Source organism: Ruditapes philippinarum, unplaced genomic scaffold (genome assembly GCF_026571515.1).
Source record: "Ruditapes philippinarum isolate M1 unplaced genomic scaffold, ASM2657151v2 ctg69_1_1_1_1, whole genome shotgun sequence".
NCBI lineage: Eukaryota > Metazoa > Mollusca > Bivalvia > Venerida > Veneridae > Ruditapes > Ruditapes philippinarum.
Genome location: NW_026862474.1, coordinates 271,999 through 510,976, shown reverse-complemented (window position 1 = coordinate 510,976; position 238,978 = coordinate 271,999). Strand labels below are relative to the sequence as shown.

At 32.7% G+C, this 238,978-nt stretch overlaps 14 protein-coding genes and 2 long non-coding RNA genes across 22 annotated transcripts; 9 read left to right on the top strand and 7 right to left on the bottom strand.

The window, feature by feature from the left end:
* The first annotated feature begins 8,765 nt into the window (after nt 1-8,765).
* LOC132719226 (organic cation transporter protein-like) lies at nt 8,766-23,585 on the top strand. The gene is made up of 11 exons (XM_060702983.1): nt 8,766-9,412; nt 10,509-10,673; nt 12,487-12,589; nt 13,524-13,627; nt 15,848-16,002; nt 17,587-17,755; nt 18,509-18,724; nt 19,327-19,553; nt 21,261-21,442; nt 22,077-22,228; nt 22,991-23,585. The coding sequence occupies exons 1-11, from the start codon at nt 9,270-9,272 to the stop codon at nt 23,115-23,117; spliced, it is 1,743 nt and encodes a 580-aa protein (XP_060558966.1). The 5' UTR covers nt 8,766-9,269; the 3' UTR covers nt 23,118-23,585.
* Nucleotides 23,586-37,622: 14,037 nt separating this feature from the next.
* On the top strand, nt 37,623-39,076 carry LOC132719198 (heavy metal-binding protein HIP-like). The gene is made up of 2 exons (XM_060702951.1): nt 37,623-38,001; nt 38,661-39,076. The coding sequence occupies exons 1-2, from the start codon at nt 37,665-37,667 to the stop codon at nt 39,074-39,076; spliced, it is 753 nt and encodes a 250-aa protein (XP_060558934.1). The 5' UTR covers nt 37,623-37,664.
* Nucleotides 39,077-42,217: 3,141 nt separating this feature from the next.
* LOC132719224 (uncharacterized) lies at nt 42,218-47,224 on the bottom strand. Of its 4 annotated transcripts, XR_009624185.1 has the most exons (6): nt 47,072-47,224; nt 45,973-46,132; nt 45,628-45,728; nt 44,264-44,393; nt 43,771-43,911; nt 42,229-43,002 (listed from the first exon to the last, which is right to left on the bottom strand). XR_009624185.1 is itself a non-coding variant. In XM_060702981.1 (5 exons), exons 2-5 carry the CDS (start codon nt 46,009-46,011, stop codon nt 42,767-42,769), a joined length of 546 nt encoding a protein of 181 aa, XP_060558964.1. In that variant the 5' UTR covers nt 46,012-46,132; nt 46,956-46,993; the 3' UTR covers nt 42,218-42,766. The 4 variants fall into 4 exon arrangements, 3 of the variants coding, with proteins under 3 accessions (XP_060558964.1, XP_060558963.1, XP_060558965.1); XM_060702981.1 differs by lacking the exons at nt 45,628-45,728; nt 47,072-47,224 and adding an exon at nt 46,956-46,993 and having other exon boundaries at nt 42,218-43,002; XM_060702980.1 differs by lacking the exon at nt 45,628-45,728 and having other exon boundaries at nt 42,221-43,002.
* Nucleotides 47,225-47,995: 771 nt separating this feature from the next.
* LOC132719223 (baculoviral IAP repeat-containing protein 7-like) lies at nt 47,996-50,786 on the top strand. 2 transcript variants are annotated; one of them, XM_060702978.1, is made up of 6 exons: nt 48,001-48,133; nt 48,574-48,799; nt 49,210-49,400; nt 49,747-49,870; nt 50,137-50,277; nt 50,444-50,782. In XM_060702978.1, the coding sequence occupies exons 2-6, from the start codon at nt 48,607-48,609 to the stop codon at nt 50,662-50,664; spliced, it is 870 nt and encodes a 289-aa protein (XP_060558961.1). In that variant the 5' UTR covers nt 48,001-48,133; nt 48,574-48,606; the 3' UTR covers nt 50,665-50,782. The 2 variants fall into 2 exon arrangements, with proteins under 2 accessions (XP_060558962.1, XP_060558961.1); XM_060702979.1 differs by lacking the exon at nt 50,137-50,277 and having other exon boundaries at nt 47,996-48,133; nt 50,444-50,786.
* A 1,660-nt stretch (nt 50,787-52,446) lies between these two features.
* On the bottom strand, nt 52,447-56,324 carry LOC132719222 (uncharacterized). Its single transcript, XM_060702977.1, has 5 exons — nt 55,959-56,324; nt 55,195-55,337; nt 54,746-54,863; nt 53,967-54,107; nt 52,447-53,483 (listed from the first exon to the last, which is right to left on the bottom strand). The coding sequence occupies exons 1-5, from the start codon at nt 55,996-55,998 to the stop codon at nt 53,323-53,325; spliced, it is 603 nt and encodes a 200-aa protein (XP_060558960.1). The 5' UTR covers nt 55,999-56,324; the 3' UTR covers nt 52,447-53,322.
* Nucleotides 56,325-57,231: 907 nt separating this feature from the next.
* Nucleotides 57,232-59,322, bottom strand: LOC132719221 (uncharacterized). Its single transcript, XM_060702976.1, has 5 exons — nt 59,171-59,322; nt 58,718-58,810; nt 58,565-58,617; nt 58,109-58,169; nt 57,232-57,422 (listed from the first exon to the last, which is right to left on the bottom strand). Exons 1-5 carry the CDS (start codon nt 59,217-59,219, stop codon nt 57,271-57,273), a joined length of 408 nt encoding a protein of 135 aa, XP_060558959.1. The 5' UTR covers nt 59,220-59,322; the 3' UTR covers nt 57,232-57,270.
* Nucleotides 59,323-67,149: 7,827 nt separating this feature from the next.
* Nucleotides 67,150-68,764, bottom strand: LOC132719197 (uncharacterized). Its single transcript, XM_060702950.1, has one exon. It carries the CDS (start codon nt 68,551-68,553, stop codon nt 67,150-67,152), a length of 1,404 nt encoding a protein of 467 aa, XP_060558933.1. The 5' UTR covers nt 68,554-68,764.
* A 994-nt stretch (nt 68,765-69,758) lies between these two features.
* Nucleotides 69,759-72,251, top strand: LOC132719242 (uncharacterized). The gene is made up of 3 exons (XM_060703001.1): nt 69,759-69,916; nt 71,374-71,456; nt 71,731-72,251. Exons 1-3 carry the CDS (start codon nt 69,871-69,873, stop codon nt 71,926-71,928), a joined length of 327 nt encoding a protein of 108 aa, XP_060558984.1. The 5' UTR covers nt 69,759-69,870; the 3' UTR covers nt 71,929-72,251.
* A 1,018-nt stretch (nt 72,252-73,269) lies between these two features.
* LOC132719241 (uncharacterized) lies at nt 73,270-75,180 on the top strand. Its single transcript, XM_060703000.1, has 3 exons — nt 73,270-73,475; nt 73,754-73,836; nt 74,772-75,180. Exons 1-3 carry the CDS (start codon nt 73,379-73,381, stop codon nt 74,985-74,987), a joined length of 396 nt encoding a protein of 131 aa, XP_060558983.1. The 5' UTR covers nt 73,270-73,378; the 3' UTR covers nt 74,988-75,180.
* A 9,335-nt stretch (nt 75,181-84,515) lies between these two features.
* LOC132719219 (uncharacterized) lies at nt 84,516-103,731 on the top strand. 3 transcript variants are annotated; one of them, XM_060702975.1, is made up of 4 exons: nt 84,516-84,596; nt 102,250-102,308; nt 102,739-102,839; nt 103,123-103,731. In XM_060702975.1, the coding sequence occupies exons 2-4, from the start codon at nt 102,263-102,265 to the stop codon at nt 103,318-103,320; spliced, it is 345 nt and encodes a 114-aa protein (XP_060558958.1). In that variant the 5' UTR covers nt 84,516-84,596; nt 102,250-102,262; the 3' UTR covers nt 103,321-103,731. The 3 variants fall into 3 exon arrangements, with proteins under 3 accessions (XP_060558958.1, XP_060558957.1, XP_060558956.1); XM_060702974.1 differs by lacking the exon at nt 84,516-84,596 and adding an exon at nt 86,294-86,397; XM_060702973.1 differs by lacking the exon at nt 84,516-84,596 and adding an exon at nt 87,435-87,588.
* LOC132719204 (uncharacterized) lies at nt 90,403-93,040 on the bottom strand. Its single transcript, XR_009624184.1, has 2 exons — nt 92,509-93,040; nt 90,403-92,070 (listed from the first exon to the last, which is right to left on the bottom strand). It is a non-coding gene; the product is annotated as an uncharacterized LOC132719204 (long non-coding RNA).
* Nucleotides 103,732-112,078: 8,347 nt separating the features above from the next.
* On the bottom strand, nt 112,079-113,608 carry LOC132719215 (complement C1q tumor necrosis factor-related protein 5-like). Its single transcript, XM_060702967.1, has 2 exons — nt 113,191-113,608; nt 112,079-112,867 (listed from the first exon to the last, which is right to left on the bottom strand). The coding sequence occupies exons 1-2, from the start codon at nt 113,387-113,389 to the stop codon at nt 112,452-112,454; spliced, it is 615 nt and encodes a 204-aa protein (XP_060558950.1). The 5' UTR covers nt 113,390-113,608; the 3' UTR covers nt 112,079-112,451.
* Nucleotides 113,609-118,114: 4,506 nt separating this feature from the next.
* LOC132719213 (uncharacterized) lies at nt 118,115-120,637 on the bottom strand. The gene is made up of 2 exons (XM_060702966.1): nt 120,183-120,637; nt 118,115-119,783 (listed from the first exon to the last, which is right to left on the bottom strand). Exons 1-2 carry the CDS (start codon nt 120,589-120,591, stop codon nt 119,377-119,379), a joined length of 816 nt encoding a protein of 271 aa, XP_060558949.1. The 5' UTR covers nt 120,592-120,637; the 3' UTR covers nt 118,115-119,376.
* Nucleotides 120,638-124,012: 3,375 nt separating this feature from the next.
* LOC132719203 (uncharacterized) lies at nt 124,013-127,013 on the top strand. Its single transcript, XR_009624183.1, has 3 exons — nt 124,013-124,108; nt 125,040-125,136; nt 126,815-127,013. It is a non-coding gene; the product is annotated as an uncharacterized LOC132719203 (long non-coding RNA).
* Nucleotides 127,014-142,432: 15,419 nt separating this feature from the next.
* LOC132719212 (zinc finger protein OZF-like) lies at nt 142,433-173,914 on the top strand. Its single transcript, XM_060702965.1, has 8 exons — nt 142,433-142,507; nt 143,767-143,944; nt 145,223-145,376; nt 146,105-146,533; nt 165,201-165,380; nt 166,446-166,538; nt 167,753-167,926; nt 169,076-173,914. The coding sequence occupies exons 2-8, from the start codon at nt 143,849-143,851 to the stop codon at nt 169,336-169,338; spliced, it is 1,389 nt and encodes a 462-aa protein (XP_060558948.1). The 5' UTR covers nt 142,433-142,507; nt 143,767-143,848; the 3' UTR covers nt 169,339-173,914.
* A 52,876-nt stretch (nt 173,915-226,790) lies between these two features.
* Nucleotides 226,791-227,521, top strand: LOC132719194 (uncharacterized; the record flags this gene model as incomplete). The annotated part of the gene is made up of 2 exons (XM_060702947.1): nt 226,791-227,075; nt 227,252-227,521. Coding segments are annotated over 2 exons (501 nt in total), but the record flags the coding sequence as incomplete, so codon positions are not given.
* Nucleotides 227,522-238,978: the final 11,457 nt, after the last annotated feature.

The following is a 238,978-nucleotide window of genomic DNA, read 5'->3' as shown; positions in this document are numbered from 1 at the left end:
TATCTTCCTTTTTAAACATTTTTTTTTTCGCATTTGATATTTTCTTTAAAAAAGTCTGTTCTTATTTTCTTTAAATTTATTGTTTTCTGTTTATCACAATTTTTGAAAATTTTATACAATGATTTATTAGTTTAAGTTCACTATCAAATTTTAATTTACAAAAACAACAAATAAAGTCCCCAAAGTAGTAAGGTAGGTGTATTAAGAAGTGTCTCAGAAGTTTAGATTTATATTCAAATTCCTTTTCACAGTTTTTGCACTTGTACATAATAGTATCTAAATGAGTTAGTACACTAATGCGATTCCTTTTTCTTCATAAGACTGACTATCCGCCCAGTATATCTCACCATCCAATAGAATTAAAGAATTAACCCCCATGACTAATTGTTCACCAATCAAAATTGTCTTGAAGGTTCAAGGAACTGTCAGAATATAAGAAAAGACACATATTAATCAAGGTTTCTTTTAGATACAACTTTTACAATCCACAAAATATTAATTTGCTGCCGGATGCATTGTTCTTATATCAAGTTCCGTCAATTGTCACGCCCTATAAAATTCTGTCTGTTTGCGATTTCTCATGCTTCTTCTCAAAGATCTATTCACAATTAATGAACTTTTAGTCTTATCTGTATTACGTAATTTATTGTTTTGGTGCTTACTGGCTAATTGCTGTTTGATAGGTTCTGCCTTTTCTTGGCCTATTTTCATTTTTAGTGCATGTGTCCAGTCTGGAATAATGTTACTATTGTATGGCTTTAGTCTATCATGGTGCACAATTTTGGGTTTCTTGACATTTGATTTGATTTCAAATAACAAGTCACTAAATTTTCTAGTTATTATTAAAGGTCCTTGCCATACGAGGGGTGATCCAAAAATTTGTGGACAATGTGTGTATCTCCATAACGTGACGTCCTACCGAGGTGAACTCTTTGGATATTATTAATCAATGCCTTTTTAATAAATTGACCAAATTTAAAACACCAATTGCATTTTTTATCTATATATGACAACATAAAAACATTAAGTATCAAAATCGCGGCGCAGCTTACTTTTTCTCTGTGATGTAAACGTTTTCATCTCATTTAAACACATGTAAAACCTGTGCAAACAAAGAAAATTGCGGGAAACGTTATAATAACGTTGTTTTGATGTGTATGACGTCATTCTGTCAGTATTAGAAGACATTTTGAAGTTTCGGTTATTTTACGCTCGTGCTTTAAAGAGCAGGTGCTAAAAACAGCTTTATCAAAAATGGACGTCACGGATCCAGCAAAACTTCGGACAGTTATACAGTTCTGTGTAAATCTTGGAAAGACGCCTTGCGAGACAAAAACAATGATCGAAAGTGTGACAAATAAACCGTCAGTGTGTCGTTCTCTAGTTCTCAGCTTGGAGCAGAAGTCCTCAGTCATTTACCATATTCGCCTGATCTTCCCCGTGTGACCTCGCCTTGTTTCCCAGGTTAAAGAAAGAGTTGAGAGGGAAACGTTTTGACAATATGGACGAGTTGAGAGGAGCCACCCAATGCATACTGTCATCATTCAGCCAGGAATGGTATGCGAGTACATTTAGAGACTGGGTCCGCCGCCATGAAAAACGTGTGCGGGTTAAAGGAGAATACTTTGAAAAGTTATAAGGCAAAACGGTAACATAGATTACTTCCTATGATAGCATAACGTCGTTTGTGACGTCGTGAGCTGCGCCGCGTTTTGTGGTGTCTATGTACATAGACTGGTGCAGAATCGTTAATTCTTGTACAATCTTTACAATATTTTGAGAATTTGTCGATATATGCTCACTTAATAAGATACTAGAATTTTATGTGATTTGCTTTATTACTTTTTGTTTTATGCAGTGTGTCCACGAATTTTTGGATCACCCCTCGTATAATTGGTTCTAATTTCTTTGATCGTCCAACAGTTTTAGATTTATCTAGACAGTATAGTTACAAGATCTCCTATTTTATAAGAATTAGTGTTTATTCTTGAATCATAATCTTGTTTTTGTCTCTTTATTGTTGATTTAGTGCATGTTCTGGCCAAAGAATAGATATTCTCTAGTTTAGATTTTAAGTTTTCTGCATACTCTGATTCATTTACAAGTTCTTTTGATTTTGGAAAACATCCATATTGTAGTTGAATTGGCAACGTTACCTCTCGTCCAAACATCAAGTAATTAGGACTGTAACCAGTTGAACTATGTACACAAGACCGATAAGCTGATGTTACAAGTGCTAGGTCTTCGTCCCAGTTGCTCTGATTTTCATCAATGTACGTGGTAATCATGTTGTATAGACATTGATTGAACCTTTCTGGCATTTCATTTCCAGAAGGATGGAATGAACTTGTTCTAGTTTGATTAATTTCCAAGAGACGGCACACTTCCCTAAATAATTTGGACTGAAAGTTTGATCCCTGATCACTATGGATATCCAAACTTACACCATATCTACTAAAATATTTATACACAATCTTCCTTGCCACAATTTCTGCCGTCTGATTAGGAATGGCATAGCACTCTACAAACTTTGTAAATTGATCCATCACTACAAGAATGTATCGTTGCCTTGCTGTGAAACAGGAAGTGGTCCGACCACATCTGTGCAGACCCTGTCAAGGGGAAATGAGACTGAATATTCCATTAGTCGATGCTGCCCTTGTTTGGTTGGTCTTTTACGAGCAATTACGTATGAAATCTTTGACATCATCTTTCATTTTGTACCAGTAGAAAGATGACTTTACTTTGAATACCAAGATGAGCTGATAACTTAAAATTATGACATGACTTTAACCCTTTACTAATATATCAAACGCTAATTTCAACACTACTATCGAACCCCAACCCCATTTTTAGGTCCTAAAAATAGTGGAAAAAATGTCCTCAATTTGGATATCCAACAATGTTTATATGTTTTAAAAAATTGTTTTTCATTTGCTAAAAAAAGTACAGCACTTTTTCTCGGCAAACCATCTCATTCCTAAAGGAAATACATCAGGGAGTTTATAAGGGGATGTGCCCCCTTTCTGGTTTCGGTGGTTTAAAGGGAGGGGCGTACCTCAATGACCAAAAAAATTGGACTTGTTGTGAATCTTAAAAATTGAGCCAAGGTCGAATTAAAATAAGGTAGGTGTAACCATTCGTTTGGAAAGCCTTTTCCCTCCCTATCTTCCCCTTGATCCCTTGAGTAAAAAAGGTTGAGGAACTTTGATTTTCCAATATTTCATTAGCAGTTTGAACTTTAAGATGCGGGCGTTTTAGTGAAAATTGGCCCATTTTTCCTAACAAAACTTGGCGTCATGGGTTTTTGGAAAGAGTTGAAAACATTCTTTTTTTAAAATGAGGTAATATACAAAAACTAGTTTTATATTGTTTATTCCTTTTTTTTGAGTTTCCACAATTTTTCAACGCTGTAATATGTCCCAATTTAGCCATAAATTACAAACTATTGGTGATTCACCAGCAATTACATCCCTTGTTGGTTTTCTGCCTTTTTCTAACCAGATTATAACACAACCTATGTCTGGATCATTTCTCTGTAGGTTTGCCATACTTCCTGGAGATTGATTAACAAGGAGCGAAGGCTTGAACTGATCTCCAACATGTAGTGTCAATGTTGTTATACTTCAATCCACTTGTTCCCTTTTCTACACCTTCCAGAGATACACTTTGTTCACGAACAGACACATTGTCTTGGATCCTGAGACGCAAAACACTACCAGTGACTTTGTCAAATCCAACTTTCACATTCCTGATAACTGTGGCTAAAAATACTACTATTAAGTTCCAGCAGTAGAGAAAATATTTAACAAGATGAAAACTTGTACATCCATTATTTATCTGGGAAGCAGAAATGTTCCTGGTAAATAAAGGTATCACATCATCTAACTTTCAAATTCCGACCAATCATTGTGACGTTTTATGCAGGTCTTACAGCCTTTGCATGGCAAATTCTCAAGTATAGAATTTGCATCATAACAGTCACATTCCTTTGTATTACACGGAATTCTGGATAAATTGTCACAGTTCACATGTTTGGTCCCCTTAAGATGTTCAATTTTAAAATTGAATTGTGCCATCATCTCCATCCATCTTGCCATTTGATCAGTAGGAGATTTGAATGACATTATCCATCTTAATGAGGAATGATCAGTCCTCACTAAGAACTCACGTCCCAGTAAATAATGTCTAAACTTGTGTAGAAAATTCACCATTCCTAAAAAGTCCACTTGCTTTGGAAAGAACTCTGATTTCGTCATAATTTCTTTCTTGAACTGACTCTCGGAGATTTCTCTCCCTTGTTTCTTCACTTATTATATGCCCGAAAGAATTTCGGACATATTATGTTATACCCCCTGGCGTCCCTCCGTCCGTTAGCAATTTGGTTTCCGGAGCATAACTGAAGTTCCATTTGGCCCACAATATTCAAACTTCATAGGATGATTGTCCATATTGGGTAGAAGACCCCTATTGATTTTGGGGTCATAAGGTCAAAGGTCAAGGTCACTATGACCTTAAAACTGAAAACGTTAGCAATTTGGTTTCCGGAGCATAACTTAAGTTCCATTTGGCCCACAATATTCAAACTTCATAGGATGATTGTCCATATTGGGTAGAAGACCCCTATTGATTTTGGGGTCATAAGGTCAAAGGTCACTATGACCTTAAAACTGAAAACAGTTTTGGAGCATAACTTAAGTTCCATTTGGCCCACAGTGTTCAAACTTCATAGGATGATTGTCCATATTTGGTAGAAGACCCCTATTGATTTTGGGGTCACAAGGTCAAAGGTCAAGGTCACTATGACCTTAAAACTGAAAACAGTTTCCGGAGCATATCTTAAAGTTCCATTTGTCCTACAGTGTTCCAACTTCATAGGATGTTTGTCCATATTTGGTAGAAGACCCCTTTAGATTTTAGGGTCATAGGTCAAAGGTCAAGGTCACTATGACCTTAAAACTGAAAACAGTTTCCGGAGCATAACTTAAGTTCCATTTGGCCCACAGTGTTCAAACTTCATAGGATGATTGTCCATATTGGGTAGAAGACCCCTATTGATTTTGGTGTCACAAGGTCAAAGGTCAAGGTCACTATTACTTAGAAATTGAAAACAGTTTCTTGAGCATAACTTTAGTTCCATTTAGCCCACAATATTCAAAAACTTCATAGTATGATTGTCCATATTGGATAAAAGACCCCTAATGATTTTGGGGTCACAAGGTCAAAGGTCAAGGTCACTTTTACCTTAGAATTGAAAACAGTTTCTGGGACATAACTTAAAGTTCCATTTGAACCACAATATTGAAACTTCAAAGGAGGATTGTTATTTGAAGGAGGTAATACTTTATTTTAGTCCCATGTCTTACAAATGCTTCATCTTTACTAAAAAAAAAACCACTTTCGGGCATATAATGCTCCGCCTAGCGGTGCTCTTGTTTTTAGTTGTCTTCTTAATTCTAAAATTTGACGATGAAGATCTTCTGCAATATTACCTTCTGTAGGGTCAGAATTCCCCTCTTGATTATCACTCATTGATCGTTTAGGGGGCATTTTTGAATTTTAATGTTGTTAAATCCAATATGAAAAACACCTAAATCCAATTCTAGAAGTGTCACATAAATCACATAGACTAAACTAGATAATAGAGTTTTTTTTTTCTTTCTCAGACTCACAATACTGTCTTTGTTACTATCAAACTTTCAGAAATCCCAACACTATTGTGCCACATTTTCACTATTTTGAGAATGGCGAGCCACATTTGCTAAATCCCCTCTCAGTTGCTCAATTTCTCTCCTGAAGTCAGAAATTTCACAATCTTTTTCATGAGTTGTGAATGAAGGGTAGTCATGAAGTTCTCAAATTCTTGCTGAAAATGCTCCATATAATTCCGTAATTCAACACTAATTTGCACTAATGTAATCTCCAAATCTTTCAGAACATCCATTTTTATTTATTTATTTTACTCTATTTATTTATTTTTAATCTCAAAACACAATTAAACACAAAAAGAAAACTTATAATACTCCATCATCACTTCTCATGAAATTAATTCCTTCCTCACATATAGAAACACTCAACAAATTTTCCCTTTTTCATAAAACCTATAATTAATAACGTCAAATTAATTCAAAACACCTTTTATCCTAATAATACACCAGCACATTTAATTTTTGTTTTATTATTAATCCCAATAAGGCAAAGGGACAGTTTGGATGAACTAGATCTGTAGACTTTCCAACAGGTTTCATGAACACATGAACAATATATTATTCAAACATGATTTCTGATTTTAGAGGCTTGGTTAATTTCCTTGGGTACTGTTTTCTTGGAGGTGGACTGTTTCTGTATACTTCTGCAAATGAATTAACCTTCCTTTTTGGATCACTCATTTTTGAATTATTATTTCTTTTCACTTATGAAAATCCAATTTATTTTTCACCAGAATTATAATTTGTCAAAAAAAACACTGTACATTTTTATTCCACCACTTCTTTGGAAGCATGTTAAAGTCCACAAAATCCCAACGCTTGCCACCAGTGTAACCGTTTTAAGTTGGGCCTCTTATTAGACCTTTATAAAACTGGTCATATAGAATTTGCTGCCACCAGCTCAACATTTGAGCAGTTACTATTTACACTATCTGTAGCATAACACAATAAATAAATCATTTTTCTTCTAAGCTACTTTTTATTTCAGATTATATACAAGATAAATCCAATATACACAAATATATACATTATTTACATGTTGGAGGAAACAGTCCAAACTTTCATACCCTTAAATTCCCATTTCTCTAAGTTTAAAAGTTATCTTTCTGAAAACTTCCCATATCCGATTCCCAAAATTAAGAAGACCCCTAAAATGGATTCCCCAGCCCTTTTATAGTGCTAGGAAAAAGTTACATCACTGCCGGAAGGACAATAGTGACGGCAGAGAAAAGTTACATCACTGCCGGAGGAACAATAGTGACGGCAGGGTTGATACAAACAGTCCTTAGATAATTGCCGGATCTTTACAAGTTAGAAAACAGTCACAGTTTAATTACCGACTGATAAGAATCAAAGAACTTGACCTTGTAGTAAATATTAGAATAAATTCTATGTTAACCCTATTACTTCATATACACGCCTTTTAAACGCCTTTTTCACCCCCCCCCCCCCCTTTTTGTTGTCTTCAAATGATTGAAAAAATGCCTTATTTAGGCCCCAAACACTTGGTTTTTGTTTGAGGAAATGTTGTTAAAAAAAAGTGACCCTTTTTTCGGCGCGGCCCCCCAACCAAAAGATACATCAGGGGGTTGCCAGAAGGGGGATGTGCCCCTTCTGTTGGGGGGGGTTTTGAAGGGGGGTGGCAGTCCCCCTCATCGCCAAGAAATTTTGGACTTGTGAGAGGCTGTAAATGACCCCAGATTGATCATAAGGTAACGTGTAACCAACGCTGAAAAGCATTTGACTCTATCTCAATCCATTGAGAAGTTGCAGCACTTTGAAATCAATTTTGATGAAAAAATCAATTCAACGCAAAAATAGTGATTTTGGCAATTTTGAAAGGGATGTCCCCTCGTTGCCATGGTAACAGAAAATTTAAGCCTGAGCATGTTGTTGCAAGGACAATGGTCCAGTCAACATTTGTGCCAAGTTTGATTAGTGTTGAAGCAGTTTTTATAGTATTATAGCAATTTGAACTTGTAACGGGAGACTTTTCAATGAAAACAGCCATTTTTCACAAAATGCTCATGAAGCAATGGGTTAAGATAGCTTACTTTAGAAATTGTAACAGTAACAAATGACTCGGTGCTTTTGATGTCTTATTACTATTGTAATATTTATGTATCTGTATATTTAAAAGAAATTTAACATGTGTTACTGTTCTGTTGTTCATTTATGTTTGTTATTATATTGATTTTAATAAGTGTAATAAAAAATGATATTTTTGTGTTAATTTTGAGCAATTTAATTTGTATTATAAAAGCAATAAATTTGTTAATAGACATAGAAAGTCTTGTTGTTTCCTAGTTATCTCTTCAGTGGTAATGATAGCCATTTTAGTTAGCTTGATTATAATTAAAGTTTGAAAAACTCCTCAGGCAAGTCTTCTAATCCAGTTACCTCTCTGGCGTGGGTTTGATCCCCGGGAGATGCTTTGGTAGTTTAGCTTGGAGAAAGGTAGCTACTGATTACATTTTTTTTTTTTTGAAAAGGAAAAACTAATTTAATTTTCTTTTTAAATGAGCCACGCCATGACTAAACCAACATAGTGCGTTTGCAACCAGCATGGATCCAGACCAGCCTGTGCATCCACGCAGTCTGATCAGGATCTATGCTGTTTGCTATCAGTCTCTACTTGCAATAGGGTATTAAGCAAACAGCATGGATCCTGATCAGAAGGCTGGTCTGGATCCAAGCTGGTCACAAACACACTATGTTGGTTTTGTCATGACGCGGCTCATTAATATTTGTTTAAACCGTTTATTTGTATGCTTTTAGAAAAAGTTAAAACAGTCGTCTAAAAAGCCTTTCCATTTATTAACATTTACATATGTTACCTACAAACGAAAAAAAAAATTAATTTTATTATCCGTCCTTGAATAAAGCCATTTTATTATGTCATTTTGTGCAAAGGGTTCAAGCACGTGAAGTAAGCATGGTATCTTTTTACATGTGTACTAAAGGATCACAATGAACGTTATCATGATAACATAATAGATGTTTAAATATTTAAAGTGTTAAGATTTATCTCAACATCATGTGATACTTTTACATAATTATAGTAATATGAACTTTTTACCTTTTAAATAATATATCATTATCTGCAGAGTTAAATGCATGGATCAGTGTTTTAATAAAGTACATGTAAACTCAGTGTGATAATAAAGTTGGTTAATAAATAAAAATGAAGAAATAAAATGAAATAGTGATAAAGGGATAAAATTACATAGGTTTTGTGCTAATTTTTAGTGGCTAAATCATGTAATAAAATCCTCTTTTGTAAAACATTAAGGAAGCAGTTGAATTAGAGTCATGGATTACGGATAATATTTATAGCGAAGGAAAATAAATCGGACACTGCTACATGAAATCCTTGCATTCCTTTAAGATATACTGATTCTGGTAATATTTTTAAATTTGTGAAATTGTACTTGTTTGGAGTATCCATAAGTGAATATCTGAATATTCAAAGACAATCGATCCTTAGATTTGTGAAATCATACTAATTTCGGAGTACCTGTGGGTAAATATCTGAAAAATTCGGAGATTATTTAGAAAGGTATGAGATTGGATGACATATTAGAGGAGATAGGGGGATTTGGACGGTATCAGAAATGGATTTTCTTTTTAACTTGTATCCCAAACTTCTTTGCTGGATTTTACATGCTGAACCCTGTGTTCCTCCTTGGTGTTCCTGACCACAGGTAAGATATGTTTTAATACCAAAAAATCAGTAAAATATTGAAAATATTCTCATCAATGAAATATACATTAAAGCTACTCTCCCTCACAAAACGGGTCTAAAACATCAAAATATTTGTTTAGAGTTATTTGATATACATAAAAATAAATTTGCAGTTGCCATGAGGTAAATGTGACCTAACCATTGTTATGTTTCACTTGGCAAAGCTCTTGTGTTTCACTTTGCACAGATATAAACACCCTATTATCACACCCGTTAACATGTGGCAAGTAGGACAGCTTTATGCAGGTAGAAAATACTTTATAAATGTTAGTTTTTAACAAGATATTTTCTTTTTTGTCTCTTTTTATAGACATAATTTTCTATGATATATTGTGTAGTAATCGATTGCATTATAAAGAATTACCCAAGACCATATTTTTAATGTTCTACCAGCAACCAACTGATCTACTTGCAAACCAGTTAACAGTTGTGTTTATAATTTAAGTCGATAACAAAATAAAACAGTGCAATGGTTTAAAATTACAGCAGGAACAACATTGCAAATACCTTACTAAAACCTTTCTCATTGGACACGACCTGTTTAAATCATCTAGTTTCATATAAATGTACTAGTTTGTGGTGAAATTTTGTCTTTTGATGACATTTTATTTCAAAAACGCCCAAACTGCACAATGTGTTGGATAGTAGCTTTAAAACATTACAATTAATACATTAAAAGTTTGTAAACAAATCTCTCAATGATTTCTTAATATTCTATTACATGCAATAATTTTACAGTTAACTAAAAACCTCTTATGTGTAAGCTTATTACTACATGTACATATTGATGTATTAATAAATGTTAAAAGGAGCAGCCCATTTCAATTCTAGATTTTTGGTTATTTTCAGGCCTGCAATCTTAAAGTTGATTATGGTTGTTGAGATTTATAAGAATATCACAAAAGTCAGGCCATGCTGCAAGAGATATAACTGTCCTAACTTGAAATAACAGCTTAACAGGAATGCCTTTTTCTGTTTTTAAAAAATATATTTTTACACAAAATCTTGCTGAATATTTTCTAAGATACATGGATTTTCAATGTTTTCTTATACAGATGTTCGATTCCTGGTTATGATAATGATACATATAAGCCTCAAAATGACGAACATAGAGCGTTGATAGAAAGATATATCCCGATGTCATCAGAGGAACCGTCCGAATATGACAGTTGTGAAGTGTACAAATATATCGCCGAAAATGTCAGTGCAAGTTTTAAACGGTATGCAATGTTTTTAATATTAGATATCAATGTTTGACTTGAAAAACAATTTCAGTTTGGTATGTCAAAATACATAAAATGGAAATGAAGTCCTAGATATTGTAGCATTATAACATATGACATTTCTGTAACAACTGTGTCTACCATAATACATATGGTATAATGCAAAACTTTTTTGATCAAGTTATTCTTTGTTAAGAAAGGTAGTTTCAAATATAAGTTTCAATTTTTTAGCTCGACTTTTCTATGAAAAGGGGAGCTATCCTACTCGCCCCGGCGTCGGCGTCGGCGTTGGCGTCACACCTTGGTTAAGTTTTTCGTACCACCCCACTTTATTTCAGAAGTATTACAAGTATGGCTTTGAAACTTACCATACTTGTTCACCATCATAACCTCCATCTACAGACAAGAGTACATAACTCTGTCAAGGTTTTTGACAGAATTATGGCCCTTTTTTGACTTAGAAAGTGTATTGAGCTTGGTTAAGTTTTTTGTACCACCTCACTTTATTTCAAAACCATTGGAGGTATTGCTTTGAAACTGACCATACTTGTTTACCATCACGACCTTCATCAACAGACAAGAGGACATAACTCTGTCAAGGTTTTTGACAGAATTATGCCCCTTTTTGACTTAGAAAATACATTGAATATGGGTAAAATCCACTTATTGCCTTAACCCTTTGAGATATTGCTTTGAAACTTTTAATGCTATTTCACATCATTACCCCCATCTGTACGCAAGAGAAAGGTAACTCTGTCAAGGATTTGTTTTAAAAATTAAGGCCTTTTATCGACTTAGAATCTTGGTTAAGTTTTTAGTACCAGTCCACTTTTTGACTGAACTGTTTGAGATATTAATTTGAAAGTTGGAATACTTGTTTACAATCATGATTCCCAAACATGTCCAGGAGAAGGTAATTCTGTCAAAGATTTTATTTGAATTATGGCCCTTAACTGTCAATGTTTTGTATTATAGGCAAGCACTAAAAAACTTAAAAAATCTAAAAAAATTCATTCCTATCCACTTGTTCACTTTACCATAAATTATGTCATAATAAAATAATTCTTCACTAAATATCTTAATGCTCATGGCCATTGTTCACTTTAAAAATACAGAGATTCTTGTATTGCCTTTTACTGCAAAAACTTTTTTTATTGGCAAGCAATAAAAAAGTCGAGCGCGCTGTCTTACGGACAGCTCTTGTTATTTATTATTTTGATAAGATATTATTTCTTGAAAAATGAAAATCAATCGATTAATGTTTCAAAAGAATAGATAAGCTATCTCACTCTCCATAGCCTTAAAGAAAGCCTAGTTACAACACAGTGAAATTTTTGCTTGAAACTTGATAATAGATCTACTTCTGACAACAATTTCATAATTTCACGAAATAATTGAAGATACATGTATTTTCTTAAGCTTCACACATGTTGTCAATATCATAAGTGAAGGGTATTGATTACAAAGACCCATAATTTAGTTTGAAAAATTTTGGAATAATACCCCTTTGTGAATTTAGGAAATTTCCACATGGCTTTTGCTTTTAACTATTAAACACTGAGAATAATTGTATGTAATGTCTGTAGGCTCTTGTTTATGCTTCTTCTATGTTTTTTCTGTTTGTTTAATTGTTCTTCTGGATTTAAAAGTCATTTTAAACATACATTCTTGGTCATAATTATCTGTTGTTCGTAATGTACAAATTCGTTTCTTTGTTCATTGGACGATATTTTATTTTTATATACATTTTGACAGTTTTCATTAAAATTAGCATGAATCTAAATTACATGTATTTTTATGTTTTTGATAGGGCTCGCTTTATACAGGACAATAGCACTGATGAAAGGACAACAGAAAAGTGTAACAGTTGGGTGTATGATAAAGAAGTATATGACAACACATTTGCTTCTCAGGTATACAATATTAACCCTTACCAAACTAAATATCTTAAATGGACAAGTCCATCTTTCAATTGAGACAAAACCATTCATCATTTTTAGGGAAATTTTCAAAATATGTACTTATTGAATACAGAACTGTGCAGACCATGATGAGACAGCGCAGATGTGCCAGCAGATCTTGGTCTGCAAAGGTTACACGGGGGTCACGGGTTGTTTCAGGCACCACTAGCAGGATAAGATACTATGCTCAAATTTGATATTCAAAAATATTGATAATTGTCACACAGTCCCTTTGTAAATATAAAATAAACATGTTTTGACTTCACACAAAGTAGATATGTTATGTTTTAAATTCAACACACTATTGGTGGTCACAATATGAATATATAGTGTGACTGTGTCATTAAAAAAAACTGGCAGTTTTTTTAAGAAAAGACCAACTTTAAATGGCCTGCTATTGGGAATGAAGCTTCCCATACATAGTTTATTCATTCTTTCATTCAAATTAGACATATTCAATACGAATTTCAAAGATTTCAATAAATTTCTGTGATTAAAATATTTTTCTTCAGGTTAAGCATAGTATATCCTACTGGTAAAAAGTATTTGTTTTGAGTGAATATGGATATCTTGAATAGAAGTGGGAATTGTTTAAAAGCACAAAGCTTGAGTGAAAATATATATTTTTTAAGTGAAATTTTTTAAATATTATCACAAAACAAAACTTTTATTTTATTTGCTATAGTTTTTCCAATAAAACTAGACATAGCACAGACTAAATTTTTAAGTAAATCTTGCAGATAATTTCTTAAAATAGAAAAAACAAATAAACTGTTCAGTGTGGCAAGCACTATAATATAATTATTTACAATTAATGAAAATTCAAAACGGACAAGTCAGAATTGTTTTCCTGATTTAATATTGAGGTTTTATTTTATACACTCAGGTAAATTTGGTATGCGATAAAGAAATATGGGTGGCTAATGCAGAGATGATATTTTATGGAGGAATGCTTGTTGGTTCATTTGCTAGTGGAATCATCGCAGATATGTAAACACTAAATTTTGATACTGAAAATTTATATGTGAAACTGATTTTTGCAACTATATAATGAGTGAAATACTTGCAACTGTATTTTTAGCTCGACTATTTGATAAGTAGAGCTATTGTGGTCACCCGAGCGTCGGTGTAACCACTTATGTTAAAGTTTTTGTAATACCTCAAATATTTTCAAAGTCCATTGACATATGGCTTTGAAACTTTGCACACCTGTTTACAATCATGCCCCCAATCTGTAGTCAGGAGGAGGTAACTATGTCAAGCATTTTGACAGAATTATGCCCCTTTTTCGACTTAGAATTTACGTTAAAGTTTTTGTAATACCTCAAATATTTTCAAAGTCCATTGTCATATAGTTTTGAAACTTTGCACACTTACCATCATGACCCCAACCTGTAGACAGGAGGAGGTAACTGTATCAAGCATTTTGACGGAATTATGCCCCTTTTTCGAGGGGCCTTAATAGAATTGTATTACAGTTTCCATTTTTTGTGAAACCAATGAGTGACATCTGCTTTTTACTTAAGTTGTGAACAAGAAATGTTGTTGGACGTTATTAGCATACCTAGCACATAATTTAATAGCTGAACCAATATGCAGCCTGCAATGAAAATACAAATGAGTCATATCATATTTTATTTTCAACTGCTTTGTATCATTTCGTAAAAATCATTATTTCTTAGAAAATAAACATCTCTTTTTACTGAAATTTTAATAAATGATGCAAAATTATATTTCGAAGTTAATTGTAAACTCTGAAATGAGTATATAATTGATTTGAAGGAAAAAAGATAGATAAAGCAATATGAACTGCGTCGTATCCACACATTTTCATAAAAATTCTGCTCTGATTCGAGTTGCAAGTTGGCTATAACTTTTGTTTTACAAAATAGTTGTGCAAGCAACATATACCGAATGAAGCGGAAAATAGTGTAGCCTCTTAATACATATATCTGGTTTTCAGTCATTTCCAACAAAAAGAGTTATAAACAAAAACATATGTTTTTCGTTCCAAGATGGCAGCGTTTGTTTACATTTTGTAGGATACGACGCAGTTTCGATTCCCAGCCCTGGTTAAAGTTTTTGTAACACCTGTAATATTTTCAAAGTCCATTGACATATGGCTTTGAAACTTTGCACACTTGTTCACCATCATGACCCCAACCTGTAGACTAGAGGAGGTAACTTTACGAAGCATTTTTACAGAAAAATGCCCCTTTTCTCTTTTACATTCAAGTTTGCATACCACCTCAGATATTTTCATATTCTTTTGACATATGGCTTTGAAACAAGTTGAAATTTTATACTCTTCTTTGAGAGCATAATAGGACTCTCTCAAAGGCCTCAAACTGCAGCATGGATTTGAAGAAAAATTTTGCCCTTTTGTTATATTAGAAAATTTTACGTTATTCAGGCTCTTTTACTATCAAGCACTAAGAGTAGTCAAGCGTTGCTGTCCTACCAACAGCATTGTGGTAAAAGAAATGATATGTTTTGTTCTTATACAAAAAAGTTATGACTTTACTGTGAACCATTTGGCATGGTGCACAGAAGATTGAAACTACTTTAATTATGCTTTTATTTAACAACAATTACAGTATTTAAGATGTAACATTTGTAGATAGAGCATTAAAAATATTACATATCTACTGTAAAATCACAATATTTCTGCAGAGCTAAAATTTTGCCATCTCAGCATTTTTGACTTATTATTAAGGATAAATATACTATAATTTTTGCTTTCACTTCTGCAAAATTTGTGATATTTAGATTTTGAGTGAACATTTATTTTCACAAAAATATTCTATTTGCCAAGTTAATGAAATTTGATACCTTGTGAAAATTTCTGATTCTGGAGTCTCTTTCTTGCTGAAACTATTTGTTGTGTTTGATATATATGACAATAATTATACTGTATTAAAGTATTGTAAATCAAATAAGTAATCTGTTCATTTGATATCTTTTTCTCAAGGAAATTGAAACTTAAAAGTGACATTGTTACCTTTCTTCATGAATTATTCTTATAGTTGCCTACATGTATCTACTTAACATAAATTACTGTCAAATCAGTTTGGTAAATCAGTACAAAATTAATTATGTATTTTTATCTGAGAGTTATAAACCTACTAAGAAAGTTTAACATACATAATGACAGAAGATCCTAAACATAAGATATTGTCAAACATCTCACCAAATAGTTTCTTTTTTTAGTGTCGGACGTAAGCCAGTGATGTATGTTGCCATTTTGGTAATGATTGCCTCCGCAAATGGGCTTGCCTGGGCACATGAATACTGGCTTTTTTGCATCATTGAATTTTTTCTTGGCGGCTCTATAGTGGCTTGCTTTATGCCAGCGTATATCATATGTAAGTATGATACAAACTTGCCGTTTTATAAAAAGAGGATAATAAATATGTAGGATGAAGTATTTCAAATTTGTTTATAGAAAATGATGTATTGATTTGAATAGTTAACATACATTGTATTTGAAAAAATCTTCATGTATAATTTTTCACTTAAAACATAATCTGTTATCAGTCAAAACAATATTAATGTACCAATGATATTTTTCTGTGAATTGCCTATCAATTCAGAGTTGAAAAAATAGGTCATTATACCCCCAAAGAAGACTAATGGTTGGAATTCAATATAACTACATACAATGGTCAAGCACATTGAGAGGAAGTGCAGTGCACAAGAACCATAACTCTATCTTGACTAATTACAGAGTTATTGCCCTTTGTTACTTTTCCTAGTCCAGGGCATAACTTGAAAACTACTGGTTGGAATTCAAAACAACTTCATACAATTGTCAAACACAATAAGGGGAAGTGCAGTGCACAAGAACCATAACTCTATCTAAAGTAATTACAGAGTTATTGCCCTTTGTTACTTTTCCATTGCTTTCTTTTGTCCGGACCATAACTTGAAGACTAATGGTTGGAATTCAATATAACTACATACAATGGTCAAGCACATTGAGAGGAAGTGCAGTGCACAAGAACCATAACTCTATCTTGACTAATTACAGAGTTACTGCCCTTTGTTACTTTTCCTTGTCCGGGGCATAACTTGAACACTACTGGTTGGAATTCAAAACAACTTCATACAATTGTCAAACACAATAAGGGGAAGTGCAGTGCACAAGAACCATAACTCTATCTAAAGTAATTACAGAGTTATTGCCCTTTGTTTCTTTTCCATTGCTTTCTTTTGTCCGGACCATAACTTGAAGACTAATGGTTGGAATTCAATATAACTACATACAATGGTCAAGCACATTGAGAGGAAGTGCAGTGCACAAGAACCATAACTATATCTTGACTAATTACAGAGTTATTGCCCTTTGTTACTTTTCCTTGTCCGGGGCATAACTTGAAAATTACTGGTTGGAATTTAAAACAACTTCATACAGTTGTCAAGGACATTAAAAGGAAGTGCAGTGCCTAAGAGCCATAACTCCATTTTGACAAAATACAGAGTTACTGCCCTTTGATACTTTTCCTTGTCTGGAGCATAACTTAAAACGTACTGGTTGAAATTCAAAACAACTTCATACAATGGTCAAGCACAAAAAGAGGAAATGCAGTGCACAAGAACTATAACTCCATCTTCAGTATTTATAGAGTTATTGCCCTTTGTTCCTATTCTTTGTCTTTCTGGACTTATTACAGAGTAATTCAATAAAACTTCATCAATGGCCAACCACATTGAAAGGAAATGCAATATACAAGAACCACAACTATCTTTAATTGCCCACAACCATAACTCTATATTTCAATTCTTTTACAAGGTATTCTGTTACTAGTAACATCCTCATTTCCGAAGTAGTCTTGTGGGGGTATTAATCACATTTAGTGATAGTTCTAGTTTTGAATTAGTAATAAAATGGTTAGAAAAAGCTCTATTTAAATGAAAACAAAGATGCCAATTATGTAGTCATATTTCAGCTTTAGAGATAACAAGCGTCAAAAAGAGGGTGTGGCCAGGCGTGATATCGGAACTTCCGTATGTACTTGGACTAGTGGTTCTGGCAGCAGTTGCGTATGGTTTGCGAGACTGGTTTCAAATTCAACTTTATACCTCATTACCAGCAGTGTTGTTTGTATTTTATTGGTGGTATGTTCTGCTATGAAATAGCTTTCAATGAATTTGACACAATATACATGATATAATAACTCATAAAATGAAATTTCTGAGATACCTTTTTATGCTTATCTTGTCTATGAAATAGCTTTTCAAGGAATTTGACACAATATACATGATATAATAACTCTTAGAATGAAATTTATGGGATATTACATGCACTAAGTGCTCAACTGGTTATAAACCACTAATATTTTATGTGTGCCAAATTTCATTTATGGTACATCATTTGTATGTAAGATTTTAAAAAATTGAATTAAGTGTTATATAAAGTTCTTGATATATCAAACATTGTTCTTCCGGCTGTTGTACAGGAAATACACATACATTGAACTTTAGTAATAGAGTGACTTGTTAAATTTTGATCGACTGTGTATTAGTATATACATATTCGCATTTATAGCTAATGCCAGTTTAGTCACATCAAAACTGGACTCAGTGCAGGTCACATTCGTTGTGGTTGATCATGTTATCCTTTCTACGGTCATTCACACTGTACCTCTGCTTTGGCATGTACAGAAGTAATCAGTTCCTTGTGAAAGTGAAGGCAACTTGTACTGGTAAACTACTTTGACAGCCTGCGCAGGAATGATGTGATTACTGAACTGTGCTCTGGTAAATTCAAGGCTTACTGTCGTGATCCGTAGTGAAAACTACCAATACCACCACCTAATGTCAGTTTGTAATTTTGCATAAATTAACACATATAGTTATAAATATCTTCAGGCTTATGCCAGAGTCTCCGAGGTGGTTGCTCAGCAAGGGTCGGGTCAAAGAAGCAGAACAAATTCTAAGAAATGCTGCTCGATGGAACAAAACCACACTGCCCAATGATATATTTGGAGAAATGATAGAGGATGATGTTGATAAGGAGTCCAGTTTCTGGAAGCTGTTTTCATCAAAGACACTCTGTATCAGATCAAATGTTATATTTCTAAACTGGTAATTATAAAAGTATTTTTAGAAATGATTGTTACTATGCACAAGTCAGTTGTATACCCCCGCCCATCATCTCACTCTCTTGTGCCTAATCAATATACAGTAAGTGTCAATATTACCATAGTATGAAAAAAAAATCATGTCCGCATAATTATGATACTGCAAAGTAGGTAGATGTATAGAAAGTGGAGAAGTTATCTCAATTGTTTAGAGAAACTTAATTATAACGATATTTATCAGATAACAGTTAACTATTTCCTTTGAGATGTCCTTTATAAACTTATATCAATTACTCAGATAATTTCACTAGCAAGCAATTTTTCTTTCACCTTTTTGGACATTTTGTTATTTAAACAAAACATTAGAATGTTACGCTTGATTGTTTTCCTTTTGCTATCCAATATCTAGTTGAGAACAGTCGTAATATTATAGATACAAATGTAATATTTTTATAATATTTATAGAAATAATATTTTTTGATGTTAAGTAGAAATAAAATGTTAAGGTGCCTAAATATTAAAAGTGGCACAATGAAGGCTATGTAATATGAAATAAAACTCAGTTTTGGCCACATTTAATCTTTAGGTTTATTTTTCATTCTTTAGGTTGGTAGTTGCTCTGGTATACTTCGGACTGGCTCTTAACTCGGAGAATCTGAACGGAAATTTGTATCTCAATTTTGGTTTATCTGGGTTAGTTGAGATTCCAGGCTATCTACTGGTAGTATATCTAGTTGATCGTGTCGGTCGCAGGAAATTGTATTGTTCTTTTATGATCATCGGAGGGGTGTCATGCCTGTCAACAATCTTTGCTATTGAGTATGAACCGGAAGGTAATTATACAATATTCATTAGTTAAAAGTAATCCTTGCCCAATCCCCTCTTTAAAGGGGGAAGGGTGGGGGGCAGGGCCTTAGTAGTACAGAAAAGCAGTGCATGGTTTTACTTTCAAACCGTTCCCACACTGCAAGGAGTAGTTATTGGTTTTACTTTTGCTCTAAAAATAGCTGCCTTATGTGCAGTATGGTGGAACTGGCAAGGATTTTACAATGTGAACATACTATATTGGCCGGGAATGTAACCAGATTGTTGCGGGTTCAAAATTCTTTTGAGCTTTAAGGGACCAGGATTACAATTGATTGATGTATTACTTTAAACAAAATCATTTTTATGCCCCCACAAAGTGGGAGCATACAGCGTTGCACTTGTCCGTCAGTCCGTCCGTCCCAAAATCTTGTGGACGCAACTCCTCTTAAACCGGATGACAGATTTTGCTTAAACTTTCAGGGATGAACAACCTTAACGTGTAGATGGTAGTAAAGAAAGGAATTTTGGCTGCGACCAAATTTAACAGAATTATGGCCCTTTGTTGATTTTCTCACTATATACTATGTACAAATTTTGTGAACGCAACTCCTCTTAAACCGGATGGCAGATTTTGCTTAAACTTCCAGGGATGAACAACCTTAATGTGTAGATGGTAGTTAAAGAAGGAATTTTCGCTGCGATCAAATTTTACAGAATTATGGCCCTTTGTTGATTTTTTCACTATATACTATGTACAAATTTTGTGAACGCAACTCCTCTTAAACCTGATGGCAGATTTTGCTTAAACTTCCAGGGGTGAACAACCTTAATGTGTAGATGGTATGAAAGGAAGGAATTTTTGCTGCGACCAAATTTAACAGAATTATGACCCTTTGTTGATTTTTAGTTTTCAACTTGTGGCACATGTAGTCCAAAAAAATTTGACCTAGAGTCATAAGATTGACCTAACAGTGGCATGTGGGGGCATCCGTGTCCTATGGACACATTTCTTGTTTCATTTTCATTGCATTGTCCCATGATGTTATTAGGAAACATGTTAATTAAAATATGAAGTGTCTGGCAAAAAAAATTAAGGATTAGCTGTAATATTTAGATATCTTATTCTTACTTGTATGGTTTTCCTTGAGCAAAATAATTTATAAATGCAATGTTCTATAACATTTCTCCTTCTATTCCTTAAAATGTTTTTCGAAGTGCAATAATAGTACACCATTGCAAGAAGTATTGGTTTTAAGAAGGTTTACATGCAATTAAATATAACAATGTCACATCCAGGTAGCATCTTTTTTTCCCCAACGCATTACAAATATTATATTAAATGCATGTAATCAGAGTAATAAAACAAGATACTTTAAGTGTTTAAGATACACCACAACACAAATTTAGGTGTATTTATCTGCATCCATATCATTTTTTAGTGTTTCAAATTTTGTATTGCTTAAGTGTTATTATGTCTAAGATATGTACTGATGTTAAATTCAAATTTAAAGAGTTATCATAAGTAAAAATTATTCCATCATTTAAAGTTTTGTTGACATATTACAGAAGGTATATTCATAATATGCAATTCTGGTGGATTTTTTCACTCTAGTCGATTGACTGAAGTTCTACACTCACATTCAAGCTTTGGGAAAACAATTTTTTGTGTACATGTAATTAACTTGAGTTAACTCACTTTCCCTTATATTTCTCTGATGTGTTATTTGTTACAGGGTCAGATGTTATCACAATAGCTTTGGCTATGTTTGGAAGACTATGTGTGACAGGAGCGTACTCTGTGGTCTATGTTCACAGTGCCGAGTTATTTCCTACTGTTGTACGTAATGCTGGATTAGGGATAGGGTCACTATTTGCAAGGCTTGGAACAATGGTTGCCCCATATATTGTTACTGTAGTAAGTTCGGTTGGATTAATTTTGTCATTACATCTTTTTATAAAAAAGTAAGCTATTGTAAGTGCTTTGCTATGGCTTTCTTTAACTAGGCCACGCATTGCCTTTTACCGAAATGCTTCTGTCACTGAGGTTAAAACTGGGAAAATAAGCTATATTTTACCTTTTGTCTGCTCCCACACTACTGGGTCCGTGCTTTTGTTTTCATGCCAGAACAGTAAGGGAAGTAGTCTTAACTTGCAAAGCAAGGACGTTAAACAGCAATTTTAAAATCTGAATGTCTCTGCAGGGAAAGTCTTTATTCCAAGGGGATTGGAGGGATTTTTGTTTAAATTTGACTGGTGTGTTTTTGAAGAATATGCCAGATTGCTAATTTTACACCTGCTTATTGTTTGTTTAATTTCTAGGGAGAAAAATAACCCTGAATAGTTATCCCAGAGCAAGGAAAGACTTGACTTTAAGTGTATATTCAAACATTTGTATAATATTTTTGAGTTTTAAAGGTGTTACTTTCAGTCTTTCAGTAAACACTAAACTCATGAAGAAACAGTTCGAAAATGTTATTAATTACTGAATTGTCTTTCAATCAAATGGCAATGAATAGTTTCCAACTGGTTTATAATCTTTATTTATTTAGAGTGAGTCACTGAGTGGAACAACACGAGAGATACTACCTTTGGTGGTGTTTGGTGGAATGTCTCTTCTATCTGGGCTTATATCGTTAACATTACCAGAAACTTTAAATAAAAATCTTCCTGAAACTATACGAGATGCAGAAAGATTTGGCAGGTAAGTTTCCATGGTAACATTTTAATGCAGGTTTTGGAGAGAAAAAATTATCTGAAGCACAGTCATTATAATACTTATATACCTATATTTTTAAAATTGTCCAGGTTCAATTCTATGAACTGTCCGTTATCATTTTGGGGATATTAATATAAGAATTTGAAGAAAGCTTTACAGTAAAGAGCCTGGTCAGATTGGGTGGATGTGCAGGCTTGCCTGGCTCTGTACTGGTGGAATAGTCGTATCATGTTCAGTTCCAGCTGGGTATGGATTAAGTTTCCACCCTGTATATTATTTGTTATATTCATGTAGGTTGTAGGGGCAATATACTAGAGAATATAGTATGAATGAGATATGAGATACATATGACCAAATGCTCAAAACCAATGGCAACATTATGCATATGCATTGGAGAAAAGGCAAAGGATGCCTAGTTGTTAGGGTGTCTGTTTTTAAACTTTCATCCAGCGATTGTTCATTTGTGTCCTACCAGGAATAAGACAACCTAAAGTGGTTTCAAGAAAACTTTTACCTTTCTTATGCAATCAAGATCAAATTAATGTTTAAAGTTCAGAAGCATGAGGTGCTGCATATAATTATTGTGATCTGTTATAAGTAATGTACTTCAAGTTATCAGCCCATTTGAAACCAAAGAAATCCCACAACTTCGGTATTTCAATTTTTGAAACTATATGTTGTTTAATCAACAACATTTCGAATACTAGAAACCCTATATTATGTAATAAAATGTTTGTTATTGAACAGATCTGGAGCTTTTTATTTTGGTCGGAGTCTGCGGCGACATCAGGAAGATTATGAGAAAAGTTCAAAGGACCAGACTGACACAGAGCATGAACTTTTACTTTCTACAGAGAAATCTTCATACTCCTGACAAGATAGTCAATTATAGCATGAATTGTTATACACTTGTACAAATTTAAGGTATAAGCACCCTAATGTATTACCTCCGCTTTGAAGAGTCTTCAAATAGGCTAGAACTACTGTTAACTACATTGAAAATGAGGGCCATGGGTTCAATCCCCAGAAGAGTCAACTTTTTTTTTCTTTCTTTTTTTCTTTTAACATTATTAATGTATCTCTCATGTCCCATTTGGAAAGAAAAAAGTGTTTAATTTTGATTTTTATGCCCCCACAGAGTGGAAGCATATAGCGTTGCACTTGTCCGTCCGAGTGTCCGGACGTCCGTCGGCCTGTACGTTTCGAAATCTTGTGAACGCAACTCCTCTTAAACCGGATGGCAGATTTTGCTTAAACTTTCAGGGATGAACAACCTTAATGTGTAGATGGTAGTAAAGGAATGAATTTTTGCTGCGACCAAATTTAACAGAATTATGGCCCTTTGTTATTTTTCACTATATTCTATGTAGAAATTTTGTGAACGCAACTCCTCTTAAACCGGATGGCAGATTTTGCTTAAACTTCCAGGGTTGGGATGAATAACCTTAATGTGTAGATGGTAGTAAAGGTAGGAATTTTTGCTGCGACCAAATTTTACAGAATTATGGCCCTTTATTGATTTTTTCACTATATACTATGTAGACATTTTGTGAACGCAACTCCTCTTAAACCGGATGGCAGATTTTGCTTAAACTTCCAGGGATGAACAACCTTAATGTGTTAATGGTAGTAAGGGAAGGAATTTTTGCTGTGACCAAATTTAACAGAATTATGGCCCTTTGTTGATTTTTTCATTATATACTATGTAGAAATTTTGTGAACACAACTCCTCTTAAACCGGATGGCAGATTTTGCTTAAACTTTCAGGGATGAACAACCTTAATGTGTAGATGGTAGTAAAGGAAGGAATTTTTGCTGCGGCCAAATTTAACAGAATTATGGTCCTTTGTTGATTTTTAGTTTTCAACTTGTGGCACATGTAGTCCAAAAAATATTTGACCTAGAGTCATAAGATTGACAGAACAGTGGCGTGTGGGGGCATCTGTGTCCTATGGACACATTTCTAGTTTAATTTATATAGGTATTTATTGGTTAAATTATGCTAAATCTAGTAATAAATATGGTACCTGATATTTTCAAAGTGTAATATAATCAAAACTAGACGGTAAAAGTATTTCATATTTTACAAGATCAACCAATATACTTTTTTAAAAATTTAGGGAAACTTTGAAAACAGGCACTCATTTGGGTAAATTTTAAGAATTTTTTAAATTAGGCTCCCTAAGTAGAAAAATGGTCAGACACGTGGTAAAAATGGGTGGGGTAGGGTAACATTTTTATACAGATTTCATAAATTTTTAGTAGAAACCATAATTTTGCTTATGTGGATTGTTAGCTGAATGGTACTATTTGTTTCTTACCAAAAATTAATGGGAAAACATTTTTCATTAGAATGTTATTGCAGATTATTTAAAGGTTCCTCATTTCTAAAAAAAGAGCCCTCATAACATCCTAGCTTGAGTTCAGAAAATTGGCCATAACTTGATTTCCGTACGGTAAACTTTGTTTAAATTTTGCATACAGGTGTACTTTAAGGTATACATCTGGCCTATGATGTCAATTTTTTAGTTCCTGATAGTACCCATTAGGGTCCTAATACCTTAAATGTTTTACTATCATCATATCATCACCTTAGTGCAATAACTGGTTAACTCCTTTTAAATTTAGAAGGACATAACCCATTACTGCACTAAGGTGACATTATATCAAAATAGACTTAGTTTAATAATTTGAGAATAATGCAATAGTTTGGTATAATTTTGCAAGTAGTCTGAGTGTTATCTTAAATGTGTAATCATTGATAGTTTTGCATTTGACTAACGCAAGTATATGTCTAAATTAAAGATCCATATTGATATAACACTGATTTTGAATTTACATCATAAATAGTCTTTTTATTTAAAATTGCACCAACTTGGTACAGATCATATGGCGACTTTCCAGCCTTACTGTTGAACAAAGATCTCAGATGTCCTCTTTGCGCATTATTTCAGGCACAAGAGAGTCTCTGAATAGGACCAAACTTCCAAAGGCTAGCTTCCTTACAAAAATTGTTCTATCTCCAAAATAGCATGCCTTCAGATTCATGCAAATTTGGAACTTGGAAATAATATAAAAAATATTTGCTGTGATGAACAAAGAAACTAATTAATCTTCATAAATTTACTACATAAAAGAAAAATAATTACATTTCTTACTCTGCTAGTAATGTGATAGAAATATAATGACACCTGTTAAATATTGTAATTCTAGAAATATAGATATGAGCCGCGTCACGACGTAACCAACATAGTGGGTTTGCAACCATGGATCCAGACCAGCCTGTGCATCTGTTTCTCTACTTGTAAAAGAGTTGGTAAGCAAACAGCATGGATCCTGATCAGACTGCGCGGATGTGCAGGCTGGTCTGGATCCATGCTGGTCGCAAACCCACTGTTGGATTTGTCGTGACGCGGCTCATATATACATTACATTACAATGATAACATGGATTGCAAATGCCATTTTAAATACTGATCAGTGTATTTTTGTTTGTTTGAATTTTTTATACATTTTATTTTCTTCTTGAGATGTGTACCTTTGAAAACTATAAAGAGTGAGCTTGTGATATGACTGCTTTTATTGTTGTTGTAATTCTTGTTGTTTAATCTAGTTCATTTGATATTTTTCATGTTTGTGTTCTTTATTCCCTTGTTTAAATTGCTATCCAAAAGCATAAATTTTGCCATTTGGGCAAAGTTAAAATAATTATGTATGGACAGCAGTATCTGGTGCAGTGTTAAAAAGAAATTTTCACATTCATGACCACTGTGATATACTTTTTTAAAGATGAGATTATAAATTATGTTTTTTCATAAAATAAAAGTTCATGAATATTTTAAATGCTGGGTCATTTCTTTTTGTCTTCCCGGGATTGATGTTTTGCACAGAAATGTCAGAATGTCTTGTTCTTGTCCTGATGTAATAATTATAGCATGTCGAAGTTGACTCATTTCAAGCACAGCAACCATAGCCCTAAAGATCAATTAATAATTATATTAACAATAACTATGACTTCTATGATAAATCCTAAATGTTCTTTTAAGAATGAATCCAATTATGATGAATCCAATTATGATATTGACCACTAAATTGATCCTGATTAACAATAATGTAATATTTTGCGCACTTGTAGTTGTAGGTCTTTTCCTAAACTTTGATCGATTTCATGTTAAGTGACTTTTTGGGGAGGCATAGCCTCCCCAATGTTAATACCATTTGTCAAATCTTACTGCCGCGGTAATCAGGTCAAAAAATAGTACCTTGATTTTTTTAAGCTGACTCATCAGTCATCACAGACATTTACAATATGAAAATATTTTCATTCTTTAACTACATATTTGCAATTTGTAAAGATAATAATTCTCTGAAAAGTTCTTGATTTTTGTTTGTTTAATTTTTCAAAATCACTACTCCGTGACGTCATACTGCCGCGGTAATCAGGTTTAGTCATACGTTGGTCATAAATAGTTCTGGTATAAAACCCTTCTACATAATAACTTTATCAATAATTTTTTTTTTTAAAAAGCATAAATGAAAATTTATAGGTAAATGCTTTAATTAGGTGGCAAATATTCTTTATTATTTTTGATAACAGTTTTCCAATTACTACGCAGTGACCAACTGTTTATGACGGGTCATTAACTAGAACGTTGAACACCGTAGTCTCAATATCATGCATGTTCTTTTGTTGTTATAAACCATTAATAGTTCTTAATATTTTTAAATACAAATAATGGTAAACTGTGCTTACATCAGAGACATGGATCATGCTTGCGTGATAACTAAGGAAAACTAACTTATTAGTACACCTTAAGAGGCTGTACGCGGAAAACGCTCATAAACCGCGATATCATATAGCTGTTAGTAAATATTTTGCATACATTTAACTATAAATTCACTGATGGTGATGAACATATAGTTTGAAAACATTATATTCTTAAACCATGTATCGCCGAAAAAAAAATAATTTAATTACAAAATCCGTAAAGACCCTTCGACAAAATTTCACCACAAGATTACATTTTATATTAGCAAAATAAAAAAAAGCAATACATGTATTTATATTTTCATATTACATAATTCATTAATCAAACTTTTAACATAAAAGTATCTTTTAAAAATATGTCTGGCAATTGACAGATCCCTACTCTGATCTTTTATTTGTATAGGAATAAATTTAAACATATGCTATTTTGTTTAGGAATATTTTGTAGTGAAAGTCTTAAAATATCCACAAATCTCATAATTAGAATTAGACAGGTCAGGGATTTATACAACCAGTTGTTTAGTTAACTACGCTCATCTTAATCCCAATAGAAACATTCAAATATTTGGGGTAAAAAACATGACCAAAGTACCTAGTAGTCGTTTACCCGGTGGTGATCCCATTAAACTGATTATAGATTCGAATAGAAAACACAAATAGAAACATGTGTTTCAGTACAACAAAAATCGGAAGTAAAGTGAAGAGTTAAATGACAGAAATATGTGGTCAAATATGTTTTAACAAGGAAATAAGTATTTTAGAGAAAGACGCAAAGATCAGTCTTCAATCAAATAAATGACCCCGTATTGTGTAATTAGAAAGTTTATTCAATTCTAGGGCAACGAATCATAATTTGATAGTCCATGTGTAATAAAATTTTCAATACAGATTATGAGATACATGAAAATATTAAAGAATAAAAAGTTTTAAAAAAATAATAAAAAGAACTTATATGTTTGTGTTCTAAAAATAATTGGCGGCACAAGACGAATTTCGTATTCATTTTACAACACTTGAAAAATTACTACAGAAAATGTGTTGTTGTTTTTTTGTTTTGTTTTCAACAAAAGTGTGTGTGTGTTTTAAGTTCATTTATACTCGGCGCCGGAATAACCATATGTCCGAGATTATAGCATCGGGGACGTCTTTTTCAAGCAGAATCGTCCTGGTAGCCCATTCTTCGTTCGTTAGTGGTAAAGGAGACGACAGTACTGTCAAGGCATCAACTTCCTGACTGACGACAACAAAAACGGCATTCATTAGCGCCTAAGTCTCGACAGGTCAACCAATCACCTCTGGTACTTGAGATGACTTGACCTTGACCTGCCGTGTGCCTTCTCCGCGACGTGCATGCCTCTGGAGGGATTTGGAGAAGTTTCAACAAAAACTTCCAAAACACGCTATTTATAACACCATTCATAGCACTGACGCTTCGATGTTCTCATCTATTTGCGGGAAATGGTCGGCAAGGAAAAACCTACATAATAACCGCACACTCTGTTAACAACAGATTTTCCGCAGTATATATTTCAAGCTAGTGAGGTTTAAAAATACATGTAGAATCCATAAGTTGGTTGAGTGTTGGCGGTAAAAAAAAGAAGATAACTACCTGATCAATTTTCACTTAGGTTGATTCAATTTTGAATAAGCTTTGCAGATATGTATTTTTTCAAGAAATATTTAGCTTTAATATTATCCGAAGCCGTCAAAGTCAACGACGAGTAATAAAATGGGAATACTTTTCTGAAACGTGATTTTATTCGAGATTTGCTTCGGGAGAAGACAACTTTCTGTCCGTAGAGCATGAATATTAATACTCATCACAAGACAGTGTCTTATTGATCTCAATTATGGTACATGTAAATATGTATAATTTTTATGTTCAATAAAAATGTTGCATAACTTGCAGTAGTTATTATCATTCAATGATATTAAAATGACATAAAGTATTTATGATGAACAGTCCTAGAATATTTTGATAAGGAACCGTCAGTTGTAAAATGGTATTATGATCTTATAATGAACAGTCGTCATACTTGCTGGTATGTCATTTATAAATGGCAGTTTAGGTTTTTCAAAATTTGCATCATGATCGATTAACAGTCCGAATGTAGACCTCAATGAAATGTTCTGGAATATTAACAAAATGAATAGTCAACCATATTAACCATATATATGAATGGTTGAACACAACAGTAAGGATAAATGGCGCAATGTGCATATCTTCTTATTTTGGTAATAACTGAAATAACAGCACATTTTAAGCAAAAAGAAAAGAAACTATAAGTCTGAAACATTCTGTCATAGCCTTTCCATCAGTACATTCAGTGCTTTGATTTCTTCTGGTAAGGTTTTATGTGGCACCAACACTGCCTTACTGGTGGAGGAAGACCTTTGATGTTCCTTGTGGTGTTATTCTAGGCATAAACAAGCATCTACGTAGATGTAAGCTAGCTTGAAAGCTTCCTCACAAAGAATTCAAAGTCCCCATCAGGATTTGAACCAACAGTAATGAGGGGCAACTATTTTGCATTATCATTTATGTATGAATAAGAGACTTTCGATTTGGAAATAACCTACTAATAGATGGTCTTTGGGAATAATTATGATTACTCGCTAATAAACAAATGCAAGATATTTATACACTATTAAACAATTGTCACTTAGTCTTTTCAATTCATACCAATTATGTTTAACCAAGAGACTGTCGATTAGTATCCTCCCCAAACGATTTTCGGCTCATCGTCGGCAAAATACCAGAGTATTCCCGACGAACATACCAATACCAGCGGACACACGATCAGACCCCTAACCATCCCACCATATGGGGTTCTGCGCAATTGAGGCTGGGCCTCACCGGCCAGCTATTAGTTAAAATGACTAGTATTCCCGACAGACACACTTATGCCAACGGACACACGGTCAGACCCCCTAACCATCTCATCACATGGGGTTGTGGGCTATTGAAGCTGGGCTTCACATGGGTCAGCCGGAATTGGCGAGATATGAGCTGAAATGACCATTTATAGTAAAATTTTCGGCTCAACGTCGGCAAAATACCAGAGTACTCCCGACGGACACACCTATGCCACCGAGCACACAACCATTCCATCACACGGGGTTCTGCGCAATTGAAGCTGGGCCTCACATTGGTCAGCCGGAATTGGAGAGATATGAGCTGAAATTACCATTTTATAGTAAGATTTTCGGCTCAACGTCGGCAAAATAGCAGAGTATTCCCGACAGACACACCTATACCCGTGGACACCCGGTCAGACCCCCTAACCATCCCATCACATGGGAATCTGCGCAATTGAAGCTGGGCCTCACATCGGGCCATACACGTGCACGATATGTAGCTAATTGATAACGATTCCCGCGTATTTGATTGCTTGTACCTTGGGTCAAGATCATAAAAATACATTTTGATTGTTTTTGATAATGTATACACAACAAACAATTATTACAAAATACTCTATGATTTATGAAAGTGGGCAAATTTTCCGTTGCGCAATGGGATCATGGACCATGTAGTTTAAACGTGTTTTTTTTTATTTTTTTGTAAAATATCCCCGTATCCCAGTTATGCGAACAATATTCCAAATTTGCTATTATTAATTTAAATTATTTTACTATTATTACTTATAAATATAAACATATATTAATATCTAATTGAATTAAAACCTACACTTTTTAACCAGGTTTTCAACGAAAACCGGGTTCTTGTAATGCCGAAGTCGGCGGGCGGGCGGGCGTCAACTTTTGGTTTCCGCTCAATAACTTTAGTTTGTTTTGGCCTATTGACACCAAACTTGGTGTGTAGGTAGCTTATACCAAGAGGCAGCTTGGGATTGCTACCGAGGTGTCTGTGATCAAGGTCAAGGTCACTGTTACTAAAAATAGAAATTCAGTTTCCGCTCAATGACTTTAGTTTGCTTTGACCTATTGACACCAAACTTGGTGTATGGATAGCTTATATCAAGAGGCAGCTTGGGATTGCTACCCAGATGTCTGTGATCAAGGTCAAGGTCACTTTTACTAAAAATAGAAATTCAGTTTCCGCTCATGCAATAACTTTAGTTTGCTTTGGCCTATTGACACCAAACTTGGTGTATGGATAGCTTATATCAAGAGGCAGCTTGGGATTGCTACCCAGGTGTCTTGATCAAGGTCAAGGTCACTGTTACTAAAAATAGAAATTCAGTTTCTGCTCAATAGCTTGAGTTTGCTTTGGCCTAATGACACCAAACTTTGTGTATAAATAGGTTATATCAAGAGGCAGTTAGGGATTGCTACCCAGGTGTCTGTGATCAAGGTCAAGGTCACTGTTACTAAAAATAGAAATTAAGTTTCCACTAAATAACTTGAGTTTGCTTTGACCTATTAACACCAAACTTGGTGTATGGATAGCTTATATCAAGAGGCAGCTTGGGATTGCTACCCAAATTTCTGTGATCAAGGTCAAGGTCACTGTTACTAATTCCGCTCAATAACTTTAGTTTGCTTTGGCCTATTGACACCAAACTTGGTGTATGGATAGCTTATATCAAGAGGCAGCTTGGGATTGCTACCCAGGTGTCTGTGATCAAGGTCAAGGTCACTGTTACTAAAAATAGAAATTCAGTTTCCGCTCAATAACTTTAGTTTGCTTTGGCCTATTGACACCAAACTTGGTGTATGGATAGCTTATATCAAGAGGCAGCTTGGGATTGCTACCCAGGTGTCTGTGATCAAGGTCAAGGTCACTGTTACTAAAAATAGAAATTCAGTTTCCGCTCAATAACTTGAGTTTGCTTTGGCCTATTGACACCAAACTTGATGAATGGGTAGTTTATATCAAGAGGCAGCTTGGGATTGCTACCCAGGTGTCTGTGATCAAGGTTAATGTTTTTAGTTTTCATGTTATAAATTGACTTTGATTTGACCTTTTGACACCAACCTTGCTGAGTGGCAGCTTTGGATTGCCACTAAGATATCTGGGAGCAAGTTCAAGGTCATTTGCTTACAATAGAATTTTCAGCTTCTCTACAATTACTTAATTGCTGTCACATCAAAACTTGGTCGTTGAAAACCTGGTTTTCGTCGCATTGCGGCGCTTCTTGTCTGCACATAAAACCATTATATAAAAATCTCGATAGCGTCGAAAATGTGTCCATTTCGCCGTCATGTAAATATCATTTAGAATATCCAAGCTATTTTCAATATATTATAAAATAAAGTAAAGTAAATCATTTTTTTAAAGGCTATTACTTATTATTCTCAATTTGAATTACTTCCTTCACGATTTAATTTATCTTTAAACATAGATCTACGTACCCGTTGCAAATCTTTATTGTCCGTTGCGTCGAAATTATGTCCATTTCCCCGTCCATTTAGAGTCTGATATATTCAATTGCAATATTTTCCCTAATAAAATCAAACATACATGTAGTTTATCTGCCATGAATCATGTGGTGTATTTTCATTTACAATAACTTCATGTATTTACAGGATTGCCACCATATAATACATTAAAACTTAAGTACAATATATGTTAAAAATATAACCAATATCAACTTAAATTATATAACTATTTTTGTTTTAGAGATAAAACAGTACAATGTTTGCTAGTTTTGGCAAAAAAGAGAAAAGTCTCTGTTTCGCAAAAATTCATCGGGGCAACTGAGTTATGATATAAGGCCCTTTGCATGTTCACGCCCGGCGAACGGTCGCTCCACTTCAAAATTGTGGTGTACAGTAAAACGAGCGAACGGCATTTCCGAGATAGAGCGGAAGGCCGATTTAAACGCCTAATTGTAAGTATTGTTTATGTTTTTGTCTTGTTATTCATTTAAGTTGTATTTTTTCGAAAAACGGAAAATGTTTTCTTTTCCGAATCGAGCAACATTTGTCTTGGAAATGATGCCGAACATGACGTCATAGTCAAGTGGTATTGCCACACTGTATACGATTAGTAAACAAAAGCTAGGGGAAAATTAGTACATTAGGAGGGCTCTTAAAGGTACACTACCTCGAAACAAAAAGAAGAAGGCACAATATGTAATACTTATCTAAATGCAAATGCATAAGGCACGTTTTACTAAAATATACCTTATACATCTTATTTTTGTATGTGTTCTTGTATGATATTGGTTTTGAGTTCAAATGCGCAGAAATATAATAATGGAAATAATGTAGGCGTAGTCCCGAATGTTTAATTACAAACATTTGAACGACATATTGTGCAGCTTTGTGTGCTTTGTTGTTTTTTATACGAATTCAACTACTGGCAGTAGTTTAAAGGCGCGCGCCCGTTATGCCCGACAGAAGTACCAGAGACACGTAATACGTATGAGTACGTCCTAGATTTGAGGAATAGATTAGAACAAACATGCAAGATTGCTAGAGAGAATCTCAGCAACTCACAAGAAGAGTATAAACATCATTACGATAAGTAAACACGACAAAGAAGTCTTAAGAAAGGAGACAAAGTTTTATTGCTCCTGCCTTCAACACACAATAAACTGATGTAACAATGGAAAGGTCCATTTGTTGTAAGTGAAGCAGTCAACGAGTTTGACTTCAAAGTGAAAGTAGGTGATAGAATTGGGATGTACCACATAAATCTTCTGAAGAAATACGAAGAAAGAGAAGATAGAATTTGTGCGAGTGTAGCTGTAATAGAGGCCGAAAATAATGATGAAACTGGGGTTGTTGATGATGAAAATCTTTTAGAACTAGTAGACACACAGAGTGAAGAGACGTACAGAGATGTTAATGTTAATGATCAATTAACACTTGAACAAAAATCAGAAGTAAATGCGTTGCTTCAAGAATTTGAGGATATTTTTACTGATATTCCCGGAACTACAGATCTTGAATCTCACAAGATTGAGTTGACTGACAAAACACCAATTCGTGTTAGACAATATACGATACCATATGCAAAAAGGACAGCGGTAGAGGATGAAATTAAGAAAATGCTTGAATGTGGTATCATTGAACCAGCAAATTCTGATTATAATTCACCAATTGTTTTGGTGAAGAAAAAGGATAATACAAACCGCTTTTGTATTGACTTCAGACGACTCAACTCTGTAACAAAGTTTGATACAGAACCAATGGGTAATGTTGAGGATGTGATGGCAAAGCTAAAAGAAGATAAGTTCTTCACAAAAATTGATTTGACCAAAGGTTTTTGGCAAATACCAATTGAAGCAAAATCAAGACATCTCACAGCATTTTCTACAACAGAAGGTAGTTACCAATTCAGAAAGATGCCATTTGGAATGGTCAATTCTGGTGCAACATTTAATAGAATGATGCGGAAGTTGCTTTCCGGAGTGAATGATACTGATAACTATGTTGACGATGTGCTTGGACATACGGTTACATGGGAGAGACATATAAAAATGTTGAGACAGTTGTTCGAAAGAATACGAGAAGCAAAGATCACAGTTAAACCTTCTAAATGTATGATTGGATTTGAAAGTATACCATTTACCGGTCATGTTGTTGGCAAAGGACAAATGCAAATGGAAGATGACAAATTAGTCAAAATTAGAGACGCTATGCGACCAGAGTCAAAGAAGCAACTGAGATCATTTCTTGGTCTAGCTGGATACTACAGAAAATTCATTGCTTCATTTGCAGAAATTGCTTCACCATTGACAGATCTTACGAAGAAAGGACAGCCAAATAAAATCATATGGAAACCAGAACATGAAAAAGCCTTTACGACATTGAAGCAAGTACTGACACGATCACCAATACTACGACTTCCAGACTTTTCAAAGTCATTTGTTTTGCAATGTGATGCTTCAGATACCGGTGTTGGGGCTGCACTTCTTCAACAGTTTGATGATGGTCTGCTTCCAATAGCTTACGCGAGTAAGAAATTGTTGAATAGAGAAAGAAACTACTCGGTTATCGAAAGGGAATGTCTTGCAATGGTATTTGGAATAAAGAAATTCAACAAATATTTGTACGGGAAAGAATTTGAGCTGCATACAGACCATGCTCCTTTAACGTATATTCAGAAATGTAAAGTTGAAAGTGGCCGCATAATGAGATGGGCATTGTTTCTACAGAACTATAAGTTTAGAATAGTAGCTGTGAAAGGAAAGGACAACGTGTGTGCAGATTACCTAAGTAGACTCGATACCTGAAAAGAGACATTGTAGATTATTCATTTTGTTTGAAAACAGTGGAGTGTTTTCTTGAGTAGGGGGCTGTCAGAATAATCATGAAGTTTATATGTAGATATGTATCTTACAACGAGTTAATATTTCCCTACAGTGATATATTGTTGTAGATGAAACAACGAGTTAATATTTCTTTACAGTGATACATTGTTTTAAATAGAGTGTAAATATCATGTTTAAACCAGTCGCTGAATGTATACATGTTTAAAGGTCAGATCGTTTAAGCTAGCAAATATGCGCGTTTGGAGAGAGATTTTACATCAGTTAGGAGAGACACGCTGATAGTGTGTAGCGGTTATTTTTTTATTGGGAAGAGAATTTTGTTGTTTTGAAGAGAATTTTGTTGTTTTGAAGTCAGTTTTGTTGGTTTGTTGAAGTGGTTGAATACAATTGTGGTGATCTTAATTGATCAGGGTTTATTGGTTGTAATTAGTTGTTTTGATTGTTGAGTTATATCTGTTTGTGAAGATATAATTGGTTGATTATGGTTGAATGTTTGGTATTGTCAAGATTATATTAGTTGCTGCTTTGTTTTGAGGATATATGTAAATATTGGGTGCTTTAGTTTAAGTTGTTTTCTGATGCTGATTAGATTGTGTGAAGTTAATATTGTTGGATGAATGTTTGTGGTTTATACCGTATCTTAGAGTTGTCAAAATATTCATTTTTTGTGTTCTTCATTTTGTGGTGATTTTATTGTTTTGTTTGATCATAAGTTGTTTAGAGATTGGGCTCGCCAGGTGTCTTGTCTTGTTTCGTATAAAAGACGTATACGTGAAAAGATATTTCATATAAGTGGCTGATAAATGATGTGTGTTTGTTTTGGGTGTAAATAATGATCAGAGTTCTTTGTTTTGGGTGTAAATAATAATCAGAGTTTGTTGTTTACATGCATATATTGATTTGAGATAGAAAAGGATAAAAATACCTAAAAAAAGATAGTGTTAACTAAACAATTACATGCTAGTTTTCCAACTGAGAATATTTCACTTTTATATCAGGCGGTGCTGCCCAGCCCCCCTATCTTGGAAGTTGGTTCTAGTATTTATTGCTAAATCTTTCCTAAGATTAAATAATATCAAGGCAGACATTTCTCCTGACAAGAGATGCTTTCAATTTTATTTCAATCTTAGAAACTTTTTATTGTTGGTGTACTTTTATAATTTACAAAAGGTTACTCATTGACCAATTACTTGAATATTATTTTTCATCCGTTGACTTTTGGCAATTAGTGCTGTTATAATGATTTAGTATTTTGTATGGAAGTCAAAATTCTACTTTGTTTACGTTTTGTGTTCTGTATGACAAACTATTTCACATTTTGAGGTAGTTCCGTCAGGTAACAAGCATCTTACATGCTCTAAAACAAAAAAAGTGCATAAATGCATTTCTTTAATTGGTATGGACGAGCGATTTTACGCTTGCTTGTATATCAGATATTCCTCCTGAACACATTCAATTACTTGGTGATTGAATGAAAGTCAGATGCAAACAAATTAAATTTAGAGTAAGATTTTGTTTATATGCTTGCTTTTCCTTTTCAAAATAATATGCTCTTAATCAGTTAAAGTAACTTTTGACACTCTAATCTATTATCGTATTTGGTACTTCAACATTCTATTGGTAATGGATCGGATAAGTGGGTTATATAATATTTGACCATTTTCCAAAGCTAAATCAAACTGAATCTGAATTTTTGTTGAAAAAACATTTTTACCTTACATGTTTTAAATATTGATACAACATTGTGTTGTTTATTTTCATAGTGATAAGTTTTGGCTGAAACTTAAATATCAATATAAAGTTTTGTATCATGTGTACAAAAACACCATGTCTGTCCTTCTATGTTCTCTTCTTGTTGTTAGTTTTATGTTTTGTTGCCCTTTTATGTATTTACTTTATTGCTTCGCCCGCCTGTTTTGGGCGGTATTTAATCTGTATTCACATTCACCATAAAAATTGTCAACATGTTTCATTTTGTTTGGGCATTTATGAGATTAATGTATTTCAGATATTTCTGTTTCTTATGATTTCCAAATGAGCGCCAAAGCTCTGAATAAATTTTCATATGATTAACTTCTTAGATGTACATGTGTTTAAAATAATAATTAATTTAATAAAAACATTGCTAGTAAAAGTGTTTTATTCAAAATGTATCAGTGTGCACTATATCTGCAAAACAGATCTAATGTTCATGAAACTTATGTCTACAAAACAGTGGAAAATACAGCGAATCTATAGTAATTTTCTTGCCGCCTCCAAAAACTTACTGCAAAACATTGTGGTTATAAATCTTTTGCGATAAGAAAAAGAAAAAAAACGGAAAAAAAAGAAAAAAAAAAACATTATAGAGTAAGAAAACAAATCAATCAAATGCATAACAATTAGTTGGCACAAGTTTCTATTGTATTTTCGCAAAAATTGAATAACTTCATGAAGCCGTACTGTTCATTTGTTCTAGGCAGTTCGTAATGAGAGCCTATACATCAAACATGTCGCTTTGTAAAAAGGTGTTTCTTCTTTTCCTTTTAACAAGTGGAAGGAATTGTAAAGAACCTCATTGTTCTAAATACGATTTTGAGGAAAAAGTCCTAGAAAAAATGGTGCGCATGGAATTTAAAATGGAGAATATGAAAAGTGAAGTTGAGCTATGTGTTAAACAAGTTGAAAGTATTAAGATGGAAGTGAGTGATCAGATGAAAACAAATCAACAAGAGCTGGAAACAAGTTTAGAGGCCAGTATGAAAGAAGTCTCTGGTGTCACAGCGGAAGTTAAGACAAAGCTCAATGAATTTAAAGGTCATACAGGTAACATTGCATTCATCATTCATTAACAGAAATTTTATCTTTCGTACTTGTATCATAGTAATAAGATATGTATAGGAGATTAAACGAAAGAGAAAACATTGACAAGTATTAAAAGAAGTCAATCAGATCAGCGTAAAATAATTAATATCAAATATAGGACGACAAAATATCCGTATCTGTTCCGCTTGTTTCACGAACAATAGTTCAAGCATTTATCTTGATATTATACATTATATATGTCTAAGATAAATAAAAGCTATGTGTTCAGTGAATAATTAAAATGTGTTTCATTAAACTCGCAGCAAGTGCACAAGTACACATATGAGCCCATTGAGATAAAAGCAAAAGACGCATCATCATCATATGCACGGCCGTGCAATTGTTATTATTATGTAGTCGCAAAAGCGTCACGGGATTTTGAAAGTTTGTAGAAATTATAGTAATCATTGTGGCGGAAATATTATTAACCATTCTAGTGAAGAGCAATAATTGAATTTTATGCAGGGAAACATACATTAACACACGGAACAAAAAAATGAGAATTCTATGAGTAATACAGTAGGAATTTCATTTCAAGGAGTTAAATCTAGTTTTTCAATTGTTTGCATAAAACAAATAATATCGCATGCTTTTAAATTCATAACGTTCTTTATTTTTAGATGCTGTAACACATACAGTTGCATTTAAGGCAAGATTAAATGCGATTGTGTCAGTTGAGAACAGTCAAATCATAGTGTTTCCAACAGTCCTCTTCAACGAAGCAGATGCGTATAACCTTGGTACCGGAAAGTTTACAGCACCAGTCAATGGGTTGTACATGTTCAGTTTAGCTTTCTGTGTTTTAGCCCAACAGACTTTAATTGTTGGTATAATGATTGAAGGAACAATATATACAACGTCATTGTTCAGAGGTGATGATAGATATGGATGTTCTTCAGCTGATACAGTTGCAATAGTGACCGCCGGACAGAAGATATGGGTCGAGGTTTTACCAGGTGGTCATAGTGGCACGATTATAAAACAGGATGTGTATCGTTGGAACACATTCTCCGGTGCATTAATAAAAATGATTTAACTGTTTGTCAACGTTGATCCAGCACTTCCCTTTCTAGCCCGAATATTATATGTGATTATTTTATCCTATTGTTGTGATACAAAAGTGCAAGTGCTAAAATGGTACAAACTGGGATAATTGCATAATAAATATTTAGATAGTGTAGACTCCTACAAAGTAATCGGTATACGACTAGGAAAAATATAACGTCTTAAATGAGATAACATTTTGCTCATTTGCCATATACATGGTATATCTTTTGCAACTAAACCTCTGTTGACAATTAATATAATTATATTGTACAGTTTTTATTATGGAGGTCAAAATACTACTTGGTGTGCATTTGTGCTACCTTTGCGACACATTACTGCATGTTTAGCGATCATTTCATCAGTTGTGGTACTAAAACAAACCGGTTGAATGATATTAGAAATAACATCCGGTCACGTGTCAATCTGTTTGACACTTACCGCCTTGCCAATCCATTCTCAAAGGAATACCTACTGTGTAACATTATGTAATACTTGGGTAACAAAGTTTGATATTTAACACCCTGCTGTTTTAACTTTAAAGTACTGATGAAAAAGCCATCCAATGATACCTTGAACAGAGGAATTTTGGTCGTTGAATTATAAGTCCCGCTAATTTTGTATATCCGTTATAAATATCAATTCACGTTTTAAGTACTTGCCGCTTTAATTCATCCCAAAATATCTTTTTTATGGGTGACATAACTTGAAATCACGCATTTTAAAGCCTTTTAGTACGCTTAAATGTATTCTATAATTATTGCCTTTTTGCCCTACGCAGAATGCGCATGCGCGAAATGCAACATACGTTGCTATGGAAAAATCGTACTGTAAAAAAATCTATACTTCAATTTATAGGTATGCTTTTGCATTAAGCACAACTTATAAGATGTATTTACTTATGTACTTGCAACATTATATACATATGAAGGTAACACACAATGCACTCAAAACAATACCAGTATATAAGTAAAAATTCAAACATATCTATAAAACACATCTTTAACACCAATTACCATTGCCCTCGTTAATTAAGTACGAGGTGTCACAAGTAAATGCAACACAAACGCCCCAAAAGTATAATGATGTGCTATGGGAGTATGCACACATGTATCAAATACTCCCTAACTCTCCTTTATTCCTATTTTGACCTGTACGTCGTGTATTACTGACTCCACATTTTCACATAAAGACTAATTTCTTTCCTTTCCCTGAAATTAATTTTAATTCCGTATTTATTTATAAGTATCGTGTACGCAAAAAGGCATCATTTTCAGGCAATTGGGTTAAATTTGAAGCTCTATTTAAGCATATAGACTTGAACATGAGACACAAACACTATTTCATGCTAGTATAAATTGACCAAAATATTTTGCCAGCATGAAATAACCAACTATGCCATTTAAATGGATACATCCAATGAATGTCACGAACATGTGTCGGGTTTTTTTTTTGAATATTTACAGCAAAGTAAAATTGAAGTTTAATCCTCAGGATATCAGTTACAAATTTAAAAAGTCGTGTGTTTTCTTTTTGGTCGGAAAACAAAAAACTTCACAAAATTCGTGCGTAGTTAATAAATCTAAACCTTCAGAGCATTCTAAAATAGGTGAAATCGATTCAGCCGGCTTGTGAATAACATATGAACATCTTTTACATATTAGCCGCGCCATGACAAAACCATCATAATGCGTTTGCGACCAGCATGGATCCAGACCAGTCTGCACATTTGCGCAGTCTGATCAGGATCCATGCTGGTTGTTTACAAACCCTAAAACAAGTAGAGAAACTGATAGCGAACAGCATGGATCCTGATCAGACTGCGCGGATGCGCAAGCTGGTCTTGATCCATGCTGGTCGCAAACCCGTTATGTTGGTTTTGTCATGGCGCGGCTCAATTATTATATTGTCAAGCAGTAAATGATCAATTCTCATACAGCTAAATCCAATTTTCTTAAGAATAATACTTCTTTTGCTAAGTAGTTCGTATAAATGCAACTGAATTTAAAATGTATAAATTCGTGTGTTGATGTTTATAACCAAGAAAATGTACATATGCTTATCAATATTGTTGATGTCTATAACACATTTAGCAGTAGGCTTTTATCCTTCATGTTCCTAAAATGATATAACGATATGATGTGTTCATTTTTTTCTGACGCATGTATTTTGTATATACGGTCATTGATTGATTTTCTTCCACTTTCAGAAGCTTTTTGATAAAAATATATAACTAGAAGCATGAAAAACCTTTTAATAAGCATCAGTGAAAGAGAGATTTTAGAGATACAAGTATATATAAACAATGAGATCGTTTTGAAAAGTTCATTGATACTTCTGATCAAAATGAAGCAGTTGCCAACGATTATTCAAATGATAGTTCATAGATTAATTTTGATTTTGGCATGACTGACTTGTAGAATGGTAACTAAAGCAAACGTATCTAGACAATACAATCAGACGAAGAAAATCATCTTGTTTACATGAAAAACTCGGGTAAAACATTTTAGCTTACCATCTATGAAAACCCTTTTTTATAACAAAACGTGTCCATTTTTTTATTTCAGAGAGTACATGTATGTGAAAAACATTTCAGTATTTTTATTTCGCAATGTCACGTTTGCGGACTATGTATGTACTCATTAAAAAAAGATTTTCTTAGCTTTAAACTATTTGTCTGCTGCAGAAAATAGAATTTTATGAAATACTTATTTCATTTCTTTATGTTTTAAAACAATACATTCATACAGTTTGTGGCGAACAATAAGAAAATCAGAGTACATGTGTACAACGGTATTTCATTTCATTTTCATTTCCATTTTTATATATCTTTGTTTGGCAGCATTTGATTATCATTTTTTTATCATTGCATTGCAAAGAAAAACAAACAAAAAGCACGTGTGATAAAACTTATGTCTGGATCTTTTCCTACAGCAGGTATCAATACTTTCTAGTCAAAAAACACAATTTGATATCATTAGATTTTACAATACAATTTCCATGGTTCATTGATTTTGTAGTTTAATAAGTCTGATACATATTGCAGTGTGGCGGCTGCAAAAGTTGCAATTTACTCGTCTCAGTGTTATTTAATATCATTTTTGAGACCATACATTACAATACACTGTTTAAGCCTGTGCTAGGTTGCGCGAGAGACATTGCGCCTCTAACTATCTTGTATGAACAGACTCATTCTATTCGAGTCTGCTTTCCGACACTTTTACTATTTTTACTTTTGTAGATTTCTACTCCTAAAGGGAATTAAATTCTCATTTACCAATAAAATGTATGTGACTGAGAGCTGAGAGCAAAAACAAATTATCAATTATATTAATAATTCATTAATATTTTATTATACTTCAAAGGTATGCTTTTTGTATTAAACACGGAGCATACTGTTCATTTACTTATTTACTTGAAGCATGTATACACTAGTCACTGTAGTACATTCAAACATATCTATTAAACACATCTAAATCACCAATTTTAATTATATAAATTCTTCATTAAAACGTATGCTTGTTTGTATTAGACACGAAGCATACTGTTCATTTACTTATGTACTTGAAACATTCCGTATACACTAGTCACTCCAACCAATTTACGAGTGCATTCAAACATATTTATATAGCACATGTTAAACACAAATTACCATTGCCCTCGTTGATGCTGTACGAGGGTGTCAAATGTAAATGCAACACAAACGTCCCAAAAGCATAATTATGCGCTGTGGGAGTATGAGCAAATGTATAAAATACTCCCAAACTCTTCTAAATCCTTTCAGAATAATCATGTAGATGATATGACAAGGGGAGTATTGATGACAGTTGTATAAATGATGATATGCTATGAATGTCAGATGATCTATATCGCACATTTTACACATTTGACATTCATCAAACATGATGTAGCTCAAATCTGAAATTGCAAATGATATATCTTTAATGACAAAAATGTTTTGGAGAAGAATGGCTTTCTTATCTTAGTATATTAAACATATTTTCAAAATTAAGGAAAAAATGAAACGGCATTTCGAAATATTTTTTTAAAAACATCATCTCTAAGGCAAAATATGAGCAACATTTATAATGAAAATATATAATAAGAGGTTTGAGGTCATAATGAATGTTAGTTTTATATAGCTTGTACATGTAAGTTATGTAGTGTCTGTGTTTTATTTTTAGAAATATCTGTGTAATAGACTTAAATATCCAAAACAAATGCATTTCTATGTTCAAATGGTGTTTAACGATAAAACGAACAAACACCCTTTTTTCATACTTTATCATTTCTGAAGAATATCGACAGAGAGAAACGTCCCTGTTTTAGAGAAATATTTAAAAACTTGGAACACGGTATCCATTTTATCAAGCGTCGCGTAACTCTCGTCACCTGAAGAACACGTTGATTTGTAATGGCAGGTTTTTTAAAATATAATTTTCACCCGATCTGTTTGCTAAATAAAACACTTTTTTACGATACGTGTACTTTACCTTTTTATATAACTGGAACCAAAATGCATAAGTGGTACTTTCAATAAGTAATATATATTAACACAGACAGATACAGACATGATTTCATTCAAAGTTAATAGAATTCATACTATTCTATATGGATATAAATACTGTCACGTTTTAACTCACAATTGATAAAATTAATAAAACAAATGACTTTCAATTATTATACCTGCATGGTCCATATCGTGGCCATCGGTCGGTTGCACGGAAATAGTTGTGATCTCCGCTTTGTCTGGTACACACTTATCATGTTGTTGTTCTTCTTCTAGCAAAATTTCACACAAATCTTTTGCTTTGAAGTTATAGTCACCTTTATACACCAATGAATAAATAAATAAATGTATATTTTATAAGTTATGGTTCATGCAAACATTTCATTTATTGATCTTTAACAAAAGGATGTTTTTTATAATTGGAACATTCGTTTATACATGTCTGATTTGAGTTCAATCGTGCAGAAAGCTATAAGCTTATAAACACACTCTCGACAAATAAACACATACATTTAATGAGATAGTAAAATAAAATCAAATTAAATCAAAACACGTCACAACTTAACTACGAAAGGCCATTCGCCACTTCAATTACAGGCCCCATATAAATGTTTAGAGTATGCATTTTTAGACTATAAAGATACATGTATATGCTTTACAATTAATTACCATTTCTTTCATAGAAAGTATCAATTGCTTTAGATACATTTTCTGTTGTAAAATCCATTTCCAAACAACTTTGAGCAGCAACACTTTCAAGTTGGTTTACTTCTGATGGAAGATCAGATTCTTCAACAATCTGTAAAACAACAACTCTAGACAATGAGTGAAAGGTATACAATTCTATAAGAAAACAATAACTTTATCACCATTACGTAATAAAGTCCCAATTTTCATCAGGCTGCAGAATATGTTAACACTTTTTTAGGAAAAAGTTGAACTATTCAAAATTAAAAATATATACAAGGCGAAAGATAAAATCTAAACAAGTCTAAATTCGAACTGAAAAAATCTAATAGGAAACACATGCAATATTATCAAGATCTTTTATTTTATTTTTGTTTTTAGATTTATATATATTATGTAATTTTAGTTTAGCATACTTGCTCCTATAAGTCTAAATCATTTATCATAGATCCTTCATATGCGAATGTTTATGATGTGCATGATTGTTTTATATGTGTATAAACATCTCAAGTTTTGTTATTTTGCAGGTTCTAAACGGCGAAATTAATACCCTTTACTCGTTTGTGCCATCAATAACTTAAACTTAATTATGTAATAGTACCTGTCAGGTATCTAAAAAAGGTTATTTAGTCAGGAACAATAAAAAGTATCGAATTGAGTTATATGACGGACGTCGAGTCTATGCGTCCAATTTAAGGGAAGCAAATTCTTATAATTGACTCTTATAAAAAAAATTCACGGTTTTTTCCCGTTTTTGTGCGTTACCTTTCGATACATAATGAAAATAATATTAAAAAAATAAATCATTTATATCATACCTTTACTTGGCTGAAATAAGGCTAAACTTAATAGTTCGTGTTTATCACATGTAATTGGGTATTTGATGTTCATGCGTTAAAAGTAATGACATATTTTCAATGATAACTGAATGTTTTCCAGTGCATTTAAAATGAATGAAAAACACTGGGGGATAACAATGGATTTCTAGATACAAATATAAGATATTGAAAGTTGAAATGAGGACTCCTCGGTAATGCTTTTATTTAAAACTCACCATATGTAGAAACAAATGCATAAAAACGCGGACGCGTACGCAGTTTTGGATGCTGTGAAATAAATGGTCAAATGAAATAGGTGCATGTCTGTATATCATAGTTATTTCAACAGGGACAATATCATTATCCACGACTGTTTTTTATATTTTAAACTTTATTTTATAAAAAAAAAACTTCATTGACAATATTATTATATTCAACATTTTTGCACTGTTTTCATTTTTTTTATCTAATCAGCATGTTTTAAAATAGGTCAAGGAAATGATTGATCATGGAATATAAGGCTACTACCTATTACTAAGATTGTTCTTTAAACATTGCAACGAAGGTCAAGGTCATTCGTCACTCATTTTGTCCAATTAATCGGTTTGTTATCGCCAATACTTAAATGTCTGAAAAATATAATAACATTTGTAAAACCTTCGTCATAAAACGTAAAAATATTTGTCCGAATAATAGTAATAAATATCAAGCAAGTAAACCAATTACCTACTAAAGGCATTGCTTGGAGTTTCAATGTGCAATAGCATGAATAATAAAATACGTTGCATAGTAATACTATGATCCCAAAGTTGATATATCCAAGCATGTCACATAAATATCACATGACTCATCAGTAACAAACAATCGTCTTACCATTTCTTGATGTTTAGGTACGTCTTGGTTACACTGCATTTGTAAGTCAACGGTCTGTTTGTCTAAAAGCAAAATAACGTGAACTGTTATCCGTATTTTCGAAAACAGGTGTTTTCAAGCCTCTTTCTCTTGCCACCGAATTGCACTCTACCACCTGGACCTGAATCATAACAAATGAATTAAAAGAATTAGTAATTAAGATGTTACGTTATTTTACATTTCGATATATCAGTGTGTCAAACTGACAAAGTTCACTATATTTTGTCCTAAATTATCATTCTAGGGATCTCCTTAATACAGTGAGATAAACTCAAATACTTGTTAATCAAACAAAAGAATTTACGATATTCTTACTGTTTCTTACGCTACCCTGATTACTTAAAATAAATCTGAACAGGACATCTGGTGTTTTATATGTATTAAAATCATGCAAGCAATTTGTCAGTGTCATAAATATTTTGTCACTTTTTGTCAGTGTCTTAAATATTTTGTCACTTTTGTCAGTGTCTTGAATATTTGTCATTTTAGGGAAAGATGTGAGAAGTAAGGAAATACATAGTCTATAGATTTGCTGACACAACTAAATTATCAGGGACCATTGTTTAATTTCTTTGCATGTGTGGCGAACAATGCAAGAATATATCCTAATATCAATTCATAGAAAATTATTAATCAAGTCAACGGATCTCACTCTGCCCAAACCCGAGCTGTTTAGAAAGCTTTTTACGGCAAGGGCTTCTTCCATTGAAAATTATTTTCTTCTTTTCAACAAAATCAAAAAATAATGTAAAATGTACATTCACTCATATTGATTTCATCTACAGATATTCATGTTATCAAAATATTTTGGACTAGTAAACATATCAGATGTAGAAATAATGATTAAGTTTTAAATACTAAGTTTAAAATTTGGATTTTCAAAAACGTTTAATTAATACCTACTAAGACTTTGTCCTAAAAGCAAGCAAAAACAAAACGTATACCTATCTCAATTTTTACATAAACGGTCTTCCATACATTTGAAAAAATTGTAAATTGACGTGACCTTGTTTATTGACTAACGAAATAGAACGCGTGGACTTAAAAACAAATAAAGTACCTGTATCGCTATAATATTAATTCATCTGCTTGGTAAATGGTATTTATACAAATTAGTCTACATTGAGTAAAAGACGAATGTTTATATTTTGTAAAATACAACATCTTTCTTATTTATGCATTGCGTCTATCTATATATAGCTTTTAAACGTCAGTTGCTAAAATTAGTAATTTTCTAATTTTCTAAAAATAGCAAGTCACGGGAAAATTACATCTACGTAAAACTTTAAATAACTTAAAAGTCATTTAGATAATATGAGACTTGTATTTTTTTCTTTTTTATGACTCATTATTAGTTATAAATGATTGAATGATGGCATCTTTACTTATGTTACTCTTATTGTTACCATTATAGAGATATAAGTAGATAGAATAAAATTAAGTTACATGTGACACAGTCATAACGCAACTGTGTGTTTATAAACAGGAAGATTGGAGTATATTTAAATACAATTTACATCCTTTTTTAAAAGTCTTATTACTTTACGCTTTATTTAAGAGACGCATTTTTTAAATGATAAAGATAAAAAATATCTAAATGTAGAAGTAAAATGTCATTTAATGTTAGTATTAAAAGAATATATTATAATATTAAATCATTTATGTGCGCTTTAAATCGTCAACTCGCCCACTCATTAAAATAAAAAATAATGATTAAGGATATGGAAATACAGCAGTAAATAATATTTATTTAAGATTTTACAAAAAATACAACATGCCGTTGTAATGTACGTATATGTTATAAATAATTATTATAGCTAAACCTACGACGTAAAATGATTACTCTGAAACTAGATATAATTATAAATGCTTTATTTTTACTTATACTTATTCACCTTTGTATCACCCACCAGGTAACTATTATTCATGGTAAATAGCCCTTTGGTATTTGATTTTAAGGATGGTTTACCGCGTTTATCTTTTCTGCCTATGCAATTATAGGAAGAATACCAGAATTTTCAATTCCGTTGAAATCATTTATTGCGTTGAATATTTCTGAACAATCTATTTAATGACACTGCGATCTGTAGAATAAATGAGACGGTTACAATCTTTGGAATAAGTAGGAAGAAAACTATTTATTTTATAGTTTGTATATAACTTAAAAGAAATTTTTAGAATTCCTTTTGTGAACTATTTAGCAAAACTATGTTTTCAATTATTGCATATATAATGTTTTATTAAAAACGTTCGTACATGATCTTGTAAAAAAGGGTATATTTATTGAAGATTTTGTTTTTATCTCAAATGATGTTATCTAAAACTTTGTTGTATTATGTCAATTTAAATATGAGTAATATTAATATTGTACAAATGTACATACTCTTCATTCACACGGCTAAAACTGTATAACATTTTGTATGATATTTATCGATGTGTAGCTTCGTTGGTAGATTTGCTGATTCCGATGTCAGATTCCAGGTCAAGGGTTCGAGTTCAGGTAATTCATTTGTTATTGTTGAAGTAATCGAAATGACTGTTACTTTGTACATTTCCTTTCAGAGCTTTCGTGCATGTGTTTAACATGTATATACTATGTCTAAGAATGAAACAAATGGCATTAACAATAAACCACGTCCAACACCCACTGCACTTGGCATCAACGTGGAAAAGCCAAAGTTTCCACAATACGCAGTATCATCTAAACGTTTAGAGTCGTTTGAGACATGGGAAGAATATATTCCAGTTAAGAAGACAGATCTAGTGGAGGCAGGATTGGTATACACAGGTAATTTGTATTTTAGATTGATTGGATTTAACGTCACACCGGCACTGTATAGGTCATACGGCCATGTTCCAGCTTAACTGTTGGATGAAGACCTCATGCGCCCTTCCGTACAGGTAATTTGGAGAGAAATAAAGAATCTCTAAGGAATGCACAGAAAAACAAACTGAAAATGTTGCAGGCCCGGTTTGATTGAGCCTGTTCATGGACGGTAATGGAAAGTGCAAGTTACCGTTCACGCCCCCTAGCACCGGCTTAAGCAGTGTTCATCAATTAACACGAAAACTCATGTTTCTGACGTCATACATTTTTTGAACTGTCATTTATATATTCATCATGCATAAAATAAATATACTAGAGATTTCAAACAATGACAGAAAGAACAATCTATGTTATAACTATTTTTTCTAAAGGCGTTGGTGACAGTGTAAGATGTTATTTTTGCGGTGGTGGGTTGAAAAATTGGGAGCAGGGAGATATACCTATGGAGGAGCATGCTAAATGGTATCCCAACTGTCCTCACATTCTGTTGGTGAAAGGCAAAGATTACATAGATAAACTTAGACGAGGTGAGAAAACGGATGAAGACGGACAAGTTAATAAGGTAAGAGCTTTTCAGAAAATATTACGACGACTTTATATTAAAAATAAAAATAAATCTAAATTGCGTGGACATTTTTTTAAATTCGAAATGTGTAAAACATACCTTAACTTATGCTTATAATCTGTCATTTTTATACATTTTCTTCTATTTCTAATTAAGCAACAGATAATTCCAATAATTCCACAAGATTGCTTGTCATGAATATGTTTTTATAATGTAGAATCAACTGTTTGAGTTTCCTGTATTAAAAAGCAAGTACAATAAAACTGACAAGGGTTACTAATTAGAAATCATATAAGTCACCTGGAATGTAATATAGATCTGATATTTCTGTGTTTTATTTCAGACTAATACATCATCTTTAACATCAACAAATTATTTGGATAGTGATGCTGCTCAGAGCTGTCTACAAATGGGGTTTACAGAAAGTATGGTCGAAAAATCTATCGCGATATACATGAAAACTAATGGTAGTTACTTTAACCTACACGACCTTGTACTATTACATATTATATACACAAAAGTGTTAAAGAATTGTACTATGCAAATATGGAAATTATTCGTTAAGTTACATATTTGAAAATGTGGTTGTTTTGCAGCAATCACAGCAAGTGATTGTGAGAAGCAAAATATATAATTACTTTTGATGTAAAGATAATTCAAATGCACTCCGAGATTTTGTACATACCGTTAACTATTACTTGGGTAACTTAATTGAACATTTATCCATCAACAGGAAAAGATGACTTCAAAGGCAAAGATTTGTGTGAAATACTTTTTGCACTCGAAGACGATCCGAATTTGTCTGTAGCAGCTGAATATCAAAAAGAAGACAACAAGAATGAAACCGATAATTGTATTACGAATGAAGAAATTGGTAACTTTTGCTTTGTTTTAATGGCATGGTGTCTTCTTATCTTAACTGTCTATTGTCAGTATAGTAACACATTGTTACTTAATTAACTGCTTCAAAAACACACAAACTATTAAACATGTCTATATGTCTATTCTAGTTATAATATATTTGTTAAACATATTTTCAGAACCCTTGGACTCATTGCTGGAGGAGAACCAAAGACTTAAAGAAAATCGTATGTGCAAGATATGCCTTGACAAGAAATCAGATGTACTCTTTCTGCCTTGTGGTCATATGGTGTGCTGCCCTCAATGTGCACCAGCTCTTGTTAAATGTCCTGTCTGCAGAAAACAAATCAACGGACATGTTAAAACATTCTTTGCTGTCTCGAGTGCCAAAATGAATTAGATGCAATAAGATATATGTACATATGTACATTACTTGTTTTGCTAAAACTACATTGTCTTTCGAATTAAATTTGTCTTCATGTTAATATAAATTATGCCAATAAAGAAAAAAAAAAGAATGTTAATCGTTGTTCATCGTTAATTGTTGTTCAGATAGTAGGACAAGATAGGCCATTAGTTTGAATTGTACTTAGAACCTCATCGTCATGCGCAATATTATGTTTTATCCGGTAAGCGGTAGTAATCAAAACTGTTTGAATATATTAACATGGAAATTTTGTATAAGAAGGCTGAAAAAAAAGAAGAAAAAAAAAAGAAGAAAAATCAGGACAACAACAAAAACGCTATTTATGTCAGAGCATCCAGAAGTACGCGAAATGAGCCATAAATTCAATACTATTTATCAAAACTCCATATAACAAACACTATAATTAATGCGTGATATATACTCTTTACAAGGAAACGAAATTTTAACAATTTAACACATTATGGCCAGAACATGCATAGTAAATAAGAATTATGCGTTTACTGCGCAGTCCGAACATTGTCACAACGTCATTTAGCGGTGACGTCAAAGCATATTAAATGTTTCAAACTATTTGCCCTGAAAACGATCACTGTAGTATTTTACCTAATAAGACTAAAAGCAATTATTCAAAATTGCTTGAAATTATGTACCCAGGTTGTATGCATGTTTGATTTATTTATCCTCACCATCAGGCAAGCATATGTAAGTAGCCTTTTACCTTAAGAAGACATATACACGTTTGGACAAAAGGTATATCTCGGTGGTTTAGAATAATCAATAAAATATCTTTATTTTCTCCGATTTTAACCTGTGTCAAATACAGACTGAAATAAAAAGTGAATTGAAGAAAAATAACACACATTTTTTTTTGCAGTCAAACCGTACTTTATCATTTAGACAGACTTGGGATATAAATCTTTTACATTTATTTATAACCTGTCTATAAAAGCTTACTTAAATATGGGGTGCTTAAAACTAAGTTATTTCTTTTTTTAAAAGTTAATATCAATTCGAGACACGCAAAGATTCTTGAGGCTTTTATACAAGTTGGACAACCTTGCTTCACATTCTTCTGTTTCTTTATATTCAAGATCGGATCTGGATGAGTTCTTGTAATCAAATGCAAGACTTAAATTGAGCCGCGTCATGACAAAACCAACATAGTGCATTTGCGACCAGCATGGATCCAGACCAGCCTGCGCATCCGCGCAGTCTGATCAGGACCCATGCTGTTCGCTTACCAACTCTATTGCAAGTAGAGAAACTGGACTGATAGCTGGTCGAAAACGCACTATGTTGGTTTTGTCATGACGCGGCTCAATTATCTAATCATGGACCCACAGATTTTTGTTACTACATGCCTGAAATAGGAAACCTGTAGGCATACATTAATGACAAATTCAAGAAAATAACTTTAAAAGGTATTTGCAATGGTATCTTCATGTTATTTCCAATAGTATTTGACTTTTAAGTGGAGTTGAAACTTCGTTTCCTTTTTATTTCATAATTTTTATGTATACATTTTCTTAATCCAGGTGAGAGCTTTTCTGAATTTTGACGCAATATCCCATTTTATTCACCACACTTCTGTTACATTTTGAACGGATTTACAGATTTATGTTGACGACTTATAAATAATTTTTCGTGGACATTAAGTGTCATAGACAGGGGCTCATCACTAAGATTGCACTTTTGGCAATATTATTACACATAATGTTTTTTTTTCATTGAAAAAAGATAATAACAATAAACAAGTTAGGAGACACGCTTCTTTAATATCTGGGAAATTAAAAAGAAAGTTGAAGACATACACAAGAAATACATTAGCTATGAAAGTAAAATACACATTTATTCATTCTATGTCACTCATACTTTAACAGATATGACTGGTCCTAAAATGAATCAAAATTTAGCACTATTGTTTTTGTGACTGTATCCAAAGCAGTTAACACTGGATCTAGTACTGTCGAATACAGGAAAATAAAATAGAATGTAAATAATGACATAATATAATAAAACTGCAACAAAAATCAGGCAGTGATTTCAAAATATTGAACATTTGAGCAACATGCTTAAAAATACTAACATGTCTTATGTAATACGAATGTGTATACATTAAAACACACTTTGAATAAATAATTCATAACATAATATCAACACATTTAGTAATTTGACAGATGGGCAAAGGATACAAACATATATGCGACTCTCTTTCAAACATGACTCAGAGGCTTGCTTTTTTTCCAAATAATTTTTTGGACTTACTTCTAACGGTAAATAGTGGACACTTTTTTTCAGGCATATAGATGGGACTTTAATTTCAGTTATAATTTTCGGACACACTTTTCGACCTTACAACAGTATAGGATTCGTTTTTGAAAAACTAGTATGCTTTTGTTCAGTAATAAAAATCGGACTCTTTTTAGATAAAAATATATGTTGGGGTTCGTTTTTGAAAAACTAGTATGTTTTTGTTTTTTCAGTCATAAAAATCGGACTCATTTTTAGATAAAAATATATGAACATGGGAATGTTTTTATACAAATTTGGGACCCTTCTCTTCAGTCATGGATAAATCATATTGTTCCCCTGTAGTTATCGACGTAGGTATGCACAAATATATGGAAAAAACTAATAGCCATGTTCTTCATAAAAACCCAAACTGCAGTACTGGCAACACATGAAATGTTGATATGCGTATAATAACATAGTTTCCTCTTCTTGTATACATATCGGGCAAGTCAAGGTCTGTTCATATGTGAAATGTTCTTCCCGTGATATTTCGTCAACATCTGCAACACACAACAAGTAAGAAATCAAATCGTTTATAAAAGTATCAGGCTATGGAAATTTTACAGCGTATTTGACAAGAATGATCTTTAATTTACTTATTAGTGTATTCAACATTATGTTGTAAAGATTTTACATCAAGAAAAAATTAACGATGTTAAAACAGTATTTATTTTCCTTTTGGAAATGAAATTGTTTTGGTTATAAAACATTTACAGCTTCTAAATTGTGTTCTGATGTGTACTTATGAGGATGTACAGTCTGAAACACTTCCTTCACCGAGGCACTTATAATACAATCATGGAAAGTTCATTTCTCAAGATTCAAGTCTCTCTTACCTTCCTCGTATTGATATTGATGTAAATCACATAAACATAATGTTTAAACCTACAGCACCAGCTGTTCTGTTCATAATAAAACATTTCTACAAAATTAATATCATGGACATAATGTTAGGGACAGTTACGTTTTTCTCAGCAACTTACTCGTATTTCCTTCTTCCTCGCACTGAATTGTATCTGTTTTCAGTTCTTTCATAGCTGTTAAACGTGTTCTAAATTTGTCTGGATTTTCCTCAATTTCAAACAAGATTTCACACAAATCTTTCGCCTTGAAATAAACATTACCTTAAAAGGAAGGTGATAAATTTAAGCTTATGCTAATCATTTAAGTATTGGTTTTGAATAGTGACTAATATGTAAAAGTGTGCTTCGCATATACAGGTAAAGGGCACGTTTATATGTTGATATATAGGCTTTACTGCATTTTGGATGCTTATATTTACCCAGTAGAAAAGGATCACATTGGTCCTTTACATATGCACACGAAAGTACCGGTATTTTTTCGCAAACCCTTGCGCAAAATTCATCAGACGACGTTTTTCGACGTACACAGCAAGGCATACGGCAATGCGGAGTTTAAAGACTGTGACTTCAAATACCTGTCAAAAATATACAGTTTCTTTGCATATATGCCAATTTTTGACATAAAGTTTGAGACAAAACAAAATTTTCTACGATATCGACAAAAGGAGGTAAACAAAAACCTTTTACTACTGAAATGTTTTTGCTTTGCACTATATTTTGTTCGAGGTGAGACTATCATAAAGTTTAAAGATACATGTAATTTAATTATCATTATCCTATTTACGTATGGCAAATGTCATGTCACAATAATCTGATGTTTCCTTTCATCAAAAAAATATCTCTTAATCTTCCATCATCTATGAAAGGACTTTCACCACTGATTTTTTTATATTACTTACCTTTTCTTGTAATGTAAATGTCGATGGCAAGTTTCACATTTTCCTTCGGGAAATCCATAGTCAGGCAGCTTTGAGCGGGAATACTGTCCAGTAGGTAATCTACATCTAGTCCATGTTGCTGTCAAAAAGAAGAAAAAACTACAGAATTATGTAATAATAAATGGAATTAAAAACAGAAGAGCTTGACTTTGATAAATAAGAGTAAGCGATACCTTAAAATGTTGGAAATTCCTGTAAACACATACTTTAAATATGTTAGAACATTAAAAGTAAAGAAATTGATTTACAGCTTTGAACCCACTGAATGGGTGTAAAATATATAATATCATAATAAAAGATATTCCTCTTTGTAATTGGTTTGCCTCAAAGATAGATTACTTACCTTAGTAACCATAATTTACAAGTTCAAGTTTAAGATAATAAAAATGGCAAATTAAAAATAAATTTACCTTTCCAATGACCATACTCCTATCTGATGATGTGACAACCATATGTGGTGTGCTCTGAAAAGACACTATGTCTATTCTCCTTGTAAACTGTTTTGATTTATTCCTGCCGTGTGACAAAGGAACGTCCTCCTTATCCCCTTGTTCTGTAATAACACTGGATTTAAGTATATGTTGATGATGCACATAAAAGACGCTCCAAAATAATCCATTGGGGTTAAAATAATTTCTATATATCGTCGATACAATACTCGATTGAAAATGCATTACGGTAATTAAACGAATTGCGCTGATTATACCCTAATTTCCTCAATCGAAACTGTTCGGCCCTTTTAATAGCAGAGGATATTCCACTGCTTTAGGATATAGACTGGCGCATTGGCAAGTTATATTATTGGTAAATAATAAAAAATTATAAAAATAAAAAGAATACTATATTTAAACATGGAAGTATCATTGTGTTAAACTTTTTTTTTAATTCCATGACGCTCGGGGACATGTTGATCATCAGAACTGTATAATTTTAATTGAACCAAATAAAAAAAAGAAAAAAAAAAAAGAAACAAGACTTAAATTTTCCCGCTTGCTGCATATATATCTACTTGACGTCTTATTTAATATATTTACTGATGATATAAAAAGTACATTAATTAAACAAAAAAGTAGCGCATTTAAGTTCAAATAGTTTAAACAAAGGAATTATATTATAACTCTATCATTTATCGAAATAAATACTTTATTCTTATCATTTTGTAGAATACACTTACCTTCAGTTACAATTGCATGCTTTTGATAGTCCGTCGACATATTTATATATTATTATACAATTTATTAACTTCTTTCGGTTCGAATCTGGTGACACTTTTTAAATCCGCTTAATTAATGATTTTTAATTCGGAAACAATTTTTAGATTTTTTAATGTGGAGTAATGTTTTTAATTTAAATTAATGTCAATCAATTAACTATTTTTAAAACATAATCTTTTGTAAATGTTTTAATTTAAGTGAATAGACTCCTATTATAAAACATTATCTTTTTGTTTATGATTTATATATTTTATAGGAAAACGCAGCGAATGACAATGTGACAAAATTTGACGATATATATGTGCAAGTCATGGTCAATATTTGCAACGTGTTAGAAAATGATAGGATATTCTACCTTATAAACTAGTTTAACTAAGCGGTAATTTATAAATTCTATTCATAGATTTGTTCTACTACGTCACAGGTAAAGCGTACTCTAAAGGGAAATAATCACGTCATTACTTATGTCGGTTATGGAAGACCATTTCTGTACAAATGGTTAACATTCGATTACTGTGTAATAATAAAAATTACATTTAGTTATAATGCACTGATTTTGTTGTACAAACTATTTATAAAATAGAAATATAAGGCAATGTACTTTATTGTATGAAATATACACCTTTCTTTTGATATATATTCTTACATTTCATATAGTAATTTAAACCTTATAACGGTGTCATAATGTATGTACGAGACTCAACAAAGTAAAGTATTAAAAATTACTTTTATAATTATTAGATACAAATTACTATATTAGGTGACAACAATGATATTCGAAAAGTAATTTAGGTAAACATCAGTTGTTATGTCATGAGGTATATGAAATATTGGCGGTTGTACCATGTTTTTTAAACTAGTGTAAGTGACACTAATTCCAATTCAAAAGTAAACGGGGAGTGTACAGGAAAAAGTCACAATAAGTCATACTAACTTTATATTTTGTTATAGTAGTTTAAAAATCAATAACTTTCGTGACCTACGGTACTATCTATATAAATGTTTATTTATTGGTAAAACATGAGTGGGCAGACTTTAAATACATGTATGTAGGTGGCTTTTATATTTTATGATCGTAATCGATTGTCTTTATCAATTATTGGTATAGTAGGCGACCTTTTAAAACATATAGCTAGTTCAGCTCAACTTGACAACGGAAAACCTGAACATAATATCACTTTTAGTAGTTTGACAGAAGTAGATAATAAAAAATATAACAAAGTATCGCATTTATTTGCTTTAATCTTTTATTTTTCAAGGAAATGAAACATTTTAATTCATGTTGACAGAAGCCATTTTTGTACAATTAGGACATTCGTCGCCAGCAACACATGCATTACACATGATTATACAACAGCACATCGACACATACACATCATCTCCACTGCCACACTTATAACATACATGAGGCCCGTCACATTTTCCTACAATAAATACAGTTGTTTTCTTATATAGCATTTTATAAAAAAATATGTTAACAACACGTAAAGATACATGTATGTGACATCTTTTCGTTAGAATGTAACCATATATTTGTTAGTTGTTGTTGTTAGTACGTTTTACGTCGCAACAACACAGTATAGGTCATATGACGATCCAGGAAGACCTCAGCTGCCCTTCCGTGCATTATTTCAGTAAAATTTATTAAATAGACTAACTCCGGAATTTAGAATATTTGTTATAACGTAGGTACAAACAAACTTTTACAGTTAAAACAGGTTGACTTATATTTTGTGAGGGATAGTGCACCGTGAAGCTATAACGGTAAAAGTTAGTTTGTACCTACAGATTAGCTGAAAAAAGCCACTTTGCCGAATTCCGGATATCGTTTATTGGAATATTGAATTAATCATAACCGTTAGTTTCTACATATACGAAAATCGTGATCTTTCCCTTCATGATTAATAAGTACTGGCCTGCAATCTTCAATAATCGTCACACTACACACACTACATGCATATAAAGACAACATTTAAATGGATCAATTATTTAATGTCTATTTTAAAAGTAAATAATTTTAAGATTAATTGCTAAGATTTTGTTGTATAAAAAACGAGTAAAGATAACATAAGCATACATATAAAACGACAAATGCATTAAAAGTTGTCACCTTTAAGGATAAATCTCTGTAAGAAATTGGCGGGTGTTCGGATGCTTTCTCGTCGTAATTTCTAAATTTATAAAGAAAATGATTAAAGTCAGTGTAAAAAGGTCATCCTGTTCGAGAAGATTTTTATCCTATCAGTGAAAGTTACAGTGTTACATCCTCAAATGCAATCGATCGATTTGTGTTACAATTCAACTAGTATTTCAGTCAAGTGAATGTCAGCTTTGATGAGACTATTGCACTGTGTAAATAACAGATCTAGTTATAACTTATGATCAAGTCCACTCATAGAACTGATTCTACATATTTTAGTAAATTATCTGCCTCCATGGACTATTGGCATCAATTAAAAGGCAGCATAGCATGTAAATGAATGTGTCTCATTATGATTTCTGATATTTTAATGACTATTTTAACTATCTAATTGAGCATTGCGCTTCCTAGTTATGTTTATTATACCTTTTCCCTGCGTCTTTGTTGACAACATGCACATCTCTGACGCCGCTTTTCTCCTGTAAGGGAAAAGAATATATTATTCTTATTTCAATTGGGTGTTAATGTGCGAATTCGAGAGACAATTATGCGCCACATGGAAAGATATAAATGTTTTACCTTTCGCCTTAGAAATGTCTTTTTTCTTTGCATCATCTAGTTTACTTAGTTTCAGGGATTTAAGGATATGCTCTATGTGAACGAGTTCTCCACCTGTAATCATACACCATAAAAATGTATTATTTTGTAACCCTAAAAATATTCAATATTTCAAACATATTTCCAAATTGATTAAAGAGCCTATGTTGTAATTAATGTTATTACCACACTAAAGTGAAATTTTATATATGTTTATAATTATGCTTCTAAAAGAGTTTTCGAACACCGAAGAATATGTAAAAAATGTACTGCTAATATTTGTACATAATATATGTAATTATTAAAATATATGCATTCATTTTATGTTGGAAAATTTGACTTAGACTTTATAGAAAATAAGTTTCTAATTGCCTCCCTATTTAAATGAGATATAAATTCGGTAATATATTTACAAATAATGCTTTTGGAACTTACAATATTGATAAATCCTCATTTGAGCAACATATTTATGATATAAAACCATAAAAAATTGAGTTACAGGTATGATATAAATGTTTCCAATCGCATATGCTTAATCAATTATCATTACAAAGACATGATATGGAAATTCCAAACATGTACTCAGCTTTAACATATATACAAGTATGGGTGTTGATTTAATTACATATAGAGAACGTATTGGTTTATATCAACCTGGTCACAAGCAAGTATTGAAAAAGGAGCGATATAGGCCATACACTACTTCATCAAGTTCTGATAAACATTACAGAATATTTGCAACCTTAACTGTTATTCTTACATGTCTATGGTGTGTAAATTTGGTGCTATCGGTATTTAATAGTTATATCAACACGGATGAAAATTGTCCACTGCTAGAAGATCAAATTATTGTGGACTCACAGAAAATTCAAAATCTTATATATGGAAATATTCTTCCTTGGCCAGTTGATTTTGGCACATACTCCAGTCCATTCACATTTTGGCCACTATTCCCAGGTATACAGAGAAAACTATTACTGATTTCTGGTGACATTGAATCAAACCCTGGTCCAGTTTCTGATGACAGTGAGACGAGAATACTAGAAGCCATTAGTGCACTTGATCATCGTTTAATGAGAGAGCTGCATGATGTTAAGTCAGAAATGTTGTCAATTAAATCTGATGTAGCTTTAACAAAAATTGAATGTATCGAAAATAAAAAAGAATTATCTAAACTTAAACGGTATCACAGTGAGTATGAAAAAGAAGTGTCGAAATTAAAAGGTGAAGTCGATTTTTTGAGAGAAACCAGAGAAAATCTACAGTTAGATGTTGAATACCTTAGTGATAAAATTGATCGGAAAATGGAAGAGTTTGAAGAAATTGGTAATGACATTGATTATCTTGAACACGAAGCAAAGAAGAGCAATTTAAGAATTTTTGGTTTAAGCGAAACCAACAGTGAATCTATTGGTAGTCTGAAATCAAAAGTTATTAAAGAAGTGCTTAATGTTGCAAGTCCTGATGAATCGTGGATACCTGATGATTTGAAATTTGTTTCAAGACAGGGTAATAAAGCGGAAGGAATTTGTCGCATGGTGCTAGTCACTTTTAGATTTGATGATGATAAGTTTAAAATTTTCAAAGGAAGAGATATACTACGGAACAATGGGATCAGAATTAGTGATGACTTGACGAGAAGGCAAAGGCAAAAACTGAATAAACTTAAAAGCGAGGGGAAAATGGGTTATTTTTATAAAGGTCAATTGAGATTGTTTGAAAATAGTGGCAAAAATACAAAATCGAGTCAATCTGAAAATGAAAATGGTGATCGTATCTTCAGAGTAGGGAAAAGAAGGGACGTAACTGAAACCAGAGTCGATATTGGGAACCTATCTATGCGAAACATTCAAACTAATATGACTACTGAGAACAACGAGTTGACTGATACAGAGAGTTTAAATGAAGTTTCTTATATATAGGATAATGGCCGAGGCTCATACAATGACATATCTTTGAACTGTTTATGTTGGAATATAGAAGGTTTTTGTAATAAGACATTTGATACTGAACTTAAAACTTTTTTACATCAATACGATATAGTTGTATTTTTAGAAACTTGACTAACTGACCAATCACATGTTGAATCCTTTTTACCAGAATATGATTTATATATTGTATCAGGTATAAAACATGCATTAGCAGGAAGAGCAATGGCTGGTATTGTTGTTTTTATTAGAAAATCATTTAGCAAGAATGTGACACGAGTCTTTCATTATTGTGATTTTGGTGTGTTCCTAAAATTAGATGAGAATGTTTGTAAATATGAAAAGAGTATAATTATGGGCTTTATATATTTACCTCCGATATCTTCCCAATTTTATAGTGGGAGAAGTCGGAAAGGTATTGATATGTTAGAAGACATTATTATTAATTTGATGCAAGATGCCAATGCAGAACTTATTATCTGTGGAGATTTAAATGCACGAACAGCTGATAGAAGCGACTGTTTGTATACATGTAAATATTCTTTTGATATAGATGCATATGCTGATATTTTTGAAGATAACATTTTAGGTCCAAGAATTTCTTGTGATAAAAAAGTTAACACATTTGGTATAGATTTATTAGAATTATGTTAAACGTATATGTTACGAATAGCAAATGGAAGGTTATGTAGAGATCAAAACAAAGGGGATTTTACATTTGTTAGTCACCAAGGTTGCAGTGTAATTGATTATTTGTTATTTTCGGATAGAATTTTAGAATTCATAACTGATTTTAATATTGAACATAGAACTGAGTCATCGCATTTGCCATTAAGTTTTGAAATTGAATGTCAAAATATCGACAGGGCTATAGTAAATAAAGTTTTTAATAAACATACCAAAAGAAACAGGTATATTTTTACAGAAACCAATATAACTACTTTTCGTGAAAAATTGGCAGAGATTTTATCGCCAGATTTTATTAATCAATATATGGTAGAAATAGTAGATAATTCGAAATCATTAACTGAAATAATATCTAAATTTAATGATGTACTTTATTACAGCGGCAATTGTTGTTTAAAAAGGTCAAAAATTAATCATAACATACAGCCAAAATGGTTTGATAAAGAATGCAAATCTTTAAAGTATTTAAAAAATAGCAGACTTCGTATGTTTAGGAGAAATAGATCGGAAGAAAATTTGAGTAATTATTTATCAGCTAAAGACACATTTAAACAGACGAGTAATTTTAAACAAAAAGAATTTTACTATAAACAATTAGACGAGCTTATAGATTCGTCAAATAGTACAAAATCATTCTGGCATAAACTTAAAGGTATGTGTAATAAGAAAGCACGTAGTTCAAACTCAATTACTTTAAACGAATGGAAAAATCATTTTGAATCTTTATTTAATGTTATTAACTATGAAAATTTTGAAGAGATTGATTCAATTTTACCAGAGCATATAGATAATGATATAGAGTTTTCAATTTTTATATCGGAAATTACAGACGAAGAAATCTTAAGGGCTGTAAAAGAACTTAAAAGAGGAACTTCGGGGGGTGAAGATGATATTATTCCAGAATTTTTTATTAACGGTATTGATTTATTGATTTCTTTTGTTAATAAGATATTTAATAGATTATACAATATTGGTGATTTTCCGGAATCATGGAGTAAGGCAATTATTGTTACTATACATAAAAAGGGAAATATAAATTCCACTGATAATTATAGAGGTATTTCTCTTTTAAATATATTTAGCAAGATTTATACTAGTATTTTGACACGGAGACTAACATTTTATATTAATATCTTTAATAAAATTAGTGAACCCCAAGCTGGAATCCGAGAAGGTTACTCGACAATTGATAATGTTTATGTACTTCAAGCAGTTATTGACAAACAGTTATCAAAGCCAGGTGATAAACTTTATGTAGCATTTATTGATTTCATGAAATGTTTCGATTTGATAAATAGACATAATATTTGGCAAGCTTTAAAACAAGCCGGTGTAAAAGGTAAATTATATAATGCAATATTTGGTATGTATCGGTCGGTGCAAGCTTGTGTTAGAACTGATGAAGGGCTTACTGAATATTTCAGCTGTCCCATAGGTCTAAAACAAGGTTGCATGGCTTCGCCAATTCTATTTTTAGTTTTTATTGATGAATTAATTAAACGAATTGAAAATAGTGGAACCAGAGGTATCCAGCTGTTCCCAGATACAACTGAGTTATCATCTTTATTATTTGCAGATGATTTGGCCTTAGCTGCAGATACTGTTGTTAGCCTTCAGAAGTTATTAAATTTGGTAAAAGATTTCTGTGATGAAAAAAATGTAAAAGTTAATCCTGTAAAATCAAAAGTAATGGTTTTTAAGAATGGTGGGAAATTAGCGAAAGGCGAGAAATGGTTTTATGATAATCAAATTTGTGAAGTTGTAAGCAATTTTAGTTAAGTAGGTGTAACATTAACACAACAGTTGTCCTTAAACAGAATGGCTAGTGAACAAGCGTCTAAAGCAAAAAGAGTACTTATTTCTATACTTTCGCAATTATATGACTACGGACAGTTACCCCCAAAAGTATTTTTTAATATTTTTGATACAAAAATAAGTCCTATTTTACTTTATGGATCAGAAATATGGGGTATACACAAGTTAGTACAGCCAGAGTTAGTGCATAACTATGCATGTAAAAGGTATTTATGTGTGAAAGAAAAAACAATTAATGCAGGTGTCCTAGGTGACTGTGGGAGATTTCCTATGTTTATAAATTCTGCTAAAAGAGCTGTAAGATATTGGTGTAAAATACTCAAAATGGGTGAGCACAGATTAGTTAAAAAATGCTATTTTATGCAGTTGTTTTATGATAGTACAGGGAAAACTAATTGGTGTACTGGTATTCGTAATGTATTATGTAAAAATGGTTTTGGCTACATTTGGTATAATCAAACAGTCAATAATGAAGACTATTTCATAAATTCCTTTGTACAAAAATTAAAGGACCAATATCTACAAGAATGGCAAACAATTATAAATGATAGTTCTAAATTGTATGCGTATAGACAGTTTAAATGCAATATCGAACATGAATATTACTTAACAGTAGTGACAATTAGAAAATTCAGAAATGCTCTTGCCAAACTTCGGTTGTCCTCCCATGATTTAGAAATTGAAAAAGGTAGATACCAGAATATTTTAAGAGAACAAAGGATATGTAAATTATGTCACGAAGCAATTGGAAATGAATATCATTTTGTTTTAGTTTGTAAAAAGTTGTCTTTGATTAGAGAAAAATACATTAACAAAAAATTCTTTGACAATCCTAATAATCATAACTTTAATGTTCTAATGTGCTCTCGATCTGATAATGTTATAACAAATTTAGCTATGTATGCATATTATGCATTCAAAAAGAGAAATGAGATATTAAGTATTACAGATACTGACAGTTAGAAATCAATAGGATATATTTACTATATTGTTGAGATCATATTCTCTGAATCATTTTGTATGTTATAACACAGATACTTAAATTTGAAATTATTATTATAAAATATTTGAGAATAGGCTTATAATATCATGAATGTTACTTTTAGGTATTGATTAGTTTGTTGTTTTCAATTTTGAAACTTCAGTGTTGAATACGTTTGTACAGTGATGTGATAAATGGATTTACTTTTCATTTCGGGCAATGTTGTACAAAGTTCAAGACTGATCAAAACACTATTGCCCTTAATGTTAAGGCTATAGTATGTTTTTCTTATTTTGCAATGAATAGCCATAAGTGAAGATCTTATGTTTTGTTTTTCGTTAAGAACGACACGCATTTTGGTAAATTATTCAACAATAGTTCTGTGTGTTTCAATATAAACATTATTAGGAATTACATCGATCTGTACTGACACCAGTCAAGAAATTATATCTTAATGTATATATTGTTGTAATGGGCCGGTGGCCAATATCAATAAATAAATTGTCATTGTCATTGTCATTGTCAACATATTAAGATAAAGAATGTAATCTATAAAGTTAACACCTGTCTGAAATCATAACAATTATTATATTATTGGGTTTTAAATGTTTATTTGTATGTCGCTTTAGATTTCAAGATATCTAAGATGTTAATAAACCACATCCGTTCTTAAATTGATGACGTAATTGTCTGTGTTCATTAGGATGTCCATACTCCTGCATGACATATATCCATTAAGTGCATGTCCCCTAGTTTTTGTGACGCCATGTTCCGAATATAAAATGAAGTCTTGTTATTAACGTTGAAATACAAATATACTGTCTGTTTAACCCTAAATTATCATATGTTTGTTTTCAAAATTGTCAAAATAATAAAATCTGGCAGGAAGTTACGAAATTTTGATCTCTAAACTGATGACTGATTTAATTTATTTTTTCAAACTCGTTCGACCGATGATGTATTAAAGAATGAAGTAATTAAAATATTTTCAAACCAAATTTTTAGAAAAAGGTTTATGTCTATTGTTATCGTACCTGGATGATTACAATTATGATCAACACGTTTATGCATATATAATTACAGAGTATATTTGAATAAAATGATATCTAATTTCAAATTAAACAAGGAAAATGCATATAAATTGTATACATGTATATCTTATATATCTCTTTTTTAACCAAACTTCGTTTACTGTCTTGAATGCGATATGCATGTTTTATCAAGGATATGAATGCATATATATACATATATACATTTTCGAATAAAATGAATTAAGAATATACCTGATAAAGACCTGATAGACGGAATCACGTCAAAAAAATGAGGGTATGATTTATTTTCAGATTGGAATTTTTTGGATGAACTATTTTTATCATCGTACGATAGATCATTGATTATCGGATTTTGGCTTTTTAGGCAGCAATTATATACCATTGGTACATGTATAGTGTGTAATCAAGATTAAAACTATCTATCGGCATCATTATTTAATGAATTTATTGGGGATCATAATGCAAAAAGCCCCCCCCCCCCCCTGTTTAATTCATTGATATTATAACTTTCAGTTTTGAAATGATTTGAAGTAGAATTGGTACTGACATGTAAAATATTTTTTAAATGTATAAACATTTGATTTTCGATTCTTTTTTTGTCGTATATTCGATTGGCAAAACTTAATTTAGAATTTTAAAGGAATCTTAAAATTTTAATTGAACAATATTCTAAATGAAATATGTAAAAAATGGGTGCATTTATATTATTCAACAGAAAAAAAATCAACTCATTTAGATTGCATTAGCACTTCCATATTGATGAAAAATTGTCATCCATGTCTATAAGAGTGCTTTCAGTTTATGAATTTCAACATCTTTTCCATTGCTGTGACCTAGTTGCCGTTATCTTGAATCATTTTGGAAAAATACATGACCACTTGGTCAAGGCAATATAAAACTTCTGCGCATGTAGATTTTCTTGTCCGGTTTTCAATTAAATCCTGGAACCAGAAGTTAAAAATCCCCTTTTCCTTGCAGTTGTGGGCAAAATAAATCATGCACAGTGCCATCTTTAAAAGAACTGAAAGCTGATTTGGTTCCCAGCTTTCTTGATCGGGATATGCAGTTTTCATCGCCAAAAATAGCATTTTTATCATATATGTTTTTAAAAGAGGCTTCGAATCTCTATAATATATTTCATGTCCTTTGTTATCTTTACTTTGTCTTTGTTCAAACTTAAAAGCATCAGATAAAATACCAGAGGGTTTGTCTGATTCTAAATAGCCATGATTCAAAGATTCATTATATATATTTGATGATGATGCAAGCGATTCAAAATCTTCAAAACTCTTTTCATCATTTGAACATGGTGTCTTCCTTTTATAATCATAATTTGATATATTGCTCATTTCTGGTTCAGTAACATTACTTATCTCTGACTGAGTTGGAATACTACTTAACTGTTCCTCTATTTTGCTCTCTGATGGACTTATTCCAACATCTGGTGTTGAGAATTGTGCATGACTTACTGATTTTTGACCGTAGATTATTTCATCATTTTCATCACACGTTAGCTGCAATTGATCTGAACCCTTTTGTTTTTCACCCCCGTTCTTTTTTAAATTTGGGCCCCAATGTTTTTATTTTTTTTAACTAATCAATGGGTCTCTAACCCATATTTTTTCCATTGTTCCTATATTTTTTTGGGTTAACAGCCCCATTTCCATTCATGTTAAACTTTGATTGATGGAAATTAAAAACTCCAAACGATTAACTTTCTTCTCTTTCGCATTGATATCTGGGTTTTTCCAATATGAAATTAAATTGGACACTCCAGTCTTTGGTCAATATTAGACTCACCTCAGACCTGATTTTGATAGTTCTTAAATTGCTTTTATCCATCCTGTTGACTTTAATGGAACTTGCAACCGAGATTGCTTGTAGAATTTGTTTAAAGGAATCCTCAGATTGGCGATTGTTAGATAACGTTCAACACTTTTTGGTCATTCGTCACTTGGAAACTGATTTAAGGCTATTTGATTCTTTGAAACTTCTGGTTTGATTAATAATTGTATTTGGTTCAATATTATCACATTTCTCATCCTGTACATATTCTTCGAATTCGCAAGTGTTTTCATTTTCCTGCACCATTAAATTGTCTTCAGAAGAGAAATTGCCTTCTCCATCGAAACTTCCCGATTGTTCATCAGAATCTGTATCTGAACAGTATAAATATTCCTCTGAAACGCTTGTCACTGGTTCTATAGTGCAGAAATTAAGTTTTGTACTCGGCGGCTCTTGTAGTTTTAAACGTCGTGAATCACTTTGTACTTCAACTTCTTCAGTTCCTTGCAGGTATATTTCCTTCAAAATTTTCAGTATTCGACAAAGCTTTTTTTCAACGCTGTCTTTCCCAAATAAAGAAAATACGGCCTTTTCAATAGAAGAATGAGATACTCTCCAAGTGTTGCTATAATGATAGTGCCAAGATGATTTACCTGAGGGCTCTGTATAGTCAAAGCGAAATGGAACAAGCATGACTTCTGTGGAAAAACAAATGTTTTCAAGTATGTCCAGGAATGAGTTTCTATCTTTCAGACTTTCTAGTTTTTCCAAGACAATTGGTTTATAATGTATTTCCGGATATGCAATACTTGGTGCAATATCAATATCGAGATCAACAACATCCTGCGTAGTTTGACACATATAGGAAAGTCGTAGTGTTGCACAAGGTCCGTTACGAATAGGTCGCCAGGATGGTTGAGTTTCGGTATCTTCGTCAAACTTCTCGATTGGAATGAAGCTATCTGGTATGTCAATAGAATTTATAGCAGAAAATATCAAATCTTGAAAATGATCTTGAAATGTATCAACATTTAATATCACATCGTTCTCATCTAAGCATGGATCATCATCTGGCGACGTTAAGAAATCTTCGAACTCGTTTATGAGTGATACATCTTTTACTACCAGATAAACAAATCCTCGCTTTCTTGCAGATCGTTTTGCTTCAAGAACGCCTGGTTTCGATAGAGAATTAATACGTGCTACAAAATCGAATTCGTCAGCACTTCCAACTTTAAGACCGTCGTAATAACTACCACTATAAATACATCTCGACTGAAACCTTGGGTCAATTTCACCAGCAGCTTGAAGTATGCCATTAACAAGAGCCTCTGTCGCTGTGACGATCTCTTCTGTTTTCGGATCATGTTCATTTACTTTGTGTTTTAAATCAATATCATCTAAAATCCGATTTAGTCTTTTATCATCTAAACATAATAACTGCTCCGAAAATTGTCTGAAATTCATTTCATTCATATTCACATCATTAACGTCACTTGTTGAAAGTTGGATATCATTACACGAATAAAAAGGTAAAGCGAAGTTCCGTAATATTTCAAACTTATCCATATTGCGTGTTCTATAGTTCTAAACTATGCGAGTCGAATAACGTTCTGTATTTTGACTGATTATCTTTCAAACGTTGTTATCAGTACCTTATCACGGATCATGAGAGGTTCAATGAGAGATAATTTACAACAAGGATATTTCATTGCAGATTATGTTTTAACCTAGTTTTACTTTGTTATTTATTTATTTTGCATACATGTAGCGATATATCAGTTTAAAATGATTGTAATAAAAAAGGTTTATTTACGTACATATAGTTTATATATGAATATAAGATTAATGTTGTTTTTGTTCTTGCATCTAAATGTATCGTGTTATTTAAAATAATCTTTATGTATTATGTTTGCATAGATAACGTGTAATTGAAGCGATAATAAACTGGTAAATTGTGCAATTGTATTTCGAAACAACTGTGTGTTGTCCTCATTTTAATATGTTAATATGTACTTCATTACTTCCTTATATCTTTGAAGTACTATAAAATCCGCTTTAATTTTGAAATGTTTTACTAAACTTTAGTTTCTGAATAATATTAATAATAACAGTCATGATATCATTTAAGATAATAGTAATTTTTATTATAATAATTATGAAAAGAAAAGGGAGAAAAAGGAGAAGAATTAAATAATTATTTGTTAACACTTTCCCTTTTCCTAATTTTATTAAATGATATAAAAACTAAAAGATAAAATCAAAGAAATATGTCTTAAAGCACTTGGTCTATATAAACACTGATTATGCTGTTTTGATTAGTTAAAAAAGCAAATTTAAGTTTAGTTTATTATAAACATATTTATTTAAGCTCAACTTAGTAAAATAGTTCCCTAACTTATGTTGATCATTTTTCATGGCCACCTCCTGGAAACCCACTGCTGAGATATTTGAAGGTCTTATATTAGAGAAAAAATCACAACAGTGAAAAAATAACATTATATATTAATAGCAAGTACTGCATGGTCTTTATATCTTTTCATGACGTAGCAATTTGTTATAGTTACAAAATGTAGAGTTTGCATATATTATGATTCAAGTAGTATGAATTTCCCGCTTCACTAAGCGATGAGATGAGTAATCATTTTCTGAAACATCTTGCGCCCCTTTTGCTTCATATAATCAAACAACACTCTCAAGGTTATTGCATCAGTCATATTAAAACATGGCAGATGGTAAAATTTTCCTAAAACTATCATTAATTTCGTCGGTCTTGCGCATGCGTAATTGAGTATTCAAGTCTCAAAAAAGGCTTGAGCAAAATAATTCGCCAGTCCGCCTGACTGCAAGCGTAGGGAGCGTACTGTACCTTAAAGCTCAGCAAATATGGTTAAACAAATTGTTGCGGCATTAGTGATACTGTTAGGTTTTGGTAAGTTTTGTTTTATGTTATGTACATGTATGTTAAAATTCAATTATTTTTCATTCTTAAAATAGATAAAAGATATACTGTGCTCATCTTGAGTAAAATATTTCAATCACAGAAATTTTAGAAACATAAAATTCTTACTGAATAATTATGTCTAATTTGAATATAAGAACGAATAGACTGCGTATTGGAAGTCGCTTTGCCTATGACAGGACAAGTAAAGTTGGTCTTTCTTTTTTTTTAATGAAACTATTTATTCATATTGTGATTACCTAAAGCCTGTAGAGTTTTAATTATAACAGACCTTCATTGTACTTTTTATAATTTCTACAAATAAAACAAACTAAACGTCAAACAATTACACAAACACGGACTTGTATTAAGTGTTTTGTTTAAATAAGAAACAAATTCATAAAATATTGAACATGCAATTTTTTTGTGCTTTAGAACAATGAATTATTCTTCTTAATTCATTTAATTTTATTTCCAAAGTAGATTATTTTCTTTCCTTTTATTTTCTTTTTAAAGCAGTCTTTAAGTTATTTGCAAATAAAATATGTTAGGTTTTATGAGATATCATCGAAACAGTTATTATTATTTTTGATTTACATATAGTGTTTTCATAAAACAAGCAGATCATGTATTGAAAACGAAAACAACTGTGAAGTCTGAGATAAAATCACTGAACTGAAAATATAAAAATCTTACAAACAAAAAGCGAAACACTTAAATGGAAAATTCTGCAAAAGATAATAAAGAAATATACTAAAATAATCCGCATTAAATCGAAAATCGATTTTGTTTTTTTTGTGATTCTTACTTGGATAGCAGTATAAAGCTTTGCAGCGCTTTTCACTATAGGCCATTTTGCAGAACAAGAATACCAAAATGAAAGATATGATGACAGAATAACATGAACATTTGCATCTACATCAAATTGTCCTCAATTGTCAGTCTCATCATGCCGAAAAACCTATACTGAAACTCATTTTTAAAATTTAAAAAATGACTTTCTAAAACTTTTGACAAATTATCATCTTAAACTTTTTCGTTTTAAGTTAACTCCATACGCGACGTGGCCGTTGGTTTACGCGTCGAAACTAGAAATCTAAGGATTGCTGACCGCTTGGGTTCAAACCCTGTCAGGGACAAGCCATTGTTCCCTTGAGAAAAAAGCTTTACATTCATTGCTTAGTACTGGTTGGTTCCAGGGAGAGCGTTTCAAGAACCGTATAGCTTCCAACACAATCGAACTATATATAAAATAAACTTGTATTAACTAACTCCGTACATATATGTTGCTAAATTGTTTGGGAAACCAAAAGGCAGATTTCGCATGGATTTTACTTTCGGTCAATTAATTATTTTTTAACGATATAAACTTCTTGAACAAGAAAAAAGACTGGAAGTTTACGAATAAGAAAGACTTGGATTAACTGATTTTTTTGTCAATTTTGTAGGCATGGTACATGGAGGGTTAGAGGACTTTTTATCAATGGCGACAAACATTGCGGGTTCGCTAGGGACAAAAAATTCAGGACAGGTAGGAGGCTATGATACAATTGGTTATTGTGTTAATGTTATTTATACTGAAAGAAAACATTGGCTTAATCCACACTTTATGATGCACATGACTTAAAAAGCAAGTAAAAAATCGCAGTAAATAATACCTTCTTTTTTTCTTATTTTGCTTTTTTCAAGAATATGTCACTCAATGATCTTAGAATGGTATGTTCAAGTGTACAAAACATAAAAAGGATAACTTGTAGGTTATTTCAAAACTGTGTCATCTCATTGCTTTGTTAAAATAATTGCAGATTCCACGGGGAAACGGTTGTGTCATAAACTGGTCGTTTCAAGGCATGCTTGCCGGAATAGAATGGAAATATATGGGTGTATGTACAGACTCATGCACACACGAAACTGAAACCGTTTTCAAACAAAGCAGAGGCGGGGCCGTGGAACACTGCCTACAAAACCTAATGCGGAAAATTGCGAGACATGGAGATTTATAAAAAGATGATAGCAAAATCCCCACACACAGAAAAACAACAACAACAAAGAGAGAGAACAGAAATATTATCTTAAATATTCACCTTTGCATATGTTCTTCAATTACCATCTATTTCCTACTCGGCATGCATTGATTACAGTGTAATTTGTTGCAGAAAATATTTTAAAATGTGAACAGATCGTTCTACTGCTTTTATATCACATTCATATAATATTTTGTATTATGCATATCAGTATATAAATGCTTTTAGTATGTTTGTATATCCTTTACATTACTTGATTTTAAAGTTTGGCAAATATCAGCAGATATAGATTTAAAAATCAACTAAGATTTTTTTAGTTATTTTTTCAATCATTCTTAGCTACAAATGTTGATATCAACTCATCTGTATGATAAGTTTGTCTATATTAATTTATAAGTTTCATGATAAATACTGAAACTATTGAGACTGTAAAGTTCTTAATTATATGTTTTTATGATACCTAAATATATTCAAGAGATAGCTGTAATAATGACATATTTGTAATAAAGGGACAGTTGTTGTCAAGTATAGCATACGAATAAAAACGAAAGATAAAAAAGTTTTGTCATTTCTTAACTTACTCCGTCATACCAAATGAGGTATTGGGAGCATTATGTAATTTTTAGTATTCAATTATAAAATCGGTTGATAATATAAAAATATAAAGGTCAGATAATTTTTTAATTATATACATTAATGAAAAACAAACAGAAAACCCAAAACCCAAGCAAACAAACACGCAATCATGACTTTTTGTGAAGAAAACAAGACCTGCGATTTATTATCTCCCCTTGTGTGACTGTTATCCATCCAATGACTGTTGGAATCCATACGCTTCAAAAATAACACGACTATCTATTTATAGTTAATGGAATCCCAATAATTTCTACCCGATATGTATTCTCGGATCGAGGTAATGTTAAAGATCCTGTAACATATTTTTTTCCTGGTTTTATTTCATAAATATGATGCTTAAATTAAGATTTGTCAATATTGTAAGTTCCAATAAGCATTATTTATAAAGATATTACCGAATTTAACATTTCATGTAAATAAAGGGAGGTAATTAGAAATTCATTTTCTATAAATTGTCAGTCAAATTTTCCAATAAGAAATGAATGCATATAATTTATTGATTAAATGTAATGTGCACAAATATTTGCAATACACATTTTACATATTCTTCGATGTTTGAAAATTGTTTTATTTGCATAATTATATACATATATATTTTTTTGCAAGTGTGGTATACACACAGTAACAATATTAATCACAAAACATACAGGATCTTTAAATTTGACGGTCCAGTGCACGTTTCGATCAATAGTGCATTAGTGTTATTATATATAAATAGTAACTTCGGGTTTAGAATACTATGATAAAACGTAAAATCTTTGGGAGGATAATGTTATAAAATATATAATATAAAATGATTGGCGTGTTAGCTGAACGTCTTGTGAAGAAGGTGACAGCTGGTAATGCATACGGAAAATTATCTACAGTGATATTTGTGTTAACAATAACCGGTACGTACTATCTTTCTTCCATTAACGTCGTTATTACAAACAAATATCAAGCAAGCAAATGGCAGCTAGGGGCTTACATATTACATAGTGATAGTTTATTGTTTTAATTTCCCTAAAGTTAACTGATTCTATTGTGAATGATTAACTACAACAACAACAACAAATTAATTCCATGGCATTCATAAGATTCAAACCTGACCAGTAACAGCTTGAATGAATTAGTTTAATGTTTAGAGAAGATCTTTTTGCATTTCTTTTTCTCTATATTTTATCCCAAGGCGCATCTTTAGCTGGACTTAATAAAGTACTAGATACTGCAACAGAATTGGCTGGAAAGCTTGGGACGCAAAATTGTAGCCAGGTGAGTTTATACTATTATGCGAACTTTAGAATAGAAAAACACTATACGAGCTTCTTCTGTAATCGGTTTATGATGTATAAACATATATTGACAGTTTGTAATGACACAAGCAGAAGCATTACATGTATATAATAAATGAAAAACGGTTAAAATGGGAAAAGGATTTTGGGCAGTGTTTGCTTTGTATTTAAACATAAAATATTTGTAAAGTGACATTACCGCTAACAAGTATTTGATAAACTATGTATCTATGGTAAGTCTTAATATTTCTGTACGTTAGAAATTTAAGCTATGGTGGCTGATTTGTGCCATTGGTGTTTTCGCCCCGCGACCCCGACAACCGAAAAGTCGAGAATCAACATGTGCAAGATCAAATGGCGGGGGCGCGGAGCAAAAACACGCTTATAAGCGAGTGGTACGGGCCGACGTATATTTGATAAAACCTGCAGGGACGCAGAGCAAGATTTGAGAAATAAAGGGGCGCGGAGCGAAAACACGCTAATTAACACAGGAAGATTAGCGCCCCCGCTAATTAGCGTGCCAGTTTAACTTGTTTAATCTCAACTTTTCGCTTGTGGCGGGGTCGCGTGGCGAGGGCGAAGTTTTATTTTAAATTATTAATCTTCGCCCCGCGCCTTCGCTAATAAGCGTGTTTTCGTTCCGCGCCTCCGTCATTTGAATTTCTAAAATCTCGTTCTGCACCCCGCGGGGCAAAGTTTTAATTATTAAACTTTGCCCGACTCCCCAGTGTCCTTTAATCTGTTAATTATCGGCTTTTCGCTTGGCGGGGTCACAAGAATGGCACAAATCAGCCACCATACTTATCACTTTTACTTATCTGTTTTTATTATGTTAAATTCCTGTTATAAGCCGTTTCTTACACAAGTTAAAGTCCGAGGATTTCCGCCCAAATGAAATCATCTTAATAATTACAGATACCACATGGCAATGGCTGTGTTATAAACTGGTGTTATCAAGGCATGTTCAAAGGTTTTGAATGGAAGTATATGGGAGTGTGCACCCATCCATGTACACAGGAAGCGGAAGCTGTCTTCTATGAAAGTAGAGCCGGAACGGTAGAACACTGTTTACAGAACTTGATGCAGAAAATTGCTCAACATAAAGGATACGAAAACCATAATGAATTATAGAGAAATAATTACATCATTGTCTGCAGAACTCCCTCTGACAATTATATTATCAAATGTGACATAATACGCCATTTTAATATTCTTTTAGGTTATTTACTGGTTTAAAATGTTTCAGTACCCGACTTACTTGTTTTCTGGACAAGAATAAACCTTTTTTCTAAATAAATGTTTTCATTTCTCTGAAAGTTGTTCACCATTTTTGTTGTGTTTCATTTTTTCTCAATAACTTGTCACTTATTGGCATGTACCCCTTTATCCGCCCTTGTGTATTTTGCATATGTCTAGCTCGGTACCATTCAGGTTGGTTTGTGTCGGGGCTGTGCTATGTAAACGTTGCCTTATCTTGTTGATTTTTTCTATCAACATTAGAAAAATTAATGCGTTTACTTTCAATGCTTAGCTAGTGTAGCGCAGAACCAGTAACCATTTGCTATTCCAAGAAAGAATAAAGCAATCGTATGATCAGAACCATTTTTGCCCTAAATATCTTTCAAAAAGTCAAAGAAACAACAGCACTGTAGTTTTCTAGAAAAGCTTACAAGTATAGTAATTTCACATTTAAAATATAGGTTATAAAGTGGTAAATGAATAATAGCAAGCAAGCCCCGGTCACTGAAAAATAGTTTCAGTAAAAATGATCACAAACACGTGCGGTATTAGTTTGCTTAATTAAGCTGCGTTTAATTTCCAAAGTATACGAACACAGTTGCAGGTTTCTCTTTATAGTTTTTGTTCTTTATGTATTCGGTCTCTAACTATTAAGAGAAATTAACAATTGACAACAAATGACCACCTTGTAAACATGTGCCGAATAATACTTTTTTTTATTTTAATTGATTTCGTAACGAACTTCAATGTAGACATTGTATTGAATCGTTTCAAAAGGTGAATATGTTATAGAAAGAGCATCGAAACACGAAGCTATCTGATTTGTACGAGGGTGCGTAGCGCCCCTCTCCCCCAACCGAGTATTATTCAGATTGCCGAGTGTTTTGCTGTTCTTTCTCTTTTGTATCTTAGTCAAACATAAAAACACGTTCCCTGTTGATATTAGAATATATTGTTATAGGGGTGGTTCGGCGCAATGTAAATATAACTATCTGAGCCCCTGAGGGTCAAGTAAGTTCGGGATTGTTAAATCATTTGAACAACAGCTGGAAAGTTCTATCATCCAATCTTCAATTAAGGTTGTTACAAAAAGTAGATTCTATAGGTTCAAACAACACCCTGAAATAAGTATATAACAATATGTAAATACAAGAAGCGCCGCAATGCGACGAAAACCAGGTTTTCAACGACCAAGTTTTGATGTAACAGAAATCAATAGGTCAAAGTGCACTGAAGTTATTGAGTAGATATTGAATATTCTATTGTAAGCAAATTACCTTGACCTTGCTCCCAGATATCTAAGTGGCAATCCAAAGCTGCCACTCAGCAAGTTTGGTGACAAAAGGTCAAAGCAAACTCAAGTTATAACATGAAAACTAAATGCATTAACCTTGATCACAGACACCTAGGTAGCAATCCCAAGCTGCCTCTTGATATAAGCTACCCATTCATCAAGTTTGGCGTCAATAGGCCAAAGCAAACTCAAGTTATTGAGCAGAAACTGAATTTGTATTTTTAGTAACATTGACCTTGACCTAGATCACAGACACCTGGGTAGCAATCCCAAGCTGCCTTAATATAAGCTATCCATACACCAAGTTTGGAGTCAATACATAAAGCAAACTCAAGTTATTGAGCGGAAACTGAATTTCTATTTTACGTAACAGTGACCTTGACCTTGATCACAGACACCTCGGTAGCAATACCAAGCTGCTTCTTGATATAAGCTACCTACACACCAAGTTTGGTGTCAATAGGCCAAAGCAAACTCAAGTTATTGAGTGGAAACTGAATTTATATTTTTAGTAACAGTGACCTTGACCTAGATCACAGACACCTCGGTAGCAATCCCAAGCTGCCTCTTGATATAAAGCTATCCATACACCAAGTTTGGTGTCAATAGGCCAAAGCAAACTCAAGTTATTGAGCAGAAACTGAATTTCTATTTTTAGTAACAGTGACCTTGACCTTGATCACAGACACCTGGGTAGCAATCCCAAGCTGTCTCTTCATATTACCTATCCATACACCAAGTTTGGTGTCAATAGGCCAAAGCAAACTCAAGTTATTGAGCGGAAACTGAATTTCTATTTTTAGTAACAGTGACCTTGACCTTGATCACAGACACCTGGGTAGCAATCCCAAGCTGCCTCTTGATATAAGCTATCCATACACCAAGTTTGGTGTGAATAGGCCAAAGCAAACTCAAGTTATTAAGCGGAAACTGAATTTCTATTTTTAGTAACAGTGACCTTGACCTTGATCACAGACACCTGGGTAGCAATCCCAAGCTGCCTCTTGATATAAGCTACATACACACCAAGTTTGGTGTCAATAGGCCAAAGCAAACTAAAGTTATTGAGCGGAAACCAAAAGTTGACGCCCGCCCGCCTGCCCGCCTGCCCGCCCGCCCGCCGACTTCGGCATTACAACGCCTGCCCGCCTGCCCGCCCGCCCGCCGACTTCGGCATTACAATAACCCGGTTTTCGTTGAAAACCTGGTTAATAAAGTAAAATAAAGTAGAAACAATGCATTACATTAATTATTATCATATATCTTATGTACTAATCTAGGACATAATCGGAACTTTCCGGTTTTTCGTAGCGTAACATTTAGCCACACCTTTTCCATTCATTGCTAGGCCAACTGCTCACAAACCGTATCACAAACATATTTGTGCAAACCAGGTCAACCAGTGACTATGTATTCTCTCAGTGTAGCGATTGGATAACAAGTTAGCCAATTTACATAAACTGTAAACACCGGAAAGGTTCATTACATGTCTAGTGGCCAATGGGGGAGTTTTCCACACTCTACTGATAAGCGGAAGTAGTAAATAAGAGGTATACAAACTACAGCCACTTGGTTTAATAAACATTGATTCTAAGAGAGTATTTTTGCTGGTCAGTTGTTAAATTAAAGAAAAAAATAATTACCAGAGGGGCTTCAACAGCAGGAAGAAAAGAAGATTTAATGTTATGGTAATTATATTCAACATATTGAATATATATTTTTAAATCTAAAGCATAATATAAACTCCTTAATTTTTAAGCTGTAGAATGTAGATCATGTAGACTGAATAACAGTATGAGAAATAATCAACACTTTTCCTGTTAAAACTTTTAAAATAAAATGCCTTTACAAATACTATATTTAAGTAGAACTGTAAGAATATTATATTTAAGTAGAACTGTAAGTGAATTATACAATACGTTTGATATAATCTATTTTTGTATATTTGTAAATTTATGATGCTTCAAATAAATATAATGATATAAAGTGTATTGCTTCAAATTTGTTCTTTACTAAATAAAAATGCAGATTGTTATATAATTTTTACAGATTGAGGCGTATGACAAAAATTTAGACTTTAAGGGAGAACCCATTCTGCTACCCTAGCCATTGGACACTGACTGGCCAGAGTCGGGCTTCCACCAATTGTAGTTAGAACACAGAATTTTTCTGCCACAACTGTCAAGGCCAAAAATCGATCGCTATTTCAACACAGACAAGAACATCACTTTAAATATCAAGGCTTAACAAAAGGGCTGTACAATAGTTAAGGAATTAGAGTCTGTAGCATATGTGTAAAAGGACAAGACTATAGTTTCAGCAGCAATGAGGCGTAATGTAACATACAGCTACAAGCTCAAACTTCGCAAAGAAAATGGGGAAGTTTTAAATAGTCAATGTAAATACCCTGCTGGAAAAGTTGCGCATGTTACATGCAAACACCTCGATGCCATGCTGATTATGCTGTCCGAATTTGTTTCTGGCAATAGCCCCAATGTGCAGAGGAAATGTACTGAAATACTTCAGACATTCCACAAGCCAAAGAAACAGTACTCTGGGATACTTCTAAAGGCAGAGATCTGTCAGCAAATAGACCAACAAATTAATTTTGGATTAAAGACCCCCTGCTCAATATATAAATGCATAAATATTTTGGTATTTATTGGCATCATTTTGGGATCTTACTCACTATTCTTGGTTGTTGTGAAGTCTTCACTTGACAAACTACACCATGCTCTGACGGTGACCATAACTTCATTTTATAACCATGCACATACTTCTTTACTGCTACTCTTTATTTAATCTTTAATTCTTTGTCTTTCAGAAAATGAAACCTTCCAAACGTATTACAAAGTGGAACACATTTCGAAGACTGCAGATTAATCATTTTACTTAGCAATATAAACCTTAGCTTATTAATTAGATCAGGTCAGTTGATTACATATACTGCATTCTCCCAATGTAATTCAATGTAAATCAGCTTTACATAGAGATAGCCAGTATACAGGTGTATACCTCTTATTTGTCAGGTAACTCTGCTGGATTATCTAGAAACTCTCCCATTCATTTCTTTAAACTCAGCAACAGTCCTTAAATATCATATTAATAGCTTATGGAATTATACACACTTAACATATATTATACTTTAAACAATACACAATACATCACCTGTAACTTACCCTCTGAGGGATGAGTGCAGTACATCAATCTAATACGTAATACCTTCAAGTAACTGTTAACTGCAAGGTTAAATATTAATAGTGAGTAAAAGATGAAAGGTGACTTGATAGATACATGTAATTCCGAAACTCATACTTATTTACAAATTTCACAATCAATGGACTGAACCAAAATAGAACTAAAACACAATAATGTAATTCTTCATATTTACAATAAAGCATTTAGCAGCACTCAGGATAAATACAAATAAAGAACTTGACCACAAAACACTAATTTTCTACCAACTCTTCTTTACAACAACAAAGACACAATGCCCTTTTCCCCACCAAAAAATTACATGACATAAAATAGCTTAAAATCAATGATCCGTGAACCAATCATTTGAATTCTTAGAATACTGACCAATGTACAGTTAAAACAAATAGAGTAATCTCTCTTGATAAGTATCAGCTAAGACCGACGGATTTGTCTCCCTTCGCAAAATTATGAAATTCAACAGTAAAGCAAGAGTTTTGTCCTTAGACCTGATCTTTAAAATAAGAACCTGTTACATTGTCCTAGAAAAAAGTAATCAATGAACGATATTTCGCTTTCCCTTTCTCTGTCGTCACAATAAGTAAACCACAGCAAAAATGAGCCAATCAATGGGCATGCTCTTGAGTGCGGGTAACTTATACCTGCACTCCAGTTAACGCAATGTGCATGTATATGTATACGATTAAACCATGACACATTTTCAACAGAAAGATCCCCAAACTACGATACACACTGCGGTATACCGTACCCCGGATATTGCTCGATATTATGAGGACTTTCATCCCATTTCGCGACTTTGAACGGGGAACGAAGGTAAGTTCTACGACGATATTTTCCAAACTAATGGCTATTTCATTTATCTCAACGGGTTTTATATATCTAGAGTTATTTTTGTAGCTCTAAAAGACGTAAAAGTATTACAGGTATTTGTAAACTTGATTAAACTACCCCTAAACGACCCGCTGCTCACTAGAAAATAGTGACCGCGATACTGTAGAATCATTAGAAATTATTATATTACCAATATAAAAAAAATTGAATCGAGCAATTTTTTTATTCACAAACCAAGTATGCTTTGTCCAAATTTCAGGCAAAAAGTGTGAAAGTACAAAAAGATACAGGCCAAAAAAGAAACAAGAAAGTGTACCGAGTATTGATTTTAAGTGTACAGAGTATTGCAAAATATCCCAACTTTAGTGTACAGTGTATTGCAAAACAGAATGAGCACATTAGTATGGAAAATCAATATTTTTGTCTAATTTTCACGTCTGTTTATCATTTTGCTGATGATGTACTGTTTATATGATATTTATTCAAAAATTTCAGATTTAACAATGCATTTTCAGTGTTATTACTGTTCTTTTCCTACGGCAAATACAGAGATTTAGTTTCCCATTTGATTGAAAATCACACTATGGATGAAATAAAGTGTGTGCAGGGTCGGGAGCAGGGTAGAACCATCAAAATAGACGATAATAATCTTTAAATACATGTCTCAAGAAACTATGATCAAGAAGACCCATCTCTGAAAAGAAGAAGAATAAAAAAAGCATATTTAGATGCCATTAATAATAGGGTTTTACAGGGCAAGTTTGCCTTAAGAAACATATCGACACACTTAGTAAAATATTGGCCCGAGGGCTTATGCCGTCCAAGCATGCCGGATACCTTAACCTTTTTCTGCATGAGCATATTGCGAAAAATGTCTGTTTTCATTTTATTAAGCCTCTTGTTACAAGTTCAAACTGCTATGAAACTATAAAAAAAATGCTTCAATACTAATCAAACTTGGACAAATGTTGGCTGGACCATAGCCTGTGGAATAGCATGCTCAAATTTAAATTTCCAGTTACCACGTGGCAACGGGTGACCTCTCAAAATTGCCAAAAATCTCTATTTTGCGTTGTTTTCAAGGTGCAGCAACTTCTCAATTGATTGAGATAAAGTCTAAGGTATTCGGCGTTGATTACACGGTACCTTTAAATCGACCTGAGGCCATTTTAGCCCCCTCCCCCACAAGTCCAAAGTCTTCTCGGCGATTAGAGGGGCTACTGCCCAACTTCAAATTCCCAAACAGAGAAGGGGGCACCCACCCCCCTCTGTGGCACCCCCTTGATGAATCTTTTTAATGGGGTGGCGCCGAAAAAGTGATCACTAGCTCTTTTGAACAACATTTCTCAAACGAAAAAAACAGTGTTTGGGGTCTAAACAGCGCATGTTTTACACTATTTGAGGCCTCAAAAGATATGGGATGTAAAGCCTTCAAAACACGCCTTAATGAGGTATAAGGTTATAAGAAACATAAACTTTTTATTGCATCTGCTGCCCTTTATAATAATCTTGTCAAAATGCATTATTCGGTTTTTTAGCTGTGCCCGCTCGGCAGTCATATGGTAACTCATTGCTAATGACGTAACAAATTCACGTGCAGACAGTCCGCCATTGCTAGAGTGCAGGTGCAAAATGACCGAAAGTTACCTTAATAAGTATTTTGGGCATGGTAGGAAGTCGGTTGATATTTGCTCAATACTGTCTACAATCTTGAGGCAGCATTAATTCACTTCGGATGCATTTTTTTACTATTTAAAGTAAGATATGCAATAATAACTAACAAATTCTCGAAAGGTTGATCCTTCGATAGCAACGAGAACTTTTTAAAGACAGAAAATTGCTGAGTTCGTTCGACTGAGATTTTTCATGAGCAGGATTATTCGCAGATGTTTCCAGTAAAGTACCTCCGAACTCTGCATATTCTGCACATATAGTGTAAATAAGTTTACACAATAATATATAAGATTAAATGTAGTAAATACTACATGTTCACTACTTGCATTACTCTATATTGATAACCAATACTCGTTACACTAAAAGCAATACTCGTGACACCGGCGGGCAACTCCAACGCAATACTCGGTACACTGACATGTGTATTTATTCTCAAAATGCACTGTCATCTGAAGGTCTATTGTTGATTGAACATTTACAACATAAACATTATCATCATTATCACATTTCATTCGATTCAAGTTTTTCTGTTAAGAAAGTATATGCACAAAAACATCAAATTTGGCTTATCCGAGCTCATTTATCACGTGAGCAAAGAGACGAATTTTACCTCATAATTACATTTCAAAGCTATTTCTCAGCATTTTTGGGGTTTCAGTAACTAGAGAAATTATTGAAGTATTTATTTTTCTATAAAATTTATATCAAACCAATTCAAAATGACTTAATATCGCCACTGAACTTACCTTCTTTCCTCGTTCAAAGTCGCGAAATGGGATGAAAGTCCTCATAATATCGAGCAATATCCGGGGTACGGTATACCGCAGTGATACAAGTAGTCTTAATAGATAAGTATGTTGGTAATTATACTCAGGTGCAAATTTATTTCGCTCTGAACTGCAAATATGTGTATCGTCCGGAGAGACGGGTCTCTGGCAAGTATATTTTGTCTGACAGTGTTATTTTTTATATTTAACTGAATTTTGTTGCTTTAATTTTACAACAACTTACTTTAATAGTGTAAAATGTTTATTATTATCTGCTCGAAATATTATTTTTTGAATTAAAAAATGCCTGTATGGCAGTGTATTATTACACTGCCATATCGAACTGCATTTATGTTTTGTTTAATTGGATATTCCGATGTAGCTTGAGATTCGTCAGACCTATATGAAAAATGTAAAATCTAACAAATCTGACGCGGGGGTCGTGAAAAATGTCACACGTGAGAAACGTAAGACTATTTTATTGGAGAGCGTTTTCTGTTCCACTTAAATTAGATACTGTTAATTGAACACATATATAGACTCATTATAATAGCATTATTACAATAGAAAAGTGCCGCGTCTTTTGTTAATGGACAATCCTTCAAAAATACCAGCCTATGTTTTCATGGAATTCTAAATATACGTGTCAAAAGAACTCAAACGCATATTTATAACTATTATGGTTAGTTGTTAAATATAGTTATGGTGTTTACGAATAGTCATTCACACGTAGATTGAAAATAATGGCTAATTTTTTTTGTTAAGTAAGAAGTTGTATAAATTTACAAGAAATAATGTGGCATCAACGTAAAATTTTAATATTCAATACTATTTTCCTAAATTATTAGAAACTCATTGAAAATAATAAAATATTTTTTAATACAATTGTTTCATTACGTCTCCTGCAATACATGTAAATATGGAAAAAACTTCGGTTTTTACAATTAATTGTCGAATCCTAATTTGGTTTCTTCGGAAAACTATGGAAGCTTGAATTGACCCCCGAGATGCCGTGTTCGAGATAATACGCATGTGTGCATGTCGACTTATTTTAAGGCGATACGATGTGTTGCATCGTCGCATTATCGTAATAAATAAAGCGTCTTGCCATTGAAACTTTCTACGTCTTGCTAACATCTGTTCATCATATTATTGTATAGTTTATTCACTTAAATAAGTTTAAATGTCGTGGTATATCAGGACAAGTTGACATGCAACAACACGAAAATAACCATATTATGTTCACATCACGGTGCGAACTTAAAGCTTCCGTACATTATGGCAAGAAAAATGTCCACATGCCTTTATAGACAGGCGAGCAGCAACCAAGTATTAACACGTAAATAACATCTTGTTATAATATTGTTTGACGAAATTCATATTGAGAGCTTGCACTGACCCTATTTAACTGCAGGTAGAATTGTAAAAAGAAAGGAATTTGCGTGTCGCATTGACTTGACCGCAAATATGTTTTGATTTGTTATTCATGGAATATGATATGATTATAAATATAAAAAAATGGGAAAGGAAAATCTGGCTTTTTGACAAAGTATTCATGGAATACCAAGTCTACGTTTCCTTTAGACTTAATTGCGTAGTTTAATTATCAGTTCTGTATTTGCGTATCATATGAGTGGCTTCTACCAACGGTCATTCACGTTTGCTAAGTTTTACGTAAATTTCGTAAAGTTTTTGTGAAGATAACTTATTAAGATTATGGTAAATTTTCAATATACTTTTTTCAAAATTATCAGTAGTTGAAGTAAAATATTTTCTTTCTACAATAAATAAAAAACTTCGGTTTTTTAAATTTACTCTTTTTTCCCATCTTTATTTGAATTCTTCAGTTAAATGTCTTTTATAATGATTTATTGAAATTTTCTCACTGTTCATATATATCATTTCATTTAATATTATTTAACTATAAGCCACATTCTTTGTTTTATTCTTAATGAAAATTGTATCCGTATTTTACTTGTGAAGTTATACAATATGTCGTATTATTTTTATTTGTTTGTAAGCTTTTGTATATTTACAACATTCGGGGTCTTATTTAAAGCATTATTACAAGAAATAGGCCCACATGCCTTTGTAGACATTTTCAGGCAATTATCGCATAATGGCAAGCAACGAACAAGTAAAATTCTCTAAATACAAAAACGTAAATTATGCATCAGTCTACTGTGTAGGTTGTATTTGTTGAATTTTGAACAAAACAGTTCTGTTAGGTTCTGTTCTTTGTTCATATTATTATATAAATTAAGACGGTTTATCACAGTTTCACAGTTTATTTCAATTCATTAATTCATATATAAATACATCGTCAAAATAATTATTTGCATATTGACATGTGACATTTTTTTAAAACGTTTAAAAAAAAAACACATGCACGTACATGCATAAGTTGAGAGATAGGTTTCATCAATGTTGGCATGTTCTTTACAAAATAAACCAAAAAGTAAACACACAAACATCCCAACAGAGCGTAATTAAGGCGATTTATCACAGTTTCACAGTTTATTTCAATTCATTAATATATATATACAAATACATCGTCAAAATAATTATTTGCATATTGACATGTGACATTTTTTAAAACGTTTAAAAAAGAACACATGCACGCACATGTATAAGTTGAGAGATAGGTTTCATCAATGTTGGCATGTTCTTTACAAAATAAACCAAAAAGTAAACACACAAACATCCCAACAGAGCGTTGATATATTTTGTACAACGTGTTACCCATTCTTTTTATAATCCTGACTGTTTTCTTTTAATTATGCCAATGACATGTTGAAGCTAAGCAAAAGTATTTTTGTCGGTGACCTTCGCGACAGAAATATGAATTTTTAACGCGTCATACAGTTTATTATGTGTCAATAAATTGTTGCTACCTTTTCAAAGAAGAACTGGTTATTATATGCTTTGTAGATAAGTTACCTAGCTGTTTTTACTTGAGGTGTCTGTCTCTCAATCCAGGGGTTTTCAGCCCGTATTAATTCCGAGACTATTATGAATTATTGTCACTATGTTCTTACAAGTTTTTTTGATACTTGATCTCACATAAAAACGGTTAAGCAGATAGAAAGTGTTTGCTAGATAGATTCTAGCTGACGAAGCTCATTAATATAGACATTTTGAAATATCTATATAGACTATAGTGCTATCACAATAGCAACGAGACACGAAAAGGACAATGTGAATATAATTGCGGTTCAGCAATTTTGGTTATTTTTAGATTTAAAATCACATATTATTGTATTTATAAATAATTACGGCTAAGTGTTTTCTGTGAAAAGCGTGTTTACAATTGTACTCTTAAGAAGTCATGGGATTCCAAACATGATTATGTGTCTCTTTAATTGAACGCTTATTTATAACTATTACGGGTATTTACTAAAAATAGTAATGGCTTCTACGAACGGTCATTTACGACGTAGATTGAAAAATAATTCATAAAATGTATAAATAAATCGTAAAGTTGGAATTTGATGAGATCTACAAGAAGTAATTTGATTTGGTAAAATTTTAACATTTTTTAATGTTTTTATAAATTATTAGAAGTTAAGTAAATAAAAGTCAAACCGATAAGTTAGATTAAATATAAAAATAAAACAAGGAAATACTTTTTGAAATATATATTCTTTTACCAAAGACTTCTTTTGCATTAAATAAATAGACAACTTCGGTTTTAAGATTTACTCGTCTTTTGTTCTAATCTTAATTTTGAATTATTCGGTCAACTGTTTATTTCCAATAATTTATTGAAATTCCTTACTATTCTTGTGAGTTACCTCTCTGGCGTGGGTTTGATCCCGGGAGATGCTTTGGTAGTTTAGCGCGCGCGGAGGAAGGTTGTCTAGACTCTCCGAGGAACGATGGTTAGGAAACTACCCGCCTATATGACTGAAATACTGTGGGGAAAAGGCGTAAAATGAAACAAACAAACTATTCTTGTGTATCATTTAATTTAACTTTAAGCCATACACAGTATGCTTAATAAAATTCGTAGTCAAGGTATATAATATGTCGTATTATTCGTTATGTTTGTTTGTTTGAAAGCTATTGTATCTTTTTGTATATATTAACAACATTTAGGGCCTTTCAACGCATAATTAATGGAAGGTCAATATGCCTTTGTAGACATCTTCAGGCAATAATTGCATAATGGCGAGCAACACTATAGTATAAGCCTCTAAATACAAAGAGTTAAAGATCCTGTATGTTGTCATTAAGGTTGTTACCACACTTAAGTAAAATTTTAAATATGTTTTCTTAAACAATTTTCTTACTGAAAATGTGACTCAGACTTTATAGAATTTCAAAATAAATTTATTTCTAATCACCTTCCTTTATTAACTTGTAGTGTAAATTTGGTAATAACTTTACAAATAATGCGTTTTGAACTGACAATATTGATAAATTTTCATTTGAGCATTATATACATGCTATAAAACCATTAAAAATGGGTTACAGGATATTTAATTAATATGATATGATTATAAATAAAAAAAATGGGAAAAGAAAATCTGGTTTTTTGAGAATGTATTCATGGAATACCAAGTCTACGTTTCCTTTAGACTTTATTGCGTATTTTAATTATCAGTACTGTATTTGCGTATCATATGAGTGGCTTCTAGCAACGGTCATTGACGCTTGCTAAGTTTTACGTAAATTTCGTAAAGTTTTTGTGAAGATAACTTATTAAGAGGTAAATTTTCAATATACTTTTTTCAAAATTATCAGTAGTTGAAGTAAAATAATTTCTTTCTACAATAAATAAAAAACTTCGGTTTTTTAAACTTACTCTTTTTTCCAATCTTTATTTGAATTCTTCAGTTAAATGTCTTTTATAATAATTTATTGAAATTGTCTCACTGTTCATATATATCATTTCATTTAATATTATTTAACTATAAGCCACATTCTTTGTTTTATATAATATGTCGTATTATTCGTTATGTTTGTTTGTTTGAAAGCTATTGTATCTTTTTGTATATATTCGTTATGTTTGTTTGTTTGAAAGCTATTGTATCTATGGAAGGTCAATATGCCTTTGTAGACATCTTCAGGCAATAATTGCATAATGGCGAGCAACACTATAGTATTAGCCTCTAAATACAAAGAGTTAAAGATCCTGTATGTAGTCATTAAGGTTGCTACCACACTTAAGTAATTTTTTAATATGTTTTCTTAAACAATTTTCTTACTGAAAATGTGACTCAGACTCTATAGAATTTCAAAATAAATTTATTTCTAATCACCTTCATTTATTAACTTGTAGTGTAAATATGGTAATAACTTAACAAATAATGCGTTTTGAACTGACAATATTGATAAATTTTCATTTGAGCATTATATACATGCTATAAAACCATTAAAAATGGGTTACAGGATATTTAAATCACGCATCCGGCTGGTGTATAAGATGTATTGTAAACTGTTAAACATCTTTTCTGCTGCATTTTTCCAATAATTTAAAAAAAAATCGGCAAACCATAATATTTATACATAAAACTATTGTTTTCTACATCTAATTTAAGCGATCACTATTAAACTTTGAAAGAAAAGTTAATCTAGATTTCAATTTATAGTTACGACGAATTCTATTTAAAGCATCAAGCTATAGAAAGCCACGGCTGTCTTATATTGTTCTTTTCCAAAGTATCAATATATAAGTTGATTTCACATTACCGGTATATGGTACCAATTCTTCGATATATGGTACTAAAGTAACCATGTATTGAGCCAGATATCCTGATATGGAACTAAATTATCAATTTATTAATTCATTTTTACACTATATGAAACCATTTAATCAATGTATAAAACCAGAGTAGCAATATATCAGTTGATTATCACATTAAATGATAGTAATTTTTCTCTTTATGGAACCAAAGTAGCCATGTATGGAACCAGGTGTCCTTATATGAAACTGAAATATAAATATATTAATTCATTTTACAATATATGATTCCATTTTATCAATGTGTTGAACCAAAGTATCAATATATAAGTTGAGTTTCACATTATATGATACCAGATCTGCAATATATGGATCCAAGTAAGTCATGTATGGAACCAGATGTCCTTATATGAAACCAAATTTTCAATATATTATTTCAATTTTACAATATATGAAGCCATTACATCGATATATTGATCCAAAATATCAATTTTTAAGTGGACCCGACCCTGATGTGGTACCAGTTCCTCAATATATGGTACCAAAGTAGCAATATATGGAACCAGATGTCCTTATATGAAACCGATTTATCAATATATTAATTCATTTTTACAATATATGAAACCAGTTTATCAATGTATGTAACCGAAGTAGCAATATATAAGTTGATTATCACATTATATGGCACCTGTTCTTCAAAGTCTGGTTCCATATATTGTTACTTTGGTATCATATATTGAAGAAATGGTATCATATAATGTGATAATCAACTTAAATACTGCTACCTTGGTTCCATACATTAATAAAATGGTTTCATATATTGTAAAAATGAAATAATATATTGATAATTCGGTTCATATAAAGGCATTTGGTTCCATATATGGCTACTTTGGTACCATATATTGGAGAACTGGTATCATATAAAGTGATAATTAAGTCATATAATACTACTTTGGTTCCATACATTGATAAATTGGTTTCATTAATTGTAAAAATGAATTAATATATTGAAAATTCGGTTTCATATCAGGACATTTGGTTCTTTATATGGCTACTTTGGTACAATATATTGAAGAATTGGTATAATATAATGTCATAATCAACTTATATATTGCTACTTCGGTTCCATACATTGTAAAATGAATTAATATATTGATTATTCGGTTAAATATCAGGACATCTGGTTCCATATATGGCTATTTTAGTACTATATATTGAAGAATTGGTATCATAAATTGTGATTACCAACTTATACATTTCTACTTTGGTTTCATAAATTGATAAATTGGTTTCATATAATAAAATGAATTAATATATTGATAATTCGGTTTCATATAAAGATATCTGATTCCATACATGGCTACTTTGTTACCATATATTGAAGAACTGGAATCATATATTGACAAAATCAACTTAATATAGAAGTAGGTATAAACTGGGGGGAGCAATCTTCGGTTACCCGAAGATTTGCTCCCCGAAGATTTGCTCCCCGAAGATTTGCTCCCCGAAGATTTGCTCCCCGAAGATTTGCCCCGAAGCTTTTTCCTTTACCAAGATTCGCTCTTTATCACGTGACATACATGATCAAACACCAGTCATTAAAAACGTTAGTTTGTGTTAACTAAACTTCATTGCAAGCTAACAGTGAAACATGAGTGACCAGGAAAAGAACACAATTTTACAGCGGTATTATTTTAAGGCGGGAAATCCTGCAGCCTACACGGGTGCGAAGAAACTGTTTAGCGTGCTTAATAAAAAACACCCAGGAATATTTACAATAGGTAAAATCGGTATGTCGGAACATTTACCTTAGATTACATTAAACATTTATGGTAGAAAGAAATGAGAAATGCGGGGGACGTTATTAATATCTGTGAACCCCAAACACAGAATTACTCAAATGAGTACTTAACTTTCATTTCTCATTTGATCTACCTATTCAAGTGCTTCCACGTTATAAATAAGAAAGTTTCGAAACAGTCGTTTGAACAATAAGGACGTACGCACGTGTACCACTTTTGTATTCTATATACAGTGGCCACCTTAGGTAGGAAGAGAATTTTCGGGTTTGATCTAGAATGAATTAATTTACTATTATTATTATTAGAATTTCCAGCAAACCTTTGTTATGAAACAGTAGCGAATAAATTCCAGCTTTGTTGTATTTTCAAAACACGAGGATTTCTGATCCTCATTTACATTTAAATCACCCTTTAAGATTTTTTACTAACTTTCAGCGAAAATAGTTTTTATAATGATAAGCTAATAATAGAAAAACATACTGCGCATCATGCATGAAAACATGCAGCAATGCTGAAATTGTACACACTAGCCTTTCAATTAGCCTTATTCATCTGTTATATACATTTGGAAGAAAAGTGATATGCGAAACGCAAAGAGACTTAATCGTAAAAGTTCTTAAAAGTTCCACACGTAAAAGTTTAATATTCGTTTACATTACACGCCACAACGCACATTGTACTACATTTTTGCTTTTACACTTCAACAACTACTTAATTAACAGTTTCGTGTTCATACGGTAATGTAAAGTCTTCTTATGGGATCATGGTGAAAGGTATAAGTATTTACTAAATCAAATAAAGTATTTTGTATTATTCCGTGGCGACGATTTAGTATAACCTCAGAATAGGCAAAAAGAAAGGGTAATGTTTTTTATAAAGAGGCACTCACTAAAACCACAAGTGTACTTCCTTTAAAATAACGTTAATATGATTGAATTTGACTGACATATTTACATATTTTCCGACATCATTTGCAAAAGTTTGGTTCTGCGTAATCATTTGAAATAATAATGTTTTTTGTTGTTTTCTTTTTAGCTTTATTTTTATAGTTCTTTCATCTATTTTTTTTTAATTTTTAATTTATTATTTATTTTTGTTTTCATTTATTTTTATTTTAATTATTTTTTTTTTTTTTTAATTTTTCATATATATTTTTGGCTTACTTTGTTTTAAAAATTGTACTTATTTTGTTTTCTTTTGAAGCATATGTGTCATTTAAAATATGCAGTAAAATGTTTAGAGAGTGCCTCTTTGAACAAATAACAAAAGACAGAACAACACTGTTTTTATTCATGCATAGAAGGGTTGAAACATAATGGATATGTACGCATAGTACACTAAAATTATAGTTTATCAACAAATATAACCATTTAATATTTCCTTTGAGTACTTTTTATCATTAAATGTTAATGTTTAATAATGTATCGCTATCACAACACAGTGTCAAATGTCAGCATTGATTATTTCCTTTTATCATAGTTTTTATTATCAAATGCAGCACAGTAAAACAGTACATCATCCAATATAAAATTTTATTACAAAATGTCAGCATTAAACATTTCAGTTATTATAGTAAAGACAAAAGTTCGCTGTATATTCACTGTATAAAACATCACGTTTGAACATTTTAAATGTGAACATATTCTCCTTGTGGAATGTGTCTCAGTTTCACCTCTTCAACGTTGTTGAATGATCCACCATTTAGCTTAACAAGTAAAGAAATACTATTTTTAATGGATATATTTTTAAAACATCTCACCTTTCAAAATTATTTAACAGTCCAGTGAGTCAGTACTCTTTCTTTTGAAATCTAAAGTCAGAGTTTAAACGAAATGGTTTACACATCATTTACGATCACAGGTAAAATAAATTATCATGTATAAAAATATGAAAAAATGTTAAGTAACCTTAGTAACGAGGTATTTAATCTCTAGGTTTAAAATTGAAATTCAAATGTTTGGTTAACGTTATGAATAGTTTATGAAAAAAAAGTGATGGGTATATTACGTTTAAAGGGCTGTGTAAATTGCAAATCGACTTTTTAAAAAAAATAAACTACAACCTTATGTACACGAAATCAGTCATTTGAGAAACTGATAAACATTCTTATTCTTATTTAAAATAAAACTAGAGTAAAACATACCTTTTGAAGGATTATATTAATTCCACAAACCACCTTTTTTTATCTTTGTCTGTGATGCAGTTGTAATAATTCCATATTGCGTTTAATTATATATTCCAGATATGAATTTATTTTCATAATAAATTCGCGGAGAAACTATGTAGCACGAACTTATATTCCAAACATGTATTTATTTGTATCAACATTTCACAGAAAAAATCGACATAAAGTCAATCTTTTATAAGGAAGTTACAATGCTATACACCGACACCAACTTTAAAAAATATTTAGACGCGGGCACATATATCTTAAATAAGTTACACACCAATCCAAGCAATGGAAATACTTCAATCTTTACGCCTACATTAAAAATATATCAAAGTTTGGTGATCTTTAAAATATCACGTTTAGTGTGTTTACAGATTTGAGTCACTAGTTGTAAAATGATAAAGTTTAAAGGTAGGGTCTTTTTTTACATTACCTTAAACCACGGCTTTAATTGAATGGAGTGGAAACGTACTATTAACCATATATAAAACGCTAAACTATCTTGTCGGGTATATATACCTGTATACACGCGATCAATAATTGACAGCGTTAAGAGTAAAATGTCTGTGCAAAACTGTGACATACTTCACAAAAAAACGTTGTAGCTTTACTATTTATTACCCGATTTCGAAAATTTATCTTGGAGAAGAATAATGTATTATTGCAAATATCTATTTTATTTTATATCTGTCCACATCGATGATTAAGAAATTTAATACGATGAAATCCATCAAAGTCACAGTTTAAACGAAATGGTTTAAACATCATTAACGGTCTACCTGAGTGTACACAGGTAAAATACCATTTATAAAAAATATGAAAAAAAGTTAAGTAACCATAGTAACGAAGCATTTAATCTCTATGTTTAAAAATGAAATTCAATATGTTTGGTTAACGTTATAGATGTACATGCATTTCAAAACTTATACAGGTTTAAAAAAAGTTTAAATGCGAAATGATAAAAAAAATTAGGTGGGGTCTTTTTTTTACATTACCTTAAACTGATATAACAAATATAACAAGCAGATGTTAAATAGTTTAAAATTATTACACAAAAAAAGAAGCTTTATTAGTTTAATGCTTCAGTTGTCATGTTCTGTTTATATGTCATGTTATTTTTTTTTTTTTTTTTTTGGTTTTTTTTTTTTTGTGTGTGTGTGTGTGTGTGTGTTTTGTATTTGTAAGCAGCTCGAGCGTAGAAGGTGTATATTTGATAAGGAACCTGATTCAAACCCAGCTAATACCGCATAATTTTGTTATCATGGAGATTACTTGCTTAAAGTACAAATCAATTCATCTGTGTAAAATATTTGTCCGTTATTGTAAAAGATATTTAAATACGATAGCGTATAAAGGTTAATACGCTGCAACCCTTTTTACTCATATTATGTAAAATTAGACTGTGACGATAAAACATGCAATATGCCAATATTTTCTCTTAAGTTCACTTGTTATCGACATCATACTTAATACAAAGATCAGTACTCAGATAAGCAAACTGTAAAGAGATATTAAAATGCATAATAACTCTGCATAAACGACATTAAACTGTATGTTGCTATTTTCAAGTGTAGAATCGCAGTGGTATGTTTTATTTTAAACATCAGTCCTTCCTAGCTTTTAATAGACTGCTGTTAGAACAGTTACAATTTAAAAGTAACGCCGTACTTTCAAAAGGTTGTTTTAATATGGGTGACAGACGATCACAAACGAGGAAATCAGTTTTATTATTTTATTGACACTTTGGTTCTGCATGTAAATATATATAAATAATAAAACACGTCTTATTGCATTTTTTGTCCAATTCAATAGCTTATTGTTAGAGCTTCGGAACTTAATTCAAATATAAGAATAATCAGATAAGAAGTATAGGAATGCTTGGACTACTACAAGAAATGCGAGTCCCGTTGCGTTTTTGAGCACTCTTTGTAATAAGCACGTGAAATACACTATAAGTCAGAAATCCATCTTCTCAACAAAGTCCAAATGGAGCTTGTGCCTGTATATTGTCAGCGACTCAACATCAAAGTTCTTTCTTTTCAAATTGTATTTAGGACAAACGATTCTCGAAACACTCGTTTAATCTCTGTCGTAAGTATTGGTTTCACGTTGTTTCATCATTTTTGAGCGGCTTTCGATTGTGTGTTATCGTCCTCGCCTTCCAGGTCGGGAATGTCGTACCTTTCTAACACTTTATCAAACAAAAACTTCCTCTAAAGGATGCCGTATTTTAAAGCTTCTTCAGGACCATAATCTTCAGAATCAATCAGCTGCTGGAATAGTCACCTTTATAGATTTATAGACGGGATTCCTTTTTCATGGCCATCAAACCACAGCAGTTGCTACCAAAACTATTCTCATAGCGTCCCTGTATGTGGCTTTTCATATCCCTGATACACATCTTCCATGCTTCAGCATCGCTGATATCGTTGTTTACCTCTATTGAGCTCATTTACCTTACTGTCAATATTGCGACTGACACGTTCCGAAACGCTTCATCTATGATTTCGTCCCAAGGGTCTAAATTCAAAGGACTCCTCTGAAGAATCTGCCATTAACAACATCACTTTCCCTTTCATTGTCACTATCAAAAATTCGGGGAAACTGATGTGTTAATACTTTCGTTTTTCTTACATCTATGGATCCAAAAATATTTTTCCTCTTTTGCATGTGTACTCTTAGATGCATTCATCAGAGGTAGAATGTGCCAGACTTTTTGGTGTGTCGTAACATATTATCCTTTCTGCCTGAATTCTTTATAAACGCAAATTATCGCATCGAAACAATCACCTTCACGTTCTTTAAACGCAATGAGGAGGGAGTGAAGGAAGTGATTTATATTTAATGTTGTTCCAACAATAGTTGATGTCATCATTTTTCAATATTATTATGATTACGTTTTTTTCCCACTAGATGTTGTCTGTCTATTATTCTTGCTATTACCACCCACTTTGGTTTTTTGACGTCTGCGTTTTTCACCGGATGGTTTTATATCATCTAAACCTACAATGGATACCTCTTTTGGTTTAGCCTGACGCTCCAACATGCTTTTAGCTATGGCAGTCATTTGCTCCGCCGGAAGAACCATCCGTATATACATTTGAGATGACGATGACCGACTGTTTGAACGTCGTGTACGTTTCTTCGTCCTGTTATTAAACAGGTCCGTCTTTTCGGATAGCCTTCCCCTTTTGTTATTTCTCTTTGCGTTATCCAAAATATCCATTTCTGTGATTATACGTCTTCACTCTTTGGCAACTAAGCTGACAATGAACTGAAAAAGTGTTCATTCGTTGTATAAAACTATAATCAAATGTCTTAAAATTACGTTTTAAGTTTCTTTTTATTTCTGATCTTTTACGTCATTTGATGATTCTCAGTTTTCAAAACTTTACTAATGACCTCATTTTGTTTGTTTATTTTGACAAAGGTAATAAACATATTGAGTGGTGTATAACTAATCTGTCTGCGTGCATACAATTACGACTACAGTATCTAGCAACATGGCATCGTTCGCAAGTCATCTTCTCATCGCACCGCCAACACTTAATGTTTTGTGGCAAACAAAGCGAAGTTAAATTCATGTTGTACTGCATGAAATTCGACATATCGCGATAGTAACGTTTCATCTGGACTTTATTTTGAGCCAACATCAAATACCTGTCTGTATTACGAAACATCCATTCAAAAGCGCTATCGTCGTGAAAACCGATCCCTGCCAATTGAGAATACTCATCTCCAAGAAACCGGTTTGTATCGCTAATGTGTTGAGACGAGCTCGTCTCATATCGACATGTTTTCTTCACTTGAATGAACAATCGATCAGGTATATCTTCTACGTAGGTGTTGTCTACGATTTGATCGCAGACATCCAACCACACGTGCGGTATGGCAATATCTTCAATGAGAATTTGTCCGTATATTATTTTTGAAGGAAATCTCGCAATATCAAAACATCGTTTTAAAACAATATTCACAAATCCGCAGGCATTAGAAAGTCCGTGTCTTTTCTGAAGGTGAAAGCTTTCGGCGAGTATTGAATTTATATCTTTACTGTCCTTGACATGATCGGGTATTCGAAAAGGAAAACAGTTATATTCCATGCTGCCGCCTCAATGCAATTTTTTCATCGAGAAAAAACTTGAACAACCACTTGCTTTTACAAGACAGATATGACGAAGGAAAGACCCATTTCTTAAATACAGTTAAGCTATGATTTAACCGTCATTGTACAGTATCTGATTGGTTGAAATACTTATTCTCACACGTCTCCCCATTCATTTTTCATTAATTTTAATCTGTATGCTTTATCAGTCCTTCATTATGACTCCTCTTTCACTCTTAGTACATCCTCTTTCACTCTTAGTACCTCCTCTTTCACTCTTAGTACCTCCTCTTTCACTCTTACTACCTCCTCTTTCACTCTTACTACCTCCTCTTTCACTCTTAGTACCTCCTCTTTCACTCTTACTACCTCCTCTTTCACTCTTACTACCTCCTCTTTCACTCTTACTACCTCCTCACATCGTTTGATTATATGTTGCTTCTAATTAAGACGCCAGAATAGGACTTTCGATTAAAAAATGAAAAGCAGAAACCGCACGCCAACATTGTCGTCAGCCAAATTATTCATAGACAAAAGATCTACATCAAGCTGCTCACCAATGCTCGTCACTCGCACTTTGACAGTCTTAAATCTGTGGCGTCTAGGCTTTTGCAGCGAATAAGCGTCTTGTTCATTCAACCACTGCTTAATGTAAGCTATTGTAAATATTCCTGGGTGTTTTTTTATTAATCACGCTAAACAGTTTCTTCGCACCCGTGTAGGCTGCAGGATTTCCCGCCTTAAAATAATACCGCTGTAAAATTTTGTTCTTTTCCTGATCACTCATGATTCACTGTTAGCTTGCAATGAAGTTTAGTTAACACAAACTAACGTTTTTAATGACTGGTGTTTGATCATGTATGTCACGTGATAAAGAGCGAATCTTGGTAAAGGAAAAATCTTCGGGGCAATTCTTCGGAGCAAATCTTCGGGGTAAATCTTAGGGAGCAAATCTTCGGGGAGCAAATCTTCGGGGAGCAAATCTTCGGGGAGCAAATCTTCGGGGAGCAAATCTTCGGGTAACCGAAGATTGCTCCCCCCAGTTTATACCTACTTATAGAACAGAAAAGAACAGAACAGAAACTTTATTACTTGGTTTAAGTATACAAATACAACATACAATACATAAATGACACATGACATGAATATATATAATTACAAAATCATGGTTTATGTGATGTGAGAATGTTTAATTTGAGATACGAAATTACTTAAAAAGCATATGAATACATGTATATAATATGGAAAGCCATGGCTGTCTGATATTGTTCTTTTTCAATTTATGTAACCATTTGGATAATATATGAGTTCATTTCGACTATATATGAATTGAAAACACCTTCTTATTTAACCGGAATTCATTATATTAATCCACAGTAACAATATATGAAACCATACTGTCAGTATATGAAACCGAGTTAGCAATATATAAGTTGATTTTCTCAATATATGATTCCAATTCTTCAATATATGTTACCAAAGTAGCCATGTATGGAACCAGATGTCCTTATATAAAACCGAATTATCAATATATTAATTCATTTTTACAATATATGAAACCATTTTATCAATGTATGGAACCAGAGTAGCAATATATGAGTTGGTTATACCAATTATTCAATATATGGTACCAAAGTAGCAATGTATGCAACCAGGTGTCCTTATATGAAATCAAATTATCAATATATTAATTCATTTTTACAATATATTAAACCATCTTATCACAGTATGGAACCAAAGTAGCAATATATAAGTTGGTTATTACAATATATGATACCAATAATTCAATATATGGAACCAAAGTAACAATGTATGGAACCAGGTGTCCTTATATGAAACCAAATTATCAATATATTAATTCATTTTTACAATATATGAAACCATTTTATCAATGTATGGGACCAAAGTAGCAATATATGAGTTGGTTATTACAATATATGATACCAATAATTCAATATATGGAACCAAAGTAGCAATGTATGGAACCAGGTGTCCTTATATGAAACGAAATTATCAATATATTAATTCATTTTTACAATATATGAAACCATTTTATGAATGTATGGAGCCGAAGTATCAATATATAAGTTGATTATCACATTATATATGATACCAGATCTTCAATATATGGATCCAAGTAAGTCATGTATGGAACCAGATGCCCTTATATGAAACCGAATTATTAATATATGAAATCAATTTTACAATATATGAAACCAGTTTATCAATATATGTAACCGAATTAGCAATATATAAGTTGATTTTCACATTATATGATACCAGTTCTTCAATATATGATACCAAAGTAGCAATATATTGAACCAAAATGTCATTATATTGACGGGACTTTTTTAAAGGCTGTATTCTATCCTTGCACCGGTATTACAGTTTCGCGCCAATATTCCTTGTTTAAAGAACAGCGTACTTCACTGACTGCATACTGCACATTTTCTGAATAAGGAAATATTTGAATTTAACATCACATTCACTTAAAATGGGCTGGGCAGGCAAAACTTATCGTTATATATGTAGGAGTTGTATGTCATAATTTAAGCTATTAAGTCGTACTGACCATTAACAAAAACATATTTAAAAAATAAGTTCATCTCGACCTTTACCTTTGATCAAAAATAGGCATGGCCAGAAGGACACATCAAGGTTAATCTACTCACAAAGTTTAAAAAATAATCAGTCAAATAATTATGATTTCATGAAAAAGTGTATGAATTGTAATAACAGAACCCAGTGACATCGGCCTTTAAATTGTTGACTTGAAAATAGGCTATTTTGGTTCCATATAATGAAAATTGCTACCATAGAATGTAACATCAACTTATATACTAGCTGCTACTTTGGTTCCATACATTAATAAAATGGTTTCATTATATTGTAAAAATGAACTTAATATATTGATAATTCGGTTTCATATAAGGCATCTGGTCCCATATATGGCTTCTTTTGGTACCATATATTGAAGAACTGGTATCATATAAAGTGATAATCAAGTCATATATTGCTACTTTGGTTCCATACATTGATAAATTGGTTTCATATATTGTAAAAATGAATTAACATATTGATAATTCGGTTACATATCAGGACATCTGGTTCCATACATGGCTACTTTGGTACCATATATTGAAGAATTTGAATCATATAATGTAATAACCAACTTATATATTTCTACTTTGGTTTCATAACTTGATACATTGGTTTCATATATTGAAAAATAAATTAATATATTGATAATTCGGTTTCATATAAGGACATCTGGTTCCATACATGGCTACTTTGGTATCATATATTGAAGAATTGGAATCATATATTGAGAAAATCAACTTATATATTGCTAACTCGGTTTCATACACTGACGGTATGGTTTCATATATTGTTACTGTGGATTAAAACAAAGGATTCCGGTTAAATAAGAAGGTGTTTTCAATTCATATATAGTGGAAGTGAACTCATATATTATCCAAATGGTTACATAAATTGAAAAAGAACAACATCAGACAGCCATGGCTTTCCATAATATAATACATAAGAATTGGCCTATCTTTACCAAACATTATCAATTTAAGCTACAATATATATTGCTACCTCGGTTTCATACACTGACGTATGGTTTCATATATTGTAACTGTGGATTAATATAATGGATTCTGGTTAAATAAGAAGGTGTTTTAAATTCATATATAGTCGAAGTGATCCAAATGGTTACATAAATTGAAAAAGAACAATATCAGACAGCCATGGATTTACATTGTTGCTATACGTATGAAAATCGACAATATCGTTGAAGAATGATAACTATGACTTTTTTAGATATCAGTGTAAAATATAATCAGATCATAACAGCAGAAGACATGAAAATATAATTGCGTTCCCGGTTATTCTGTTATCTTAAGTTTATAAACCTGTAGAAAATCAAAGAAAGTTTTTAGCAGTTTTGTTTATAAAAAGTGTGTTTACATCTGTACAAACGGCCATGTTTAGTAGTTAATATATGCGTACTATAAATATTAAATCATTATTTTTCCAACATAGTCACTTTAAAGGAACAAATGATAATAAATGCAACACATATCTTTAACTTATTTTATTTATGGTTGGCATAAAATTTCCGTCATGACTGGTCATTAAGTAACAAAGTTAATAGAGTTTAAAACTTTTATATAAAATAGAATATTATAAAATAGGTTTTGCTTCGTCATCGATTGCAAAAACCTGTAACTTTATGTTAGATTTTCGCCTTATCCATGGCTGACTAAGAGCATTAAATATTCCACACAATTTGTAATAGAATAATATTAACAATTACATGTATATCAATTATAGTATTATAGGACTAAAGCTCATATCCGAACAGTCGGAAGTGACATTTTATAAATTGCTCCGGATATAGGAAGCTTAATAGGTTTATTCAGATATAATCATTTAAAATTATGTTTCGAAAAAGAGTCAACGTGCTGACAAATGCCAGATATGATAACAAGAAAAAAGGTTTGATGTATGTAAGCTTCCAATATGTTGATGGTATGGGGTTCTTGAATAATTTTTCAGGATTAATGTTCCACTTGATGTTAGTCCAGACCAATAACTTATGTGCAAAGTTTCTGATCATTCGCACACTCCGTTTTTTACAGAATATTTATTCTAATTGTGAAAAAAAATCAAACACTGAAAAGCGTTGCAACGCTTTGAACACAACTCGGGACAGGAATATCAAAAAATAAATATTTTTCAATTTATTTAAGTATAAAGAACATACTTGTTTAGTTCACTGTTAGATCGGAATATATTTCACCGAGTGAGCATCAAAAGGTATATTTCACGAGCCACGAGTAAAATATGAACTTTTGGTGTTCATGAGCGATCTTACACAAAACTAAAAACTTTTCTTTTTATTATATGCAGAGGAATGTTTAAAAAGACACTTTAACGTAATGCTAAATGAAGAGCATGCCAAATAATAATACAACGTGGCATCGTTTACGACGTCATGTCATTAAGTTGGTTCCCAGTACTGTGCACGCTGGTATTTCTCTGAAACAACGTGATGGGCTTAAATTCAAAACAGTGAAAAATATCAAATTGATAATTTCACTGTTTCAAACAGTTAACTATATAGATGAACATGTGTATGTGATTTAATGGAACTGAATTTATATCACTAATGAATAAAACATGAATGCTAATTATTTATTCGGATTGTAACACGTAACCAAATACCTAAACGTACAATAACAATAGCTTTATAGCAATGGAATGTCTCAAGTAACTCCCTGGACTTGTTATTGTATGTAGTCGATCGATTGAATATTAACAACTACATTGTATATCGGTCCATAGTAATTTTAGACACAACAAAAGAAAAATCCCAAAACTATTTTAGTTTTTACGATACAGGTTAAATACAGTACAATAAAATATTTATGAAATTTCAACCGAAAATAATGAAATATTAAGTGTCATTGGCTGTTATTTTATAGTAATCGTTGTTAAGAGGAAAGGTAAGACGTGCCTGAAAACTCGACATGACATTTGAACAAGTGGATAATTTTGTCCTATTTTTATATATAAATACATGTATATTAATTTCATTACAGACATTGTGACAGAATGATGAAGCAAACATTGACATTAATCCTGCTTATAGCAGTCATAAGTAAGTCATTTCCCACAAGTTTAAATAAAATGTACATCTCAATGCAGTTTTATATTATTTACAATCATGATAGGTGATTGGCTGGTTCTCTACCGCTGGTAGTCGAGTTTTGTATTTGATGTTAAAGGGACAGGTCAGTTACTTAAATTCAGCTGGTTTAAAGTTGATATATTTATAACAATATGGTCCATCTGGGATGATCTACATTTATTAACATTCGTTAGATTGTCGAGTCCCTTTAAAAGATGACAAGACAGAAACATGTTGGAAATATTGCAGCTTAAGGATGAAAGTATAGACTTTGAAATGCAATAAGGAAAGAGTGATAGCATTGGAGCATAACATAATGAAATTGATTCATTTTTATAAGTGAAAGGCGGAACTCTCACTTTTGCATTTCATTGCATTTTCATTTTTACTTTTACAACAGGTGAAAGCAATGGAATGTTAGGTGCCTTGATGACGTTAAGTGACTTTATGAACATGGCAACTGGCATAGCCGGTGCTCTTGGAACTGAGAGTTCTGGGCAGGTAAAATTCTTAAATCATTTATAAGTATATACAATATATATATATATAATATATGTACATTTTGTCAGAACATTTCTCTGAATTATACAATTATTCAATATTAGTGGTTCATTTCATTTGAAGTACAGTACAACATGACATTTCTCGCTACGGCTTTAACAGTAACCCTATTGACTATACAATTAGGTCAATATACATTTGCAACATGCATAATTGTTTAAAATTTGACCATTTTAGTCCCTTGTTTATGTCAGCACAACTTAAATATGTTTTATTTCTACAGTTTGAGAGAGGAAAAGGCTGCACGATAAACTGGTCATACAAAGGTCAGGTGAAGGGGTTTAAGTGGAAATACACGGGAATCTGTTCTGATACCTGTACTAAAGAAGTGGAGACAGTGTCTTACAATAGTAAAGGCGGAGCAATAGAACATTGTTTAGAGAATTTATATCACAAAATAGCACGACATGGAGATCTTTAGATATGTGTTATGAACATATTGAGTTTGTATGAAAGACATGACGTTCCATATATTCAAAGAGTCTTAAAATAAACTCTAAAATACGAATCAGAAAATATGACATTGACGATATTTGTATATATAACTGTTTATAATTGAATGGCAACAGTTTTTCTTTTATTCAGACATATAATGACAAACAAACTTCTTAAGCACAAATCCATATATACTTGTTACATGTATGAGCTTGATTTAATCTACTTCTGCCGCAACATCTTTTTTCGGCTTACTTACTTTCCATTTCTAACATATTCATACAAATTGTTTTAAAGTTTTCTGTTTTCCTTTTGCCCATTGTTGTCTGTTTTGACTTTTTATTATTTAGATGATAAACGTGTAGAGCAGTCTTTGATATAAACAACCTTATATTCTGGTGTTCTTAATTACTTTGGGGATGATCATACAAAGTGAAATATGAAAATTACAAGCACTGACATCCATTTTTGTTCTTAAAATGCACCACGCGATTAAAAGTAAAGTGTAAAAAGTAGTTTTTACGTTACATTATACAAGGTTCAAAAGCATAAAAATTATGGTAACTCTAATAAGAAATTAAAATGCTTGAGGACACATGATCTAAGAACATCTACATCTGAATCGTACAATGCATTCACAATTACTTAAAACAATGAGAAAAATAAAGGGTATTTAATACTTTGAGGTCATTTAACGTATAAAACTGACTTGTTAAGATGTTTGTATCCTTCTCAAACCGGGGTTCGAGCAGTATTGAGGTTAGGACCATGACAAGTGATAAGAAAACAGTACTGAATAGCTACAGAATCATACTAGAGATTGCTTTTTCATAATCGACGTAAAGTAAATGAGCCACGTCACGACAAAACCAAAGTAATGCGTTTGCGATCAGCATGGAACCAGACCAGCCTGCGCATCCGCGCAGTTTGATCAGGAACCATGCTGTTTGCTTTCAGTTTCTCCACTTGTAATAGAGTTGGTAAGCGAACAGCATGGATCCTGATCAGACTTCGCGGTGTGGGTCTATGCTGGTCGCAAATGCATAACGTTGGTTTTGTCGTGACGCGGCTCAAATATTGTTTTACCACTATAACAATAGTTCTTATTTTAGAAGTGCCGAAAATTGATAAGTGTCGTACGTCAATTATTTTTCAAAAGAACTTCTTTTTATAGGATATATACATGTATATATTGAAATCAGATCGCCTCATGACATCAACCGTTACAAATAAGATTATGGCTAAATTGCAAATAAGGGACATAACTATTGTGATTGATATTCCGGATACTCGTATATTTTCGGTAATTTCCGTATGGTTCCGTACATGTTTACGAACTTGCTCCCTCTGTCGTAAAAAAGAATGTAGTTTGCAACCTGTCTTGTTGTATTGCACACAGTGCGTATTTATACATGTATAATCGATTAACATGGGTTTCTTATTTTTGTACGCATTAAATGTAGACAGTTACGATCATTCTAATTAAACTGAACTGATTTTAGCATCAAACATATAAGTTTAACGTAGACAAATTTGAAGATAACGAACGATTCATGCAATTTAAAGCAAAATGTGCAAGTCATAATACAAGATGTTCAAGCCAGAATGCATTGTGTGCATGTCATAATGCAAAATGTAATAGTAAGAATCCAAGATGTACAAGTCAGAAAGCACAATGTAACGTAAGAAGGCAAGATGTAATTTTTGCGTTAATACCCTTCCATAGGAGACCACCGAAAGATCATCTCTGTAAAGGTTGGTTAGAAGATGTTGTTTTCGTTTTTATGCCCCCGCCATGTAATGGCCGGGGCTTATTGTGTTACCCTGTTCCGTCCTTCCGTCACTCTGTCATTCCGTCATCATCAGTTTCCGTTCATTATCTTAGTAACGGTTGCACACATTCAACTCAAATTTGACATGTCATGAGAAAATACAGGTCAAGTTCGAATTTGGTTATGGTTCGATGATTTTTGGCAGAGTTATGCCCCTTTTACTTTGAAAATAATATGAAATTTTCAGTTTCCGATCATTATCTCCCCAATGGTACAACACATTCAACTCAAACTTGACATATGGATACGTCACAGGAATGCGCAGGTCAAGTTCAAAGTTGGTCATGGTTCAATGATTTTTGGCAGAGTTATGCCCCTTTCACTTTGAAAATAATATGAAATTTTCAGTTTCTGTTTATTATCTCCCCAACGGTACAACACATTCAACTCAAATTTGACATATGGATATGTTTTTGGAATGCCCAGGCCAAGTTGGAATTTGGTCATGGTTCAATGATTTTTGGCAGAGTAATGCCCCTTTCACTTTGAAAATAATATGAAATTTAGTTTCTGTTCATTATCTACCCAACAACTCAAATTTGACATATGGATATGTCAAAGGAATGGGCAGGTCAAGTTTAAATTTGGTCATGGTTCGATGATTTTTTGTCCCTTTCACTTTGAAAATAATAAAGATACATCTTAGGAATAAGCATATAAGTTTGAATTTGGTCGTGGTTCAATGATTTTGGACAAACTTATCTTTCTTGAATGTTGGAAAAATTTCAGTTTCAGCACTGAAATGTATGTAGCCATTATTTTGGCTACAAATATTAAATATGCTATTTTCTAAAGGTTTAGACTGAATAATTTCAGTGCCTTGAACATTGTATGAAAATGGTTTGTGTTAACATTGAAAAGTTTTAAGGGCTTTGAACTTAAAATGAAAAAAAATTGTGCAAACAAATTTGGAACTAAATATTATAACATCTGAAATTTTGGCTGCATGCGGGGGCATCCGTGGCATGATGACACATTTCTAGTTCCCCTATGAATATATAATGATATAAATAGTCTAAGAGCACTTCAACATCACCACCTTTAGTATTTGTAATTACCTGTTGACTCTTTTTTTTGTTCAAGCAAATCCAATTTTTCATTTATTTATTTCAAGGTGTTTAGCACAGTGTCCTTTGTTCCCATAAGTTCGGTCCGTGTCTCTGCCATCTTCTGCTCGGTTTCTTTTATTCTTGTTTCCGTTTCTAACATATTTTTCTCCATGTTGTTCACATTAAATTCCACACGAACCATTTTTTCAAGCAACTGTTCGTCATACGAGAACTTAGAACAAAGTGGTTCCGGCGCTGACCGCACATTATCAATTAAGAAAGCTACGAGTGTGTATAGATTGAATAAATGCATAATAATAACTTATATCGGCTATATATCCACTCTCGTCTTGAAAATTCTTTTATCCCAATTTGAGCGTCAGTATTTGAATAAGCAGGACAAGAACGTCAGTCAATATACTTTAAAAGAGGGGTAATTCAAAATTAACACAACTCGTCTTGTAATTGCTGGCAGTTTGCAATTAATTCATTCCACTTGTACTTGGTCTATACTGTGTCGGTGTGATGTAAAACCAAATCAAACAAACAAACGTTTGTACTTTATTTCCTAAATAAATCTACATTTTACCTTATATGGCACACAGTTTCAATCTCTTTATCTAAATTTAAATCATTTTCACAATCCTGTTGAAACCAATAAGGCACTGAAATATCGCCGAGAAGTGTGTTATGAGAGGTATATATTTAATGTCAACCAGACCGAAATATTTTATTAGTACAGCAAGGAAATAGCAAGTTCCAAAGAATAAACAGTTTGCTAAATATTCAAACTGTTTCCCTTTCGGGACAAAAATATAAAAAGTAAGCAAAATAGAAAACAGTTTCTTGACGAATCTAGCGCACAGTCCGAACAACTGATCAGCTTTAAATTTCCGACCGGCAACTAAATCCATTATTCAGTTCAAAGACGTAGTATGAAGAGAAAACGAATATCATTTCTTTTAAAAACTGACATGAATTCATACTGATGATTTATCTGAACATCGACCAAACAGGCGAATTTCTTTACAATCTACTTGATTCATGACAATTTGGCGAGCACGCTACCAAGTTTGGAGAAAGGTATTCATTGAGTAGTTATAAATGATATATCATACTACATTATGTTCGTTAGTAAATTTTATCGCATGGAATACGCTTTGCATTCGATTCCCGTAGCATGATATTCGTAGGCATAAAAATAAGAGTGGATATGTTGCCTGCTTTTTAAATTTGTCTTTTGACGTCTTTTCTGTGATACTCAGGCTTCATAACCTCAGATCCCCTTTCAAAATTCCATTTTATTTAGTTCCGCCCATTGTTTTCTCGTTTAGGGCACACGCATTTTTTTACTTGGGGACCATATGCCGCTTTTCATGGAATGGCACTAACGTGTCACATTGAAGGTTCCATGATAACCGCCATATGAACACATCTGCGGATGTTTCAAAATTCTAATTTTTACCAGTTCATGTTAAATGTTGAATTCTGCTTAAGCCGGTGCTAGGGGCGTGGACGGTAACTTGCACTTGACAGTACCGTCCATGAACAGGCTCAATCAAACCGAGCCTGCAACATTTTCAATTTTGCCGTGTTGGGCTTTCTTTAGGGATTCTGTATTTATCTATTTTAGAGATACTTTTGACTAATTATATATAAAATGAAATGCATATAACTACATTTTGTGTTTTCAAAGTGTTACAGCATAACCAGTATAAAATAGCTTACAATCGAGGGTGAATGCACCTTTTTATGTACTCACATTGCAGAAGGTCGCATTTAAAAAGTATTTAAAATGTTTTAGAATTTTTTATTCTTGCATAAGCGTTTGATTCTGGAATTTTGCAGAATAAAGAGATCGGGTTTGTTATGCTTTATACGCGCAAATGTGATGTCATTTGACAGTTTCCTTTGATAATGAAGTAACCTGAGTCGTCATTAGATGTAGTTAGCTATTTTATAACACCTTGAATCACACAGGGTAACACGAGGCTCACTTTCATACATAGTAGTTGAGTTGTTCACCGTCGTTTGAAACTAATTTTACAATAGCATTTATTTCGAATCACCCCTCTTGATATACGCATGCGCAATTAAACTTTTTAGGTTTGCTGATCTAGCACAAATGATGTTGTTTGAAAAAAATTATCAAAGTGTTTTGAGATAAATCTGTTTTTTCTCGATTGCCTCTTGAGTACATCATCCTGGTCTGAAAGGTGTAGGACACTTAAAACGTTTTAAACAAGATACAGAAGTGTGGGACACTTAATACATCTTAAACATGATACAGGAAAGATAAATATATTGTCACGATTTTACAATGTGTTTTAAAGGATATTTTTTCAAAGGCTTACAAATTTACCGTAGGAGATATTTGTTCCTTTTTAAATGCTCAGACACTCTTATTAAATATATCTTTGGGTTAGGTACATGATCCGAAAGTGACCGGTCCTACATGGAAAATGCATTATCGAGCAATGACATGTGTTTTATGTAATAAAATTGAAAACGAACTATTTAAGTAAGCTGCTGGTAAGTCCACAAGCTAACAATAATTCCTGCAGAATTTCGAAATTGGACAATTCTACACTCCAACTTTTTTGATCCCTTATGATAAATATCAAATCAATATTATTGTCGTTTATAAAAGAATGAATATCGACTTGAGTACCGCTCAAGCCGGTACTAGGGGGCGTGAGGGATGTTGCACTTTTTCATCATCCCTCATGTACAGACTCAATCAAACCGAGTCTGCAATTCTTATGTAATTTTGTTGTGATTAATGCTTCCGAGGGATCACTTTGTTTCCAGATTTTTCACATAATTTTGCATATTTGTTATAAATTTTTGATATTCTTTTATTCAAGCATGTCAGGGGACATGAAAATGTTAATTCATAGTAATTACTTCATTTACCTTAAAAAACGTACAAGAATTGTGATTATGATTGCACCATGAGATGCACTGCTTTAGACGTAATGTTTAAAGATGTTTCTATCTGAGTTATAAGAAATGGACTTAAGTGTTACGCTGACACATAAACCCTTATTCTAAGATATTATGTTTTTAGCTAAATTCTCTCTAACGCTGATGACAAGAAAGCACATCTTGTACTAAATAATTTTAAACATTATTTTCTGGTCAGTATCTAATTAAGAATATATTACGAATTTGTACAAAAATAACAGAATATTCATTGTGCAAAAGTCAGATTATTTTTGCAATTTGTAGATTGACCACGGCATTCATTAAATATTCACAAGTATTGCTTACAATATTGCCAGCATTTAATATTTATTAACGTTATCGAACTTTAAGAAATCAACAAGGGGCCTCCGTGGCCACTGTAGGTTCGATCCTCACTCGGGTCGAAATCTTTCATGTGAGGAAGCCATCCAGCTGGCTTACGGAAGGTCGGTGGTTCTACCCAGGTGCCCGCTCGTGCCTGAAATAATGCCCGGAGGGGCACCTGGGGTCTTCCTCCACCAATAAAGCTGGAAAAAAAATCGACGAAAAATCTCGGCGGGACGCTCTAGGATGACCCGACTTGAGTGTACGGTCGCCCATATGGGCTTTCCGGCGGCGACCTTAAATAAACGCATCCAAAAAAAAAAAAATAAGAAATCAAAATGTAAATGCACATCATCGATGTATTTGACCAATTACAATGGCATCGTGTTTCGTCAATCATTTTCGATGACTGTAGACATGCATACTAGTTTGGTCAATCATACTTTCACCGATGAAACAATGGAAAAAGGATCATTATGTTACATTTTCTATATTAAATTAGCTAATTTAAAAGTAAATGACGCTTTAGTTTTTCCTAAAATTTCTTTCGTTCACTGATTGTAAATTATATGGATTCTACTAATGCACTGCTTTAAATATTTAAAAAAATTACATTTAAAAAAGGCGGACTTTGTTCAATCGACTCGTCTCTATTGTACTCATCATATGATTTAACTTCCCTCTTTTTATTAGGATCCTGTGTTCTTTTTTTCAAAGCATGGGAAAAAATCTGTGAAAATAGTACTTCAAAAAGATCTCTTTGTTGATTAAACAAACAATTGTTCTTGGCTGCTTTGGTGTAACAATAGATCTTCAGATCTTACATGTAATAAAGTAATTATATAGGCCCCTCAAAATGTTAACGTTGACAATTGCTTCTTATACTGTATTTCTCGTCTCATACAAATGTATTTTAAATTTGAATTGGACATATCTAAATTTAAATATAAAAAACATTTTATGTTAACATATACATGTATGATGTTATAAATGGAAGATTTTGGGGGCCCTCAGTGAATTATTGAAGGCAGGAGCAGACACATAGAACCACTGAACTACCATAAGCTAGCTAACATGACAGAAGTCCTTGTCAGGATTCTCTCACCGACCACTAAAAAAGTCTTTTATCATTTTCCAACCTGATTTTATTATATATTTTTTCTATACAAAAAAAAAAACATATATATTTAGTCGAGAAACTCGTGCGCATTTGATTAAACATTATAAAAGCATCACCTAAATGCTTTACCGCAGGAATGTTGAAATAACGCTGGCATTGTGCAAAATAAGGCTGATTAATGTATTCGCTTTTGAATTAATTTGTGAGAAAAAGGACCTCGTTACCATACTAAAAGTATGGTTTTGTGTATCGCTAATATTAAAAGAAAATATTAACGCACAAAATATGACTACTTAATAGTTATTGTAAAACTATATACCTGACTGATTTGTTGTGATTAATGCTTCCGAGGGATCACTTTGTTTCCAGAATTTTGTACTTCACAACAGCAGGTGTCAAGTGCCGTGTGGCAGCCGTAAAAAGTTGCCCCGTACTTCACTTCAGTGTTGTTATATTTTCTGGTCCTTCGGGATCATTGATGCCAACACTATAAAGTGTTGAGAATTGAGTACCGCTCAAGCCGGTGCTAGGGTGCGTGAGGGATGTTGCACTTATTCATTATCTCTCATGTACAGACTCAATCAAACCGAGTCTGCAATTCTTATGTTATTTTGTTGTGATTAATGCTTCCGAGGGATCACTTTGTTTCCAGAATTTTTTAAATAATACTGACAGGAAGCAGATTTTAACTACATGTATTATTTATGAGCTAAAGATGATTTCGCGAATGAATCTTCGAGCGGACCTTGGCTCCCTCATAAAAGGTCTCATCACAATCATCCTAATCGGCTTCCTTGCAGTATTTTCTATCAAGAATTGTGTCATTTCGATTTGTATTACAAAATGAAACAACAAATGCAACATTTGTTCTTTCTTAATTACGTTTTTGTATATAATTTGGCATGTGATTTCGCTCTGACTCACTCTTAATTATAAACTATATCCCTATATTTAGAAGGCCATTACCCGGACCAAAGACAAGCATGACACATCTTTAATTTTCTTATCATCAAGAGATCAAACAATAGTTATGCATACTTGTTGATTGAACGGGAATAAACGCCTACCTTATTACAGCTCACTTTAAATTTTGTTTATTGAACGTCATTTGTATGAACTGTTTTGCAAACGACTTCATGCGAGTGCATATCACTTCTAAACTTGTTAACAAATCGATCATGGAAAATTTTGTTACAAACATATATGTAATAAAATCGAACACTCTTGAAAAATGCATGATATTGTTAGTTAATTAAGCTACAAAAGCATTTGACTTAGATAGTATACTCGCATCTTAATACCATATAAACAACCAGTAAAGTTTTCAATATAACGCTAATACTTTATTTGTGCAATATGATTATAATTTTTACAATGTTTACTGTCTACTACACGAGATGTTAAAAGATGGGACTGTCGAAATAATATCTTCACATACAGAATAAAAACAACTTATTTCTATGCATTTTAATGACATTGATAGCTTATTTACATTGCAAGTTTATTAGAAAATAATACAATGTGCTTGTATTGAACAATTAATGAACAAACATGTGTCATATTGTTCTGCACGCACGATTAACTGGAAACAAAATATTAGAATTACTCACTTCTTGTATTTACATTCCTTAATCTCTTGGTCAGAGAGAAACAAATACAATTCCAAGCACAGCTCAAATATATAATTCTCAATCCAATATTATAACTTAATATCTTTTCAAATTAAGCATACAGATACATCTGCCATTCTAAAATTAGTTCGAGATGCCTAAATAAAAATATGATATAATTAAAGTATATAATAGTATATACACATGAATTATATTCATGTTATTTGACGGACCAAGAATCCAGAGAAATAGTTCCAGTCATCAGAGTCTTCATAAAGTAGATCCACGGAAGAAGACCCGCTGTCGTCAATTGTAACCCAAGCACGTTCACCTGAACGCATGCGCACTGTCACACTGAATGATGTATATCTTCCTGTGCCATTAGATGTAAATAATCCACTTGCGTGTGTCTTCCCATTTACTACAAATATATACTGAAGATCTTTCTTATTTTGCACACATAAATGGCAATTGAAGAAGTAAATGCCGCTTACAGGTGCTGTGAAATATCCATTGGTACTAGCATATCCGCTGCCTTCGTTCAATAGAACCTCGGTGAAAACGAAAACTTGGTTGACGGTTACTGATTTGTCTGCAATTTTGTGTGCATGAAACGCCACGACATCCTTACCTGAAAGAAATCAAATTAAGGTTTTATTATCTTTTTTTATTAATTTTTCTTTGTACATTTGCCTATTTCTTTAAAGGTTAAAAATTTAGGATTACGTTTTAATCGAATATTTATGAAATGTTTTTGTTTATTTTTAAAATTCATATAGATATAAATGCTATAGCCAACACCAAAATATGTTATTTCTTGCTTAATTTATTTGCAGTAACCCGAAACTTCTTGTACATGTACATGTACTTGCATTTTTGCCCTACGAATATTTAATGATAATAAATAGTCAAAGAACACGTCAACATTACATCCCCTTTAGTATTTGTAATTACCTGTCAAGTCTGACTCCCTTTTCTGTTCAAGCAAATTCAGTTTTTCATTTATTTCATTCAAGGTGTTTAGCACAGTGTCCTTTGTTCCCATAAGTTCGGTCCGTGTCTCTTCCATCTTCTGCTCGGTTTCTTTTATTCTTGTTTCCGTTTCTAACATATTTTTCTCCATGTTGTTCACATTAAATTCCACACGAACCATTTTTCAAGCAACTGTTCGTCATATGAGAACTTTGAACAAAGCGGTTCCGGCGCTGACCTAGCATGAACACATAGGAAAAGTAAGGAAAGCGTACACGAACTCACTTTCACTTGAAACATCATTTTAGGTATATGCTTGTGCTCGCACGCATAGAAGATTCCTGTCTGAAAATGTAAGCAAATGCAGCTGGTAAGTAACGAATTTTACATTTGTTTAATATATCATGCTTGTTACCATAGAGACATTGGCTTTACTTGCTTTGTTTTGAGAAAATTGTTTCAAGGTAAACTTCGTGTGTAGCCAGCTACAATGTTATTTAAAACGTGCTATTCTGAAAACTACTGAAATATCTATGTGATGTGAATTATAAAGAATTATAAATATAACAGGGCTGATAACCAAAAAAAACAAAAACAACAACAACAACATTGCGAAGTTTCTGATAATTCATATCTACTAGTATGCAATGCACTCCTTTCTTTAAAAAATGCAAATCTTTTCATAAGGGACATTAAGTCTTCCGAGGAATCACTTTGTTTCCAGATTTTTTGAAATGCTATCATTTTTATTTTTCAATTGTTTTGTTTTTTACTTATCTTAATACAGTTTCCAAACATTTACTCATTGGCCATATAGATAAACTATTTTTGTTCATTTGGTGTATTTATAGTAATTTTGCATGGAAGTCAAACAACTACTTTTTTCTTCTTTTACATGACTGCATGTTCAGTGCTACTATTTTTAGTTGTTTACCATCTGAAACGCTCTAAATTCATTATCAAAATATTATTGACATTTCATAAAGGGATGTTCAGGCAAATTAATGACAAAAATATAAACATGATTTTAGGTGCTTAAATCGCGCTGAATGTCCAAGCATGAATTTCTGTATAAATTGGTATTATGTATATATGTTGAACGAAATTAAGACGCCGACTGAATCACCGAGTAGTTTTAAAACAAGTCATGTGACTTGAACACACCATGGAAGTTACAATAACAGATATTTTGGATGTTGTATGATTGAAACAAGTCTTAGTCGTTCATTTGACATGTTCTTTAACGTTTCCAGACTTTACTTTGACAACTATTGTGAAATCTTAACGCTCTAACCTGACCCACGTGGATCAAGTTAGGAAACCACCATTTTATTTTTTACAAGGAGAAAAAGTTTTGTTCATGTGACTGCCTTGGGGCATTTACAGAATAATGAATGAAAAATACAAAAAAGAAGAGATGAAAATTTTGCCTGTGTCTTCCTTTCAGGAATTAAAAAAGATTGATTTTTGATATACATTATAGACCTTTAATCTCAATAAAATATTAAATATCAACATTTTTTCTTATTATCTGATATGTTACAAAAGTGGGGAATCATTTAGTGTAAAAATATGAACTATCAAAATCTGATAAATAAGTTTTTAGTAAACCTTGAACATTCCTTGTTAAAAACAATTCATACTCCCACCATTAAGAGCCTTACCACGATAAAGTGGGCAAACGTTTACTTTACGGTATAGAAATCAATGTGTCTCAACGTTAGTGAAAACAGACAAGTAGATATTTGAAAAAAAATTGTAGCAATCTCATTATCGCTTTTTGAAAAAAAGGATATCTATCTCCGTGCCAGCTCTGAGTAAGCCTCTAGTGCGTTATTAGCCCCCTTAAAAAGAGGTCAAATATCGATATCAAAGCCGGCTCAGAGTTTTATGTAAGCTCGATATTCGTCTTCTTAAAAAAATTATATATACTGTAATATTAATAATTAAAGATAAACATTGCTCATCTTTGAGTAAAATATTTTAATCGGAGAAATTTATTAAAACCTATGAAGTTCTTGCTGAAAATGTCTTATTTAAATAAAAAAATGAATAATAAACTTTATTGGAAGTCATGTTTTCTATTATAGGACAAGTAAAGTTGGTTTTTTCTTAAAAAACTGCCAGTTTTTTTAACGACACTACATATTCATATTGTGACGACCTATGTGTGTGGAGCTTTAAACATGACATATTAACTTTGTGTGAAGTCAAAACATGTTTATTTCATATTTACACAGAGACTGTGTAGCAATTATCAATATTTTCTGATATCAAATTTGAGCATAGTATATCTGGTATATATTTCTACCTTGGTTTCATAAATTGATACATTGGTTTCATAAATTGTAAAAATGAATTAATATATTGATAATTCGGTTTCATATCAGGACATCTGGTTCCATATATGGCTACTTTGGTACCATATATTGAGGAATTGGTATCATATAAAGTGATAACCAACTTATATATTTCTACTTTGGTTTCATAAATTGATACATTGGTTACATATATTGAAAAATGAGTTAATATATTGATAATTCGGTTTCATATCAGGACATCTGATTCCATACATGGCTACTTTGGTACCATATATTGAAGAACTGGAATCATATATTGACAAAATCAGCTTATATATTGCTACCTCGGTTTCATACACTGACGGTATGGTTTCATATATTGTAACTGTGGATTAATGTAATGGATTCCGGTTAAATAAGAAGGTGTTTTCAATTCATATATAGTCGAAATGAACTTATATATTATCCAAATGGTTACATTAATTGAAAAAGAACAATATCAAAAAGCCATTTGTCTTTTAAGTATATGTCTATACTGTTTTGGAACTCTGTTATTGTGTCTGGCTCATATTCAGTACCATCTTTTTTCATGAAGCTAGAAAAATAGATGAAAAAGGTACATGTGGAAAAACAATTTTTAGATTTTTTTGTGAAAACATGTTAATTTTTCAATAAGGTCGACATCTACATGCACATTCCCAAGGGACTGGATTTTTACATTCAATCCAGGACAAAGCTGGTGATAAACTTAATGATGAAGATTGCAGTAGAATCACATAAGTTTCCTGTATATACAACAGTATGCCTACATTTGCAGATGTTTCAAAGTTATATTTTGTATTTGTTTCACGAGTAATTGTAGGGTACATTGCATTTACCACTATCGTCCATAAACATGCTCATGAAAACTGAGCTTGGTTAAGAGCCAACGGTTAACACGTTATTATTAGCTTGTTCCTCAACCTTATACGTTGTGACATTATTTCATCTGTCAACAAAATTGTGTGTTACAATTGTGTGTTACAATTGTAAAAATACAGAAATATAGTAGGCTTATTGTGTTGCAGCCATTTTTCGTGTGACGGAGTTGCATGAATTTAATTTTGATATGTATTTGTGTACAGTCATAGACATAGGCTTCATTATACAGTCGTAATATAGATGTTTTTTTGCAAGTGACTACTGCAGTAGGAAATTTTATAAAAAAAAATATAAGTATAATGTTAATAATTAATAAAATAATATGAAGTCATATATCTAGATAAAATCTTGCGAGAATGGTATCAAGCTCGTAGGGAGGGATTTCTTTAATAGGCCTTGTCTCACACTGGCCGCCCATTCTTCAAAGATTTGTAAATCACTTCTAATTTTGTATACTGTTGCTTTGGTCTTGTTTTGTTCAACAATAGATTTTGTTTTACTAATGTCTATAGATTTAAAAACGTGCGTACTTTCTGTCGTCAGTATCTTCTGATCTGGCACCACAGTTACCAAAAACATGCATATCCTCATTCTCCAACATTACATTTTTCCTTCGTCATCAAATACTTTATTCTCAAACAAATTTTCGTCACTGCAAACTTGTTGCATGTCGATAATTATGTCTTGATGCAGAATATCGTCTGCTATCTGCTCCAGAATCCTCTCACCTTATCCATTTCAATATTTTATTTCGGAGAAAAGATGTCGTCTGACCAAACATTATCCGCGACATCAGGTTGTTTCATTTCTCGCAAAAGTCGTCGCAGAGGGTCCCTATTAAAACACTCTGATTGTACCAACATTCAAAATGGCGGCAATTTTTTTCTGTGGAAAGAAAAAACACGGTCTTTATGACAAAACTCGGTCATTATGAGATTTGGACCAATCAAAATGCCCGAATCTCATAATGGCCGAGGTATTTCATAAAAGGCCGTGGTTTTCCCATAATGGTCGAGTATTTGGTTATAACGCCATAACAAGCCTGACTTTGAAGTCAAAACGCGCCTGATATCGTACAGTTAATTAATAATAATCTCAGAACTAACTGGAAATTCAAGGCAAGTTTTATATTGGTTACTTTTCATTTAAAACTATCTCCGAGCCGGGTCGAATTTTAAAGCTAGCTAGAAATTGAATTTCGATGTTCGATTTCAGATCTTAGAGCTAACTTCTCGAAGCCTATCGAAAGATGAAAAAATGGTCTACGTGACAAATCTTTCTTCGAGTTTTGAAAAACAAGCATATTTAAAAAAAACAACATTTATCTAGAATCTGTGTTGACCTTTTCAACTTTGTTTGAGTCGAGGGCTCAACAACGAAAATATCGAGGACACATCATCGTAATGTGAAAGAACCACATTAGTGGTTGAGTATATTTCTTAAATATATTTTGCATATCTTTCAGTTGTAAGTGCTCCAGTTGTTTTATTTACAGCAGTTTTAGGCTTTTGGACCTTCGTGGAGTTTCTTTAAGGACATATCGGAATTTTTTTTCTAAAATAAAGAATACATTTTATATATAAAGACTTTGGACCTTCAAGTCAGGTTGAAACATACGATAATAATGTGTCATTTAATTAGTATACCTTTCAGTTTTTTCAGTTTCAGTTTCAAGTAAACACATGTTCTAATCATTTCTTTAATCACACATTCACCAATTGGTACATTTACAATTTTTATATCATTTAATTTCAAAACGTTGCAAATCTTTGCGACATCCTCATTAAAATGTATTAAGCCATATATCTGCTGCCTGTAGTTCTAAAAGACCTCTTTGATAGAAATATACTACGTTAAGAGCTTATAGCACATGCACCAAATCATTGCTAAACGGCTGAAACCATACTAAGAATAGCTGCATAATAATTTTCCGGAACATTTTATACTGTTTGTGATTAAATGCATGTGCAATAAGTACAAGGCATTCTATGTTATAGCTCTTTCGATAATCGCCATAAGATTATTGAGGCAAATAATATAATTATACATTGTATAGATGTTATAAAAAGATTCAATTACATATAGCTTTATACCCTTTAAGATATTTCAATTAAAAATGGAAACTTTAATTCATATGTCTTAAAATGCCTAATCTAATATATCTACTGCGTGCGCAAATTAAAAAATATTTAGAAAAATTTGATCAACTACGCACAAAATATAGGCTTAGCATAGCTTTCGAATATTGCTTTTCTGAATTCAAAACAATTATTGATTTATTTTTAATCTGTAGATAATAATAATTACTCTTTCTTTTCATACTAGCAGTCATTAAGTTCACATTAGATATTGAAACATAGTATTAGCATACAAATCGTGACTGCATTTTGCATACTAAGTTAGATTTTATTTTAGATTGGACAAATCTATGTTTGTGTGCATGTTGTGTATTATCCATTACAAAATACAAAACAAAAAAAACAATACTTTAAACCTTATTTATGAACTATTTGCCAAATAAATGAATAAGTAACTCTCGATTATCACATGCTTTAACATTGAACAGCATTTATTTACTTATTAACCTTTGTCCGTATTATATAATAGCACAATATCCCATTTATACATAGTATTTGAATATACTATGTTATCTAAAATTAAGAATATATATCATTCAAACACTATCATTTTTATCCATCTCAACCATCTGTCAGTTCAAGACAACATGAAAATGATAAATAATGGAAACCTTAATGAATAATGGAAACCTTAATGGTTGCCAATCTCGATAAATGAACTGTTTTTTCGCAAGCAATATTTTTCTGCTCTGTCCACTGTCTGCGTTGTTAATGAAATAAAGAGAACATTTATTGACAAATGTTTCACTAAAATACATATATAACATCACCTATATTTACAAATAAAGGAATTCACATTATATGCTGGATTAACGTATTAAGAATCCAGAAAAGTAGTTCCATTCCCTGCTATCTTCATAGATCAAATCTGATGAAGGTGATCCGTTACCGTTAATTGTCACCCATGCACGTTCCCCCATACGCATGCTTACAACACCACTGAATGATGTACAAGTTCCATGTTTATATGGCATGAATAATCCACTTGTACGTGTGTCACCTTGAGAAACAATTGCATACTGTATATACTTATTTACCACTCCACATAACTGACTGTTGAAGAAGTAGATGCCGCTTACAGGTGCTGTAAAATAACCGCTTGTACTAGAATAGCCGCTGCCTTCATTCAAGACAACCTTGGTGAAAACAAAAACCTGATTATCTGCCACCGATTTATCTGCGACTTTGTGTGCACGAAATGCTACGACATCCTTACCTAAATAAAAGAAAGCATTCTCATAAATGTAAATGCCAATTTATAAATGGTTATATAACTTCTCTTACAGAAAGCAATTCCATTCCTCACGTTGAATGATGTCAAGACATATATAGTATTTTTATGAAAAGAACATGTCATCTTTAAACTGATTTAATTGTTATGTATAGAAAATATTTAGTTTTGTAAATACTTGGAAAAGTTTATGTACTAATATAAAATTATAAATAAAGTAAAATAAAGTAAAGCAAATAAGTCTTAGCAAAATTAAACTAAATAACGATAAAAACTATGAACATAATATCAAACTTTAAAGGAAATGAAATAAAACTAGAATTATCATGAAATAAGTTAATTTCTCATGTTTGGTAACAGGTTTACTTTTTCCGTTGTTATTACCTCTTTTGGCTTCTAACATCTCGTCCTTCTGTTCAAGCAGCTTTATATTTTCATTAATGTCGGCCAGGTTCTCCTGCATTTTTTTCTGTGCAGTCATTATATCAGCGTGTGTCTCAGCCATCTTTTGCTGTGCTTCTTGTATTTTCCTTTCCGTATCCATCATATTTGCATGTGTTTCACGCATGCTTCTGTCCGTTTCTTGCATAGTTTCCTCCGTTTTCCGCATGCTCATCTCAGTTTCTAACATATTTTTCTCCATGTTATTCACATTAAATTCAACACGAACCATTTTCTCAAGCAACTGTTCATCATATGAGAACTTAGAACAAAGTGGTTCCGGCACTGTCCGCGCATAATTTTTGACGATGATTAAATGTATTAAGAACAAATTAATTTTAAGATGAAACATTGTGAATGTCCGTAGTTTCCGAAAGAATAAGAAAGTCTGTTTGCACAAGTATTTACTATTGAAGAATAGCTGATAATAATCTATCTTAATGGAGAAGATAAAAAGGCAAGTTATCATAAGCCATCTTCGATATCACCATGTCTGGTTGTTTTCGTTTATTCTTAACATATTTTTTCAGCAAAGAGATAATGCGTTCTGTTCAAATCATTTTACAGTAAATGCTTCGATAATTCTATTTCTAAGTAGAGCCGCATGTAAAATTATCTTCACTTCAAAGTCTGGACATCTTAGAAATGTACTTCGCAAAGCACATGGGGGATATTGTTGATTTAGTTTCATTATTCATTTCATTGCATTGAGTCTCGAACACATTAGTCCAATAATATTTTACTTATGTTCTTCAATTTAATGCAATTTAATTTCAAATTTGGATACTATTTTATTACGCATGAGATCACGAGTATTCAAAATGTGTTGTGTTATCAATGTGATCCAACAATGCTTTTAATATTGACAATATTTTTTTTTGCTAATGGAGGTCTTAATCAAGTCACATACCTACATTTCTTCTGATCATCGTGTATACTCATCTATTTTATTGCTCATTTAAGAAGATTTCTAACATGCATTAAATATTATTTTCTGCCAGATATTTTCAGCATTGCTGCTTTTAAATTGTACGACGACATGACAGTCGAATACAATAACTTATTTGACGTTGAACTGTACGAAACAAGGAAATGCATTTAGCAACACTTATTACCCCTACTGCATATTTTGAGATATGTGGAAATACATTTAGGCAAATGTGACATTCAAACGATGACATTGGGGTTTTAGGGTGGATAAACAGCTGGCGACAAACAATGTGATATTTGGTGTGTGAGTTCATATCTATACCTCGTATTTTTAGAACAGTTTAAATGAACCTTTTATTCTTTTCCCAAATTATATTCTGGAAACCCAAAGTATGACTATATGATATCATTCTTCTGGTAAGAAAACTTTATATGCTCTGTACAGACAGCATCTTTTATTATTTTATTCTTGACGTTACTGTACATGAAAAAAAATCAAGTCCATAGAAAGTGACATTGGCCTCGATTATAGGTAATATGCATGTTAAGGTCAACCAATCAAAATCAACGTTACATAAAATAAACATCTGGAACAGATTACGGATTGTGTAAAAAAAAAAAAAAAAACAATGATAAAGGCGATTTTTTCCATCAAAATTTGTATCAAAGTGCTGCAACTTCTCAATGGGTTGAGATAGAGTCAAAGGCTTTTCAGCGTTGGTTACACGTTACCTTATAATCGACCTGGGGTCATTTTTAGGCTCCCACAAGTCCAAAATTTTCTGGTAATCCCCTGATGTATCTTTTGGATAGGGGGCGGCGCCGAAAAAGTGCTCACTTTTTTTAGCAACATTTCTCAAACGAAAGCATGTGTTTGGGGCCCAAATAGGACATTTTTTTCACTATTTCAGGCCTAAAAAGGGGGGGATCGAAAGTGCCTTGTTTCGCGTACATTGTATATACGAGGTAAAGGGTTAAAGCAACTATTGCATGGACATTCAATAATTATCAAATTATGAATTAATTCCACGCATAAAATAATATACTACTGTATATAGACATGTCTCATTTGTAATTATCACCTTTCACCGATTTAATAGAGGATATTTGTTTGTTTGTGTGTAAAATGAAATTTTATTTCATCGAGTGGGCTTTAAAAACAGTATACTCACGAGTGGCGTAGCCACGAGTGAGAATACTGTTTTTTAAAGTTCACGAGATGAAATAAAATTACATCTTACACAACAAACAAACAAATTTCTTTTTATTTTATGCTAAAAAACAAGTTAAAACGAAATTTCCATAATATTAACGTAAATATTAAAATCTGTTTTCCCCATTGAGAGCCCCATTTAGTCGGAATTTCTCATTAAAAACAAGAAGTCTTGAGCTGAAAAATAAGTCCGACAATCAACGTTAAATGACAGTGATATTATTTATTTTGTTTAAAAAATATGAATGATCGCTTGTTTTAATAATAAAAACAAACAATTCTTATAGGAGAAAATTCCAACCATCCATCCATTTTTCTGTTACTTACTGCGAATTTATATTAGACCTGGCTTTGTTAAATGTAAGCGGCAGCCTTTTTTTTTAAAGTTGTGTATTTCACGGGAGGAAAATAATTGTGTTTGATTCAGAGGGATATCATTTGGATTTATTAGTCATACACCTTTTAAAAAGAAAGAAAACATATTTGAGGATTGAAACAGACATAAAATAAGTGTTGACAGATGTGAAAACATAAAAAAGCAGCTATGAAAATGGAAAACTTGGAACTTGCTCGGAACGCTGGGTGGTTTACTTGTTGTACGAGCTGATAGCTGTCTATGCTTTTCAATTTTTCATAAAGCATACGACAGTTATTGCTCGTTGGATACTTTAATATGCCTAAATGTCATCAAGAGCAGTTTGCATGTGGAAGGAATGTATTTTTCAGACTGTAAAAATGAAACAAAAAAATTACAGACGAAATTTGGTGATTGGAATTTGAATGAATAGAAGTAAGTTTTCTTCTTTTTATTACTTTTGACATTTAAGTTATTTATCAATTTCAGCTTTGCGTTTTCTTTAAACAGCCTGACATTGTCAGAATTGTTAGCAAAAATAAAATTGAGGTACCACATGGGAAAAATCTTAAAAAAGTAGTTTCGTCATTGAAAAGTGTGAAATTATATTTTGATAATTTTCACTGTGAAATTATCAAATACAAATGTATATGTTTCACGGATAAATCAGTTATCCACTGAAAAGCATAAAATAAAAGTAATTATACCATACCACGCGGCTTTAGATGTAAAAAACCATAGTGTGTAATCTTTGATAATGTATTACAGATGTATATATTTGACAGCCAAATGTAAATGAAGTCTATTTCTGTGTAACAGTAAAATTCGGATTGAAAATATGTCCGACAATTGAGTTATCAATTTAAAAATGCCAAATGAAGTACACTTATAAACAAATCTAAATTCATATCAACAGGCAGACATTTTGTATTTTCGGTTTCTACAACCATACTTAAAAGTATATAGATAATTTACTGTTTACTCTAATATCTATAAATTTATTTAATTCATGTTATTTAGGCAGACTTTTACTCGATATATTGGAATAAGTTCTATCTCTACACATATCTTTTACATCCAAACGAAAAAAAAAATAATGTGACCGGTATGATATAGAAAATGCCTGATAATTAAACCATAAAACTATAATTTTGTCTCATTGTCATTTTTCGTTCGTAATTTACATACTCTTTTGACCTTTTAAGGCCACCATACTATGATCGGTAGAAACATGAATAAAGCTTATCTTCATATATTTCTATATATGATACTCCAGTTAAAATGTATGCCGGTAAACATTTCCTATATAAGCTTTTGCTAGCTCATTAGTGGCATAATAAACAGAAATCTGTGGTTGATCTGTTCTATAAGGTAAGATTTAATTGTGTGTCTTCTTAGGTTTCATTGCATCTTATCATTATTAAAAGAAACACATATTCTTTTGTAATTATAACAGAATTAGAAACACTCTAATACACTCTATGTTTATTTGAATGTCAATCTTTTTCCAGAGTTAACGACTAAGTTCAACACTGCAAATTGTTATGAATGTAGTATATTTTTATCACATGAACAATTGTTTTTAAATATTATATAATTTAAGACGATTTATAGAAACTTGCTTGGTCTGACAGAGTCCAGTAATTTAATTGTACGATTTCGGTTTTTTCCGCAACCAAAAAGTTGTAGACCTAAGATTTTTTTTTTGATTATCTATTTATATGAACGGACTATAGAAGGCATTTTTGCTTCGTGTGTTTGTACATATTATGGGGCTACCATGAATTCACCCTGACAATCTTAATAAAGTTCACAGCATTAAATCGTCAATAGTAAACGGGCCTCTATATAATTATTCCTGTAAACGCACGTTACAAATATCTGGGTCAGTAATCATTAAGAACGTATGCATATTAGCATGTACTTTCTGGTACACTTTTACAACTTGAAATTTTGCCTAAATATCTTGAAAAACAGACATTGATATTTTGATATTTACTGCGAAAGATCTTATCAACTGGGCCAAAGCATCGATGAACTTCCGCAAAATTAAAAGTATTATAAATGCTGAATTTAAGAGAAAACATGTTTGCGAAGGCATTTGTTATCCACTTTGTAGATTTTCTCAACATGTCTCTGTTAATCAGCATTCAATGAAAATGTTTTAAAAAGGGCTTATTTCAAATAATAAACCAATTCTATTTAAACTCATGAGTTCGTATGGAATGGACGGTAAAGTATAACTGTCATCGGCGTCATATTAATAAGGTTAATTCATCAAGATCTTTTTTACATTGTGCAGAAGATGTTTCGTTTGGCCGTAACTTTGATGGCAGTTATTGCTGCGGCGACATTTACATGTTCAATATCAGTAGAAGGTGACAGTATAAAACGTGCAGGTAAGTTGACCATGTGCAATAAAGATTCTTCTGTGTATTTAAGGTCATATATAAGATATCAATATGCATGTAAATTGGTTAAGTTCGTGTAAAATTGTTCGTTTTAATATAAGACGACTTTATATATGTAAGATGATTACGTGCATGTAAAATGGTCATGCTCATAAAAGATGATTACGTGCATGGAAAATGGTCTTGCGCCTATAAGATGGTTGCGTGCATGTAAAATTGTCAAGCGCCTATAAGATGGTTGCGTGCATGTAAAAATGGTCATGCTCATATAAAATGATTACATGCATGGAAAATGACCTTGCGCCTATCAGATGGTTGCGTGCATGTAAAATGGCCTTGCGCCTATCAGATGGTTGCGTGCATGTAAAATGGTCATGCGCCTATAAGATGGTTGCGTGCATGTAAAATGGCCATGCGCCTATAAGATGGTTGCGTGCATGTAAAATGGTCATACGCATATAAGATGGTTGCGTGCATGTAAAATGGTCATGCGCCTATAAGATGGTTGTTTGCATGTAAAATGGTCATACGCAAATAAGATGGTTGCGTGCATGTAGGATGAGCATGCGAAAATAAAATGGTTGCGTACATGTTAGATGGTCTTAAAATGATACATGATCATGTGTATTTTATTTGTTTTAGGCAATGTTTGATGTTTAAAATGATTATGAGTAAGACTGCTATGTGTGTAATTAGATTTTAATGTGAATTTAAAGGCACATTATGCTTCAAAAATATTATTTTACGTCTTTTAACATGCATGTTATAATGTTTTAACTATTGTTTGAGAGAAGTAAGATGCTTGTTATCTGAAGAAATTAGCTATACATGTGAAATAATTTGTCATAAAGAATACAAAAAGAAAGCAAAGTATTAATTCAACTTACAAAATACTCAATTACTATAACTGTACTATTTTCAAAAAAAAAAAGCAACAGAAGAAAATAATGTTCAAGTAATTGGCAAATGAGTAACCTTGTGGAAATTAAAAATGTACACACAAAAATGAAATGAAAATAAAAGCATTTTTGAGGCATAATGGGCATTTAACAGAACATGTACATGTTAAAAAGTCATACGAATGTAAAATGTTTCTGTGTAATGTTGATGAGATATGACTAGTATCTGTGTAGTCATAGTAACTACCTCTGCACCCGAGAAGATGACGTCGCATGCAACGTCACAGTAGATGATGTCCTGTATGTTTTGTGATTGAAATTGATCACACTTGTAAAAAAGTTATATATGTATATAATAATGCAAATAAAACAATTTTCAAACATCAAAGAATACGTAAAATGTGAACTGCAAATATTTGTGCACATTATATATATTAAATCAATAAATTACATGTATTCATTTCTTATTGGAAAATTTGACTTAGAATTTTTAGGAAATAAATTTCTAATTACTAGTACCTCCCTTTATTTACATGAAATGTTAAATTGGGAAATATCTTTATAAATAATGCTTATTTGAACTTACAATATTGACAAATCTTAATTTGAGCATCATATTTATGAAATAAAACCCTGAAAAAATTGTGTTACAGGATCTTTTACGGAAGCGTCCAAGCTTTTCCGAGTGTTTTTATTTTCTTCTGCAATACGTTTCTTCCTTCGTATTTTAATAAATTTTGTCTATAAACAACTGTTATTTATTTCAGATACTCCATGCATGAGGGGAAGTGACTGTACTAAATGTGGAATATTAGATTACTGTTGCCCCGGCAACTGTTATCAGTTTAAAACGATAACACCTACCGAATGTACATGTCCATGAGTATAACAAAACAAAGAAAGCGAAAACCTGATTATTTCTTTATATTGCTCCATTAGCTGTAAATAAACATTATCTAACGACCAGTTATGTTTTGTTATTTTGTGTGGGTTTATGTGAATTACCGAAATAAGTCCAGGCTATTTACTTATTTCCGAGTAAATTATCTTATCTATACGTACCTGTTTCCATGAAAATTAAATAATTTATCTGCTTGTGAACCCGGATCTCTGAATTAGCACAATAAAACAACAAAATAAGATAAATCATGTGATATGGTGTCCAATAAAGAAACCATGGCTGCGTAATTCTTATATCATCATCCAGTACCACGGTTATATCCGAGCTTTGATAAATTTTGAGGTTTGTTAAGTTTGAGGGGAAATACAATATCTACGGGGCAGCTCTATTTGTCATGTTTTCACATGAATACATCATTATATCAACATTTGTATAATGGTTATAGAGTTTTAAAGTGGCTCCACTGAGGTTTTTTGACGTGAAGGGACTGAAAATATTTTTAAAGATTTTTGTACAACTATACATATGTCTGGACCAATTAACTCATGTACAAATTTTCAGATCATTCGCTCACTCCGTTTCCAAAACATAATAAATTTTATTTTGCAAATTGGCCCAGAAATGAAAACTGTTGCAACACTTTTCACTTAAATCGGCGAAAAATCGATTATCATTTTAATACCGTATATATTTATATTTCATCTTTTGCTTGATTTCAAATTTAAGTGTACCAGTTGATTTAGGCTTTTGGACCTCAGTGGAGTTCCTTTAACAAAAAGTAAGACATGTTGGAGAATTGTTCTGAATTGATTGAAATGCCTGTATAGTGTTCGAAAAAGCAGTGCGAATTGCATCTCTATCATTAAAGGAACTCCACTGAGGTCCTAAAACCAAAAGCTTTAAACTTTCAATTTCTTACATAGACCAGCTGGGACAAATAAAACAAAAAGATACGCAAAAGATATGCAAAATATACTTAGAAATAAATTTAAAATTGTATTTTTGTGTTGTTCTTAGCCAGTTTATTAAGCGAAAACGTTTCAACGCTTTTCAATTTCGGTTATTTTTACAATAAAAATTATTCTGGAAAAAGGAGTGAGCGAATGATATGAAATTTTGTATACAAGTTATCGCAAATAATTATTTCCAGTCCGTCATGTCAAAAGCAGACAACAACAACAACAAACAGTGTGGTCCATTTAAGTCACGTAAATGATATAAGCAATCTAGTCACCAATGTGAAAGAACTGCTCTACTGCTAACATTTATAATTTAATTGATTAATTAGTTACAAAAAGGCCAGCCCTTTACGAAACAAAATACACGTGATAATAACATAAATAAATAAATTAATTATTTAATTAATAAATTAATTATTAATTTATTAGTTTTATTTATTGTCACGTGTATTTCTTTCGTAAAGAGCTGAGCTTTTTGTTTCAGGTCACTCATTTACAGGGGTCTGAACGAATCGATTTACATGCTTAAATAGTAATTTCATAGAGAGCAAGTATTGCTTCAGAAAATCTTTAAACTTTCCAGTTTCTCTCCCTTTTTATATTATAATTTGATGACTTTTTGTTTTTGTTTGTTTGTTTCATTTTACTCTTTTTCCCAACAGTATTTCAGTCATATAGGCGGGTAGTTGTCTAACCATCGTTCCTGGTGAGTTACACCAGTACTAGACTACCTTCCTCCGCGCTAAACTACCAAAGCATCTCCCGGGGATCGAACCCACGCAAGAGAGTATGACTTTTTGTGTTATGAAATTAAATATTTTACATACGTGTTGTATTAATAATGTCCGTAGAATGGAGACTTTGTCATTTAATATCGATTTTACACCTTTTTCTGCCTTATACTTTTATGTATATACAAAGCAAATATAAATTAAATTGTTATACTGTATTGCTTAGAAAGCATTCCTTGAATTAATTACTTGAATAATATACATGAAAAGGGACAACTCTGATAAGATCCCAGTGGTATTTTTATGTGTCTTTTTCTCCAAACGTGTAATATAAGATAAAATGACTACTACCATCAAATAGAAATGTATAGTTATAAAGGGGAGGTAAGAATATCTGTTTCATAGCATTGATCAAATCAAGCGTTTTCTCCCTTCGTATATTAACCGCTTTTGAAAACTGATATGTGTTATTTGAAAGGAATCCAAAAATATAATAAGATGAAACTAGATCTAACTAATTCAATTTTAGAATAAAAATAAAACACTTTTGATATTATAAATCATAAGCATTGGAATGACAAAAAATAGGGAAGAAAATATCGTAGTCGTAATAGAAATAATTTCTTCATTTTGAAATATGTGGATTTTATTAAGGGTGAAGTGTTATGTAGCTGTGCCTAGTTTTATGAAACCTGTTTTAAATTTGCATATTTGTTTGCATGTAAATTGTTTTTTTTTCTATTGTTTGCATAAATATTATTTGTATATTCTTTTCATTTGTGAAAAAAAAAACAGAATTTGATTTATTTTCTCTTTGTATATGTACACACATATTGTTTGTTTGGGTTTTAAGTCACACCAACACAGTAAAGGCCATATGGCGACGTTCCAGCTTCGCTGGTGGAGGAAGACCTCAGGTGCCCTTCCGTGCATTATTTCAGGTATGAACGTGCACCTGAGTAGAATCACCGACGTTCCGTAAGCTAACTGAATAGCTTCCTCACATGAAAGAATCCAAAGTACATGTCGGGATTCGAACCCACAGGGGTGAAGGGCAAGTGAAGTGTATAATTTTTGTACGTACATATACTTGTATATTGCTTCCATTGGAGAATATCTCCTTCACTTTTCTTGAAAAAAAAAGCAAAATATGAACCCAACTAGTAAGCAAAGCCGATGAGTTATATATTTATTACATGCTTTTCGGTGGTTTATAGAAATATATCAGTAACATAAAACTGGTAATTTCACTGTTTGAAACAGTGAAATTACCACTTTGATAATTTCACTGTTTTGAATTTTAGCCCCTTACGTTGTTTCAGTGAAATACCAGCGTGCACAGTACTGAGTACCAACTTAATCATGTGACGTCGTAAATGACGTCACTTTGTTTTATTATTTGGCGCGCTTTTCATTTAGTATTAGGTTAAATGTATTTTTAAAACGTTCCTTTGCATGTAATAAAAAGAAAATTTGTTTAGTTTAGTGTAAGATTGAAATATATTTCACCTTGTGAACACGAAAAGTTCATATTTCACTCGTGGCTACGCCACTCGTGAAATATACCTTTTGGTGCTCACTCGGTGAAATATATTCCGATCTTACACTGAACTAAACAAATATCCTCTATTTAACACTATAGCGCCAGTATCCGGGAACTAACTGTTTAATATTTCCGAGGTTTTTAGTATTTTTATAACCTAGACGTGCGTCAATTTTGATTTTAAACAAATTTATATGCTGATATGTTTTTGCAAAATAATTATAGATAAAAAACATAACTGCGGAAGAAATATCTGTATCTCATTTTATCATAAGATTCTTATTTTGTTGTATTGTAAATAAGCTGTTTAATCAGGTGATTGGGAAAAACAACAATACTCTTTCATACTTTTCGTACATGTAGTAGTTACATGTAGTTATTGTTGGAAACAGAACGTTTTATGTTAAGATTTAAATTCAAAGATTAAACAGAATTTTTACTTATCGTGATTAAATTTGTACCAGAAAATTGACAAGTCTTTGATGTATTGATATATAATTGATAGTTATCTTGAAACAAGATATACAATACTATGTGATACTTTTCTTCTGTTTCCATTAATTATTATCTGATTTTATTTATGTGTTTTTTTAACTAGAAAACATGACTTTATATAGACGGTAACTAAAGACATATTGATACTCTTCAGTATTATTTTCAATCTCTTTTTTTCGGGGGGGGGGTGGGGGAAGAGAGAGAGGGTTGTTGGTTATATTTTTTATTATTAAATAATCATTATTTGATTATTGCCATCCGATTCGGAACGGGTAAGATATTTGCATTGTATGTTCACCATCTGAAGGATATACATTTTGTATAAAGACCTAAATAAATTAAACTTATGGGACTCAAATCCGTTCAACTTGGAACTCGATTATTTCGATGAACTCGATTATTTCGATACAAGGAAAAATCGCGCTTGAAACATTTTATGTTTTAAGTTAGAGTTGGGTAAAGTATGAATATGCAAACAGTTTACAAATATCATTTTAAGTTCCGGATCGTGACATCGTACCACCATCTCTCCTCATTTTTATTTCTTATATTTTTTATATCTTGATGACTTCACACCAGCACTATCAGTGAACAGACAAAACAGAAATATCTTGATGTTTTGCCATACTAATTCTTGTATATTTTTCTATGACAAAACAATCAGTAAATCCACGTGACCAATGGGAATATTCTATAAATACCGTTTAGAATGTATCGGTAATAAGCTCAATTCTTAACTTTTGACTATTTTTGGTAGTTTTTTTTATTGTATTATAAACATTTTTCAGTATCAATTATTGGTCACTCGCCATTATAATAGCCGCTCGTTTTAAATAAATACATTCAATTTACTAATTCAACTCAATATAACAGCGAAACAATATAGCATAATGTCAGGCTATGGCAAATCGTAATAAATATAGTCACAATAATATGAAAACAGAAACGAATCAGACCCAATTATCAAAGTTTCACAAAACAAGTTTTAACATGGATTTTTTATACCTTTTTGAAATTTTGAAAATAAATTATAATTAATTATGGCGGGAATATGACGGACTTGCAACTAAGTTAAATGCTACACGTGCGCTGTATATGCAACAGTGCTCGAATTCGCCTTTTTATTTGTTATCAATGGGTATGACTAGACACCGGAAAGGGCCTCTTTCCGCGGAAAGGACTCGTCATGACCGGAAAGGGTCGATTTTATTCTCATTAATGGCATTTTTCAAAACATTTCAATCAATATAATTACAATTTATTGAAACAAATACATATCTGATTAAATTGATATCTTTTTTTAAAAAATCGGTATGATTTTGAGAAAAAAATCAATCAGCCCTAAAACTGCACTGACGGAAAGGACTTTACATGATCGGAAAGGGCTGCATACCTTCGTTGTACATAATGCATTTTTGAAAGATTTCAATAAACATAATTTCAAATAAATATAGAAAATACACATATATCTTACATTAAAAATGGTTAAGATTTCGTACGAAATTCGGCCAGTCTTAATTCATATTTGTCATATTTGCGATATTTTTAATTGTATATTAGATAGTGGTTTTTTCCCCGAATCCTGGACTGAGGGTGTTATTATCCCACTGCATAAAAAGGGAGACGTAAATAGAGGATATTCAAGTTTTTTCTATAAATACATGATTTATTTTCATTGAGTGGTATGAAAATAAATATTTCATGAGTGGCGGTAGCCACGAGTGAAATATGGTAATTTTCATGCCACAAGATGAAAATACGGTAAATCATGTATTTATAGAAAAAACTTGAATTTTCTGTTTATTATATACATTTTTCTCTTTCAGGACATTAAAATTTGCAAGACTTTCCCTTAAATTTTGAGTACTGGCAGAATTTAAAAGAAAGTAGTCCGGCAAGACACCAGTGAAAATACGGAAAATATGTTTCACTGCAGTGAAAAATAAATTTTTACAGTGAAAATACGGAAAATGAAAATACGCATTTTATTTCATCAATATTTCTCAATATTTCATTTAAAAGTATATAATAAATAATGTTAATAACTACAGAGGTATTACACTAGTTAGTTGCTTGTCTAAATTATTTACAACGATTTTAAATAAAAGGATTATGGATTATTGTGAACAAAATAACTTGTTGTCTGATGCACAGTTTGGTTTTCGGAAAGAGAATTCAACTGTAGATGCCCTGTATATTTTATTGTCTGTTATTCAAAAATACCTAAATGAGAAAAAGCGTCTATACTGTGTATTTGTGGATTTCAAAAAGGCCTTTGATAGTATTTACAGAAATGCCCTATGGCTCAAGTTATATAATATTGGTATTAGAGGTAAATTGCTACGTATTGTTAGAGATATGTACGATAAGGTTAAATCTTGTATAAAACATTGTAATTGTTATTCTGATTTTTTTGAATATGCTGTAGGTCTCCGTCAAGGGGAGGTAATTTCACCGAAATGTTTTCTCTGTTTATTGATGACGTCGAGTTATTCTTAGAGCAGGATATAAACAGTGGACTTCAATTAAATGATATTATACTTATGCTTCTACTTTTTGCTGATGACATGGTAATTTTGGGTGATTCACCAGAACAGATTAACAAAAGTTTAAATCTTCTCTATTCATATGGTGAAAAATGGAGTCTGAATGTTAATATTGATAAAACTAAAGCAATGGTTTTTAGAAAACGTGGTGGGTTGTTATCTAATGAGGAATTTTTGTATAATGGTGAGAAACTCGAAATTGTTAGTAATTTTAATTACCTTGGAGTTGTTTTTAATTACACGGGTACGTTTGTTTTAAATCAGGAACAGATAATAGGAAAAGCCTTAAAAGCATTAAATGTTCTACTTATAAATTGTAAAAAGCATAAACTTAATCCCAAAATATTATGTCAGTTATTTGATGCGTTTGTCGGATCCATTCTTTGTTATGCCTCGGAAATTTGGGGAAATAGTAAGTCAAAAGAAATTGAAAGAATTCATCTTAAGTTTTGTAAAAGAATACTTAATGTTAAAATGAATACATGTAATGCAGCAGTTTATGGTGAACTGGCTCGTTATCCTTTATACATTACAAGATATTTACGGATAGTAAAGTTTTGGCTTAAATTATTACAAACAGACAATATCATTCTTAAAGAAATTTATAATATATCTTATGAAGACTGTATAAATGGTAAGAAAAATTGGCTTTCAAGTGTTAAAGATTTATTATCGTCGTATGGTTTTATGTATGTATGGCATAATCAAGAGGTTTTATGTAGTAAATTGTTTTTATTAGAATTCAAGCAGCGTTTAATTGATTCCTTTGTACAAAGCTGGCATGCTGATATTGTAAATAGTCCTGTTTTATTGTTATACAAGGATGTAAAAAATGTCTTCCAGTATGAAAAATATCTGGATTTATTACCTAGTAGCCTTAGGCATTATATTAGTAGAATAAGATTATCAGCACATCCGTTACTTATACAGTCTGGTCGTTATGGTTCAAATAGGATACCAAGAAATGAACGTTTTTGTATATACTGTAGCTTACATGATATTGAAGATGAGTACCACTTTGTTTTGGTTTGCACTTGTTACAATGACCTTTAGAAAGAAATATATTAAGAAATTTTACTACGTTAGACCTAGTATGTATAAATTCTTAGAATTATTAAATAGTGATAATAAGATTATTTTACGTAACCTTGCTTGTTATACGAGAAGCATTGGCTATGAGAATATCAGTTACACATCGTTGAATTCACGGTTAATCCTCTGTGTAACATAGCGTAGATAAATAAGTATTGATTGCATAATGTCTAACTTAAAATATAGATTACATTTTGCTTTGATAATATTTTGATATGTTTTGTATTAACGGAATTATAAATTAAGCAATAAAAACATATGCTTTGCTAACATTTGACTATGATATTATTATGTAATGTGACTTATATTTAAATATATTTAATTGTTTGTATTTTGTAGACGATGTATTTTGTACAAGTCTGAAAATAAAGTTTCTGTTCTGTTCTGTTCTTAATTAACTGATCGGAAATGACTAAATAAGAGTGAAAGGAAAGGGCCGACTATTTTTTTAATAGTGGGAATATTTGAAATATTTCATAGAATGTTATTAACATCATTCGTAATAACTTATTATTTATGTATATTTAGGATATAGATAGACACCGAAAATAATCCAATTTCGCGATAAATAAGATCGATGCCACGAAAATACGATTAATTTTTAATACAGTGCAAATATCTGTTTAAATGTTTTTGTTAATTATGTATATATACAGTATGCTTTCTTTGAATGATTTTACAGCAAACTTAATTTACAGACAAAAATAAATTGAAAAAGTGAAGTTTGTGCATACAAAGATTGCCGAGTAATATTTATCTGTGGTTAAACCAAAATAAATGCGGGTCTACGAAAATAAGATATACATTTAATATACTGCTTTTTTAATGATTATGTTAATTATGAATTAAGTTTTCTTTGATTGACTTTACAGCAAATAAGATGTGCAGAAATAGAAAGATATTAAAAAAAGATGTTTGTGTCGAAAAAACCTCATACGAAAATAGATGATATCGCAAGTAAAGCGAAAATAGGATGTGTTTGTATTTTTTAAAGTGTAATTTGAAATATAAGGTTTGCATTAATATGTTATTTTTGTTATTGTTAAACAATAATGTTTATTTCGAAGAGCGTTCAGTTACAGATGCTAAAAATTCATCTGCATCCAGGCCACACCACGAGGAGGAACTCTTCCCATGGCCCAATTTTTTTTAATTTATTGAGAGATTTGAAATTTATTTCTAAAATTGTTTAAAATATATTCAAAAGTATTAATGATAGTTCTAGCTATTTTATAAAAAAATATCTTTACCTTCCAACTACTATTATACCATTTCTTAATATATATGTATATTTGTTGATAAATATTGTTTCATGTAAAATTGATTTATATGTTTGTATAGAACAGAACAGAACAGATACTTTGTATATATGATCAATATTTGAAGTATTTTTTCTGTTCATTAGCCAAAGGCAAGTTTTTGTCTATATTTGCTAATAAAAGTTGTTGTTGTTGTATGATTTGGTGACTGTGGTAAATCGCCAATAAATACCCTTTAATGATTGACATTAATAAGTATGTGTCAATTATGATAAGGCCGATAATCCAATTATCGTATTAGCGCATTGATTACTGTCGATAATCATGTGTGCGTGACACTGCGTGTGTCATACGTTACATTATTTTTCCCTCTCTCAAAAAGAAAAATATAGTGGTTGATTTTCATTGTCATGTTATTTATCACATTTAAAATATTCTTTAGGTATAAATCACATGTAGTAATGATAAGAGTATGGAATGAGGTGATTTAACATTTGAATTTATTTTAAAAGACTTTTAATAAGGATAGTTCTGCAAGTGCCATATCTGGAAAGATTTTTTGATCATGTCCTTTTTGTAAACTTTATAATTATGTGTTTGGAGTTCTCAGTTTTGACTTTTTACACTTATTTTGTTTTGAAACAGACCATTTATTTTCTTTGTGTAATATGGATGGTACCATTGGTTGTAAAATGTCAACATTGCACTAATAAATAATTGATTAAATATTTGATTGTTTATCTTTTATTTGAATTATGTTGTTTGGTACAGTATGTTCAATTTACTATATCTCATTCCTCAATAATGTACTGGGCTACAGACCAATCATCACTATCTATACACCTGCATAAATGATAAGGACTATTTTCCTTTCTCAGAATCAAAGTTAAAATTATCTTGGCATCAACTTTTTACTTCTTGCAACATTTAAGTCCTATACCAGTTTAACAGAGTGGACTTGAAAAGTTTGGCCCTATGTTTATCCGTCAATTGGAAACCGTGATAACTCTTTAAAAGCACTCTGAATTATTTCATGAAACTGAAGGTTAACTGCATTATGGAGATTATGCACATCATTTTACTTTGGCATAAAATCTGGTTGCAATGACAACAAATAGACTGAAAAGATAGCAATTTTTTCCTGTGATACCTAAAGTACTGAGGATTAATGAAACTTGAAATATTGATAGATGGCATGATGGAGATTTTGAACATCGTTTTTCTCCATGACATCAAATATATTTACTTTGGTAGCCCGCCCGGTTAGCTCAATAGGTAGAGCAGTGGATTAGTAATCCTTAGGTTGCTGGTTCGATCCCCGGGCTGGGCGAAAATTTCTCCGTGACAATTGATCATGGACATTGTGTCTAATGGCCATTTGTCTCTCACTTCTGATCTAGAATAGACCATGTGGGATATGTAGTCAGTCACAAGCGGAGAAGTTGGTTAGTACTGGTAAGATACCCGGGAAAGCCAGTTAGGTGGACTGACAGCCGAGATATGACCAAAAATAGATGTTAAAATCAGCGTAAAAACCCAAAAAAAAAAAAATTTACTTTGGCAACAAGAAGACTTAAAAAAAAACGACTTGACTCAGAGTACTCACAATATCTTAATGAGATTTGTAAAGACAGTCCCTTACCAGCATCTACCAGATGGGAATATATGTTTACCATCTGTCTGCCTGTAGGTCCATTCTTCGATTTCTATGAAAGTACTCTAAATTTTTTCCATGAAATAAAATATATTGATAGATAGCAATAGGGAGATTTTACATGTCATTTTGTTTTGTTCCTATGTCATACAGTCTTTGTTTCTATAACAACAAATAGACTAAAATATAACATATATGGCTGTATTATTTATATATTGAGACAAAATGAAATACATTATCGTGACTTTTGTAGGAGTTTAAGATCACATGATTTTCCAAAATTAAAGGCAATGCAGTTACAACTTTATAAGTGCACAAGCAATTTTAAAGAAACTGTCAACTATACAAGTACAGGGTGAAAACAACTATCTGATGTAAAACACCCTGCATATTTAGTCTGTGACTCCTATCAATAGGTCTGAAGATCATTGTAAATTAATTCTGTAGATATATTAAACCTTATAGAGGAGGGAGCGACTTGTATCTAGATTAAGAGAGATCGTAGGGGACGGAGATAAAAGGTATGTCCGCATGCATATGAGGGACAAGTGAAAGAAAAAGAGAGGGAGAGTTGCCCCTACAAGGTTGTGAGGACATTGAGAGATCGACAATATGAGAGTGTGATGTCTTCATGCAGTCGAGGGCCATGTGCGAGAAATATGCGAAATGGCCCCACAAGGTTTCATTGATTTATATGTTTAATCTCTCGTCTATTTGTACTGTCAATGGAGAGATTGGCATTAAGTTCTGTGTTTCATCTTAAAACACCAGTTTTCTCTTTAAGTTTGTACCTGGATGTGCTTGTCCCCATAACGTGGGTTTGAGACTCATCCGTAATTGTGGGCCACAAAACCGGCCAGAGAGAGAGAGAGAGAGAGAGAGAGAGAGAGAGAGAGAGTGGTATTCAATATATGTTGTATTAATAGTTACGAGCAAGAAAATAACTACAACACGCAAAATGGAAATATGTGACTGGGTAATATCAATTTCTGCAAATAACAACGAGCCATAGATAAATAAACATATTCGCGTAACTTATTTATTAATTTTCATGAACATTATCATAATAATAAACCAAAAACAAACCGTTATTTAGCATGTCTTGATAATCAGCCTCTTTAATATCGTTTCAAGCTATTGTATAATATTAAAATTTTTATATAAAAACATGTGAAGTAAAATGCAACTTCACATTCATTCATTTATTCGAGGCGTGAACCAGAATTATCAAGATTTTTTCATAATTCTGATACATTTCATGTTTTCTTCATTAAATTTATAACTGCGCTAATTTTTGTTTCTATCAATCCAATTGCAAAATTTTATTGATTGAAACCCAAAATAAGTATCTTCATAGTCAAACAAAAGGTTTTTTGAGTGTTGTAGTTATTTTGTAGACTGTTGGACTAATCTTAAGGCTTGCTAAAATGTTAATGCGGTTTTTTAAATAAATTTTAATTGATAAATTGCATATATCTTAAGATTTGTTTTGGCTATCTACTTTTTCATCCAAAGCTTGATATGAGGTAAATCCAAGTCGTATTCATTTCATTTCTTATCTAGGATTAATTAGCTACGTTAAACGAAAATTATAGCATTCTATTTATTTTTGTATATTTTGTTTGGTTTTAGTACGCATTTATATAATGTTTGCTATAATAAATGATCAATATTATGTTTAACAATAATGTATGTACATCATGACAGCTTTAGAAATTATCTGTTGTTTTGTTGTTGTTTTTTTTCCCTGTGATTTATATGCTTAAGAATTGCAACAAAATAGAGTCATACTCAACGTTCCTAAAATACTTATTTCATTTCAAAAGACTTAATTTTTTAGAATTATACGAAAAACCTATTTCTATATAGAAAATCAACATACCTTGCAAAATATGCAGTCCGTTTTGCAATTGAGATTGCACACTGAACAAGCGTATTTTTTCGTCATATTGAATGATGAACGAATGATGAATCAAAGCTAAAAAATTACTTATATATGTTTCATTTATTACCAGGCACAGTTTTATCAGTGGGTGGCTACAACAGACCACATCACCACCCCACCAAATTTTGTTTTATTTCTACCGAAAATGGATATAAATGTAGTAAAACATGTAATAAAAGCAAACAGGCACACACTATAAATTAATTTGAACTTGAATCCCTGCTTGGCTGCTGTTATAAAACTGCTCCGCCATAGTCACATAGCTTGAGACTTTCACTTGTTAGAATCTGGCGTGTGTGCACGCGCACGTCAATAATGATCAGGGTGATATACCAAAAAAATCTATCTTATCTTGTTATGTTAACAAGCGCGTTAATCTTATCATTGAAAATATCTAAGGTCATAATCAGATAATTACACATCTGTATTGATGCCAATTAATTTTGTAAATTAGGTCGCAGTAGAAAAAAGTAATTTGGGGGGGGGGGATCCAAGTTATTACAATAATACACATTTTATCTGTAAGGCAAGTGAAAAAAAAAAAATTAAATATAAATACACTGATGATGTCTAAATATTGAAGTTAAAATCAAGCTGTATTCCAAGTTATATTTGAATGTTTCTGTTTCATACATGTATATTAATTGCAATGATTTCAAATCCAAATATATGTACTTGGGAAATAATTTCAATTCCAAATATATGTAATACGGGAATTAATTTAACAATCCCAAATCTACTTAACCCTCAGGGGCTCAAATGGTAATATACATGTATTTAAATTGCACCAAACCACCCGTATTACATCTATAACGACATAAATGTTACGCTCACATTTAAGAAATTTATTCATTTGATCAAATCTAGTCATTACTTCATACGTTTAAGAAACCCTAAATAAGAACATAATTTATACATAATAAAGTCCTTTCCGATCAGACAGGGGAATGGAATATGGAATATTGAACAGATTCTGTCTTAATATCTTACCAAATTTTTGAAAATCTACATTGCCATAGATGCATTCTGGGGTATGTTAAGGCATGTTCTGAAGGAAGAGTATTCATAATTTTGCTGAATTTTGGTTACATTTTTTTCCATCAATTTAAAGATGACCATACTTATACCACTAACTCAACGCAAAGCTACTGTGACATTTTGGCAAAAAGAGCTTTTATCCGTATATAGTTTTGGGGTAATAATAAATGAATCAAGAACTATACATTTAAAAAGAACAAATTTATGCAATTTTTTAAGCAATCATCAAAATTTAAAAATTCAAAATAAGGTTTCTAAATATATACTTAGAAAACAAAGATCAACCAGATCGAACGCCATTAACTAAATGCATCCGTACTAACACCTTGCTACATACCAATGATGATGATGAAATATCTAATGTCACACAAACAGCGTCTCAATAAGATTTTATGCTCCCATAGTTCATGTATGAAAGCCTTAGTGAAACATATATAGAACATAGAATAGCCTGTTTACGTGAAGTTAAACATATAAAGAAAGTAAAAACAAAGCAAACTTACACCTCCAATACGTTACCTACAGTAATGTAAGAAAAAGAATTCCGAAGACTTTTATTATAAAACATTTTTGTAATTTGAATGAACTATTTTGCGCGAAGTAGTGTCAGAATGTTCAAAAATCTCTTTCACAATTGTAAGAATTACTATCAGTGTGAATGAACTTGGCATGTCAAAACGCTCATATTCATTTACATGTACATGTTTATTTTAAGAAAAGTTACTAAAAACCGGATATTTTCAATAATGTGTTTCCTTACATTCTTCCTTTCCATATGTTACTTAAGTCTCTCTATAGTGATAATTCAACAATCAATTATTCTCTTATTTTTCGTTGTACATTCAAAGAGCTTACATTTATCCGCAACATTTTGTATCTTTATTTTGAAAATTACTTTAGCTGGAGAGGTATTGTTTTACAAATGATATTTTCCAATCCAATCTGAATAACATTGTTGTGAAATATTTGTAAATGTTACTTTATGTGCAATTTAATGAATAAATTAAGTTTCATTAAAGTATAAATTACAAAAAAGAGAATTGCATCGCTAGCTTTTAAAGCAAACTCTCCACCACTACGCTAATTAATGCAGATTTTGATGTGTATTCAATATTCAAACATATTACTTGTAAATATTATATATAATTAAAATACATTTAAAAAAATATGTAATTACACAGATTATGTTCACGTTTACTTCAAATCGACTTTATGAACTTGCCAGGTTTTATTTGTGCTCAAGATTTGACGGAAATGCAGTTTGAAAAGAATAACGTACAAATAATTAAATCATGAATACCTTAAGAAGGGAAGATAATATAAAAGACAAGATGTCAAGCCTTCATTCGAAATATATCGCTTAGCTTCCTCATCAGTTGTATAAAGCTAGCACTACCGATATCTGGATATTGCCGATCATTGTCGTGCATACTTGTAATATTTATATTTTGAATCGAAGCGCTCAAAAACTTTAATATTGTAAAAAAAACTCCATCCGTCTCTGATAGGTTTTACCACAAAACAACTTTATAACACAGCAACACTTTCGTTATGAAATAAAACTCGATATAAAGAGTATAAAACTCGTTTCAAATAAGCAAGATTACAGGTCATTTTCTAATATTAGGACCTACACAACTACTGCCCTTACCCTTAAATTTTTATTGCATTTTTGTAATAATTTAATTTTTCATTTTTGAGGAAAAAGTGTAGGCACGTGCCTACAGTGCCTATAGGAAGCTACGCCACTGTATATAAGTAATTGCAAATAACATTCATAACATTCGTTGAATTATTTCAAATATCTCCATTGATATGAAAGCAATAGTTCCTTTCCGATTATGCCAACTCCTTTCCGAGCCACGCAGTGATGACTGGCTTATTGTGCTAAATAACTTAATAAATATAGGACAAAAATATAAATATATTTGTTTATTTCTTTGACATATTTTAATATTGATAATATTTTCTGAAATATTTCTAATAGATCTATGTAAGAAAAATCCGATCAATCATAAGCTCTTTCCGATCAGTGTGTTTCGATGACTGATATATTATCTTTTAAAATTTCAAAAAGTATGGGGGAATAGTATCAGTTAAATTCCACAGGTGTTTGTTTTAATTAATTGTCATTATATTCAGTGAAATCTTTTTTGAAAAAATGCCATTAATAAGCATATAATCGGCCCTTTCCGGTCATGTCAAGTCCTTTTCGCGGAAAGGGGCCCTTTCCGATATCTAGTCATACCGCTGTAGCGATTGATGGCCTGGCTGGCGGATGTGAAAATTTGAAAGAGGTAAACAAATAACTCTGCTCATTTCGAATATACGTACGCAATTTGACCAATTCGTATTGGCTTTTAGAATCAGATGTGTCCAGTGTTTCGAAATGCATGAATCATTTCAGGAAATAAACTCCAATAATGAATGGAAAATTAATGTGTTGTTATTTTTGTTATTCGTCCCCATAACTATTCGTACTTGATTGTTAAACAGTGTTCAATAATACTATTGCTTGCATTGAGGTAAGTGCACGATGTGTCATCTGATTTTTTTTGCACAACCTGCAAAAAAGAGCAATCATTTGACTAAAAGGAACACAGAAACTTGTGCGACAGCTATTAACTATTAAAAATTTGAAAAGCAAGCTATCTCGTCTGATTTTCATGTCATAAGGCAGATTGGGCATTTTCACCAGCCTGAACACTGTTTTCTGGTATGTTACGGATTAAGCTCAGGCACGGATTTTAATAACAAGGATCAGAAACTCCCATTTAACTATACATAAACGTTTAAATATCTTGCCGCATACCCGATAAACACTTTTTAACAGGCTGGTGAAAATGCCCAATCGGGCTTATGACATAAAAAATCATATTTCTAGAAAAAATAAAGATATTTATTTTAAACTTTGTTTATTGAGCATAATAAATGACATAAACAGAAAGAAAAATATTTGGTTACTGCAGTGTTTTTTTTCACTTTTGGGGGAAGGGGGTCGGTGCCCTTTGAAGGGGGAAAAATGCAATAGGAGGGGGATTTTATACGGATCTAAAATATTGACGCGTCACATGTTAAATTTGTTGGAACACCGGGAGTAGCTCCCCTTACCTACATGAGAACGATTTGTAAACAACCTTGCTTAACAGTAAGTCTTACAGGCTTTAAATAAAACATTTTTTGGCAGTTAGTTGCAAAAAAATGATATTCATTTCAGGCAAATTCGGGTTGCCATATTATAGGGGGAAATTTCGGCTTTGAGGGGGAAAAAACATACTATTTTGAGGGGGGAATGGGGCCGAATTTCGCCGAATATTTTTGTGAAAAAAAACACTGTACTGTCACTTTTGTGAGAATTATTTCCCCTTTTTCATGTTTAATATTTCTTGAAATAAGAATTGAACAGAATAATGCAAAGAAATCTGATTATGTGTAAAATCTCTAAGACTTGTATTAAATCTACTGATAATAGGCAGTTTTTTGTACTTTTAAATAGTTACTTTCTTTATTATCAACTTGATATGTATATTACAAATATTTAACATAAATTTTACAGCTTCTTAACCGGACAAAGAGTTGTTCCAAGACGTCTATTCTGTTTGAAAGTATTCATTTTGAAGAAAGAATTTCAACCAAAAATGTCTGCTTTACCATCGGACCTTATTGCCATGAAGGATTCCCCAACTTATTTACCAATCTTCAGATCTGTGCTTAAAAGCCAAATACAATTTCTGGTGAGTATAAATTATCCTGTCCATAACACATATTATATATAACAATTTATCTAAGTATATGTACAGGGTTTTCATTTGTATTTGAGTCAACAGAAGCACAAAAAAAAAACCCCAAAAAAAAATTTTGCAAAGGGTCAAGTCAAAGAGGATAATTTGATGTACATGTACAGACTGATTATACAACCAATTTTAACAGCATTTAAATGAATGATATGGATCGCCAATCTGTTAATAATGAATACCCTGGTAAAGTCTCAGAATATTGAAGTTTAAAATGTTTAACACACCTTAGATCTTGAAGAAAAATCATGCACTAACTTTCAGTTCATATTTTTAAAGCTACATTAAATAAATATGTTAAAATATTTTTGCCGTCGGCCTAAAAACCAAGCATTCTACAGTTTCATTAACCTCTTTAACAGTATCGTTGTACATCTCATCAAATATTGTTCATAAATTAGGATTTTAAATGGAAAACCCCACGGTAACACTAAAGTTCGAATCAGAATTTTAACATGCAAATGAAGACTATAATCAGCTCGTGTATGCGCTACGTCACGGTGTTATAGTTGCTACCCGAAACACAGCAAATATAAGATTTTCTTGTGCAAACACACTTTTACCGTTTAAGCTTCAAGGTTGCACTAGGCCTGTGGTTAAGAAAAAAGTAATCATCTCATAAAAAAGATTAAATTTGTATGAAAATATCCGTTACAAAGCGGAAATATACCGTTAAATAAGGACTGCTACTTATTGTCATGTTTGTTGATTTAATATTGATGTACGGATGATCTGAAGGCGGAGTTTCTCATGCAAACAGAAATTGTACTTCCGAATTCGCCACAATGAGGTTGCACATTTGTATGCTCATTAAACTCATTTTGGTTGTCTGGACACCGAAATAAGATCTGGAGTCGATATGAAACCCAATTTATTAATGAAATGTTGCTATTTCTTTTTTTATGAAATTTATTTAATGTAACTTTAAACAATTTGTTGTAAATTGGAGTAAAGAAGATGTTGAAATTTGAATCAGGACTCACATCATGACAATTTTAACTTGCCGAGTTTTTGTAATGAATTTGCCCTGCCTTAAATGCGTAATAGTGTAAATGTATTTATTTAAACTCTTAAAAAATATTTTAAAAAATATTTGAAGTACACTTATTGAGCTACCGGCAGTATAGAGTCATGTCAAACTGTATAGTCTTAGACATAAAGGGTGGCATGGCTCTATACTGGTGAAAAAGGCTAAGTTAAACAAATATATTGTTCCAGGTTGAGCAGTTGTCTGGGGCAGGAGAGGAGACCCTCGTTTTGTCTGCCAATGTTAATGACGGTTTGGTAGATCAGTTTGGTTCTGAGTCAGGAAAGTTGTTTGCCAACATTTATGATGATTTCAAATCTGAATTCCTGGGATTTTGTCAGAAAAGTAAGTACAATAATCAGAGGCCTCGGGTAATTTTTTTACTTTATATCAGGGTTGACTCTGCCTACTTTTAGAAATGACCGTGAGCTTAATTAAAAAATTATGAAATATCCAGTCTGCGAAATAAGAAGTTGTCCTATTGCCCGAGACAACCATTTTTTGGCCTGGACAACTAATTTTTAAAAGTTTACATGCCCGATGGACAAGTAAAAATTTGCAGACAGTATTCATCAAAATGTCAATGAATAGCAATAAATTGCAAGATATCAAATACAATAGTTTGCTTACATTTATGACTGTTTCTTACTGAAAAATAAGTTTGCAGATTTGATCAATAATTGCTTGGAGATGTTCTGATGAAAATATTTGGTCAACTAGTTTTTACTTGGACAACCAGATTTTCTTGAATTGGTTGCCTGAATGACAACAATTTTTTAAACCTTAATTTCACAGACTGAATGCCTGAATAATAAATTGATATTTGCAGTTCATTGTGTGTATCTACAAAAGAAACACAAACAACTATCTAATGATATATTCACACTAAGGAGCTTCTATGTTACAGTTAGTTTTAGAAACAAGTTGAACGATATATATATATTGGGTGAGCTTGTTTGCAAGTCACAAGGTTATATATAAGAATAATCTTGTGAACACCATATAGAAGGAACCATTAAACAACTTTTCTTCTTTAGCTTTATTCAAATTTTATATGAAAATATATTTTTCAGGAAAGGGAAAGCGAAAGCAGGATTCACCACATAAAACAGTGGAAGCTAAAAGGGGCAGGCCTGCTGGTGTGCTGGCTTTGCCTAAAACGCCCACACAGGGACAGACGGTTCAAGCTGTCAAATCAACATCAAATGTTCCAAAGGTTTCTTCAGCAAGAGTTATTACGAATCCAAAATCAGGTGCCAGCTCTCAGGAGAGCATACTGCTGCAGGTATCTCCTGGTGATCTTGACAGTGAAGATTTAGAGGAGGAGGAGGAGGGCTATGCTGACATGGGCGATGAGGAGGAGCAGTATGCAGAGAAGGAGGAGCCAGCTGAAGAATGGGAGGAGTCTAGTGAAAACACACCCTCGTCAAGTCAAGGTCAATCAACTACCAGCAAAATTAAAATGGCTACAATTGTTCCTAAAGAAAACACATCCTATCAAAGTAAGTAAAACTTTCTAATACTTATTCTTTTTATTCTTTGTGTAGCCTTTAAACCATATTGTATTAAAAATTGATTCCAGCAATTTCAGCTAATTAATTATTTGTATAATTTTGACTTATAACTGTGTTGGTAAATTAAGTTAGTTTCTGCCAGAGTAACCATTTGTCAGTGTTTGTCCATGTATGTTTTTTTTTTTTGCTTTAAACACCATGAAGTAAAAATACTAGAGATATCATATTTATTTCATGATATTGATCTGCAAGTCAAGACTGTAAACTTGCTGAATTAAGTTATGTGGATGAGTTGACATTTACACATTGGAAACAGGCAAATTTTGGAACTGAATTACTAGCTATGTAGATTAATAGTGTGTTGTGAAGAATATTGATAATTCTTTGAACTAATTTCAATAATCAAATGTTAAATTAAGGCAAACACTTTGTAGACATTTGTTATTAATAACATCTTGGATTATACTGCAGAAATTGTTTTTGGTCTAATCAGTCAAAAAATTTAGAACAACACATTCAAAGTCAGTGATTTTCCTACTTATATAACAGACTCCGAAAATAGGCCTCTTCCCAATTGAAATTTTCTTTAAAATCTTGCAGTTTTCCCAAAAATCTGAAGTTAAACCAGCTTTTTTACCTCCGACTTAAGCAATTTTAGCGATAATTTTTCCCAAAATCAAGAGGCTAAGGCCTCTTCCCAATTAAGTGAGAAAAATCATTGAAAGTTGGCAATATCTACTATTTTAAAATAAAAAAATTAAGGATTTGTAATTTTATTCCCTGAATCTTTGATAAATTTGTTTTTATGCCCCCGGGCATATAGTAATTGAACCGTCTGGCCGTCCGGCCGAGCAAACATTTTGGGTTTAGGGGCTATATAACAGTAAAGAGAACAAAAGAGAACAATAGGTTCATTCCGTGATCAAAGGGTTTAGGGGCTAGTAGCTCTTAAGAAAACAAAGAAAATAACAAAGAAAATAGCCCCTAAAGCCAAAATGTTGGAACGGTTGTCTGTCCGTACAAGGTTAACCTAGAACAGCAATTTGGATTTTTCTTAAGTTCTACATGTACCAATGGCTTCTAAGTTTACACACTTACAAATCAATACAAAGTACATGATCTGGGCAAGTAACATAACTCTGGCTTTCATATTTACCAAGTTATTGCCCTTTTCAGCACTTAGAAAATGAATAATGGTTAACCTAAAACGGCAAGTTGGAAATATCTTAAGTTCTATCTATACTAATGGCTTTATGATTTCCACACTTACTTATCAATACAAAGTACATGATATTGCCAAGTTATATAACTGTGTCATCCATATTTCCCAGTTATTTCCCTTTTTTATACGCCCGTTTGAAAAACGGGACGTATTATGGGAACGCCCCTGGCGGGCGGGCGGGCGGCGTCCAATTTTGTCCGGAGCATATCTCCTACATGTATGGAGGGATTTTAATGAAACTTCATAGAAATGTTCACCACTATGAGGAGCAGTGTCGCGCACATGAACCAGGTCTCTAGGTCAAAGGTCAAGGTCACACTTAGAGCTCAGTGAAAAATGCTTGTCCGGAGCAAAACTTCCACATGTATAGAGGGATTTCAATATTACTTGGCACAAATGTTCACCATTGTGAGGCGGAGTGTTGCGTGCAAGATTCAGGTCCTTGCGGCCAAGGTCAAGGTCACACATAGAGGTCAAAGTTCAGATAAAAATATGAAGATGTGTATATGGACCATTTAGTCATCATTTATTGAGGGATTGTAACACAAATGTTTATTATCAAGACTATGGCTGTGATACATATAATTTAGGTCAATATATACAAGGTCAAGGTCACTAAAGATGATGAAATATCCAGATTTTGTAAATAGAATTTTATCAAAGGGCGACAACAGAGTTATTACTTTGTTCATAAATGACTTACACAATTACTCCCCTTGATCTACATTCACTTTCAATTCTAAAAATAGAATTTAATCAAAGGGCATAAATGATCCTCTTTCTTGGACTTGAGTATTCTAAAGAATGTAACATTTATTTACACATGTTTCATTCATTGGTCAAGATTCTTAACTGTGATAACTATGGTGTTCTGTAGACTTGGTATTTGTTCATAAAGATCATACAGTAATTACCTTATCAAATGTAAATACTTTCTCATAGAAATTTAATTATATTTTAATTTTCAAGTAAATATCAGTTCAGCTCTCCTACATGTATGGAGGGATTTTCATGAAACTTCATAGAAATGTTCACCACTATGAGGAGCAGTGTCGCGCACATGAACCAGGTCTCTAGGTCAAAGGTCAAGGTCACACTTGGAGCTCATTGAAAAATGCTTGTCCGGAGCAAAACTTCCACATGTATAGAGGGATTTCAATATTACTTGGCACAAATGTTCACCATTGTGAGGCAGAGTGTCGCGCGCAAGATTCAGGTCCTTGCGGCCAAGGTCAATTTCACACATAGAGGTCAAAGTTTAGATAAAAATATGAAGATGTGAATAGGGACGATTTAATCATCATTTATTGAGGGATTGTAACACAAATGGTCATTATCATGACTACGGCTGTGACACATGTACTTTAGGTCAATATATGCAAGGTCAAGGTCACTAAAGATGGTGAAATATCCAGATTTTGTCTGGAGCATATCTCCTACATGTATGGAAGAATTTTTATAATACTTTATGTCCATAATGTTCACCACCATGATATGTATTGCTCCATGCATGATCCAGGTCAAAGGTCAAGGTCACACTTAGAGCTCATTGAAAAACGCTTGTCCGGAGCAAAACTTCTACATTCAATATAACTTGGCACAAATGTTCACCATTGTGAGGCTGAGTGTCGCACGCAAAATTCAGATCCCTGCGACCAAAGTCAATGTTACACATAGAGGTCAAAGTTCAGATAAAAATTTGAAGATGTGTATAGGGACCATTTAGTCATCATTTATTGATGGATTGTAGCACAAATGGTAACTATCATGACTACAGGTGTGACACATTTAATTTAGGTTAATATTTGCAAGGTCAAGGTCACTGGAGATGATTAAATATCCAGATGTTGTCCGGAGCATATTTTCTACATGCATGGAGGAATTTTAATGTTACTTTATAGAATTGTTCACCACCATGAGACGTAGTGCCCTGCACATGAACCAAGTCTCTAGGTCAAAGGTGAAGGTCACAGTTAGAGCTCATAGAAAAACGCTTGTCTGGAGCAAAACTTCTACATGCATAGAGGGATTTCAATATAATTTGGCACAAATGTTCATCATTGTGAGGCTGAGTGCCGTGCATAAAATTCAGGTCCCTGCGACCAAGGTCAAGGTCACACATCCTGTGCATATCTTCCCTACTGATTTGTTTTAAGGTTCATTTAACAACACAGTGCCAAGAATAAAAACTTGCTTGCTAGATAACACTTATCCATAATGCCCCCATCTCCATCTAAAGCTTTCGTAAACGGGCGTATTTTGTGACTATTGCACCCTTGTTCACTTTGAAAATAGGGCCTTGTCTGGTTAACCTATTTCGGCAAGTTGGATTTATCTTAAATTTCTCCTAATTGCTTAATTATCCCCCGCCGATGGAATCGGGAGGGGGATATAGTTTTGGCGTTGTCCATCCTTCCGTCCGTCCATCCGTCCGTCCGAATTTTGTTTCCGGAGTAGTTCTCTGCAACTACTGGCTAGAATTCAACGAAACTTTATGGGAATCATCAATTTCAAGAGGAGATGCGCATATCATCGGCTTGTTCCGGTCCGACCCTTTAACTCTGAGTTATGGCCCTTGATTAGTTATGTAGTATGCATATAGAGTAAAAATCGTTTCCGGAGTAGTTCTCTGCAACTACTGGCTGGAATTCAACGAAACTTTATGGGAATCATCAATACCAAGAGGAGATGCGCATATCGTCGGCTTGTTCCAGTCAGACACTTTAACTCAGAGTTATGGCCCTTGATTAGTTATGCAGTATGCATATGGAGTAAAAATCGTTTCCGCGCTACTTCTCTGCAACTACTGCCTGGAATTCAACGAAACTTTATGGGAACCTTCAATACCAAGAGGAGATGAGCATATTGTCTGCTTGTTCCGGTCAGATACTTTAACTCAGAGTTATGGCCCTTGATTAGTTATGCAATATGCATATGGAATAAAAATCGTTTCCGGAGTAGTTCTCTGCAACTACTGGCTGGAATTCAACGAAGCTTTATGGGAATCCTCAATATCAAGAGGAGATGCGCATATCGTCGGCTTGTTCCGGTCAGACCATTTAACTCAGAGTTATGGCCCTTGATGAGTTATGTAGTATGCATATAGAGTAAAAATCTTTTCTGCACTACTTCTCTGCAACTACTGGCTGGAATTCAACGAAACTTTATGGGAACCTTCAATACCAAAAGGAGATGCGCATATCGTCGGCTTGTTCCGGTCAGACACTTTAACTCAGAGTTATGGCCCTTGATTAGTTATGCAGTATGCATATGGAGTAAAAATCGTTTCTGCGCTACTATTCTGCAACTACTGGCTGGAATTCAACGAAACTTTATGGGAACCTTCAATACCAGGAGGAGATGTGCATATCGTCGGCTTGTTCCGGTCAGACACTTTAACTCAGAGTTATGGCCCTTGATTAGTTATGCAGTATCCATATAGAAAAATATTTGTTTCCTCGCTACTTCTCTGCTACTACTGGCTGGAATTCAATGAAACTTTATGGGATACTAAGAGGAGATGTGCATATAGTCGCCTTGTTCCAGTCAGATACTTATAACTCAGATTTATGGCCCTTGATTAGTTATGTAGTATGCATACATCTCATTGGCATTTCCAGATTTTACTATTTAACACAAAGTATGGCTCTGTTATTGCCCTGAATATTTATCAAGTTCAAAGAATATTACTGTTTATGCCATGATTAATATATAAATAAAGCCTTATGTATTCAGTTGTTATGTTAATAATAACCAGTACTCGGCGGGGGATCTTCTAGGAATTGAAAAATAGGGGTGATTTTCCCCCCTCTATTTAAAAAAAAGGGGGCGATTTTCAAAATCAAAGGGTGCCAATATACACTGCCAATGTTAAATCGTCTGCATTAAGTTTACACTGAGGCGTTCAACCGATGAAATAATTAAAACGATAATATTTATTTAAGGCAGCAGAAGTTGTCCCCCCTTAATTTTTAAACGAAAACAAATTATTACAGAACTGCCGCGATTGATTATACAGGGATTGGCAATACAAATAATCGAACTATCTTTCACGTCTAGATCGTAGCCAAGCTAGGAATTGCCTCATTTTTCTTGATTATTTACTACACTAAAATGGCGCCCAACTGTCAGACCTAGCACACTAGTTCCGGTCGATACCGAACATTCCGTTAATTTCCGTCAACTCACGTAACCAGTACCATACGGTACTAAATTATTATAATTAGCTTACAGTTACCTCCCTTCGGTTTTCGGTGTAAATGTAAACAAAACAACCAAATATAATGCGGGATGGAAGTTTTCGGTTTTATTAACTTTTTTTATAGATGCGCGATTTTCACGCACATGATTTTGAATTGTGCGCGATCTGTTAAATACTAGCGTGAATCGCGCAATCGCGCGTCCTAGAATAGACACTGGGTAGGGATCAGTGGGTCAAGGTAGGGGTGTCATCGATTCAATCGATATCGGTGTATCAACGTTCTTTGTTATCCGCTTCGATATCGATTCCATTTTTTAAATATCGGATATCAAATGCACATATAATTTCTAGCTAAAGAGACTTCAGCGAACAGGTTTTATAGAACTGACAGACCTGTTTACTGTCGCAAAACATCAAAATAGAAGCGACATATAAAGTTATGAATGCCAGAAACATTTTTTTTCTAAAATGAAAACGGAAATCAATGCCAAAGTTACCTCCCAGTGTCTCTAACGAATGCTGCCTAATTTCGTTGTAATCTCGCACGTCTGCTAAGTGGATGTGTAGAAATGCCAAGAAAAATTTGTCGGTGTTTCTTTGTTAAAATTATGATTACAAAATGTTAAACTTAAATAATTATTCAGGTTCTACACACTATAATTTGCCAATTAAACCCGGCTTAATTGGAACGGCAAGGACGGGATTTAGCATGATCAGTAACTACCTAATAGCAACAACAACAACTAAAGTAAAATGGAAAAGGCTTTAAACTTTATAGTTACTAGTCATTATTTTTCATTTAAAGCTATATGATAAAAAAGAAACAAATTGTTCAGTTTTCATAGTTTATCTTTTTTGCATTTGTCTATATATTACTGCTTTGTCAGTGTCCTTAGGAAACATTTAAAAAGACTTGAAAGCTAAAATTTAGCCTGGCAATCGATATATCGCTGTATCGCCAATAATTCATTACTGATATATCAATACAAAAATCCTTATTGATGACACCTCTAGGTCAAGGTCACTTGTGCTAAAAATAGATTTTTACACTTTTGCCCATACAGCCTTTATATATTGACAGATGTGTTTCATATTTGGTAGGAAGATAACTTGCATGATATTCTTCCTTTGGATGGAGTAAGGGGTCAGTTGGGTCAAGGTCACCAGTGCTAAAAATAGATTTTTACACTTTTGCCCATACAGCCTTTATTTATTGACAGATGTATTTCATATTTGGTAGGAAGATAACTTACATAGTATTCTTCTTTTGGATAGAGTTAGGGGTCAGTTGGGTCAAGGTCACCAGTGCTCAAAATAGATTTTTACACTTTTGCCCATACAGCCTTTATTTAATGACAGATGTATTTCATATTTGTTAGGAAGATAACTCAGTCAGAGCAATGACTTGGCAACTTATATTTTTCACAATTACAAAATGCCATGACTTTGTCAAGCTATATTACTTACAATTATTTAACAATTTTTTGGCAATTTTTCTGTCCATAACTGAGTGAATGGGTAAACATTTTTTGAAATATTGCTACTGACAAGAATCTGAGCAGGGGGCATTTGTGTTTAACAAACACGTTCTTGTTCTATTTAAAATCAGTTATTTCATTTTCAGAAACTAAGGTGATTGCTAATTTTGCACATGCCTGTTGGGCTAGTTACTTTACAGTCTACTGGCCAAGGGCTACAAAGCTAATCTGCTAAATGCTAAATTGGCAGACTGTATAATGTAGCCAATACTAGATCATATTCCAAATCTCAAAATTTTTATTTTATTTGAAATTAAATTTCAGGTTTTTTTTCCCCAGAAAAATTGAGTATTGAATATAAAATGAAAAGGGTAGTAGTAGTATAGGCAGACAAATTTGCTCAAGATTATGAAGAGTTAAGTAGTATTTTCCCAATTTTGAAAATTAAAAAAAAAAATGTGTCTAGGGTATTGGTCATGTTCCCTAAATACTTGATAGAAACTCACCAATATCTCATCAAGAACCAAGAACTGTAAATTGTATGGTTCATTTTCACAAATAGCAAAGCTTGAAAATGAAATTACACTGTATTTTAAAAGCAGAATTATTCAAGAGTAACTCCAACAGATTGTATATAACAACATTGTTATGCCCCTTAGATTTCATGAATATTGATATTTATGCCATTTGTAATTTATGCCTACATTGAGTGTAAAAAGACATGGAGAGAACATGATTTTAAGACAGCTAGCATTTTTATCAGGGACTGACTTTAAGTCATGTTGTTGACTTAGACAAAAGTTGTGTTTAGTTTTATGAATAATTTCTAAATTCATAGTTGACAAATGTATGGCCAAATATATGGGGTAGCTGTTTGTGAATGATATTTATTGGATAACAAAATTTGAGTTGACCTACATGTAACCATTGAAATTAATTTCAAGTGTGTGTTGATTTCATATCCATCAATTTTTATGCTATCGAAATGTTTACTGATCCATGATTGTAAAAGTTTGAGTTTAAACTAATGATTCATTGGCTATTTTCAGAGACTTGAATGCTGGCTAAATAGCAGAGAAATTTCTTTAGACTTTGCAAGTTGAACTGAAGAATATTTTGAGTATTTTGTGTTCTGAATATGTAAAGGACCTTCAATGAAAGTATAATTTGCCAATGCATTCACAAAAAATAAATACAAATCTGTGAAATGTTCAGTTTGGATACTTTAATGGTTGAAGGTTTCCACTGTCAGAAATTACTAGATTTACAAGAAATGAAGGTCCTTTGCCTTGAAGTCCATGAAATAGATAAAGCAAATTTATATATCTTTTATTGTTGTCTACTTTATTTTGGTAACAGGTGTGTTAAAAATATGCTACACATTGTCAGTATTTTTCATATAAAAAGCAACAAATTCACCAAAATTAATCCTACCGAAACAATTTGAAAGAAGTTATTTAGAGAGTTCATTTTCTGAGAAAGTTGAAAACACAAAAATGTTTCTTAGCCTATTTTGGTCATAAGTCAGTCAGCTCAGCTTGCAAAGATATTAATGCAAACATTTATCTGTTTCAGATCCTAATATGATTATAACAACCTCCGAGAACAATACCAAGACGATCCGATTTGAGAAAAGCCTACTGATAAAGAATTCCTGTCCATACTGCAATAAAGTTTTTGGGTCTGTTCGAGATATGAAGTTACATATCCGAAGTCATACAGGCGAAAAACCGTATAAATGTGATTATTGCGGGCAAACTTTTTCATTAAAGCGTTCCATCGAAAAACACGTTTTGAAGCAACATCAGATGCACGTTGTGATCGAAAATGTCTAAATTTCCTGAACTCTTTTTAGCTCACCTGTCACACAGGGTGAGCTTTTGTGATCGCTTTTCGTCCGTCGTCCGTCCGTAAACTTTTACTTTAAATGACATCTCCTCATAAACCACTAAGCCAATTCCATCCAAACTTCACAGGAATGTTCCTTTGGTGGTCACCTTTAAAAATTGTTCAAAGAATTTAATTCCATGCAGAACTCTGGTTGCCATGGCAACCGAAAGAAAAAACTTTAAATATCTTCTTTTAAAAAACCGTAAGAGCTAGAGCTTAGATATTTGGCATGAAACATCTTCTAGTGAGAGTCTACCAAGTTTGTTCAAATAAAAGCCCTGGGGTCAAAATTGGCCCCGCCCCAGGGGGTCATTGATTTTCCCTATATGCATATAGTAAAAACTTAAAAAACTTTCTTTTAAAGAACTCAAAGAGCTAGAGCTAAGATATTTAGCATGAAACATCTTCTAATGAGTGTCTACCAAGTTTGTTCAAATAAAAGCCCCGGGGTCAAAATTGGCCCCGCCCCAGGGGGTCATTGATTTTCCCTATATGCATATAGTAAAAACTTAAAAAATCTTCTTTTAAAGAACTCAAAGAGCTAGAGCTAAGATATTTAGCATGAAACATGTTCTAATGGGTGTCTACCAAGTATGTTCAAATAAAAGCCCTGGGGTCAAAATTGGCCCGCCCCGGGGGGGTCATTGATTTTCCTTATATGTGTTTAGCAAAAACTTAAAAATCTTCTTTGAAAAAACCGTAAGAGCTAGAGCTTAGATATTTGGCATGAAACATCTTCTAGTGAGTGTCTACCAAATTTGTTCAAATAAAAGCCCCGGAGTCAAAATTGGCCCCGCCCAAGGGGGTCATTGATTTTCCCTATATGCATATAGTAAAAACTTAAAAAATCTTCTTTTAAAGAACTCAAAGAGCTAGAGCTAAGATATTTAGCATGAAACATGTTCTAATGGGTGTCTACCAAGTATGTTCAAATAAAAGCCCTGGGGTCAAAATTGGCCCCGCCCCGGGGGGGTCATTGATTTTCCTTATATGTGTATAGCAAAAACTTAAAAATCTTCTTTGAAAAACCCAAATAGCTAGAGTTTAGATATTAAGCATGAAACATCTTCTAGTAAGTGTCTACAAAGTTTGTTCAAATAAAAGCCCTGGGGTTAAAACTGGCCCCGCCCCAGGGGTGTCATTTATTAACTAAATGTGTATAGTAAAAACTTAAAAATCTTCTTTTAAGAAACCCAATGAGCTAGAGCTTAAAGCTGGAGCTTAGATGTTTAGCATGAAACATCTTCTTATGGGTGTCTACCAAGTTTGTTCAAATAAAAGCCCTTGGGTTAAAATTGGCCCTGCTGGGGGACAGGTGGGGGGGGCGCTATATACAGGTGAGCGACTTCAGGGCCATCATGGCCCTCTTGTTTAAAGAGCAATTTAACTAACATCTTGTTCGTCTGTTTGGATCTGTTAAAACCTTTCCTCTGGTTTTATCGGATGAAAAGTAGTTCTCTATTGTGATGGAGGATTCGATTACCATAACCTTTAATCATAGAAAAATAGACTTTTTAAAATGATAGAAATAAATGTACAAGATCAAATTACATTAACTGCTGTTAGATCAAAAGACAAAACAAAAATGAGGAAATACACTTTTTGAAGTATACCATATTTTTATAAAATTGAATAAGGAAAGCTTGCCTTTTGTGATTGATTGTGTACATGTACATTTAATGTACATTGGCAGTGATATAGGTGTATAAGTATCTAGTGACTATGAATATTCACTTCTGGTTATGGTGTAAAGTGTTCATAATTCTACATACATGTATATAGTAAAAGAAGTAAAGGACCTTTTTTTCCCCAATATGGAGAAAATAAATAATGTCAACAGTTGTAAGTGCTAAAGAAAAATTTTCACTTGTTTATTATATTGCAGTTGTTGTCAAAGCTTTTCTTTAGCTCTTGTGTCATTGTTTTGTATATATATATTGTAAATACATTTTTCTGTATACTCATATATTCTGTTTCAATATTGAATCATTTGAATTGTGTGCGATTAATATGGTATGTAAAAAAATGTTTGTAGCTTTTTATAAAAAAAGAGTTACAGTTCCATGAATAACATAAGATTTCCTAAACATATTTTTTCTTACAAATAAGAGAGATATTCTAATCTCAGATTAATTTGTACAAAGTTTCATGAAGAATATAAAATTTCCTACACATAGATTTCCCCAAAACTGGGAAGGCTATTCTATAGATGGTATTTTTGAGAACAAAACAGTTTCCTGAACATAAAATTGTTTTGAGAAAGATACAGTCATCTTGATTGTAGAAAAAGATACAAATATGTTGTCTTCTCTCTAGCTATTGATACATAAATGTTCTCATTAAAGGCACATTATGTCTCAGAAGTGAATAATTCTTTCCTTCTTAAAAAAAGAGTTGTTAAGATTTATAGCAAGTCAAATGCTTATCAACTTAAGATAGTAGCGTTGAAGGTCAAATTATTTGTCTTATAAGTAACAAAATGTAACCAAAGTATATTTTGACTTCCATACAAAATACTATATTATCACTTTACTAAACAAATTGTCAGAAAGCTAAAGATGGTTCAGGTAATTGGCCAATGAGTAACAAAAATAAAAAGCTTTTTAAGAAATGAAAAGAATACAGTTCTGAGGCATAATGGGCCTTTAATAAGTGTATAAGTGTAGTATTTTGTGACAAACAACCAGCACTATCGTTTAAACACTTGTAAATATTAAAGAAGAGTTATAGTAAATGTATTATGTTAAATAAAATGATGTTTTCTGTCTTAATTTCCCTTCACAGTAGTCTTGCAAGGTTTCATCAAGTGGCAGTCTGTTTCAATAGTACATAATGGTGGTTACAAAAACTTTCATCTGGTTCAGAAAGGTTTCATGTTTGTTTATTATCATAAAGCATACAGAATTTTTAAATGGTCAGTTGTTGAAAGGTTTTCCCGGATGTGTAACCGATAATTCTTATGACGTACAATATGTATGCCCTGCATTGATTTTATGACTGTCAATTGTTATTGTTTGATTTGGATATCCAAGTGCTCTCTGTTATAATGATCTTGTTATGTAAAAGAAAAATTGGAACATATTCTGCTAGTTTCAGGGTATTCTTATATAAAGATCAATTTTCGCATACCAAACAAGATTTTATACTGTTTACACCAGGGCTTGAAATACTCATCTTTATGTATGCCTTGTGTAAGACAAGTTGCATACTTTAAATAATATCATGCCTTCATCTGGAGTAAAATTCTTATAATATTACCAGGTCAGCGATTTATACCAGCTGATTGATGTTGAAATATCAAGTGGCAAAAATGATGTAGATGATAGCAGGCATAGTAACTGTCTAGATTGAATGTTTTATCCTTACCTAAACTGCTTCAACAAAACTTTCTGCATAATTATCCCCCACCGAAAGGCTGCGGGGATATAGAAATAGTCTTCGTCCGTCCGACATTTTTGTCCGGACCATATCTCAAAAAGTATTTGAGGTATCAACTTGAAACTTCATAGATAGATCATATAGAGGAGAAGTGCAGTGCACAAGAATGATTACTCCACCCTTCATAATTTTTGAGTTTTTGCCCTTTGTTATTTTTCATACTTAATTTTTCACCTGAATGGAGCATAATTCAAAAAGTCTTTGAGATGTCAACATGAAACTTCATAGGTGGATAGATCTTATTGAGGAGGAATGCTGTGTGCAAGAATGATAACTCTACTCTGCATAATTTTTCAGTAATTGCCCTTTGTTATTTTTAGCTCGACTATTCGATAAGAATAAGTAGAGCTATTGTAGTCACCCGAGCGGTGGCGTCGGTGTCGGCGTAACCACTTATGTTAAAGTTTTTGTAATACCTCAAATATTTTCAAACTCCATTGACATATGGCTTTGAAACTTTGCACACTTGTTCACTATCATGACCCCAACCTGTATAGGAGGAAACTGTATCAAGCATTTTGACAGAATTATGCTCCTTTTTCGACTTAGAATTTTCGTTAAAATTTTTGTAATACCTCAATATTTTCAAAGTCCATTGACATATTGCTTTGAAACTTTGCACACTTGTTCATCAACATGACCCGAACCTGTAGACAGGAGGATGTAACTGTATCAAGCATTTTGATAGAATTATGCCCCTTTTGTTAACTTAGAAAATTTTACATTGTCAAGGCTCTTTTACTATCAAGCACTAAGAATAGTCAAACGTTGCTGTCCTACCGACAGCTCTTGTTCATACTTTTTGTTTGGAGCTTATCTCAAAAAGTGGTAGAGGTATCAACTTGAAACTTCAGAGGTGGATAGATCTCATTGAGGAGGAGTGCAGCTCACAAGAATGATAGCCTACCCTGCATTATTTTTCAGTTATTGCCCTTTGTTATTTTCAGCCATCAGTATTCAGATAGGTTTCAATAGCTTTTATCACTCCAGCCATAAGTTTTCATTACCAAAAGACCCCTTAAAATTGAATTATTTTACTCTACTACATATACATTCTTCCAATGAGCAAACACATCGGCGGGGGATGGCCATGATAACATGGCTCTTGTTGTTTTTAGCTCACCTGTCACAAAGTGACAGGGTGAGCTTTTGTGATCGCTTTTCGTCCGGCGTCTGTCCGGCGTCCGTAAACTTTTACTTTAAATGACATCTCCTCATAAACCACTAAGCCAATTTCATCCAAACTTCACAGGAATGTTCATTTGGTGGTCACCTTTGAAAATTGTTCAAAGAATTTAATTCCATGCAGAACTCTGGTTGCCATGGCAACCAAAAGAAAAAACTTAAAATATCTTCTTCTAAAAAACCCAAAGAGCTAGAGCTTAGATTTTTGGCATGAAACATCTTCTGTTGAGTGGCTACCAAGTTTGTTCAAATAAAAGCCCTTGGGTCAAAATTGGCCTCGCCCCAGGGGGTCTTTGATTTTCCCTATATGCATATAGTAAAAACTTAAAAAATCTTCTTTTAAAGAACCCAAAGAGCTAGAGCTAAGATATTTAGCATGAAACATCTTCTAATGGGTGTCTACCAAGTTTGTTCAAATAAAAGCACTGGGGTCAAAATTGGCCCCGCCCCGGGGGTCATTGGTTTTCCCTATATGTATATAGTAAAAACTTAAAATAATCTTTTAAAGAACCAAAAGAGCTAGAGCTAAGTTATTTAGCATGAAACATCTTCTAATGTATGTCTACCAAGTTTGTTCAAATAAAAGCCCTGGGGTCAAAATTGGCCCCGCCCCAGGGGGTCATTGATTTTCCCTATATACATATAGTAAAAACTTTAAAAAATCTTCTTTTAAAGAACCAAAACAGCTAGAGCTAAGATATTTAGCATGAAACATCTTCTAATGGATGTCTACCAAGTATGTTCAAATAAAAGCCCTGGGATCAAAGTTGGTCCCGCCCAAGGGGGTCATTGATTTTCCATATATACATTTAGTAAAAACTTTAAATATCTTCTTTTAAAGAACCCAAAGAGCTAGAGCTAAGATATTTAGCATGAAACATCTTCTAATGGGTGTCTACCAAGTTTGTTCAAATAAAAGCCCTGGGGTCAAAATTGGCCCTGCCCCAGGGGGTCATTGATTTTCCCCATATGCATATAGTAAAAACTTAAAAATCTTCTTAGAAAGAACCAAAAGAGCTAAAGCTAAGATATTTAGCATGAAACATCTTCTAATGGATGTCTACCAAGTTTGTTCAAATAAGAGCCCAGGGGTCAAAATTGGCCCGGCCCTGGGGGTCATTGATTTTCCAAATTTCTTTATATGTGTATAGGAAAAACTTAAAAAATCTTCTTTGGAAAAAACCAAATAGCTAGAGTATAGATATAAAGCATGAAACATCTTCTAGTGATTGTCTACAAAGTTTGTTCAAATAAAAGCCCTGGGGTCAAAATTGGCCCCACCCCAGAGGTCATTCATTTTCCCTATATGTGTAAAACTATAGCAAAAATTGAAAAATCTTCTTTGAAAAAACTCAAATAGCTAGAGTTTAGATATTAAGCACGAAGCATCTTCTAGTGAGTGTCTTCAAAGTTTGTTCAAATAAAAGCCCTGGAGTCAAAATTGGCCCTGCCCCGGGGGACATTGATTTTCCTTATACGAGTATTAAGCAAAAACTTAAAAATCTTCTTTGAAAAAACACGAAAATAGCTAGAGTTTAGATATTAAGCATGAAACATTTTCTATTAAGTGTCTACAAAGATTGTTCAAATAAAGGCCCTGGGGTCAAAACTGGCCCTGCCCCAGGTGTGTCATTGTTTTTAACTATATGTGTAAAGAAAAAACTTAAGAAAAAAAACTTTTAAAAATCCCAACGAGCTAGACCTTAGATGTTTAGCATGAAACATTCTAATGGTTGTCTACCAATTTTGTTCAATAAAAGCCCCAGGCTTTAAACTGGCCCCGCTCCGGGGGCCTATGTACAGGTGAGCCACTTCAGGGCCATCATGGCCCTCTTGTTTGAAAAAGACTCCGAAGGCAGAGGTCCTATATACATGTAATAACCTAAAACCTAGCCTTGATTCCAGCCTGTCCATTTTTTTCATGATCAGCAAAGCAACATTATCCCAAAATACTATTGAGTGTTACATAGCACATATGTTATGAATAAGCAAAATATATCAACACCTGTATCCCAGGCTACCTAAAACCCTAATGTAACTCAACCAGTCCAGGTGTGGCTAAATGGTTAACATGTGGACCTAGTAATCTAAAGATTGTTAGTCGTCTGGGTTCAAAGCCCATTGGGGGCAAGCCGTTGTTTCCTTTACAGTTATTGCTTAGTACTGGTTGGTCCCAGAAACAGGTTCAAGAATGTTTCAATAAGCTTATAGCTTCCAACACAATCGAACTGAAATAAATTAGTATAGAAATTTCTGTATCAGTTCTAATCTAATGGATACTTACTTACTGAAAGTGGCAAAGGGAACAAAAGGTACATGTTACTGTCAATTTTCTTTGATACTATTGTTTCCATATCTCTTCTGTGGCCTTTAAACCAACATGCCTCCAGATCAATGCTAATTTTCATGAAATGAAACTAAAATTTTGTGAAGTGGACAAAGGAATTCATGTCAAATATTACCAAAATAGAGTAGAAATACGCAAAAATAGCCTTACTGCATTAGTCAAGCGGTAGAAATATGGTAATAGACAAATGCAAAATTATTCATTAATTGGGCCTAACATGTAAATTATTACTTAAATATTGAATAATTTACCTTTTTGTGTTGCCTCTACAGAGTAGTGGCGACATATAGGGATCACTTCTCCGTAGTCTGTCTGTCCGTCCGTCCGTCTGTCTGTCCGAGCAAACATTTGATTATTATGAGCTTCATTCCGTAGTTAAATAAAGAACAAAAACTCTTAAAATTCAAATTAAGAGCTGTTTTTAGCTCACCTGAGCACGAAGTGCTCAAAGGTGAGCTTTTGTCATCACTCTGCGTCCGTCGTGCGTCCTTCAAAAAATGGCGTCAAACTTTTCAAACAACATCTCCTCCTAAACCACATGGCCATAGCAACCAAACTTTATAGAAATGATCCATCGGTGGACCCCTTCCAAAGTTGTTCAAAAATTTAAATTCCAATAAAAACTCTGGTTGCCATGTTGCCATGGCAACCAATAGGAAAAACTTAAGAAAACTTCTTTAAAAAAACCCTAAGAGCTAGAGCTTAGATATTTGGCATGAAACATCTTCTAATAAGTGTCTACCAAGTTTGTTCAAATCAAAGCCCTGGGGTCAAAATTGGCCCCGCCCCAGGGGGTCATTGATTTTCCCTATATGCATATAGTAAAAACTAAAAAATCTTCTTTGAAAAAAACCAAATAGCTGGAGTTTAGATATTAAGCATGAAACATCTTCTAGTGAGTGTCTACAAAGTTTGTTCAAATAAAAGCCCTGGGGTCAAAATTGGCCCCGCCCCGGGGGTCATTGATTTTCCTTATATGTGTATAGCAAAAATTTAAAAATCTTCTTTAAAAAAACCCTAATAGCTGGAGATTAGATATTAAGCATGAAACATCTTCTAATGAATGTCTACCAAGTTTGTTCAAATAAAAGCCCTTGGGTCAAAATTGGCCCTGCCCCAGGGGGTCATTGATTTTCCCTATATGCATATAGTAAAAACTTAAAAAATCTTCTTTTAAAGAACTCAACGAGCTAGAGCTAAGATATTTAGCATGAAACATGTTCTAATGGGTGTCTACCAAGTTTGTTCAAATAAAAGCCCTGGGGTCAAAATTGGCCCCGCCCCGGGGGTCATTGATTTTCCTTATATGTGTATTGTGAAAACTTAAAAAATCTCCTTTTAAAAAACCCAATGAGCTAGAACTTAGATGTTTAGCATGAAACATCTTCTTATTGGTGTCTACCAAGTTTGTTCAAATAAAAGCCCCTGGATTAAAATTGGCCCTGACGGGGGGTTGGGAGTAGATCATTGTTTTTCATTATATGTCTGTAGTAAAAACTTAACATTGTGAAACATCTTCTAATGGGTGTCTTCCAAGTTTGTTCAAATAAAAGCCCTTGGGTTTAAACTGGCCCCGCTCCGGGTGCCTTTATACAGGTGAGCGACCTCAGGGCCATCATGGCCCTCTTGTTTTGTTTTTATGAGCTTATTTTGATTATGGACGTTGGTCCAGGTGGTGTTTATGAGCTGATTTGCCTCATAAACATCAAAAGTTGGTATGTCCGTCTGTCTGTCCGTCACAAAACTTGTCCGGACTACTCCTCATTAACTACTGGTGCAATTTCATCCAAACTTTACAGGAATGATCAGTACCAAGTCTAGTTGTGCATATTGTCAGCATTTTCCGGTTCAATGATTTTTGTCAGAGTTATGGCCCTTTAATAATTTTTAATTTTAAAGTTTGTCTGGACTACTTCTCTTATACCACTAATGCAATTTCAATGAAACTTTACAGGATTGATCTGTAGCTCAAGTCCTTGCACATATTGCACGGGTTTTCCAGTTGAATGATTTTTGGCCGAGTTACATGTATGGCCCTTTGATAAAAAGGTGTTTTTTTCTGTGTGTTGCCAGATACACAAAAGCTTGTCCGGACTACTCCTCATAAACTACTGGTGCAATTTTATCCAAACTTTACAAGAATGATCAGTACCAAGTCTAGTTGTGCACTGTCCATCTGTCTGTCCGTCTGTCACAAAATTTGTCCCAACATGAAATTAGCCATCATGAGGCGACACATGTGATTACTGATCGCTCTTGTTAAAATTCTAATAACATTTTTCTCGAATTTTATTTTCTTGATATATTTTGGCTCATCTGGAGGAATGCAGCTTTAAATTTTCTAACATGACTTAAAAATTTACCAATAGAGAAAACAATAGACATCTGCCTATATATGTGAAAAAGAAATGAAGAAATTGGACAGGATGTGCACAGTTAGTAATGAACCTTTGAATATAGCATTATTATCTTGTGGGCACAACTTATTATGTTATAAGATAATATTATGAGTTGTGACCACAAGATAACAAGCCTCTGCCGCAAAATAAAATAACACTGCAATGTCACCTCTTTGCCACCGTGAGAAAGTGCAAATGCTATGCTTGTATTTAAACCGATGTGAGGACTTTATATCTGAAAAACATTTATATTTTACACAATGGACCAAAGTACATTAAATACAAAATATATGTTGGAAGCTCAATTACGTCTTAGAGATTCATTCCCTATCAAGAGGTAAGAGAACAGTAATTATTATACATAGTTTTTACATGTAGAGACTTTTATCAAGGCTTTTAATGTGAAATCTGGAAACGACGGAATATTTTTTTTTGTCATCAAACCTTCTGTGTAACATTGATATGCCATTTAGACTAATTTCTTTTGTATCTCAGAACTGAAAAGAAGAAGATTTACTTGTGAAGAATGCGGACGAGTCTGCTCTTCTAAATGGGCATTGAGACTTCATTCCCTTAGGCATGGAGAAAAAAGCTTTCAATGTGAAAATTGTGAGAAAATGTTCTTCACAAAAACAGAACTATCCCAACATGTTAAACTGATGCACTTTGAAGGAGGTTTGTAAGCTTGTCTGAATCACTTAAAGTTCATGTGTAAGCGATTAATATGTACACAATTTATCATCCTGGCTGAGTGGTTATGGTTGCTGATCCTGAATCACTCGCCCCTCACAAATGAGTTTGATCTTTATTCTTGCCAGGGAGTTAGGATTTTTTCATGTGATGAAGTAATCAAGCTAAATTGAATGTCACATGATGTCAGTGGTTTTACTTCAGTCTTCAGTGCTTACCTGTGCCTGAATCAATGCATGGATGGGCACAGACACTTGGGGGCATGGAGTTTGAAATGCCTTAAAATCCAAATGAAATGTATATTAAAATTATTTTGTCAGTCCCAACACATACACTTATCATATATATAAAAAAACTTAATATACACTGTTTTGAAAATAAAATCATACTTCAATGTCTATTATAATATAATTATACATGTAACTAATGTTGAAATGAGAATTTTTTATCGAAACAGCATATATTAAGATTTGTACTGGGAATGACAAATATAAAAATAATAAATAATACAAGTGTTTTTGTGAATGGGTACCGGAAGTCATTCTCCACCAATAAAGCTAATCAGTCACCATTAAACCTAATGTAAAATCAGAAATTTTCACAAGAGATTAAATTTTGCTTATTTTCACAAAAGGCAGATTTTCACAAAAATAAATGCTTGCTTAATGTCATAAAAATTTAAGAGAACTGAAAGTGGAAATTATCCAATATGTTACCTTGCCAATTAGTCTGAAATGCTGCTTTTGTGAACAGTTTTGCCTCACAAAACTATCTGATTGTATGATTACACAAGTCTTTTTAAACAGCTTTATTTTCATGTGATAAAAATGAGACACAAGTACTTATTTAATAAAAAAAATGTTAGAAATATTGATCCAGAATGGCTTTATTTCATTTGATAAAAATGAAACGAAGACATTGTTAATGAAAAATATTAGAAATATTGATCCAGAAAAGCTTTGTTTCGTTTTGTAATTTGGAATAATAAATTAATGTATTCTTAGTTAAAGAAGTCATCATTAATTTCTAATATTATTATGTTGTTTTTAGAGAGAGAACCAGGTATAAAATATGCCTGCGATGACTGCGGTAAAATCTATGCAAGGAAAGATAACCTGCTGAAACATATAAGAATAAAACATGGTAAGCTTTCAATTGTTGTTCCATTATTTAATACATTTAAAAAAAATTGTAGTTTGCTTTTTCCCTACTTAACTCTTGGACATAGAAACTGATAAAAATGTTGTTTCCTTGAGCAAGAAACTTTACATTCATTACTGAGTACTGGTTGGTACAGGAACGGATTCGAGGGAGTCTCAATAAACTTCAAGCTTCCAAAACAATCAAAAAAGCTTCCAAAACAATCAAACTAAAATAAATTCTGTATAAACTAAATTAACTAAACTCAAGATTTTATACAAAAAATGTATTCAAGACAGTGTGTAAATCTCTGCAATCTGTCCAGATCATACTGATGGTTGTTTAATGTAGAACTTTGATATTGAAATATTGAAACCTCGTAAATGATATCTGTACATTTCAAAAATAACTACCAAGAGTCAGATATACAAATTTAGCATGGAAGTGTTATATTAAGACTTAGTATAGAATTAATTGGACTTGCATCATGCTTTAAACTCCCCATTATTACTTGTAAGGAAAGTGACTGTCAAAATAGTCATTTGACCTATACTGTGTTGGTGTGATGTAAAACCCAACAAAAAAAAAGAATGAAAAGTAAAATTGAGCAATTTGTAGTACCGAGTCTGGTTTTACTCGATTGGTGAGCATAAAGGCACGGCTTTATACTGATGGAATAAGTAGATCACTATTAATTTTATTGTAGTACAGTATTAACAAAAAAAGTACAACACATGTATAAATATTTTAAATTGATTGATACTACATGCATTGATATCTTTTCACAAATTTTCAGCTTGATGAGTGAACAGTATACTATCTAATTGTTTTTGAAATATTTTTTAGAGGAAGCCAACGTTTTTTTCAAATCCATTACTCAGTATTTAGTTTATACAGAATTTATAGATGTGTTTGACAATACATCCTTTAAGTTTATGGTTTCAAAATTTGTGATTATGTGTTATTTATTTCAAAACGAGGTTGTGATAATAAGCGTTTCATATCCAAAGGTACACCAGTCTTTGAAACGGATTTCATGATAGAAGAAAGCCAGAACAGGCATTGTTTGACTGAAATTGTATAGTAGTTTTCAAAACACACTGTATAATAATTGTAAGCTGCATTTATGTTTTATAAGAAAGATATTTTCCTGTCACTTTTATAACTGATGTAAATTGATAAATCACAGAATACAAGATACTGTTTAATATTTTCAGAAAAGGCCGAGAAAAGTTACCAATGTGACGTGTGCGGGAAAGGATTCTACCTAAAACACAATCTTACGATACATCAGGTTCGGCACGGTGAAAAAAAATTCCAGTGTCATATATGTGCGAAGTCATTCTTCACGATGACAGAATTAAAGCAGCACGAAAAACATCAACATTCAGGTGTGCTGTCTGTTTATAACCATTCTATGAAAGGAACGTCCTTGCTCACTCACTTATTGTTCCTGTTATTGATGATTCAAATCCAATACGGTTTTAGAAATGAATATTATTTTCAAAAGGAACTATACTATTTTTTTTAAGGATGCTACATTTACTTCGTACTTTGCATGGTTGGCAAAGTCTGATTCTGACTAGCTTGTCCACTCTATATGAAGCAGTTTTAATTGTCTATATGAATTGATGTTTATAAAGTTGATTTTGACAAATATTCTGTTGTCTGAACAGGCTAGGGGACAACCTGAGCAATACAGGCACTTGATTTTGCTGGCCCTTGATTGTAGCTTATTAAACATATGTGGTTCTACTAGGATAGCTTACTACATGTATTGTATAGGTTAAAAGAGGAAATAAATCTTGTCCTTTTGAAGATGGCAAACTTAAATTTGTTAACAAATACTGATTATATTTTACTTTATATTCGTATGTTATCATGTAAAAATAAAAATAAATGTGTATTTTTTATTATTTTTCTTCCTAGATAATTTGTATGAAAGTAAGAAATATAGTATTTTCTATTATGTAAAAGTGTTACGTGTTTTCTGCATCCTTATTGTATGTCTGGTTTTGTGTACAGTTTTAAATTGAGATATATCTTCCCCTATACAGTCCGAGAAGGAATTAGTTTGTCAGTTGATCTGTAAAATATGGGCATTTATTTCCCATGATTGCAGATGTTATTTATGTTTTTATCAGGTTAATTCCTTGCAAATTTTATAGGAGTTAACCAGTTGTTGCACTGAGGTGACCATTTACTGGTATATTTACTTCTCATGATTTGAGGTGTTATGAACTTGTTTATAGAAAGTTTTATAAAGTATTTGTAATCGGCCCTAAAAAAGTCCTCTTTTTTTTTCTTTTGTTAAGGCTTTGTCATTTTGGGATAAAATCTGGTGGTATTCTGGTTGATCTGCACAGAATTCTTGTGCAGTGTATAAACTTGGAAGATTTCTTGTGAAACTGTAATTTAAATTTGGGGATTTTCTGTGAAACTGTCAATCTTTTATTTTTCATATGTATGCATGTCTCGGATCCTGCAAAGAAATTGGTTTAATTTTTCTAATAGAATTATATAAATCTATATAATTGCAGAGAAAGCATCCAAGGACGGTAAAGACAAGGAAAAAGATTCTCAAGTCGACTATGTGAAAATGTTCAGCAAAGCAGTGAGTTGTTCAGAGTGCGGAAAACTCTTCATTCGTGGTGATGCTCTTAAACTACACATGATGAGTCATACTGGCGAGAACCCGTACACATGCATCTTTTGTGGGCTCGGCTATCGAAAGAAAAGATCGTATATCACGCACCTGCAGAACAAACACCCCGGCGAGTATGTTGATTTGGACAAAATTTAAGAACTGAAAGATTTGCAAATGAAGCACATTCATTTGGCTTTGTTTAATTTCAGAGTTATGGCATTCTAGTTTAGAGCAGTGTATATGTAAATGTGTATTTAGGCATGAAAGGTCCCATTGTCAAATGTGAAAATGGAATATTGTTAAATCAGAATTTTTCATGAGGGATTAATTTTCACTAATTTAATCAGTTGAAGATTTTTGCAAAAAATGATGTTGCCAAATATTTACCTTGGAACATTTTAAGCACTGATTACATTACTGTATTCCTAGAAAAGATTTCGCGCATTTTAAGTTAGCGCTTTTCGCGCATTTTAAGTTAGCGCTTTTCGCGGTAGACATGATAACGCGAATCTTTATAGCCGCGAATATGTCACTTATAACAAATCCGCGAACATTTCTAGTTTCAACCAAATAAAAACATAAACGTTCAGAATATTTATTATAATCTACTTACGCAATAACATATAAACACAGGTGCTATAGAAATGTGTAAAGAATTATGTAAAGTTCATCTCCTTACTAAACCACCACATGTTTTAGCTTGTAATCCATATTTACATTTCAATATACCTATAATGCACATAACAAAACAAACAAAAAACATGAAAAAAATGTCAATTATTAGTAATTATCACGCTTATTCACGTTATTTGCTAGTCACAGCGTATACAAAGCATTTACAGTTTGCGTACATTAAATGACTTGGATTTTATTTGCTTGGAGTAGGTGTAATCCTTTGTTTAAAGTACAATAGCTACATTGATAAACAGCTGTTATGTTGTTATAATGAAAGCGATGTACAGTCCAATACTGTTAAAGTAGCACAACATAACCGTCATATAAATCCAGACGTCTGGACCGGGAAAAAAAACAAAACGGGAAATTTCCTGCTACCTTTGAGTAATACACTTGTTCTTGTTAATAGATTTTAAGGTCAATCATGAATTGCATGAATTGCTGAATTATTAATGTGACATTCATAAATGGAATATCAAATACATACCGTAGTCTAAAAAGCTGTAATTTAGGCCGTAGCGACTTAATATTCACGGAATTCGCGGTTACTACAAATCCGCGAAAGTTTGTCTCCGCGAAAATGCCGACGTTGTGAAAAACGCGAAATATTGAATAGATTGAAAATATTTCACCCTTTTGGTTGGCATGTTGGATTTATTGGATACAATGTTATCATATAATAAATAAAAGGGTCTCCACCGAGATTTTTTATATTGCGGGACTGGTCCTATTTGTTTTAGAAGGACTTATCCCATTACTGTCCTAAGGTGACAAATTGCTGTCTAATTACACCTGCAACCTAAACATTTATTTAACTGACTCTAAATAAATTTACAAACAAAACTGTCTTGGGTAATATGATTAGGGTAATTTTTAGTCTTTTATTAAGGCATTTATCAAATAAAGTGTAAACTGTAATTATTATACTGATGATGAAAGCTCAACTTCCAGTATTTTCAGAATAGCAAATGCTTAAAGCAATTGATTCTTACATTGTGTTTTTTTGCACAGCTGAACTGAACATAGAAATTCAGTGACATTTAACGCCCCTAAATAAGTCTGGAATTATGAGTTTGTAAAATTATGGTCTCATGGTAAATATCCAATTTTATACTAATCTATGCATTGATTATTTAGCTAGTGTGAAAAAAAATCACATTTCTTAATTCAACTTTAGACAATTTTTTCTCAAAATCATTGAACTGATTCCATTATGACTAAAAGTGAAATTTCATTGAATATCTTTAAAAATGAGCATTTTATTATGAAGTTGTTGTATTCATAAGTAAAATTTTGCACATCTCTCATTCAGGGCTAATTTAGATGTTGATTGAACAAAGTTTGTCATTTGTTAAATTGATCAGTTTTGTTCATTTGAATTAAAGTTTTATATTCGCATGTTAATAACAGATGAGCCGCGTCACGACAAAACCAACGTAATGCGTTAGCGACCAGCATGGATCCAGACCAGTCTGCGCATCCGCGCAGTCTGATCAGGATCCATGCTGTTCGCTTACAAACCCTATTACAAGTAGAGAGACTGATAGTGAACAGCATGGATCCTGATTAGACTCCGCGGATGCGCAGGCTGGTCTGGATCCATGCTGGTCGCAAATGCATTACGTTCGTTAAATCGTGACGCGGCTCATATGTCTAATTATGATTGTAGGATTTCTATGGAAATATAAGACGAGGATTAAAAGATGAAGTATATAATAATGTACTTACTACTGACTTTAGGCTACCTATCAATATATTGAGTTTGCATCCGTTCTTTGCATTTAGATTTCAATGATTTTCTGTGATTAAAATATTTTCTGCAAGGATGAGCATAATATATATTTCAAGTGTTGGTGTCTGAAACTGCAACAAATAAAAAAATAAACATTTGCACCTTGTAAATGAGTTTAGATATACTGTTAAAGCTAAATGGGTTTTTTTTTGTGTGCGTGTTATTGATTATACTTTGAAATTAAGACAAAAATTTAGGCAAATTTGATGTAGACAGTACTTATAATAAAGGTATAGACAAAATAAAATTGAATTAGTTACACAACCCACTATTGTAACACTATCCTACATTTTATTTTTGCTACAAACTAGGGTAAACTACATGTGCTTATAATAAAAACTTCCTTGATACTGTATCATTGATGTAAAAAATGAAAAATACACTTACCGGTATTTCATTAACTTTTTTGAAGGGCAGAAAACTAGAGGCAGAACTTAGCTTCCCCAACCCAATGCTTACTGTTAAAAACGTTATCTCTCCCATTTCTGGGACATTTTTAGACAGGAAAATGCTTCTGCTAATTGTTCGAACAAACATGTGTATAAAGTAACTCACCAGGAAAAAAACATTTATTTTTTTCTGTAAATTTTGGTAAACTGATATTGAATCATGTTCACAAAAAGTCTTACACAGCATTGGTAGATTTCACCATAATGTTTAAACGAACATGCCATTGAAAAAGGATGTAAATTTTTATGAAGTCCATGTGAAATACCATTGTATTAAACTGTTTTTAAGCAATCTTTGCATTTTTTGAAAATGTACTTGTATTTTGTATATACATTGTATCTGTTCTGTACATATTTTGCTTCTCTGATATACATGTATATATATTTTGTTTTGAAGTGTCAATTGAAAAGTGTTAATGTATAATAATTGTTCCTTGATTACTCACATGATAATCATTGCAAGAAAACATACAATACAGAAGTTAATTACTGTGCAGATTGAAGGTCAAATTTGATTTCAAATTCAGTAAACTCAGTTGTCAAAATTTGAAGATAGAAAGGACCAAGATCTTGTAGGTCCTTAAAGCATACATGAGTTTTTCATGCTCAGAAGAGCTAAATAAAACAAATGTAGCTTTTAGGTTTCTTGGTCTGTTGGATTGTATTTTTAGCTCACCTGTCACAAAGTGACAGGGTGAGCTTTTGTGATCGCTTTTCGTCCGGCGTCCGTTCGGCGTCCGTCTGTAAACTTTTTACTTTAAATGACATCTCCTCATAAACCACTAAGCCAATTTCATCCAAACTTCACAGGAATGTTCCTATGGTGGTCACCTTTAAAAATTGTTCAAAGAATTTAATTCCATGCAGAACTCTGGTTGCCATGGCAACCAAAAGAAAAAACTTTAAATATCTTCTTTTAAAAAACCCTAAGAGCTAGAGCTTAGATATTTGGCATGAAACATCTTCTAGTGAGTGACTACCAATTTTGTTCAAATAAAATCCCTGGGGTCAAAATTGGCCCCGCCCCAGGGGGTCAATGATTTTCCCTATATGCATATAGTAAAAACTTAAAAAATCTTCTTTTAAAGAACCCAAAGAGCTAGAGCTAAGATATTCAGCATGAAACATCTTCTAATGAGTGTCTACCAAGTTTGTTCAAATAAAAGCCAAGGGGCCAAAATTGGCCCCGCCCAAGGGGGTCATTGATTTTCCCTATATGCATATAGTAAAAACTTAAAAAATCTTCTTTTAAAGAACTCAAAGAGCTAGAGCTAAGCTATTCAGCATGAAACATCTTCTTATGGGTGTCTACCAAGTTTGTGCAAATAAAAGCCCTGGGGTCAAAATTGGCCCCGCCCCAGGGGGTCATTGATTTTCCTTATATGTGTATAGCAAAAACTTAAATAATCTTCTAACAAAAAGCCCAAATAGCTAGAGTTTAGATATTAAGCATGAAACATCTTCTAGTGAGTGACTACCAAGTTTGTTCAAATAAAATCCCTGGGGTCAAAATTGGCCCCGCCCCAGGGGGTCATTGATTTTCCCTATATGTATACAGTAAAAACTTAAATAATCTTCTTTGAAAAAACCCAAATAGCTAGAGTTTAGATATTAAGCATGAAACATCTTCTACTAAGTGTCTACAAAGTTTGTTCAAATAAAAGCCCTGGGGTCAAAACTGGCCCCGCCCCAGGGGTGTCATTGTTTTTAACTATATGTGTGTAGTAAAAACTTAAAAATCTTCTTTTAAAAAACCCAATGAGCTAGAGCTTAGATGTTTAGCATGAAATATCTTCTTATGGATGTCTACCAAGTTTGTTCAAATAAAAGCCCTTGGGTGAAAATTGGCCCTGCCGGGGGGGGGGGGGGGGGGGGGGGTGAGATCATTGTTTTTCATTACATGTGTGTAGTAAAAACTTAACATTGTGAAACATCTTCTAATGAGTGTCTTCCAAGTTTGTTCAAATAAAAGGGGTTTATATGGCCCGCTCCGGGGGCCTATATACAGGTGAGCGACCTCAGGGACATCATGGCCCTCTTGTTTGTCATTGACTTGACCTGATTTAAGGTTTCAATTACTTAGTAAAAAGGTTTTAGTACTTCAAACTCGTCAGATTGACAAATGTTTATTCACGTGGTTGTTTCCAGCATTCTGAGATTTAAAATGACAGTAATCATGACATGTTTATAAGTAATTTTGAAACTAACACACGTGTATATCTTAACAAATATGCTGTAAATTGAAAATAAAATTGAAAATAAATGTTACATACAAATGAATATTTGTTTTGTTTTCATTGAAAAAACTTTACAGAGAAATCGCCCAATTTGTTATTGTTAAATGATGGAAAAAAATGCCTGCACTCAGGAGATCAAAAAAAAGTTTCATTAAAAAGTTTAAAAAGATCAAGAATACTCACATTTCTTATAAATAAAGAATACACAATTAAGGCAAGTCACTGCTTTAAAATTATATGCAAGTTTCATCGACTAAGGAGTCAATTACTTTGTTCGTACAAGGAAGTTTTTTAGTTTATGCGCTACATTAAATAAATATGTAAAAAATATTTTGCCGTCGACCTAAAAATCAAGCATTTTACAGTATCATTAACCTGTTTAACAGTTTTGTTGTAAACATCATCAAATATTGTTCATAAATTAGGATTTTAAACGGAAAACCCCACGGTAACACTAAAGTTCGTATACGAATTTTAACATGCAAATGAAGATTATAATCGGCTTGTGTATGCGCTACGTCACAGTGTTATAGCTGCTCAAATATGAGATTTCTTGTGCAAACACATTTTAACCGTTTAACTTCACGGTGCATTAGGCCCGAGGTTCAGTAAAATGTAATCATCTCATAAAAACAGATTGAATTTGTATGAAAACATCCGTTACAAGCAAAAACAACAACAAAAACCACTTGACCGATGTTGCAAAATTATAAATACTTGCCCCTCATTGCTGTGGGCTCAAATCCTGCCATGGACTTTGAATTCTTTCATGTGAGAAAGCTAGCAAGCTACATGGTTCTACTCCGGTGCCCTTTTTTGCCTAGAATAATCCCACAGAGGAGAACCTGAGGCGTTCCTCCACCAGTAAGGCTGGTAAGTTGCAATGTGACCTTTACAGTGTTAATATGACGTAAAACCTTACCAGAAAAAAAGAAGAAGAAAAACTGTCGCTTTACATGAAATTTATCAAATTGTAATAACAATATTCATCATTCTTCATCAGGATTTAGAGATCAAAATCATAATTTGGATTAATTCTTAAAAGAACATTTAGGATTTAACATGAAAGTCATAATTTTAGTTTGATCAATTATTCTTAATTGATTGTGATCTTCGGAATCAATTTTGCTGTGCTTAAAATATGAGGAATAGTGTATACTGGGTCAACTTCAACAAGCTATATTACATCAGGACATGAACAAGACATTCTTGCATTTCTGTGCAAAAACATCAATCCTGGGAAGAAATAAAGAAATGACCCAACATTTAAAATATTCTTGAACTTTTTTTATGAAAAAAAAAAAAAAACAACAACATTATTTATAATATCATCTTTAAACAAGAGGGCAAAGATGGCCCTAGATCGCTCCGCTGACCCATCGACTTCATCCGAGCAATGTCTAAGACAAGCATCCTGACCAAGTTTGATGACAATTGAGTCAAAAATGTTACCATTTAAGTATTAACAAGGTTTTTCCATATTTTTGCAGTGTGACCTAGTTTTTGACCCCAGGTGACCCTATCAAGCAATCATCAAAACAAAATTTCAGATCATTTTCCAGGATACTTGGATAAAAACAGTAGCCACTCGGTGTTAAAAAGATTTTTCTATTTTTAGCTCCTGTGACCTAGTTTTTGACAAGAGACAACCCATATTCGAACTTGTCCTAGAAATCATCAAAACAACCTTCCTGATCAATTTCCAGGATATTTGGATCAAAACTGCAGCCACTAAAGTGTTAACAAGAGTTTTCTATTTTTTGCTCCTGTGATCTGGACACAACCAATAATCAAACTTGACCAAGAAATCATCAAAACAGTATTTCAAATCAATTTCGAGGAGATTTGGGTCAAACTGAAGCCACTAGAGTATTATCAAATTTATCTATTATTAGCCCCTTTGACCTAGTTTTTCATCAGAGACAACACATATTCGAACTTGATCTAGAAATCATCAAAACAACCTTCCTGATCAATTTCCAGGATATTTGGATAAAAAAGCAGCCACTAGAGTGTGAACAAGAATTTTATATTTTTAGCTCCTGTGACCTAGTTTTTGACCGGAGTCAATGCATATTTGAAGTTGATCTGGAAATCATCAAAACAATTTTCCTGACAAATTTCCAGCATATTTGCATCAAAATTGCAGCCACTAGAGTGTTAACAAGATTTTTCTATTTTAGCTCCTGCGACCTTTTTTTTGACCGAAGATGACCCATATTCAAATATGACCAAGAAATAATCAAAACAACCTTCCTGACCAATTTCCAGAACATTTTAATCAAAACTGCAGCCACTAGAGTGTTAACAAGCTTTTTCTATTTTTAGTTCCTGTGACATAGTTTTTGACTGGAGACGACCCATATTTGAACTTGATCTAGAAATCATCAAAACAACCTTTCTGACAATTTTTCAGAATATTTGGATCAAAACTGCATATTTGCATCAAAATTGCAGCCACTAGAGTGTTAACAAGATTTTTCTATTTTAGCTCCTGTGACCTTTTTTTTGACCGAAGATGACCCATATTCAAATATGACCAAGAAATAATCAAAACAACCTTCCTGACCAATTTCCAGAACATTTTAATCAAAACTGCAGCCACTAGAGTGTTAACAAGCTTTGTCTATTTTTAGTTCCTGTGACATAGTTTTTGACTGGAGACGACCCATATTTGAACTTGATCTAGAAATCATCAAAACAACCTTTCTGACAATTTTCCAGAATATTTGGATCAAAACTGCAGCCACTAGAGTGTAAACAAGCTTTTTTTCTATTTTTAGCTCCTCTGAACTAGTTTTTGACCCGGGATGACCCATATTCGAACATGACCTGTATTTTATTGAGACAAACAATCTGACAAAGTTTGATTATGATCCAATCAAAACTGTGACAGCTAGAGTGTTAACAACCCAATTGTTGACGCCGGACATAGCCCCATCACTATACCTCACCTTAACCACTTCGTGGTCAGGTGAGCTAAAAAGTATATCACAATGGTCATGAAAGTACACGTCTAACATTACATCAGATATTGCTGTCCATAAAGAATTACTTTAACTTTGCCCAAATGGCAAAATTTATGTTTCTGGATAGCAATTTTAACAAGCAGATAAAGAGAAAGGCTTGAAAAACATCAAATGAACTAGATTTAACAACAAGAATTATGTAACAACAACAAAAGCAATCATATCACAAGCACAATGCATATTAATAGTTTTGCGTTCAATGATCGAATGCAACCCCCACAAGTATATAAGTTAAGTTTTTTCCCTCCACTTTTGCATAAATAATATGTAATTTCTGTGAAAAGTATTTCAAAATGTGCACCTAAAATGTCCCAAAAGCGTAAAGGGAATTTTGGTTATTACAATCATAAGCCACAGCTTCCCCCTCCCCACGAAATTTTATAGTTCCTGTCCTGTAATCACATAGTCAAGTCTATTTGAATGATAATTTCTCCTTTAACAAATATTACCCCTATATATATTATAGTCTGCATAATACGTGTGCACTGTTCCACCACATTTATTTTAAATGCCCCTTATTCTTAAGGAAAGTATGACTTTCTAATAAACTATTTTATGTTTGACGAAAAATGGAACAAATAAGATTTAGAATAGTACCGTCCATGTTTTCACAGACACCCCTACTTAATTATCCCCAACAGCTTATCTTAACCCCTTTACAAACCAAGATCTACCTACATATAGCAAGGACTAAGTAACAACATATTAAACGATTTTGAAAATTACTAATTTTAGTGATGGTAACTGAACAGTTATACAAATATTGTAAAAATATTTCTTTTGTAAAATTTACAAAATATGTTTAATCTCGCATGTAAGTTGATAGAAATGGGGACTGTAATATAACAAGCTGTAGATGTGGTTTCTTGCATGGGGGTTAACATACCAAATTCGTGTGTTGTTTATTTGTACAAACGCCCCTGTTCTTAAATTTTCTGTTGTATTTCTTGCAAACCTTATCTTTGTTTCACATTTATGTAATGCCCGTTATAACAGCATAAAAGGGTTTTGTACATCTTATATTTTCTTTTTCTAGTACGAATGCGCAAAAATCCCCATGAAAACACAAATTTAAGGACCGTATTCTAGCCTTCATCAGACTCATATCATAACTGTAAAGTAAAATTTTTGCGATGGATTAAATTTCGCTTAAAAAAGATTTTCACAATATAAATTCAACAAAACTGAAAGTAGAAATTCGCATGAATACTAGTAGGTAACCTCGCCTATCAGTCCAAAATATTGATTTCGCAAAATGTTGGTCTCGCGATAATATATGATTTTACAAAAGTTGAAAATACATGTAATAATATTTCATAACAAAAATATAAGTATATTCTGAAAACATTCACTTTTCAAAATGCACTGAAACATTCAACATTAAAGAGCGTGGTCATATTTCACGATCGTGACTGACCTTCCTCTATACTTGCGCGCCCGTCATTTGAAACACAAAAGCAGCTGTAAATAAACAACAAAGTAATGACAATTTAAGCACTTTTCAATAAATTTAACTTGACGACGAAGCTCAGTTAAATGTGAAGGTCATATCAAAATAATTAAACCTGTCTGTTTTGCCATACGTGTTCTTTTGATCAAGTATAAATCAAATCCATAAATAAATGACAAAGTAATTAATGGCTAATTTGAGAAAACTAATTTGACCTTAAGTGTAAAGGCAAAAATTAAGATCAAGTTCAATTAAATCTTTTTTTTTCTTCATATTTTGCATAATTATCACACTGGTCATGGCTTTCGCAGAAGCGGTGTGTCCATTGCAGCGGCGGTGGAGTATTCGTCGCAGAAGCGGTGTGTCCATTGCAGCGGCGGTGGAGTATTCGTCGCAGAAGCGGTGTGTCCATTGCAGCGGCGGTGGAGTATTCGTCGCAGAAGCGGTGGATAAAATATGGCCGTTTGCTGTTGTCGGTAAGTATATGATTTAATTTTGATACATATGTATATGTTTTAATGTTTTACTTGAAACACATTAAAACATATATCAAAATGTCTGCGAAAGCTATGACCAGTGTGATTATGGAAACAATTATTTCATTATCTACAAAGTCAATGTATCATTTATAATGATAGAAAGAAAAAACACAGAAACCTCAACATATAAGAATTTTTATTATATTTAATCACGGTCTGTCTCGTCTCGAGTCACGGTCCGCCCTGTCCCAAAATATGGTCCGCCCCGTCGAAACATACGGTCCGCCCTGTCTCACGGTCCGCCGTGTCCGTAATTCGTTTTTATACCGACATGTATATAACTGTATAATAGTACGCCTTGAACTGCTGTATACCCATTTGATTGTACGGTAGTCTAACTTTGCATGAAAATCACGAAATTAATTCTTGGTTATAATGGCAAGTAACCAAATGTATAATACATAAAGGATTGTATATGTTTAGCCCAACAAATTATTATATAGACGATGGCCGCTTTTTGTAAAGACAGACATCTATGAAATATCAAGTTATAAAATCCGTCGGTCTTGCAGTCGAAATATTGAGACTAGTATATGTTATGATTAACTAACAAATGGACAATTACATGTATCAATATAATGTTTTGGAAAATCTTAATTTATGTCGGGATTATTATCTTTTTTTTATTTTGAAAACGCGTGCTTGTTAATTACCTCAACCAATCAGGTAGCTCAGTCTAAAATGCAAAATGAAACAAACACAGAAAGACGTCACAATTTCTGTATGTCATGCTGAAGTTAAATCGTCTGTTTGTGGAAATATATAAGGAAAAGGTAATATTTTAACTTTTCATGTTCTTTACAAGTTGAACTGTTGAAATACCACAACTTACAACATAATGTCAAAGAAAGTAGTCCTGAGTAAATCAATTCATTAAAGATCCTGTAACACATTTTTTCATGGTTTTATTTCATAAATATGATGCTCAAATTAAGATGTGTCTATTATAAGTTCCAACAAGCATTATTTACAAAGACATTACCAAATTTAACATTTCGTGTAAATAAAGGGAGGTAATTAGAAATTTAGTCAAATTTTCCAATAAGAAATGAATGCATATAATTTATTGATTTAATTAAATGTAAACAAATATTTGCAGTACACATTTTACATATTCTTTGATGTTTGAAAATTGTTTTATTTGCATAATTATATACATATATATTTTTTGCATGTGTGGTATACACACAGTAACAATATCAATAAAAAAACATACAGGATCTATTTGATATGTATAGCTTTATTCAATGTACAGAAATCCACCTGTATTGTAAAACATAATCCTGTACTCTCTTTTGTTTAGATTTGCTTGCAAGATCCTTATTTACTGTAATTGAAGTCATTCTGTTTTTATTATTTTAAAATCAAAAGCTTATATCAGAGACTTTTATCCAGTACAATTGGGCTTATCACATAAAAAATCTTATCACACACCCGTGCCGATTTTGCGACTCCGTAAATATGGTATGGCACGGCCGTGCATATATTTTGACGTGACGTCATTAGCGTTATGCAAACATAGTGTAAAGACGCGCTAAATGTTAGCGTTATACTATAGGCGCGTCAATGAAAAATTACACTTATTTCACTTTAAACGGTCTTTATGTTGGGTATGTGATAAATAGAATATTAAATTTGTGTAAGTTCATTACTGAATTTATTGCACTCGTTGAATAAAATAATATTATGCTCGCCAGAGGCTCGCATAATATAATTTTATTCAACTCGTGCAATAAATTCAGTATTGAACTTACACTCATTCAATATCCTTTGTTTGTTTATTGAGAGTAATATTTGACATAAACAGGTAGAAATATATTTTGGTTACCTGGTTACTGGCACTTTTGTGAGAATTATTTTCCCTTTTTCATGTTGATATACTACATAAGTTTTGATGTATTTGTTTCTGTTATGATTTTGTCCCCATTCCAGTTGGACATTTAAATTTATTCTTATGCTTGCATATATTCTCATGTTGTGTCACATGTACCTTTACTGGTTTGGGACCACCAAAATTGGACAACCACCAAACCCGAACGGCCCCGAAAATGCTTAATTTAGTATTTTCTTTGTTCAGTGGTTGTCAGTCACTTTTTTATCAACAATAAGTGCATGTTTCTTTTAAAATTAAGTTAATAAATTTATTTCAACCTCCGTAAATGGTAATATTTTAATGTCTATTTCAAGAATGTTGACGTTGAAATTTGGGGGTCAAGAAAGCAATGCCTGACCTCATATACCAGCAATAATCATTTGCAGAGTGAATAATAGAATATCCAAAACTTCAGCATTTGTTGCCGACATAATGTTTATTATTTTAAAAATCAAAAAACATGGCACTGTAGTGTAGACAATTTGGGTAATTTTGATACCCTCCTTATCGAGCCTCAGATATCAGTGTCAATACAATCAGAAATAAACAAACTAGTTTGTAAGTTAGGAGAACATAAGAATCTTACACCGGCTGCCAGACTGTACAGACCGGAATATCTAGCTCGAGGATAACTGTTTACGGCGGTAACGAGGCTATATAAATCTCATTGGGTTGAAGAGCAGTGCAAAAAATTGTAACCCTGCCTTGCCTAAATTTTTGAAGCTATTGCCCTTTGGTCATTTTTGTGCCCCCACTTTAGTGGCGGGCATTTAGATTTACCCTTTTCTGTCTGTCCTTCCGTCTGTCCGTCCGTTCTCTTTTGTGTCACATGTAACTCAAAAAGTATTTGATCTAGAGTCATGAAACTTTACAGGAATGTTGATCAGCATGTGTAGTTGTGCACCTGGGTATTTTCGTCTGGATATATTTTGTATTTTTAGAGATATTGCCCTTGACTTGGTAATATTTTGCAATTTTCAACTTGTGTAGCATATATAACTCAAAAAGTATTTGACCTAGAGTCATGAAACTTTACAAAATGTTGATCAGCATGTGTAGTTGTGCACCTGGGTATTTTCGTCTGGATTTATTAAGTATTTCAGAGTAATTGCCCTTGACTTAGTAAATTTTGCAATTTTCAACTTGTGTCGCATGTAACTCAAAAAGTATTTGACCTAGAGTCATGAAACTTTACAGAAATGTTGATCAGCATGTGTAGTTGTGCACCTGGGTATTTTCGTCTGAATTTATTTAGTAGTTTTAGAGTTATTGCCATTGAGTTAGTAAAATTTGGCAATTTTCCACTTTGGTCGCATGTATTAATTCAAAAAGATTTGACATAGAGTCATGAAACTTTTCAGGAATGTTGATCAGCATGTGTAGTTATGCACCTGGGTATTTTCATCTGGATTTATTTAGTATTTTTAGAGTTATTGCCCTTGACTTAGAAAAGTTTTGCAATTTTCAACTTGTGTCGCATGTAACCCAAAAAGGATTAGACATAGAGTCATTAAACCTTACAGCATATGTAGTTGCGCACCTGGGGTTTTGCTCGTGGATTTATCCAGTATTTGTAGAGTTATTTCCCTTGACTTAGTAATGTTATTATGTTGTTATTTGTTTCTTGTGTGCTTGAGTTAGAATCAACCAACTTTACAGGAATAATGATCAACATCACTAAATTACAGGAATAATGATTCACATCTCTGTGAAGCTATGCACTAAGGAATGCATTTGCAATTTTCAACTTGTTCATGCAAAGCTCAAAAAGTATTTCATTTGTAGGTCTGAAAGTTTACAAGAATGTTGGTCAGCATATGTACTTATGCACCTTGGGGTTTGTGGATTTATTCAGTATTTATAAAGTTCTTGCCCTTTACTTAGTAAAAGATTTTTAGTTTTCAAAAAATATTTGACCTACAGTCATAAGATTGACAGAAAAGTGGCGCGGTGGGGTCACCCGTGTCCTATGGACACATTTCTAGTTTCACTTTAAACTTCATCCAGGAAATAACGCTGAAAGTATAAGAGGTATTAACATAAAACTTTGTAGGTAGATAGATTTCATTGCATAGATATGCACTGCAAAAAAAGTCTCTCTGCCATGCCTATTTTTGAAGTGTTTGCTTTTTTTTTATTTCCAATGTGATTTTTTTTCTGGACATTACTGTGAAATAACATTAGGTATCAACAAGAAACTAAGTCGGTAGATAGATCTTATTGAGTAGAAGTGCAGTGCAAAGAACAATAACTCTGCCTAATGCTAATTTTGGAATTATTGCACTTTGAACATTGTCAGGGACATAAATCTGAAACTACAAGAGGTACATGTGTTACCTTCTATAATCGTCGAAGGGTTTTTTATAGTTCTCTCTTGTGATTGAGACTGTAAAACACATAGAGACAGCAAAATAAATAAATAAACAAGAAAGTCAGAAGTTTCGTTCTCACGTCTACAACTGTAATTCAAATCTGCAGTGCATTCCATAAATATACAAAACCGTCAAAATCATGAAACGAACGATGAATGAGAAAATGAAGAATGAATATATATCAATACACTTATATCAGTAAATTACCTGTAAAACACACAGAGACAGCAAAATAAATAAATAAACAAGAAAGTCAGAAGTTTCGTTCTCACGTCTACAACTGTAATTCAAATCTGCCGTGCGCATGCGTGGCGGTAAATCATGAGCGGAAAAATGAGGCCCGTCACCAGTTACTATAGTTAGTGTATGATATATGATAAAAGATATAATGAGGCTATGGGAGTAAATATGATATGAAGAGTGGATGGACAAGGAAGAATATAAGAAATGCACTATATATCATATTGGATATAATAATGGTAAAGTATATATACATGTATATATAATGACAAATGACCCTGTGACACATGTATATTTTTCTGTGTCCAACACCTACTCATGGAGCATCACCCGCATCAAACCAGCTCTTGTTTACTAGAGTTGGGATAGCAGGGAATCAAAGTTGTGACCCCTGGATTTGTAGTAAGACATTTGTTACCACTGGCTACAAGCTGTATCCATCTTATCATACAATTATTTAAAACTTATTGCAGCTCCTGAATTTCTTAAATTGTCTGTGACAGCCTTCATGTAACTAAGAACAGTTCATAATCAATATTTAGGGATATCAAGATGAAAATCAAAATGTAATCAACCAATTAACAATCTTGACACTTATGTTAGACCTGTGCAGACTTGCCTGGCACTCTACTGATGGCAAAGTCCTATGAGTTTCAGGCTTTCAGCAGTTAACCCTTTCCCTCATGAGCATATTGTGAAAAATGGCCGTTTTCACTGAAAAGCCTCCTGATACAAGTTCAAACTGCTATGAAACTATGAAAAATGCTTCAATTCTAATCAAACTAGGCACAAATGTTGACTGGACTATTGCCTTTGTAACAACATGCTCAGTCTTAAATTTCCTCTTACCATGGCAACGAGGGGACATCTCAAAATTGCCAAAAATCACTATTTTGCCTCGATTTTTTCCATCAAAATTTATTTCAAAGTGCTGCAACTTCTCAAGGGATTGAGATAGAGTCAAAGGCTTTTTAGCGTTGGTTACATGTTACCTTATGATCGACCTGGGGTCATTTTAAGCCTCTCACAAGTCCAAAATTTTCTTGGCGATGAGGGGACTCCCCCCCTTCAAATCCCCCAAACAGAAGGGGGCACATTCTGGCAACCCCCTGATGTATCTTTTGGATGTGGGGCGGCGCCGAAAAAGTGCTCACTTTTTTAGCAACATTCTCAAACGAAAACATGTGTTTCAGGCACTTATAGGACAATTTTTCACTATTTCAGGCCTAAGAAAGGGGGGGGGGGTCAAAAGTGTGTTGTTTCGCGTATATATGAGGTAAAGGGTTAAAGGCTTAAGCTCTCAGAAGTGTGTTTGCAACAGCCATAATCTGTTTATCCAGTTGTACCTGTCTATTATTGTCTGATTTTATTGACCTGTCAATTATGAATACATTAAAGCACTCATTTGAATATTCGACCCCACTTCGGTTTGGTCCGTGTAGTTTACGGGAATTAATGTGGAGTATATACGTCATGTTTTGAAAGTCAGGCCAGCTTAATGTGAACGTTTTCATCAATTCGCAATAGTGCAGTCGGTTAAGAGAATGCCTGATAATTGAGAGGTCTGTGGTTCGATCCTTACTGATGAAATTCTTTTAGGCTTTACTCTCTCTTTATTTTTGCAGTATATTTTAATGGAACCGATTTGTAGTGTGTTTTACGGCATTGAAAAGACATTTATTGGTTTTAATCCGTTTTAATTTTAAACATGAATTCTTAAAACATGTTATTTAAAAAGAGTATAGACTTTACAAAATTAAGCAAAAGATAATAAAACAAAACGAACAACACAAAAAATAATCATGTGTAGCTATGATAATGTTGAAAGTATTTATAGGAATGAAAAAAAACATGGACCAACGCGGTCTCGAACTTAAAACATCTATGACACTTAGATTATAAACTCGTGATTTACCCTATTGCGCTATAACGATCAGTACACTTAGTTCATAGATACAAATTAAATTAAATTCCATCGTACAACGTACATCTCACGGAACTTTCCGAAAATCTACCGAAGATTAATATATTGTGTGCATCGACCGTGTAATCAGTATGTAATTGACAGGTTAATAAAACCAAACAATACTGACTGGTCAAGGTTTAATTGATTGATAATTGAGGATAGGATTACAGCCCAGCATTACCACACAATAATTCAGCCAACTGTAACAATGTGACAAAATACAGGGTCACATGATCTTATTTTTCACTCACTCACAAGATAACAGTTAATGTCCTGTACAGTTATTCAAGGTACATGTACATGTAATAATAAGTAAAATTGATAAACAAGTAACACTTTTAATTTAGTTCTCTGCAAATGCTTTAAAAAAGTAAGTAGCCAGTTTTTTTTTCATAGAGAAACATTATAAGAATGCTTGTATTTTCATTTAAGCAACTTTATTATCAATTTTAGATATTCCTGTAATGTTGAAATGCAGAATTGTCTACTTGACTTGCAATTAAATTTGTAAACATATTCACATTATACCTGCACAAGCTTTAATGCAAAATGTCTGGGTTTTTTTTCAGGAAGATGGTAGCTACGAAAGACAGCTATTAGAACAAAAGCCAGTGGTATGTTTACAGATTGCATGTTTACTTGCAAGTTGGAGATGAGGCAAAACATTAGAACCTGATTTATTATTCAGAGACTTTAATTAGTTGATGATTGGTAAGTGAAGTTTATGATTTGGTTGTTAAATAATTTTGCAAATCTGCAATACTACAAGTAAATAGTTGTACTTAATTTGATGCATTTGGTGACTTGGATGTTAAAGATTCTGCAAGATATCTCTTGTCATTGGATCCTTCTTGCGACTTTGAATCATTTTGTGTGATTCATAAAACTTGTGTGTCTGCAAATGTGTAGGTGCATGTACAGTCAGGGGTGTAGCTATGGCACAATTAGATGAAAACAGCATGCATCTTGATAAAAATATTTCATACAATTGTCACAGGATGAGAAAAATGTGCAGCCTGACTGGGACTCGAACCCGGGACCCTTGGAATACCGTACCGCAGCTCTACCAGCTGAGCTATCAGGCTGCTTACACATCATTTTCCTAAATAGTGAACAGTTCTTAACCGTGACATACTCCCCTGCTATATTGAAATTCATCCTCAAATTTCACAGAGTTACAGAGCAATGTTTATTTACTCTGAGCTATATATAGTCATGGCCCCGCGTTGGGTTTCAAATGTCACAGAGTGAGAAAAATGTGCAGCCTGATAGGACTCGAACCCGGGACCCTCTGAATACCGTACCACAGCTCTACCGACTGTGCTATCGAGCCGCTTATCTCCCCTCAACAGTAAACTATGAACAGTAAAGCTGCAGTTCTATTACTTTTTGAACACCCTCATATTATGTCTCCAGTGTTTCTCTCTATTAAGTTATGTTTACCATTTTAATAGCAAATCTATCATTAATTGAAATGAAAAACTAATATTAAATTTTGAAGTTATTGCCCTTTGACCATTTTTACACTTCGAACTTTGTCTAGGACATAACTAATACTTCAGGAAGTATCAACATGGAACTTTATAGGTGGAAAGATCTTATTGGGTAGAAGTGCAGTGCAAAAGAACCATAACTCTAGCTTCCCTAATTTTGGAGTTATTGCCCCATTGTTCATTTGTTCCTTTGAAGTTTGTCCAGGACACAGCTCTGAAACCATAAAAGATATCAACATGAAACATTGTAGGTTACGATAGATCTTATTAAATAGAAGTCAGCAGTGCATAAGAATCATAACTCTGCCAACCTTAATTTTCAAGTTATTGCCCTTTGTTCATTTTCACGCTTTTAACTTTGTCCAGGACATAGCTCTAAAAGTATGAGATATGAACAAGACACTTTGTAAGTTGATATATCTCATTGGGAAGATGTGCTGTTCAAAAGAACCATAACTCTGCCTTGCCTTATTTGGAGTCATTGCCCTTTGTTTATAGTTCATAAGTATTTGCCTCTTGAGTTACCTCATCGCATAAACAATACAAGAAAAAACAAACAGTGACCGGCTATATGGTATTTTATTGCTTGGAGAGTGGAACAAGAAGAATGCGGTCACTTAGTTTCTCCCTTCATCTCAAAATATGAGGTCTTGAAACACTTGCATAATTCAGTCACCTAGAGCACTTAACATATGGAGTTGACTTTCAAAATAAATGACACTTGTTTTTAAAAATTATTTTATATTAAAAAAAAAGAATTTATATTAAAATTTAATTTCATTATTGTACAAATACCATTTTAACTGAATTTATATCTCAATTACATTAATTTTTAGTACGACTATTTGATAAGAATAAGTAGAGCTATACTAGTCACCCTAGCAACGGCAAAACCACTTCTGATAAAGTTTTTGTAATACCTCAAATATTTTCAAAGTCCATTGACATGTGGCTTTGAAATTTTGCACACTTGTTCACCATAATAACCCCAACCTGTAGACAGGAGGAGGTAACTCTATCAAGCATTTTGGCAGAATTATGTCCCTTTTTCAACTTAACTTACAATTTACGTTAAAGTTTTTGTAACACCTGAAATATTTTCAAAGTCCATTGACATAATGAAACTTTGAAACTTTGCACACTTGTTTACCATTATGACGTCAACCTATAGACAGGAGGAGATATCTGTATCAAGCATTTTGGCAGAATTATGCCCCTTTTTCGACTTAGAATTTACGTTAAAGTTTGCATACCACCTCAAATATTTTCAAAGTCAATTGGCATATGGCTTTGAAACTTTGCACACCTGTTCACCATCTTGACCCCAACCTGTAGGTAGGAGAAAGTAACTGTATTGAGCATTTTGACAGAATTATGCCCCTTTATCCACTTAATAATTTACGTATTAGTTTGTGTACCACCTCAAATATTTTCAAAGTCAATTGACATATGGCTTTGAAACTTTGTACACTTGTTTATCATCATGCTCCCCAACCTATAGACAGGAGGAGGTAACTGTATCAATCATTTTGACAGAATTATGCCCTTTTTGTCTAAAATTTACTTTAAAGTTTGCATACCATCTCAGACATTTTCATATTTCATTGACATCTTGCTTTGAAACAAGTTGAAATTTTATACATTTCTTTGTGAGCATAATAGGACTTTCTCCAAGGCTTATAACATGGATTTGTAAAAAAATTAGCCCTTTTGTGAACTTAGAAAATTTTACATTATCATGGCTCTTTTACTATTGAGCACTTAGAATAGTTGAGCGTGCTGTCCTACCGACAGCTCTTGTAAGCCTTATGTCTCCAGTTGTTGTGTAAGTAATAACCCCTTCTCGGCGGGGGATATGAATTCAATGAATTTTGCTTGTTACACTCTGTATTTCGGTGAATTTTTTTTTAGTACTACCCCACTTATTTCTTGTACCCTTTGAGATTGTACCCTTTCCCATTTGGATTTTTGGTTAAGTTTTTCGAACTACCCCACTTATTCCCTATTCATGGATTTGATCAAATGATACCCCTTTTCAACTTGGATTTTTGGTTAATTTTTTCGAACAACCCCACTTATTTCCTATACCCTTTGAGGAATTGCTTTGAAGCTTTAATTACAATTGTTAGTGACCATCATACCCACTTGCAGACAAGAGGACATAACTCTGTCATAGTTTTTGACAAAATTATGCAAGTCACTTGGTTCAAATATTAAAATATCTTTTTCTTATAAATTTCAGGAGCTAGTAAAAGTCTGATGTATTGTACTGGTTGAGGAAAAACAAGTTTGTGTGTGCGATATATAGAAGAGCGATTTATATAATTTCAACTCATCATAAGGTAGACAGAGCTGAGCAGTACCTGTACAAAAACCTAAGGGCAAGTAAGAACTAAGCTCAAGTAAGCAATCTGTAAAATAAACAGCCTTTGCTACACTGTTTAGGAGTGCACTCCAAAATTAGAATTCTAATTGATTCAAAACTATATAGATTAAAAAGAATGATTTCGGAAATGTTTTGATATGTTCTGGACCTTTTCAAAAAATAATTATTCCCCTGAAAGAATGTCAAAGAGAGTCATTTATACATCTCCAACATTTATGTAAACTTTGTGCTCCCAATCTACTTGTATACATTCCCAATATCTATGTTAACTTCATGCCACCTCATCTACTTGTATATGTTCCTACTATCTATGTAAACTTCATGCCACCTCATCTACTTGTATATGTTCCTACCATCTATGTAAACTTCATGCCACCTCATCTACTTGTATATGTTCCTACCATCTGCCACCTCATCTACTTGTATAAGTTTTGACCATCTATGTAAACTTCATGCCACCTCATCTACTTGTATAAGTTTTGACCATCTATGTAAACATCATGCCACCTCATCTACTTGTATATGTTCCTACCATCTATGTAAACTTCATGCCACCTCATCTACTTGTATATGTTCCTACCATCTATGTAAACTTCATGCCACCTCATCTACTTGTATATGTTCCTACTATCTATGTAAACTTCATGCCACCTCATCTACTTGTATATGTTCCTACCATCTATGTAAACATCATGCCACCTCATCTACTTGTATATATTCCTACTATCTATGTAAACTTCATGCCACCTCATCTACTTGTATATGTTTGGACCATCTATGTAAACTTCATGCCACCTCATCTACTTGTATAAGTTTGGACCATCTATGTAAACATCATGCCACCTCATCTACTTGTATATGTTTCTACCATCAATATAAACTTCATGCCACCTCATCTACTTGTATATGTTTGGACCATCTATGTAAACTTCATGCCACCTCATCTACTTGTATAAGTTTGGACCATCTATGTAAACATCATGCCACCTCATCTACTTGTATGGAAAGGAAATTTTCGTAACAGTTTTCTCAGCAACTACTTATCACAGCCTCTTGATATTTGGTATACAGCATAAACACATGGTCCAATACAGTGGGATTTGATTTCAGGTCTGTCGTTCATCCACTTTCAGTTTACAGAGAAATTTTCAAGAAGTTTTCAACATTAATGGTGAATGGTAGAAAATTTTTCATAACATCACAGCCTCATGATATTTGGTATTCAAATGCAACCTGGCCATTTCTGTATTTGACACATCTTTTTCCTTTGAAAAGGGCAAACTGGACTTTATTACATGTAGATAATGGCTGTAGAGTATGTTAGATACTTATCATTTAGGCAGATTTTATGCGCTTTCCTGTGCCTGTACAAATCCCTCGCATTCATGTTGACTTCATGTACTTCCCTGTACTAAAGATATGTCTAACATTTAATCAGATGTCATGCCATTTCCTGTACTATAGATATGTCTAACATTTAATGAGATTTATACCGTTTTTTCTGTACCTGTACAAATCTCTCACATTTAAGTAGACTTAATGTACTTTCCTTCACTAAACATGTGTCTAACATTTAGGCAGATTTTTATGCCATTTCCTTGACTTTACAAATCTCTCACATTTAGGTATACTTCATGTACGTTCCTGTACTATACATAGCTCTAACATTTAGGCGGATGTTGTGCCATTTCCTGAACCTGTATTAATCTCACATTTGGGCTGACTCCATACACTTTCCTGTACTAAACATGTGTCTAACATTTAGGTAGATTTTTATGCCATTTCCTGTACCTGTACAAATCCCTCACATTTAGGTATACTTCATGTACTGTCCTGTACTATACATATGTCTAACATGTAGGCAGATTCATGCCATTTCCTGTACCTGAACAAATCTCTCGCATTTAGGTTGACTTCATGTACTTTCCTGTTTCTTTACATATGCCGTAACATTTAGGTAGATTTATTCCATTTCCTGTACATGTACAAATTTCTCACATTTAGGTAGACTTCATGTACTTTCCTGTACTAAACATAATGTCTAACATTTAGGCATATATTATGTCATTCCCTGTACATGTACAAATTTCTCACATTTAGGTTGACTTCATGCACTTTCCTGTACCTGTACACACCCTTAACATTTAGACTGACTCAATGTCATTCCTTAAAATGTACATCATGAACTCTTAACATTTATGTTGACTTAATGTCATTTCCTGTACCATACATTTCTGTAACATTTAAGTTGACACCATGCTATATCCTGTATCTGTACATATCATAAATTTTGGTTGACTTTGTCATTTTTCCTTTTTACCTTTACACATCTCTACTATATGACTTAAAAATTTCTCTTAAACCATGCAGCGTTGACTTTTGATTTGAATTTTTTTCTTTTTATGTTGCTGCTGATTTTTTCTGCAATACATAATAAAATACTTTTAGGTTTGACTTTGTTGGAAAAATCATGGAGGTAATTTTTTCACCTCTGTTACTTCAAAATTTCTGTTCAAACATGCAGTGCTCATTTTAGGTTTGACTTTTTTGGAAAAATCAAGGAGGTAATTTTTTCACCTCTATGATTTCAAAATTTCTCTCCAAACATGCACCATTGACTTTCGATTTGGATTGTTTTCTTTTTATGTTGTTCCTGATTTCTTCTGCAAAACATAATAAAATACTTTTAGGTTTGACTTTTTTGGAAAAAATCATGGAGGTAATTTTTTCACCTCTGTTACTTCAAAATTTCTGTTCAAACATGCAGTGCTCATTTTAGGTTTGACTTTTTTGGAAAAATCATGGAGGTAATTTTTTCACCTCTGTGACTTCAAAATTTCTCTTCAAACATGCAGTGCTAATTTTAGGTTTGACTTTTTTGGAAAAATCATGGAGTTAATTTTTCACTTCTGTGACTTCAAAATTTCTCTTCAAACATGCTACATTGACTTTCGATTTGGATTGTTTTATTTTTATGTTGTTGCTGATTTTTTCTGCAATACATAATAAAATACTTTAAAGTTTGACTTTTTTGGAAATAACATGGAGGTAATTTTTCACCTCTATGACTTCAAAATTATTCTTAAACCATGCAGCATTGACTTTTGATTTGATTTTTTTCTTTTTACGTTGCTGCAATAGATAATAAAATAATTTTAGGTTTGACTTTTTTTGGAAATTTCATGGAGGTAATTTTTTTCACCTCTATGACTTCAAAATTTCTCTTAAACCATGCAGAATTGACTTTTGATTTGAATTTTTTTCTTTTTATGTTGCTGGTGATTTCTTCTGCAATACATAATAAAATACTTTTAGGTTTGACTTTTTTGGAAATATCATGGAGGTAATTTTTTCACCTCCACGGCTTCAAAATTTCTCTTGATACATGCAGCATTTGATTTAAAAATTTTTCTTTTTATGTTGCTGCTGATTTTTTTTCTGCAATACATAATAAAATACTTTTAGGGTTGACATTTTTGGAAATATCATGGAGGTTATTTTTTCACCTCTATGACTTCAAAATTTCTCTTGAAACATGCATTGACTTTTGATTTTTTTGGAAATATCATGGAGGTATTTTTAGCTCATCTGTCACAAAGTGACTTTTAACCGTAAACTTTTACTTTAAATGACATCTCATAAACCACTAAGCCAATTTCATCTAAACTTCACAGGAATGTTCCTTTGGTGGTCACCTTTGAAAATTGTTCAAAGAATTTAATTCCATGCAGAACTCTGGTTGCCATGGCAACCAAAAGAAAAAATCTTTAAATATCTTCTTCTAAAAAACCCAAAGAGCTAGAGCTTAGATATTTGGCATGAAACATCCCCTAATCGGTGTCTACCAAGTTTGTTCAAATAAAAGCCCTGGGGTCAAAATTGGCCCCGCCCCAGGGGGTCATTGATTTTCCCTATATGCATATAGTAAAAACTTAAAAAATTCTCTTTTAAAGAACCCAAAGAGCTAGAGCTAAGATATTTAGCATGAAACATGTTCTAATGGATGTCTACCAAGTTTGTTCAAATAAGAGCCCTGGGGTCAAAATTGGCCCCGCCCCGGGGATCATTGATTTTCCATATATGTGTATAGCAAAAACTTAAAAAATCTTCTTTGAAAAAAACCAAATAGCTAGAGTTTAGATATTAAGCGCGAAGCATCTTCTAGTAAGTGTCTCCAAAGTTTGTTCAAATAAAAGCCCTGGGGTCAAAATTGGCCCCGCCCCGGGGGACATTGATTTTCCTTATATGTGTATAGCAAAAACTTAAAAATCTTCTTTGAAAAAACCCGAATAGCTAGAGTTTAGATATTAAGCATGAAACATTTTCTAGTAAGTGTCTACAAAGTTTGTTCAAATAAAAGCCATTGGGTCAAAACTGGCCCTGCCCCAGGTAACTATATGTGTAAAGAAAAACTTGACCAGCTAGACCTTAGATGTTTAGCATGAAACATCTTCTAATGGGTGTCTACCAAGTTTGTTCAAATAAAAGCTTTGGGGTTTAAACTGGCCCCTCTCCGGGGGCCTATATACAGGTGAGCGACTTCAGGGCCATCATGGCCCTCTTGTTTTCACCTCTGTGCTTTCAAAATTTCTCTTAAACCATGCAGCATTGACTTTTGATTTGATATTTTTCTTTTTATGTTGCTGCTGATTTTTTTCTGCAATACATAATAAAATAATTTTAGGTTTGACTTTTTTGGAAATATCATGGAGGTATTTTTTTCACCTCTGTGATTTCAAAATTTCTCTTAAACCATGCAGCATTGACTTTTGATTTGAATATTTTTCTTTTTATGTTAATAAAATACTTTTAGGTTTGACTTTTTTTGGAAATTTCATAGAGGTAATTTTTTCACCTCTATGACTTCAAAATTTCTCTTAAAACATGCAGCATTGACTTTTGATTTTTTTTTTCTTTTTATGTTGCTGCTGATTTTTTCTGCAATACATAATAAAAAACTTTTAGTTTTGACTTTTTTGGAAATTTCATGGAGGTAATTTTTCACCTCTATGACTTCAAAATTTGTCTTAAACCATGCAGCATTGACTTTTGATTTAATTTTTTCCTTTTTATTTAGCTTACATTTTTGGAAATGACAGGAAAGGACTTCATATTTTTTTGTATAGAACATGCTGCTTGCTTTTAATTTTAAGGAATTGTTAAAAGTTAAATTTTTCACCACTTTGGTGCTAAATTTTTATTCAAGGACATGCTGGTTACATGTTGTAATACATTGAAAATACTTTGAATTCAACATAAATTTATTTTGGCTTATATTATATTTCACATGTAATAACATTTGGAAGTAATTACCTAATTAAGTTTTCACTAGTTTGGTTTCAAATCTTTTTTGATGGCATGCCTGGTGACATGAAATTTTGGCTTTCAGTGACATAATTGGATACAAAAGTCAAGAGTCTAGCTTATACTCTATGGAAAGTGCATAGGGGTAAATTTTCAATGCTTTTTAATCCCCCGTTGTTGAACGGAGAGGATTCTTAGAATGTAGGTCTGTCAATCTGTTTATCTATTCCTGAGAATGTCTCCCTGCAACATATTCGTGACCACTCTATAACTCCTGATTGCCATTTGTGGTGAATGAGAAACTTGGTCAAATATAAGCCTTATTGAAATAATGTGCATAATAATTCTGCAACTGTGTTTACTGTAGGTCAGGGTCACACTTCAAGGTCATATATTCAAGTGTGTTTTTAATGTCCCTTCAGTATCTCCTTTCTGCCCTTTAAAAGATTTTTAAATTATCATTAAGTTAAAAAATTCACCACATTTCGACAATTTGTACGGCAGCTATGTCAGTTCAATCTCAGTGATGCCCTGAAGGTTAACAGCTTGACTTTCTCTATATAAAGATGATTTTTGATAGACAGCATAAAAAATCAACTATACAAGCTTGATTAAATTTGTGTATTTATCCTAATATTTGACAAAAGAATGCACCACAATGGATATAAGTTGGAATAAAACAGTAGTCAGTTAACAGAAAGTTAACATGATGGCGACCAAATACATGTATTCAGGAAAGGTGGTTAAAGATCAAGATGGGCATTATTCCAGCAATGGTGGATAGATTTTCCCATCATTAGCATAACTGGAATGTGCCAGGCCAAGAAAGGCCTTGATTGACTTTACAACACCAGTAATCATGTACTGTGTATGGTGACTCGGCCTTGATTGCAAGTTATGACTATTACCGTGGATTCACATGTCGGTTAGCTTATATACATATATAAAAAAGTTGGTTTTTGTTAGGAGAACTGAATGTATCCAATTTATGTAAACTTTCAATTTTAATGTCCTATAAAATATTAATGTTAAAATATCCTATTTCTGAAAATAAAAGATGAAAAAAAACATACAAAATCAAAAAAGTACAGCAGTTTTTTGTTTGTAACAGTAGCATTGAAATGTACAGCTTTCTTATTTTATTTTCATCTTACCAAAGAATAGTAGCATTAAAATATGTTTTTATTGAGTTGTTGGTACCTTAAAAAAACAATAACGTAAAAATAAAAAGCAGCTTAATACATTTACTCAAAAAAATCATGCAGCTATTTTTTTTGCACCATAATTATAACCTCCAAAAACAGGATTTGAACATTGAATACAGTAGATATATTTTTACCTAAATGAAGTGATTTTTAAACTTCATTTATATCTGATGATTATAACAATAGCATTGGAATACAAAATGTATTCAGCTATTTTAGGTATTTGTATTTTTTTAAACAATGTTAGCAGTAGAATACAATTTTTATATAAAAAAAAATTTTTTTTAACTTGTTTCGATGTTGTTTGTTCCTCTCATATGAGTTCCATCTAACATTTTTACCATTTATCAATTGTGTACTTTCAAACAAACAAAGGCTATACATACCAAATAAAAATTTGCATTTTTAGGTAAAAAAAAATTTTTTTCTGATTGTTTCACATTTTTAGCTCACCTGAGCTTGCTCAGGGTGAGCTTTTAGGATCGGTGAATGTTAATTTTTTCACCTCTATGACTTCAAAATTTCTCTTAAACCATGCAGAATTGACTTTTGATTTGAATTTTTTTCTTCTTATGTTGCTGGTGATTTCTTCTGCAATACATAATAAAATACTTTTAGGTTTGACTTTTTTGGAAATATCATGGAGGTAATTTTTTCACCTCCATGGCTTCAAAATTTCTCTTGATACATGCAGCATTTGATTTAATTTTTTTTCTGTTTATGTTGCTGCTGATTTTTTTTTCTGCAGTACATAATAAAATACTTTTAGGGTTGACATTTTTGGAAATATCATGGAGGTAATTTTTTCACCTCTATGACTTCAAAATTTCTCTTGAAACATGCATTGACTTTTGATTTTTTTGGAAATATCATGGAGGTATTTTAAGCTCACCTGTCACAAAGTGACAGGGTGAGCTTTTGTGATCGCTTTTCGTCCGGCGTCCGTCCGTCCGTCGTCCGTAAACTTTTACTTTAAATGACATCTCCTCATAAACCACTAAGCCAATTTCATCTAAACTTCACAGGAATGTTCCTTTGGTGGTCACCTTTGAAAATTGTTCAAAGAATTTAATTCCATGCAGAACTCTGGTTGCCATGGCAACCAAAAGAAAAATCTTTAAATATCTTCTTCTAAAAAACCCAAAGAGCTAGAGCTTAGATATTTGGCATGAAACATCTTCTAGTTAGTGTCTACCAAGTTTGTTCAAATAAAAGCCCTGGGGTCAAAATTGGCCCCGCCCCGGGGGGTCATTGATTTTCCCTATATGTATATAGTAAAAACTTAAAATATCTTCTTTTAAAGAACCCAAAGACCTAGAGCTAAGATATTTAGCATGAAACATCCCCTAATGGGTGTCTACCAAGTTTGTTCAAATAAAAGCCCTGGGGTCAAAATTGGCCCCGCCCCAGGGGGTCATTGATTTTCCCTATATGCATATAGTAAAAACTTAAAAAATTCTCTTTAAAAGAACCCAAAGAGCTAGAGCTAAGATATTTAGCATGAAACATGTTCTAATGGATGTCTACCAAGTTTGTTCAAATAAGAGCCCTGTGGTCAAAATTGGCCCCGCCCCGGGGATCATTAATTTTCCTTTTATGTGTATAGCAAAAACTTAAAAAATCTTCTTTGAAAAAAACCAAATAGCTAGAGTTTAGATACTAAGCATGAAACATCTTCTAGTGAGTGTCTACCAAGTATGTTGTAATAAAAGCCCAGGGGTCAAAATTGGCCCCGCACCGGGGGTCATTCATTTTCCTTTTATGTGTATAACAAAAATGTAAAAAATCTTCTTTGAAGAAACTCAAATAGCTAGAGTTTAGATATTAAGCGCGAAGCATCTTCTAGTAAGTGTCTCCAAAGTTTGTTCAAATAAAAGCCCTGGGGTCAAAATTGGCCCCGCCCCGGGGGACATTGATTTTCCTTATATGTGTATAGCAAAAACTTAAAAATCTTCTTTGAAAAAAACCGAATAGCTAGAGTTTAGATATTAAGCATGAAACATTTTCTAGTAAGTGTCTACAAAGTTTGTTCAAATAAAAGCCCTTGGGTCAAAACTGGCCCTGCCCCAGGTAACTATATGTGTAAAGAAAAACTTGACCAGCTAGACCTTAGATGTTTAGCATGAAACATCTTCTAATGGGTGTCTACCAAGTTTGTTCAAATAAAAGCCCTGGGGTTTAAACTGGCCCCGCTCCGGGGGCCTATATACAGGTCAGCGACCATCATGGCCCTCTTGTTTTCACCTCTGTGCTTTCAAAATTTCTCTTAAACCATGCAGCATTGACTTTTGATTTGATTTTTTTCTTTTTATGTTGCTGCTGATTTTTTTCTGCAATACATAATAAAATACTTTTAGGCTTGACTTTTTTGGAAATATCATGGAGGTATTTTTTTCACCTCTGTGACTTCAAAATTTCTCTTAAACCATGCAGCATTGACTTTTGATTTGAATATTTTTCTTTTTATGTTAATAAAATACTTTTAGGTTTGACTTTTTTGGAAATTTCATGGAGGTAATTTTTTCACCTCTATGACTTCAAAATTTGTCTTAAACATGCAGCATTGACTTTTGATTTTTTTTCTTTTCATGTTGCTGCTGATTTTTTTCTGCAATACATAATAAAATACTTTTAGGTTTGACTTTTTTGGAAATATCATGGAGGTATTTTTTTCACCTCTGTGACTTCAAAATTTCTCTTAAACCATGCAGCATTGACTTTTGATTTGAATATTTTTCTTTTTATGTTAATAAAATACTTTTAGGTTTGACTTTTTTGGAAATTTCATGGAGGTAATTTTTCACCTCTATGACTTCAAAATTTGTCTTAAACCATGCAGCATTGACTTTTGATTTGATTTTTCCTTTTTATTTAGCTTACATTTTGGGAAATGACAGGAAAGGACTTCATATTTTTTTTTGTATAGAACATGCTGCTTGCTTTTAATTTTAAGGAATTGTTAAAAGTTAAATTTTTCACCACTTTGGTGCTAAATTTTTATTCAAGGACATGCTGGTTACATGTTGTAATACATTGAAAATACTTTGAATTCAACATAAATTTATTTTGGCTTATATTATATTTCACATGTAATAACATTTGGAAGTAATTACCTAATTAAGTTTTCACTAGTTTGGTTTCAAATCTATTTTGATGGCATGCCTGGTGACAGGAAATTTTGGCTTTCAGTGACATAATTGGATACAAAAGTCAAGAGTCTAGCTTATACTCTATGGAAATTGCATAGGGGTATATTTTCAATGCTTTTTAATCCCCCGTTGTTGAACGGAGAGGATTCTGAGAATGTAGGTCTGTCTATCTGTTCATCTATTCCTGAGAATGTCTCCCCGCAACATATTCGTGACCACTCTGTAACTCCTGATTGCCATTTGTGGTGAATGAGAAACTTGGTCAAATATAAGCCTTATTGAAATAATGTGCATAATAATTCTGCAACTGTGTTTACTGTAGGTCAGGGTCACACTTCAAGGTCATATATTCAAGTGTGTTTTTAATGTCCCTTCAGTATCTCCTTTCTGCCCTTTAAAAGATTTTTAAATTATCATTAAGTAAAAAAATTCACCACATTTCGACAATTTGTACGGCAGCTATGTCAGTTCAATCTCAGTAATGCCCTGAAGGTTAACAGCTTGATTTTCTCTATATAAAGATGATATTTGATAGACAGCATAAAAAATCAACTATACAAGCTTGATTAAATCTGTGTATTTATCCTAATATTTGACAAAAGAATGCGACACAATGGATATAACCTGGAATAAAACAGTAGTCAGTTAACAGAAAGTTAACATGATGGCGACCAAATACATGTATTCAGGAAAGGTGGTTAAAGATCAAGATGGGCATTATTCCAGCAATGGTGGATAGATTCTCCCATCATTAGCATAACTGGAATGTGCCAGGCCAAGAAAGGCCTTGATTGACGTTACAACACCAGTAATCATGTACATCATGTAGATGAAAAAGTAGGTCACCGGAGCTAAAAATAGAAAAACCTTGTTAACACTCTAGCGGTCACATTTTTGCATCAGTCATCATCAAACTTGGTCAAGATATTTGTCTAGGTGATAGCTCGGATGAGTTTGAACATGGGTCATCTCGGATGAAAAAGTAGGTCACCGGAGCTAAAAATAGAAAAACCTTGTTAACACTCTAGTGGTCACATTTTTGCATCAATCACCATCAAACTTGATCAAGATGCTTGTCTAGGTGATAGCGCGGATGAGTTCGAACATGGGTCATCTCGGATGAAAAACTAGGTCACAGAAGCTAAAAATAGAAAAACCTTGTTAACACTCTAGTGGTCACAATTTTGACTCAATTGTCATCAAACTTGGTCAGGAAACTTGTCTAGGTCATTGCTGGGAATAAATCGAAGGATGAAAAACTAGGTCACAGGAGCTAAAAATAGAAAAATCTTGTTAACACTCTAGTGGCTACTGTTGTGATCCAAATATTCTGTTAATTGGTCTGAAAGTTTGTTTTGATGATTTCTAAGTCAAGATCGAACATGGGTCATCTTGGATGAAAAACTAGGTCACACCGCCCAAATATGGAAAAACCTTGTTAACATTCTAGTGGTCACATTTTCGACTCAATTATCATCAACCTTGGTCAGGATGCTTGTCTAGGTAATTGCTTGGATGAGTTCGAAATTGCATGTGAAACTAGGTCACCGGAGCTAAAAATAGAAAAATCTTGTTAACACTCTAGTTGCTACTGTTTTGATCCAAGTATCCTGGAAATTGGTCTGAAATTTTGTTTTGATGATTTCTAGGTCAAGTTTGAATATGTGTCACCTGGGTAAAAAACTAGGTCGCACTGCTCAAATATGGATAATCCTTGTTAACACTGTAGTGGTCACATTTTTGACTCACCTGTCATGAGACTTGGTCAGAATGCTTGTCTAGGTAATTGTTTGGATGAGTTTGATAAGTCAGATGAGCGATCTAGGGCCATCATGGCCCTCTTGTTCAAATTACAGAGTACTTTTTGGTTTATGTTGATCATAGTTATATTGTATATTTTAAGGTTTTGGGCAGCTCTAAATAAAAAACTTTTTAATTTTAAATTGTTGTATCAGTGATACATTTAGAGAATTCAGTCTCTAGTTCAATTAAAAAGCAACATTTGAGCCAAGATAAAATTACAAGGCATCTAGCTAGCTTCATGTTATAAGCAATCATCTCAAAAAACAGGATTTGACCTGTGATTTTGATTAATTAAATACTGGGCCAGTAGATATATTTTTACCAAAATAAAGTGATTTTAAAAATTCATTTAGTATTTTACTTTATATATTATCTAAATGGAAACCAGTTTAGGACAAGGCCAATCCAACAAACTTCATGATATCAACCCCTGTCTTGAAGAATCATCATCTCTGTTCCTTCTGAATCATTGTGGTCAAGTAGTTCTTCATTGATTGCATTTTGGTCATGCAAGTTACATCTTTTGATAGGAGACAATGCTCCATTTTGTTTAACTTTTCCTTTACATATGCCATGATTTTATATACCATAGAATCATGATTATTCTATAGAGTAAATTCATTAAGAGAACATTTTGCCTCTGCTCCATTAAATATCCTTCTTGTTAAACTTGCATTTATCTAACTCTATTTGATGAACATGCCTTTGCTAGAACTTGACAAACTTAGCTTATAACAGATATAATGTTTGGCATGATATGACAAATTTTGTGTTTACATGCAGTTTAACCCAAACTAACAAATTTTACAAGTTTGTAAGACTTTTCTCTAAAGAACGATATACTTCATTTCTTTGGATCTACAATAGGTTGTTTGTCAAAAGACATTAGACATGGCAGAACACAACAATTAAAATAATAGACATCTAGTCAAATAGCCCTGGAATGGAAATGCCCTGGAATGAGATTGCCCTTGAATGGAAATGCCCCGGCATGGGAATGCCCTGAAATGGGAATGCCCTGGAATGGAAATGCCCTGGAATGGGAATGCTCTGGAATGAACTAATGAATGAAGAGCTGCTGTCCTCATTAAGATAGATATCTTTGAGTTTCTTTATACAAATCACTTCTTACTACACAGGCACATTCATTATCTGTGCAAGAAATTATCTCAAGCATTCATTTCCCCAAATTATCTCCCCTTTATTCACCTCAAAAATAGACTTGGCAAATTTGTTTTTGCAAGTTAGATTTTATTTAAAAAGATCGATTTTTTCCAATTGCTTCATGCTGTACACATATTTTCTTTCCAATACATTAAGACCATGATCCTGGCTCGACAGTTAACTGTTGTATCTATTTTTCATAAGTTATCTCTCTTCCTTATAAGGTTTGCTAAGTTATTTTGGCAAGTTAATTCATTACATTGCTTGCAAAAGATTTTCAATGTGAATTACCAGGAATACGTTGTATAACTATTTTCTTGCAATTCTGTGATATGATTTAATTTTCATGCACAGTAATTTGTGAACAATTTCAGATTTCAATGACCAAAACCTTTCCTTGTTGCATCAGTGACACTAGTACTACAAATAAAATATTTTCCTTATGATACAGTGATTATAATGGTTAACCATAATCATTCAATATGCTTGGATCGCTGTCAACCACATTGCATTAGAAAGATATACATAGTTGCTGGTTTGAGGGTTTTCTAATTGTCACTGTTTGCTTTGTTAATTTTGATTGGTCTCTTTGCTATAATATTTATTTGGCAGTTCCACTTATCACAGGCTGTAGGGACTCGCATTACAAAACATTACAAAATATATGTTGTTCTTTTAATGGCTACAAACATGAAAATAAAACATATCTTCATTAAAAAAACATTAGGACAGTCAAACAGATGTTTCATCAAAATATGAGCCGCGTCACGACAAAACCAACATAGTGCTATTGCGACCAGCATGGATCCAGACCAGCCTGCGCCTCCGCGCAGGCTGATCTTAATTCATGCTGGTCACAAACGTATAACGTTGGTTTTGTCTTGACGCGGCTCATATCTGCCCTCCAGCCCTCCCCCATCACAAACTAGGATAGCCAAACATGTTTTGTCTGCTATCAACAAAATCAAACATCTGATTCTTTGATAATATTACAGTAAAACTCATTTTTCTCTCTTAGAGTATGCCTGACTAGAGACAATACAATTTTACCTGTTATGTGTAAGTATCAGCCAAACTGATGTTGTTTTTATTTTAAATCTTTACCTTATGAGACAGTTCAGTGAAAAATATAATGATTTGAACAATTTAATAAATAAATTTTTAAGTAGAGCCATCAAACCTGTGTTTATCTCAAATAGTTACGTCATAATGGTACCCTGAACCCTGTTTTTCTTTGTCTACAATTGTCTGTGTCCAACCTAATGTTTGCTCTAAATATCTTACTCTAAGTCGGTACACTCAACCTTGTTTTTCCCAAGACTGAAAAACTTCTTTTCAAAAACAACACAATTGCAAGTGTCAAGAAACTAGCCAATACTGTTCTATTTCTATATTGTTCTCTTTTTAGCTCACCTGACCACGAAGTGGTCAAGGTGAGGTATAATGATGGGGCTATGTCCGGCGTCCGTCGTCGTGCGTCGTTCGTCGTCAACAATTGGGTTGTTAACAGTCTAGCAGTCACAGTTTTGATTGGATCATTGTCAAACTTTGTCAGAATGTTTGTCTCAATAAAATACAGATCGAGTTCGAAGATGGGTCATCTCCGGTCAAAAACTAGGTCACAGGAGCTAAAAATAGAAAAAAGCTTGTTAACACTCTACTGGCTGCAGTTTTGATCCAAATATTCTGGAAATTTGACAGGAAGGTTGTATTATTGATTTCGAGGTCAAGTTCGAAGATGGGTCATCTCCGGTCAAAAACTAGGTCACAGGAGCTAAAAATAGAAAAAGCTTGTTAACACTCTAGTGGCTGCAGTTTTGATCCAGATATTCTGGAAATTTGTCAGGAAGGTTGTTTTGATGATTTCTAGGTCAAATTTGAAGATGGGTCATCTCCGGTCAAAAACTAGGTCACAGGAGCTAAAAATAGAAAAAGCTTGTTAACACTCTAGTGGCTGCAGTTTTGATCCAAATATTCTGGAAATTTGTCAGGAAGGTTGTTTTGATGATTTCTAGGTCAAGTTCGAAGATGGGTCATCTCCGGTCAAAAACTAGGTCACAGGAGCTAAAAATAGAAAAAAGCTTGTTAACACTCTAGTGGCTGCAGTTTTGATCCAAATATTCTGGAAATTTGTCAGGAAGGTTGTTTTGATGATTTCTAGGTCAAGTTCGAAGATGGGTCATCTCCAGTCAAAAACTAGGTCACAGGAGCTAAAAATAGAAAAAAGCTTGTTAACACTCTAGTGGCTGCAGTTTTGATCCAAATATTCTGGAAATTTGTCTGGAAGGTTGTTTTGATGATTTTTAGGTCAAGTTCGAAGATGGGTTATCTCCGGTCAAAAACTAGGTCACAGGAGCTGAAAATAGAAAAAGCTTGTTACACTCTAGTGGCTGCAGTTTTGATCCAAATATTCTGAAAATTTGTCAGGAAGGTTGTTTTAATGATTTCTAGGTCAAGTTTGAAGATGGATCATCTCCGGTCAAAAACTAGGTCACAGGAGCTTAAAATAGAAAAAGCTTGTTAACACTCTAGTGGCTGCAGTTTTGATCCAAATATTCTGAAAATTTGTCAGGAAGGTTGTTTTGATGATTTCTAGGTCAAGTTCGAAGATGCGTCATCTCCAGTCAAAAACTAGGTCACAGGATCTAAAAATAGACAAAGCTTGTTAACACACTACTGGCTGCAGTTTTGATTCAAATATTCTGGAAATTTGTCAGGAAGGTTGTTTTGATGAATTCTAGGTCAAGTTTGAAGATGGGTCATCTTCGGTCAAAAACTAGGTCACAGGAGCTAAAAATAGAAAAAGCTTGTTAATACTCTTGTGGCTGCAGTTTTGATCCAAATATTCTTGAAATTTGTCAGGGAGGTTGTTTTAATGATTTCTAGGTCAAGTTCGAAGATGGGTCATCTCCGGTCAAAAACTAGGTCACAGGAGCTAAAAATAGAAAAAGCTTGTTAACACTCTACTGGCTGCAGCTTTGATCCAAATATTCTGGAAAATGGTCAGGAAGGTTTTTTAAATGATTTCTAGGTCAAGTTAGAAAATGGGTCATCTCTGGTCAATTACTAGGTCACAGGAACTAAAAATAAAAAAGGCTTGTTAACACTCTAGTGGCTGCAGTTTTGATCCAAAAATTCTGAAAATGTGTCAGGAAGGTTGTTTTAATGATTTCTAGGTCAAGTTCGAAGATGCGTCATATCTGGTCAAAAACTAGGTCACAGGAGCTTAAAATAGAAAAAGCTTGTTAACACTCTAGTGACTACAGTTTTGATCCAAATATTCTGGAAGTTTGTCAGGAAGGTTGTTTTGATGATTTCTAGGCCAAGTTCGAATATGGGTCGTCTCCAGTCAAAAATTAGGTCACATTGCCCAAACATGGAAAACCTTTTTAACACGCTAGAGGTCACATTTTTGACTCAATTGTCATCAAACTTGGCCAGGATGCTTGTCTAAGACATTGCTTGGATGTGGTTGATGGGTCAGGGGAGCGTTCCAGGGCCATCATGGCCCTCTTGTTCATATTATTGCCAAGTTTATTTCCTATTTCCTCTTAATCTCTACAACAGAGCAGTCAATGCTGTCTTTTCTTAAAATATAATGCCTCTGAAAAAATTTACCAACTTTGTTTTGTTTAAATAATGTATTGTTTCCATTTATCACTGCCTTTCTGAATGCCCCACCACATCTGGTAGAAAAAAAATCTTAATTTATAGATTTATAATACATAATGAAAGCGCAATCCAAAAAAATCCAAATATTTTCATTTAAAATACAACAGTTAATAACACATCAGTAATGTAAAATCATTAAAGAAATAATTCTGTGATATGTATTTGATCATAATAATGAATAATATTTTTATAATTGAATTGTATCTTTAATACACATATTTAAAAGCACATTATTTAAAAATTCCAATGAAGTGCCACCCTATTGAAAAAATGAAAGCATTGTAGGCGATAAGTGGAGACAAAAAAGTATCTACCTCGTTAACAAATACAGTCGGTTTGGTTTGGTTCAGGTCGGGTCGGGTCGGGTCGGGTCAGGTCAGTCAAGTCAGTCAGCCATGTGCTTTCTTAAGATATCTGCCTTTAAAAACTTGCACTCAACCAATTTTTTTCTTTAAATATCTGCTCAGGCCTTTTAATACATAATTATGCATTCTCAGTGCTGAAACATGTTTTTCCCTTTTTGAGTCTAAGCATAAATTGCCAATTGTTACTCTGGATTAATATATTATATTGTTGAGTTTTTTTGAAAATGTATAAAAGAAAAAAAATAAATATATATAGTTGGCTCTTCATTTAGTAGTCATATTACAGGTAATAGTCTACATAACAATACTGACTGTAAAACTAGTAATGTCATTTACCTCATTTCTTGTAAAAGGTGTCACATTTAATATGTGGGTTAAACTATACAGCCTTTTTTTACACGCATGAATAGCTATAGGTTCGATATAAATAACTTTGTTGACAATGATTTTTCTACCAGTGTAGCTATCCATTTAATTCTGAAGATCATGACTTAAATGACTTTTCTTTCATGCCTATAGATATTGTTGAAAATAACATGGAGCATTGAAACATACTGGATCCATAAGTTAAAAACACTTAACCCATATGGTTTAAATACTCAGGTTATATTTTAAATTGATCTACATAAAATGTTAGTAATTTTTATCTTGAAAGTTGAATACCATGCTTAGACACGTATTCGTTTTTTCCTATTTTTGTTTTTTTTATATGTTTGCTATAGGAAATCTTTGTATTACTTTAATCCATTTACGTGTCAGCATTATTTTATATGTACATGTATGTTGCATTATTTTATATGTGCATACATGTTGCGTTAGTTTATATTTACATGTATTTTATGTTATTTTATGTGAGCATGCATGTTACGTTATTTCAGATGTACATGTATGTTACACTGTTTTATATGTACATGTATGTTACATTGGTTTATATGTACTTGTTATTTACATGTATGTTGCATTATTTTATATGTGCACATATGTTGCATTATTTTATATGTGCATGTGTGTTGCATTGTTTTATATGTACATGTATTTTGCATTATTTTATATGTGCACATATGTTGCATTATTTTATATTTACATGTATGTTCCATTATTTTATATGTACATGTATGTTGCATTGTTTTATATGTACATGTGTGTTGCATTGTTTTATATGTACATGTATGTTGCATTATTTTATATGTACATGTATGTTGCATTATTTTGTATGTTCATGTATATTGCATTGTTTTATATGTACATATGTGTTGCATTATTTTATATGTACATATGTGTTGCATTATTTTATATGTACATGTATGTTGCATTATTTTATATGTACATGTATGTTGCATTGTTTTATATGTACATGTGTGTTGCATTATTTTATATGTACATGTATGTTGCATTATTTTATATTTGCATGTATGTTGCATTATTTTATATGTACATGTGTGTTGCATTATTTTATATGTACATGTGTGTTGCATTATTTTATATGTACATGTATGTTGCATGCAGTCCGTCCGTCTGTCTGTCCGTACGAGGTTAACCTAGAACGGCAAGTTGGATTTTTCTTAAGTTCTACCTGTACCAATGGCTCAATAATTTTCACACTTACTTATCAATACAATGTACATGATATTGCCAAGTTATATAAATGTGCCATCCATTTTCCCAGTAATTTCCATTTTTATCACTTTGAAAATAGGGCCTTGTATGGTTAACCTATTCCGTCAAGTTGGATTTACCAAAAAATTTCACCTAATTACTTAAAGGGACTCCACTGAGGTTTTTTTACATGATGGGACTGAAAATATTTTTTCCCTGATAAATGTACCCATTGATGTAGGTGTAGACCACAAATCTTTGTGCAAACTTTCAGATCATTCGCGCACTTCGTTTTTCCATAATAATTTTTCAAATTGTAAAAAAATGACCCAAAACGAAAAGCATTTAAATGCTTTTCACTCAAATTAGACTAAGAAAAGCATAAAACTACGATTTTCGATTTATTTTAAAGTATATTTCTTAACTATCTTTGCATATATTTCTGTTTAAAGTGCCCCAGTTCATTTATGTAAGAAATTCTAATGTTATGTTTTAGGCTTTTAAACCTCAGTGGAGTCCCTTTAATTTATTTAATAATATCTTTCATATTTGGTAGGTGGATACCTTAAATGGTCCTCTTATTTTTTTGTGGCGTTAGGCGTCTCTATGTCAAGGTCAAGGTCACTAGTGTAAAAAAATAAATCTAAACATTTCTGCTCATACAGCCTTTATTTTTAAGGTAATGTCTTTCATGTTTATAATAGTCATACCAAGGGAGGTCCTCTTCCTTTTCCTTTAGTAAGGGGTCATTTGGGTCAAGGTCACCAATGTCAAAAATAGATTTTTTTACACTTTAACCTTATTCTATCGACAGATGTCTTGTATATTTTGTAGGAACATAAAATTGAGGTATTCTCATTTGGATGGAGGTAGGGGTCAGTTGGATCAAGGTCACCAGTGCTAAAAATAGATTTTACACTTTTGCTCATACAGCCTTTATTTATTGACAGATTTGTATTATAATTGGTAGGAAGATAACTTACATGGTATTAACCCTTTACCTCATATATACGCGAAACAACGCACTTTCGACCCCCCCCCCTTCTTTTAGGCCTCAAATAATGAAAAAATGTCCTATTTGGGCCCCAAACACATGTTTTCGTTTGAGCACTTTTTCGGCGCCGCCCCCCATCCAAAAGATACATCAGGGGGTTGCCAGAAGGGGGATGTGCCAAGAAAATTTTGGACTTGTGAGAGGCTAAAAATGACCCCAGGTCGATCATAATGTAACGTGTAACCAACGCTGAAAAGCCTTTGACTCTATCTCAAATCCTTGAGAAGTTGCAGCACTTTGAAATAAATTTTGATGGAAAAAAATCGAGGCAAAATAGTGATTTTTGGCAATTTTGAGATGTCCCCTCTTTGCCATGGTTACAGGAAATTTAAGACTGAGCATGTCGTTACAATGGCAATGGTCCAGTCAACATTTGTGCCAAGTTTGATTAGTATTGAAGCATTTTTCATAGTTTCATAGCAGTTTGAACTTGTAACAGGAGGCTTTTCAGTGAAAACGGCCATTTTTCACAATATGCTCATGGGGGAAAGGGTTAATTCTTCCTTTGGATGGAGTGAGAGGTCAGTTGGGTCAAGGTCAACAGTGCTAAAAATAGATTTTTTACACTTTTGCCCATACAGCCTTTATTTTAAATATTGTTACTGACAAGAATCTGAGTCGGGGGCATTTGTGTTTAACAAACACGTTCTTGTTTTGAAAATGTACTAAATTTTTATTCATTTTCCATAATGACAGAACAGCCTTGAGATTTTTGTCATAGAAATCAAAAGAAAAGTCTACCTATGTTTTCTCTGTATATCTACCTTGAAAATATAAAGTGAACCCAATGTTTTCACTAACAACCTGATTTGAAAGAGTTGGCCTTATTTTTTACCTCAATCTTCTGTTTAAAAATCATTAATTTTCCTTTCATCAGAACTCTCTTTGATATATATTTCTCTAAAATTCTGCATGTTTAGAAAAAGACCATATCCTACACTTTGATATCAGAAAATATGTTATAGAAAAAAAAGCCAACCCTTTGATATTTGTATAAAACACATCGGAAACAGTATAATCAGCTTCAGTATCTTTCTCTTTATCAAATATTCAACACTTTGATTTCCCTAAATATCTACCTTAGATACATAATGACACTTCAATTCTTTATTAAAAGATCTTCTAATGAAAGAGAGCCAACCAATTGTTTTTCACCAAATATCTGCTTCTAATAAAGTTTATCCAATATTATCTCTTAATCGTAGCCCTGTAAAAAGCACAGACAGCACTGTTTTATTTCTCAAAAACTGTTTCATTAACAATACCTTTAAATGATGCGTTCCTTGAATTTCTACTTTTTAAACAATAATGTCAATCTGCCCTTCAAAATCAATCTCAGTACAGTGCTTTATGCAAGAATAAATATAAAATAAAAGAAAATGTTGTAAGATACAGCATCGACTGCTGCTATCATTCTCCTTCCTCAGGTCGGTGCCATATTCATTGGGTGTTTCAGCACGTCCCACTTTGCCCTCCTATGGTGCACTGAGTAGAGTGATATCAAGCTCTAGCCAGGAGATGGTAGGCTTAAGCTATCCCTGCATCATCTGTCTTGAAGCAATAGTGCCTTACTATTGGTCTTTTGACTCTCGTTCATTGCGTCAGATCCACAATGATGCTGCCTCTGCTTCATGTGCTTTGTTAAATGTGGCTTTGTTGCGCGCTTATCCTGTCGCAGGCAAGTAAATGCTCGCCATAGTGATCACTTAATTTCTGCTTCTAAACTTGTTAATATCTTACCGTACAAACAGAACAGTATGTCCCATGATTTTTCTTATTACTTACTTACCATGAAGAATAAAAAGTCAGTCCAATGTTTTCTCTAAATAACAACTTCATATATGTGTTCTCTTTTAATACTATAAATATCTGACAAAAGAAGTCAGTTATTATGTTTTCTGAAAATAAAGATACACTTTAACCAGTGTTCTCTCCTTGAACATTTTCCTGAAAAAAGTGGTTTCTGCCTATTAAAGATCAACCCTGTTTTCTCTACAAACAAAAGGTTAATCCTTTATATCTGATTCCAAAACAAAAAGGCAACCCATCATTTTTATGTCTATCTTTGAAGTTAAGATTCTGTAGTATGATGTTGGTCTGTTCGTCTGTCAGTCCCACATTTTTTCCTATCAATAACTTGAGAATGCATAGGCCTATTACCCTGAAACATTGTAGGTGCATTAGTCTTGGCAAGTAAATTACCCATATTGATTTTGGGGTCAAGTGGCAAAGGTCAAGGTCACATTGTCTTGACTGTGAAAATGCTTTTTGACCAATAGACAACAATAAGGCCTTTGGCGGTAAAACTTCAGATGAGCATTGGACTTGGGCAGTAAATGCCCCCTATTGATTTTGGAGTCAGGGGATCAAAGGTTAAGATCATATTGATATTGTACATGTACATGTATTTCAAATTGCTTTCTGACCAATAAATCAACAATCAATAAGCCCATCATAGGTGCATTGGTCTTGGATGGTACATGACTTCTATTGATTTTGATATCACAGGTTTTAAGTTCAAGGTCATATTGACCTTGTATATCAAATCTGTTTCCGACCAATAACTTTTGCCAACCAAGGGGCTGTTGGTCCTCAAATTTCTTAGAAGCATTGGTCTTGGCGAGTAGATGAGCCCTTTTAAATTTTTCCTGGAGGACTCATAAGTCAAGGCAGTTTAAACTTGTATACCAAAATGGTTTCGGAGCAAAATTGCATCAACATGCTGATGAGAGGGACATGCATTATTAACAAACGTCTCTTGTTACCTACTTCCAATCCAACAATTTTACTACCTACTTCTGACACAAGTAGACAACCAAACATGTTTACCTAGCATTTGGCTTTTTTGCAAAAAAAAAATCAATACTACGTTTTTATAACAGAATATTTAATATAAACTTGTGGGAATTTAAACTCTAAATTTCTGCTATAAAACAAAAGCCACCAAAAATGAGTTGAGGTGAGTATATTTGTTGAGTTAGATGAGTGATGAGGCGAGTTGAGTTGCTGGGTTGATATGATTTGATGAAGTGAGTTGATGTGATTCGATGAAGTAAGTTGATGTGAATTGATGAGGTAATTGAGTTGAGTTGGTGAGGTGAGTTAAATTGAGTTATGTGATTTGATGATGTAAGTTGAGTTGGTGAAGCAAGTTTAGTTGGTGAGGTTTGTTGATGTGATTTGATGAAACGAGTTGAGTTGGTGAGGCAAGTTGAGTCAGTGAGGTTTGTTGATGTGATTTGATGTTTTTTGAGTTAGTGAGATGAGTATTGTTAATGAGGTTGGTTGATACGATTTGATGGAGTGAGTTGTGTTGATTAGATGATGTGAGATGGGTTGGGTTGATGATGTGAGTTTGTGCAAGTTGATGAAGTAAGTTGTGTTGATGATGTGAGTTGAGATGGTGAGGTGAGTTAAGTTAGTGAGGTTTGTTGATGTGATTTGATGGAGTGAGTTTAGTTGTTGAGGTAAGTTGAGTTTGTGAGTTGAGTTGGTGAGGTTTGTTGATGTGATTTAATGAAATGAGTTGAGTTGGTGAGGCAAGTTGAGTCGGTGAGGTTTGTTGATGTGATTTCATGAAGTGAATAAAGTTGGTGAGATGAGTTGAGTTGGTGAGGTGAGTTGAGATGGTGATTTGAGTTGATGAGTTTTGATAAAGTGAGTTGAGTTGGTGAGGTTGGTTGATGTGATTTTGTGAAGTGAGTTGTGTTGGTGATTTGAGTTGGTATGGTAGGTTGATGCAATTTTGATGAAATGAGTTGATTAATGTTTTGATGAAGTGAGTTAAGATGGTAAGGTGAGTTGATTTGGTTAGGTGAGTTACGTTGATGAGGTGGGTTGATGCGATTTGATGAAGTGAGTTGAGTTGGTTAGTTGAGTTACGTTGATGAGGTGGGTTGATGCGATTTGATGAAATGAGTTGAGTTGATGAGATGAGTTTTGTTGAGTTGATGTGTGTGATAATGTAAGCCATTAAAGGAATTTGATTTGTAATTCTTAGCAGACTCTGCTAAGAGGGTCCTTCAATTTTGGTCAAAAGAACAGTAACAGTTGCAAAAATTCTTAACTTAATTGCATGTATGTCTGTTTTATATAAGTTAGGTCATTTTATGATACTGGAGCAATCCATACTGTAGGCCTAAGCTGGTCAAAGCCTTTGAAAGAATGGGCTTAGGAAAGGTCAATTTCACAAAGATTGAGGGATTTTGATGTTGGTGTAACTTTTGGATATAACGACGTCAACTTCACCCAGGAAAGTGAAAAAGCATCAGGTAATTATTATAATTATCATTATTATCATCATATCTTTGTTTATTGTAATGGAAAACAAAACTGATATAAGATACTTTAATATGTACTAGTATACATGGGTTGTTTCCTTGAATTCCAGTTTTCTTTTCATTATACTTTTTGGTAGATTATTTTTCATTAATTATTTTTTAAACATACTTTGACCATTAACCAGTGTTAACAGGGTTTTGATTATTAACCGATTGGCGATGCAAACCATCGGTTAAAATGCAGTTTAAATAGGTTATATTTTCAGCCTGAATATTAAAGTATCACCCTTGACCCTTTGCAAAATTGGTTGTTTTCTATTGAGCATCTGTTGCCTCAGATAAAAATGAAAACCCTGCATTAATCTAAGCTCTCTGACTATCCCATTGAAGGAATCAGGTGATTATATGTCTGCAAAATGGAAAATCGGTTGAAGGACTGCTTGACAATCTACTTTGGTGGTTTTGTTAGGTTATGGTTGTTAAATTCAGAGTCAAGAAAGATGGTTATATGACCAGTACTGGATAACTTTTAACAACAAAATATTTTTAGTTTAATTTTACTGAAAACATACAGTTTACTTGTAATTTTGTTGTTATATCCTTATTTTTACATTAAATGTTGCATTTACAGAATAGAGAGAACACTGACATGAATATGTTTGATTGATAAGTTCAGCAGTTTACAGGAAACAGTAAGTTTATTTATTTGATAAGGGGTGATTTTAGTTTTATTTGCAGAAATTAAAGAATATATTTTGTTAAATTTTTGCAGTGATGGAGATGCATTATCATAATGTGATCACCCTGCGTCTGTATTCCCTCAACATTTTTGTGTTGCTTGCTACAAAGTAGCAGCGACATATAGGGATCACATCTATGTTGTCTGTATGTCCATCACAAAACTTGTCCAGACTATTCCTCAAGAACTACTGAGGTAATTTCATCCAAACTTTACAGGAGTGATCAGTACCAATTCTACAGTACAGCTCAAGCAATTTTAGCACTTTTCGCTTTGTCTTCGCGGATATTTTTAAGGGCGAGTGGAAAATCGCTATGGTCAGTCATAGTGGCAAATCACTGTGGACTGGTAAAAAAAATCCACGCAATCCACGGTGGAAAATCAAAGATTCTCCATGATAAATATCGCATATGAATGTTCACGTACATGTACAATGTACATTGCAGTCTTGTTAGAAAAAAAATCAACAAAACTATCTATTGCCCTGGGACATACGATAACGGGATATGCCACTTATCGTATGTCCCAGATTGCCTTAATAACAGCCGTAACGTCATCTGTATATTTATGAAAATCTATAATTTGAAGTTCCATTGCGTTAAAACTGTAAAAAAATTATCACAATAAAAATGCACTTAAATTAATAATATGTCAATAATTGACACGATAATTATCCAACAATTTTTTTTTACTTTTGAGCCATTATTAAACATATGTAATCGTTTCTTGACAAAACAAAATAACAGTTTTTGTTTCTGATGTATAAAAAAGGGCAGAAGTCAATTGAGTGTCGGCACTTCTTTGATGATTCGGCAGGTGTGTAAACATCAAAAGTTGACAGATTCTTTTGAAGAGCTGACTAGTCATTTGTCAGAGGTCATAACAAATGTGTAAATTTTGTGTATATTATTTAACAAATTGAAACATTATATTTCGATCATTTATTTACAGATGTTACTTTTTGCATGAGTGTTTTTGTGTATGTGTACAGCTGGACAAGTCCTTTAAGAATTCAGCTGGACAAGTCCATTAAGAAATTCAGCTGGACAAGTCCATTAAGAAATTCAGCTGGACAAGTCCATTAAGAAATTCAGCTGGACAAGTCCATTAAGAAATACAGCTGGACAAGTCCATTAAGAATTCAGCTGGACAAGTTCATTAAGAAATTAAGCTGGACAAGTCCATTAAGAATTCAACTGGACAAGTCCATTAAGAAATTAAGCTGGACAAATCCATTAAGAAATTCAGCTGGACAAGTCCTTAAAGAAATTAAGTAAATTCAGCTGCTTCAGGGTTAATTCAATATCAGGTTAATTATTCAGTATTAATGGCAAACTATTTTATGAATAATGATTAGCTTTCTGTATCCTTTATTATAACTTTTTCGGAAAGAACAAAGGCAATTTCCAGCATTAATATCATATACATGTAGTGTTTTCTAATTTCAGAGGGCCTTGGTTTACTGTGGTTCCATGTTGTCAGCACGTTTTTGTCAGAAACAGGTTGTATTCTGTTTTACAAACTCTGAATATGAAAATGACCATGGAAATAAGTGCATGAGTTATTTATTTTTTATAAAAAAAATAAAAACACACTGTCACTGTGCTACAAAATTAACATTTTTTAGTGTGCCTATTCAAAGAATATGGGAAGTCATTGTTCTTATCCCATCGTGAAAGTACTCACACACATTTTGTAGCATAATAGGAGTACATTGTCCAAGGGCCATAAGTTTGTAACATGGATTTTGATAAAATTATGACCTTTTTTTGAACTTAAATAATTCAATGTTATCCGGTCTTTTGGTTTACTATCAAACACATAGTCGAGTATGCTGTCCTAATGACAGCTCTTGTATTTTATGCAGCAATATACACTCACTTGTAAGGAGGAAATCTATAAAAAGACAAATAAGGCAAATTATGCTTTTAAACTTTACCCTGCAATTAGAAACTGAATCTACCCATTCAACCAGTGCAGACTAAGTTTAGCTAGCACATTTGTGCAATCGTGGTCAGCACTGTTAGTCAGCATTTATTTAAAAAAGTTCCCAAAAAGTATGATTGATTTTGTCCGGATTGAATAGTGGGCAAGTCCATTTATGATATTTAGTGTAGTAAGGGTTAAGCACTAATGGGGATTATAAATACTTAGGGATGTGCACATCTGTAGATTTTTTTTTTTCTGGTTTCTGGTTAAATAGATTTTAACTCTTGCATTGATGTTGGTTTGGGTGTTAAAAAGATTTTATCTATGCTACTGGTAAAAAGCCAAGCAAACCATCACAGATTGACAGCGTTTTTTAGTATCGTGATTTATGAAAATCTATTCACTACTACCTGATTGCTCCTTTCAAATCATGGTAATGATGAAGACAGAAGCATGTTTATAATTGTGTAAGGATCCTGTAACTGAATTTTTTTTATGGTTTCATATCATAAATCTGATGCTCAAATGAAGATTTATCAATATTGTAAGTTCAAAAAACCATTATTTGTAAAGATATTATTGAATTTACATTTCATGTAAATAAATGGAGGCTAATTAGAAATTTATTTTCAATAAAGTCTAGGCCAAATTTTTCAATAAGAAATGAATGCATATATTTTAAAAATTACTTATAATGGGTATAAACATTTGCAATACATATTAAACATTATTCAAATTATTCTTGGATGTGTGGAAATTGTTTAAGAAGAATAATTATATACAAATATAAATTTTCACCTAAGTGTTGTGACTTTAATTACAACATACAGGATCTTAAAAAACTTTTCTAGAAGTATTGAAATAAGTAGCAGTAAACTTGTTGTATAAAATTTATTATGCCCCCGCCATATAATGGCCTGGGCATATAGTGTTACCCTGTTCCGTCATTGCATCCTTCCATCATTCTGTCATTCCGTCATCATCAGTTTCCGTTCATTATCTAGTAACGGTTGCACACATTCAGCACAAATTTGACATATGGATATGTCATGAGAACATACAGGTCAAGTTCGAATTTGGTCATGGTTTGATGATTTTTGGCAGAGTTATGCCCCTTTTACTTTGAAAATAATATGAAATTTTCAGTTTCCGTTCATTATCTCCCCAACGGTACAACACATTCAACTCAAACTTGACATATGGATATGTCATGAGAAAATACAGGTCAAGTTTGAATTTGGTTATGGTTCGATGATTTTTGGCAGAGTTATGCCCCTTTTAGTTTAAAAATAATATGAAATTTTCAGTTTCCGTTCATTATCTCCCCAACATTACAACACATTCAACTCAAACTTGACATATTTATACGTCAAAGGAATGCGCAGGTCAAGTTCAAATTTGGTCATGGTTCAATGATTTTTGGCAGAGTTATGCCCCTTTCACTTTGAAAATAATATGAAATTTTCAGTTTCTGTTTATTATCTCCCCAACAGTCTTACACATTCAACTCAAATTTGACATATGGATATGTCAATGGAATGCGCAGGCCAAGTTCGAATTTGGTCATGGTTCAATGATTTTTGGCAGAGTAATGCCCCTTTCACTTTGAAAATAATATGAAATTTACAGTTTCTGTTCATTATCTCCCCAACAGTGTTACATATTCAACTCAAATTTGACATATGGATATGTCAAAGGAATGCGCAGGTTAAGTTGGAATTTGGTCATGGTTCGATGATTTTTTGGCAGAGTTATGTCCCTTTCACTTTGAAAATAATATGAAATTTTCAGTTTCCGTTCATTATCTCCTCTAGGGTATTACACATTCAACTCAAATTTGACATATGGAACCATCAAAGAAATGCGCAGGTCAAGTTTTGAATTTTGTCATGGTTTGATGATTTTTGGCAGAGTTATGTCCCTTTAACTTTGAAAAAAAAGAATTTTCAGTTCCCATTCATTATCTCTCCAACAGTTGTACATATTCAACTCAAATTAAAGATATGATAAGAATGCATTGGTCAATTTCGAATTTGGTCATGGTTTGATGATAGCTGACAGAGTTATCCCTCTTGAACTTTGAAAAAAAATCAGAAATTTTATGTTTCTGTTCATTATCTCCCCAATGGTTGTACACATTCAACTATAATTTAACATATAGAGATGCATCTTAGGAATAAGCAGTTTAAGTTTGAATTTGGTCGTGGTTCAATGATTTTGGACAAACTTATCTTTCCTGAATGTTGGAAAAATTTTGAACTTTCAGTTTCAGCACTCATACTTTTGTGGAAATGTATGTAGCAATTATAGTGGCTACAAATATGCAATATGCAATTTACAAAAGGTTAAGACTGAATAATTTCAGTGCCTTGAACATTGTATAAAAATGGTTTGTGTTAACATTGAAAAGTTTTAAGGGCTTTGAACTTAAAATGAAAAAAATAATTTGTGCAAACAAATTTGGAACTAAATATTATAACATCTGAAATTTTGGCTGCATGTGGGGGCATCCGTGGCATGATGACACATTTCTAGTTTCAATTTTACTTTACATTTTATTTGAATTCTTTATGTCTATTTCTCACACTGTTGTCAATGCAGGAATTTTTTAGACATTCACCAACTTCACGGCTCCTTCATGTTACCTGGCGTTCATTGTTGGTAGACAACTGTGGAGGAAAGTGTATATGTTTCTATGGTATACGTATAATTATATGAGCCATGTCACAACAAAACCAACATAATGGGTTTGCGACCAGCATGGATCCAGACCAGCCTGCGCATCCGCGCAGTCTGATCAGGATCCATGCTGTTCGCTTACAGACCCTATAACAAGTAGAGAAACTGAAAGGCATTGTTGTAGTAACGAGTGAATAACGTCTGTTATGTTTGAGTAAAAGCCACAATGCCGCTCTCGTAATTAATTATTCACAAGAATTTCTGTGTCATGCAACATTTCGCAGTTTGCAAGACAGAAAGAAAGAAACACAATAATGAGAAAATAATGCCAAGCCATTTTTGAGAACTTTGAGAAATTGAGTATGCTCAAACAGCCTACGTTACAATTGTCATCATATTTGTCTGATACTGTTTGAATTACACTGTGAACCTTTAAAAATAATATTCTTTTTTTTTATATTTCTCTTTATTGTACAATGCAAACAATAAAAGTCATGAAATAATACAATAATACAATACCATGAAATTTGATGTAATAACAATGTTCTGAAATGATACACACAAATTCATACATTTGCAAAGTACTATATGATTATTGTATTTTCTTATTATATTTTTTTTAAAAAGGCAAAGTTTAATCTGCACAAACGTTCAATTATTAAAGAGTTAAGTTACAACAACAATAAGTGTCACAATTTTTTTTACAGCTAATAATGTTAGGTACTTTCATTTTCATTGATTAAGTTTATGTATTCTTTCCATACATCCTGCATTGTTTCAAACCTAAGCATTTTTTTGGCATTAATTATTTCTGTTTTAACGAAAAATAGTAATTGATTTTTAAAAGCCTCTAAGCATGGCAATACGGACTTCATTTTACATTTGTAAATATAATGTTTTAATAATAATAATATATTATTCTCTGGAACTGTGAATCGGGAACAGCCGAAAAGATTGTTCTGAAAAATGAAAAGATGAATTTGGAATTTTGTTTGTTAACCAGACCTGCACGTCCCTTATAAACATGTTGACTATGTCACATTCCCAAAATAAATGTTTTATGGTTTCTGGATTGACATTACAAAATGTACAGTTGTCGTTGTCCCTAACATTAATCTTTTTCAGTAATACATTAGTACCTAAAATACGATGCGTTATTCTATATTGAAGCCATAAAAGTTTTGGATCCTAAGTCACTTTAAAGGGTAGAGAGTAGATACTTTTCCAGTTAAGATAAATATTAGAAAAATCATTTTGCCATTTTATTTCTGATTTTGTCTGACGATTATTATTTACCAGCACGTCGTATATTGCGCGACATCCTTTGCGACTTTTGTTAAGTATTTGGATGGCAATTGGCAATATCAGGTTTTTTACTTTGATATCATTTTGATTTACATGAAAATCCGTCAACGTTTTTCTGAAGGAACGTATTATACCTTCATATTCAAGAAAGTTTGATCTAACATCAAATAATCTTTGAAATTCTTGAAAACTATAAAACAACCCATTTTCATTTACAAAATCGTTGACAAACAAAACACCTTTTCTTAAGTAGTGTTTAAATTCAAACGATTTTCTGCAATTTTGAAATTGGGATTTAACCATACCGGATTGGACAAGAAATCTGCCCAATTACCTGAACGAATCTTACATTGAAATATATAAAATGAATTCAAAACATCCTTCCAAAACAAATTGTTTACTCTACTTTTATGTTGTAACAAATAGTCACTACCATATTTGGTCGACTGGTAAAGAGCTGGACACGATTCTTGTACAAGAAAAGCATATTTAGTGTTTGAAGATAAAAGTCTTCTTATCCAAGTGATTTTCAAAGCACTGATGAAATGTATTAAGTCAACCGCTCTAAGCCCACCATTACATATATCTTGAGTGAGTTTTATTCTACTTATCTTATCCGGTCCATCATTCCAAATAAATTTGAAAAATACATTTTGTAGGTCTTTAATTACATCAGATTTAGGGTTTGGTAAAGTTAAAAACAGGTTAGTTAATTTAGACAAAGCAAGCGTCTTAATCACTGTGATCTTTCCTATAGGAGAAAGTAATCTTCTGGACCATACTTTTAAAAGAGTCTTAACTTCATTTATCTTGGAAGGATAGTTAAGATCACTTATTGATGTAATATTTGTTGATAAAGTTACTCCCAATAATTTAAATTGACCTTTGTCCCATTTAACACCGATTTCCGGACATAACTCTAAATCGCCGTTTCTCATTGCACCTATCCATAACGCCCTAGTTTTGTCAACCAGAGATATCTGCATAAAATTTTAAAACTTTCATAGTATGAACGAGGGATTTTTCAGAACCGTCTAATATCAAAGAGGTGTCATCTGCGTATTGTGACATCAAATACTCTATACCCTTAATTTTGATACCTTTGATATTACTATTTTTTTTTATAAGTAAAGCAAGAATCTCCGCGCACAGGACAAAAATATACGGTGACAGGGGGTCCCCCCCTTGTCTACAACCTCGAAATAAGGGGAACCAGTCGGAGAGGTGGCCATTAACAACAACAGATGATTGTATATTTGTATAAAATAGTTTTACCCATGAAACAATAGAGTCACCAAAGTTGAAAAATTTCAGAACCGAAATCATAAAGTCCCAAGACACGGAATCAAATGCCGCAGCGAAGTCGACTAGTAATATCATTCCGTGAATATTATTTTGTTCAGTATAAAACATTAAGTCATAAATTAAACGAATATTATCTCCTATAAATCTCCCCGGGATAAATCCACTTTGGTCTTCACTTATCAATTTGTCTAATACAGATTTAATTCTATTGGCAATACACGCGGATGCAATTTTATATGTAATATTAAGTAGGGAAATCGGACGCCAATTTTTTAAGAAACGTTTATCTTTGTCACCTTTCGGTATACATGTGATAACACCTAATTTATCGGATTGCGAGAGTTCTCCTGTGGTATATGAGTAATTAATTGAACGCAAAACAAAATCTCCTATATCAATCCAAAAGAATTTAAAAAACGCCGAAGTAAAATCATTTATCCCAGGCGAAGTATCATTTGCCATTCGTTTTAAACTTGCCAAAGCCTCTTCTCGAGAAATGAAACCCCCTAAACTATTTTTTGTCGTCTCGGAAAGTTTTGTTGCATTTATATTAAGAAACAGGTTATCTAAATTAACTGTGTTAGTAATCTTTGCAGAGTATAAGGACTTATAATGGCTCATGGTTTCCATTAAAATAGCTTTTTGATTATTTATAATTTCACCCGTCTTGTTAAAAAGGATTGCCATATTTTTTTAAACGAAATGCCTATTTTCTAGGTTACAAAAGTATCTGGTCGGTTTTTCTCCCTCTAATACCCATTTTGCTCGCGATCTTATTAAGGAGCCCTCTAACCTTTTTTTCCTTATATCTTGCAGTTCTTGTTGCTTATTTAACAAGACATTTTCATTTTCTGTATTAGTGCATTGTTGTAAAATTTCAATGTCTTTAATAAGTGTTTTCTCATTGATATTGTCCTGTCGTTTTTTAAAAGTGGCATAAGAGATTGTGTGACCGCGAATTTGCATTAACAATGTCTCTAAGAATAACTTATCATCAATAGATAGCGAAATATTTTGATTAGTAACAGAGTCGTTTACTGATTGATTTTGATCATCCGAGGCATACTGTTGAATAATACGCTGTACTAATTGTTTAATTTGTTTAACATACTCGACATCTTTCAATAGCGAATTATTAAATTTCCAATAGGATTTACCTGCCTTAAATTCACCCAGTTTTAATGTTAATATAACAATTGAATGGTCCGAGCGATAACCCGGCAAAATACAAGTGTTCGCAATATCTAAAAATAAGTCGCTCGAGATCAAAAACATGTCTAAACGGGCTTTTTTACTGGATTACGTTTAAACCATGTATATTGTCTAGATTCTAAAAATTGTGTTCCAAAATAATACTTAATACTGTGTCTCTCGCCCTCGGATTATTTATGTTAACATAATTAAAACAGTCAATATCTGGGTTAAGTACTAAGTTGAAATCACCCGCAATTATACATTTATTATTCAGAAGACGGAGTATCTCATTTAAACTGTTATAAAAATCCGGATCGTCTCTATTTGGGCCATAAACACATATTAAAGACATATCTATACTTGCTATAGCGCAATGTACAACTAAAAGATTCCCCGCGTTGTCTTTTTCAACGGAGTGTAATTTAAACTCAAAGTTGTTGTTGATTAAAATGGCAACACCTCTCGACTGACTACTATAGTTGCTAAAGTAAGCTTCATAACCCCATTGACTTCTAATAATTTTAGATTCTTTGTCTGTAAAGTGTGTGTCCTGCAAAAAATAAATATTAAATTTCTTATCACGAATATAACCAAATACATCTTTTCTTTTCCGACTGTCCCCGATCCCCTGTACATTTAAACTAGCTATTGTTATACCATTTGACATTCTAAGTCAGAATCAGATAACCTTTGTATTGCCATGAATAATCGACATTGGTTTGAAAGAAGTAAATTACCATATAATACAAGTACCAAATGTAAATCAAATATAATCAATTTTTGAAGACACGTACATATTGAACCAAAAAAAGTGAATGATTGACTCATACTTTAAACAATGAATAACCCGTTAAGTGGAGTTTTTATAATGATGCTTAACTTAGCATTATATATATATATATATATAAAAAAAAAAATTCAGAGGTAGCAAAAAATACCGCTGACTAAGGTTTAATCTTGCTTAACGTCTAACTTAACACAGCAGTTTGTATGTAAATATGTATACAGTACTTTATCGTGTTGTTTTCAGTATATAAGACATTACAAATATTTCTTAATGTATGAACACAAATTTTAAATTTTCAAAAAGTTCATGTTTTTATTTGTTTACTGCGCATGTTAAACTAAATAACCTTACTTTTGTAATTAAAACATATATTACATTTAGATATGCACAAAAAATCTCAAGTATAATTTCAGTGTTCAATGTATAAATAACATTAAACTAATGTTTAGAAAAATATTTGCATGGTTGCTTTATTTGTACCCTACAAAAAAAAAAAAAACGAAACAAAACAATCATCTACAAGTATATGTAGTTTGTGAGTTTATAAAGGCACATCATCATATGTAGTTTGTGAATGCAGTTATCACAAATGCACTGTATCTTAAACAAAATGGCTTTTGTACGTATGTGTAGATGTACACGAGTTTCAACATCATTAAGTAATACCGCTTTCAACGGTAAAAAATTGGAACATATACATCCAATATCTAAGTAAAATTTAATTATATATGTCTCAAATAAAATAATACCTTAAACAAAGTGTGACTTTTGTAAATATGTGAAGATGTACATGAGTTTCGACATCATTAAGTAAAACCGCTTTCAACGGTAAAAAATTTGGAACATATACCAATATCAAAGTATAAATTTAATTGTATATGTCTCGAATAATATACATGTAATACCTTAAACAAAAGGTTACAACGGAGAAAAAATTCGAACATATACATACAATATCAAAGTATAAATTTAATTGTATATGTGTCGAATAAAAAAAAACCTTAAACAAAGTGTGGCTTTTAAACATATGTGAAGATGTACATGAGTTTCGACATCATTAAGTAAAACCGCTTTCAACGGTAAAAAATTTGGAACATATATCAAAGTATAAATTTAATTGTATATGTCTCGAATAATATACATGTAATACCTTAAACAAAAGGTTACAACGGAGAAAAAATTCGAACATATACATACAATATCAAAGTATAAATTTAATTGTATATGTGTCGAATAAAAAAAAACAAAAAAAAACCTTAAACAAAGTGTGACTTTTAAACATATGTGAAGATGTACATGAGTTTCGACATCATTAAGTAATACCGCTTACAACTGGAAAAAAATGGAACATATACATACAATATCTCGGTATAAATTTAATTGTCTATGTGTCGAAAAAAAGAATACATCATTAAGTAATACCGCTTTCAACGGAAAAAAAATGTGGAACATATACATACAATATCTAAGTATAAATTTAATCGTATATGTGTCGAATGACCGAACTCAAATTTCTGTTAAATTGAATATGAAAAACAGTGAGTGTAAAAGGTATAAATCGCACATATGTACTTATATGAATTTTCAATAAAATATATAGATATATGTGTAGAATGTCAATAAGTGTATAAATCCCACACTTTCAGTCAGGCTTGGTTAAATTTATATTGATATTCTTTGGAAAATTAAAATAAAATAAGTGGCCGAAGTTTAATCTTCCGTGCAATCATGTCTTTAAGGCAGTTTACAAAGTCAGAACTTGTCTATTACTTAGTTAAATATGAATGTGATGGAAAGTACCATGTGAGGAGTAAGGGATTCGTGAAAACTTCTGAAGAGGTAATTTTTTAGGACATTTATTTTTATTCAAGTGCAGATACACAAAATGAAAAAAATATTTCTTTTAATTACAACGGACTGATATACTTCTTTAAATAAAATATTTTAAAAGATAAATAAGATAGTCTCTTGTCGTCAGACTCAAAGAAAACTGTATATACATAAAATAGTATACAAACGAAAAATAACGAAATCAAAATCATGCCTGCTCCTCCTGGTTCATTCTGTTTAAGATGTATCTACAGTAACTCACGTGCTGTAACATATGACAAGTGTCAAAGATGGCATCATATAAAATGTGGAAACACAGGTATGATTAATTTTAAGATGAAGTATTACATACTATATTAAAAGTTATTACGAAAATGAACTATGTCAAAATGTTTAATATGTTTTTTTTTTGTTTTTGTTTTTTATTTACTAAGCTTCATACATATTAAATATTAAATAGATAAAATAATATAACTAATAAAAAAATGTGCTTTGTTAAAATATTATTTTTTATTGTTGCAGGTATTTCTCAGCAAGACTACGATGCAGCCGTAGAGGGTAATATTGATCTGCGTTTTATATGCGCAATTTGCCGTTTTGATGACGAGTCAATGGAGGTAGAACCGATGGAAGTCGACAACTGTGAAGATGTGACAATGATCTATAGTGATCTGGAAGTGCCAGAACCAGTCTGTAACTCTAGTGTCTCCACGATAGAAGAAATTAGTGACTACGTTCGCGCCGACAACACCAGTGCATTTGACGTGCCAGGGACCGATAGAGATATTGAACCTGACAATATAGAGACTGATATTCCCGATGACACTGTTGTGGGGAAACCATCAGCATCAGAAGTGATTTACGAAGTAATAGAGAAGGGTACTGAACGAGGGAAACCGAAATTGGTGACATCGGATGGGTATTCGTTTGTAATCAATAGAACATTCAATTCAGGCGTTGTAGAGTGGCGGTGTAGTGTTAGAAGAAAGGACTTAAAGTGTAGCGCAATCGTTAAACAGAAAGGGGATTCGTTTCAATCATCAAGTGTTGGTCACAGTCATCCGTCTTAACCTGGACTAAGCGTGTCAGTTCAAGTGAAAAAGAAGGTAACGTTATCATCAATATATTCAATGATTACAATACTCACCCATTTTCTGAATCAAAATTAAAAGCTGTCATCACAAGGAAAAAAATGAAGATATTTATAGCATATGTAAGAAAACCAGACTAGTTTAACATGAATTTTAATTACACTGAAACCAAAATATTAAAGAAATAAATGGAAAATGAATAAATAATGATCATATGTTTTCATTGTTCTCACATGCAATTATAACAAATATATGATACATGTATTAAATCAATTTATATTTCCAGTTGAAGGAGGTTGCCGTCACCGATATTTTCGAAACAGCACCAGTAATTGTGAAGAACGTAACAGATTCACTACAAGACGCCAATCAACCAGAAGCCTCTCGGACCTCAGACCAGGCACTTTACCAGATGTGCAGTCGTGCACGTTCGTGTCTCCGACCAAAAGACCCAACAATTTGATTTTGAGGTATAAATCATAAATATTTTAATCTTAATGTAAAACATATAAGTATAGAAAAAAACAAAAATATAAAGAGTTTATATAAATTAAAGCGATCACAATTAAAATATTTATTTCATTTATATACATGTATATATAAACGTGAATACGAATATTATTATTGTTATAATTTAAATTATAATATTTTATATTTTTCAGATTGACGAGGAATACCTTGGTCGAACAATAGAAGAACCTTTCTACCGGGAAACAGTTACGGTGAAGGACCGAAAACATATTATCCTGTCTACAGACGTACAGCTCAGTCTTCTCTCCAGAGCGAAGTCATGGTACATCGACGGTACATTCAAAGTGGTGAAGACTCCCTTCACTCAACTATTGTCTGTTCACGCTTTCATCAAGTCCGGGGAAAACATGAAGCAGGTCCCTTTATGTTTTGTACTAATGTCTGGGAAAAAACGGCGTGACTATAAAAAGGTAATGAAATATTTACATTAATAATTTTACTTGAGTTGTAAATAAAAATGATGACATTCAGCAAAAAAAATTAATATTTTCTCTATCTTTATTTTGTTGATTTTTTCCTACATTATTCTGTTTGATACAAACTAGATAAAACTATAAACTACAGTTATTACTGGTTATTTTTTCAGGTCTTCCGAGCGATCAGCAATCTAACACCTGGGCGATGCGTTGAGACATTCGTTGTAGATTTTGAAGCAGGAATGTGGCAGGGGCTAAGAGACGTGTTTGAGGATCCCCACATTAAAGGCTGTGCGTTTCATTTCGGACAGGCCCTCTTCCGTAAAGTGCAAGAACTTGGTCTACAGGTATCTATATTACGCTACCCTTGCTATAATAATTTATAGAAATGTTGAATGAATCATGTTTATAAGTAAATTATGTTTGTAAAATAAATAAATTTTACTGTGAAAGAGAAGAAACTTAAACGATATCAAACCAAGCAGACGAAGAAGATTCAAGGACGACTGTGGGCCCTTTGGGAACAGTACAGATTAAGAACAATTACCACCAGCGCTTTGCTTGATGCTTGTGCATCCCTGTATGGTCCCGCATAAACAATTTAACGGTGTATAAGAGTTCCCTCACAACTGGACACTACTAGTTTTCTGTTAACAATGTGTTATGTTAATATGTAATAATAAAAAAGCTATTTCTTGTATATTTTTTCTGGCTATAGAATTGCTTTTTGTAATTTTGGTAATAAAATATGTTTTTATGTGCTTCTATTCAATAGCTAATTATAGTATTCTTTTCCAGGTTTTAAAAGTTTTAAAAAATGTAAATGTTGTAATAAAACATGTTAGTTATATAAATAACTTATCTACAATGTAATTTTGGTAATAAAATATATATATATGATTATGTGTCTTTATTCAATAAAAGCTGTTTTCGTATAATTATCCAGTTTATATAAATAACGAAGTTTTTCTCATCGGCAATGTGTGATGTAATTTTTATTCTATAAAAGTTGTTATTATATTTTTCCAGTTTATATAAATAACGAAGTTATAAAATGTGTTATGTAGTTTTGTTAATAAAATATATTTATTTTCATGTATTTTTATTCTATAAAAGTTGTTAGTATATTTTTTCCAGTTTATATAAATAACGAATTGTGTTATGTAATTTTGTTAATAAAATATTTGGTTTTCGTGTCTTTTGATTCAATAAAAGCTGTATTTAGTGTAATTAATTTATGTAATTAACAAATGAAATATAAAATGGCAAAAAGTTTTCCATCAACAGTTTGAATACAGGTGTGAAAAAATTTGTATTTGAACACGTGGCGAATCGTTATTTAACTGTGGCGGATCGTTATTACTCTGTGTCGAATCGTTATGTGGCGAATCGTTAGTGTGGCGAATCGTTACATTACCGTCAGAATGGGGTTTTAAGAATCAGTTTGCAATGAAACTGTTTCATATGATGAAGAACTCTGGAAATGAGACACATAATTATAGCCCAGCGTTCAAAGAGACATCAACGGGCGCTTGCATATATTTCAAATGACCAACCGACGTTTGCATATTTTACATGATCAAACGACGTTTGCAAAATCGACAATAAGTGGAAAAACATAGGTTTATATATCGAATATAACCTTGCTAATGAAATTATAAATAAGTTAGGGACGGAAATTGCTTGTAAAAAGACATATCTTCTATTATTTTCCCTCTACATGGGTTTCCAGTGAACAAAAAAGAATAGAAAAGGTAAAACCTATCGGCGTTTGCCTTGCAAAAAGAAAATTTGTGTCGAAGTGTTCTAAAATAACACATAAGTCTTGCAATTACTACATACATAAAATAAAAGCACAATTAACGCCGGGTCCTAAGGTCTAGGTCTTAATTTTGTGGATGCAGTAGAAAAAAAGATATCTTCAAATGACTACCTGAAATTGGGTCCGTGTTTGCTGAAATGTTAAATCGGCGTTTGCATTTGTGGTCACGTGACAAAACTTGTTCATCCAGGGTGTACATTCTTCCAATGAGCAAACACATTCGGCGGGGGATGGCCATGTTGACATGGCTCTTGTTACTTTTGGTGATAATCTTTTCACTAGTGGTTTATCAGAATATAATCATATGATATATTACAGTAAAACACTGGAAAGCATGAAATAAAATGATAATTATGTTCTGAATAAACAATTATTTGTTTTGTTTTCTTTTAATTTCAGGATTGAAAGGAATTGGAAACATTTGTAAAGACACTAAGATGGAATTTTCAGTCACCAGAAGCTGTTGTACAGAATTGTCAACAAAATAGAAATGGGAATTGATCTTCGATTTGCTCTTTCTATAAATACATGTATATAGATAATTATTGATGGATTAACTTAAGAAGATGTTCCAATGATAAATCAATACATTTAGCAAAATTATGAAATACAGTAAAATTAATGAAAAGAAAAAGATATTTATCAGATTAGAATAAGATCAAACAAATATTGAATATTTGGCAAAGTTAAAGTACTAGATTTATAATCTGAAACCGGAGTTTAAAATATACAGAACTAACAGATATTTATATATTAGTTATACCCTGTAAACATACTTTTACTGCATCTGCACAAAATAAGTAAAATAACATTAAAGACCCATTAAGCCTGAATAATGCTATCATTTTTATTATTCAAAAACTTTTTACTTTTGGTGTTTTCAAAATATTTCTCATTGGTTATATACCCAAGCCATCTTTTGCATTTGAATAAATTCTGTTGTATAGTTTTCATTCTGCTATATGTCTATATTTGACCCGTGCATATGCCTTTTAAATTCTTTATTATCAGTTCAGATATTCTAAGGGAGTCCTCTGGTTAATTCAATAGGTAGAGCGTTGGACTGTAAATCGGGAGACCCGGGTTCGATTCCCAGACGGCACAGGTCACTGTCGTTGTGATTGTCATGAAATCCTTCCTAAAGTCACTCGCACTTTACCTCTACTTTTGAATGTACAGAAGTAATCAGTTCCTTGCATGAGTGAAGGCAACTAGTACTGGTAAACTGTTTGATAGCCTGCCAATGAACTTTGAGTTGCTGAACTGTGCTCTGGTAAATTCAATGTGGCTTACTGCCCTGATCCTGAGTGAAAACAACCAACACCACCACCAAAGATATCTTAAGAACTTTAAGCTTTAATTTAGAACTTTAAAACTTGCTGATAATTAAAACATTATATAATAATAAGGTCTATGTGCCTTAAAATACTATTATTTTCATATCACAATAACTTAATTTTGGTGTCCTATTACAATATCTGTAAAAGTACTTATTTAACAAACAGTTGAGCAATCTTGCATTTTGCAATTAGTACAGTTATAGTGAATTAGTACTTTGTAAAAGGAAGTCAAAACACCTTTTGTTTACATTTTGCTATCTTTATCGCAAATTATTTCTTAGTCAACACTATTTTTTACATGTGATAAGCATCTTACATGCTTTAAATCTGTAATAACAATATTACAAGGTTAGCTTTAAAAAAAAGCTAGTAGCGACTCGCTTCGTAATTTTTTTCCAGGGGTGCGTTTAAATGTAAAAATGACAGTTCTGTTAGCTGAAGAGACTTGAGCGAACATCAAAATAAAAGTGATGGAAGCCAGTTCTCTCAGTTTAACAAAGAGGAATATGAGTATATATGAAGATGCATGTAAACAGATAAAATGAAGTCCCTATATATGTCTATGCACATTTACTGTATAGCCTGTTGACCGTGACCAAATAAATGTTAGAAAGGTAGAATTCATAACTCTAGATGTCTCTTTATACAAAGTTAAGTTAATATAAAGTTAAGTTAATAATATGTTATTTAGTATTGGAATGAGTGACAGACAAACACAAGTTGTCAATCAATCCAGCCAGAAAAGCCGGGATCTTATTAAAAATATAGGGATCCCGGAAATTGACCAGTCTAAGATGTTTTTCAGATAAGCCGAGATCCTATTAAAACATATAGGGATCCCGGGAATTGACCAGTTAGAGAATATAGTTTTCAGAAAAGCCGGGATCGTATTAAAATATAAAGAGATCCCAGGAATTAGCCAGTTCAAGAATATAGTTTTCAGAAAAGCTGGGATCGCATTTAAACATAAGTATTGTGATTTCCGCATTTTAAGTTTGTTAATAAATAGCTCTAAATATATTTATATCCTAAGTTTAATTAATTTAACGTTCATTACATACAATAAAAAAACTTAACGTTTAATGGCCTTTCATTACGACAATAATCAACACAAATATAGTTTATTTGTTTTTCCTCTATATCTTATACGATCCCGGATCCCGGCCAGTCCGGGCGTCCCGGATCCCGGCCAGTAAATATATACACTAAATACCGGAAAAGATAAAATGACCGGAAAAAAGGAAAAAGAAAAAAATGCACAGAACCAGATGTACACTTATGTTAATTAACCAAACGAAAACTTACTACTGAGGAACAGGTGAGATCGCTAAATCAAAAGTCAGTGTAAATATGATTTATTGAAAAGAATTCATGAAAACAACCATTTTAATCATCAGTATATCTTTGCGCTCAAAAAAATACTTGCTGCTTTTTAAAAATGGCGTGAAAATTGAAGGTTTTTTGACGCTATGTAAGATTAAATTTGATTGGCTAAATAATTTTTGATCCTAGCCCTGATAGATAAATTTTGTAGAAAGCTGGAAGCCAAGCTTCGATTGAATTTTTGGATGGATTCGGAGTTTTAGGTTGTTTCTCAGTAAAATCCTAACGTAATACCGGCTCGCCGTGGCGAGCCGGCATAAAGCACATGTTTGCCCTTTGTTCAGAGAGAAAAACAATATTATTACTTTTTGAGGCATTTTGTGCCTTTAAAGCTGCATGCCTCCAGATGAGCCAAAATATTTCAATAAAAACACACTTATGAAATATGTACTAAGATTGTAAGAAAAGTAAAAATATTTTAGATTTAAGTTATAATTTATATCTCATATGTGCAATAAATGTCTGATTTTGCAGTATTTATCACCATATTTCTACTGCGCTACTAACACAGTAAGGGCTATTTTTGCATATTTCAACCTCTTTTTTGGTAATTTACATGGATTGTAAGTGTATTTTTCAGTTATTAAATTACTTTCTTTGTTCACTTCACAATATATTACTTTGAAATACATTTTCAAAATTTTCATGAAAATCAGGATGAATCTGGAGGTGTGCTGCTTTAAAAATGATTAGATTTAAGATTGAAATCTCAATATGACCATGATTTGAGCGGCGTCATGACAAAACCAACATAGTGCGTTTGCGACCAGCATGGATCCAGACCAGCCTGCGCATCCCCGCAGTCTGATCAGGATCCATGCTGGTCGCTATCAGTTTCTCTACTTAATTGTAATAGGGTTGCGCAGGCTGGTCTGGATCCAAACTGGTGCTGGTCGCAAACCCATTATGTTGGTTTTGTCGTGACGCGGCTCATTTATTGATTTTTGGCAAGATCTTTAATGTAAAATTGTCGGTTTTAAATAAGAATTTTTCTTTAATATTAATATTTCCCATTACTTGAGAGTAGGTTACTAAAATCATGATTTATGAAGATTTAGGAAAAGATCCATAATGTAAAATTGTCAATTTTGAATAATCAAGATTTTATTCCATTAATATTAATACTTTATATTAAATATGTCCCATCGCTTGAGAGAAACTGTTCATGGTCAAAGTTCAAACATTATTTCCCTTTGAGTGTAAAATTATTATCTTTGAAATTATCATTTGATATTCAAATTAATACAGTGTGATGTAGGTACTACATTTGAATTTTTGTTCCCTATATACCATTACCATTATAGTAATGGTGTATAGTAGGAAAATAAAAAAAAACATTTTTTTTTTCTTTCACTCAACCCTGAATAGTTGTTTAGGTGTTTTTTTTTTTTTTTTTTTTTTTAAACTTCAATTTTTTTATATGGGCACCAAGACTGGACGAGCACCTGTGTAACATAAGTTAAACTTCTGTACCTAATTATGAGCATGAGCATTGGCGTAAAAATTTTGGATTTTTAAAGAATTTTTGTGATATTTTAAACAATACAAAATGATAATCATTTTTCAATAAAGATTTTACAATAAATACATATTTAGTCTTTGAGGATTAATGTTTTTGAATGTTTGCTTTTTGATTTTTTTCTTCAGAGCAATTTCGTTGGCTTGTCTTTTTTTGCTTTGTTTTTTTGTTTTTTTTTAATTTTTTAATTCCTGCCTTTATAGAAGTCATTTTACCTTCTATGTTCTCACTGCATTTTCACTTGCTTAACAATAAATAACCTACATACATGTGTATTCTCATTGCTAACAATATAGCAATATTTAACTATTGGTCAAATGAATTTTATAAGGCAACTGAAACACAAAAATATATTTTAAAAAACTAATTAGCATAGACAAGTTTTAGAAATTTAGCTGAAAATTTTACAAAAACAAAAATTGAAAAAAAAAGATATAATAATAAGAAAAAAAATCAAGGAAGAGACTGAGGTTGTTTCACCAGTACTTTAACGTTATGAAAATTGTTGTTGACAAAATATTTGATATGAGAAAATATCAAGGAAAAAAGAGAAAAAAAGGTTGTTTTGCCAGTACTTTAACATTATGAAAATTACTTTTGACAAAATATTATACTAAAAGCTTTGTCATGTTGTACTTACTCTCAATGTTCTTATAGAAATGTTACAAATGTACCGGTAGGTAAATGCAGACAAATGCAGACCAAGATTTGAGGACACTATGTTTCGTCTGGTCTTGTCAGCACAAGTATCATGGGGAGTTTACATCTAAGAGACCTTATTTTGTTTCTAAAAGTTATTGCCCTTTGGGCCAATGATGCCATTTGCAATAAGCAGGCTATGGGTGAATCATAATAACTTAATTTATCACATAAACTGCGGCGCAGGAGTGTAATAAAGCCATTTAATAAAAAAGATATTACACTAGTGTAGTAACACTTTGACGTGAGGTCATTTGCGCTATATAGAAACATATAACTTTAAAGCACGCTAATGTTAGCGTTACACTTATGATGGGCGTGTCATTGAAAAATTACTCATTTTAACAGTTTACCATTCTTATTTTATATATGTGATAAATAGAATATTATATTCGTGTAGATTTAATATTAAATTCATTGAACTCGTTGAATAAAACAATGTTATCATTATGCTCGCCAGAGGCTCGCATAATATGATTTTATTCAACTTGTTCAATAAATTTAGTATTAAACTACACTCATTCAATTTCCTCTATTAAAGTAATATATAAAAGGCAATAAGGTTTCAGTAATGACCCTTTTTCTCTCCGTAGAAATATGTGTTATATAATGTTGTAATAATAGATTTAGGACATTAAAGATGCTTATGACATGTAAAAAATAGTGTTGTCTAAGAAATAATTTGCGATAAAGATAGCAAAATGTAAACAAAGTGGTATTCTGACTTCCATATACAAAGTACTAATTCACTATAAAGTATATCAATTGCCAAAATACAAAAGATGGCTCAACTGTTATCGTATGTCCCAAACTGTGGTCAATGAGTACTTTTACAGATATTGTAGCAGGACACCAAAAAATAAGTTATTGAGGTTTGAAAATAGTAGTATGTTTTGGCACAATGTATCTTAAACATAATATGAATGAGCAAGTTTTAAATGTCTAAATTAAAGCTTAAAGTTCTTAGAATATCTGTGGTGGTAGTGTTGGTAGTGTTCACTCCAGATCACGGCAGTTAAAGCAACATTGAATTTACCAGAGCACAGTTCAGCCACTGCATCGTTCCTTGGCAGGCTATCAAACAATTTACAAGTGCTAGTACTAGTTGCCTTGAAACTCATGCAAGGAACTGATTACTTCTTTACATGCAAGAGCAGAGGTAAAGTGCAAGTGACCATAGGAAGGATTTCATGATCAATCACAACGACAGTGACCTTTGCCGTCCATGAATCGAACCTGTATTGACCGATTCACAGTCTAACACTCAAAGATAGTTTTAGTAATCCGATAATTAACAATTTAAAAGGGGTATTCTAGGGTCAAGTTTAGACATACAATTTATAACAGAATGAAAAGTATATAACAAACTTGACTTATTTCGGGTCTTTTAAGGCAAATAACTTTTCTATGAGCTTTACAATTCCGAGGCTAGCACTTCATTTCAAAAGAACAATATTAAGCACTCTATTACTTTCATTCTCTTTTCTTTTTGCTTAAGAAACCTTTTCGGGGGGCATTCGTCACTTGCATGACAGCTCTTGTTATTTATACAAATAATTGTATTGATTTTTTTTAAATTCATTTATAAAATCTTTTTTTTTATTCATTTATAAAGTCATTTTTATATTTTCAGAAATATTAATATGGAGTAAGAAATATCATTATATATTATAAAGTTATTGCCAAACTTAAAATTAGGAACAGTCTATTTTTGAGTTTAAAGGATTTCAATATATTATGAAAAAATAGCAGTATATAGCAAGGTGGAAACTATTTTAAAAATAATGATAGAATAAAAAGAGAGGCAGAAAACTGCAGAAATGCAGAAAAGAAATTTGTTATATATTTCCTTGTCCTTTTCTTGGATCCAAGTTTAAATTTTTATGCAAACCTGCATTCAATACCTAAATATATACATTCTTTCCTTTGGTCCTTTGACGCAATTTACAGTAAGCAGGGGAGTTCACTTAAGCATACTTTATTTTGTTCTTAAGGGTAACTTCCATTTGCTCCAATGATCTCATTTGCAGTAAGCAGGAGAGACCACCCTAGCATTCCAAAGAGTAACTTCCCCTTACAATTATCAGGGGAGATCACTGTAAAAAGTAACTTCCCTTGGCAATTATCAGGGGAGATCACCCTAGCAGACCTTTGTTCTTAAGAGTAACTTTCCTTTGCAATTATCAGGGGAGACCACTGTAACAGACCTTTCATGTTCCTCAGAGTAACTTCCCTTTGCTAAAAACAGGGGAGACCACCCTAGCATACCTTACTATTTCTCAATCTCCCTACAGTGATCTCCCCTTAATTCTCATGTTCCTAAGAGTAACTTCCCTTTGCAATTATCATGGGCGACCACCCTAGCAGACCTTACTATATTCTTAAGAGTAACTACCCTTTCCAATTATCAGGGGAGACCACCCTAGCAGACCTTTTTTGTTCTTAAGAGTAACTTCCCTTTGCAATCAGGGGAGATCACTGTAACAGACCTTTCATGTTCCTAAGAGTAACTTCCCTTTGCAATTATCATGGGCGACCACCCTAGCAGACCTTACTATATTCTTAAGAGTAACTACCCTTTCCAATTATCAGGGGAGACCACCCTAGCAGACCTTTTTTGTATGAGTAACTTCCCTTTGCAATCAGGGGAGACCACTGTATTAGACCTTTCGGCCGTATTTGTTTTGCAAACCCGAGTGTAGAGTTTAGCCATCCTGAGCATGCGTAGTATTGTCGCACTAGCTGTTCAAAACTATCAGCATGAACAGTGTTCTTGGTTACAAAATGGACGCCGCACTTCTTTTTTTGCAGTATTTTGAAGAATCATCTGATAGTCCGGTCATTCTAGCTCAAAATACAGCCAAACCTCAAACAAATTGCAACAGAAAATATTTTGAGTGTTTTGAAACCCCAGACCTATATTGTATAACATATCAAAAGTCTTTCACATTGCTTTCCGCCATTTTCTGACGTAACGTTCTTGCTTACTCCTCATCAAATGGAGAGTAGGTTCTTGACACGCGAGAGTTACGTTCCCGGTGTTAGTTTTGCCCTAGTGTTGCGACTCGACACTCAGGTTTGCAAAACAAATACGACCTTCATGTTCATAAGAGTAACTTCCCTTCGCAATATTCAGGGGAGACCACCCTAGCAGACCTTTTTTTGATCTCGAACGCAGTTATCCCCTGATCAGTACAGACATCTCTGCCATCACAAACATTGAAGGCAGTGATTACAATTCTGTCAAAGGAGGTAATCACTGTGAGGAGTTTGACTTTTTTTGTTCTTGTGAGTAACTTCCTTTTGCAATCAGAGGAGATCACTGTAACAGACCTATCATGTTATTAGGAGTAACTTTCCTTTGCAATAAACAGGAGCGACAATCCTAACAGACTTGTTTTTGTTTCTAAGAGTAACTCCCCTTTGCCATAAGCAGGGGAGGCCACCCTAACATTCCTAAGAGTAACTTCCCTTTGCAATCATCAGGGGAGACCACTCTATCATTCCTTTTTCATAAGAGCAATAATCAGAGGGGATCACTCTAACAGACATTTCTTGGTCCTAAGTGAACTTCCCTTTGCAAATATCAGGAGAGACCACCCTAGCAGACCTTTCATGTTCCTAAGAGTAACTTCCCTTTGCAATAAGCAGGGGAGACCACTAACGGACCTTTCATGTTCCTAAGAGTAGCTTCCCTTTGCAATAATCAGGGGAGATCACTAACGGACCTTTCATGTTCCTAGGAGTAACTTTTTTTTGCAATAAGCAGGGGAGACCATTCTAGCATACCTTATTATTTTCCTAATAGTAACTTCCCAATGCAGGGGAGGTCATTCTAACAGACCTTTTTCATTTTCCTAATCGGTCAGGAAGACTATTTTTGTTTGGGGTCCTCCTGGGCTCCTTGTCACTGGCTCTTGTTGCTGGATCGTGTGGGGGTTGCGTTCATTGAACGCCGCCTTTCCTTGTTGATCTTGTTTATTATATTTGGTGATTTCTATGTCAAGTTTGAATATGGGTTACCTGGGATCAAAAACTAGGTCACACTGGCCAAATATATAAATACTTTTTATACTCTGATGACAATTGAGTCAAAATGTAACCATTAAACTTGGTCAGCATGCTTGTCTAAGAAATGCTGGGATGAGTTTGATGGGTCAGGTGAGCGATCTAGGGCCATCTTGGCCCTCTTTTTGTAGATGATGATGAAGCAGAATGCTTCTTATAAAAAAAGGGATAGTTAAAGTGATGTAATTAGAATTGATATTAATATTTTATATCAATATAATATTTATTATGAAATATATCATGTTAGTGTTATTGAAGATTACAGACTTGTGATGATGATGATGATTGCGGTGATGATGATGATGAAGCAAAATGCTTCTTATCAAAATAGAGACAGTTGAAGTATGCAATTTTCATTTATTTTTGTTGTGATAAATGCTTCAGAGGGATCACCCTTCCTCCAGAAGTTTGCCTTGGTGACAAATAATCGATAAACTCTAAAGAAATATGTTTGTACCACCCGTCTGTCAGTGATTTGAAAAAAAGTACATGAATGGTATGTATAATCAATGAAATTTGATAATATGAAATTGATTAATTAATTGATTTAGACTTTATATATTATACATTGCTCATATAATCATTACAATGATAAAGATAATTACCGGTTTGACTATATGTAAATCCAGTCGGACATATTGCTATCCTCTTCCATAACTATATATCTCTTCTGCATATTATTTTATAGAACAAATAAACATAGAAATACATTAACAAACTGAGGAGTGAAAACTGATGCACATTTGTTGAAACAACAGCAAACATTCGTATATATTTATATCTTTTTCTTTCATCTAAAATTTACTAAATGAATATTCATGTTGATAAATGCGTAATAGGTAATTTTGCATGGACTGGTAGCTGCCATAATTTGATACCATATCTTCTGCAACTCCTCTAGGAATGTTTTTGGAGAGAATTGCAGATGTTTTCATTCCAAATGTTACCGGGCGACACTTTATCACTAAAATCTAGGATGTTCTCCTAAAAAATAATTATTATGCTGCGATGGATTTTTTTTCGCAGTTACCTAAAATAACAAAACTCCAAGGGTTTTGAATTTGAT

What these genes read in the sequence shown, in the direction of transcription:
- LOC132719221 (XM_060702976.1), bottom strand. Translation starts at nt 59,219, where the DNA reads ATGGTTTTATATCATAAATATGTTGCTCAAATGAGGATTTATCAATAT. An exon ending in AGACATTTCTAAGGCGAAAG is followed by an intron (nt 58,618 to 58,717) that starts GTAAAACATTTA and finishes TTTCCCTTACAG; the next exon opens with GAGAAAAGCGGCGTCAGAGA. An exon ending in ACAGAGATTTATCCTTAAAG is followed by an intron (nt 57,423 to 58,108) that starts GTGACAACTTTT and finishes TATTTATTGTAG; the next exon opens with GAAAATGTGACGGGCCTCAT.
- LOC132719222 (XM_060702977.1), bottom strand. Translation starts at nt 55,998, where the DNA reads ATGTCGACGGACTATCAAAAGCATGCAATTGTAACTGAAG. An exon ending in GGAGTATGGTCATTGGAAAG is followed by an intron (nt 54,864 to 55,194) that starts GTAAATTTATTT and finishes TCTTTTTGACAG; the next exon opens with CAACATGGACTAGATGTAGA. An exon ending in CGAGGAAGAAGGAAATACGA is followed by an intron (nt 53,484 to 53,966) that starts GTAAGTTGCTGA and finishes TGTGTGTTGCAG; the next exon opens with ATGTTGACGAAATATCACGG.
- LOC132719212 (XM_060702965.1), top strand. Translation starts at nt 143,849, where the DNA reads ATGTCTGCTTTACCATCGGACCTTATTGCCATGAAGGATTCCCCAACT. An exon ending in ACTGATGCACTTTGAAGGAG is followed by an intron (nt 165,381 to 166,445) that starts GTTTGTAAGCTT and finishes TGTTGTTTTTAG; the next exon opens with AGAGAGAACCAGGTATAAAA. An exon ending in ACATATAAGAATAAAACATG is followed by an intron (nt 166,539 to 167,752) that starts GTAAGCTTTCAA and finishes TAATATTTTCAG; the next exon opens with AAAAGGCCGAGAAAAGTTAC.
- LOC132719213 (XM_060702966.1), bottom strand. Translation starts at nt 120,591, where the DNA reads ATGTTTCATCTTAAAATTAATTTGTTCTTAATACATTTAATCATCGTC. An exon ending in GATGTTAGAAGCCAAAAGAG is followed by an intron (nt 119,784 to 120,182) that starts GTAATAACAACG and finishes TCTTTTATTTAG; the next exon opens with GTAAGGATGTCGTAGCATTT.
- LOC132719242 (XM_060703001.1), top strand. Translation starts at nt 69,871, where the DNA reads ATGGTTAAACAAATTGTTGCGGCATTAGTGATACTGTTAGGTTTTG. An exon ending in AGTGATACTGTTAGGTTTTG is followed by an intron (nt 69,917 to 71,373) that starts GTAAGTTTTGTT and finishes TCAATTTTGTAG; the next exon opens with GCATGGTACATGGAGGGTTA. An exon ending in GGACAAAAAATTCAGGACAG is followed by an intron (nt 71,457 to 71,730) that starts GTAGGAGGCTAT and finishes AAATAATTGCAG; the next exon opens with ATTCCACGGGGAAACGGTTG.
- LOC132719241 (XM_060703000.1), top strand. Translation starts at nt 73,379, where the DNA reads ATGATTGGCGTGTTAGCTGAACGTCTTGTGAAGAAGGTGACAGCTGGT. An exon ending in ATTTGTGTTAACAATAACCG is followed by an intron (nt 73,476 to 73,753) that starts GTACGTACTATC and finishes TTTTATCCCAAG; the next exon opens with GCGCATCTTTAGCTGGACTT. An exon ending in GGACGCAAAATTGTAGCCAG is followed by an intron (nt 73,837 to 74,771) that starts GTGAGTTTATAC and finishes TAATAATTACAG; the next exon opens with ATACCACATGGCAATGGCTG.
- LOC132719215 (XM_060702967.1), bottom strand. Translation starts at nt 113,389, where the DNA reads ATGGTTCGTGTGGAATTTAATGTGAACAACATGGAGAAAAATATGTTA. An exon ending in AAGGGAGTCAGACTTGACAG is followed by an intron (nt 112,868 to 113,190) that starts GTAATTACAAAT and finishes GATTTCTTTCAG; the next exon opens with GTAAGGATGTCGTGGCGTTT.
- LOC132719224 (XM_060702980.1), bottom strand. Translation starts at nt 46,011, where the DNA reads ATGCAGTGTAACCAAGACGTACCTAAACATCAAGAAATG. An exon ending in TACTTTCTATGAAAGAAATG is followed by an intron (nt 43,912 to 44,263) that starts GTAATTAATTGT and finishes TGGTGTATAAAG; the next exon opens with GTGACTATAACTTCAAAGCA. An exon ending in CCACGATATGGACCATGCAG is followed by an intron (nt 43,003 to 43,770) that starts GTATAATAATTG and finishes TTGCAATTTCAG; the next exon opens with ATTTGAGCTACATCATGTTT.
- LOC132719226 (XM_060702983.1), top strand. Translation starts at nt 9,270, where the DNA reads ATGAGATTGGATGACATATTAGAGGAGATAGGGGGATTTGGACGGTAT. An exon ending in TATGCCAGCGTATATCATAT is followed by an intron (nt 16,003 to 17,586) that starts GTAAGTATGATA and finishes GTCATATTTCAG; the next exon opens with CTTTAGAGATAACAAGCGTC. An exon ending in TTGTTTGTATTTTATTGGTG is followed by an intron (nt 17,756 to 18,508) that starts GTATGTTCTGCT and finishes AAATATCTTCAG; the next exon opens with GCTTATGCCAGAGTCTCCGA.
- LOC132719198 (XM_060702951.1), top strand. Translation starts at nt 37,665, where the DNA reads ATGAGAGCCTATACATCAAACATGTCGCTTTGTAAAAAGGTGTTTCTT. An exon ending in TGAATTTAAAGGTCATACAG is followed by an intron (nt 38,002 to 38,660) that starts GTAACATTGCAT and finishes CTTTATTTTTAG; the next exon opens with ATGCTGTAACACATACAGTT.
- LOC132719223 (XM_060702978.1), top strand. Translation starts at nt 48,607, where the DNA reads ATGTCTAAGAATGAAACAAATGGCATTAACAATAAACCACGTCCAACA. An exon ending in GGCAGGATTGGTATACACAG is followed by an intron (nt 48,800 to 49,209) that starts GTAATTTGTATT and finishes TTTTTTCTAAAG; the next exon opens with GCGTTGGTGACAGTGTAAGA. An exon ending in GATATACATGAAAACTAATG is followed by an intron (nt 49,871 to 50,136) that starts GTAGTTACTTTA and finishes ATCCATCAACAG; the next exon opens with GAAAAGATGACTTCAAAGGC.
- LOC132719219 (XM_060702975.1), top strand. Translation starts at nt 102,263, where the DNA reads ATGATGAAGCAAACATTGACATTAATCCTGCTTATAGCAGTCATAA. An exon ending in CCTGCTTATAGCAGTCATAA is followed by an intron (nt 102,309 to 102,738) that starts GTAAGTCATTTC and finishes CTTTTACAACAG; the next exon opens with GTGAAAGCAATGGAATGTTA. An exon ending in GAACTGAGAGTTCTGGGCAG is followed by an intron (nt 102,840 to 103,122) that starts GTAAAATTCTTA and finishes TTATTTCTACAG; the next exon opens with TTTGAGAGAGGAAAAGGCTG.
- LOC132719197 (XM_060702950.1), bottom strand. Translation starts at nt 68,553, where the DNA reads ATGGATAAGTTTGAAATATTACGGAACTTCGCTTTACCTTTTTATTCG.